Consider the following 276,744-nt stretch of genomic DNA (forward strand, 5'->3'; position numbering starts at 1 on the left):
AAATTATATATACTTGTTGTCGCTCGTTCTTCGAGGGTATAATATAATATGTATAGGTTAATGGTATTTGTCTTCACTCTTAAAACTTCGTATGTATATTTGTTTGTTCTTAATTACATATTTATATAATCGTACCGGATTGTTGTTTGTCAGTGTGTATTCGCGAGGCGATTAATATACAGCATATTTCTGTAATATGGATATATATTAATGTATATGAATGCATAGTTTTTTTTGCATATACATGCATATTTATTCACGGATGAGGTTCTTTTCTGGCTCGGACATAAATTACATCGAAGATTCAACGTACCAAAATGATGTTTGTATGATTTATCATCGTGAAAGAGTAATGCAGTCTAATGAAAAGTGTGATTATAGCAATTCCTCGTTGTCCTCCGGTGCTCCGTACATCTGAGGCCTTCGCTCCGTTTGTTGAGGCTGTTTTCGCGTTTGCAGAAGAGCTATACTCGCTGCTTTGTAGTTTATAGGCCCGTAAGATCTGTAATCCACGTCGGCGTAGTCCAGATCCGAAAACTCCGGTTTGAATGGCTGTGCGAGGATAAGACATGTTTTTCTGTTTCATCAATAGGCTTCGCCGTATACGTGTGCACAAAGAAAATGGCTTCTTTAAGGCTAAGAGATTTGAAGAATGGGACAATGCGGGGAGGAAGTGAAGAGAATTTGTTTGAGGGGAATAATCGGAGCAGGATGAGGATTAAAACGAAGGTAAGAGAAGATTCGGTCTCGTGGAAGTTACCTTGGAACTTCTATGTACATATAAATACAGGTAAACCCATTTGCACCTCAAAGGTTAATGAAAAACTCAACGATGATTGGTTAGTAGTGAAATAGGCGATTAAAATCGACACGTCACTTTGTGCGCACTCTCCAAGCGATCGCTGTCAAGCCATTCGCGACAATATCAAAATACTCGATTACATTTATATATAATGAAGTATTTACAAAAGGGCACTGAAAAAAATGTCCCTCACCTTACGAGCAGTGGAAAATGTGCGGGAATTCAACACCCGCAGCTTTTGATTATTAAAACGAAATGAAAATGTGAATTGATGAGTCTTGCTGTCGAGTACTACATTGAAGAGGGAGTACGTTCGTCAAGATATTCGACAATACATCGATCAACGGAATTTCTCACCTTCGAATCGCTGAAAACGTTCAACATAACGGCTCGCATGTACAGAAAGAGGGCTCTTGAATTTTCAACACAAAAGCCTCGCCACAAAGCGTTCACACATGTACGAACTTTTTTTTTCGCATATCTCTATACGTATAAAAATAGCCTGCGTATCTCGTATGTATGTATGTGTGTCGACCAATTGCATTAAACGCAGCGATCGATTGGTCGATGTCACTTCGTGTACTACTAATGGCCACTCAAAACTCTCACTTACTCTCCGGGCAACCCGAGAGCATGGTCAATTTCCAGTCGTTATCAGCGTAAATAATGACGATAAGCCGAGTGTAAACCGAAATGTTGTCGGATAAAAAGAAAAAAAAAATGTAAAAACAAGAAAAATACCACGGCTCACCGAAGCCTGGGCCGCGGGAGCGATCGATTGAGCAATACGGCGTCTGTACGAGTGCCAAATCGTTCCAAATTTTACGTAACAAAGCAGACATATCAAGTATTTACACGAGAGCAACGAGATAAATCAACAAATGGATTGAGCGATGGTACGATTCGGATATAAATATCTGGGCTCACAGAGATGAGTATTAAAATGCAATTTTTGGTTTATCGTTGCACGATCACTGACAGATACCCATGCAGTTGGAGATATCAACTGTTGGCGACAACGGATGAATCAGAGTATTCCGAATTGTATCACAGTTACCGTATAATGGAAGAAAAAATGCAGCGTTTTTCTACTCTTGGCAAACACCGAGAAAAATACATAATAAAAGTCTAAAAGATTCTGCACGTTGTTACAGCGATAAATAATCACCTACGGTATACCTATCGATCCGTCGGTTGCCGTTTTCGATTTTCTCATCTTCTCTCTGTCTTTAGTAAATATACGTGTCGCTTTTTGTCGGCATACCATCCTATGAAAAAAAAAAAAAAATGTGAAAAATAGAGACGGATAGTATGAAATGATGTCGAGAAATGTTCAGCTCCACGCAGAAATCGATCTGTCGTTATTGTTATGGCTGTTGTTGTTGTTATTATTATTTTTACTGTTGGGATTATTTCAAGATATCGCAGTGCCAAGATCGGGATTTATGGTCTTGCTGTTTTCCCCGGGTTTTCACCCATAATCCTGGAGGAGGAAGCCCCATATCGGTCGAACCAAATTTTACATGACAATGTAACTCCTCCCGTGCATCACACGAAATAATGAAACATTATGAAAGGTGCATGTAAATATATATATAAATGGATAGGGTTCGAAGCACCGCAGCAACGAGGGAGAATGACAAACTGAAGAGGGACCCGGAAGAAATTTAATAAAAGGGTAAGCTTAGTATACAGAGTTGAATCGCGACATTGCAATGCTTTCTGGCACGGAATTCGGTTGTTTCTAACTTTAGTGGAAAGTAGGGGTTTCGAGTCGCGCTATTCGAGTTTACGGATGTACTACATGTGCAGGTAGATGTATCTTTACCATTGATAGCGTGAGAGTATTTGGCATTAGGAAGATTAAATTGCGAACAAAGAGACACGCGATCATTGTTTCTCAATTCGTATATGTAGCGATGTTCACCATATAAAATGGAAACTATCGTGAAATTTGAGCCATCATTTGAAGCATCGAATCCTATAGAATCGATCGGAGTGCTTCGGGGCGAGTGCCCTTTCACTTATGTTTGTTTGAAAGCCTTGATTGGTATAAACTTTTAAAATATTAATTTCCTAACGAGAATCCCAATGCGAGTTTTCGCAAAAATACCTCACTCGTGAGTTTTGGCTTTATGAGCAGAATCGCGTCAGCTCACCAGGAGAATCCATACAAATTTAGCATCACTAAAGCAGAACAATCGGAATGAACTTTCGTGAACGGGAATAATATCACGCTGTTATTTGCTGCGAATTTGATTGTTTTTTATGGCGAACAGATGAGTACGCCGGAAGACACGGGAGCAATACAGAGGAGCACAGAACGGAGGCTAAAAGCATTTGTGTTTCGAACTAACGTATCCCATTCGCTTTCACAATTGCACGTCAACACACATGCGCGCAAGTAGAGAGTATTTTCGCGATGGGCCGGGTAGAGAAATTTGCAAACGGAGGAAAGAGAGCCGCAGGAGGAAACGTATACAGCCTTCTGGCGTATCTTTAGTTAGCACGTGTCCGCGACTCCGTTCCCGAAATTACGGAAAATGTTAAGGATTAACACGGCGCAGAAACTCTACCCGCGGTATGTTTAGGAACCGCAGTAACGTCTGTCTATTCCAACCCAACAAAGCCGAAAAGTCCAGGTACACATTCACACGCAAACATGGATGCAAACACATGAGCGAACGCATGTACGCTTGTTTCGAGTAGTCGTTCCGTACCGGATGAGGCTATCGAAAGCGGAAGCTCGGAGAGGAAACACGGAAGGCTTCTTGCTTCTGCTTGCCACTGCGAAAAGGAAGAAGCCTTCGCTGTGAATCACAAAGGTTTCCACCCGGCAAAGGATCCTATTTAAGTAGCGCAACGATATATACATATATAAATTGCTTGTATACGCGTTTAGAGAGAGAAACAACTAGACGACACGCCGAAGGTACACACAGGAGCTTCGACGAGAGTATGCGGAGGAAACGTCGGGGCTCTCAGGTCTGAGTAAACCGGAAGGTGCTGGAAGAGCAGAAATCTAACGGAGCGTTTATTGCAAATGGTCACTCCTACAAATGCTGCTGTACAGTTACAAATAAATATATAAATGCATCCGAATATGTATATAAATATATGGTATAAAGTATATAGGTACCAGAAATCTGTTGTTTGCCACATTTACCATGGGTACGGGTGAGCAAGATTTATCACGGAAATGTCTTCTGTAGCTTGGAACACTCGCGCGCCTTTTTTTGCTGTTCTAATCTGAGAGAATTTTTTTATCCTTTGCTCATATTTTTTTTCGATTGCAGCCGTAGATTTGATGAATTAAGCTGTTTTCAAGGAGAAGCATAAATCCTTAAGCTGATTATAAAGAAATGAAGCTCAATCTGGCGCACTATTATCAGAGACGGCCAAAACGCTCATACGTAACGATACAATCGACGAGATGATGTTATCGTCTCTCATCCCCGAAGGATCGTTAATTATTCTTTCGATTGTGTATACAACAGTTCGGAGGTAGATTCTGATATGCGATAGAATACAATCTTGAGTGTACCTACTGTCGAGAGGCAAATGGATTCTCGGAAATGAACGGCGCACGAGATGGAGCTGGAGCGATTACAGGCACATGATATCCGGAATATATACTATGTTCCATAACTGTGGACCATGAGTATACACAGAGGGAACGGCAAGTAGTTGATCGGCATACAAGGATCTAACGCATGTCCTGGATCCCACTAATAGCCGATGTTGAGATCAAGCATATTTGCGTAATTACGAGAAGTAGAACATCGAATCGAGGATTAGTCTGCATATGCGTTCATGTTTAATATGTACATTGGAGGAAATTCAAGAAGATCGTCGTCATGTAAACTGAAAATGTAATCGATTCGCGCACAGATATGTATGACGTACATGCGTTCAAAACGAATTGATTCTCCATAGAAGACGTGCGAACCTATTGGAGACAACGTGTTCCTGATGGATGAAACTACACTGGTATTTACGCAACGTTGAGAAATATCAACTGCGTGAACAATCCTGCAGTGCTCGGCTTAACCACCCAAACGTTTAGTGAAAAATGTAAGTGTCGATGATGAACGCAATGAGAAGAGAGTTTGGCAAGTTCGTTCGAAAACGATGCAAGTTTATTATGATAATTCGGGGATGAATAAAAACAGAATAATCCAGTGTGAATGATTCTTATACTCGGCTAATTCGGGCACTAGCGTCTAGAAGTTGAATAAGTATTGCGACGTAAAAGAATATGAATTTTGATCCCGATCGGAAGGAAATGTGTCCTACCTTCAAACGTCGATTTCCCGACCGACGTCACGAAAGTGTAGCTCGGCGTAGTGGGTGCTCGGGGGGTTGGAGGAAGTTGCGGATAGGGTTGTAGCGGACGAAGACGACGACGTGCTGTTAGTAGTAGGAGCGTTAGCGGCAGCAACGATCGTCGTCGTACTGGACGTTGTATCATCGAGCAAAGTGACGTTCGTTGTCGTATCAGCGGTGAGAGTGTTCGTTATAGGAGGTGACTGATTGCTCGCTCGTCCTGAAAGACCCATCATCTGTTCCGACCGCGCATATCCGCTCGATGATCTCCTCGACTTTGTCGAGATTTTTGTGTTGTTTGCAAGATCGTTGTAGTGAGTATTGTTGCCACCACTCGAGGGTGGATTTATCGTCATTGTGGAAGGGGGTGTCGAGGGCATGGCGATGCCCCCGGTACCGGTGACGTACTGGTTCGTTCGACGTTCCCGTTGTTGATGAGAGCCGCTATTGTTGCTACTAAGACTCGTGCCATTTGTAACGGGAGCGGAAGATCCATCGATATCGCGATAATCACTGGGGCATGAGTTTATGGCGTCTTCGTAATAGTGAGGATAAGCGATCTTGTAACTCTCCGGTATACCAAGATCTTGACGGTACTGATTGTATTTAAGGGCCGAATTTGTATCGCCGGCGCTACGACGTCCACCAGGCATGTTCGTCGTTGTCGTCGTTTGTGACGACGCTGTCACGTCTGAGATAATTGGAACACCGCAATTCGTGATTGAATTTAGGAGATCACTCGTGTCACTCATCAAAGCTCCACCACCGCCACCACGGAGACGGCTCTCCGCATTGGCTCGACTACGGTGCTTGCTCTTTCGATCGTTGTTACGATCGCTGTGTTGTTTCCTTTGGTACTTTCTTCTCTCGTTACGGCGTCCACCGTGTTGCAGTTGCTGATTTGATGCTGAGCGACGCGACGATTGTTGTAACTGATGATCGAGAGCGTAACTCGATAATTCGAGGTCAGAGGTTCCGTGTATCAGGGACAGTGGTGGACTGTTGCTGCTACTCCGATTTTCACCACTCACGACGTATCCACGACCGTCCTCGCTCCGATTCTGAGGATGATGTTGATTCGTCGTCGCGCCGAACTGATGATGATGTTGTCTTCCAACTGTGCTGTGATTTTGTGCGTGAACTGGCATGAATGATGTCTCCAGCGGGCTCACTATCGACGAATGATAAAGACTCCGCGTTAAGGGTAACGTCAGTTGGCTTAAACTTCCGCTCGGCAAACCGGTTCCTACTGTATTGTAGTTCCCGTACTGTTGCATCTCCTGTGGTTGCTGTTGAATTTGATAGTGCTGTTGCTGATGCTTTTGATGCTGCTGATAGTATTCTTGATAGTTGTACAGGTTGTTCGACTGTAACAGTTATTGTTAGTACTTTGAGGGATAGAAGCTGGAGGCTGTTAGAGGGATAACGTTTTCTTGAATCTGCGCGAATATCAGGGTCAAAGGTCTGTCAGTCACGGGGATTTGGCAAGCAACAACGAGTGGCTTTGGCATTACATATTTGTTTGGATCGTACGTTTGAGTGGACCGTAAAAACAATTGTCAACTTTATATCAAGTAAAGCATCTCTATCATATTTTTATGTGTCTGTTGAGTTGGGTCAGTTATTTTACATCCGCGTGTACATTCTAGTTAGAAGCTCGTGCTCTCGAAACATATTGAAAACATTTTTCTCTATGTTCGAAAGCAACGTTACTGCTCGTTGCTTGTCTACGTTGGCATAAACATGAACACATGGCTAAAGTCAGCGTTGTTAACTCGCCACACTAAATATCTATTTGTTGAAGTTTAAGAAGAACTGCAATCTGATAAATTTAATTTTGCCATATATATATATATGTATATACAAATCGAGTTGAACTAATTGGACGTCGTCTACGAGCGTGTAGTTCAAAAAGTGCGAGTGCAAATAATGAAAGTGCATCTAAAATTTATATACAAATTTGTGTGCATGTGGTGGGTAAGGTATACATGAGAGTTTTTAATACATATATGATATTGAAAAATAAAAAAATAGGTTTAAGCAAAATGCGTGATGACGATGACTGGATGAAATTGAAAGACAAGAAAACTTACTTGACTCGCGGTTGACATGCACAAGGGCGGTTGCTACGTAGATGCCCGGATCCAGCTTAGCAGGAATGAAGGAGGAAAACATGTTTTTCCGATTAAAACTGACAGCATCCAGCCGCTTTCGTCATTAACTCTCTGTTTCTCTCTAATTGTTTGTTCGTTTCTTTCTTTTCTGTGCACTACTTTTTCTCGTCTCGCGTGCCTTCTAGATCTGATTTCAAGAACACGCAACGATGCAATGATAAACAACAGTGAAAGTGACATAGCATAAAGTGACATAGAGAAGAAGAGCGAGAGAAAAGTGAGAGACAAGTGCCATGGAATAAGAACATTCTTCAGCGGCTGTGTGCGTATTGCTTGATATCGGAATAACCCGGGATCGTCCAAGTGTCCTGACCACTGATCTTCAGAATGTTCAATAACCTCTCAAGAGATTTCGAGCCTTCCCGAAACTCCCTTGTCGAGAGTATGCTTGATTTTGAGGACAAGTGGCAAAGTCACCCGAAACTTGGAGGATCTTGTGAAAATACGCGAGTTAAATTGTCTTTCGTGCCGCGTTAATGGACCATTAGTGGATGACGAACCTTGTGTTTGGTGATCGTTGATGATGACGATGACGTCGATGATAACGCGGTGATATCGGTTTTTTTATTTCTCGATGGAAATACAGGAGGGGGAACGTTTTGATACGTGTGACGCGAAGGATCTGTTTTTTTCGATCTGGGTGCCGGTATCGGTGGTATCTTCGTACCAAAATAGTTGCTCGTCGTATTATCATTGGAAACGTCTTTCCTCGTGGCCGGACTGTCCGGCGGCGATACGTTCGGTGGCGTAGGCGGTGGAGTTGGTAAAGGACTGGATGGTTTGGAGCGGCCCAAGCTTGAGGTCGGCGTGAGGTCCGGTGTAGTGGATCTCAAGGTTGTAGCAATGGTGCTATTGCTGCCCGTTAATAGATTGTTCGCGGCGTTGATCGCACTTTTGTGTGGGCAACTTTTGACGATTGGTATGGCATATAGCTGATAATTCCGGCGCGACTTGGACAGGGAAGTTGGTGATTTGGATGAGAGTGCAGCAGCCGCAGAGGCGGCGGCAGCGGCAGCGGCTTCGGAATGTTTGCGACATAAACGTAACGAGTAGAAACGGGAATGCGTCTGTTTGTGCTTTCTACGTCGTAGCGGTTTGAGCGTATTGTACTTTGGTTCCGGTGAGTTGGTTCTCGGCATATTGTTCGGAGAATAGTGAGGTCCCAAGTGGCTGCTACGGTTAGTGGCTGATTCGTAGCCGGAACTGGCACCGCAGAGACTCGTACGACGGCTAAGGCTCGCCGGTTGGGACGAGCAAGGCGACACTGTCCCTGAATTTGTCGTTGACTCACTTGTCCGTTTCTCCATTCTCCTCGTTGTACACTCTAAAGTACCGATGCTAACCGTTGTACCCGTAGATTGTATTGCGTTAACCGTGGACGAGCTACTGGTACTCGGCTTGACGATATTCGTACTGTTGATGATGCTGATGCTGTTGCTGTTGCCATGCAAAGCCGAAACTCGAGCAAACTTAGGGGAGGTAACCAACTAAAACAAAGACGCGAGAGATCGCAAGGCGCACACGGCACTACAATTAACGGCATTGCATCTATGCACATGCAGTTTATATACGAATGAATGTTGTATAAGTATATATATTTAGTAAGTGTGTTGAGCTTTGTAGATGCAACTGTATTATATATATATATATATATGTCTGTGCGTGGTGTATCTTAAACTGTGGCCTACGTGGGCCAGGGAATTTCTCTTCTCGTCTTACGTCGTGCCTTATCTGTCCCTTTTCTACACAAGTGCATCGTGTCCCTCGAGTACGTCCTCTCGATTACACAACGAGTGTACGTACAAGTACACGTACACACACGCATATATATATAAAAGGATATTCTAGCTATACGCGTGTCCCTACATATATCTCTGGAAACCTTGAGCTAATAGGACACGAGAGCTTTTGAGGGTGACGCCCGTCAATTAATTAAGATATATATATATGTATATGCAACTCGAAACATTCGTATCCGGCCCGTATTTATTTGAATTTCTCTATATCTGTAGCGCGTGCACACCCGATACGTGTGTATGTATACGGTATTCCCCGATCGCTCACGGGCGAATTTATCGTGATCGCGATTTTCCTCTCCTATTTCTCCACGACGGAAATCCACCAGTCTGCCCTCCGCTAGGGCATCCTTTACCGCTATGTTTACGTATCTTCCCTCTATCTATATATGTACACATGCATACCTACACATATTTATATATGTGTATGTATCAACTGTGATATACACACGTCTTATGCAAATTGTTGTAAACCGGCGTGGAGAGGACACGATGCACACGATGCATATTAATGTCGTTAGTTATATATGCCGATGCGACTCTGGTTTCCTGTTCCGACTTCCTCGAGCTGTGCGCTCTCTTATTTCTCATCTATCGCGCCGCTCCAACGTACTCGAATCGTCCCCTTCGACTCTTCATCGCTGACTATCAGCCTTGAACCAATCCGCTTTTTGCACCCGCTAATTTTTTTGTTGACGCTTGCACAGAGTATTCCCGGGGTTCCAAAAGTCTACTGGTACACAAGGATCGTTATTGGTGGAAAACTTGTATCTCTACGATGCGATTCCGGTATAAAAATTCATCTGGAATGGAAGTGCTACCGCGAATTGATATAGCAACTGCTTTTCGAACGTTACTTCGATCACCGTTCCGCGAGATCTTACGTCTCTCAACCGAACTCCCGTGCGTGCTCTGTAATATAATTACTCTGCGGGCGTGCTCCTATCTTCCTTGAGGTCGTATTCCGCCTTATAACCTACACCCTGCTGCTGCATACTCGGCTCGAGAAATTTCCATAGAACTCGAAAGACGAAACGCGTTTGATGCTTTGAAGGCGGTGCCCGGGATCGCAGGAGGCTAAATTATCTCCGAATCTCTCTTCATAAAGGTAGTAACAACATGAGCTACTGAAAGAACTGGGGTTTATCAGTGTTAATCGAGCAGATCGTCGGACAAACGTTCGGACAGGTTAATCTTCCTATTGAGACTTTAAACTCGCCATAATCTTCGTGATAACGTTCTAACGGACAGCTCTGACCCGCCCGAATAAAAGCGAATACACGCTAATGAATCCCCATTTCATTTAGTTAGTCGATCGAATAAACTCTTATTTGGAACCTCGTATTGGTTCAACGGAGAAATGGCTAGAAGCGAAAGTAATAAAAAATGTTTTTTTTACCGCGTTATGTAATCAGCAAAGTTTTCAATTTTGAATCAGCTCGTATGTTAACTTCATCATATAATTCTGTAGTATATACGGATTCATATACCTACGCGGGTGCTCATTTATCACGGTTCGTCAAAACCACCGGCGCCGCTGCCACGGGTGCAGGCAAACATTTCTCTATCAAGAATCCACTGACAAACAATTTCGTATATACATATAGATAAACATTAATTGCACTTTATGTATATGTATAACAAATATATATTCATATGTAAAAGCATGATGTGTAATTGTAGAAATTTCAGGGAGAATAACACGGATGGTATAATGTATAAATTTACCCGAGTTAACTAAACTTTACTCATTATTTATTCGCGATCCTTCCGACATATTCAACCCGTTCAACCTGAACTAACTCTTGGGTCCACCTGCTTATCATGCGGTTTAACTGTGTTAATTGAGTTGTTCAAGCCCTCTTCTCACTAATTTTTTCGGCGGTCCTTTTGGCCTGACGGATAAAAATTCGACGCGTGTATATGTTTCTCGCAACTTTTTTGTACTGTCAATTGTGTTTTAGAGCGTGAATTTTTAACGGGAAAACAACCATGCGCAAATCGAAAACAGCGTACAAAAATTCATACAAAAATGAAAAATCGTCGAGAAGAAAACCACTATAATGAGCTCTCATTGGAAATGTGTTCACTATAATAATAGTTGCTTGGTTTTTGTTGATATTATTTTCATGAGCATTATTTCACTCACCTTATTGGGTGGCGTTTGAATTCCGTGGAACGGCAAGTTTTCGTAAAATGTTTTCGTCTCGGGCTCCGGCAAACTCTCCGAAACGCTGTCAACGTGATTATTGTTCGTTGCTTGACTGGGATCTGAAATAATGTAAAGAAAAAGAGAACTCGATTTATCGTGAGATTAAAAATTCTCGAATCGTGATGTCCGCCCTTTTCATTCAATTTTTCCTTTCTCACTCTCGATGAGGAATATATAATAGCGTACTCGAGTGATATTAAGTGAAAAAGTGAACTCCCTAAACACGTAGTTCAATCAAAGAGCAAAATCTTTTTCATCCTCACGTTAATCTCAAAGTACACTAATTTTTCCCTTAATAAATATCCATATGACGAATTTCAGTTCTCTATACGGTACAAGTGAAACTTGCAATGTGTGTATGTGTGTGTGTGTGTGTGGGTGTGTGTGTGTAGGATTTTCGAGCACCAAAACTCGCCAAATGCCGCAAGCCATTCGATCAAGTTTATCCAAAATTAAGCCAAAACGAACATAAAGACATTTTTGGACCGAGAAGAAAAGTATAAAGAAGGTGTCATTCCTGCTTGCAATAATTGATTTATAGTCACGCATTCGATCCACCGAAAAACGCCGATTTCAACGATATTTTTTCTCCTCGGCATAACATACGGTACGTACCTGCGCCAGGTTTTTTGCGCTTACGAGACACGATCTGGTTGAGGCTTATCGGTCTCTCGGGCAAGGCCGGTGGGGCGCTCAGTTGCAGAACTCTTTGTTGATGAGACGGTGCTATTCTCTTGTAAGTCACGGCTGAACGATAAGATAAAAAAAAAAAAAAGAAGAAATGGACAACACTCGTCGCGGTGACGAGCAATCCGTTTTCAAACATTAACAAAAGAGGCGTGCGACATGCAAAACACATTAATGCATTAAATTGCTAGGTTATATGAATATGGCCGAAATATTGGAATGGGGGGATAAAGATAAGGGATAGAAAATTTGCAGCGAGATGATCTAACGAATTCCCACGCTCGCGAGCCCCGATAAATCGAAAAAACTCTTTCTAACCCCCTCACTCACTTTTACCGCTTGTACGGTGCCGTTTATACGAGATTTTTTGTTGCATTCATTTTTTTCCTCCTTTTTCCGCGCCTACGACGCTCCTCATAGCGTTGAATGTCTCTCCGTCTATATCCGTTCAATCCGTTTTGTTCGCTCTGCCCTCCTCCCCTCGCGTCCCTTTGTCCCGACGGATATATGGCGAGTGAAAAGTAGATAGGAAAGATTGGCAGAGCAAAAAAAAATAAATAGAATGAAAGAGAAAGAGAAAGCGAGAGAGAGAAAAAGAGTGAGACAAAAGTATGGAAAATGTTCGAGACTCGCGCTCCAAAAGCGCAGATAGCACCGACAGATTGCAATTTTGATATCCCGCAGAACTGCTCGCGACGTCAGTTGTAGGTGACAATATTATATCGATCGACATCCACGCTCCTCTCTTTTTTAGCTTCCTTCTCTCTTTGTAATCGTTCTCATATCACATCGCAAAACTTTTCGAGCGTGTAAAGGAATGACGAAAGAGGAAAAAGGAAGAGAAAAAAAGATCATAAGCTTTCCGCGATCCCCCTTTATGACAAGATATAAGAGGAATATCGTACGGGACCATCTCGCGGAGGAGGATCAGAATGAAAAATTGTACAGTCTATTTCAGAATTTTTCAAATTTTCAATTAAAAATCCCCGGGTTTTCTTTACTATATGTTTTTCAATACATGTTTTTACCATTCTTTTAACGTCAAGCTTTTACGAGATAACATTTGCGAACTGCATATAAACATTATTTTTGTGCAATCGTTGGATAAAAGTCATTTCATTGGAAAAAAGTGGAGAAAATCTTTTTTTTCTACTTTTCAACATCCATTTTCAAATTAAAACACATGTTATTCTACTAATAGCTGCGAGGATCGTGTGAAATCCATAAAAATAAAACTGTCCAAATGAAAAATATGGTCGCAATTGGATTGAAAATGAAAGAAATTCCAGTCCGGAAATCCGGTATATTCGCGACGAGCAATATTTACTGTGAAATTGATGAAAAATTGTTATACTCAACTGATTTACGATGGAAATTCATATTTTTTAAATTCACGTATTTAATGTAACTACGAAATGTACAATACATAGAGAAAAGTTTATGAAAACGAAAATACTCACCGGTCTTGTCTCGTAAAATGCCAGGAAATGCATCGGGCTCCTTAAGTTGAGAACCGAAAATAGCTCTAATCCTATTAGCACGTGCGATCATGCCCTCATCATGCATAATCGATACGGCGCTAAGAGCCCGTTGATTCACAATTTCTTTATTGCTAATAGCATTGAGGTTGGTTGAGCCACGTCTAAAGGGTCTTATTGGTTGTCGTACGATCGAGGGCTGCGGACGAGAGCGATATCGATCGTTCGCGAAACCGAGCGAGCCCGAATGTATCCTCATTGTGTCATTAGCGCGTAGAGATCCGGCTAATCCCGATCGTAGGCTGTGGGCACGATTAATGTGGACGAGAACACCGGGCTTGAGAGGCCAACGTGGTGCAGGTGTCGGATGCAACGAAGTAGGAGACCCTTCGTCTCGGGAACGCGATGATTCCGTTGGGCTCGGTGGACCACCGTCGGGACTACGATTTTTTTTTCTTAATTTCTTTCATCTTTTCTTCTTCCAATATTTGTAATCGTTTTTCAATTCTCCCTAGGATCACTCACATTTTCCATTGAAAAAAAAAAAATACATATGGCTCCGAATACGTTTGTTAGTCTGTGGACGTGAAAACTGTTCGTCTCTGAAGCGACATTTTTATCGCGGGACGCAAGTAATGTGTTTTATCACATTCAAATATGCGACCTCCTTCCATATATATTTTTTGTTTTCCAGTTTCTTTTTCCAGTGATTTATAACTTTATTTTTGCTACTTTGTGCCCTTACTTCCGGTTCGTCAGTAAATGCCTACCCACTCGTGCTCGGTTTTATTACCCCAAACGCCATACTACCCTTAACCATATTTTATCTCAGCATGGACATCTTTTTACGTGGGCTCGAATGAAGAGTATCGAGCGACACAGTCTGACTCTATGAGCGGTGAAATTTAAACAAAAATGTACTTTTTCTAATTGATTTTTCTTTTACTCTCAGCATGTTTGGAAATTTTCCAGCTATTGTCGTGTGATTTAAATTGTTTTATTAGTTTTTTTGCTTTCATTTGAAAGCTTTGAGTTCAGTCGAATTATAGGAGAGCGAAAATTTCTTGCGCAAGTGCTCACAGGACCAGAAAGTGGGCAAACTCTTCTTGGAATCCCTACCAGCATGCTCAAACTACTTTTCAACAAGATAATTAAGTTTTCATAATCGAGATTTTTAGGAAAGAATGCTAATCGAGCCAATTTTGTCGTCCCGTATCTCATTTTTCCGTCGTTCTACGGTGCTAAAAGTTCCGATACTCCGTGAATTCGGTTTGCTACTGGTTGAGCTAAGAGTGTCGCGGGCACGAGAGAAAAGAGCACTGAGAAATTAATACGTTCGCGTGAACTGGAAAATCCGTGGAGCACGGTTTTCTGGCTCGACGCCAAGGAAAAGCGCGTTCCAGCGAACAGCCAAGATGCCGAGGCTCTGCCCATTTCCTCTGCACTTCTTGCTCGTATAGGAAAATTAGCTAAATTTTCACCTCGTGCTAAGAATTATTTCAATTTTTATTAAAATGTCAAAAGTCTTCTTCTTAAATCCGCTTTTACGCACCCGTCACAAGAGCCGCGCACGTCAAAATCGAGGTATCGGTTCTTTTCTCCGTTTTTTGTGTGTGTGTTCTCCATTATTTTGAAGAAACGTATATTTCGAGGCACGAAAAGCATTCTCATAAGTAACTGAAGTAGCACAGTTCGATTGCGCACAGATAACCGAGTAGTGGAAGCAGGCCAAGTTTTACGAGGAGGCTGCCTGAGACGCGAAGTGTTTTTGCTTCTTGTTTTTGGAGCCTTAACACACGTGGAACCGCGCGATTCTTTCGAAGATTACTCTGTGACAGCGAGTATTCTGGTATTCTTAAAAGCCGCAGACGTACAGCACACACGCCAACGCGTTGAAGAAGGTTGTAGGTATGAAGAACTACAGTTGGAAAAGTAAATTCCCGAGTGAAAGCAGGAGGGTAGAAAAAGAGAGGAGACAGAAGACTCCGGGAAGGGGGACGTTGGCGATGAAAACGCGCACGCGACTTTGGGCTATTATCTCATGTAGCACCGCAAAAGTGTTTCACGTTCTGCACGTGTTTGGAATGCGCTCTTTCGTACTCACCAAAAGATACATACCAAACACCCCGGGTATAGTTATGCAAATGCTACCTAACAAAAGGGCTGAAGAGTAACGTTGGTTTGCATACAAGATGCGAGAAATTGTGCCATTTTGTTTGGGAGGATAGAAAACTCGCATGCATATATACACGTGTGTGGCGCACGTAATAGTACGACGACGGTAAAACTACATCCGAGAGATACTGCTAACAGTTATTGTGCCTTGGGGTTGTTTGAAAACGTGAATGTTCAGCGAGGTAGACGCTCGAGACTGGTAGTTTTGTACACTTTCTAGTGTTTTGCATCGATCCCGTTCGTATATGCGCACGTATAGACACGTGGGCACATCATCCGGGACGTTCTACACTCGATTTATTTCTCAATTTCAACCTCTCGGAAGCGATTTGTGATTATTTAAAAAATCTCTACAACTTCGACTTCGGTAGTGTGACCGTTTGTAGGATGGAGAAGGCGAAGTCTCATCTCGGAAACGTAAAACGCTGCAATTTTTTCCTTCACTTGTATATTTTTCATAGCAATCGATGAGCTAGAAAAATATCAGAGGTCATTAAAAGCTTTATACTCGTTCGTAAAACTCCATGAATATACACTACTTTGAGAACGATTGAGTTTTACTAAATTACAGTCCGAAATGCAAAACCTCCAGCGAGTCGCTTACCACGAACGACCAAAGCTCGGGCGAGCTAAACTTTGAAATACGAGCTTTCGGTCAGAAATATTTACCTTGGATGAAATGAAAATCTCTGAGATAACAAAAGTGGGTGGGGTGAGGTTGAAAAATACTTTTTGAGAAAACACTCATGTCCTAGATTAGGAAGAATCAATACATTCATGCTTTCGAAGCTAATATGTGTGTACAGGAATTATGCAGAGTCGAGAGTGTGTAAGGGCTGGCAGAGCATAATTCCACGTCCACAATACATGCTCAACGAGGTGGGTAGTAATTTAGATACAACCGAGGATGAAGGGCGCAAAAGGGTGGGTGGGGAGGAGAGAAAACGAGAAGTGGAGGAAAGTGACGAACGAGCCGAAAGCTTCGCTGTACACTCGCTACTGCAATAAGCTCAGAGGTGAAAGTGTACGAGCTTTATTGTTGGGTTTAAATCCTTTGTCTTGGTACTCAAAGTGGTAAACCTTTGTACAGGTACACAGAATTTACACCCTCGTGAGACACGTATTTATTCATTTACGTATGTAAATCTAGATATATGTCTATAGGGTGGTTGGTACGTTCCATGAAACAGATACATTGAAGAGGCTTCCAAGTACGTGAATGCATTTTCGGAAGGTGATGAAAAGGATTCGCCCACTCCTTGATATACTGAGAGTGCGCAATGTGAGATTTCATTCTCTTTAGATTGTTTGCCCGAACAAACACGATGGGGAGAAACGATGATGAGCATTAGAGCGTCGGGCGTGATCGACGCCAAACATAAACGCCCCATTTCCTCACCGATCGCGAAAATACACAGCCCGCCGCAAATATACACATGCAGAACGCCTACATATAGGACCTACGGAGCTTAATCATGATTTCGCGAATCTTACACCATCGGTAATGCTCCATCTTCCCACCCCCCACTCCAAATACCTGCGCAACTTCTCGAAAACAATCGAAATTTATTCTCATCGTTATCTCGCATCAAATTTTCAAGGATTTCTAAAAAAGAAAAATAAAAATGTTTTTATTGAAAAAAAACAGTCAACTTGATCGAAGTTATAGAAATTTTCATTGGTCATTTCACAAGTTTCCCTCGCCAAAGTCTCGTTCTTCGATCATTGGTATTCTCTCAGTCAGACAACATTATCATCAAATTTGAACCCCTCAACTTCGTGAGCTGTTTTATCATCGATGCCGGGCTCATGAATGACGAATAATAATTAATAATCCATCAGTCGAATAGACCAGCCCGGAATATCCCGTAGCTCTCCATGTACGACGTTTCCAAGAGGTCGTGAGAACGCTTCGGGTCCACTTGCTCTACGTGTTCTGCCACTATAAACGATAAACCGTATGGCAGACGTACAAACAGCAGGGGAATGCATTATTTATTCAACGCAACACTCTCGGAGCTCTCGAGATTTGACGATAACGATAATGTCTGCTGCTCGAAACTGCATACTCACACACTGCATACTCGCGTAAGCCCCTTAATAATAGCTCCACCAATTTTCACTAGTTATGACTCCGTTGTCAACTTTCTATGCCCCAAGTATTCGACGAAGTGATTGCCCCAATTAAAATACCTCATTTTCTCGGCAAATAACGAACGAACGTTACAAACAAAATGCTCATTTAATATTTCGATGGACGCGGCTATCATAAAAACATGGAAACCTAGCACTCGCGAAAAGTTGTACAAAAGTGTCGACTGCGATAAGAATCGAAGTAACTTTATGGCAGAAATATCATGCCAGGAGTTACGAAACAAAAACGTGTAAAAGAAGCGTAAAAGGAGTTTCCTCCAGAAACTTTTACCTTCGAAGTACAAGATACGCGTAATCGAGACGAATTTCAGGGAATAAATCAATACAAGACGAAAAGAGCTGATCGATCTTACGCGTTACATTCATCTAAAAAACGGATGAATTTAATTTTGCCCATTGGGAAAAAGTACTCGAAAACATTGCATCAGCAAGAACAGAAATTATTGTTGTACCAATAAATGCATCTGGAAGTTCTACATAGAGTAAAAATTTGGAATAATGTATAAAATAGATAATATAAAATAAATAAAAGATAATAAATATAAAATAATGTATAAAATCGATACCGTAGAAAAGGGTTTAGTTACAAAAAGAAGCTTTCGATGCTGGAGAAAAAAAAAATAAAACGACAGAAATTTGAATTATATGAAAATGTTAACTTATTGAGTTTATTATTGAATTCTTAGCTTTAATAGAACTGGAAAAATTGACTATTGGATGCAAGGAGAGATGGTGGAATAAGGTGCTGAAGGTGACGATAATTCTGAAAGTTGACAGTATCCGTTCCGTTGTTTCTATCGAGGGGAGCAAAAGTTTAGGTGTAATATACGTTCCGTCATTACGCGAAATACCTGAACGAAATACTTTCGTCCTTAACGTCGTCGTTGCTGACGTCGTCGACGTCGTCGACGGGCATTCAGTGCGTTCTAATTGAAAATCCACAAGTTGGTTCGAAGTACGCGTGCTCGTGTGTTGGATACGTATAGAAGGCACGAGTTACACCGGAGCTTTCAAGTTCTCTCGTCATTAGAGAATTCTCGAGTGCTCTTGGAGCTCGTTCGTGAAACGAAAACGAAAATTTTACGCACGGCGTTCTACAAACTTGAATGCCCGTGTAGAGGGTGAGCGTTTTTTTTCCTCCTACTTTTTATATTTTTGTAACACGCACATAACCGTAACTCGCTTCGTCAGACGACTCGGAGTTTTTCTCGTTGTTTGGAAAATATTTTCCTTTTCATATCTTCGAGCTTGAGTCTCAATCCGCAGTATGACCTTCGAACCAATCGAGTCTAGACTGCAATTTTTTAAAACTCGCAGTTCCTTCCTCATTATAATATGATTATTTTCGTTTTTATATAAAATCAAATGGCGTACTATTCTACTAGTCATTGAAAGATCGGATATTCCGAAGATCGTAAAAAAGTTACTGGGCATGCATGAAAGAAGTGAAAAATATGATAAGCTTTAAGGCGAGTTGAGAATTCGAATTTTTCAGCTAAAACAATTTGATTTTTTCACGTCCCCGTACAGGATTCATTGCATTATTCAGTGACTGTTTTTGGAGGTGTCATTTGAACGAAATTTGAAAACAAATTTTTAGGAAATGACAAAAAAAGTACATAGAAAACGATCGCGGCATCGATACTCGAAATAATCAACCCCCTACAAACCATGCTCCGCGGGCATTTCAAATCGCATTGTTAACCTGGAAAACGATTGCTACCAAAACCATTTCCCATTAAAGTGTACAAAAGCTCGTGGCTAAAAGAGGTTAAATAGATTGAATAAAAATAGCTAGCAAATGGAAATAAAATACGAATTATTATACATGGCTCATGTTTGATACTTACTGCTCGCGTTCCTCCATCTCGACGACCCGATTACTGTCTGTGTATTTGTTTTTTTTTTTTTTTTAGTAAATCCAAATTAAAAAGCAGAAAAACAGAAACGAATGAGAAACGCGTTAGTGAGTAATTATGGGCTAATTTCGCGAGTTTCGATGCCATAAATTCGAGGAATTTGTTTTTACTTTTTTCGAAACAATATTTGCCACGAGATTCGAATTTAGATCCTCGAAGTTATGGAGTCTCGAATACAATTTCATGCCAATTTTCGTATGACTTAATGCATCTATGCGTTACATATTTTTACATGTGAAAATTATTGAAAAAAAAGTAGATATTTGTAGCTCATGTCTACACTTGTATGTCTCCGGATATGTGATTCTGTATATTGATCTTCGAATCCGAACGCTTCGCATACTCTACGCATCAATGCCGGAAAATATTTAATGATTTTTCTAAAATCAAATTGAAATAATTATTCCTGCGTTTCGGATAATTTTTTTCTGCACAATCTCTAAATCGAATTTTCACGTTGAAATTGATCGCATATTATTCACGTTGAAAAAAGTGGGAGTACGATAAAATAAATGAGTTTAACGCACTTTATCCGAGTCAGCGAGAGCGAAAGAGAGACCCCGTTGTTCGGTTTTTCTATATATTCAATATACCAAAGTTTCATGCAACTTGAAATTTGCCCATTCAGGGACAATCTCCATACGACAAATGAAACGTTGTTTTATCATTAGTTATCGAGTTCGAGCACATCATGCGAATATTTATGTGTATGTCACATATAGGGGGGACCTGAGCAAAACGGGGCACTTCAAGAATAGTGGAATTTCTTTTTGTTTATTTTTTCATTCTGGCAACGCGGTATATTCTTCGGAAAAAAGAACAGAAAGGAAGGATTCGAAAATTTTCAAAAAAAAAAACGAAAACAGGGGAAAAGAGAAGTTTTGGAGCAATTCTAATTTTGTCGCGATTGCTTTTGAAAAAACGTGGTCAAGGCGCATTGAAATGAAATTGCAGTAAAAAAAATTTCACCATTTTTTTTCGAAAATTGCGCAAGAATTGTACGTGTTTTGATGTTTGAGAAACTTCTCAAACTTTTCGTCGTTACGGTATTTCCTTAGGTACCCCGTTTTGTCCCGGTCTCCCCTGTATGTAACGTTTATATTTATTTATAATGTCAATGCATAATGTGAATGTAATCATCGTTCGAGAAACATTACATTGGCAATTCCGAAGTTATTACGCGCGCTCCAAGTTTACCGTATTCGAGAATGAATTCCTGAGTTTCGGGAGTTTGTTAGCGAAACTCGCAACGCGGAAGGAAGAACGTATATGCGTAAGTAAGTGCGGAAAATACACAATTGTTACGTTAACATGGTTGAGCGTTTGTTCAGCCGCACACAAGACTTCTTGATTTTTGAAGCGCACGTAAATATTTGGAAATTCATGAAACTGATTTTAACCGAGTAAAAATAATTTTCCTTATCGTCGTTAAGTGATGCTTTGATTTCACAATCTCAAATTTGGACGCAGAATTTACAAAAGTGTGGTAACACTGACATTTCTATAGATTGAAAAATGCATGTCTCTCAATACGACTTGATAATGAACATGCTATCCACGAAACTCGTTGAAGGATGAACGATCAGAATATAACCGATTGGAAAATTGGATAATCGTCTGTTCTCTTCAATAAATAAACGACTACGAGCAAATTAGACGGATTTGAGAAATTGACTTACATTTGGCCTGGGCTCGCTTCCGACGACAAATCAACCAGATGACGATGCAGCATATCACTATCGCCAGCAGAATAACCATCGCGACGATTATTATGATTATCAAAAGATCACCCTCCAGTTGAAGCCACCACGGCAAATTACCTACAATAACGCATGCGAGAAAGTTGGAACGTTTGAGAATAATTATTTGCTTGAAATCCGCTGAATCCGTTGAACGGATCAATTGTGAAAGCGATAAAATATAGTTCGCTCGAGCGATTGGTGAATATTATTTTCGAAGCAAACTTAAATTAAATTTGCACAAATCGATGAAAGAAACGACACGTTGAGAATCATATTGGGTCTTCTCAGTGCTGGTATAATTCAATTGGATATGAAATCAAACTTACTGTCACGTCCATGGCGGGCTACGAAAATATATCAAACGATTGAGGATCGTCTTGATTGGATTCTGAAATGATTGATTAAAAATGGCTCACCGGGTACGCCGCGCTCGCAGGGCAATGAAAATCCGATTGAATTGTTGGCGACGCAGACGTAAGTTCGGAAATTCGTAATTGACGTATCGAGACGAAGATAACCTTTTCCATCCCTTATCTCTCCAATTTGATCGAGGGTGTCGTTGTCACTTTTCAAGGACCACGTGAAATCAGATTCTTTTGGATTCGCTGTTGCTGAACAGACGAGATAATATTCACCGTCTATTCGCTCTTCGTCGATTCTGCACTCGGGTTTAACTGTAGTAAATATGATTTTTTCATTTATTAATAAATTATTTAGAGCAAAGACGAACGAAAAATGTTAGTGGAAATTGATAATTCATCTCGAGTTTTTTATTTCTTCATTTATTAATTTTGCCAATAAATTCAACACGAGAATGCTACGAAAAATGATGAGACGAAAAAATGGAGTCGAAAAGTAACAGAATAACTTACAGAGAACATTGAGATAAGTAGTGATGTTGTTTTGACCGTGACGGTTATAAGCCTGACAGATGTATGTGCCGTTGCTTCGTCTCGGTACTTTCGTTTTGAAGACGTGTACAGCGTCGGTCGATATAACGTCAGTGGAGCCTTCGCGAAACCATCGGAACATGGGCTCAGGTTCGGCTACCGCGCTGCATTTCACGCTCTCGGGTATCGAATCGACGATAACGTCTATAATCTTCTTTGATATCGTCATATTTTCCGGTGGAACTGTCAGTGATGAAATACAACAGAAAACAAAATTATTTCAACGTTACGCCTCGTTTAATTTACTCGATAATGTTTTCGTCGTTTCACGAGTACAAATTTAAGGTAATTCTTTTATGGGCGCTCAGTTCATAGGATTTTCGTAAAAATATCTTATGCCATTCTCAATATCATCTCTATTATTTTTGCAATTATTCGTGACCGCAATCTCAATCTATTTATGGGAAAAAAAGATTATTCGAATCATGAGATTTCCGCTGTGAAATCCCGGCTTGATACAGGATAATCTAATTTCCGGTGGTTACCAAAGCGTTGCAATATCCACGAATTATCATCGATTAAACACCAAATTTACATGTTTGAAATTAGCAATTCAACAGTCTCGCGAAAAAAAAACGATCGTCGGCCCACTTTCCACGTAATTTTGAGTTTATTTTGAGCTCCCGGTCTACGATATACACTCACGACGAAACTTGACCAACAACTAACTGATGCGACAGTTTTAGCAAAATCGCGAACCTGGACATTAAGTTTCTATACAACCTGAATGAATTTACTCACCGCAGTAGAGTAGTAGATGGAAAAAAAGTTAATCTCCTACCGACGCAAACTTTGCCAATACACTTTTGAGAGTATAAATATTGAATGAAATATTTATTCATAGAATAACTAATACCCTAGAAACGATTTTTCCTAATCTCACAACGGGATTACTTTAAAGTAACTGATGGAAATCGATCTGAGTATTTAGGATATTTTATTATTGGAAGTACTTACATTCGACACGAAAAACGGTTTCGCTTTTGACTCCCGGTCCAATGCCATTTCCGGTGCTTTCGCAGGTAAAGTTTTCGTTGTCCCTGAAGGGGTGGAGATGGCCGTCCGGCCATGCAGTCATGTTCCAAACGAGGGTCGATTGTATACTCTCAAAATCATTTTTACTTTGATCAGGTGGGTGATAAACATTCGTCTGATAATAGAGTTCGGTTTTATCGAAATTCATGGGTAAACCGTCTCTCTCCCACGATATATTGCAGATCGGGGAGCACTCGACCCAACATTCGATGCTGACGTTTGTCGAGTTGTATGCAAATCCGGCATAACCGTTGAGTGGTTTTATAAAGTCGGGTCGGGCTAAAGAACGGTAAATTGAAAAGAAAAATTCATTTTTTTCTAACAATTCATTATTCAATTTATTCATTCAAATTCATTTTTTTTGGGCAATGAGAAAAAAAAATCATGACGCAGCTTTTTTTTACAAACCTGCAACATCGATGAAAACGGTAGCAGGGTCGCCATCCCCAGCTTCATTAAAAGCCATACACGTGAAATTCGCTTTAGTCTCGAGATTCACAGATTCTATGCGCAAAACGGCACTCTCTTCGCCTGATATCTGATGAGATCCGCGAAACCACTTGAAGCCCGTTACTTCGGGGCGCCCGAGATCGAGAACCGAGCACGTAATGTTCAACGAGCCCTTCTTAACGACCCGTTTGGGCTCGTACGTTATCGTAGCCGGTCCCGGCTTATCTATGAATATATATATATATATTTTTTTTTTTATCGCGGAGAAAATCCTGAAGAATTTTTTCTCGCGAGGGTAAAAAAGATCCGCAGGGACGTTTGACAATTTTTCCTCGACTAACGTTCAACTTTGTTGAAAAAATGATATTGAGAATATTGGAAGAATCCTTTAGTAGTTTCTCAACGCGAAAGATTCATGACGTTAATTCCGTTAGCGGAGGTGCTTGATCGCACTTGCATGCTCGTGTTCATTAATTTTAGACGCTTCGTCGCCATTTTATGATTACTATCGAGACGAAAACGAATCTGAATCTCTTCTCAAAGAGTTTCAATGGATAGTGCGAAGGTGTAACGAACATTTTTTCATCCGATAAAGGGCAATTTGTAAAAAGAAAAGGGAAGTGAAAAAAAATACGTACAATAAACGACGACCGGTGCACTGGCTGATCTGTTCCCCCAGCCAGCGTCGTTACGACCCTCGCAGGCATAATTCCCATTGAACGAACGACCAACAGCTTCGAGGAGCAACTTGCTTGGATCTATGTCGCAGAAGGTCGATATCTCATCGACGAGTATTCCATTAGTCGAAGTCGAACTTGCACCATCGCTGGCGAGCGATGAATTGCGAGAACAATCAGGCAGTTCCTTGAGAAGATCACCATCGAGAAACCATCGAACTGTCGTCAGTGTCATTGGATTACCATCGACTACTTCGCAGGTGAGCGATACGTTCAAGCGATCGGCTTCGTTAACCGGCACTTCTGGTTCCATCGTCACCTTCACCTGAGGCTTATCTGTTCGAACCCCCGAAACATCTTGTTTGAGAATAATCGAGAAAACGAATAGTTTCGTGATAAAATTTCGGCAGAATATTCCCATTGCCATGGTCTCCGGAACGAAAATTATCTTATTTTCTTGTATATTGAACACGATCGAAAAATTCTGCTGATTGAACTATTTGGAAAAAATGTGCCGAGAGAATTAGCAAATTATTAACCGGTTGATTGGCAAGCTTTCTTTCAGATTTTGTGCCAAAACTGGTACGAACCGAAATATACGAAATAGTATATTACACTACAAGGGCAGAAGTTTGACGCGCAGTGCAGGAATGTGTACTCTGGTGTATACTATTTTTCTTCACAGCCGGTCGAAAGTACGTTTCTTCCGAAATATGCATCTATCGATAGAAGATGTTTTGATGCCTGCTCCGACATTTGCTGCACGAGCGAAGCGAGATAAAAAAAAAACAAGATTGGCAAAGATAATTTATATGAATATTTGCATTCCTATGAACCTGAAAATAGATCATTGCGAGAACCAATCGGAATCGCGGAAAAGCGATGACAAAGAACAGCTAATTCACGCGTCACAACCTTACTTTATGAAAAGGGATTCCGAACGACTACATTCATTTTATCAGTCCGGTCACTTTATTTTTGGCCTTCGCATTGATTTTATATGGAAGGATAAATGTATGTTATTCGTTCGGATTTGTAGCGGTGTAGTGCTGTTTTGATAATAGTGCTTGGAAATAATATGACATTTCCATAGCATATTTTCGAATGAATAACATAACCTTATTCGTACGGTTTGCGGATGACCAAACACAATCTTTTAAAAAACACGTAGGCAATATTGATTCAAACGTCAAACGTCAAAAGTCAAAAAAATAATTACGTCAAACCTTTCGGAATGCAGAAAATAGTATATTACACACCTAGGAAGGGAAAGTAGACTACTTCAAACCGCGGGCAGAATTGTCACCCGAGCTGAAGGCGCGAGGGTGATAAGCACGCGGTTTGAGGTGGTCTAATTTAACTCCCATGGGGAGTGTATACTATTTTTCACCACACATATGCACCGAAAATTCAACCTTCCGATTTCGGAAAGTTGAAACGTTCGGCGCATGTGTGATGAAAAATAGTACACACTCCACGGGAGTTAAATTAGACCACCTCAAACCGCGGTTTGAAGTAGTCTACTTTTCCTCCCTAGGTGTGTAATATAAGCTCCTGCTGAGACAAATGAAGCGCGTGCAGTTTTGACAGCGCAGAAGTGTTATACTTTCGGCACTGAAATCGGTGCCGAAAGTACGTACTTTCGACCGAGGAGTGAAGAAAATTCGTTTCGTTTCTGGGGATTTTTGAGGCTGCTCGCTCCATTCCCAAACTTAGTTTTCACTTAGCTACTCTTGGAAGGGATCAAAAAAGGGGTTGAAAGTGAAAATTTCAGATTTTTCAGTGGCACGTTTTTAAGTGATATTACAAAATAAAATTCCAAGCATTTGAGAATTCTGAACTCATCTATCGAAATCAAGTAAAATTCACTACCCCCAATCGGGTGAAAGATAAGGGGTGTGGATGAAATTTTTTATTTTTCAATGGTAAGTTTTTATGCTATATGACATGAAAACTGTACGTTTTTTCGGATACTAGACTACTTTATCGAAATAAATAAAAATTCGCTATTCATAAAGAGTTGAATAATAAAAATATATGCCATTTTACATAAAAACGTTTTTTATGATAGCACATTCATTTTTTGGAAAAAAAATAAATTTGACACCCTCAAAGGGATGAAAAATTAGGATGAAACTTGGGGTGAAATTTTGAAATTTCACCTCGAGAGAAAAAAAATCAATTCTCTGTCCTCTTTAGTCAAAAAATTCAAAAAACTTTATTAATTGTCGATAGATTTCGACAAAAATTGGTAAACAACCGTTTGTTGTGATGCTTTGTCCAAATAACGAAATAGTTCATGACACAGTTTAAAATCTCTGCTGCAAATAGTGTCTATATTATCATTTTTGAGAAACTCGTTACGCATATTTCCTAAAAAACTCGGAATTTCAATGTCATGTAGCATAAAAGCTCGCAAGAGAAAAATCTGAAAATTTCACCCCCGATCTTTATTCTTCACCCTTTCGCAGGTAGCGAATTTTGTTTTATTTCGACAAAAGAGTCTGGTGCCCTAAAAAACGCACAGTCTTTTATGTAACACAACACAAAAACTTCCCACCGAAAAAACTGAAAATTTCATCCTCACCCCTCGATTTTCGCCCCTTTCAAATCGGTTGAAAATTTAAAACGTTATTCCAATATGTACACTTATGACACATTACCAAAATGGGCCCGACTTTTTTTTTGTACATATATAATACAATACCAGTCAACCGGTTAATGAATCTATTTAATTACGAGTCTCGTTTTAATACCATGCGAACTTGGCTATTCATTTATTCCACAAGACAGATTTTTTTTTATTAATTCAGCTCGTCGAACTTCCCAATTAACATTGCTCGCTGACGAATAGTTAGAGCTAATCAGATTGGTTCCGATTTAATAAATGTGATTGCAGGCTGTCAGATAATAATAAGAATGAGAATAAAATAATAACGAGATGATTTCAATTCTCGAAAAACGTTGGTGCAGACTCATCAGCACGAGCATGAAGATGGAATTGTTTTGAAAAATCCTACTCGGGCGCGCAACATAGTTTAGATTGACGGTTGCGATAAAAAGTTATTTAGTGTGTGGGTTTTAATGCTAGCGCGGAGTACGGCGGTACTTTTTAAACTGAAAAACTGACGAGCGTGGTAACGAAACTGGATGAAAATAGCAAAAAATACAGCTGGATGTACGGAGAGCAAAAAGGGGATAAAGAGAGAAAAAACGTAGAGGGAAAAGGAGAAGTAAAAGAGACAAAGAGCAGCCGAGTGTCAGAGAGAAAAGGAAAGACAGGACTGAATAGGAATATAGAATTAGAGATCGTACGGTGTGAGACAATGCGGTAAAACACATACACAGCACGGATACGTCGATGAAGTCTTGCACAGTGGATTCACCAACGCTGTTCTCCAATATGCAGGTGTATCTTCCCATGTCGCTGGAGGACGCATTTCTCACGGTGAGAGGAGCGAAGCTTGCCTCACCGCCGTCGTAGTGATCGTTCTTGCCAACGTTGATAATTTCGCCATCCAGTAACCTTAATAAACATACAATCATGACATATTGGAGAATTTATGGAGGCAACCTCCAATAATGGCCGAGGATATGCATCTTGAGCATTAGTTAGTCGATTTTAATATCTAACTGGAATTGGGTCGCGTGTGAAATTTCCATCAATAATCATAAATGTTGAAACTCTGTTATTCTATTTTGACATTATAAAAAGACTAATTGTTTAACGCGTCACTTATCAGTAGTTATTGTTACGAATAGCGTAGCGATTGAGAGTAGGGGACGTTTGACGAAATGAAGCAGAACGAAACCAGGCCACATTTTTGGTACGATTGATCGATCGTGTACCAGACGAAAAATAGTTATTTCATTACTCATCGGTGGAGAAAAATGTTGTCAATGCAATTTGTGCATTCGAGGCAAAATTCAACTGTGTGAACTTGTCGATAATTCAAGGCTCGCCTTTTATTACGCTTTTTTACTTAATTTTCTTTTTTTCTTCTCCTTCAAATCCTTCTACTCCGATTCATCCTCTCGTGAATCTCGCCAAGAGTTTGTCTTTATCCGGCGGGAGAGAGAAAAATAAAATAAAAAATACAAAGTTTCTCGTTAAAGAAAAATCTTTTCTTCTATTCTTTCACGGTGAAAGCCGCCGCAAGAGCTTCCCTTTTTCTTCTACATTCTCTCCACTCTTAAGCGTTACAACATCTTTTCCCAACGCGATGGAATATATCGGTGGAGCTCTCGGCTTATCGGGTACGTGCTTTTCTCAGTACGTAAGTCTCCCTTTCTCCTCCCTTTCTCCTCTCACTCTTTTCCTCCCGCTCGTGGCTCTTGGCACTTGGCGTACGTCCTGGATTACCCTGATATTTTCAGGATAAGGAGGCAGAGAGTAAGAGGGAGAGAGTGAGAAATATGACGACGTGACGTTCCAGGGTTTGTGGTACTTCGGTGTGAAATCGTTTCACAGAGAAGTGCCTTTTTTATTGTCTGGTGCAATAATCGAGAATCGACTCGCGCTTGTCTCGCCAAATGCTTTTTTCATGCATAAAAACGCTCGAAGAAAAAAAAACAAAAGATTTTGTGGATAAATGTAAAAAGGTTGAACGCCATTATCAGTTGTGACGATTCAAAAAATTTCACAATCGAATATCTCTCCAAAATGAATATGATGGATTGACATTTAAATAGGAATAAAACAGTGATTGGAAATAAATTAAATAGCGGATACGACTCACCATTTGACGGATTTAAGCTCCGACGGGTTCGCGACGTAGTCACAAAACAAATCGAATTCGTCAGTCTCGTTGACTGTTATATTCTCTTGTCGCAGGGTCACTATTGGAGGATCTGAAAATTAAATGATTTCGACGCTTGTAGGTTTTTTAGAAATTAATTACACCCACTTTATCCCAATTAATTAGATGACTGTAGTATTTTATGAATCTCTTTGTGTCTTGGTGTTTTCGAAATGTTGACGTGTACGTGGATATCAAAATGGGATTCGTCGACTGCGAATGGTGACGATTTGTTCAATTAAAAAATCATTCGGTCCTTCACAACACTGCATCACTTTATTCGTTGCCATATATTAAATATCATTGATTTGTAGCAAAATGCATTTTTAGAATCATTCATTTTTATTGCATAAATTCTTGTTGAGTAGGTCGACTTCGCGACTTTCTGATCCGACCCTCCAAGCCGCTTGGAATTTTCATTTATATCTATCGAAAAATTGACATAAATATATCGTTGTGTGCTAGTAATATTAGAATCAGGCCACCACCGCGTTGTATGGTTGCACCGAATAGGTATAAATATGTAGGTATATCTTAATAATATACAGTAGGTATATTGTTCTCGATTGGCATACGACATCAACCAGCATTTACATGAAGAGAAATACGTTGGAGATATCCGTTTCCCTCAAAACGATTATCAGGTTGCTGATTGAATTATGAATCAAATTTTCCATCGAATGATAAATTTCATACCGAACTTATTTGCAATGTGGGGTTACCCGCAGAGTCCGCTCTATTTTGAGAAGAATTATTCTCCAATAATGAATTTTTAATGAATCCTGGGAAGAAAATATCAGTCAGAGTCGAATTGATTTTCATCGAGAGTCTTAAAACGAGAATAAAATGTGTTCTGTGACAACAATGAGCTTTTATGCCCGTTCAATGGATGAAAACATTAAGCTCGTGGTATGTTCTCTCGATGACCCGATTACGTGATACGAATGGTGTATAAAGCGGCAATGTGGAAGGGAAGACGTGTCCATATACCACGAACGGGAGGCAGAGAATGGAGCATATTGAAGCCACGGGTAATAAGAGTCCATCATCGTGTGTATGTGTGTCCGCGTGTTTGTGATGTTCGAAGCACGAGCCCTAGGAAAGCTGGTTGTCGCCAAAAGTGACACGTAAAAGCCTCCAGGAAGATGAGAAAAGTGGTCCAAGACGAACTTTGTCAATTTCGTAGTTGAGGAAGGAAGGCAAATTTCTTCGTACCAATAGGCCTCTCCACAAAATATATATGTATACATACACAAAGGTAAAAAGACGTGGCTAAATAGACAACGACAACGACGACACACATAGTGATGAACGACTTTATACAGTATAAATGAGTAGGAGCCGTATATAAGACGTGGGAAAAAGTTGGTCGGTCAAGTGGAGATTCAAGAGACGCTTTCCAAGCGCCCTTCATCTTGTTCGCAAATTTCTTTGATGATCGAATGGGTCGTTGAGCTTGACTTCTTACCGGAACTGGATCGAACTAATTTTGCTCCATTTTTTTGAATTTACCTCGATCGAACCCCCAAATTGGCTACAGAGTTTCCACCTAACCTCAGAAGTGATAACGATATAACGTCATCTTTGATTCGTAATGTATTCTCGATAATCTTTACAAAAACGCTTTCAGAGCTGAGATACGCTGTAGAATAAGAATAATATGTGTAGTTTTGAAAGCACATGGAACAGTGAAACCGGAAATAAGAGGGAAGACAAATTTTAGCATGGGGATAAGCGTACAAAAGGAATTTTTGATAAAAGTTTTACCACCGCGAAGAGTTTATTCTGTGACCAGCGTTGGAGTCTGTTACTTTAGCTGAGTCTTATGGGTTGCAATGAAGTTTTATGGATTCGACATCATAGAAAACTACTTACTTTGTGTTCGTCCTGAAAATTCTGTGAACTTCGATCTTTCTCTTTATTGAGTTTGAACAATAGTGTCGCCCCCAGTTTTATCCATGATTAAAAATGTAACAGAACCTTTCAACGACTCAATGATAAGATGACCTCAACTGCTATTGCTGTAACTACTGTTACTGGTGAAAAGTTAGTCGCAAATGTATACGAATCCGTTTTTACTTACAGAGAACTTCAATAATAGTGACTTCCTTCATAGGTTTGATGCCCTCAGCCACGGTAACGGAATTTTCGGCAACGCAACTGAACATTCTGCCATTGTCGTATTCCGATGCTGTGAATGCCAAATGACTGTCCGTGTCCGACGTGCCGTGGGTCTGTTGGAAAAATGAAACACCCAAAAAAAAATGTGATAAAATTCGAATTTTCATGAAATATCAACTGGATGTGACTTTTCAATTTTTCTTGCAAAAAAACATAATCTCACTTATTAAAACGATCGATATTTTTCTATACGCCGAGTATATATTGTAACTCGAGACAGCTATTGTTACGCTATGAGAACAAACCTTTCAACGAAGTAGACGACGTCGAAAATTGAAAGGTTGTTTTTTGTTGAACTACTTTGTTTCATGTATAGATTGTGTTTAAAACTGACTGATATCGGATAAACTGTAGCAATTATCGGGCGAAGCGATCAGGTCTTTGTCATTATTTTCGAAGCTGAAGGCAAGTCTGAAATTAATCGATAAACTCTGAGAACAACCATCGATATACAAAAGAGATCTGTACCTTTGTCCTCGAAGAACTTGGTAAAATGTTTTTCTATGTACACTGTGAAATCTCTTCCGAACCCCTCCTCACTCAATTTCCCTCTCCCGCGTCCTCAATCTTGCCCTTTCTCAATAATGGAAAGGAACAAACGTGGAAAGAACAACAGCACTTGCAGTATCTCGAATAAAATGATCCGGCAGGCCTATTGGTTCGAGTTTCCATGAGTTCGTAACGAGAGGAGAAAAAAGTTGAAGTCGCAAAGAGTTTAGTTTAACGAAGCTTTTAACGAGATTGTAAAAGGGTCTGGCAACCAAAAGTACGAAAATGCTGTTAGTTGTTTGAATTCATTGATGGACCGTTGAGCGAAACGAGAGGAAAAAATGAAAGATTCGGGAAGAGCAGGAACGACACTTGTGCTTGGAATAATATTCCTTCCATGAAAAAATGACACGCGCATCAGTTTTTATTCCGACTAATGTGATTTTGCCGGGAAAAAACTTTTTCTTTCAGCGATATGAGAAAAAGTGATACTCCGAAGAATGATTATTCGAAAATATGTTGAAAGTGAAATGTAAAATAAATATAAATACATTTATTTCGAGAGACACTGGAAATCCGGAGGCAACGGAAAACGTGCAGCAAATATGAATAAAAATACAATGGATATTTTCAAAGAACACTTCGAGCGTAAATGAGTGCATATATGTGTGCTTTTCTGCTTGCGATTTTCTCTGGCTCTCTATAGTGTTTTTATGATGCTTTTGGTTCATAGGGCCGGAGATAGTAGGGCTGAATTTCTGGCTTTGTTTCAGGCTAACGACTTTATTTTATCACGTCCATAGTGGGCACTACCTTGCAGCATATTTTTCGAAATTGACAAACCTTTTCCCATATGTGTTTATGGCTTTTTGTCTCAATTCCCTTTTTTCTAACTTTGTTTCTCTCGCTCACGTTCATATAGCCAGTGACCGTATACCTCGAGTGAAAAAAAAAAAACATCGGGGCTCTCTTGTTACGTTGCTCGGATTCTCGAAAGGTTTTGATTTTTTCATATTTCTCCAAATGGACGGTTTTTTCGATTTAAAATAGAGAACGGTTTTGTAATAGAATTTTCGTAGATAACTTGAAATATCGCTTGATTGATCACTGCTCGTGCGCTTTCCAAAAAATCTGATGGCAAGTCAGAACCACTTGAATCAGTGTAGATACCAAGTGTACAATTTTTTTTCCGTTGCTTCATTATTTTGCGGAAAATTCGTTGTACTTGCTTCATAGAGGGAACCAAAATTCCGAAAATTCATAACCCAGAGAGGAATGGAATGCAAATATTAATGTTGCAGTTTCGAGAAAAATTTTCATAGCTTTTGAGAATGGTTAATGGCTTTGCTCTGATGCTTCAGTACGGATCAATCAACTTTTCGTTATCATTTTAATTGATTCATTTTATTAAGAGGAAAGGTACAAAAAACAAACAAAAAAATTTTGAAAAAGTCCGAATGAAGTTTCAGTTTCTTCGCCATTGTCATCAATGGAAAACGGCCCCAAAATTTTTGGCAACGTGTAATATTGATAAAAAATTATATTACTATTAATTTTAAGAATGGAGAAGGTAAAATAAACACTATTTTGTTTTTATCAACGAAATTTCAATTTCTTAGCTACTGTAATCATTCGTTCTTTCAGTATTCATTGTTCCAAACCCACTCAACCCCTTATTTTTAACACGTAGAAGTGGTTGGGTGAGTTCGAAACACTGTCTATGTGTGCGCGGAATCGTTGGGTGGGCCCAGAACATCTTTCTTATTTCGTATTTTGATTTTCCTATTGCCCTACCGTAATTTTTTTCAGATTTTAAAAGAAAATTTTTAATAAAATTTGTACCTTTTTTCTCCGTAAAATTAATCGTAGTATCATTTTTTATCAATGATAGTGCTTAAAAAATAATTTGGCATTCTTTTTAGTAAAAGTAAGTATTGTAAATATTTACCAATTGATTCAGTCACTGCAACAATGTTCATTTATGAATTGAAATCTAAGTGAAAGCCGGAGATGCAACTAGTTCATGAAAAAGTAAATTCCTTGTCGCTCTGAAGCGTTATTTTTCAACGACGATATTTTGACAGAAGCTTTTTTCCGTGACGATCGAATTATGGCAATAAGGGAGTATCAAGGGGAAATATTTTTTCAGTGTGATTTGATAAATCACTTTAATTGAATATTTATGTGAAGTATATCGAAATTTTTGCCTCCTATTTCGTTTTTAACGGTGGGCTGACAAAAAGTGGTACGTTGATGGTCGGACGATGAAACGTGGTGTTTCATCGCGTATAGCGATGTAGTTTGTCCGGCACCATTTTCACTCGGATACAGACTTCTCGGACATGCGACATTACAATAGTGCAATAACAGGGTTAAATATCATGTTCCATGAGGCATCAGGATAGAAAAAATACTCTGCCACAAAATTCATCGGAATAAAAATTCGAAGAATTTTTTTGAAACATGCAAAATTGGGTCCATTTGATAGAGCTTGATTGAGCTAAACTGCAATCGCATCGGCAAAAAAATTAACTGTTCAAATGAATTATCTTCTGTGAGATTTCATATAGTTCGTTTTCGCGCCATCCGCCATCGTGACAAATTCTAAGCGAATGATTTTTGTTAACAAAGATCGCAACTATCGATGTCGATTATAATACAAGTGGCGCTCCTCTTTCCTGTAAAACTCATTGCAATTAACGTGAACTCGTCCTCTTTCGCTCCGGGATCGTCAGACCATCAACACCGCAATTCGGAGTTCCTTTGATCACAATCAGCATCATTGATACGGAGATTGACTAAGCCTGGCCAGCGTCGATCAAAACCTCGTGGAAAATCTTATCTCAGCCCCTCGGTCATCAAAATAAAACGTAGAAACAGGATCACCGAAGTGAGAGAGGCAACGAAGGAAAAATCTACCGCAATGAGTAGATTTATATCCAAAATCTTATTTGAATTCAGACGATATTTTTTGTAACTGAAAGCAAATTAATTGTAAGTGTGAAGATGAAAAGGAACGTGTGAATGTAAATAGAAAATGACGGTGGAAGTGAACGTGCGTGAGCGCGTGTAATAATTGATGATTTTTGTGATATCAAACGAATCACTCAATGTTATATCATATAACGGAATAAATGTTCTCCATGCAGCTCCGTCAGGTAATTCAAAACATAAACTAAAAAGGTTGGATCACGAAATAAAAATAATCAGAATATGATAAAATTTGGTGGCAACATTCTTTGGCATCAAGTATACAAGTACAGTTTTTTTCAAAATTTTTTACCGCATGGTTATCGAATAATTGAGCGTTAAATCGAAATTCTTATGCACGAGATCTATAACTGTATATATGTATGTAAACTCTATGCTTATACACGTGAAATTTAGTGTTCAATTACTCGAGAGCTATTTAGTAGAAAAATCTAAAAAATTTATATTCTCATATATATTTTTGAAGAATACATTTACCAAATTTTATTAAAAAGGGTGGCTACACTCGTCAAACTGATAAGAAATTGATCAAATTTGGTGATAATGTTCTTCAACATCAAGTGCAAAGACACCATTTTTTTCAAAATTTTCTTCTGCTTAGTTATCGAGTAATTACGCATTAAAGCAGATTTCTTATGCCCGGAATGTATACCTATATATATATGGAAACGCTATGCTTATACACTTGAACTTTAGTGATGAATTACTCGATAAATGTACAGAAGAAAAATCTTTAAAAATTTGCATTGTCAAATTTGGCCCTAAAGATTATGTTCACCAAATTTTATTAAATTCTTATCATTTTGAAATTTTTGATGTATTTAACATGGTTTAGCATGGCAACATTGTATCGTCGCGATTCAACCTCCTTAAGAGTATGGATCAGTCGACTAACCTCACTTGGAATTTTTGAAATTGAAATTCTCTGTCTCATCCTCTTAAAGACGTTCACGACTGATAATAATCGAAGACAAAATTTCCGTATTTCTCTCGGCTTAGTTCAACTGTCGCTGTGCAGCGCGTGCTGCTCTCCCTACTTCGAAACTTTTAGCACGGACTCTATGCACTAATACGAATAAGGCTCTGGCGCACCCTATAAATATACACTAATACAAGTATCCTTAGGGCGATGCGGAGATCTGGCAACCTTGCTTGCCTGCCACGTACTTTCAGTAGTATTCCATTTTGTATGAATTAATTTATTTATTATTGTTGATAATCTTTCATATCTCATTTTAATATTTATAATCTCGATTGCTAAATTGAACATTCATATGTATGAACAACTTATTTTTATAAAAAAGTGTCATTCCCAAAAAGTCTCCAAAAATGAGAGCCAAAATGTGTAGCCATAAATGCTTAAATTGACAATTCTTTATGAGATAAATCGTTGAATATCATGAAAATAAATTCCTGCCAGTGTGCACGCACGTGTAGCCCCCCCCCCCCCCTTGCCTTTACGTACCGTCGGCCGTCAACGTTGCCGCTACGTAACGGCGTCATCCCTTTCGTGCCGTGGCACGCTCGCAAAATTGTCAAATTTATAGCTTTGAATCGTTACTACGTATGAACGACACGGCTGAGCATCTCTATTTTTTTATATTTTATTCCTAATATCAATATCTATCATGATGAATTTTTTGATCAAATACTATAGAAAATTGTGACTGCTATGAATTAGAATGTCTCTCAAACTCACGATTTGCCTATACCTTGCATGTTAAATTTCCCAACTTCAACAACGAATATCTCCACTTTGGTACGGGCATGGTCTTCAAAATTTTGCAAGTACGTTAAGCAAGCTATAAATAGTGTGTCATCTAGATTTCAAGAAAATCAATAGAAAATCGATTTACTCGTGAACGTTCTTAATTAAAATATTATTTATTGCACAGAATGATACATTTGATAAATCGATTTTCTACATATCTGCTACTCAAGATTCATTAAATTGATACCGAATCCGCTCCGATAACATGAACGATCATTTTTTTCATTGTTTGGCGATTTATTAGTGTTCGCCGGAACATCTGATGCGCGTGGTATACATCGCTATTATATCGCAACAACCGCTCGTCGATTAATCAGACTCTTAGCAAATAATGCTAATTATCCTCATGGGTTGAAGGAATGATGCTCTCGGATTCTGTACCCGGTATTGCGATTCTATAACAGCGTCAACTGGACCGAGAGGCACGCTGCTGATTCTGTGGTTGAATAACGATATATAGGAACGCGCGCGCTCGTGTGTGTGTGTGTGTGTGTGTGTATATGCCGGAGTGCCCGTTTGTGATATATGTATAGATAAGTTCGTTTCTGCTGATACCGATGTTCCGCTGTTCACCGCTAAATCCATACAAGCTGCGTTCATACATATACATATAAACTTTAGCGGTCTTAATTCCTCATTATATACCGCACGCTTCTATTTACACACTTTTTAAGTAGATAACCAAATTTTCAGGCAATTTCTACCTGTTAATTTACTTCGCTCCTTTTTACGATTTTTTGTGAAAGGTCCACGTTTTTCGATGCTCTGTTTTCTCACCGGACATAACACAAAAAAATCCCAGAATTTCTTTGTCGCGGGTGTAATCTCACACGTTCATTATAACTATGACGGTTCAGTGGAACATTTCGTGATGAAGTTGAATATTTATGAGCTTTTTTCAAGCCCAATAATTTCCCACGTACGATACTTGTGTTTCGTAAACTTCGTGCAATTGCATGACGCTGGAAATCGGGACAAAAATACCTACGCAACTCTGAAACGCAAATGCTAGCCTCCCATCGGATGATAAACACATTTTTGTTGTTAAAGAATTTCTCTCCTCGTCGACCTTACGTCAGAGTCCACGAGGTTGATATCGGAAATATGATTTGTTCAAATTAATATATTTCGTCACTTAATGGAGTCTTACTCTAGTAGAGCGAAAATGCTACAAACCGCAGTTCTCTCTGATTCATGGTCGGAACACGGTTTCGAGCATCAAAATTCCCCAATCATTTCCGAAAAACGCATCATAGCAAACAGAAACATCTGTTTGGCCTACATTCGAAGGCAAGTGAATCGATTAGGATGGAATTTATATAGGTGAAGCTAATATCCACCGGTCTAATAAATTATATTCCACTTTATAAGCATATACGGTAATGTTTGGCTCTCTACGCAATGAACCCGGTGAACGCATTATGACATTCGTATTCTTCATGTGCGGCGAATAGTGTGAGCTCGTCGTTCATGATAATCGAAATTTCGCAGAGTTCTCTGGCATCTAGCGCCGGGATTGCCCGATTTTCTCCAAAATTGTGTCTCCGCGAAGAAGGGAAATCGCCTTTTCGGAGCAGCTCGATCTCTCGCGCTCGCTCTCTTTGCTCGGGGACGTCGTCGAGGTGGGTCGTCAACTCAATCAAGGAAGGGAATCTATGGAAAAACTATCAAATCGACCGGCCAGTCAAAATTCACGTAACCCTGCCATTTCGTCATCACCGTCGATCGACTCCATCCATAGTCCCTACTGGGCGAGAGCCAACGTGGGAGAAAAAGCTCTGCGTACACGTTATACTTCAATTTTGTAAAATTGGAGATCACGTTGTAAGATTGTAAATTGAAAGAATTGGAAGGTGAAATGTAATTCCAATAAATGTGTATAGCATGATGTACGGTATATGAGTGTGAAATTTATATCGAAGTCGATGAATGATTTAAGGATAATGATATGTGAATCATCTCTGAGATAAATATAACTGACGAAAGAATCTCAAATAGCAAAATCTGGATTGATATAATAAAAGGTGAAACTGAGAATAGACGCGATAATTTAAGGAAGTTCAAGCGATATGTACATAGGATATTATATGAAAAATATGAAATTATGTGTGGAAAATTTGAAGAGGTTTCACTGTCTGGTAACCGCGATATCAATTCTTGAAAATGACAGGTTAAACATATGGGCTCTTATGGAAGCTTTGAGAAAATTGCAAACTTCAACAATAAATATCTCAATTTCGAGACGATTAATCATCGGCATATTCCTCCAGAAGTTTAATACTGTCTCAAGATTTCTGTTTAAAAAATATTATTGTTCAAAGTTGGAAAATAATTTTTCCATAAGATACGCTTGAGCTTCCTTAATAACGAGATGAACCAACTTTGCGTTAAATGTGAATTGACAGCCTATCTGGAGCCAATCATTCGTTTTTTTTTTTTTTTTTTACTTTTCAGATTCGGTTTGTACTCAGGATTATATAATATGTTTTTAACGATTGTGAGTACGCACTCGGTAAGAGGCTCATAAACCTCGAATTATAATAGAAATAGTGACATTGAGATTGTTCTTACGTTATTTCGTATGTTCGTACCGAACATCTCCAATCGTTCGTTTTCGTCGTTCAAGAGCTCTGTACCGTTGTACCATGTCACGTTCGCCGGTGGTCTTGCAGCGCTCACGATGCACTCCAGCAGGATCTTCGTACCGCTGACGACGTGCCCGACAACACCTTTCACATCCATTTTTTCCGGGCTCACTGTTATGAAATAACACACGACACAGAATATTCTTAGATTCGGCAAAGTGCTCAATCCGGTTTGTCGAAGCCCCCCTTGTATAGCCACCTGAATTTTCGAAGGCGCGTCAACATATATTTCATTTTTCCAACATTATTATTTCAATACAATGCCGACCAACGTTGCCAGACCTTGCGCGGAGAAACTATCGGAGAAAGTCGGAAAGGTAAAAAAAACAAGCACAAATCGACATTCCGTATCCGGAGCTTGTGCTACGGCAGAAAATTCCCTTAAGGCGATAGAACACGAATGAGGAAAGTGACGAGCAAAAAGAATATTGAAAAAGAGGATCCAAAACGAAGCTTGGGAAAATGTTCTTCGGCATGAAATTTTGTTCTTTTTTTCACTGTTCGTTTTTTCGTAAAAATCGATCTTTAAAAAAAGGAATACAACGCAGCAAAATCGGCATGGTAACAGTGTTGTTCATGCATCTGACAGGTAAACATTAAACAGCTAGAAAATTATTCTTTCTCTTTTCTAGCCAATGTACATTTTTCATTTAGCCATTCTGGCCACGCGAAATTTGGTGTTTTTCAAAATACAGTTGATTAAGGTGGAAATGCCCCAGTTAAATTCAACGAATCTTTTTCAGTGTTGGTGTGATTCTTCAAAAATGACGGTGGAATTTTTCACGTCAGCCTCGGCTTTTGGCACGAAATGAGGCATTGGAGATGAACGACGTTGGAAAAGGAAGCCTCGTTTTCGTGTGTAGGGCATTTTAGACGGAATTATTTTTACGGGAGAATATTCAGGCGGAAAAGTAAAACTTGAGGTGCCTATAAAATTTCGAATTAACAAGAAAAACTCGAGAAAAATGACTAATTTCCCAAAAGATTTTGATAAGCATTTCTCGAAACAATGAAATAGTTAGCCGGGCCAAAACAAAAAGGTTTCTCGAGCAAGTCTCGAGCACAGCCAGTGAACGAATGATTCATGAAACCCCAGAATTTGATTTTTATCGAAACTTCCGAATTTATCAACGGTATAAATAATCGAGTGAGATCAAAATTCCGATGTTAGAAAGTTATCCCTTGGCTCGATTCGGGAGGCCTCATACGTAACGTTGGATATACGAAACAAAAATTACGTGAATACACGTATATGTTCGTCGGCGAGGGAAAAAGACCGTAAAATACAGTATTTAACGCGCAAATTGGAGTGGCTAGAAACCTTCTGATTGTTAGAGGTCGATATATGTGTGAAGAGAGAAAGAATAAGGAAGGAAAGGGATGAAAGCATGAGCAATCTATTTCACCGGGAGACTTGCTGCTTTATTGCACCGGGAAAGCGTGCCGCACCCGTTGAGAGGTGATGGGCTATGCAGTCAAGGAGAATTGGCGTATAGTCTTTCCCTCTCTTCTCCTCTCTCCCTCTTTCGCGTCTTTAACCGCGCTCTTTTTCTCGATCACTCCCGCTCTCTCTCTCTCTCTCTCTCTCTCTTTTTCTCCTCGTCATGACAAACTACATTCATTTAAAAGATTGCCCTGAGAGCACTTGAAGAAGCGCATCCACGAAGCACGGTGCACTCTCAGTCTTGTTGCATTCTTGTGATATTAATATCGCACTGCTTTTTCAAAATTCCTACATAGCCGAGACCCCGAGAGCAAGAGCAAGAGAGCAAAATAGAAAAAGTGAGAGATAAAGAACGCAAGCGGTAGGTTTAGTCATTGCATAGCTATGAAATTCGTAGAATAACGCGCGCCACGCTCATCGTTAAATTCGAACAATTATTCAACCGCGCACATGACGCTGAAGTTTGCAACGTTGGAGTCCAGCGAAATGATCTAAAAAAAGACTCTCGAATAGTTCCAGTAAATTTCCAATTATGTTCCCTGTCGAATCTGCAATTCGTAGTTTTCCAAGCTACACCAATGATTCGGGAAATGAAAAATTGATGAACTACAAATATTTTTTTCGTTCATTTCGTTGGACTCCAACGTTGGAAACTTTAGCGTCGTCTAGTGAATTTGTATCTCACGTAACGAATCTCTGAATAGAACGGAACGAAATTCGGATTAATTCTCATGATTTTCAATCTCCACGTTGAAAATAATGTTTTGATTTTCGTCACAATTTCGTATCTTTTTAAAGATTTAAGATTTTGAGATTTAAAGATTAATTTTCAACCTCGTGTATCTTCGAAAAGAAAATCAGTTATAACTTTTTGCAATTTACAGAGATACATTTGAGTAAGCCCGGGAGTTAAAAATAGTAGGAAACACGCACCGAGAGAGCTCTTGTGTGTATTAACTCACCATGTACGTCGAGCTTCACGTCAAGCGTCAGGGGCTCGTCAAGAGCTGGACTGCTGACTTTGCACGTGAACGTTGCATCCAACTCGTTTCGGCCAACGGTTATCTGAAGCTCGCTGCTACCGGTCCCGATATTTCCATCCTGTGTGTTCGTGGAGCTGTTGGCTGAAAAAAGGGGGAATTAATCGTTTCGCTAATCGTATTTATCATCCCGCTCATTGAATCAATCATTCTGATCCTCGTAAATCTAGGCGTGGAAGAACAAATCGGCGAATCTTGTGAACCTGATCACATCGGATTAGCCGCAATTTTTCAATCGCTAAGTATTTCAAGTTGCACGTGTATATGTGTCCGTAGATATATAGATGCTCGTGGGAGTGAAGAAATCGCTTTAATCCGGATGATAGCATGTACACAGAGGATTTCGTATCTTTCTTACTCAATTGAGTTAAAGTAAATAAATATCTACCGCATTTAATCGTACACCGTGTGCATATATACATGTATATTTAGCCAGCATCTCTCGCAATGTTTTTCGTACAAAGCAGTGAACAAGAAAGAGCGAGCTAGGGAAAGAAGTACGTATACATAAGGTATATATAGGAGGAACGTTAATTGCGGGGCATTCCTCTGGCTCGGGGTTTTCGAAACGAGACCGCATTGTCTTTTCTCTTGCCAGAGCTCGCTGCCCCCTTTTTTCTCTCCTCCCTGAACCGCCTCCCGCTTTTCCCTCCTGCCATTATCGTTTCGTCCGCTCTCCGTTCCACTCTATCCTTTTAAACAATCGTCTTCATTTCCGTTCGTCGCTTCGCTTCCGAAGGGATCTTCTCCAAGAGCCAGGGAATGGCCTTTCGTCTCGTTCTCACCCCCGCCGCATCATGCATTTACAGTCTCGCTCAAAAATCACGTCCAAACTCTACAGACTACGGTGGAACTATGCAATTCTCAAGGGGCAAGTCCTTAGACAATTTTCTCCTTGAGATATTGTGCATATGATTATCGTGAAAACTCATCAGCGAGGGTTAGCAAAATCTCGAGGGTCAGGCGAGAGTTCACCCTTCGCTCCAGATTGACCATCGCTGATTAATTCTACCTGCTCGTCAATGCTGCGTCTCGTAATAAATACGAGCACGTTTCTCCGTTCGGAATCCTGGGAGAACGCGTTACGCCGATAATCTTACACATCACTTTTGAGACCTTCTGTACAGACTCGACGATTGAATTTTTATTAAGGCTCTTATTAACGAGCGAACAGATAACTAATGCCGGACTGATTGCGCTTTCTAAATATAATTTGAAATTCTAACCGTTCTTCACTCCAAATCACTAACAATGCAACGAACCGCGATCGAAATTATGGGTATGATCTTCTATATTTTGCCGAGCTCATTATTTTCGTAAATTCGAAGCGTATCACGAATTCCATAGTTAACGGAATAACTAAAGAGCTCCCCCCGAATTCCTGTTCAACAATTGTTCAACCAAATAGTACCATCGAATCGTACGTCAATATTATGTTACTGGAAGCAAAATATACAGATACGCGTGGTATGATATGGATTTCAAGTCAATAATATTGCTAGATGTCATCAATCAAACATCGTCCAGCCTGAAACATCTTCAGCGTCAACGTGTTTTCATAAACACGTTCGTGTTCGTGTTTTCGCTTATCCCCTCGCGATTCCCATGGAACTCTAATCAAAATATGATAAATCAAACAAGCGATACCGAAACTCGAAATAACCCTTCGAAATGACATAGGCCTGGGGCAAAGGCTTTTTTGAAAAATGATATCCAAAATTGGTGGTATGGGCAGAAATGACTGTTGCGCAAGCTTTGCCAAAAGTTTCCAATACAGTTGATACTGATTCGTACTTTTCCCTGGACGTGTCACCGCGAGAGTTCAAATTTATTGAATGGAAAAAAGATGAGCATGATTAAAAAAATCTATTTCATTATCATTTGACCGCCACAGGGGCAATGGCGGTATTCACTTTTCTAAATATTATGATACCAGCATTTTTGTAGCTCGAAGCAAAAGAAAAAGAAAAATTGCTCTTGCAAGTGCAGCTGCAATCTTGGCAAGAGCTTGGAGTAGCGAAAGTTCAAATGTGAGAGCAGAAAGGTGCTTTTCTACCCAACTTATGAGAGCTCGCAAAAAGCATTTGCTTGTTTTCTCATTGTTCGTGGAATTTTTGAGCTTTCTTCTCACCGGTTTCGCTATGAATAAGCTGCATTCCCGCGTGTATAAAGATTTCGATTGATCGAGTATCCACTTTTCGGTAATGAATTAAAGTCGTGCCTTCGGCCCACTTCGGGAATACTAATGAGCCAGGAAAATGGCAATTAATAAAAGTTTTAACGCAAAGCCACGTGAAGTATCGAAGAAGTATCGTGAAGTATGCGAGGTGAAGATCTTCGAAAGACGAGACGCTCGAGAGCGTCTTGAATAATGCAATTCACCGAATGCATTGTGCCTCGAAATATCTGGGAGTAATAAAGCAGAATCATATGACGCAAGAAAAATTGCATGTTGGACGCCCGTAAAAGGGGTGAAAAAATCTACGTATCTTTGTTCGCACGTAGACTTTTCTTTCGTACGTCTAACCTCGCAGGCATTATATTTATATATGAATGGCATCGCCATTCGTACAAGCTGTGCCGATGAATCGTAGTTTTCAAGATTTCCGCGTGTAACTTTATGAGATCCGTGGGTGGATATATTTCCCTCCATGGAATTTAACCGCTCGCGGTAAAAGAGAACGAAAGGTTGGGTATGGCTCTGCTTGGTAGTACAGAAAAGGACAGTCAAACGGACATAAATCTTTTACAACCCTTTCGTTACGCTACTGGAATTCTTAGTCGGACCGTAAAGTGTCTGCGGGCTCATTTCATCCGAGCGGCTTTCCAACCCCGCGCTCTCGCTCGGCCCTTTCTCCTGATTTTTTTCTATTCTTCCTTCGCTCTCAGCGCAAACTCATCCCCGAGGTTGAAGTCAGCAACGTTATACGGTACACGAGAGACGCCCTAGGAGTGCTTAACAAGCGAAAAAAATGAAATACCCTCTCCAGGTTAACATCCAAAGCTCTTGCACCATTTCAATGTCGATGAATTTTGATTTTATCGCGTTCTACTTTCTACTACCTTTTTTTTGTTACCCCTCAACTCTCTTTTACCTCAAGCTATTCGGTAATTCTCACGGAATTGACGCGAATCTCTGCCAGTTCGAGCCTTCGTATTTATAAACTCTCGTCGAGATGCGAGCTGAAAGAATTCATCGGAGCTCAAAATGTGTATGAGTGCACGTCTTCCAGGGTTATTTAAAAGCGTTTTTTCAATGAGCTTATCATTTTAGTTGGAACGGGAGAACGGAGGATTTTAAGCGTTATCACGAGGGCCAAAATTTTGCATATTCTTTGCTTAACGAGGTTTCAATGGTTTGCTAAGACCGTCGATATTACCGTCAATTAATGTTGTGAAAATACATTTTTTTCAATGTCGACTGAACTCACCTTTCAGAACTTCTTCACCCTTGTACCACTCGACTGTAGGAACGGGTTTGCCCTCGCCGCTCTCACATCGCAGACTGACCAGTTTACCCTCGTTTATCGGACCAAGTACGTCCCCCGAAGTCAGATTTATTTTTTCGTCTTTCTCGATTACTCTCACGTAATCGGGTCGAACTATGAAACAACAAAAAAAACAATCATTATAATCGTGTGTTTATATACGAGGAGAAGGAGAATAATTTACGAGAAAAAATTCTTTGTATTTGCATGCGACGATGCTCCAACCAGCTCGAATTCCAAACATACAATTAAACATCATTGAAATCGAAGAAAATGATGGTTTCAACGATCGAAACTTCAACGCTACTGCTGAGGTAACGAACGAATGGAATTAAATCCTGCCTACATAATCGAGTCGATAATTGTAGGAGATTTAGGGTAATATGGGGCAAAATGGACACTTAAGGATTTAAGCAAGTTTCATTGATGAGCATATGGCCTTTCAACTATTTTTGAGTCCCAAAATTGATGCCCAGTCCTTGTGTCCCGAATTTCGTAAAAAAAAAAAAAATTCGGGGCAAAACGGACACGGCCCCTCAGAGGCATAAAAATCGAAAAACTGACATTTTTCGAAATACAGCCGTTCTAAGCGACTGTTCCGGAATAGGATGTCAACTCGGTAATATAGGAAAAGAAATGGGACCACTCAGGCTCTATTCCTTGGATATAAATGAAAAGAAATGAGTCAAATCTTATATCCCATTTGTCATGTTTTTGAGGAATGCAAAAAATCGACTTTGGGTCCATCGTGTTGGGGTATATTTGGTGTTCGCACTATATCGGAGTCCCACCATTGATTCATGGTCCTAGTTTCCGGAATTTCTTCAAAAAAAATTTCCGGGCACAGCGGACACAGCCTCCGAGGCATAAAAATCGAAATATCGACATTTTTCGAAATGTAACAGTTTAGCAGACAGAAAAAAAGCTCACCAAGACAGCCAAATCCTCGTCTTTTGAAGACGTTTGTTGCATTTTTTGCGAACGGTTACATTCGTTGTCCTCTGAAGATTGGATTTACTGTGTAACATGCAAAAAATGGGCACACACCTTATTGTGTACAAGTGTTGAAGACGAAGATGTCAGCTATGAGTGTGATTTTTGTAAAAAATGAATAAAAAACCTTTTTTTCCTTATTCGTACTTTGATTATTATTGTGGTTTTTAAAAATAAGTCAAAAAAGCGAATAGATAGTGAGAAAGTAGTTTGGGATCTATTTTGCTTTGAAACTTGAATTTCATGGGGATGTCACCGTGGAATTCGACAATTTACTATGATTTATGGTTAGGACATGATTTGGAACCGACAAAAAAATTTTATGTGTTTTATGAAATTTCAGTTTCAGGAAAGTCCATTTTGCCCCATAAAGTTGAATTCCGGGGTCCTGTGTCCGTTTTGCCCCATATTACCCTAATATATTTACAGAGTTTGACGATTATGATGATCAAATGTACAGTCATGCACTTGTGTGTCCGCGTGTTTTGGGCATGAATTTCGCGGAAAATTTCACACTCGATTTATACTAATTTAATTTTCGCAAACCAGTCAAATGAGCTCAATTCTCATGTAACATGGTTTGTGTAATTAACTGCGTGGAAAATGTGTCTCGATCACAAATACGGTTTCCAAAAATCCTAATGAAATTAAATCATTGGAAAAAGCATCTGAGGAGAAATTGGCATAAAATACCAGTATTCGACGTCGACGCACGTGCTGTTTTAACTTCGTGAAGCTTCGCCTCGTTCATCGATTCGAGATTTGCTCTCAATCTAGTATTTTCTCGGATAACATTATTCTCGTTGGAATAAGCTTATAACAAAGATTCTACTGTACAAGCAATGTGAATTCAACTCAACTCTTAATCTCTCTTGTTTCTCGATTCGTTTCTATATTAAATGTCGATACGTCGACGGCTCTGTACTCCGACATGGTCGAGCTTAACTCCACCTTTTCGAGATAATCTCACTTTCCAAGCTAATGCATTATCGATATATATACGTGACGAGATATGAATGGTATATGTCTTTTTCGATAAATATAGCAATGGCTAAACAATGCTGTATATAAATAAATATGTGACGCTGGAACAGCTTTTATTTAACGTATTATATGTATATATATAGATAAAGACGAAGTTACGCGGAACTGTAAAATCCATGCTGCTCCCAAGTACCTCAATTATGTGTGAGAATCGGGATTGTCGAGGCTTTTGTTCGAATTTACTTTCACCGTTGAATGGTGCACCGGGGCGAAGTGAGTCTGCAAGTGCAGCAGTACACTGGAGTCCAGGCAATCGGAATGTACAGGTATATCTCGGCAACCACAATCCCGGAAGCCTTACGAACCATGTCCAACCTATATGAGCACTTTGAAGTGACAGGAGTCGTTTTTTCCCCACTCCACAGTTTTTTCTCCCGCTCTCGATCACTCAATTCTTGTTAGCCTCATTATATTGATCTATATATGCAGTTCTCGCTCCGCTCTCCTTTTCTTTCGCCCCCATTCCTATAAGCTGTAATTTCCCACACGAAGAATCTCTGCGTAACCGAAAACTTTTTTTCACCGAACCAACGACGAAGAACATTCATCCTCGCGTACCACCAGCCCGAATTACCCTATAAAAACTTTTTCTCTAAACTTTATAAATCGCTTTTCAGATGGTGAAATTGCGAACTTATAATACGAACGTTGATATACCGAAAGGTTGGATGCGGGCATAAAGAGAAAGAGCATGAGAGAGAAAGCGAGAGGAAAAAGAAAGGAAGGGATGGAGAAAGGAACCAGGAGAGGGTATAAAAGTCGCGATGGTTCCGGTACAGTTTCGAGCTGGAGGAAGAAAGATAGAGACGGATGGAAAAAGAGGTGTGGGGGAGGGGGTAACATGAAAATCCAAGGGATGACCCAGTTTTACATAACTGGAAAAGAGCATTTCCATCTTTCACTTTAATGGACCTCACCCCTTCAATCTACCCTTCCACTGAGTGTACTAATAATTTTCATATTTAAGGCACTCGGATATATCGCTGAATCCTCTGAATTTCTCGATGCGATCGGATGGCCCAACACTTTCGGTAATATTTTACGAAAAAGAAAAACATTTATCTGGACACAAAATCGATAAGGAGAAACGTTCCAGCGTGTCGTCAGTGACGTTCTGTTTCTTCCAATTCAATTAATTCCTTTCAGCTCGTAAATCACATTTGGGATAGAAAAAAATGTCATATGGTCTCCAGAGAGACTTCAAGAATACACGTTTTTGGGTGAGGATCCGAGAAATTCGAGGACGCCATTGAACGTGGTATACGAGTTTTGGTTTGGAAATTTCTTCGGGTTCAGGTACGAAATCATCCGATCTGTCGCGCCCCTCGAAGACAAAGCACAGGATAAAGGAAAAGCAAGAACGAGAGAAAGAGAGAGAGAGAGAGAGAGAGAGAGAGAGAGAGAGGAATAGAGATAGAAAGCGTGAAATTAAATTCCTCGACTTCCAAGAGTTCCTAGCGACGAAAACATTCCGATAACTCGTTCCGTTCGTATTATCACGGTTTATTATCAACCAATGGTGAGAAGGAACAAGAAGAAAGGTGCAGAACGCCCATTCTCAGTGAGTTCATCTCATCGTAATACATCGTTCTCTTTCAGAACTGAATAACCATTTTATACATATATTTGTCTACCTTAATAATATTATATCTCGTGTTTCTTTCTCCCTCCTTCGCTCTCTCCCTCTCTTTATCTAGTGTGTATTTATCATACGTACGGCGTTCTTCATGACAAACAAACCCTTGCAGAATTCCACGAACTTACAACTCATGTTTTCGAAACGGAATAAAAAAAATTGAAGAAAAATTATCGAGAAAAACCGTCACAACCCAATTGGCCTTACAACAAATATAATATCCAATAGATTTTTAACAAAAAGACAAATCTTGTGGTTCAATTGTTGAATTGACACAGAATTGCTTATATCTATAGAACGTGACAAACCGAGTATTCCTTCTCGTTATCCGTTTCGTGGAAGATGCTATCCAAGATCCTGAGAACGTGCTGAATTCCTATCTACAAGACGTATAACATAGAGTATAAGAGAGATCTTCTCTCCATTCTTCCCATCTCCTCGTTATATAATACTGTCTCTCATGTAGTATATGAGTGTATATTACACAAGTAGCCGGTAAGGATCGATCGTAGAAATATGATGAAAATGATCGTAAATTTTCATTAAGAAGGAGAAGAAGACGAAGAAGGAGAAGAAGGAAGGGATGAGGGCGAACGAGAAATGGGTCCTCCCATTCTATAGGTTTATTATCGGTAGAATAGCCTCTTGTGTGTGTGTGTGTGTGTGTGTGTGTGTGTGTGTGTGTGTGTGTGTGTGTGTGTGTGTGTGTGTGTGTGTGTGTGTGTGTGTGTGTACTCTTAATACATGTGAGGGCTGATATATTTTATCATTGCGCCCTATTTTGTACAGATCCTCATTATTTTTTTTATCATCGTGGGCCATCGACGCTTTGCAATGATTACAAATTCATCGTATTTTTTTATCATCATTCTCCATGAAAAACCTTGTTCCTGACTTTAGAGGCACATAAAAAACTTACAGATAAGATTATTCATAATCGTAATAATTTTCTTGAATAATCGAGTAATTCTTCACTAACAAAGCAGACGTATTAGTCGTGGAACGTTGAATTTAATTTTGATTGATCGAGTTTTAGCAATATCCCGTGAGTTTGAAAAAAAAAAAACTGTCAAATAAAGTGATCGAGCGAATGATTTTCCGGTTGAAGTTGCACATTTATTCCATTCGTGAGAACTGTATTTCCGAGATGGATCAATACTGCAAAAGAGACTGCGATGATTGCGAGGAATCGTAAAAAAGCTTTCTTGCGACCGATACGCACCACTCGTAGAATGTACATATTAGAGCTAGAAATGTAATATCGACGTACAGTGATGCACTCCGGACCATTTTCCGATTTGCTCTTTCATGATTCCACGATATACATGCATTAACATAATGAAACATGTAGCTCAACCACTGGTCGTTCTCTTCAAAGGTCTATACATCGTGAAGGAGAGAAGAAGAGAGATCACGGCACGAAAAATCGACTCCGGGGTGCACGGAGCTCCGGGTTATTTGCGCTACAACCTCTAGGACTGACGCTATATGTAATAGAAAAAAAGAGGAGGAAATAAATGAAAGAGTTCAACTTTTGCGGAAGGTCTTCTCTCGCCGATGCTTGCGAATCTCTAGGAACTTTCTATGGATGTATATATATATCATGCGAAATATTGTGTGTAACGTAGGGCACATGGATGCGGGACATTCCGTATCAAAACGCTGTGCGTTTTAGCTCCCATCTTTTTAAATGTCCTCACACGAAAAACAATTCATTGGGGATCTGAAGGGAATTCAACGTTCCTTCAAACCTTTGCGTGTGGTTGACTATTCTTCGTTCATTGATTTTAACTTTTCTCAGCCCCGTTAGTAGAAGATAAATTTGAAGGGAAGTTTAGTGATTGCGAAAACAAAGATCGAGGTCAAAGAGCATTTTGGCATGGAAATTCCCGTGTGTATATCTGACTTATCCGGGTGAGATCCGGAAACGGTAAAAAAGAAAGAATATGAGTGCAACGTGTACGCGTGGATTATACGTCTAGCCGGGCACCACGTAAAGCGTTGCTGGTCGCAAGACCTGTGATTTAAGTGAAGCCCGTCGAGCTTACAGTTCTGCTCCTTTACACAGCTGGTTTATATACACCATTCCTGTACCTATATTCTCGTATGAGCATACATACACTTATATACGGGGCGTCTCAGTATTTAGATCCGATTCGTCGAGGCTGGTCCGATCGTGAAATTCCGGGAACCAAAAGTTCACAGACAGTTTCTCCGTATCCGGTGAACCGTTCATCAGCGATTCATCGATCGAACGACGAAGGATTGATTGGCTAAATTGACGCAGAAAGTGGAACGTGCTAGCTTCCCCTATCAGTGTCTCACTAGATTTGCTTCCACCAATTAAATATTACCCCAGCTATGGAAGCGCATCTGAGAAAGTCAAAAACTCTTCTCCTCAACATTTCTCGATCTAACTGTCTCGCTGACTTTTTCCCTTCTTTTGGGACCCTCAGTACATACGAGCCTGATATACTCAACGGTATATTACAGCCTGCGCACTAATACATATCACAGGTACCTATCCGAAGGTACTACTGTTTATGCCGGATTGTGTTATAAGAGCCAAGTGGTCGTTGTGCCCTGAGTATTATCCGTTACGTTTGCTAAAGTACGACACACTCTCGTATAAAAACCTCGACTCCAAGTTTGTGTATATTCTTTCTCTTTCTTCTGCAACAACCCTGGCCCCCTTGATACTTATATCTACTGCCATAAAAGGCTGTTGTCCTCTCATTCGTGTCGAAACTATCGATAACTTTTTCCTATTCTTTCTGTACACGAAGGAATCTTTATGCTGCACTCAGGGTCCGAAAAACTCTTAAGATCGAACTCGAGAGCAGCGTGCGACACGGGGAGCGAAGATTGATGTGAAGTTTATTGATGTAAACTCACTTTCAAAAAAACTACATTCATGAGAAAAAAATGCTTTCCTTTCCTTATTTCGTAATTCGTAGATCTACCAATAAACCGAAGTCACGAATTACTTATTTTTCAACATTGTTCATACTCACTTTGGGTATCACAATTAATCAGTTGTTATTCATCTAGTTTTTGCATTCTTTCAAGATTCAGTGTTTCCCCAAAGAATAAAGAGGAGAACGTGGAATTTAGCGGATGGCTACGTTTTCAGAAGTTTCGTAGAAATGCAACGCGTCACGTATGTCATTGTGGATCGTGAAATATCGGTGTTCACTGGTCGTCGGACACGTTCAGCTCGTTTTGTTCTTATCGCCCACTTTGGACTTGAATTTTTCATTTATTTTTCGTCAGATTTTACTCTACGACTTTTCACGGCTGTGTGTGTGTGTGTGTGTGCGCGCGCGCGCGCGCGTCTGTGTTCGTGGGAGCGCACTTTTAGGCTGGTCCAAGCACACCAAGGAGTTGAAGAGAATTGCCACGGACAGGGGGTGGAAAAGAAGCGGCGGCGGGGGTGAGAGCCGCGGATAAGTGGAAGATAAAACGAGAGGCCATTGTCGGGGCGCAATCGAACGGGTCCAATCTCGAACAAAATCCTGTGTCGCCGCGTACCCACCACTGCTATTACTCCCTTCGACCCTCCGCGCGCGCTCTCCGACTAACCACTCTCCTTTCTGCTTCTACTACTCCTATCCGCTTCAACTGCAGGGAGTATTTCTCTGCGACCTGAATTGAAAATACTACTACGATTTCTATCTATATACAAGGACAAGTTGCATGGGACACTTCACGTCAATTCGAAAAAACTTGAGTACCGTGGACGTTTTAAGGGACGCCGAAATTTGACATTGCGTAGAGAAGCTCCATCAGGCATTTTTCCAACTCTAATTTTCCTTTGGTTTTCTACTAATTTTCATGTGAGGGAAACGTGCTCTTGATTCTTCGAGGCCGTAAGTTTGAGTTTAAATACTATGTAATTAATGCTTTTTGTCCGTTCTCAAATGACCAACGTTTTTTATAAAAAATTTAACGTTGGTAGATGCTGCATTTAATTCCGTATCGCGGGTCGTAGGTTTGTCATAGAACTCCTTGTACCTAACGGCGAGGGCCAATTTCAAAAGATCACAGAGAAAAAAGAGGAAAAAATCAGCAGCAATTTCATAATATCACGACGAAAGAGCGCCCACGCTCTGCTGGTAAAGGGACAAAGAGATATTGCCGGGTTGTATTTATCAATAAGCTGTAAAGGTCCGGAAAAAAATAGAAAGCAATGAGAATTATGGATGAGAAATGGGAAGAAGAGATATCAAGAGGTTTCTCGAAATAGTAACATTTTAATTTCAATACGATCGAACGATTTTCTTTTTAATATGTACATTCGTTCCTTTTACCCTCATACCAGCGAGGAAAATTGGCTTCTGAGGTAGAAATATGCCGAGGAAAACAGAGTTATCTTTTGTATCGAAAGAGAACAAAGAAGTCATTAATAAAGATTTTACTGATGTTCCGCTTCAGACATTTAGAAGCATTTGTTTAATTAGCGCTTCGACGCTTGCGGAGTGCATGCATCTGTGAAATTTTCTTTGTACCGTGCTACGCAGAGCCTTCAAATTATCGAGGTCGCATGCACGAGACAATCGCAACAATCTAGTTTGTTGATTAAATTATGGAGTCGCGACGAACGACAAACAACAGCGAGTTCGATTATGCTTTTTGGAACACTTCAACACAGCTATTTCTTTTTCTCGAAAAACCACAAAAACATAAATAACAGAGGAATAAATGACGCTAAAGTTGCTTACCATTGACAGTAAGCGTGATGTGCTGAACATTGTTGCACTCTCGATTAACCGACAGGTACGTTGCCTCGCATTTGTACAATCCTTCATCTTCGAGTTTAACGTTTGGAATTCTCAGGTAAGTTTTCGTCGTGTTAACGTCGTAATCCATCGTTGCCCTGCAATCAGAAATAAACGAATATTCGCGTAAACCAAAATACCCCAATGATATCGACGTAAATTTGTCGATTCGATGAAAACGCCGAGGCTGAATCCTGCGTAATGCGGTTAAAGAATCAATGCATCCGTCATCAAAGCTCAGTCGACGCTCAGGTGGAAAAGCTCGAAATTCTCTATGGAAAAAAGACAAATGTCGAGACGTTGGCAATTCTTGGCAATATCGCGATGCAGCATCGGGCCACGACACCTCGGACTTGTTCTCGAGAGGCGAAGCACCAAGTGCCCGGAGGGTTGGGAAGGATTATAGGCAGCATACGGTGTCCTGGACTCTGGCTGCACGACTCGGACATGCAGTCGAAAATCGATACGCAACAACGTTGCACTGCGCTTCAAATATATACATGTGTGTGTGTGTGGATATTTACACATATATACACGTGCATATATGAATAGCACACACATACACACACAGAGACACATATACACGTTTTGGACTGCAGGTATTGCGGATGAACTTCCATGACCCGCGCTCGAGGACGGAACCATGAACCAACAAAATCCAAAGGTCGAGTAGATTCGTGTGTCTTGGGCATTCAGTTTGCGTAGATCACACTGCGATTGTTTGCAGTTGAATGAAAAATCTTGATTATTGTATGGAAACAGTCATGTTAGAAAAAAATTCTCATTAAAAATGATTGTAACCAGAGTAAATGAAATTTTTTGTGGGAACTCATATTTTTGAATTATTGCTAGAATTGTTCGCAAACGAACTGGCGATTTTTACTACCACATGACTATTCAAATACTTGAACCATCGACGAGGTTCATAAATTGTACGAAAGTTTATTACTGATATGAATATTTGAACGTGAGAAAAAAATTTGGAGTGAGCCAGTTTATAAATGAATTGGAGAATTCTGAAACGACTTGCCATCACCAAAGATATTTTATTAAAACGTCGAGATTTTACCCAAATAGTTTATAATTGTATGGCACATTGAGAAATCGATCACGGAGAGGATTAAGCATCGCCGAGAATCAGGTATATGAGATTTGGCAACGAAGACGTGATTTTATCCAATTTACCTGAACATCCCACTAAATCAACGAAAATTTGCCTTTCCTAATCTCATCTCGATGTATAGGTGAATATTTTATGTGCTCAGAAGACGGGGGGGAGAGACAGAGAAAGTAGGAAGACAGTGGTTTGAGCGAAGTGCCTTTACGGCCTTGCTTTAATCCAACCTCCCGCTTAACGCCTAAGCGACATTTTTTTATGCCGAAAAGGCTATAAAGGGAAATAAAAGGGGAGGGGGACTTTCGGAGATAGAAAGAGCTTTCAAAGTTTTCTTCCCTCTCTCTCCTCACTGCGCGCTAAATCCACCAACACTGCATCTCTGCATTAACGATGATCCTGCAGTTAAGTTGTCACAGAGTCTAAATCCGCTAGGCTCGATATTCCCTTTTACATATATACGTGTATATTTATCCACAACGAATAAGTCTCATTCGCATTACACGAGATGAATGGACGTTAAAACAGCTACGTACTTACGCGTGTGTCTCTCCCTCGTTTCAGCAAAACTCCATTTTTTCTCCGATTCTTTATTCTCGAGGATTAACGAATTTATTATCATTTCGGATATTTATGACTCGAACTCCTTTTTCAAAAGGTCGCGTCCCCATTGCCTCTTCGTTCTGGCCTTTTTCTGTGCAGTTTTCAAGATTTATCGCAATTTTAACCCGGCTCCCAAACTTTTATATACCCATGAAATCTCGAATGAAAAAAAAAAAAAAAAAAAAAAAAAACTAACAACCTTCGGATAGTGTCGAGGAAAAAGAACTAAGTAAACGAATCTGCCGGTCAACTGATTTATTCATGGGTGCCCTCCTCCGTGTGAAGTTGGATGCAAAAATACAATAGAAAAGTTTGTTTTCTCTGGCTTGTCTCGCGATCTTCTGACTCGCAACGTTCCATTGCACAAATCCGTTCTATCACAGGAAATAACTTCCCTCTTGGAAACGTCTCTAAAGACTTCGATTGTGAGCCCAGCGTGAGATCCGTGAGAATAAATAATTCTTCTCTTGCGAAGCTTGGGACTGTCACTGAAAAATGCTCGAGTTGTCAAACGTACTTGAATCACAAGTGTGCACTTGCACGATTCTCGCGCCATTGAAGCAATGAAGATACACGTCCTGTGTAGGGATCGCTTCATGGGCCCAGTGCTATTGGAAAATGGAAAATCATGTAACGGTATGTTGAGCATGAAATGATTAGTAGCGCTCCGATAATTGTGGGGACCATTCACCTTATTCAATTGCTGATTATCGTGTGGTAAACGCGCGAATGCCAGCACCGCTATGGTTTTCCCCTCTCGTCACAACTCCTGTCCCGTTCCTCCACGCCCTCTCTCTTCTCATTGTCGTGAACGATTTTCCGAGAGCGCATGATTCACGAAAGCTCATAATAAGCTAATCCCATTTTCGACTGCAGCGGCGTCAACCAAATCTCTGGATACCGCAATGAGTCTCAAATAAAAGGGCGTTGATCAGGCCCCCTGATCGATGTCCTGGCAGCGCTTTGAGGCGTTTTTACCGCAATAAATTCCCGCGCGTATTGACCATTAGTAAGAAACAAAAGGACGTAATCCGCGAGTCTGCCGCGATGAGCTAAATTGCAAAGTTTTCACGCCCTTTATATTTTCACTCGTCCCCGCATGTAACGAGCGTGTAGCAAACGTACTCCTGTGTTCCTCCCGCGATTTCTCGTCTATGACCACACAGCAACATGCAGAAACATCGACACACATACCCCAACCCCTTGCCTATGTACTATTCCAATCAATTTTCTCCTCTCAACCGTAAATGTAGTACGCGTGTATACCGCATAGCGCAAAATTTTCACAGTACGATTCTCCTACCGCCTCACCGCTCAACTCCCGCCTTTATTTCACCAACCGCGTATGTATATATTTATCATACATTCGTTTATTAAATGGTCTATTGTAATTATACGCATTTGTAGCCAGTTTCACTGTTTACTCTACATTTTCCTGCATGTTTGTACCATTTATCGATCCGAATGAGGTGAGGGGCCAACAACCTTAATGTGTATTATGAAATTCGGTTTAAAAAATCTGCTCGAAATTCAACATTTCAACGAAATTACCAAACTGCAATGTTTTCACTCGCTTACCCTTTGCATACAGATATCCAAATATATTTGTCTAACAAATAACGTGTATTATTTTGTCCGGTACATGTGACCGTTCAGGAAGCTTTATGAATTTCAAAGTTTAACGAGAAAGACTGCTGTTTCGAATTCAGTTTTTCGAATAGATCATTAAAATAGTGTTCGTTCTTATACAGACACGATATAGCTGAGAAACAATTTTGCCATTGAAAAATCATCACTTCTGTCAGACTTTTGGTCCAATTTGTTTTGTCCAAAGACGAAACAAATTCTTCTTGATACAGTTTAAAGAGCTTTCGAGAGCTCTGTGTAAATCACTGATATTTTCAACTGCTTACCGAGTGGCAATGTCGTTACTCTCGCGAGTGAGACCAACATTTTCGCTGAATATGAAAATCCTCGTGTTGCCATGGTACCACTTTATGCTGTGAAGACCACCGCATTGTGACGATATCAGTATACACGGTAGTTGTACTTCGGCTCCTCGTTCGGCGCTCTTCTCGCTCTTTTTCCATGGCTCGGTGCCACCTTAAACAATACAACGGAGAGAAAATTAATTATCGTCCTGTTTAACTTCCTGTAATAAACGTGTATGTATAAACAACACACAGCAGAAATACGTACGGAGGCACATTTAAATAGGGGGTATATATGCACTCGTAAAATATGAGTGTTCAAACCGTTGTAATTTCGAAACGTTCAAATAAAAGAGCAATTGCATCCTGGTATTGCATACGATAAATCACTGTCGCCCATTGAGCTACGAATAATTTACCGGGAAAAAACCTCTTTTTTGCTAATCCCGCTGTGTGAAACGTGATCGCGATTACACAGATTTGATATACAGAACATTCGAGTTAAACGAGACTGCGCTTCGGATGTAAATAATTGATAACCAGGATAAAAGCGTGGTCTCGTAGAGCGTAATATTTCGAAAAAAATGCCCGCAGCTCAGTGGAGTAGAAAAATTTCCTTTTTTATGTTATTTCACGTTGAATTCACAAAAGTCTACAAATCTCGCGAGGGCTTTCATCTTCCTCTACTATTTCTTCGGGAAGGCGCCATATGCTCCGAAGCGATAAGAGCGAAAAGAAAGAAATGCAAAAAAATGTTGATTGGCCCCTGCAAGTTTTCGGTGTAAGGTCTACGGAAAGTGGCAACATTATGATTATTGCAGGATGAACTTTGAGTGCACGAGAGTGCTGGCAAACTTTTACTCCCAACTTTTCTTTTAATTACTTGACGCGAAGAAGACTCAGCCTGCTAAAAAAAAAGAAGAAGAAAAGAGTCGTGTATCAAAATTCGAGAGGATGAGTACGAGAGGTGCATTACTGAAGTTTCGAGTACATCACGGACTTCAAGTTTACACATACCCTCACATACAAATATACACGCCTCTCGACGTAAAAAATATACACTATACGTGCGGACTTGCTGGTCATTGCTGTCTCGAAAGCGTGATGCACTCAACTTTGTCGAGTGACTAAACGAATTTATTTGCGCAACCAGGGTGAATCCGAAAAGAGGTGGCGAGGGTGGCCAAGAGACCGAAGAGATAGCACACTAGTTTCTGAATTTCGTGACAAGTTTCTCGTGTTCCGGACCCCCGGTGTATTTAGACATATCTCTCCTTATATAGATGTACATACGTAAACACGTGTACACCTGTATATATGCTTTTGTAATAGTGCACGTATACATGTATACGTGGTCGAGTTCCATCCTCTTCATCCCCGACTGCACCACCTCCTCAATTCGACTAGTTCGAAACCGATTGCCGCACGAATGGGCCCCCGCACACCCAAGTTAGATTAAGTTGTATGCCCTACATTTCGACTCTCATTCGGTAACAGCAGCACAGCCAAACGGCTGTCGGATACCCTCTAATTACCGTGATTTACGAGAGAAAGCACTAGAAAGAGATACACGTGAAGATATGTATATATATATATATTGGGAAATGTTTACATTTATGTTTGTGTGTGTGTGTGTGTATACATTTATTATACATTTTACCGTATCCCACTCGTTCGTGTTTCCATTATCCTTAATACCACCAGAAGCCCTCACAGTTAGCTCTCTCTTCGAGAGTTCAATCTATTCTGTTTGCCATACAATAAACGATAACGCTATAATCACGAGTGTTGTACAGTGTAACCGCCTTGTCGATTCACAATAATCTCGTTACTCAAACTCACCCTTTCGCTCTCCATTCGTACGATGCTATAATCAATTTTCCTACAATTATTTGAGGAAGGAAATATACCGACCCTAAAGAGTAAAGTGGCTGCAAAGTGATGTAATCGAAGCACACGAAACATGTAACAACGAAAGAGTATGTTTTTTTTTTTTTTTTTTTTTTTTAATTCTTTATGAACGTAATACAGCGAATGTTTTCGATGCACATTGTCCAAATGAAGCTTCAACTGTTTTGTTTCACTTGGTACATTGATATCTCACATATTTCCATACATTTGTGGTTTACAAACTGCCATAATGAAATATACAACCTACACACTGACCTGCAGACATGGGAATTTGAGGACAGATTAACTCAACGCGTATCAACCGCTCTAAATAATCATGCGCTTTATCAGAAAATTGGTAGGAAATTTTATACTGCTTTCATCAGTGCATTTCATGCTGTTTCACCGAGAGCTATAATTACAGAATAGCGTCCTGCTCTTTAAAGTAAATTGAATATGCACTCGGGTTTAATTATAAACTCCATGTATATGGAATCACATGTTTTTACATTCTGGTAATTTCATTAGCAATGCAACGGAAATCCCTGTTGAATTAACGAGAAGAATGATACTCGATGGTGATAAAAACAAAAAGAGCATTCTGGCAATCATAATCATATAGAAAATAATGATGATAATAATATGAGTGAAAATGAAAACGAAGGCAGCAGAAAGTGATGGCTCTTCTTAGAAGTCTATTAAACTGGTCGCAAACAGAGCGAATTCCATTCAGTGATTTTGTCATCGCTGCACATGTGCAAGGGATGGAAAGTTGAGAAACTTCGAAGGTGAACGAAATAGAGAGGGAAATAATATGAGAAAGAGTATGGTGCTCGACCTCGAGGAAAAGTGGTTGGTCTTGTTGAGATATCGGACTTACTCGTGGTGGCATTCGTACGTAGTACTTTCGACGGTGGGAGGAGGAAAAGAAGCAGGCAAACGGATAGCACGGGAACGAATGAGTTTCTTGACCGACCGCGAGCTCCAAACTCTCCAAAGTCCTCCAGTTCAGTGTTTCGATCTCTTTGCTTAAAAAGCAGCATGTATTTCAATATTAAACAACAAAAATTCACTACAAATTAGTAACAATCTTAGATGAAGATTTAAAAAAATGTTTCACAAAATGTCACGTTTAAATTCTCGTCCGGGGTTATCAGTATTGCTACCGACTGACGTACACGGACACGTCAAATGAGAAAAACGGTTAAAACAGAAGAGAATCACCGAGACTCGATCCAGATAAAATCGGCATTGGTTAACACTTCTTAATTTCATTAATTATCAAGTGTAATAGAATTACACTTAATTCTAAGAGAAAAGAGCAGACAATTTCATGTACGAGTGAAATGCACGTTTTTTCGAGCCCGCAATAGCGATTAAAAAATGTTAGAATCGTACAAGTGCAGTAGAAGAAAGTGATGGGTTAGTGCGAACAAACGAACAGCCGCTAGGTAGGGCAGAGGGCGGGGAGGGGAGGTGGGGGCGGGGAGATCCGCAGAGATATTCGTCTCGATATTTTGAGGTCGCATATACGTAGTGGATCGAGCCGAGGGAGTACAGAGCTTCTGGCAGGAAGCCAAATTTGAAATCCCTCGTTATTAACCCACTTACTCTTATATAGTTGATGGTCATGGAAAAAGGGAAAGGGGCGAGGGGCTGGAAAAAGAGAGGGTGGGTCTCTTGGCCATTCACGTTTGGATAGCGCCCAGTGTGGAAGAAGAAACGCATTACCCCAGGTTGTCCGTTGACTCGACCATCGCGTCAAAGAGTGAGATAAAACACCACCCGTGGCGGCTAAATTTACGGTGTGAGATTAACACACAGGGTGAAAGGAGGACAGCGACGGAGCAAGGGAGAAAGAAAGACGGATCGCACTTGCCTCGAAAGAGGATGGCAGAGGGTTGTTTAAGAAGGGAGCGAGTATCCTCTTGAATCAAGCCCGCTGTTCCTCAATTTCTATCTGTCTGTCTCTCTCTCTCTCTCTCTCTTCTTCCCTTTCGCTTTTGCTCTCTTTCTCTCCCAAATTACACTATTCTCCACGTCCCAGCCGGAATTCCTCTTGCACCGCTTTGTTTGTACGTTCGACGATTATCAAGCTCGAATTTGCCACCAGACTCTAGTCCCCGAAACGACGCCAGCAATCCACTAGCAACATGGCGAACACCAGTGCAAACAACCCCTGAAGGATATCCTGTCGGGAGGTTACCTCGCCCCTCTCTCATTCCATTTTCTCCTCCCTCTCTCTCTCTCTCTCCCTCCGCACGCGGAGGATACAATTCCACGAGAGAATACACGTACGTGTAGATCCTTCTCTGTTAGTCTAGCGTGTAAGTACCCTTGTGGTATTCGCTGTATACGATAAATGCTCCACACTTGTTCGAAGCTTTCACGATTAATTAATTCGAACGTTCCCGCGAGTTCATGAATGAAAAATAATATAACACACGTACATTCGCACAAAGACAGATTCACCTACGCGAGAGAACTCGGAGGTCGAGAGAGTACGAGATGCGGGGACGGAATGGAGAGATATCGGGGGAGACTCGACCGCAGAGTGATTTGTAATTCCGCGAGCTCGCGGATGGCTTTTGAATATGCACACAAACTCGTATGCGTGCGTAGCCATGTATACGTATAAACAACACACATCTATAATGCAATTCACATCGCCTCGACCTACATTTCAACCTCTTTGCTATCAGTTTTATCATTTTTTCATTTTTTTTTTTTTTTTTCAACTTTCCTCTAACTTTTTAGTGTTCGGAATCAAGAATTTTACATTACAAATGGAAAAGACGACGAAACCCTCTCAAAAATCTGTCTCGGCAGAAGATTTTTTTACAAAATATTCATTCCCTTCCAGAATTTCTCGTCTCTTGCTCCTCCACCCGCCTGCTCAGATATACATGAAACTATGAAGCCTCTCTAACTCTGCTACATACCATCAGCTTACATTTGCACCCTCGAATGTTAGCTAATATACCGGCTGCACGTATATACACTTGATCCGAGCTATATGTTTGCCGAATATTCTCTCCTCTCACATGAGAAGTCCCACATGACGTCCGACCATACGTATTTAACACTACTGTTACCTCCTCATCTGCATACAAACCTATATCTCGAGTCTCATACATAAATATACGTGTGTGTATATAGGCCTGTTGCCAGCATAAGGAATGATTCACAGTAGAATAGTTGTGGAACAGTCGACACGACAGGCGACGTCATATCTCGTTACTTCCTTCACATTTACTTGAGTGTGAATGACACTTTTACCGTTTACGGAAATCTCGTATAATATTTACTCCTTAATGGCTCCTGAATCTGCACCAATCCTATTTCACCGAGGAACATGATGCTACGAGGCAAACTTAGCCTGAAAGAGGCCTCATCAGCGGTGTGGATAAACGTTATTAAAAATGATCAAAACATAGTTTTTTGAAAGTCGGTATTCGTAGCACCGGTTTCGGTAGCTTTGTTAAACAGGCAGTCAGTCCAACTTGAACGTCATTCCGAACGTTTATCTTCCGAGGGGAAAAAAATAGCGAAATTCTGCCGTGCTGTCACTTCGCTCTGAACTATTTCTTGTCTATATGTAGTACGTGATACATATAGCAATGTGTGCTCTACGAATGTAAAAATTATGTGCAGCTTTACGCTCCGGCCGTCCCTTTATCTCATCGAGAGAAATCCCCGAGGTAAAGAGTACGTGAATCCGCGCTCCACTGCGTCCATCCAGGATTCTTCTCCATCCCCTTTCCGTCCTCACTGTCCCCCTCCCTTTCTTTCCGTTCTCTCGCATGGAAACGGGCACACTCGGCGGACGTTGCAAAACGTGCAGAATCGCACCGAATTCATCGGGACTCGATGCTCCAACGGGAGGAAGAGACTAAAGGATTGCCCGCATGTGTGCGCAACTTGCCTTCTCTCCGCTGATTTTGATCGTTCTAGATTATTATTCTTCCAATGTCCAACCTTTCCACGATCGAAGCATTTATCTATCGAATGATCGATTCCGAGTTCTTTTTTAATCATCTTTATTTTTTTTCCTCGACTCTTCCTTCGCTTCGTGTGTTATAAATCTCGTTGGAACTCGCTCATTCGTTTGGATCAACGGCAGGTTCTAATTTTTATAGCAGGAGGTGAGAACTTGTTCGTCCTATTACCCCATAATTTTTTCCATCAAAACTGTTGAATGAGATATTCGAGAAGTTGGAGATTTCGAACGTGATTGAAAAACTCGAGAATCCTCCGGTAATTGATTTTTCGCGGATGTACTGCAACTCTGTCCCAATGAAATACATGAAAAATGTTTTCAATGAAACTTGTATACGCGTGCGTCATAAATAAATGGAACTATGAACTGATAACGAAATTTATGAGTTATGATATTATAAAAGGAACCTCCGCCGCTTATTCACGCTCTTTTTAATTTTCCAGAGCAACTTGTTCGCTCGCTACTTTTAAAACTTTATTTTTTGTAACTCTCCACAAGTTTCAAGTAAGAGCTTATACAGAAAAAAAAACGGAGGGAGGAATAAACAGAAATAGAAAGGGAAAACAGAAGCGAGCGAGGGGTAGGAAGAGGAGAGAAATAAAAGGAGACACATATCGATATACGTACACAGGGAACCGCGAGAACGCAATCCGCTTTCCCGCAGAGAGTTTCCGCACTTCTCGTGGGTGCACTCCCGCGGTGTCTTGCCAGATGTCGTAGAACCGCGAGGCAACACAACAGAGAGCAGTAGAACGCACAACTAGCAATAGCACGCCAGCAGCATTTGCCAGGATGAAGGAAAGTCTTTTCAGTCGTGACCAAGTTCACGGCTCAGATCTCAACCATCTTATACATTCGTGTACAAGGTGTCCGAAAAACCATCATTAATAATTATCAACGGATTTCAGTGAATCGGCGACATTTGTCAAGAGGAATCTTTATTATTATCTTTGACGGAGATCCGATGATATCACGGGATGAATTGAGTGCAATGCCTGGCGTAGAATGTGTTTTTCTTACTTATTGCTGCCTTCGTACGATACATGGATTGGTTACCACGAAAATAACTATGATCTCGTGGATAACCGACTGACGAAGGAAGCGAATGAGAGCTGTCATCTACAGGATCAAATAACTTGGAATTTATTTTTTTAAAATAGATCGTGATTTTCCGGACAACCTATAAATTATTACGGATGATTTTGTGCACAGATACATCTTGTTGCGAACTGTAAACTACAACTGTGCAGCAAGAGAGGAAGGAACAGGCAGCCAATCAACGAAGGGAAGCCCTCAAGCTGCTAATGCTGCGCTTATTTTAGCCTCTGGCTACTTATTTACATTCATCACCCATTCCTCGATATTATACTGAGTGAGTAATTTTCCAGAAGCTCGGGGAACATTCAACGTTAGATAACAGCTGTGGCTTCCCTTTGTGTTCCGTTATTCAATATAGAAAAGGAAACTTTAATTAATCAATTAACTCGAAGCACGTTTGCCGAAGAGGGAAATCAAACGTACTGTGCTCAACTTCTTCTCAACACTTGTTGGTTTTGGCTCCCAGCAATATTCTGTTTAAGGTAAGTAAATCATTTTTATTTTCTCCTGCTCTTGAAATTGGAAGCTCTTTTTTCTCGCCTCATTCTCATCTTGACTATCGATGAATAATACATTTTGGGGGCGATCGAAAAAAGCAATTAAGCACTGAATTAAGGATACATGAGATTCTCGAGGGATCGTTGGTTCTGTAGAAAAAAGGAAAGGCTAAAAAAATATCTCCGGCTGGGACTATTCGTAAATCACTTCGCAGTGATACAATTTTTGTCCCAAAATTCCAGACTCGAGACTCGACGTTTCATTTCACGAATAGTGAAGAGAGAAAAACGCGATACGATTTCATCATTTGGCAATCAAACACTATCGAACTATATTTGCTCACAAAATTTTCGATAATGCACCGTGTGCGATTGGAACGAGGAACGAGGGCATTTGCCACCGAACAAGAGGGCTAATTGCCATTACGCTAAATAGACAATCTCCTGCCCTTCCGGCTAATCGTAAATTGCATCTCCCACATGTCGTATATACAAGCATACACTTATTTAATACGTTCTCGTCCTTCCACGCGTGTATATACGCCTCACACAAATCACGTTGCACTTTGTAAACTTGTAATGCGACTATGTTATTGGATGAAGTTTATTATTTATTCTGAGGAAAATTTTAAGTGCATGTGAAACGACATACGCTCATGCATTCGTACGAACGATTTCAGCGAAACTATTAGCGTAGTAATGAGTGCACCAAATTATTAATTAAGGGAGAAAGGGTTCTTCCCTTTTTGTTTTTGTTCAGTACCGAATGTCACAGTCGACGTTTCGATTATCGAAGCTTTGTTATATGCAACGACCTCTTCTTTCACTCGAGTGAAGCTAAATTATCGAGTTTTTCAATTGAAAATAAACAATAATGATACAAAGCCGTCTCTGGTGTGGTGCGAAATTGTATTTTGTTTGCTTTTCTACGGATATCCAATTTCGTGCACGGTACACTTAGAGTTCTTGTAACAATACCACCGAGCAAATTAGATGCAACCGAAAGACTATCAGTTCGACTCTACTACGCTCCTATTCCCAGGAAGTGGGAATTCACGGGACGTTATAAAATGTGCTACATTTTCCACTCTCTGGATCAAAGATAAAACGCATTAAGCACAAAAATACTTTTCATCCTCATTTCTATACACACAACTTTTTCGTTGGCGAGCTTTTCTCTCTCTCTCTCTCCCTCCTTTCCATCCGCGGAATATCGGAAATGAACTTCAGTGAGAATATTACAGGCTTACGTAGTTTAAGCCGCGCTAAGTACTTACACATAATCCCACGCCCGAGCAATACACAGCCGAACAATAAATTCACGAAAACGCGGTGAAATAAATTTCACTAAATTATCCTTCCGACAAATTACAATAATAATTCATCCGCGGATTATTATCTCAAACCACACTGCTCTGAATATTCTCAAAAAAGTGTTTTCTTCGTAGCATTCCGACAATTATTTAAAAAATAGTGAGGGTCAGAAATACTCATCTGCCCGAGTTTCATTACTTCAGTACCAGTCAAATTAATTAAAATTTTCTTAATTACGAGAACCAGAACTTCGACATGAAAATCAAGAATTCTCGTATAGAATTGATAGGAACTTTATGAAAACAAAACTGAAACTCGGTGATAGTAATTAAACTTGATTAACATGAAAACATAAAAAGAAACGTGAGTGCAGAAGCCGTCAATGTTCGTCTGCTCCTCCACCTCTTTGCTGTTCCATTCCATTTATTTCCCATGCCCACAATATCTTTGATAAACTCGCATAGTTTCCATCGTTGCACGAATTCAATATGTAATTCCCTGAAGCGAAACAAAAAGAAGCCACAACATCGTCGAACCTGCGCTACAAAAAGCTATTATAAATATAACTAGCAGGCTTGCCCGCGGGAGGGTGAATAATGATTATTCAACGCAGACCACACGAGCGTCGGTGAAACAATCATTATTGTAGTAATTATAAATTAGCTAGTAAATCAGCTAGAACTGTTTTTGTTATGAGATTGGACTCAGATCCCAAATGGTCTTTATACAAGCTGTGCTGCGGAGTGTATTTGTTTGTGTGTATAAGAGGGAGCAAGGATACTTTGTATTCGTAGCGGGGCTCAACTAACTCGCGAGTATTTTAGCAAGCGTGATGCCTCGACTAACCCATTTAAGGCTCTTCACCATCGAAATATGTGTGCACATAGAAATACACACACTTACACTCATATCAAGTCCTTCGGAAGGATTCAAGTCGGCCGTCCATCGCTTAATTACTTCTTTCCTTTGCCGTAACTTTAGTTGACGGGCGTGACCGAAATAAAATGTGCACGGGGCTTCTGCTTCTGCCACTTTTCTCCCCTACACCGTTGAGATCCTCTTTCTTCCTCCTTTTCCAGTAGTCGAGTTCAAACCATCGGGAGACAGGGATGGACGCGCTCGCGTACCGCGGCGGAGGAATCGATTAAAAGAGAAAAAGAGCCACAGGAGATAAGAATGCTTTGAGGTGTACGGCTGTTCCGCTCGCTCAACCCTTTCAACCATCTCTTTTCGGTTTACTTCCTCCCTCGCAATCTCTTTCTCTCTTCCTTTATCCAAGTATATATATATTTATATGCAACTGAGCGCAAAATTGTTGGCCATTATTCTCTTGACTATTCGCGTGCTCCTCGTTGCGATTTGGTCAGAAAAAACGATACGTAATAGTCGCTCACTGCAGCACGATTATTGCGCAGAGAATTGAATAATAATTTGTAAAGACAAGTTCAATATCGATGAAAGTATTTCAATGTTCTTCTGTCAAGAATAAAATCCGTGACGTCTACGAAGATTTGGGTGGAGTTCTGTTAAGTGCTTAGATGAAACTTACGAGGGACGTGTTACTCGAGTGTAAAAAAAGGTAAGAAATCTGGGAGAAATTAGCATAAAGCAGTTTCGAGCATAAATTTCAAGTGCAATTGTGAAAAAGGAGCTATACGAGGAAGTGCCAGGGGAATGATCTGACCAAGAATCTCCCATATGTATGTATACATGGGGGAGCAGCAACGTAGTATATATTTTCCGAGGGAGCTTTCTACTCTCGTGCCACCCTTTTCCCAAGCTTCGTTGAGATACTGCACTTCTTCTTCGTCTTCTACGTTCTCCTATCGCGTCGACGTCACGTGTAAACGTAAGCCTGTCTCGTGTTAAATGTAAATTTGATCTTCTCTCACCGCCTCTCTTGTTATCCATTTTTTCGTTCAACCTCTGCGATTGAACTTGGTGGATTATAAGCAGCGTCGACATCACGAATTAGCAATGGAAATATTTTTCTCTCCAAATTTGTCAGGCTCCTATATTGTGCAAGAGAACAATTGCAGGCTGATCAGTATATTGTTTTGATAACTGCCTTATTCAGAGGCTCCACTTTTTAATCTGATTATTTATGCGAAATTCAATTGTCATGAACAATCATTTATTTGACATAAAAATTAGGGAGAAACTTGATTATCGAAAGAACTGGTATGATTCGAGACATGAAAACATTACATCAAATAATGACAGTCGAAACCTCATAAATTCCAAAGTGCATTTCAAGCTCTAAAAAAAGATCCGACAATACGTTGCACGTGTGTTTTTCGCACACGTAAATCGACAAGCCAACGTTTTACACAGTTGACATTGAGAACCTCGAGTACACCTGTACAGAAGTTCTCTAGAATTAGGAGAACAAGTATATTTACTCGTCTCTTCTCAGTGATTGGCAGTGTTCACATGAAACAAGAAGCTTCAATAAAAAGTTACACGCGCACAAATGAAATTATTCTTTCATCCACTTACAAGCAAAGTCACCTTACTGTACCCCCTACAACTTGGGTCGAAAAAATGACATTTTGTAGTTCACATCAAAGTATAAACCCTCACAAAAAACTAGCTGCCCACTCGCATATTTAAAGGATAATATTAATTCCTAAAAATCGGTGGTTTTTTTGTTTTTCACTTATATTTTCAAAATTAAAATAGATACGGTGAAAGATTAAATGGCAAATTTATTCATTTATTAGGGCTCTGCAATAATAATAATAATAATGAGAAATTGTATAGATTTTTGAATTCATTTTATTTTCATTAAAAAATTTGTTTTTTCGTACATTTTCCTCTATTTTTCCATATTAAACCTAATTATTCCGATTCAAAATTCAATCATATTAATCTACGTTGATTTTTTTCGGCTCAAGTGCTCATTAAGGAGAGTTGATTTCTTCAAACTCAAAAAATTTTATAAATTACTAATGACAACACGTGTTTTCACGTGATGCAAAAGACTTTTGTGCCTCAAAAATTTCCTTGAGGAGTATCATTATTGAAATTAATACATTCCATATTACAAAGGTAAAAGAACCGATAAGTGCATGGAAGGGTTTTTCATTCTGTTTGTCATGAGTACTAGACATCTTAATAACTATAATACATGAATTGAAGGCTTCTAGAAAATGAAATGGATGTTATATTGAATGAAGTTTTATAGAAAATAGAAAAAATCATCTGACAGTTATTCACTTGTACTACAATGAATGCACAAAACCAAACTAGCAATAAATGATTTGAATATTTTAATACAAAAGTAGGACGTCATACCTGGATATACTAAACCTATTTGTGTATGTGAAATTTTTTGTTTGACAAATTTTCTAATCTTGCTTTATTTTCAGGTAAAATAAAAACTTATTCAATGATAAGATAAAGAAAAATGTCCAAAAAAAGACGTTTTTTTTTTAATATAAATAAAATGAATAAAAATATATTATTGCAGAGCACTGAAAAATGAATAAATTTGCCATTTAAACTTTTGCCGTATCCACTTTGGTTTCAAAAATTTAAGTGAAAAACGAGAAAATCACCGGATATTAGGAATTAATTTCACCCTTTAAATATGCGAGTCGGCAGATGTGAATTACAAAATCTAATTTTTTCGACCCAGGTCGTGGGGGTACAGTAAGGTGACCTTCCTTGTTAGTGGACAACGACTGTCCATTTTTTCTTCATTCCTTCATGTTTCTATAGGCAGGTAGCGGTAGAAAGGAAATAGCTTGTTCGGCTGCCCTCGAGACACTAACAGAATAAAAATAGCGTGAGTGCGGTGCTTTCTGTGAATCTTCGGAGATTAATAATTTATAACTAAAATGAGAGAAAATGTCTTCATTCGCTCTCTCACCCTTTTACATTTTACATGCAGCCCTCATTTTTTTCACTATCCATAAATATACGTACATTATCGCGCGGTAGTCGATCCGCACAAATGTGCGTCCCCGCGTGGGGCATCCAAGTGTTTCAATGGTTCCCATTAATTTTTCTAACCCGAATGGTTCACGTCACGACGATCAAAGATATTCAGGATTGTTTAATTACGCAGCGGTATCAAGATACGACTTTACAATTTATTTCTCGACGGCCCAGAGGAGGAAATTAAACGGTGGTTTATTAAATGTCATTCGGTCTAAAGAGGCGAGATCACGAGAATTCATTAAGATTATTTTAATCAAGCGTTTGCACGAAGTTCCCCTGTCCGTTGCAAGCTATGACAATTTTCATCAGTCCCCAGGACATCGCGCTCACCTGCCATTCCGCTCGAAAAAAGGACCCACTTCGCAAGTGGATCAGAAGAATAGCCAACTACTCGTTTCTTTAAATCCGTAAAACAATGATTTTTCGCGGAAAACAAAAAAATTGAAAAATCTCATGTCGTAAAAGAAGTTCAGTGAAGTCGTCGTCGGAGCAGGTGCCACGGCTATAATCGCAAAGAAAAATACTTAACACGAACGTCGTTCCATTATCCACGTCTTTGAAGGCATAGGCCGACAGCTTTTTTCTTTTCCCGCGTCTATAAAATTTCATATGTACATATACAAATGTATAGCTGAAAAACAAAAGTATATGTTCAGGAAAGCCTGGCACCCTGTTCCACTCTAAGCACTACTCTAACGTATCAGATCTTTCAAGACAATCAATTGAGTTCGCGTGTATTATGCGCTATTACTCGAGGCTCTAGGTCACATTTCTGTCTCTCTTAGCGAGCAGCTGACCCGAATTTTTCACGAGAGCTCTTCGAGGCGAACGACAGAGAAAATGGATGAGAAATTCTTTTTCTCTCCCAATTCTCCTTGCTCTCTTTCTTTCTTTTTCATCAAGGGGCGTTACTCAACGATTCGAAAACTTCTCTCTCGGGCGTATAATAGGAGAAAAAGGATAGGACGTGAAAAAAAAATCGCGATTATTCTTTGTTCGCGACACTATACATGTATACGTATATCTAAATCGAGAGCGGGCTAAACTACTGATGAATTCTCCAACTATATGAGAAAGTTCTAACAATTAGATTATTAAAATTTTTCATAAAATTTCCTCGATAGCAAAAGAACCAACTGTTGGCAATGATCATTTAACGTGAGTAAGGAGAGGAGAAAAGTACAAAAAATTTATCTGCAGAGGAGAAAATTTTCGTATTCGTTAAAACTTTTATCGTTATGATTTGTAACGAGGACGTTGATTCAACGAGAATAGTTTGATTTCAATTGAAAATTTCACGTACATCTACAATCCAGGATAATAAAGAAGGAACGTTAAATCAACCTCGCTATGGAATGATACTAATTCAACGAAAGCGATTGGAAGAAAATGTTTTCTGCATGCTATTCGTTGTTCAAAGACCCGGACAAAACTCGATAAACGATTTTCCGAATTCATTCAATTAAATTCAAAGAGATTAATATCATTTTCTGGAACCCTAAAATTCTGAATATATTTAACTGAGCTGTCTATTATCGTTCGATCCTCTGCAGGACAACGTTTCCTCTCTCGTTCTCACTCAGGCTAACACAGACGTGCAAAAACTTATCGGGCACTAAATTCCCGAAACGTGCGTATGAGAGAGAGAGCGAGGAAGGAGCGAGAGCGAGCGAAGGGTTGGGCGGGGCGAGGGTGCCATGGGGGCTCGAGGTTCGGTAATCGATTTCGAAATTATACAAATTACTGTTAGATTAGCATCGACGTGGGTAAAGGGGTGGTACATACGCGTGTGCGGTCGAGGTAGTTGGCTCTCTTCCCTCTCTCTCTCTCTCTCTCTCATCTTCTCCCTGTACACGCTTTGTGCTCTCTCGTAAATAGTGCAGAAGCCAGAAGCGCGAGTGAAATAGCGAATTAGAATGAGCAAGAGATAAAATTCACGGGAGAGAGAGACGGAGGAACTACGACAGAGGGCGAGAGAGAGAGAGAGAAGAGAGAAGTAGAACCGGTTGCGCGGTGGCCTGGGAGATGAATGACCCAAGCGCGTTAAAATTGGAAACTACGGATTTATGGACGCGAAGCCAGGCCTGAGTGAGAAAGAGGGTTAAAACCAGGGGACGAAAAAGTTTGTTGCGATAGGCGCACGAAGCTCTTTCTCTCATAGCAAAACCTATATTTTGTATCACCTCTACGAAGGACGAAAATGAAAAAAAAAACTCTCCCGCCCATTTATATATAATTTATATAGAAAATATGCTCGAGTCTACGGTTATGCTAACTCCGGACGCCTAAATATAGATCGATCTACCCTCAATCCGAATTCCATTATATATTATGTATTGGTGGCTATCGAAAGAAAATACAAAAAAAAGTCATCCCCCAGATGAAGCAGCGTTTGCATGTAGCACGCAATCCAGACGGAAGTTGTTCCATTCGTTGAGGTTGACCAGATTTATATATTTCCTAGTTTTTCTCTCCTATTTCCCAGCCTCGCTCGACCAATTTTCTTTCCTTTCATTATCTATACGTATAAATATATACGATTTCAATTTTGCACATTCGCCGCGTGCACTGGACTCGCAGAATAGTTATAGAGAGCGGGACCTCGCAACAGCCCCCGACAAACAATTTTTTTCTCTTCGATCGCGACTCCGGTCTGTCAAAAAAAAATAACAAATTCAACGGTCACATTGGTTCACGATCGAGAAAGTGTAATTGCCAAATTTAAGACGTTTTCTTTTTATTTATTATCGTATCAGAGTCAATGGCATTTCGTAAGGTTTTTTCATTATTTCCAACTTAATATACTCCTTGAATACTCCTTTCGGATGAAATATCTATTGCCGGAAATTAATCTCATCTAGAAACTATCATTGATCCCTCTGAAGTATCGAGTCGCTACCGTATCTCGTGATAGGTTTAAGGTATTCCCTTCACGAACCCGGATATTCTACAAATAACTGATTTTAAATTACAGTAAAGTAAAAGTGCACGCGAAGAGGTTGCCAAATTTCGGGTCAAGTCATCGAAAATTTAATAAAGAATAAAAACTTCGAAATCGTAAATTTTGTATGGGAGTATATGAAGATTCCATCATCAAATTTCTATTCAATAATTCATATACTAAATAATTCTACATTCCTGATACAAACTGCCTTACAGATAGAAATAAATCTAAGGAATCCGCATAGCGACGCTAAAAATAAAGGGTTACCGAATGTTTAAAAGTTTTAAAAAATGGCAGAATCAAAAGCTTTTCCTATCTTGAGAGGTTAGGAATCAGTCCAAACTTCGAGTGCCCCAATTTGCGTCACCAAAAAATACGCTCATGCGGACGGAATACCTTAATCGGACCTGAGAACAATAAAAATAAACCAAACAAACTCGTTGTATCGCGCGAATAATAAAACTTTAATTTGTAAATCTCAATAATAGCGAGGAACGATTGCCAAAGGCGTGTCTACCGGATGTCACGGGTGAGAGAACAGAACGATAGTTCGAGCTCTATCATTGGCTGAAAAACCATTCGATTTAATGTTCCCACGAAAACGACATGGACACACCTTAATAATGGTCCCATCAAATGTGACGAGCCGATGTGGTAATGGTAAAAAGAGTACGTGGGATTGTTTGAATAAAATAATGCTCCAGCAACGGCAACAAGGGGTTCGAGACGAAATCGAATAATTACAGAATTCATATATAATGGAATCATTATTTACGAGGAAGCATTGATGGATTTGATGCACAAAGAAGGATTGATTTCCCATCCATAATCGATAATTGGCGTTACGATTTTTGTTTATTTTTTGCTCATAACAAAGATCGATGACTCGAGTTGGTGCGAAATTGCGAATTTCAGTCAGGATGAAGTTATGAAACGAGAATTCCAACACCCTTCTGGTTTTTCAGTGTCCCTCTCCCTCGGCCTATCTTAACTTCGGTCATCGTCGCTGACACCGGAAACTTTTGATCGAGTGGCACTGGCGCTCTCAGGGAAAGCTGTCGACTCGTTCGTGTCGTCCGTGTCGTACTTTCATCGTGGCCTTCGTTTCCTCATCGCGAGAGGGTAACGTCCAAAGCTCGAGAGAGACCGGTTCACGTCAATAACCCTTTCGCTGTCTCTCTTTCCCTCTTCTTGCTCCAGCACTCATTTCGTCTTTCTGCCTATCCATCCGCGGCTGTTCGACAAACAAGCATGGGCGGAAGAAGAGACAGAGAGATTCCGCGACACTTATCGAAGTGACGCTTCAAATCGATGCGGCTTACCGCGGAAAGTCCTCGTGCCCACAATCGCATCTCGTGTTCTATTCCCATCTTTCTGCCTTCGCCCCTTTCGCGCTTTCTCTCTCATTTCCTCGTTCGCGTGGCACTATTGGAGAGAGCCCTCGATCTATGGTTGGGATATTGGCACATCACTGGGGAGTTTGAAAGACAGAGGAGAAAAATTTTCGGGTATATATAGGCTCATCAACACTTGGCGACCCAAAGGAATGAAAGGAACGGCTGTTTGCGAGGCACAAAGCGAATGTGTTCGGTGTACCGTCATCGGACGAGGTCTCTGGGACGTTCTCTGTCGACTATAGGGATTCACACACGTAAATTTCACCATTCTGTTGTACCGCAAAAATATACAGGTCGCATTATGCAGGAGGAAAGGGCGGGAAAGGAATCAACGAATTTTGGGATTATACGCCCTTTTCACGAGGCCAAAACACACTCGTCTATCCGTGTAGTTTCGTCGATCCGCACGTTGGAGCAACTCCCTGGTGGGAATATTCGACAGAGTGCTTTTGTGCTCGTTTCTACCGGCGATAAGCTCCGGTGAATGACAAGAGATGCTGCAACCGGAAGGAACGCGTAGAAGAGCGAGAGAGAAAAGCACACACACGCAACACGCGTTATCGAAACGTCGAAACGAGAATTTCTTTTTCACTCATTTTTTTCCTTCTCCTTTCTTTTGTTTTCTTTCGTTTTCTACTTCCTTTCTACGTGCTTCTTTTTTATCATTTTTCATATACCCTCGGACAAAGCACAAAGTCGCAACTCGTCAGTCTATTACCTCGGCCGACACACACGCGTATCAAAAGTACCAATACAAAGTACCCACGATAAAAAGACGTCCTGTACATGTTCTTTTCCAAAAGACGTTAAAACGCGCTGCTTTGTTCCCATCAAAGGTAATAAAGAAGAGAGAGATATTGAAGCATACCCGAGTAACTTATTGCGGTAATGTCGTTAAAAGTATCACGTCATCCTCGAATGAAATGCCAAATAATTCGTTAAAAAAAATCTTCTATCGAAAAAGACCATTTTACATGTTTTCTTTGCACATTCCAATATAGGACACCGCTCAATAATATTTATTTCTTTTTTTTTTCATTTCCATCGTAACAGCCTCGTATTCTTTCGCGTTGTCGTGAACCCCTCCCATTACATTAATCCAACTTTTGCCTCGGCATGCACTTCACTGTTTCTGTTTCTGTTACTTCTAGCCAAGGGAAACTGTGAAAAACCCGGCCAAAACGGCCCCCTGTGTTCCAACTAGTCTGGACTACCTAAAACTCTCACAAGGAAACATACTTTAGTGTCCCCCTCCGATTTCGATAATTTTTGTCTATCTTACAGTCCATCGAAAAATAAGAGACACGTTTTTTTTTCATTGGCTTGAAGTTATTCTTAGGGGGTGAAATCGACCCCCAAATTAAATATATACATACATTATGTTTATGTACAGGCTATATGTATACGAAAATAAAAAATCATGAAACTCACGACCATAGAAGAAATAGGAGTATTAATTTTTTTATATAATTAAAACAGCAGCCGATATAAGCATGCGAAATATATAAGTCGATAGCCAATGATAATAAAACTATTTGAATTGAATTTAATCATTTCGATGGGCAAAACGAAACTCAAGATTTTAGGACTGTTTGACCTCCTTGATTCTTTTGATCCGAGGAAAACCGAAAAACACGTCAATTTTATCAAGAGACTCGGTAGAGTCTCAGGACAAGTACATCGACAGCTCTGTCGTCTGCTGCTGTTTTTGCTCTACAAAATGACGTTTGATTTATCGAAGTCAGATCGTAAGTTTTTGTTGTACGAAAAAATTCTAGATATTAGGGGGTGATTTACCCTCCTGCGGTAAGAGTGCATAAGAAGCTGGATTGTCATACATAGGTTATTTCAGGTATGCAGAACACTCTGCAATTGATTTCATTTCGATCGGTCGAGTTCTTCTATAATAGAAACCAGACGCAAAACATCCCAACTTTGGGAGTCGATTTCACCCGTTAAATATAACTTTAAGCCAATAAAAAAATAATATAACATAGAAAAAAATAATCGAGATCGGAGAGGATTTCATAAGCATGTTTTCTTGTCAATAGAATTGGATGCTCAGTCGTAAACGCGACAACCAGTTTATGGCTAAGTGGCCACCCATCGGAGTATTGATTTTGTCCGTAGCTGCAATCATTATTATTTTTATTCTTCAACCAGTCGAAGACTAAGAAGCACGTCCAACCACACGAATACAAGTAGTATGTACAAAGGGAGCGAAAAACTCCACCGGAATATCACAGTCCTGTAGTTTTTGTTTATCCATTTTTATTTTAGGAAAATGGAACGAAACTACACTTAGTGCGAGGATTCACTTGATCGTACTGAAATCCATTGAAAGTGAGACTTCTGGAACGTCGTTTGGACCGAATTATCATAAAACTTATTAGGGATATGGTTGAACAAAAGCTTCTCAACAAGTATTACGGATGTTTGAGATAGAAAACGGAAAGCTTACGTATACATAAGGTATTAAAGAGACATAGAGTTATATAGAGATTTTATATGTACTCTCGTCTCCTCTCTTTTGCTATCTCCTTGTGCTTACACGAGGAATCCTCTTCCTCGGCATTGCCCTGCGAGAATCACCGGCCACACAGTATGTGGGCCACGTTGAGCAGAGGATTACGAAGGGATGAAGAGCAACAGCAGCAGCAACGAGCGCGCGTGGCTTGCTTTCCTTTCTGGAACGGTTTTGCTTCTGGTCTCTTATACCGACCAGTGTTTTACTCTCGAATTATTATCTCTATCTTTCTCGAATCTTCCAACGGGGGCTATTTCCAAGCGCCTGAACCCCCTTCAAGCTATTAGGAATCCCCGACTTTGACGTGATGCACGGGTCGAAAAAAAATGTCATCCGATGCCGGAAATGCATTTTGTGCTTGAGAGAGAAAGAGAGCGAGAGAGCTCGTGTCAAAGATACTTCGGAGCTTCTATACGGGGAAATATTAATAAAGTCCGTTGGGCCAAGATCGAAGGAAACTCAAAATCCTTCACAACTTTTTCGCACAGTCGTGAATTCTTACTACTTTTTAATCTCCGTTGAGAACAGAAGAAAGAAAAAGGGCTCTTGATACCTCGAGAAATTCGATTCGTATAAATTTCCAATACCATGAAATCACTAATTCGTTCTTTCCCTCCAACAATTTACATCGAACATTGAACGGACCAAACGAACATGGTGAATTCTGATAGAAAGTTTCATAGAATCTTATGAAAAGAAGAATTTGCCCACTGTCATCCTCTCGATATTCTTTCGATAGGAAATAAAGCAACTTTGACATCTCGATTTCAGTGCACAAATATACTATATCAGAAGCTTGGGAGCATTCCCGATCGAATACGACAGTCTGGATGCAGACTAGAGCTGGGACGGTAGAGCGCCTCGCTACGGAGATGTTCTTTCTCTCATCTGTTCCCCTGTCTTTCTTTTTTCCTCAAATTCCCAAGTATTTTTCTCCAGCAGTACGGGACCAGAATGTTTCAAAGTGCATATCTATCAGGAATTCAAGGTATCCATCGCTCGACCAGATTCTCCGTCGTATTTGAAACCATCTCTATTTTCTCGTGAGAGGGCTCGCCCTTACTATTCGATTCACAAAGGCAGGTTTCCCAAAATGGAGAAACTCCCCGGCACACGGTTGAAACCCGTTAAAAGGTATGCATAATATGTCCCGTTCATAGCATAGATATATCCGTACACAGGCACGAATTACACGTATGTACACCCACATGGGGACGCGTGTCGATGTGTATATGTATATGAATAGTCAGGAAAGTGGCAGCCTGCATTGAGGACACGAGTACGCCTAGTAAGAGAGGAATCTATTGTAATGTGGATCGAGCGCAAGACGAATCTCAGGACTAAACGAGAGAGAGAGAGAGAGAGAGAGAGAGAGAGAGAGGGGCTCTGAGAGAGGGGAAGAGGTAAACGTAACCCGTGAACCCTCAGTGGCGCATGAGAGGAAGTCTTCGTTCCCGGAAAGCTGTTAAGTCGTGTGGAAAGGAGCACATGGCTTCTCAGCCTCCCTTCGTTTCTCTCGCTTTCTCTATCTCCTCACTCTCTCCAAGCTCGTCTCTAGGAGCGTGGTTTTCTAGAAAGATATTCAAGCTTGCGAGTGACGCTCCCGGGGATTCTCCCACAATCCACGTTTATCTTCCTCTCTCTCTCTCTCTCTCTCTATTCCTCTGTCTCTGTGTCTTCCTCTCCCAAAGATTCTTCTATATATTCGAGCAATCCTCAATCTTGTTCCTTCCTACAGTTCGATCGCTCGCTCACGTAGATCCTAACGTCACAGAGATTGTAGCCTCCACGCTGTATATACGTAGATATGCGCGGATAGATCGGCAGATCGCTGTATACACCTATGAAATGGAAGGTTGTTCAACCCCTTAAGAAAGGCCTAGGAGAACTTCGTCAGGGCTGAATTGACTGAAGATGCCTCGGGACTCGCATCCACCTTTACAAAGGACACCAATCCTCCAAAGTCGATCATCCACGACAAACGACTCCTTTACTTTGTTCTCCATTCGAACCGCTCTCTCTCTCTCTCTCTCTCTCTCTTTGGTTCCCTCTATCTTACGTCACGTTCAATACCTTAACTGATAATCGAACTTTATTTAGAGCTGGCTACCTCACCATCGTACAGACACTTGAGCAATTTAAAACCCAAGATCCTTTGAAAATCATTGCCCTTAATATTTTGTGCAAATAATTAATGGCCATCGCGACCTCATTCGGTTGGGTCAGAGGTTAAAAGTACATTCAATTAGACTTCGAAGGTCGTTATGTATACGTATATTTATATACACTAAGAATAATGCACAACGTGACGGGAGATAGAGATTAATAACGTTCACGACGCTTTTCCTTTATTAAGCGTCACGAGATAAATTAATGATTGATATTAATTTATTCTATCTGCCGAGGCTGCAAGATGCGCTCGAGTTATATTCTCTCCTTTCAACAACGTATTCGTATAGCCTCATCTCCATCTTTTTCTCCGTCTACCTTTTTTTTCTCCTTTTCCAGCTCTTTCTCTTATGAATTCTCTTTTCTCTTTTTTTCTTCGTCCCAAGCGCGAACGCTCAGTTTTTCTTCTCATTTTTTCATATCCTCACATTCATATACATACATTTAAGGTGTCCAGAGTGGACTCATAAACACAGTTAGAAATAGAGGGCGCATCTCTCCACCGACCTGGATAAAAAGCTTGAGGCATCGATCAAGCCCCCTCCTCGGCGGAGACGACGAAATAGGGGAGATTTTTCTACATCTCTCAGTATAGGTATGTAGACATAGCTTTGGAGAGTGAGATAGGTCGCGGTCTCGAGGCCATAGCACCGGAGAGACCAGACCACTGAGACTGCTCCCCTAAATCCCTGTCCAAATTTACACCGTTTCGTTTTCTTTTTTCCCTGTGTACACGTTCGTTCGAATAAATACGTATGAGTGAACGAGGAATGAGAGACTGACGAGTTGGCACCGCATTGCCATGGAATTCAACTTCCTCTTGGACCTCAGTCAATCGGCCACGAGACGTGAACAATGCAATAAAACAAAAAGGGGCCCACAAAAAAGATGAACGCGAAAGATTCTTTGGAGCGAACAGGCTGAGGAAGCGAGAGATTAAATAAATTCGACGCTTAAGAGAAACACTTGAATTCAGCCCAAAATACAGTGGGCCAAAAAAGGAATTGTCTCTCGGCCAGATTCATTCGGACTCCAATCAAGAGTGATGGAATATTAATAATCCAGTCGTGGATGGACTTCTTGTTTGCAGACTTTTGATCAAAGTAAATTCTACCTTTCGTTATACCATCTCCGCACGCAGGTATGTTAGTTGAGCTTTTTTTCATGTGGCAAAGTGAGAAAGAAAAGATAAACACGAACTCGAACGATCCACTCGACCCAAGTAGTCCGAGCTAAACGCGGTCAGACAACGACCACGTGCGTTACTTTCCACCGTTATTTTTCTCCCTCTCTCGCTTCCCTTCACCTGCTCTCGATTTCCCCCTTCATTTAACTGTCTCTCCTTTTCTGGCATCGTCTCTGTATGCAGAGAAGACCTCTAATATTATATGCGAAACTATAATTGGCTTCCGGACTTTCTACAGCTATACAAATAAACGAGTTACCATGGACACTAACAACAAAAGAGAAAGAGAGAAAAAATTACGAGTTGAAAGGTTTGCGAGCTTAAGAATTACGAATGAAGAATTGAGAACGCGCGCGGGCGTTAGTTCAAATCGTTGATTTATTCCACCTCAATTTTTCGCGATTCAACGAGTGATGAATTTATATGATCAAACGCAACCTCGGCGTAACTAATTTTCAAAGGTAAAAGAAAAAATGAGAAACTACTCGAAAAATCTCTTTTGTGCGCCATACATACGCCATTTTCGCCTGTGGTGAAAAAAAAAACGCTCAATTTAATTACACGTAAATTGCCACTTCATTTGTGCGTACCACTTTGAAAGAAGAAATCAAAAGCGCTAGCCAGCCGCGTGGTTTAAATTTTCGCGCTTTCACACACGATTATAAATGCATTAACGCCTCGTGCAAAAGCACTCTCGGTGACTCAATGCCTATATAATACTCTCACGTATAGACTCACATACGTTTTCACACGCTCCTACCTACCTCTACGTACGAATGTATACATCTATACTGAGTTGTCTAATAACTTTGAGAGAATATGGTACGTGCACTGTAAAACGATGCTTTTATACATATACATGAGAACGTTCTTCTCATCAGAGTCTTGGCAAACTACGTTACAGGGATGAGCCACTGTACACCAGTCCGTACATACGTATACATGCGGTATAGTTATACAAGAGATATCGCGTATTATAGGAATACGCGGAAAGTGTTGCTAAAGAAAATTCGTTGTGACGTGGATATAATTAAAGCGCTTTTTCATGCGCAAGCTCTTCTTCCCATTACACGTAGTTCTACATTTATATACATTTATACATGTATGGAAAATCTCCGTGCACATAAGGTGATCCAAAAATCGTGACGTTAACATCGTGAATGCATATGATAAAGCAGCGTTTTCAGGGCTTTGATGTGGAGATAATGAGACATATGAATGATCGGTGTTCGTACGGAATTAAGGACTATGATTGATTTTTTTCATTTAATATTTGCATGGGAATATTATACTTTGAGGGTTCCAAAATATCGTTTTTTTTCTCGTTGAAATAGTGTGGAATTTTTATGATTTAGAAAGAAGAGCCTGCAGCAGCATAACGAATTACCACTGTTCTGTCGTCCATGTTTTTTTTAGACACCCGATACACGTTTATGAATCCCCGTCGACGCAAAAAAGCTCTTACATTCAAATTTCACTGACGCTATATATACGACGAACGCTAATCTCGTTAACCCCAACGATATCTCGTTTTACTTTCGTACAAAAATACTCACTTTGTTCAACCTGTATAACAGTGGTAACTGCTCGGTGATTTTCTTTATGTTGTTCCCGTTTTTTTTTTTTTTTTTTACTATCGCCAAGTGTGTCGACTGCAGAACGTTGCCAGTCCACTTGGTGGTTTTTTGTGTCGTTACGATCGCCCAAAACTTTGCTTGAACAGAGTTCTCGAAGGCTTGGAGAGAAGATGCGTAATAACGCAGAAAATCGCGAAAATAATGAACCTTATTGGGATCCGACATGTGGCCTATTCAAAATGGCGCATAAAATGTGTCACATTCATTTTCTGCCAAAATTTTATTAAGCTTAGAAAATATTTGTGATTCGCCGGGTACAAATCCTGCCCAACGTTAAAGACGAACGGGTGTTAGCAGCTAATAACATAATTAAATGCGGTTTAAACTATGAAAATGAATCAAGCGACGAAATCAGTAACGTGTTTACAAACCTCTTGTATATACGCGGGAAAAAATTTTTTCTGCACACCTCGGTCGAAAGTATAACATTTCTGCGCCGTCAAAACTGCACCCACTTCATTTGTCTTAGCGGGAGCAAAAACTTTTTTTTCTACATTCCGAAAGGTTAGACGTAATTATTTTTTTTACTTTTGACGCTTGAACCGATATTGCTTACGTGTTTTTTGAAAGGTTGTGTCTAGTCATCCGCAAACCGTACGAATAAGGTTATGTTATTCATTCGGAAATATGTTATGGAAATGCCATGTTATTTCCAAGCACTATTATCAAAACAGTACAAATCCGAACGAATAACATACATTTATCCTTCCAGATAAAATCAATGTGAAAGCCAAAAATAAAGTGACCAGATCGATAAAATGAATATAGTCGTTCGGAATAATGATGTATTTTCAGGTTCATAGGAATGCAAATATTCATATTAATTATCTTTGCTAATCTTGTTCTTTTTATGCCTGCCCCAACATTTGCTGCACGAGCGAAGCTAGTGCTGCTGGTCATCTTCTATCGATAGATGCATATTTCGTTAGAAACGTACTTTCGACTGCGCGTGAAACTTTCTGCCCTTGTAGTATAATATACTATTTCTCGGTGGTGCACGTGAAGAATATTTTGCCAGGTGCATTTTTACAGTTTCATTCGAATTTCCTTGCAATTGATAGAATTTACAGCAAAACACGTACGTGTTTTGCAAAAACTCTCGTGCCTCCTTTTTCTGTTTCCACCCTCGGCTATCAGATGTCATGTCTCTTTATGTTAGATCCCAATAAGTCCTCGGATTCGATACTTGACTCCTTCGTGAGCTCCAGACGATTTTTATATCGCATGATTTTTTTTCTCAAATCCAATCAAGTTAGTTGAGTTGCTGGAAAAACCTCGAATTCATCGGGACGATAAGAAGAGAGGAAAATAAAAGGTTCACAACGAAAATGTGGGGCTTGGTCGAGAAAGTGATGAGAGCAGAGGGAAGAAACGATTGAAATTTCAATGTCACCTCTCTGATGAAAGGCTTCTTGTGAATCGGACGTTTATGCGTTGTACTCGCATCCAAGCGTATTGTCCTCGTGAATAGCTTCGGACGAAGGGTGGATAAAAAGGGGATGAGGGAGAGTTGCAACAACACGTGCATTCAAGATACAAAGGATAACCAGTGAAAAAGCTTGATACACAGCTATAGATATAGCAGGAGTTTCAACGTGCAATTTCTCGACACACTATATATGAAGGCACAGACAGGTGCACACGTACGGAATGTGCTTCGCCATTAGCCTTCGGGGTTCTTGCAATTTTCACGGGCTTTAAATTACCTCTGGACCCATAGTGACGACCTTTTAATTATGTTCTTCTCCTCACTCTGTCTCGCTACTGAATAAATACATCCTCTTGAAAAACTTCTTTTTTTCATTTTTTTTTGTAGATTAAACGAGCCTCGTTCGTTTGGCGCAAGAAAAAAGGACGCGCAGTGAAATTCATTGATCTTTGTTCGATTAATATCGCGGGGTTTATCGTTTGGTCGTTATCAACGAAATTTCAAGTTCCTTTCAGGCGTGCCTCTGTTGATGCCGTATGGGAGGAGATTTTTTTCAATAAGCCGTCGGAATTCGGACCCCGCATTTTCCTGTCCATCCTCCGTCGCGTTTTTCGTTGAGCGTAAATATTCACCGCGCACGCACACACACGAAACCCCCCTCGAATTAAATCCGCTGTCGCGTATAGCACCTATTCATCATAAAAACAAAAGAGTAATCGAAACGACGGAGTTGTTTATGGAACTCAACGTGCCTACGTGTTTGACAATTATAACGGAACTAGGGTGCATCCCGCGCGCTGAAGCGCGCGAGCGGTTTTCTGGTAGCGCTGAACCGCTCCTTTTATTGCGACAGCATCTTGAAGCCAACCTATTTCGGAGCAGTTCAATAAGAATAAACACGAGTACAGAGGGATGGCTCCATATTTTTCGATTTCTAGGCATATTCTTCCACTATTTTCGATGCTAGGTCGACAGCTCCACAATTTTCGATATCTACCCAAGTAAAAAATTACACCTTGGCTCCCCTCTGACTCCTAAGTGACTACTGTATGTCGAGTCTTTGGGTCCACGGTGTGGCTGATACTCAGCTACGGTTTGGCAAAAGTCTGGCGTTTCCAGATCACACTATCGATAGGTGTGTTTTTTCGAATTTTTGGAGCTTCCAAACATAGTTTCAGTCCATTGCAGGCTCTTTGAACTCAAAAATCTGAGAGTTTTTTGAAGAAAAAAATATATTGACCTTGAATTTTGTCTTTGTCCTTGGATAATCGTTGACCGAGTCGATTTATCGAAAAGTGATATCGGTCGTCTTTTATAGAGCGTTGAATTCTCTACAAAAATATGCCAAGAACTTTTTGGTATCTTATGGGAAATCGACAAGAGCGATGCGCACTAACTTAATATTAATATTAAGGACTCATGTTTTAGCTGGTCTATTTTGATATTTAAACGAAACTTATGAGCTTGGTTTCGAACGAAAATAAAAATTATTTTTTTTTATCACCCCAATATCTAATATTTTTCTATATGTAAGCTGTCTGTCACTTTTTGTGATTCAAAGAAGAGGAAATTTTTCTATTGTAGAATTCTGCCTTTCATTCAATATTACGGATATGTTTAATTACACAGGCACACAAAATAAAAAAGTTGGATGTGCGGCGGATACCGTAAAACTTTTCCTACGTATTTTTAACTATCAAACCAATATTCGAGGTTAAAATTCAGATCCTGTGTACCATTTTTTCGATAACTTCAAAAAATGATGTAAATAGCCCATTATTCTCATTAAGCGTCATCTAGATCGCTATTTTAATCTATTTTAATCTTATTGTATTTATTTTTCATTTACATTAACACTTTGAGGGAAGGTACATATATGTACCACGTTCTTTCTCAAGTTTTTTCCTTTTTTTCGTTGTATTTTGCAATACATTTATACTTTTAAGTACTTTATAGATTCTTCAGGGCTCATATATTATGAGATACTTATGAGAAAAAATAATTTAAATATAAAATACATGTTTTTTTTTTCAAAACAAATTGGGTTATTCTTAAAAGGAGTCTCCAAGTGCTTAAAATTTGTTTTACCTGTACTTGATATTGAGTACCATCATTTTTTTTAAGTTTTTTCCGCACGCTCGAATTTTCAAAAAAATTCTTCAAATTTTCCAAAATTCAAACTTGATCTAACAGTCTTCATATTACGTCCGCCATCTTAAATTTTTCAATCCTGATACAAGAATCGTAATTAACGATCCCAAAAAGCGTTAGATTGCCTATCAGTTTTGAAAAAATTTCAATAGAAAAGTGTTCCCTTCAATGAGTTAATGATGTTTGCACTTTTTCAACTTTTATTTGTCATTGGCAGGAATTTCTAGAAATAACGTCTCACGTTCTTCTTTCTTACCGTATTGTCGAAATTTTTTTTTTTTCTCTTCAAAGAACATCTTTCAATTTCCAGTATCATAAAATACGACGCCTATCCTAATTTCAGCCCTTTAGAATATTTTTTAGAGGTCGCTCATCGCGATTCTCTATTTCCCATTTAAATAATCCGGGGAGCATATCACTGGCGACTTTTAAATTTTGCAACTCGTGGACCGGTCAATGTAAGATAATTCCCACAACAGGTTTTTGTAGAAAATCGAGTGCTCTATAAAAAAGGTCTCTTGCCACTTTTTCAGCGAAACTGTTAGATTTATCACGATACGTTTAGGAACTTTTTTGAAGATCACGTCATTCTTACAAAAATTATCTCATAAAAAAATTCAGATTGTCATAAATTAATAATTTACTGTATTCCGAATTCATTGTTTGGAGGGGAATGACTTTTTTCATTGAGTGGGGTCATCTTGACAGCATGCATTATTGAAAATCTGCAAGCGTACATATAGAAATGAATAAACATAACAAACGCCCATATGAAAAAAAGAATGTTCATTTCAGATTTTTTTTTAACAATCTGGGAAACGTTGGCGGTGTTCTTGAACAACCTTCATAAAATGCTGCAATTGTTCCTCATGATTCATTAAACAATGATTATATCGTTCTATTGACGCAATACTACACTCTGCAACACCGTTCACCACCCTCAGATTTGTAAAAAAATTCCACATTCTCTTTATATCTTTGTGGTTAGACCACAGTGAAATATCGACTCCCAGGAAGTCGTGGGGTACATGAAAGTTTTGAAAAATGTCAGCGAATCTTTAGATACAAACTCACTTAAATCCTTCCTTAAACTTTTTTCTAATAAATCAGAACAAAGCAAAGTCAACCGAAGCGAACGCGTAAAGTGAAGTGGAGTGAAGTAAGCAATAAGTCTTTCCGTTCCGCCGATAACATAGGACCTACATTTACGGTGTAGCTCCAGGCGATTTTTTTAATAATAAAAAAAATTATTTGACAGAGAATTAAAAAAATTCTAACGTCTTTTAGAATCTCCATCCATAGTAAACATTACAAAGTATTTCCAAATAATAAACGCCATTCGCCTTCAAACAATGAGTTCGGAAAGCAGAAAATTATTAATTTCTGACAATCTGAATTTTTTTTGAGATAATTTCGATGAGAATGACGTGATTTTTAAAAAAGTTCTTGCAATGTATTCTGATGAATCTAACAGCTTCGCTGGAAAAGTAGCAAAAGTTAAAAATCTACTATCGGTTCAACTTTGACAGTGAATAACTGTTGAAAGAGAATATTTATTACCAAATGATAAGAGATCTTTTTTATAGAGCGTTCGATTTCCTACAAAAACCTGTTTTGGGAATGATCAGACATAGACCAGTCTGCAGGTTGCAAAATTCCAAAGTCGCCAGCGATGTGCTCCCCGGGTTATTTACATGGGAAACAGAGAGAATCGGGATGAGCGACCTCTAAAAAATATTTTAAAGGGCTGAAATTTGGACAGGCATCATATTTTATGACACTGGAACAATTGAAGGATGTTCTTTGAAGACAAAAAACAATTTTTTTATTGACACACCCTAATGTCTGTAAATCGACAAATATGGGGCCGTCGATCTAGACATCGAAAACCGTACAGAAATATACCTGGACATAAAAAACTATGGGGCTGCCGACCTAGACGTCGAAAACCATGAAGAAATATACCTAGACATTGAGAACTATCAAGCTGTCGACCTAGACGTCCAGAACCGTAGAGAAATGTATCTAGACATCGAGAACTATCAAGCCGTCGACCTATACCAAGAAAACCATGGAGCCATCGACCTAGACATCAAAAACTTTGCAGCCGTCGACCTGGATAACGAAAACTATGGGGAAATATACCTGGTCATCGAAAACTATGAAACCGTCGTCCTGGATAGCAGAAACTATAAACAAATATACCTCGACATCAAAACCTACGGAGCCCTTAACCTAGATAGCAAAAGATATGAAAAAATATACCTAGGCATCGAAAACTATGAAGCTGTCGACCTAGACATCGGAAACTGTAGAGAAATATACCTAGACATCGAAAGTTATGGAGCCGTTAACCTAGATAGCGCAAACTATGGGGAAATATACCTAGACATCAAAAACTATGGAGCCGTCGATCTAGACATCAAAAACTATGGAGCCGTCGACCTAGACCTCGAAAACCATGGAGCCGTCGACCTAGACATCAAAAACTTTGCCGCCGTCGACCTCGATAGCAAAAACTATGAAGAAATATATCTAGACATCAAAAACTATGAAGCCGTCGGCCTAGACATCGAAAACTATGGAAAATTATACCTGGACATCGAAAACTGTGGAGCCATCAATCTAGATAGCGAAAACTATGGGGAAATATACCTAGACATTAAAAACTATGGAGCCGTCGACCTACACTTCGAAAACCATGGCGCCGTCGACCTAGACATCAAAAACTTTGCCGCCGTCGACCTCGATAGCAAAAACTATGAAGAAATATATCTAGACATCAAAAACTATGAAGCCGTCGGCCTAGACATCGAAAACTATGGAACCGTCGACCTCCTAGACCTCGAAAACCATGGAGCCGTCGACCTAGATATCAAAAACTTTGCCGCCGTCGACCTAGACATCGAAAACCATGAAGAAATATACCTAGGCATCGAAAACTGTGTGAAAACTGTATGAAAACATACCTAAACATCGAAAACTGTGGAGAAGTATACCTGGACATCTGAAACCATGGAGAAATACACCTAGATATCGGAAACTATGGAGTTGTCGACCTAGACATCGAAAACCTTGGAGGAATATACCTAGGCATCAAATAACATGGAGAAATACACCTGGACATCGAAAACTATGAAGCCGTCGACCTAGACATCGAAAACCGTTGAGAAATATACCTAGACATCAAAAGTTATGGAGCCGTCAACCTCGATAGCGGAAACTATGAAAAAATATACCTAGACATAAAAAACCAAGGAGAAATATACCTAGACATCGAGAACTATGGAGAAATGTACCTAGATATCGAGACCTATCAAACCTAGGCATTGATAACTATGGAGAAATATACGCAGACATTAAAAACTATGGAGCCGTCGACCTAGAGGTCGTAAATCACGTACAAATATACCTAGACATTGAAAACTATGGAGTCGTCGACCTGGATGTTAAAAACTATGGAGAAATGTACCTAGACATCGAAACCCAAAGAAAAATATACCTAGACATTGAAAACTATGGAGCCATCGACCTAGACTTCAAAAACCTTGGAGAAATATACCTAGACATCGAAAACTATGGAACCGTCGACCTAGACATCAAAAACCTTGGAGAAATATACCTAGACATCGAAAACTATGGAGCCGTTGACCTAGACATCGAAAACCAAGGAAAAATATACCTAGACATTGAAAACTATGGAGCCGTCGACCTAGATAGTGGAATCTGGAGCTGTCGACGTAGACAGGAAGTAGAAACGTCATCCTGGGCATCGAAAAACATGAAGTCGTCAACCTAGACAACAGAAGCCATGTAGTTGTTGTCGATCTGGGCATAAAAAATCACTATTAAGTCGACCTGGATTTTGACTACCACAAACCGTCGACCTCGTCACTGAAATTTGTAAAATTAACACGAAATTTCGGACCTTGAGAAAATTCGTATATTTTCATAATCATCCTACGATAAATCTATTACCATTCGAAGTACGAAATAAAAAGCAATTCGCATTTCAATTCAATGTAAATATTATTTCCTATTTTCGTGCTGAAAAAAACTGGAGCCTGAAAAACATGGGTTATGTTATTTTACACTCGAATACGAATACTTTTTTATTTGAATGTGCTGTTTCTCTGTGGGCCATGTAATTAAACGCTGTTGGTTGATATAATCAACTGCGCATACACGAACTGTCAATCTGACAGTTGAAACTATCAAACTAAGAGCAGGACTTTAAATTCGAGATTTCAAAGCGACCAATCACAGCACGAATAAAGAGGCTTCAAGAATTCGATATTTCGATATAATTCGATACATTTCGAGCTCATGAACTTTTTATTAGAGGATTCCGAGTCGTCATTTTCGATTGCATTTTGAACTCTACGTAGCGCAAAATTTGGCCTATTTTATGTAGGATAAAGAGAGCTAACAGGCAGCGCGTGACGCGTAAACGTTTCAAATGCACCCCCATCAGTGGAAATACGTGAATTCGAGGACGGGTTTTAATTCAATTCTCTGCTATAAAATAGAGACCGCGGTGACAAAACGGGGTTTTTTTTCGTAAGCGAGAAAAACCCTTCGTGTGATGCGTGCTACGTTCACTTTTTTCCTACAGTCAATGCTATTCCACGCTAACGAAGAGTGGAATCTCGACGGACGTGGAAATTAAATTTCGTCGTTGTTATAATTTCATTAAAAAACCTAATGGAAAATAATGTCGACAACAAAAACGAGGTGTGTCTTTTGAAAATGCGTTAAACGACACGACACTTCGGATCCCCATAATTTGGCCATTGAATTCTCATATTCATTTCCATTGCCTCTACTATTCAATAATATTTCAATTGCAGCACTGCAGTCATTGGATATTTGCCGTAAGGTCAACGCTGAAAAGGGAAAGACCCTGAAGAGGGACGTAAAAGTGTAATCGCCACAGTTTCTGTTACCTTAGCCCGACGCACAAGACAAATCGTTGCATCGATCTCACCTTTCGTTGAAGAACACTAAAGATATTAGTTTTTCATCAAATCGCACAGCTATTGCGAGCTTGACTCAACGATTTTTTTCAATAGCATCAAACCCTACCCAATCAACGATTTCTCTTCCCTCTGAACCATGGCCAACCCATCCGAAATTCGTCAGAGCCCAAGCGCCATGCGAGTCGTGAATAAAATATTGGAATTTTAGTGACGAGTACTCTGGAATTTTGAAAAACTATGATAAAAACATCTATGACATTCCAACGCTTAGGATCAATACTAATTAATTAGTGAATAGAGGTTTGAGACGTGGGTGCTAGTGATAGGGATCTGGAAGAGGATTTGGGTTCCGAGAACCACGAAGGGACCCACACGAGGTGTCGCCAAGTAAGCGACAAGCAGAGGGATAATGCTTCCATTGGGAATTGGGGTTCACCATTTATATATGTATATCAATATCAATATGGATACTGATCCACAGCTCGAGTAGGTGTCCCGAGTAAGTATGTGCATATCCCTGATGGACGGCTGCGTCAGATTAGATCTGAACTTGGGGAGGACGCTGGCTGAAAGCCTCGCTGAAAGCACTCAGTACTGAATCTGACACATATTAGAGGTGCTAATTCGCAATTGAATTCGAACAAAGCAAATATGCTGGGATTGCGGTCGCTATTCGATGCGAGTCGCTTTCATTCCAGTTGAAAAATCACACACCATGATGGATAGTCATACGCAACGCATTTGTTAAAAATGATTATCCAATTTCTTCGATCCGAGGATTAATGTTTTTCACCCCAGCAATGGAGTTTGAAAAATTTAGGGCTTTATCGGTGCTCGGTTATTATCGGGAATTTAGTGATAAATCGAGCGCACAATCGCCATTTTCATTTTGTAAATTAATTAAAAAGGAGGGAAACTACAATTGGGGCAATTAAACTTATCTGCAGATAACCGGTTTTAACACGTTGGCATTTTATTAGATCGTAATCTTCTGTTGATTCAATTATCAAACCCATACATTCCACATTTTTCGCTTTACATGTGTGTGTGTGTGTGTGTGTGTGTGTGTGTGTGTGTGTGTGTGTGTGTGTGTGTGTGTGTGTGTGTGTGTGTGTGTGTGTGTGTGTGTGTGTGTGTGTGTGTGTGTTCATTAGAAACAGCTAATTAATTTAAATTCGGTGCAAATCATTGCGAGCCAATCTACGCATCCGGTAATTATGTGACGGCAATAAAACTGTGCGGATAACGCAACATTGCCGCGGAGAGAACTGATACTGCGAAAAGCGGATGAAAACGAAATTCATAGTTTATTAACACTCCCATCCCAACACTCATTCACATATATTTATTTATTCACTATCCGTTCCTGGGGCTTTGTCCAAGTTTCGTTACTGAAATAATCCCGATAATTACGAAATAACTGCAAAACAGTTGAAACTTATCGTTATTTCCCATTGGAATACTCGGGAGTGCAGACATTCTCAAAGTCCGACGGAATTCACTTCGACAGACCAGTGTGAAAGCATCATTTTCTCTGCTTTAGGAAACCTTTTTGAAACTTTGAGAAATCGAGCTCTCGAGAATTACAAAAAAACCTGAGAAATTGAACACCATTTTTTTCCTTTCCGATAATTTTTTCCAGAGTATCCATCAAATATGATGATGTATCATTAATCATTGAAGATTATATGAAACAGAAGAAACTTCTCAAAGAATATTCGCGAAGTGAATTTTTGAACTCTTGGTCACCAGTTTCTCAATTGATACGTATTCAAGTATTTCCATAATTGTATTCGTCCACTGATCCAAGGTTTTTGATTATTATCTTCCTTTCCCTCTGTCATCAGCAGTTTAACGTCACGGTATATAGCTTGAATCTTACTATATCGATTATGAGATTTGGGTGTGCGATTTGCGAAAGATTTACTGAAATCCTTTCAGCTCTTTTCTCAAGTTATAAGTACAGTCGAACAGACTTACAGAGAAACTTTCACCCTTTACTGATTCATACAAATAGAAGAAAGATAAAAAGATATGAAACACGAATCGATTCAGAAGCTTTGGCTATAATTGAACTGCGATCATAAATGTTAGCGAACTTGTAAAGAGCTCGCTGCGTAGCTGTTTCAACGTAGCCTCGTACATTCCGTACAATACAATACAGCAGGGTTTTCGGTAGGACATATTTGGTACAAGGGTCGCTGGTAGAGAGACGCGACTACGTTCAACACGCTTATACGACAAGCTAATAGAGCCTTCATGGTCCCTCCGGCTCGACACATGCAGCCATCGGTATATATAATTTTACATGAATCGTTTACACGGGAACACGCATTCGCATTACACGCAACGAAATTAGGCGGGTGCTGGCTCAGTCAACAACGTTCATTTTCGATTCACTTCGAGAAAAAGGCCAGACTCACTTCGCGCTTCAATTACAATTTATTGCTAACGAGTTACTCGTGCGTCGTTATTTTCTGGAGCTTCGAAAAAATGAACTTCTTTGGGAAAGCGTGATATCAACCATGCCACGGGGTGTTTTAAGCTTATCGGAGGATTGACCTCACGATGAAACCTGATTTTACTGAATTTTGTTGGGTCCTTTAAACTCGGGACTCCGAACGCAGTTCCAGTGGTGAATTTTTTAGATCAATATTTGTGAATATCACAAGGCAAAGGTTCAGTATTTTGTGAAACTCTCGACATAGCGTGATTGGAATTGTTCGAATCGTTTTACTTGTATTTTTTACAGGCTTTCCATTGAACGTTTTTGGTAGAGAGCCAAAGGCTCGCGAGGAAGTTCCATTTGAAAAGTTTCTTCGTTTTTGCACTCTCATCCCTGAAAAAAAATGCTCCAGAATAGAAATAGCAACAAAACCAACGAATAATCGACTAGAAATATTGAAATAGTGAAACCTGGGGGCTGAATTTTTTGCCAGAGAAGCCAATCGGTTTAGTATATTAGATACGGGGAAGCAAAAAAACAAAAGCAAAGGAAACCTTGCATGTATCTCGTGCGTATAGCACAAGCTGAAAATTTCGTTGAAGGAAACGAAGAAGCATATCGAATTCCGCGAGCGAGCTCCCAGCAGCCGGTAGTAGCCTTGTAAAGGTTCCTCTATTTACATTGTAAACGAGAATGCTGTAGGATTGGAGGCAGCAGGAGCGAGGAAGTGAGGGAGACAGATGTGAAAAAATTTGACTTCTAAAGCAGCAAGAAGCAGCATCATGACTCGGGGTTATAGAGTTCTTTCCAGCAGCGGTGAGACACGATTTAAAAAATATTTCTCTCACTTTTATACTCTCTCTCCCTCGTCGCCTTTCGTGCACCATACGCCAGCGATTCCCTAAGACACCGGAATATCAGAATGTATGGTTAATGTTCCCTACTAAAAGTGCAATATTGAGTTCTCAGCCAAGATGTTGCCGAGTAAACTCGAAAATTTATATCGATAAAATCTACGCTCTGCCTCTCAGGAAAAATATCTTGATATAGGATAACGTCGTCGCCCCGGACGTTCTTGATATTCTAGGAACGGAGCCCGTTGATGACGTTCCTAAAATCAATATTCCCAGGCAGCCGTAAGCGTAAGAGGAAATCAAAGTGTATCACGATCGCTCATTACCAGTTTTATCATATTCTTTCCGGTTTATCGTCAATCGACGTGATCCCTGTCGACCGGCATCGCTAGCTGATGAATTTCCAAAACTAAATTTACAATCGGCTCAAAATTGCTCAAGATAATTAGACTAGTATACTGACTTTCTCGAATGTTCACTTTTCGTGTTATACCGAAATAAGAAGATAATGCGAATGTGAAGATGAAACACGCGGATGGATTCGAGGTGGAATAGCTCATGGAAAATATATATGAAAATAACGACGGTCTACGTGATATGTATATAGAATTCAAGCTTGCGTACATCGCTGATGAGTAATAGAACTTTCTTTGCAGAAGCAACGAACAACTTCATATATACTTATACTTATACATGTGTGGGCGTATGTTAAAGCGAATATATATCTGTTCGTGACGCAGCATACTGCTCCGCTGAAAATGCGTGCATGGTAGCTGCTACGATGAAAATGAAAGAGCGAAGAAAAAAGTATGCGCTTTCGGACGTTTCGTTAATTCAGGACTGAGAAAAATTCGCGGCTGCTGAGCAACCAAAAACTGTACTGGCGATGCGTTCTCATCCCAAAAGAAAAAGAATAAAAGATCGGGAGGGAACGAGGAAAATTGCACGTATTCTACATAACGTTTGTGGAGCCGGTAATTTTCACGTAGATGAAGAGAAGAAAAATATTCTCTCGTCGCTACCAAATGGGTATGACTATGTATATAAATAAAACATATATTCCACTAGAAACGAATGTTTCATATTCGTTTTGTAACTCTCTCACATCGTTCGAATGTTATTGAAAGTTTTGCTCGAACAGGAAAACCTCGAGGCCAGAAGAGAAAAGCCGCTGGCATGTATTGGTTGATAAAACAAATTACAGTTCAATTTATCGTAGCCAGCGCTGAAGATTGAAGGAGAAAAAAAATAAACATATCTCAACATACTCGAAGGGGTCTGAAGGGGATATAAAAACTGAGGAATTCAAATTTTGAGCTATTCAATTCGCTTCCGCTATTTTCTGACATCCCGTTATTATCTGACATTCGAGAAAATAATCTTTTCGGTAAAGTCACTTTAATTATGAGGGTTCCCACGTATTTACTTCGTCGTAGGAAAAACATCACTCCCTCCACCTCGTATCAGCCATTCGCAAATGTATGCGAGTGTCACTGAGACTCTTAATGAACAATACAATCCCCGTATACGTACACACTTGCAAAAAGGGAAAGAACGGAACGACGTTATAGGAAACATAATCCTGCTTGATAGCCAATAAGGCCGCCTCAAGCTCGCGCTTTCACTCGCATAATACTCTTGAGAGTGAACGAGAGAAAGAGTGCTGTAGCAGTCAAACTGCGTCATTCTCTTCTATGCACATACCTCTCGCATATATCGCTTTTCCAACAGAGAATAAAAATGGTGGAACAATAAGACACTTCACATAAAGATGAGGTCCGTTTGATTCGTGGGTTTAAACATGCCAGAATTGCGATGACGATACATTTTTTTAAATTGAATTTATATTCTAAGTCTATATATTCAGCAGTGTGATTATTTTTTTGGTATAGCAGTATTCTAAGATTATCGACGATTATCGCTTAGGGTGGGTCAAAAAATCGACTTTGCTTTTTTTTTTTGGATCCGACACAGAAAAACTGGTTCCTAGGCACGTCTAGAAAGTACTCACCAAAAATGAGCTCTTGATGTATTCATTCTCATTTCAGCATCACATAAAAATGACCATATTTCATCCATAATCATGGTCAAGAATACAAAAAAACTTAAAACGTAAGAAAACGGCAATACAAAAACAAAAGAATCAACATTTCAGAATGAACTTGAAATATTCTCAAGATCAACTCAAAATGAACTGAAACAAAAGCCGTTGAAAAGTCGAATTAAAGCATCGAAAATTTATTCTTTTTGTTTCTTGTTATTTCAAAACGTAACTAAAAAAATTATTTACATTTTCAATAAGCCAGGTGAAAAATATTAAATAACGAGGATCAATTGTGATAAGAGCAAAATTATAAAAAGAAAATTTTTATGAAAAACTGATTAAAAAGAAATATATTTCCCAACAAAAAATAAGACGTGAGCTGTTATTCTATCGAAATGGACTCAAAGTTTTGTGTGTATTCTCAAAATTCATGAATTATATGGGTAAATTTAAAATAGTTATTAAAAAACTATTGTAATCAGTACGCATTCGGATTCGAATACGAATATATGCTAAACGATTAGAGTAATCGATTAAACCGAAGAGACCTTTTTTGTAGAGCGTTTAATTTCCTGGCAGAAATAAGCTGTAGGATCATTTGACAATAATAATTTTTCAGTAAGTAACCAAACTAAAAATAAAAAATTGTTTTTTTTCCAATAAATTCGTCAACTTTTAATCCCCGAATATCCTGTAAATGGTTAGATTAATGAAAAAAGTGTAAGAAGCCTTTTTTTTAGAGCGTTCAATTCCCTAAAAAAATATGTGGGAAGGATCGGCCTAGCAATCGATTAAAAATGAAATATCGTCATTTTTATATGAGACTGAAATGAAAATGGAAAACCGTGATGCGGAAGATCTGTCCCTTTATATTAAGAGCTCATTTTTTGTAAGTACTCTCTAGAGGTGCCTAAGAACTAGTTTTTCTCTGTCGGATCCAAAAGAAAAAAACACAGTCGATTTTTTTACTCAGCCTATTATCGCTATTAATCGGTCAAACGAATATTAAAAGGAAGGATTCTTGCGTTGGGCTGCTGTTGGATTCCAGTGTTACTTGAGCATACGGAAAATGATAGTTTTTAAAGAATATTTTAGTACTCGTCAGTATTTCACGAATAAAAACTTCTGCTAGCTGTGCCGAATGCGTTATGAAATTACGCGCGTTTATCCACTCCGCGATTTGGACATTCATCGTCGCGAGCTCCGACTGATAAATCGTATTACATTTCGTTTACCAAACTTTTCTCTCTCTCTCTATTTTCCTCTCGGTCCGTTTCCCTTTCAATATACTTGCACAGCCTTGTTATCATTTCTCCAAATTCGACAAATTATTGCTAAGCCCCACTCTACTTTACATATTTACATTTACCCTTTTGGAAAATGAATCGATCATGCTCTGGGACTTCTGTTTCTCTCTAACCTCCGTCGAATCGTCGAGATTTCCAAATACAAATCGGATTCATAACCCATCCGACAAATATACCGATTCGGTGGCACGCAAATCTATACATATTTACGGATGTGTATATTTTCGCTTATATGTTTCTATGTGAAAAACGTATTCCTGGCGCCAAACCTATAATATCAAAGAGAAAGAGAGATGGAGAAAGAGGCGTGTGTGTGTGGCTCTGGTTTAACCTCATCCTCGATTACACGTTGGCTGCATTCGCACATCCACTCGGCTGAGCAGTATGCGAGGGGCGAATGTAATCGTATATATAACCCCTGAATTGTGTAAATAAATTACAGCCTGGCATTGAGCCAAATCAGCGAGGCCCTCGCACCCACTATTTGGGAGGGTGCTTGTGTGCATACACATTTTCGGATTCTATATTACTGTCGTAATGTATTGAGTATAAATATCCCTCGGAGCATGTAGCTGCGAAGAGTTGTACGTACAGATGTAAAATGCGTGCTCGCAAGTACAAGAATTGGTGAGCCTCGGTTAGTAGCTTTACGTCAATAGAGGCCTACTACGCAAACGTGTCAATAACCATTTTCCTTCGTACACGTCGCCTCACTAATCGCTGTATACTCATTGTCGCTCATTTACAAATACACCTGTATCAGAACATTATCGTGGAAACATATATGCGGGATTTCTGAGAGATTGATTGCAGTCAATAATGGGCTTATTCCCAATCAATTTGGCATTTTAATTTGATTGGGATCTTGCCAGTTAAGCAAGTGATTCGACACGCGCATGCTTTCGTAAAGTTTTAACCGTGCAGTGTGATGAAGATAGGCCTCATAACACCTCAAAAAATCAGCAATCTTTGGAGATGAGCCCGGCTTTTTCTTTTGGTATTCACAGGGACACTCGCATTGAACATATTTTTAAAGAGAAAATTCTCGTGGCGACGCGGATCACTGAATTCGTTGTTCTCCGTCGCTGTGCATCTTTAATTCAGCTGTTTTTAAAATCATTCATTCGCCACTATCCGGAGTTACGTTGAAAAAGATAAGGATCGATCGACGTGGATGAGCCCATACACTTTTTTATGAAGCAGGCGAATATAGTGCTCCTGACAGCGCGACGTCGAGAGAAAAGTACCTACAAAGTAGAGGGCTTGAGACACGACACTCAAGATACGGTGACGCATCTTTCTCCTGATTTCATGCCGTAAGAAAGAGCGAGGGAGAAGGGAGAGATATCGAGGGAGGGGAACAAAAGATGAGGGCGATGCAAGAGAGAAAGGAAGAGGGAGCGAAGAATAGAAACGCTATTGGAGACAAGCTTGCAGCGTCAAAACTTTTTGGACGTGTGTACACACAAACGACCGAGACTGAGAATATTCGGTTATAAAACGCGAATGAGAATAAAGACAGAAAGCAAGAAAAAGCGTATTAAGGGGTTCGCTAAGTGCAGAAGACTTTGACATCTTCTGCGTGCTCAATTTCTCGATTCCATGCATCTTTGTACATCCCCTTTGTTATTTTCTCGATAAATAACCCAACCCGAAATAATTATAACTCGAAATGCACACTCGGAACAAAGTTACTGAAAATTTGTCGAACCGAAAGCCTTTCAATTATGCACGCACGAATAAATCCAGAACTCGCGTTATTAACCTCAATTATTAACTCATCGTGTGTAAATCCCTCGTTGCTTCAGTCTTCGACGAAGGGTTTCTCAAAGTTTAACGTTAATGTAATGGAGGACCTCCATTGCATTGAAAAAATAATGAATGTACCAAAGACAATGGGCCACGAAATATTGATCATCAGAAAAGCATCGCTGAGAGAATCCCGTCTCTGCTAGGCGCAGAAACTCACGCCTTGCTTCACCAAACTTCGTGCAACTTATGCCCAAAACAATAATACAACCAGCTTAATGAGGTCAAATTTGTGAAAATAATTGTTGAGAGTTTACTGTTGCGAGTATGGGAACACGATGTGTCACTTAATCCGATAACCAAAACTCGAAAAGCCTCCGACCACATCTGCGCCCTCAATCCTCGATCCATCCACCTCTAATACATATTACGAGCGCAAGCACACACAGCCGCGTGTGCAAGCATATTGAGAGCACATACACGAACACAAACGTGCGGCCTCTTTAGAGAAGTGCTAATTTGGAATTCGAGGAGTTCGAGACGCTTGAGCTCGAGTTTTCGTAATATTAAGCATGCACTCCTTCCTGTCAGGGCTAGAAATGCTTATTTATCTATATATAAAAGCGCCGAAATAGGTATAAATATATGGATGTGAGCTCGCGTGGTCTCGGGGTAAATGCACACGCGGTTACATGCGAAAAGCAACGCCAACTTGATAGGGCTTACCGCGCACAAGGGCGAGGGAAAGACGTGGCAAGGGATGCAGCAACACGTATATACGTATTACACAACAAATACAGAGATATCTGTGCACATATACATAACTACATACGTACGTAGAAATATTCTTGCTCCGCACACAGTATCTCAAAACTTCCAGCGCTATAACCCCACCAACACATACGGACAAACATGCATCACTCCTTCCTCGAGTTCACATAGATTTCATATCCAAGTTATAATTTATTCGTGACACGAAAGTTTTCCTCTCCCGTTACCGTACACACGTGTATGTTTCTATATATAAATAAAAATGTACATCGTACGTTATACATATATGTATATAGAAGCAGCCGAATGTATATGTTGCAGTCGTTCACATAATATGTACTTTGTGCATCCACAACTCTCCCTCGCCCGGCGCTCCCCCCCCCCCCCTCCTTTTCGCGTACACTTTTGACTCTGTGGATAAAACCACACCGTCGTGGTTCCGTATCATACAAATTTATGTCCCGTGCAATTCAACTTTTGCCTTAACTGATTTCAACTCTACTTAATAATTACGAACACATAGAAAAAGAGGGAAGGATACAGGGAAATTGTGAGTTATACATGTCGCTTAACATCGCGTGCGTATTCCTCCATGTATATATATTGTACTTCTTTCCGGACGAATGGACAGAGATTCATTGAATTTCCGAAATTCGTATGTACGTACATGCGGATATTTCACGCTCGAATGGGAAGGTCGAAGAGGCCAGGAAATGAATTCTGGAATATTTCCTAACTAAAAAGCACTTTGCACATGCACTTTGCGAGTTTTATTGTTGGCTTTTTTTATTGGTACTCTGATTGGCCTCTAATACGTCTGAGTACGCCGTTATTTACATATGGCTTTTGATTTTTGTTGATCACATATCCAAGCATAATTTTTATGCTTGGAAATGCTATGTATGGAACCAACCACAGCTTCCCTAACTACGATTCCAGTTTAGAAACAAATATGCAAGTTCGGAAAAAATTGAAAGTGAGGGAAACTTGTTTCCATTAACTTGAATTCATTGAAGAGAAGAATTTTGGGAAATCGAAATTGGCTAGGCGATATCACATCGAATCGTGTAAAAAATTAATGGAACAGAATCCCCGTAATCGAAGGACTATTATGGAGTCGTTTTTTTTATTCTCGGTGAAAATATTATTTCAAATGTAAGCTTTTAGGTGACGTTACAATCAAAATTGTCAATAATGTTCTTATTAAAATTATTTTTATTATTTTTTCGGCATGGGATTCATTTTTTAGACGATACTGCGGTGATATCCACTTGTTTACAAAATATTTTAATAATATATTAATACTACGCTGAATGTCACAAGTGACGGTTCACATGATTTGCAAACATTCATTTCATTTGATTCTCATACATTTACAAATGGATAAAAAAGGTTATTTTATAAATAAATTGGAATTTTAATAATTGGTGATTAGAGAAATCTGGATAAACATATAGACATAGTGGGAAATGTGTGATTCTTAATAACCTGTAAAATTCCATACGCTTATTTGATAGGCATGTAAGAAAAACTCAATATTTAGTCGTCAAAATGAAATTATTTTTCGTCGTTTCAAGTGCCTAAAATGTGTAGCTAAAAAGAATAAAATGGTTTTTCAATAACGAATTATAATTTTCATTATATGAATGATATGATATGAAATTGTTTCTAATGGTTCCCCCATACAATCATAATCTTACATTCCATTCGAAAGCTTATTTGATGATGTATAAGCAGTTGAATGCAATCAATGACTTCATTTATTTAAATTGTTTTGTCTTCATTAAAGAAACTTCATTAAAGGATAACGTAAACGTATAAAAAGCATCATTTATCGATTGAAATTGCATAAACATTCTTATGAAAATCACCTGATGTAAGGTCGGTTAAATTTTTATTTTTGAACAATTTGACAAACATGATATACATATATTCGTTTGAATAAAAAAACGGTAATTTTGAAAATATATACGTTGAAAAATTTTCAATACTATCTCGATGGTACATTACCAGTGAGTGACTTGACGAAAAGCAACATTTTGAAAAGTCGTTTCCTTCGGGATGCGATCGCCGGAACAATCCAATTGATTTTTCTTGGAAATACGATTCGTCAAATAATGTGTTCATCTGGAATGCAGTTCGTAGGAGAAAGAGAAACGGGCGGAGATATGCGCGAGGAGGAAATACCGACAACCATATAAAAAGCTTGCAAATGTGATTTTCTCATTGCTTCCGCATTCATACTTTTCCTTCGTTATCTCCTGCCTTGGCAAAAAGCTTCGAAGCTTCTTTTTCCTGTGCTCGAGCGAGTTCGACGAATAATTTGCAATCGCCTATATATTTGAAGTGGTGTGAGTGATCGAACTTTAAGTGAGGCGCACGAAAACATTTTATTTTCTCATTTTTCAACATCGCCTTCCGTACACTTTTTCCCTGCAATGCCCCCTCAAATAGCACTTGCTATCTTGCGTGACGCTGAAAAATTTCAGTAGATTGCAATTTTTTCCGCCCAACCTTCGAGGATTGTGGACCAAAATTGAACCTCTCCGACGTACATTTTGTTCACGAAAATTTCAATAAACATCTTTCACGAAACGCCGCCCCAATCTCGAGGGGACAACCACTGTCTGAAACAATTTCATCTTTCAACATCTTCACGGGTGTACGCCGCCGTGTATATCTATGGGTAACACCCGCATACGTACAAGAACGTACGTATATTTATAAGTCCACAAAGAAAGATATATATCAAGCATAAAATTGGATAATCGTGTTAAAACAGCTGGAAGCGCGAGAAGAGAGGAAAATAGAGAAGAGTCGCGAGATGCATTGGCGGGATATGTGCACCGCGATGTAATTATCTAGTTAACCCAGTAATAACTAAGTTGAGAATCGTGCTGATTGCGTATATAACACGAATTCTCGTATTCGTCCCCTTCCGCTTTCTCCATTCCCCTCTGGTCTGTGGTCAATATGCGTTTTGCTCGGATATATCGTTAGCCAGTGGCAATTGTCTGTGTGTAGGAGGGGCAAGGAGGGGTGCGATGGGAAGGGCTGGGAGGGGGGCGGCGGCGTGAGAACTATTGCAGGACGAGAGACTCGACAGAATTTCATAATGCCTAATTGCTTCCTCTCACTCTGGTTCTCTCTTCGTTGCATATATCTTGCCCTGTTTAACCTCCGGTGCACGAGTCATTCCGTGCCAATTTAGCGGGTAACAGCTTATTCCGAACTCAGCCCACGACTAGGGAAACGATTTGAAAATCTCGGTGCATCGATGCGGGGGGGGAATAAAAAAACGAGAAAAATTCAATAGTGTAACGTACGAGTAACTCGCGGTACACATATATTGTATTAATATCCTGATGACGCTGAAGTTTTCAACGTTGCGAAGTCCAACGAAACGGTATAAAAAGAACCCTCCAATAATTCCAGCGATTCTTCAATTTCGTTTCCTGCCGAAATTTCAATTCGTAGTTTTTCAAGCTGCATCGAAACTTTGTGATATAAAAAATAAGTTAATTACAAACGTTTTTTTCTTTCGTTTCGTTGGGCTCCGACGCTGCAAACTTCAGCGTCCAAATACCCTGGATGTTTTCCTGGAGTTTCCAATTGTTCGAAAACTCGCTCAGTCCCGATACGTCGGCTTGGATTTTCCCGAAAGCCCGCTCTTGCCTACATTTCTCTCAAATTTCAACTCCACCCGCGGAACCGAAAATATAAACTGCATAAAATATTCAACTTGCAAGTTCTAGCAATTTGAAATCATTCTATTGGTTAGATCGGCACGAAATAACTCATACTCGACGATATATCTGTACATGAACAATTTCGCAGAGTGGCGAGAGAGAGAAAGAGAATATATGAGCAGGATGGAATTGTGCGATGTTCCATCTGGATTTGCGTTTTGTCCGCGTAATATTCATAGCGGGTCGGGGCCGAGCGAAATCGCGCAGTCCAATTATCGAAGAATTGCTTTTATCATTGCTGTACATCACAACTCACGTGTACGTATACGTATTCGATATGCGAGAGGGTATATGCAGATAATAATTAAATACCGAAAAATATGCATGCGGTTTTACCGAAGAATGAAATTCGAGGGTATTCAAAGCCCGTGGGAGAAATGAATGAAGAAAAACGGAAAAGCATAATTAAGTAAGGTTTTTTCAAAGCCAATCTAGCTGAAAGTTCATCCTATTTGGCCTGAGAGAATTCTATTCGTATTTATATATATATCGCTAGCTTCCTTCTTCTCTTCGTTTTCTGTTTAATTAGAGCTCGGGCAATACGCAAGATAGCTCGTCAGTCAATTTATATTTATCACATGACCCTTCCATACCGCGGGGTGTAGCTATGTCGCATTGTCGAGGCGTCGTTGCGAATTCAAGACGTCCGAAGGAATAATAAAAAATGGAAAAGAAAACTCTCGCATTCCCTGCGACCCTCGAATTAGCGAGATAGAAAGATGGTCCGATGATATTTTTAGCTTCGGGGAGAATAAGTATAGTGAAAGCGCGTTCGAGAGAGGCAGCGGTTGCTAGGCGCTCGCGACGTGAAGACCCGCAGTGGTAAAATCGAGCTCATTTTCCAGCCGGCCAAACGAGTGAAGTCGCGGTGCACAAAACTCGGTCAGAAATTTGTCACATCGGGGCTATTTCGTACTTCCCTTTGACAATGTGCTCTACTATATTTGACTTCTCTCCTCTGCAATATAGTCGACTGGATCACGTTTCCGAAGATCGACTCCGTCGGAGAAAAAACAGGCTCGCGATTGATCACCGGGACCCGCATAAATAGCGCTTACACTCGATGTCAAATAAAAATGCCAAGCACGTCGGCGTGACCGGAAAAATAAAGATAAAAATCTCATACATATCTAAATTTTAAATGAAAATCGTGGCTGAGCCACGAATAATCTCCGGTGTCAAGGAAATGCCGATATTGTTCAACATTTTCCGATGGCACACCCGAACTATTCCGCTTGGAATTTCTCACGCAGAGTATAACCAATTTATTTTTCATTTATCCATTTCCACATTGGAGAATCTCTTTAGAGAGCATTCGAAGGAACCCCCCGGAAAACTTACCGTTACGATTCGATACGTCCGTTCTCGTTACAAACGATTATTGCCCGATCTCGCTCGTCTGCCCTGAACGGACTTTTCCACTCGCCAGCAGCGTATTCTTCGCTCTCTTTCTCCCCCGTTTTCTCATTTTGCTCGCGCGAGTATCATCTCGCCGGGTGATACGAGCTTTGCGTTCGGTAACACCATGAATCGAGCAAGAAGATCACGCACACACAAAAGAGCCATATACAATATCACGTTTCATCGACGAGCGTTCTCGCTCGGTGAGCCGAGAACGGAGAATATTATGGCACGAAGCCAAAACGGTATAAGATATCTCAAGGAGCATATGCACCAAAGGGTGGTGCATACAGAATTCTACGATCCACACTGCACCGGACAGCCGTCTCTGGCTTATGGTACGATGCATACATGTGGTGGATACACATACCTATGAATAGTATATACGTGTCGATATGATCGTGAGAACATTCTGCACACCTTATTCCCTCGTATCTCCGCCATCCCATAACCGAAATTCTCCCTAAAGCAATTAACACTTCGCCAACATAACCGCCAATTTCTACAGCTTCAAATTAGTCTCCGTATACGCATCGAAATATATCTCGTAAGAGCAGGCCTCCTGGGTGACCTCTCATTAGCAAAAAGTAGCTACTCCGAATGGTATTGAACTTGGGATAATATCTGACTGCGCACCACTCGCTCATCATTCGATCCCGGGAGCAAGAAACTTCTGTCCTTCTTCCTCATTCCCATTTCGCACATTGTTATTTATCACGAATCGCGCGACGAAGAGGGTGAAAATGATCGACAGACTTCCGTCTGTAGTGTAAGCGAGGAAATAGATCCCGATATCCGGTGAATTTTATACGTCCATGTATCGAAGACGTTTTATGTCCTCGAGAAGAAACGCTTTTTGGGTGAATACGTGTGCCGCGCTCCGATACACTTCAATGTCTATTCCGTATCCGGAGAATATATCTGTATGATAAACCTTATTGTATATGACTTCCAGGGAGTCCCAAAAGTACGGTTTTTGCGCTGCAACAATCTCAAGAGTAAGACGTAATTCTTCCATCTTTTTGTGATCGACGATTTTCATTGAAATGTTCGGATCGACGTTTGTTTATAGAAAAGCCAAACGAAAGGCTCGCTCACCATCTGGAATTAATAGAAAATGGTAGAAAAAAAAACCATAATCGTCGTCGTGCCGAGAACTTTGAAGCTCACCGTATGTATATTCGTCCAGCAGCAGGTATATACGAGAATGGTTGTGTGTAAAGAAAATCGGTGGGGAGGCCATAGATATCCAACTTTTCGAGTGGCCCCTCTTCGCGAATTCAAACATTTCGACCTCGCGCGAACGCATCCTATATATGTCTATACATCAAATATACTATACATTTGAAGGAGTAGCGAGGCAATGTAGCGAAGCACCAGACCAGCAGCACGTAAGCTATTTTTGCATCCGTAGGAAATGCAGATGCGGCGTCTCAGGGCGAGAGCGTCACGTGATTTGGCGCCACTCCAAATCGGAGGGCGTCGAGAGCATGCGTGTGCGAGAATTCATCCAAATGTATGAGAAAATATGTATTGTTTTGTATAGTTAGATTTAAGGTGTTGCACGGAGGTTGAGATAGCAGCATTTTTTTCGTACTCAAAAAACGACGTCTCGAAGCTTTTCAACCTGATGAATCTAGAATCATTAAATCGTGCAGTATAATGCTCGAAATTAATTGAACTGGACTCCGAACTGTTCATTTTTTAACGTAATAAGTATAATGTACGAAAGATGTTAATACGTGCACACTTTTCTCATTATACTCCAATTCCATCAAGAGCTCGCGCAGTCATGCTCATATTATTTATTCTAAATCCATTTCGTTATTCTCACATAATTTTCCCTATTATTTTGATAATTGGAGCAAAGGAATTTCAATTTCGTAATGATACCGTAAACTTCTAGCTTTCCGAATAAATTTATGTTCATAATAAATCGGCAAATAATCCGTGGGGATTCTCCAACATTTCAATATACATGGCTCCTTTGATTTCCTAACTACGATTTATCTCATTTCACACCCTTACTCTTGGTCTCTCTCTCTCTCTCTCTCTCTCTCTCTCTCTGTGTTCAATGACGATGCTACCAAAGTCCGGAACGATTCGGTTGAGGGCGAGAGGCGAGAGGCTGCTTTTCTGTAAATGTATACGTAACCGGGTCCAGTGGATGCATCGGACAATGAACGATATCCAGTATTCTATGGGGGGTCCAGCCCATAAGATGTATATAGTATGTGCATAGAGATGAAAACGCACATAGCAATGTAATGGGCAAACCGGAAGAGGTACTAGTACATTTCGCACGACGCAAACTTTGCTCGTCGATTCTCCCACGTAACAGATATATACGAGTCACATCCACACATATTACCCATAAGTGTAAATATAGCTATGGAATACCCATGGAATAGGTACTACAGACGTTTCCGGTTTCGGGAGACTGCGTCTATAGAGAGCCGCCCCGAATTCCGTTCTCAAAAGCTTTATCCCTCTCTCTCTTTCCACTATTTCTTCACCAAACGAGCATAAGAGGGAGAGAGACGCAAGTAGTTGGAGTTAAAGCGTTTACAGGAGTCTCTGGCTGGTCAGCCAACATTCAACGATCTACACGATAAAGTACTCAAGCGTGTGTTCGTTTTTCTTCGTGTTAGTGCTCAAGTGTGTGTCGATTTCAGAGTGAATTTCTCTTTTTCGTTTTTTTTTCTCCACATCCATCTCGCTCCTTCCCCTTTTCTCTCTTTCTCTCTTTCTGCTCCAAGCCATTTCTGCTCTCCTCCGTGTATATGCGACGACGAACGAGAGAAACGTTTCGAGGGCATATGATGCTCGTGCATTTTGCTCTATGGCTCACAATTGTGACCATGTTCGAGCTGATCCTCCAACAGGGATAGCCCGAGAAAATAAGGAGAGAGGAAAATGCTCAAACGATCTCGTATGTGAATCGGCCAAAAATTTCAACTTATATACCGACCGTTTTTCTGCTCCCGCGCTTGTCGAACGTTTTCACAAGTCGTGAGTCGCAAAGTACCAGACTTCTCTCTCATCATACTATATCTGTATTTATAAAAATCTATATTTATATATAGTTATATTTGTACACGCTGTATATTTCGCTGTGCTATATATTTTATGTTGCCGAGAGTATAATAATAATTTTCGTTTTATTGTTATTTCACGATTATTGGTAAAACGAGAGGCGTATCCTCGAAATTTTCAACAACCTCTCCGAACGAGCTATTTCATCTACGATTCCCGATCGTCTGCTCTTTCTACCTTTTCACATGTTTTTATGGATCATAATTCGAGTTACGGGTAAAAGCATTCACCCTCGGTAACTCATATTTGTGGTGCACTTTTTTACGTAAGCTTTCAAGGAATCACCCCGACTATACAAATATTCCGTTTGATGACAATTCAAGCTGAAATGAAAATATCGTGTGAGTATTCGCAGTGGCTGACACACCCATCTCGAATCTAGAACATTCTCGATTTACATTTCGTCGAATTTCGCTTGTCCTCCATTTCACGAGGATATATTTATAATATGAATGACACGTGTGCGCGTTCGCAGCTCTTTGTATGTTGCTTCAGCGTCCAAGGATAAGGGTGAAATACCAAATTTATTGCTACAACACACCCACATCGTCATCGAAGCATTTGGATGGGAATTCCTGCATGATATTGACGGTCCCTCCCAACCACTTCTCATTCCTCTATTCCATAGTTCAATAATAATCGTTCCATTAACGACATGCAATTTCGAGTTATTCTTCAATTACTCCTCGAACGATTCAGCCTTCGGTTATCGATACAAACTGCATTAGAAAGCACATAAATCTTAATCTCAAGTATTTCTAATAATACATATTTCTCTATTTCTCGAGAGCATTTCAGTCTTATTCTGTATAACTGTGTAGAAATTCGTCGTTTTTCTACGTATTGAAAATTGGTTTTCGTTTTAACCCATTAATGCACAAAACAACAATTTATTTGGACATGCCATTTCGAGTACCTACACAGTTTTAACTGAAAAACGAAAGAAGAATTCCTCGAAATCTCATTATTTATTATTTTTGTGTGTTTGAGTTGAAAAATCAAAAATTTTTGACATTTTTTTTCTTTCAAATCGATTTTTGTTATTATTGCTACACTTGAATAACGACCATATTACTTTCAGCAGAGGTGTCCGTAATGTCTTACCTTTCAAGAACACTCGTTATAAACTCTTTCTCCCTTCTCAGTTTTTCCAGGATGGCGGTTTTTGCAAAACAACATTATGTAAATTTTCATGATTTTTTTTCTCGAGAAGTATTAACTTGACGAAAAAATTGTATAGAACAAAAAGTGTTGAGAATCATGCAAAGAGTACGTGTGATTGTTTTCAGAATTTTTGAAATTTTTCAAAAAATTAACAAACATGAAAAATTCTAAAATAGCTAGAATATTTTCGATTTAAAGATTTTTATTGAATTTTACAAAATAAATGCCAGATTCTAAAAGAGCGCCCTCGAAAACCCCCCAAATGAGATTCTGAAGAATTTTTCTTTTGTTTAATTCAGTTAAAACTGTTACTTAATTTCGCCGAAATTAGAAGATGACGTAATTGGTGAATTGCAGCGTGGGTACATTGCAAATCTTGGGAAGAATGTGACCACATGGCTTTCCAGCGAATTATGACAGCGACCAATTTAGAACTGACACATCCATCCTCAGTGATTTCCGAATTTGATATCCGAAAACTACTCTCGAATAATTGATATTTTAATACCATCAGTCATTTCAATTTGGGGACGAGCTTATCGTGCATCGATATTAATAAAATATCGTAATTCTCCTTCTCCCCTTTCTCTCCGTCGCTCTCGTTTCTTTTTCGCCGAACATTATTCGGAGTTTTCTTAAGCTGTCCTTCAATTTGTCGTCATGACGTTTATACATAGTCATGGCTATTCGCCAGTGCTGACTAATTTTTCGTTACCTCTTTCTCTTTCTTTCTGTTATTATCATCCTTCTAATGTAAGAAAATACAGGAATTTTTAGAGATCAACATTCTTGAGTGTGAGAGTTATAAAGATAGAAAATTTCTCATAAAAAAATGCACCGATAACGGAGACTGCTATTCAAAAATTTGATAATATTGAACATCAATATTTATTCATCGACAGCATAGGCATTCGGTCAGTCTGTGGTTTCGGTGGTGCCATAAGTATTACGCACATTGGGTTGAGACCGTACTTAAACGGGTAACCACTTGACTCGACGTCGATATATTGCAACGGAAAATCAATTTCGGCAAACAATTAATTACATTTTCACATTAATAATGGAAAAATACTCGGTTTTAATGCAATTACAGTAATCTGTCCCAATGAATGTGAAATGTCACTAGCACCTCGAGAAGCAGAGTCGCTGAAACGGTTGCAATACGGTTCGACGTGGGTTAGAAATGTGCACGAATTGTTTATACCGCGCAAAATGAACGTTTTTTTGGATGGGTATGGAAGGCAAAAGAAACGAAATGCACTTCGATCGATTCATCTCCGGATGATTTAGCACACACTATATGTTTGCCAGTACTCAAACCTCGATGGGTTTCCGATCGAAGTGAAATTTTTGTCCTCGATTACACATACGATCGTGCATGCCAGAAATATTTTCAGGATTTTTCCGAGTCCAATATATCGCCATCAATTTGAAACTTAATAGATCTAAATTTGATGGAGTTCCACTGAAAAAGCAATCATTTTTTAAATACATTTTGAAAGCACTGATAGGATATTCACGGTGAACCTTCGTCAGACTCGAGATGGAGCAAGGGGACACTCAGCAGTGTAATAATATATAAAGGTAAATGAAGTATGACTCCCCTAAAAATAGTAACATGTGTATATAGATTTGGCAAAAGTTCTAACGCTGAAAAAAAAACTCTAAATAATTCAACGACTCGTTAATATGGCTTACGAAGTAACAGGATAAAAAATTGACGCTCATGTCAGACACGGAATACTGACGAAAATAAAAATGAAGACGTGACCAAATGGCCTCCATAGAAAAGGTTAGAAGGCAACTGGAGCGAATATTATAAAAGCGTGTGGATCGTTTGAGAGCACACAGGGCGCAGCATCAATTTCGACATGATATACACATAATTTCGGATTGGCCAGATCGACCGCAGCTTTCGACCACGGGATTGCAGTCAATATAATCCAACAGTTGAGAGAGAAGGGGTTGCAAAATGTGCAAGTGGTACCGGTGGGTACCGCGAATGCTGCCCACACTTCCGGACTGAAGAGAGCGGAGGGCGGATGAACGCGAGGTTTTCTGGGTGCATGGCACCCGCAACGGCACCCTGCGTGCAACCCTCTCGCGCCTTTTACTCCCTCGATGCTGTTCATGGCGTATAAATAATTAATGGCGCTCGACGTATCCTCCTGGTCGCAGAGGGGTTGTCGGGAGGGTTGAGGCTGAACCGCAGTAGCGCGAACACTCGTTTTTCTCCTTTCATTCCTCTTCATCCCTCTCGGATATGAACGAGAGAGCAAACGCGCGGAAGGGCTTGAAAAAGAAAGGAGACGCGGGAGAGCAAGAGAGAGAGAGAGAAAGAGCGAGAGAGCACGCGAGCGAGAGGAAATTCCCGATAAAAATGGCGAGAGTTTCAACAGCGATACAGCTGGGTAGATGTGGGTCCGTATATATATTATGCATGCCCATATGACACACACGTGCACAAACACCGCCATACATAACAGCCGAGCGTCGATAAATCGTGACGATTAACGTTTTTTTCAAATGGGTTAATATCGCGAGAGGGAATAGCACTTTTTTTCTTTCACTCTGGTCCCTATATGAGAAGCCAAAACTCCGGCGACCCCATGGTGAGAGGAGAGGGGAGGCGGCGTAACGGCAAGATACATGAATCGTGGAAACTACGAATATGGAGTCGGAAGTCCTGCCAGGATTCGCATATCATTTATTTCTTTTTTCCCTTTTTTTTCTGTCTTTTTTTTAACCAGCTTTCAAGTTGGGATGCGCGACTGACAGAGCCATATATCGTCTCGCGTACGTATTCGATCATTTTTTTTCTTGTTTGCGTTATTGCTCTCGTGCTCGCGGGATAGACATTTTTGGGAATTATTGGACATTCGCTCGTGTAGTTCATATCGACAAAGTTTTTATCAGCTGCTTGACGAAAGCGATTCACATTCGAGTTTCATCCTCCCTTCTTATCGACGCTTTTTTAATCAGATTATTCACGCTCGATTGAATAATCCCACGTGGTGCGCGCTTATACCAAATTTATTCACAACTTTCCATCGTCTCGAATTGCCTCGCGAATTTTTCCTACTTAAATCAAACCTCAACAAATTTACGTGTTTTTCGTACTCCCCACTTTCTTTTTTCATGAAATTTCGCCCTCTGCCTTTGCACCCCTCCCCTACGTTTTATACTTCAACTCCCGGTATATATACATCCTTGAAAACGTGTACGAGAAATACATAAGGTAAAGTAAAATGGCAAGACGTCGTCGAGGAGTTTCGGTGGAGAGACCCGGTATACGTTTTTTATCCTCGCCCTCCCCCTCCCCCTGTTTTTCTTTTATTCGCCCCTTTCTTTACGTGCAACAACCCCTTCGCGCTATTTGGCATCGCCCGCACGTGACGCAACCCTCCCCCCCCCCCCCCCGCTCTCGCACACGTACACACGGAAAAGCGGACACAGACGCGAACACGGTCCTCGCATAAAATCCTCGCATTGTGTATAATACACAAGTGTGTGTATATAAAAGCATAATACGTGTGTGATTATATATCGGTGAAGGAGTCGGGCTCGTACACATCGAGCAAAACATATAGAGGGCTAGACGTCGCGGGCACTTATAATAATAAATGGATGTTCTTACGTTGGCGCTCTCTCGCGCTTTTCCACGCTCCTCATCGTTTTCATGCTCCGACTGCTCCCTTTCTCTTTTCTTTTTCATCCTAGATTTTCATCGGTCGCTAAAAAGAGAGGCTAAATAAAAGAGCAGGGAGAGACGAGGGTCGAGGGAAACTGTATGAGCGTCCTCTGGCTCCGGATCCAGTGAAATCCTGAGGATACTATATATTTTACTTTCCTACGTTCGCAGCTTTTTCCCGTATTGCGAGCTCCAAATCCATACACCCAAATGTACGTACGTATATACGATCGGTGCTTATATACGTGCATATACATGGACACCAACCCGAATGAGAGTCGGTAGAAAAATGGGAGGGGGTTGAAAATCGATGTTACCCACATTTCGGTCAAGCAAAGAAGTGAATAACAGCAGGTTTGTTAATTCTCGAGATATAAATAATGAATGACCGACGAATAATTCGGATCGAAGATCGATGCCGTGCGACGAAATCGCTAAGATTCGTGACAGCGAATGAAACCGCGAGTGATTCTTCGAAGAACCAATAATTTTTTTGATCGGTCTTCCAAAACTGGCTGGTCGCGACGATTCTGCAAGTTCGCCATTAATTTATCAAGGCGTCGGTAGGATATCGGGTGTCATTTTTTTCTGCGGTGATCGAAATTCTTCGCAGTTTAAACTGCGGATGATCCTCTGCCAAAAGCCCGGAGGATAATTGTTTCATTAATTACATAAATGCAATTATAAATCCCGGTCTGTTTACATCCACGTTCCCGAGGTGAATCCCCCGTAAAATCCAAAGCAAAGGGAAAGAGAGAGAGGCAGAGACAGAGGGTGATGAAATAAACGATTCCGAGATTGCGCGACCGGGCGGATCCTTGATTTCCAATTGCAATCTCGTTCACCCATCCTCACGTATATTTTACCTCATTTCACGTATAAGGAAAGGTGCTATAGAAGTGGCTGGTGGTAGTAAATCGGAAAGAAAGAGAGGCGTAGAGATAGAGAAACCGAGAGAGAGAGAGAGAGAGAGAGAGTTCCAGATCCACGGAAATGCCATTGGTACATTGCTCTGCTGAAGGATACATATATAAGTATTCCAGGGAGATCGAAGTGGATGCCACGAGGCATACGTACAGATATACATATAGATATACAAATATATACATATAAACTAAAACGGTAAGGACACCTAAAACGATCTCTTTCCGTTCCTTTCTTTTTCGATCTCGCTCATTCTTCTATTCCCTTTCTCGCTTCCACGCACACACACACACACACACACACACACACACATACGCACACACACACACACATTCTTTCAAGTGGCAAAAGTAACTTTACTCGATCAGCCCTCGTTTCGAGTCCGCGCGAAGGATGAGAAAGGAGACGAGGAATATATATGTGAGATCGAAATGCACGCTACGCTCTTATATATATATGTGTGTGTGTGTGTGTGTGTGTGTGTTCTTATTTGTGAGAAATGCGAGAACGACGATGAAACCCTTTTATAGCTACGAAGAACGTTTTTCTCACTCACTCACTCTCTCTCTCTCTCTCTTCTTCATCTCCTTCTTATCTTCTCTTCTCTTACCTCACCGTCCTCCCACGAAAAAAGAAGGAACGAAAGCATCGTATAATAGCGGATGCGAATGGACGTGGCGCGCAAGGACGTGGTCTCACGATTATGTATATATATACATATATAGAGATATGTGTATAATTCTTCACTCCTTCGTGTCCTTTTTACTCCCGCTTTCTTCCTCCATCTGTGTTTCCTTCTTCGCCTCGACACTCCTCCGTTTCGTGTGTCCTTCCACTCAGCATCGTCTCAACTCTCTCTCTCTCTCTCTTTCCCTTCGCTGCTGTGTATATTGGATATAGGTGTATATAAACGTGGGCGAAATACTCTTAACTCAGTCTCTTACACTTTTCTTGCGCTCGAGGAAAGGGCGAAGGGTTGGAAGGGGGAAAGTGCTCGGTCGCACTGGGGTAACTCGCTGTTCGTCTCTGGGAACCAACGAAGAAAAGGAACCACGCATGAGGTAACACCGCGCCGTGGTTCTGACCCTCTAGACTCCATATCATGGCAACGGACGTCTATACACTCACACAGTGTATGTATATAAATATAGCGAAAGATGATGTCATTGCCGAGAAGGTGCCCCAGGACTCTTAAAACGTGACGTTAAAACTTGTGAGCCAGAGTAAATATGTGATCGTGGCTAAAAATAATGGCTAAAAAGCCATTCCCCGTTCTTGTGTGCTCGCCGGGAAATACGGGAATAACAGGACGTATCCCAAATATCTCAGTTCGAAAACTCTTAAGGATGAATATTCGCAGAAAACTAGTTTCAAAAGTTAGTCATTCCTGGCGATAAGGGGAATTAAATGTGAAACTTCAATCGGTCAGTTACAGGTCAAAGAACGTCGATCGCAAAATGCGAAACCTAAAATTATAATCGCATCATCGAACGATAAATGAATTTATTTATTTATTTAAAAATATGGAAAAATAATTTATATAATTGGCCCCTCTAAGCGAGACTGAACGAAAAAAACTGAATGAAAATGGTACGCTTATTGAACAATCGAGCATACAACAACAAAACTAGTGTCTTTGAAAAGCAGCTTGTGATCGAGCATTCGATCGATTCAGCGTGAAGTGGCCCATACAAGTGTATCTCGTGATGCGTGAAACTTTTTCGTGGGAAAAAACGGCACGGGGTCTCTGCACCTTCAGCGCTTCTTAATATATTCTCCCCTTATTCTGTTACATTCTTCTTACTATTTCCTACTTGGGTTGTTGTGCCTCCTGGCATCCTCGTTGCTTACGAGCTATGTTTTTTCTTCACTCTGCCGCCCCCTCACCGGGCTCACCCCTCTCTTGGGAACACCTCGTGCTACCTGCGATGAAATCGCTTCGCACAAGCCGTAATACACACGTAGGTGTAGGAAACCGAACGAGGTATAACGACCTCATTATAAAAAAGAGAGACAGAAAATCTCCCTGTTGAGTTTATTCTTATCCTCTCTTCTCAAGAGCCCCCCAGTCATCTTGGAAAATTGGGCGAGTTTCAGGTCACCTGTTTTCCAGCCATAATTCTCTTTAAAAGAGTTCAAAGACCGTCACTAATATGAATTATTGTGACGGCCAATCGAATAAACCTCGAATAACGTTGCACTCGTTATCTAATAAATATTATAAATGGCGATAAAAAACTGGATAAAGTGAAATATCCAGGGGCAATATTTGCCTCAAGCAAGCTATGAAAATGAGCGAACGTTATTACTCTAGAAAAATGTATCACGTCGAAGAATATAACGGTTCGTGTACTATCAGTTCTCAATCAGAGCAGGTTACTTCAATGGATAAAATCCCATGCACCGCGTGCATCGTCGTCTGATTTTCATCCTCACGTACGATCGCATTCTGCCTCCGTGGAAAAGGCAATATAGATTCGTACGAAGATGGTACACAAATTCTGATATCACGTCCTCCTCGGGAAAGGCGAGCGAGGGGAGCGAAGGGGTTAGAAAACATACATGACCCGAACGACGAAACTATAATATACGATCTCGTGAAAGTTCGTGGAAACACGTTCCGCAGGGAATTCGCAACGATTTTCTATGCTGTGAGACGTTCCGCGTCTCACCCCCTCTGGGATACTGTTATCAATACTTCTCCGTTCTTTGGAACCTCGTAATAATCGCATTTAGAATAATTTCACAAAGGCCAAGTCCGGGAAACAGCCTCGGGTCACGTTGTTCAACGTGACAATGTTGCCCTCTGACATGCTGCATAGTTTCGGGGATTCGACGCGCCTATAATCGGATTGCGCCGATGAGCTGCGAGGAAAACTTTTTCATATGCTGGCTACTCAAACGTAGTAAATCGCGCAAAGGAACGATCAATTCAATAAAATAGTTTTTTTTTGGATAGCTCACTTAATCTCACGAAATACGAGGCTTCTTTGCTTTTTTTTTTTTAATTTGGAGGAAAGTAAAGAACGGATGTCGAAGAAACTGAGACGAAAGCGGAGCTTGATTTCGCAGCAATTGATTTGCGAGCCCGTGGCCACATTAACACTTTTGAAACATCGACGCACGCAAAAAAACACGACTCACAATCGTTGATTCAATTTATAATTACAACGATTCATATCGCCATCATAATTTTCAGATCCATCATCGGCTAACACAAAGTTCAGGCTTATTGCGTTTAAATACATAACTCGGGAGGCGGCAACTTCGTTTAAAGGCACGACACTGCATCATGCGACGTCAAACATCGTTTCGACAATTGAAACTTAAGTTAGCGTGCAACTAATGAGCGACTGGCGTGGATACGAAGCCCGAACCTCGAAATCTTCCTCGGGAAATGTAATTGGAAGTCCCACTGTATTTGACCTTATAGTCTTCATTATAAACGACGTCCATTGATTTATAAAGTTTGAACGGTAAGCTCGAGGCTAACCGTTTAGTCGGTTAACTGGAGTAAATACGAGGTTCAACGATACAAACGTCAAGAGATCAATATCATATTGCGAACGTTTTCGAAAGGACAAACTTTGCCGAAAGTCTCGTAAGACCCTTTCGAGTACAGAGTTGAAGAGAACGAGAGAGAGAGAGAGAGAAAGTTGAAATCTTAACGGAGCTAGACCAAACGTATCAGTCGATGGCGGCCCAGCCCCCGGTCAAGTTGCTGCGTCGTTTAGCTCAATTTCATAACTATACACGTATATAATGCAACTGTTTACCCGTCTGCACAATACTGATGCAGCTGATTCGACATGGACGTAAACTCTTGACTCTTCCGTACAGTTGCCCATCGATTGAGGTTCAATGGAAGACTTCCTCGAAAACGTACCGACGAAATATAATGCGAGTGCCACCTGCGCTATTTCTGTACGGAGTTCAAGATACCGAGCAATATCTAAATTCAAGTTTTGAAACGTGCCTGCGAGTTCAGCTCGATTCATTATCAAATTTAACATGGAATTCTCACGAATTCCCGTTGATAATTCTTAGCAGTAGATACTTAAGCATTCCACATGAATTTTGTTCCCACAAGTATCTCATATGGCGCTGCATAACTGTTCATATAACTGGTATGAACCGCGTACGAGAGATTACAAAAGTGCTTTCATCCATTCCCATATTCAGTGCAATCTCTGCCCGACACAAATCTCCAACAGGCTGTTACAGCGAACTCCATTTTTGTACATTTAATGCCACTCACGTGTGAGGGATTTCCGTGACTAAAAGCGTTTTTCCCAACGCAACAGTATCATGGAAAGAAAATAATTCAGGGTGTAAGAAGTTTTCGTGTTAAGCACAAAGTTGAAAGATCGCGAGATTGCAGACACCTTTTATAATCGCGTATCAACCGCTGTCTGTACATATGAATTTTTGTCTGTTTATTCGAATCTCCCGTTGAGAGCCCATAATTGAGAAATCATCGCCGTGCCTCGAGAGGACCAAGAAAAATATGAGTTCGTCTGGGTGGACGCAGCGTGTGTTTCCAGACAAACATATAGATAGATACTTTTTCCAAAACACAAGGAGAACAAAGTTTATCGTCGAAACGTAGATCTCGCGTGAGTAAAGCCAATTCTCGCAAGAGTGAAGTGGAGAGCGAGAGGGGTGGAGAATGGGCAGGAATTTAGCTGGCCACGGTGTAACTCTCGACCAACGTCAATCGACCGCATGAAGCATTAAGAGAGTAAGAGCGAGAGGAAGGGAAGGCGAGAGAAGGAGAAAGAAAGGAAAAGTAAAAGTAAAAGGGTGTTTTCATGTGTGTTACGTTGCTTTTCCGAGCCACTAATACCATCACTCGTTTTTATGCTAGCCCTCTCTGTGTCGAAAGTTAACATTAAAAGCTCCCTGGAGTTTCGAGAAGTTAGATCCTCCAGAGATAAACGTATATATGCTCACGGAGTGAAGGGATCACGTGCGCTGTAATACAATGCTCACCGAGGGCTTTTCAGCTATGGGATGCATTTTATTGAGAGCCTTGTTTGCACTAACATTTTTCAGGCATTATATAAATGATGAAAAGATACATTTGAAGCCGCGGTTGAACCGCGACCCAAAGTATGTCAATAATGAGCACAGTCTTTTAAAATTCCTAATTATATTCCTTTCACGAGGATTTTGACTCCTCAATCCTATAGAATTGGGAATGTTACTGAACACTGTTACGCACGGTAGCAGCACCTACGTTTCTATTTATGTGCAACTACTATCATTTCTACCATATAGAGAATGCTTTGATGTTCCTTCAAGAGGTTCGCAACGTTATTTGATATCTTCGCGAAGCATGAGGCAGGGCAAAGGCGCGTTCTTCATCTGTATAAGCGTGTCCCAAATTCCTTGGAATCTCTCCGGTATTATTGGAATTCCCGTTGTTTCTTGTTCGTACAAAATATCACTGGCTGAATTGAAATGAATCGTTTGTCTGGCCCGTTTCAAAACGGCGTTTGCTTCCGCTGGATTACTTTACCGCGGTGATTTGCCACTCGTTTTTAAGAAAAAACATTTTTACGGATTAACCCTCAGAATTTCGAGGGGAAAAATCAATTTCCAATTCTCCGTGATGGGTCTTTGCAGGTGCGAGGTAATTAACCGTGAAAACTTTCGTCGAAGGAACGTCGCGTTTACAAAAATACGACGTCGCTCGCACGCTTATTTTCCTCGAGCTTGCGAAGATAAAAGATCTCACGAAATTCAGAGACAGTTTAAATAGATGAGACCTCGTGGATTCGTGAAGTGAACAACTGGTGCACGAGAACCATCAGAAACGAGAAAAAGCTGCGCTTTATCCGAAAGAAACAATGTGATAGGGAGACAGAAAGGGAGATGAAAATTTGGGGGAAAGGATGTTGGGTCGATGCTCTTTCGCCAGACGAAACAAAAGATTGATTCGTGAAGAAGTGAAGTTCTCTGTGTACCCATGAGAGAGGATAAAATATCATTTGATCAGAGCAAAAATTGGTACTCAGGGATTTTTCGGATCCGGGTGATGCTAAAAGCGTTATTCCATCAGCAATTTAGTGTAGCAGAATCAGCAACACCGATGTTTTAGTAATTCCAGTAAAATCTCCGATTTTGGGCCTCCATATTGGATCCGTCATTTTGAATTCCAGGATTTTAAGTTTGAATTCGTAATCAGGCACCCGAAAAACGTCCCTGAATTAATTTTTTGTTTATTGTTTACCTGCTAGATTAGGCACATTACATTTATTGACCGAAAAATGTGCTTTTTTTGCACTGTAGTGATTATTAACGTCCGCTAAGTACAACATAAGCCCTTAATAGCGGTAAAGTAGCCACGATTGATCTCCGAACATCCTAAAAATACATTTACATTCGTTGTGAGCCACTAAAAAAAAATTCGATTGAAGAAAAACAGACTTAAAGTGGGTGACATACCAGTATGTCACTATGCTTCAAAGGGTTATTTCGTTTACAGATGTTTTTAATTTTTTTCATCACGATGTACTCATCACTTTTGCATTTATTTCATAACGTTTTGTTCCTTGAACCAAACGTTTTTCATGCATTGTATCTTTATATTTTTTTTAATATAATATTTTTTTCATAATTTGTAAATTTTTTTCTGAATCATTGTGTTGAAATAATTTACAATTGGTTTCGTAATTTTTTTTTTACATGCCATTATGTTTTTAATTTTTTTCATTCGTCATCCGATGTGCTCGTCACTTTTGCATTTATTTGACAACGTTTTATTCCTTGAACCAAACGTTTGTCATCCATTACCATGATTTGGCAGATTCATTTTATTTTATTCCTTACGTTTGAAACAGCTTTTTTATAACCTTTGGTAATGAATTGCTCATTTGAGGCAAGTCTCGAGAGAATAGATCAAACTGCTTCTTATAAATCATCGTGCATTTGTTTTTTGAACTACATGAGTAACATGAGTTTCACTGCGAGACTACTGACCAGGTGACATAAAACATAAATGTACTTATCTCCAATTTTTTCACAGCATTCATGTCGTTTTTCGAATTTCGTTTACAGATCCGATAGCACAGACATATTCAGGTACTTTCACACGACTTCAAACAGCCATGCTCTCAACCACTTACAGTTTTCCTGAAATGTTTTTCTTCTCTCGCTCCTCGCAATGGAACACTAATTCTCGATTTTCATCTGCCGTCCTTAATGAGTTACAATTTCCATAATTTGATTCATATTTTCATTGATTGACAAAAAAAAAAAAATTAATCATCGTTGTCCACGTGATATTTTTTCGTAGTGGAAACAACTACAACTGGAAAATTCTTGACTCCTTCGTTCTTCAATTCTATCATCTCCATTCAACCTCCATAATAAGGAGCGTACTACGAACAAAATTCGAGGAAAAAGTATACGAATTGATTTTGTCCCTTTCACAGTCTCTATTACCCTTCGTCTTGTATCACCGTAGGGCACGATGGGGTATCATCGCCGAGAGAGAATGTCGTAATAAAGTGTCCTTGAATCCACTCAAAGTCTCGGAAGCCAAGGAGATTTAAGAGAGAAGCCATGAGGATACTTTTCCCCTGAGAATGCTCAACGTTCGTTCATATTCTGGACATGAATTTTGAAACAGTCTGCTCTCGTGGTACACCAGCGAATATTCTGATCTCGGAAAATGGGACACAAAGGAGCTTTACCGTTTGTGCTTCTGATTGTACCAACAACGAGCGAGAGATCAATGCTTTCCCGAGAACAAGTTACCGTAGCAATCATACGGCTTAGGAAATACAAGGCGGGTGAGAATCGAAGTTCTGCAGCAGTATCCTCGAGGCAGTTTGTAAAAGTCGACAGAGCCGTCAACGCGTCAAAAGACGAGGAACGTATGATTCCTTACTCCAGGACATATTGTGTTATATTTCCGAGAAAGTTTCAAGTCGTAGAAGCTCCTTTTGCTCGCATCGTCATCACAATTGAAGAAACGTTTTTCTCCGTGGCGTCATCGTTATCGCGTAACTAGCTGTCGCATCTACTTTTTTTCGAGAAACAATCCTAAGTGTAGAAAAATAAAGCAGAACTCCGTGACTCGTATAGCCAATCGTATTTTCAGCAATCTCTGTGTTATGAATAAGTAAGCACAAAAATACGAACGAAAAGTTCCTGCGGGATGCGATTTGGCAACTCGGTTTTGTTGATGTTGTCGATCCATAAATAAATTTGGTGAACATCGATGAATCCATGGAAACGGACTGGCCGCGGTGTTCGTATATAGGTACACAGATATATTTTGGCAGAATGCTATTGGCGCCGGAAAGTTGGGGCTCCTCTTTTTCGCTTGTCGAAACGTATTAATTCAAAGTTGAATCGGGCGGAGCACAAGATTTGGAAGTTTCATCGGCACATAACAGGGTTCTATGCGATCGAATACTTTGCGAGCACACGAATAAATATTTATTCCCAGGAATGGAAGAAATTCCGATTGGGTTAACCGAAGCCCAGGCCCGAACGAGTTTCAAATAAATCGAGGTTTTTTTCCCTGGAGCATTAGGAGGCAAGCAGGTTACAGAAACATGGATCGTTTTATTTTTCTACTGGGCGCGGAGAATATTCCGATAATCGAGGAACGGTAGAGCGAAATTCTAATGACAGGAACGTTGCACAAATTCATCGACGTATATGTAACTAGTGGAGGAGAGGAGATGTCTGTTGAATTTTCAGGAGTGCATCAGCCGCAGGACCAGATGTAACGGTCCACAGACGTGGTGCCACTCCCAGAGACCACCCCTTTGATGAATAATTCACGAAAAGCGAGAAAGCGCGAGAAGGAGAGAGGAGGGAAAAGCTCGTGGTACAAAAATTTGCCGCAGTTCACATCGAAGGCGCTCCGGCTAGGCATAGCGGAGGTTTAAGGGGTAGCGTGCGCGATGTGCTTACTGGAATAAGTATAGGAACTCCTGCTGCGGAACAAATCATAGCACCATTAAGTGTACCAGGCGATGCGAGCACGTAGCAAACGTTACAAGCAGCGAAGGTATGTAAGAAGTACTATCGCACAGAATACACATTCGCTTCGCTCTCCTTCTCTACCCCCGGCGCTCTCCCATCGTTTCCCTTCCTCCTGCTTGCCTCGCTCCTCCGTTTCTCCTATCCCGTCTCTGTGCTGGTTCTACATTGTTGCAGGTCCAGAAGGGAGGCTGCGAAGAGCTTTCGCCTCGCTTCTCTAACCCGAGAGGTCATCACACAGCGAGCAGAGAGACCAGAACGAGCACGGGCTCGCTCTGCGATAAATCTTATTTATGATGTTCACGCGGATCCTTCTGTGCTCTCGCTCCCCCTCGTTTCTCCCTTGCCCTTTCCCGTATTCTTCCCAATTCCACAGACTTCCGTTGTGTCTCATATACAGCGAAAATAAAGCTCCTTTCCTACGATTCTCGTTGCCAGAATAGGCGCTAAAAGCTCAAAGCGAGTACGTGTACCACACAACTGAACACACCGAGGGCTTTACGCGTTTCCACTACGCGTCACACCCTCCTGCAAAGTGTACTTTGCCATCCTCGTTCCCGCTCGTAATGTTCTCGCAGCATGCGTTATTACCTTTCCCAACCGTTTCCCATCGTGGACGTATACTTCATCCGGTATTTATGCCCCTTAAATGTTGTAAACCTCGGAGTTGTGAACATAGATAAAGAAAAAAAAGCAAACGTTAACGTTCATTTCTAAGACATGTGGAACATTTCGCAGTGAATATAGATTATACTCGTGCTTGTACCGTGTGCAAACATACGAACTATTCAAATTCGATCAAGGCATTTACTTTTACGCGATTTCCCATTCATAAATAAAAACGAAGAATCGTAAAAGTGCGTAAGACGTAAAAGTGAACTTTCTTCGAAATTAGTTGCTTTTCTATTTTATACCACAAACATACACGCGTCCCGAGAAATTAAAAAGTGAACGGACTTTTTTACCTCATTGTTGACCGAGTTGCTCGAGGCTGGGATTAAACAAACTTCAATACAGTGAGAAAAGCGCGTATATAAGTAAAACTCGAGTGAAATTGCGTTTTCGAAGAATTTCCTCACTTTTTTATATTTTATATGCTTATCCGTTAGTTTTTTCTCTCTATTGAGAAACGCCAAGTAGAATGGGAGGGAAGATGAATTTTTAATCCAACATCTTCTCGTCATTGGGGCGAGCTCTCGCTCTCCGTCTTTCTCCCTCCTGCCCGCGCTCACTCTCATTTCTTCGAGTGCGTTAGCCTCTAAATGTTATTTCCTGAGGGCATGTACGCGCGCGCGCGCGCCAACTCTTACATGCACACACACGTAATATATGCATTTGGTGGTCCGGTATACGGCTTTCGTACGTCGTACAACTTTGCCAGCGAGAGCACGACGAGATTCCCCCTCCCCCGTCTGCTCTTCCCACGAGCATAGCCCCGGAGCATCTCGAAGGATTTTCGCATGAAAATGGGATTGCGATGTGCAAAGTTTCGGCGCCCTCCTCGCTCACTTGCTCGAATATCAGAGGCATGCGACCGAAGAGAGTTGGAAAGTTTCTCGGTCTCTTTGCCTCACTCTTTTCTCGTTTTTCTTCGGTCCAACAAAATGAAAATACGTATATATGCAGGCATACGTACGCTCATACACATTTATACAATACATATGCATCGCGGTATCTACATATACATATACAATATATATAATCAGTTGAAGAACCACAGACAAGGCAAAAAGCAGATGGGTATGAGTATATATCTATAGGTAAAGGGGGTAAGATGAGTAGGTAGATAGGTAATTCGTGCATGCTGTTGCAGTTGACCCGGCGAGGTCTTGAAATTTTCAGTGAAAGAAAATCGAGCAAAGAAACTACTCTTTTCCATTCCTTTAGCTTCAAATTGATATACATGTATATAAATATGTGTAATTGCAAATTCTTTCTTTCGTTTCTCTAGCTCCTTCCACATTTGCCGAAACTCTGTAGATATATTACGAGGGAATTTGCATTGGTTGCCTTTTCCGGCTGGTCTTTCGGATATTGAAATTCCAAGTGCTCTCAATAATAGCTCGATGTGCGCAAGTGCTGCGTCTTCGGTTCTTTCACGTATCGTTATGTATACTCCTCGTTAATACAAGAATGTCACGCTGCTCGCCAGCGTCACGACTTTTTTTATTATTTCTTTTTTCTTTCCTTCGAGGACATACTTATTTCGCGTGACACACACACACACGTAATGGAGGATTTTTCAAGAAGACAGTGATGTCAGCGTGCGTGGTTCAGACACTTCTCTGCTTCTGCTTCTTCAACTCGTCTTTTTTCATCCACTTTTCATGTTTTTTTTTCTCATCCTTTTTCTCTCTTTCCCTCTCATTCGCTCTTCTCACATTCTTCGATGGACAAAAGAGGTTCACGAGACCACAACCAGGTATAAATCGCACACGGCCCTCCCTAACCCTTGTGGTCACTCAAACTTCCGCAGGAAGTGCCCGCGCCTTTCAACCAGATGACTTTTTGCTCTTCTCGTCTGTTCTCTCTCAGCATCCTTCGTGCATTGTTTTGAAGGATAGAGCGAAACGAAATTTCGTCGCGTCGGAACGAGAGAGACAAATATATATTGAAGTAACGAGGATTCTACCTACCGGAATACTATTCGCAGAATCAGTGCACACTCAATCACGATACATAGTTCTAGAAACTTCAATAGTATAATTTGAAATCCAAAGTACACAAGGTTCGTCAGCGTCATATAGATTCGATGGTAATTCGGAATTGAATTATTTGTACAAAACAATAAAGTGGAATTGGCATGCAGAAGCCACGAGGACAAATGTTCGTCGGAAAATCCGAGAGAGAAACAAAATTATAAAAATTACTATGACATCATAGTGTTAGGGTTCTACATCGCCCATTTTGGCAAGTCAATTCCGCGCGAATAAAAACTTTTGAATTGTGTATTTTGCTGTGACAGAGGTTTGAACTGTGCTATTTTTTTCTACGTAGTTCACCGGGGAAACGTTGTAAAATTTATGTCGACTCGACGATAAAGTATAAAGTAGAATTATTAATGCCGTTTTGCTGTGGATAGCAACTATTTGATCGGGCAGAAATTTAGTTGGTTAGTTAAGAAATAAGTAAATCCGCTCAACTAAATTATACATAAAATATTCTAAACTTTCTTTCGAGGTAGGCATTTGTATGGACTTTGTATGGATTTGGTTCGTCATCGATAAGATTTAGTTAAGCTATACACAAAGAAAAAATCCGACTATCAAAATTATATCTTATTTTCCACAAATCATGTTGGCTAATAGAATAATAAATTTCAACAAATTTTGGGTATATCGAACTGACCAGTATATGATTCGATTTACAAAATATTTATTATTCTCAACAAAATCGTTTAGATACTTCATTACTCGATATTCAAATAAATGTAACATAAAAGTGTATGTGAATTAAGTAGAAATAAACAAATGTTCCGAGTTCTTCGAACAGAAAATTTGGTTTCACTCGATCAGTTAGTTCACATGAACAAAAATTTAGTGATTCGGATAAATGAACTTTAGCAAGCGAATGTTAGTTGGATCAAGCAACAAAAATATCAACTAAATTCGCTTGTATTCGAAGCAAGATAAATCTTTTGCCTCGCGCACGATAAATATATACTCATGATGAATACATAATAAATAGTTTTTTAGCATCGTGATCCTATTAATATAAAAAAAAATAGTACAAAATGAAGTTTATTTATTGCTCAAAATATCCTTCTAACTTTTTCTTTCGATCCGGCATCCAAACCCCAACCCAAAACAAAAAAGAAACGAAAATATGGTGCAGACGTACGAATGTGTACGATCGACGGTTCAACTGAACATTTTTCCAGTTTATATACACACAGCAAAAATTTTACGATGGCACATGCATTTTCGACGATTGGATTCAAATATTTCCACAATAAATATTCTTAAAAATTAATAAATATTACGATATAGAACCCTGCTCCTATGGCACCATGGAAATTTTTACTTCAATTTTCTCTCCGTGTGTAAACATTCGTGACGAACTTGCGCTCCATCATTATTTCGATGGGCAACAATTTTTCATCAATAACTCTCCCATCCGACTCGACTTGGCAATAAAATAGAACGAAATCATGAACGAAACTGCGAAATTTGAAACGTTTTTTTAATATTTTCGAATATACAATGCAGCTAGGAAAATCGATGCTTGAACAAAGTAGTTTTCAAGGTAAATTAGCCCGGCGGTGAAGCGCGGGGAGGAAAGAGGATGGAAATATTTTTGGTCACATCTTTGCGTACAATAGCGTGTATAATGAATGCCCGGAAGCACATTGGTGGCCTATAACAATGCACAGACACGTATTTGTATGTAGAGACACCAGTACATCCGTATACACGGGATATAATGAAAGAGAGGAGAGTCGTATATACACGGAGAATATAGAATGGGGAAAGGATGGTCAGTAATTTGTATTCGTTATTTTGGGAATACGAGAAGAGGCTGAGAGCAGAATGAGACGGGGTTTGCAAACAGAAAAACAGGAGGAGTTTCGGCGGGGCGGTGAGGGGAGGGGAGGGGAACGCTCGCATAGCGGTTTTGTCCAGCGCGAAAGCAATCCTGCTGAATCGAGCATATGCAGAGCTGCTTGCCGTCGCCGGATGGAAGGCCACGATATACACACGACGAACATCGAGCCATGGAGAGGAAGAGGAGAAGAGAGAAGCGATAGTGGTGGCGGTGGTGGTTGCGCAACCCTCAAAACCCTGTCACAGCGGTGAGCAAAACGTTCCCGTCTCATATTCCGCAAAAGTATGTACCGGCATGTGTGTTCGCGTATATATGGAGAATTAAAAAAATCAACATAAATTACATGTGAAAGGGTCGACTTTAAATAACATGAGAAATGCGGAATTCTTCTGTCGCCGTATAACAAAAAGCTCGCGTTCACTGTCCTCGTCGGTCGGTAACTCGCGAGCACCAGCATCCAATCTCGGGCAAAACAGGCCAAAAAAATAAGCTCCGGCATATCCCGTCGAGTCCTGAATTCACATGTTTACGCACATTGCGCGTCTGCGCCACTCCCTTCCGAGATCAAAGCCAACATATTTCTCTCAATTATAACATCAATTGGCGCAACGATCGGTATGGAAGCTCATTTAAAACATTGTTCCGTATATTTAGTGCGGAACACGATGCCGAAATGATGACGGAGCATAAAGCTCGTAGTTGTATGTTTTACCCGTTTCATTATTCCCCCACTGCATGGATGATGCACAAACTTTATGACTTCTTTTTCTATCTCTTCCACTTTCATTGCGCCTCCTTCCTCCCGCGCTAATGTATGCAGAGAAGTAGGTCAACCCCTAATAAAATTTTAGATTACCTCGGCTTTCAGAAAGAAAAAAGAGACGGCAAGAAGGAGAAAAAAACATTATTCTCATCACCGGGGAGCCCCTGATCGTGAAAGGATTGTCAGATGTACATGCTTAATATTAAAAATTCTAGTATTCATACTTTTTACTAATTTAAACTCACCTTTTTACGTCAGCCATACATGCGTATCTATAGAAATATTTCTCTGACGATCGGTACAACAAGCTACGAGGGGGATGTACAAGAAAAAAGTAATTAGTTTTTCTGTCCGCAAAACTTGTGTATCTTTGCACCGCGTGAGCGGCACGCTTCCAATTTTCATCGGTGGTAAAAAAGTTTTCTCGTCACGCCGATCGAACCGAACGAAGCGAAGAAAACAAGAGAAGAAGTTGGCCCGAGAGAGCAAAGGCTCTGATGGAGGATGAAATTGAAAAATGCCAAGAGTGATCCAGCGTTCCGGGACAAATCGAAAATTTACAATGTAAATAGGTCCTTTTGATCGGGAGTGGATGTGGAGAGAGAATAATATAATATCGAGTGTACTCGCGTTATGGTGGCAAAAGCTCTAAATCCTGAGGCCTTTGACGTTGTTTAATAAAGCCAAACGCGAAGTCAACGAGTATGCGGGGTCGAGGGGGTTGGTTTTGTGAGAAACTTCTCGCTCGATGCCACTAGGCAATTTCATCCCCTTCCCCCCCCCCCCCCCCTCCTCCTTCCCCGGTCCGTCCCCCCCAAATCGTCGTAGCATCCTTGCTCCCTTCTCCGCGAGTTTCATCCACCGCCTTATACCGCACTACAAACCCCTCTTTCCTACTGCACCTCGCCCTCCACCGCCTTTCCCGTACACAAGCCACTAGTTAACGAAGTAACGAGCCGTCTACCCACAAGCTTAATCCAAACTACGCTAAGCCGATAGTGGCATCTATATAGATGAATCGTGCATGCCTGTATATATAATATGGGTGTATATACATGTGACATGAGACAGACGGGTTTCGTGTGTGCATGCAGCCAGTTGAGGTAGGAAGATGTGTGCAGCGGATGGCTTATATATAGCGAAGGAGGCGAACCCTAAAACTCTTAGCAGGTAAACTGGAGTAGTCTTGAGGTGTGTTGAGTGTGGTGTGGCTTGCAGGTGTGTTATATGTAACGTTTCGCTGTGGGGTATGCGTGTTACAAATACAGGGGTTAATATAGATGAAAATGTATAAATATAGTTGGGGAGTACGAGGATATATCACGGAGTGCAAAGAGGTCGAAAGTAAGAGTGAGTTGAGGTTATATCCCGAAGTGAGGTGAGACGGCCCGAGGGCGTTCAGCGGATTGAGATCGTGCCCTGTATCTTAATCGAATAAGAATTACGCCGAGACTCGACGAAGAAAAAAGCATCAACGGGGCCAAAAGAAAGGAGAGAAAAAACACGGGGAAAATTGTGTCTGAGAGAAGTCTCCGAGAACTTTGCGGAATAAAGTGGTCGATTTCTTTTATGCACCAATTCCTCGCTCGCTTTTTTCCTCTCGATTATTTTCCTTCTCTTGCGCGCGCTCTTTCCCTCGACATCGTATTATCCCCCGGTAAAAACTGAATAAGCCTCGCGATAAGATCGCGCTGAAGATTGTTGCAACGATCCCGAGGACGATTTAATCCTCGGCAAGAATAGACCACCTCCGATGGAAGCTTCGTGCAAGCAGAGACGGCGCCTGCTTTGATGTCTTACTTTTTAAGGAGGCCCCCCATCGGTCTTTGTGCCCACAAAATACCATCTCTGTTTACCATTTCGTTACAACTTTTGCAATTACCGCGTTCCGTAATTCAATTGCGATAAAGCTACAGGAATTATACTCCGTATTGAATGTATCGCGAGTCACGTTGATTGGGTCCATTCCATTCTGAAGGATTCGGATTCCTGACTCGCAGTCGAAACAATTGACGTTGTAGTTGGTCCGTAAGTAGATATTGTAGTATTCCCTCTCTCTCTCTCTCTCTCTCTCGCCGGAAGTCAGAGGTTTCGATTCGATTCTCGAATACTACACGTTACCGATGTGTCTGTATATCCGAGTGCATGTGTAAGAGCGAGGAAGAGGGGAAGTTAAGCTATGTATATATTGTATGCATCAGAATGAATTGTGTTGCAATCCAGCACAGTTTATAGGTATCGATCACCGGCCATCGAAAGGGCCTGGCGCGAGAAACTTTATTTTTTTCATTAAATGTTTATTTGCTTTTTCGATTCATACACACATTAGGTGAAAATAAAGAAAAGAATAAAGACCTTAAAATAATGTGCTTTTATAAATTAAGCTATACGATGAATTTGGCTGCGTCAACAGCAATAACTCATAAATCTTTTTTCTGCGTTAAATAATCTTTTTTACTATATCTAATAATATCGCTGTTGCGAGGAGTGAGCTTTTAGTTTTATCCAAACTGTTTTTTGGATCGCGCGAGAAACTTTATCAGGTATTGTCAGAATGTTGTATGTGTGTATATCTATATATGTGTGTGTGTGGGTATTCGATCGATATAAGGTCTCAATCGATGGTAGGGATTTCCCCTTCCACACGTTTCTGAATGCTCAAGATTATTCCGTATATCAGAGTCGCGAGGAATTTTGAGGACATTCGATCTCGAACCGTTTGCCATTAATCATCGTTGATATTTTGTATTTTACATGAGATCTATATATATATATATCTCGATAGTCCGATAATATCAATGTACACCTCTATCAATCGTACATCTATTATCTCAAAAGTATAGAGTCTCTTGTAACTCCTCCGATCAACGCTGAAGAAAATCACCATCGGGAAGTTCAGCCCATAAAACAAACAAAACACACGAAATATCGCTATTTCATCGTCGTCGAATTTGCCTCCACTGTTGGACGGTACATTCATACCCGAATATCGAAAAGGGGACAAGAACCTGGAGTTCGTTCACACCAAAATCATCCTCGCCGATCATCGATGAGCTGGACTCCTTCAACTGGGGATCGAGGAGTGAATATTGATAAGTGAATTTATTGTTATATTTCCGAACCAAATTTCTCACTTAGTATCAATTTAATGAAGTGTCCGAGTTATAAAGATCAATATATATTTCATGTAAAACGAAAGGGAATGCAAATGTATGAATGCATCAACCTATAATATTGTTCACAGTCATAATTCGAATAATGTATGTGTTTCTGGATCTGTTATTTTTTGTCTATTCTTGGAGCGATCCTCATAAGTGAAACTTTATGTGCCCGCAAACCATATACCCAGAATTTTGTGTAATACCAATTTTTTGTGTGTTGATTAATTGTATGTTCACTCCGAACAATCTTGCCACATTTTCGTAATATAGATCTATATATATATACCTGTATATTCATGTATTCGAGAAATTATTCGATCTTATGAGCTTAAGGAGTAAATTCGTTTGTAGTGGGGATTCTAAGTTACAAAAACAAGAAAAGGTATTTGTTATAGTATATTAAGTGGGTTGAGCCCTTTGCTTCGGTTGTGCTGTATTGGACCCACAGTGCTTTTCGCTACTAACCAGGAGGTAAATCCTTCATCTATACGCCTGCCTTCCCCCTCCTTTGCATATTATTGTTTATATACGCTCTACTCCAACGGGAATCCAGTATCACAACACCAATGTTAATTCTGGAGCATATCCCTTTTGTTCTCTTGTACAAATCTGTATTCCATTGCTACTGAAAACAAATGTATGTATGTATGTTTATGCGGAGGCATCAACGAGCCCAGAGCACGTCAGCATTCTACGTTTACTTAGCTTACAGAAGCCTCAATTTGCGAGTTATATATTTGTTCTAATTATTGTGAAAATAATCGCCAGATATTTATTTACTGTTAAACAGAATCTTCGGGGCGAGCAGAAATAAATATCTCTCGATATTCAATTACGAAATAGAAAAAATATTCGTTTCTCTCGAATGCTTGGTGTTACATTCAAATTGGGAACATCGTTGGTAAAATAGAATGAAAAAAAATGAAATTCCAACGATTTATTTGGTACGAAATTTTTCAAAGTAATTGATTCGAATTCGGCTATCGCAAAACTCGAGTTATCGATTGCTCTATTATTAACGATACTCGTACGTTTTTGCATAAACCGTTTCAATTAATCCTATACCGTCGAAAAACTGTAATTAAACCATTTCACTTCGATGATAATAAACTCTCGTTTTTATGAGAATCAATGTATTAATGAGCTTTATGAGCAGATACCCAGCTGAGCGCAAAGTCCTATTTTAATATCCGAGAGACGGAAATACGAATTTATTCATAACACGTTTTCTGCGTTGAATAAAAAGGATTGCAGCCTATAACGTGCGAGGAGAGGGAGCATGGATTTGTGTCCGAGTGAGTGGCTTTGAAGCGATTCAAAATAAATAGAGGAAACTTCGTATTCAGCCCGATTTTCACATTTATTTTTCACCAAATGTACGTAAAAGAGGACCGAGCATACATCGCCACTGGCTGATTATTCGGGACTTGATAAAAAAAAAAAAAAAAAACATAGAAAAAACCTCTTAACCGCGCTATTAACGTTATGTGGCTCGTCGTTGAACAAACTTTTCGATCGGAGTGAGCTCCAACACGAAATCTCTGTCGAAGCCGTGACAGTGGTGTTGCCTCGCGGTTAAAAAACAAGCGGTACGTATTGATGGTTTACCGGCCCACTCGCGTGCGTATTTTTCTGAGTGTACTCATGTGCATTTGTGTTCACTTCCGTACACACCTAGGACTACTCTCATACCCGTTTGACAAGATCGAAACAAATCGGAGCAACTAAAGAGGAAGAGAGAAAGAAACGGTGCTGGGGAACACTAAAAACGAGCCTTTCAAAGCGCATCCGCGATATTGCAAAAATTGGGTCGCCAATCTCATCCCGAACTGGTTGCTCTGCTCTCTTTAGCTAACAATTTCAGCAAGTTTTTAACGAGCGTACAGAGCTGCATCTTATTTACATCGCACATGCGAAAAGTCAAAAGATAATGAAACATTCTCGTAATCTATTTTTTTGTTTTATATCAGTTCGGCCGTTGTATATGACTAGTCAGGTTCGCGACTACTTTATGTTGATTAATTTTGAATCTAAATTATTAATAAAATTAATAAATACTTGTGTGCCACTAGTTAATTTTCATGTTTATACTCGCAACGCCTCATGTAATTGGCGGGCGCATGAATTTTGCTATGTTATCGAGGAAATTTCAGTGTGGTAAAATTGAAAATACAAAACTATAAAATTTTTCGTATAGCACAGAAAAACGATTGCTATGTTTTCTCTTAAATTTTCATCAAATCATATCATTATTTACTACGTTTTTAATCAAAATTCACTCGGTGTTCATTTTTGATATAGTACAGTGCGTTATTTACTATGGACTATGGTAAAAACTTTTGCATTATTTGAGACACTCTGTAGCGATTATTATTATAATATCGATATAGTCCGACGTTGCTATAAAAACATAGTATTTTTTGCTATAAAAGTCTCTCCGTGTACATGGAGAATATTTTTATCATGAGAATGTAATAAAATGCTTTAGAAATATCATAAAGGATTAAAAAATACTTCAATTCGACTAGTTAATGATTGAGTCGATACCGGTGACACTTGAAATACACACAACGTAAGGAACATTTTTATTGTGCGAAAGAAAGTTCATATATGTGTGTAATGGCACCGGGAAAAGAATGGTAAATCCATTACATAAAAGCGAAGCAACTAGATGAATAAAAGCCCGTGATTCAGTCTCAATAATAAATTTGATGAAATTCCCGTAATTCCCGAATTTGCCCGAAGTTCAATCAGCTGTTACCAGCAGTCCAACGTAACGACTGACATCCGCTTTCGACACGTCAAAAACTAAAGTTTTTTCATGTTTTCTTTCTTAATAAAGCCCCGCAAGCTAATGTTTTTTAAAAAAGAACCGAATCTCTGATAAACTTTATTCACGATATAAACTTTTCCGAGGCTCGAACACCGTACAATTTTTTCACTATTAACCCTAGAACGCATGACTGGGGTGTGAGCACACCCCACGCGAACTTCAAACTACGCTCCCGTCCTAACAAGCGAAATTATCGACTGATTATCGACGGATTTTTTAATATATAAATTCAATTGAAATTAGTTTTATCGTACATCATTCTTTTCGTTATAAAAAAACGAAGAAAATGGTGTAGGATAAAGTCAGTTTAGCATCGTAGGACCGGATTTATAAGCAGAAAAAGAGTGGGGTGCGTTCAAACCCCGGTCATGAGGTTGAGGGTATGAAAAAAGGCACATGAGGTGTAGGGTTAATATTATTGTGAGTCCTCCCATAGGATACCGTGTTAAAAACTTTAAATTGTTAATGAAATAATTCAAAATTTTGCCCCGTAAGAGGCCCCGGAACTGTATTTATCGTTATCAGGAGACCTTAAACTATCATTTACCCCAAAAAAAAGGGTATCTTCACCATACTTTATCGAATAGCCGGACTACTTTGAATGAAAATTAAATTGCCTATATACGTGCTTTTTTCTGAATTCATTTAATTATCAATTTAGATGACAATGATGCATCGTTCGCAGCTTCAAAACTGAGACACACGAAAAACTTTAATATCATCACTTTTGTGATAAATTTGTCATTCGTTCGAAATTTTCATTACTCAAGAAGTTTCAACTGGTGAGAAAGCATTTTCGAACTTTTTGATTTTCTAACTACAAAGAGTCATTTTTATATTGATGGCGATGTGAAAACACGATATATGAGCTTGTCAAAATAAAATATCGTAATTAATGATAATTTATTCTCTGACGCATGAGAAATATACAATGAATGAATTTGCGCTGCTTGTGTTCCAATGGCAACTTCGTCAATTTTAATTATCACGACAGTATAGTATAATACGGCAACAATAATAATAAAAAATCGGAGAAGGAAGCACTTAGTTTTCATTCCCATTGTTTCTCTTCATCATTTTTCTTCGTTTGCAAAAGCCTTTTTATGAATATTTCAATCTTCGTTTCCTCCGTCGAGGAAGCTTTGGCAGTTCCGCAGCGCAGAGAAGCAAAAACAAAGGGTTATTTTATTGTTTACGCTTTTTTCCCTATCCATTTTATTAAACTGAAATCTCATCAAGACTCCCTTCAACGTTTAAACTGAATATCAAATCCCGGGAATTCTATTTGTAACAATGTCAAATAATAACATTTCCTCAGGTCAACCATTCTTGAGCAGTTCCAGCGATGATTGACACAGTAATTGCGATGATTGAGAAAATAATAAATGAAATTGTGAATTAATCTCTTTTCACAACCTTTTCAGACTCTTGTCTAAAAATGTATATCCCCAAAAACGCTTTATTTTCTTCTTACACAAGTGAGAATTTTAACTTAAACATCAGAAAGGGGAAGATACCACCGACCCGAATGAAGCGTCGCGAGGACCGAGCAATATTTTTGTTATTCCCATCACTCAAAATGACTTGAATTGAAATTGTTTCACCTGCGTCACTTTACAAAGAAAATAAAGCTCAATTTATATAAATTAATTATATTTGCAGAAGTGAAGCTCCACTCCAAAAAAGTTCAAAATAATTTTTTATGCACTCAGGACAATACAAATAAAAATTATTTGGAGCCGTTTCGGGGTGATGCTACGCTTCTGCATAATTACCGAAATTTGAAGAGATTTTATCAAAGAGACTAAAATATGCTGACTTGTAACCGTCGATTAAGGGGCCCATCGAGTGTGAAATTTTGAGAAATTTTTTTTTTTTTTTTACATATTTCGATAGTCTATATTTTTAAAAATAACATACTAAAATTTCGAACAGTTCTTGTTCTACAGCCTTCTAAAGAATAGCTGCTCAGCGGTTATCTTTTGCCCCTTTTTTCAAAACTCTGGCATTTTGGTAAATTTAATTTTTTTATCACAATCGAGAGTCATCGTACGGGAAATACCTTCCAGTTTAAGGTAACTACTGTACTGCATGCTAGTCAAATGAGTGCTAAATTTTCAAAACGCTTTTAGACCAAGTTTAACGTACCGATTAAATGTATTGTTAATGGATTTGCATTACAGCATATCTTATTAAGATATAAAAATATAAAAAACGCTAGTTTTGCAAAAGCATCAACTGATAAATGCAAATTTCCACGCTGACACATTTTCACTGGTATTTTTCAAAGAATTATCTGCGTTTTTACATCGATTTTATTGCAACAAGTCTCATTTTGTTCGTCAACTGATCCTCTATGAATCCACCATGATCGTTTCACTATTGCAGCTGATTGTTCATTAAGTGAAAAAACTTTTTCATTCATAATTTCTCTCAGGAATGAGTTTAAAGGAAAATCTACGTGGTGAATTCGTAGAAGATCAGTTGATAAATAAAATGAGACTCGGTGCAATAAAATCGATAAAAAAACGCAGATAATTCTTTGAAAAATACCAGTGAAAACGTGTCGGCGTGGTAATTTGCATTTATCAGTCGATGCTTTTGCAAAATTAGCGTTTTTAATATTTTTACATCTTAATAAGATATGCTGTAATACAAATCCACTAACAATACATTTAATCGGTACGTTAAACTTGGTCTAAAAGCGTTTTGAAAATTTAGCACTAATTTGACTAGCATGCAGTACAGAAGTTACCTTAATAATCTTTTCGGTATTTTTTATTCCAGCCACAGCGAAGGCTATCACTGCAGCAGTGCAGGACTTTTATTTGTGAGCTGGAAGACGGCGAATAACTCGCTCAAAAATAGATTTATTCATTTGAAAATTTTACTGTAAATTCATCATTTGCGTATAAATATATCCTCAAAATTTGAAAAAATTCCGTGCAACAGTTTTCTTTGAAAAAAATCCCAAAAATCGGCTTTTTTCAGGCTGTCACATTCCCTTAAGTACGACGAAAAGTAAACCCATCGCAATATTCGATTCCGTGCCATGGATATTTGAAACCTAAATTCAATGTGCATCGATCTTATTTTATTTCAATATCCGAAATAATGGAACGATCGAAATGAAAAACATAACTTGCGAGTGAAATATTCCTTGCTTCACAGGATTCGATTGTCCCTCTGTTATTTTTATCCCTAGGGTATTGCTCCACCTCCGATTGTGTAGAGTGAACAAGCTCGAAAATCAGCGAGATGTCTTAACCAATATATACATAGAAAAAAGATGAAAACACGCATACAAGTATAGGTACACGTGTATGAAAAGGTGGGAGGACTCCCAGAGCCCTCGGTCTCGCTTTACGGTCTTTCTACTCGCTTTGTACCGAAGCTATATTATAGGTACATATATATGTATATAGCGATGGTAATGCGAGTTAAAGTTTTGCGTTGCTTTCGTTCCCATAGGGGAAAACATAGCCTATCTGGCAAACTATTCCGCATCTCTCGCTTACCGCCTTTCGCTGTGTGATGGTGCGCGTTGAAAAAACCCACCTCTATATATATATATATATATTTATTCAATTTAAGCGTGTATATAGGTGTGTATACATAGCCATACATTAGTATATACGTACGAAAAGTTGGCCCTTAATTATTATTATCGTGTGAAGTTACACTTTAATTATTTCCGCTCGGGCGCGGTAAATGTTTCCTGTCCTATGTTGTATGTGGCTGTCGTTGACGAGGCCCAGTATGGAGACGTCGCACCATGCAGAAAAGTGAAATGGCATAAGCTACCAAAAGTTACGCAACGTTAACAAGCCGAGCGCCCTCGTTCCCAAATTCCCACGACTCTCACTAAATTCGTATTAATTTTTCAATCGAATAATTTTAGTTTTTAGCGGTGAAATCTGGTGCGGTAGTCGAGGGACGATTCCATCAAAAGTAACTTTCATCAATGTTCTTCAGTCAATAGGAGCAGAGCAGGGATCGAATTGTCTCTGGTGGAATCACGGCTCCGTTTTAGGTGAGAAAAACTCTAATAAACGGGGAGACGAATCGCGCGCGGTATTCTGTGTACAAAATACTCCTTTTTTTTCGTACGCTCTCATCCAGACTTTTGTAATTTCGTACTCCCGTCTATCTTCTGCATACATATATGGATGAAGCCCCACAGATTGGTTCGTTCTCACCCTCATACTTTTTTTTATACCTCTATACATTCGTTGTATACATATATACAGGCTTGACTTTTTACGAACGAGTGGAAATCCCAAGCTTTTATATGAGACGTTTCACGAGAATAACCCGCCGACTGAAATCGCGATCACTCATCAGCTCATTGTGACGATAATTACACAACTTTGTCACGAATTAATCTCAACAAACTGGCTCGCATTTTCCTCCATCCCCGAAGCCCCGTTCCACTGATTTTCGGGGGTCACACTCGTCACCCTATGAAAGCAAACGAATGAGAATTCGTTGAAACCTTTCTACACACTTTTAACGACGATTTGATCCCAATTTAACGAACCGCTTCCCACATCGCGCCCCTTGCTTATCGCCCGTTAACGCGTTTGATCGAAAAATTCTGACGTCCATTTCTGCCAAATACTTCCGGATGGAAGAAGCGATTGCGGTCACGCGCAGTCTTTCGATGACGAACGAATTTGCCCATACAAACAGTGATAGAGATTTGAAGAGCCCCTGGGACTCGGTTGCAATTATTTTCATTGCTTTTTCATGCATCGTTTGGCCTCGTCGGCCGAGGGGAGAGGGAATGATCCCCGAGGAGCTGCAAGAGATAGCAGGAGGCTTCTGCGGCTGTCAGGCACGAGAGAGAGAGAGAGAGAGAGAGGAAGAGAGACCGAGCTGCGATGGCCGGAGGCCAGCTATAGTGTCGAAACTCGCCCCATGGTGTTAATGGAATACATTTGGTCCGTTTTATGCACATACATATATACGTAGATCGACAACGAGATTCTCGCTGTATATATTTGGAGAAGATGCCCTCGTTAAATGCGTCGGGACGAGTGGTACGACGCTCCGAGTTGTTCGGCCAACATATCGCTCTATACATTCGAGCATTCGATCAAACACGAGCGAGCAACATTCCGGGGACAACTAAATTCCATGCGACTTCTCGGACTCCGGTAGAACAGCTGCTTCCGCTATTATAATTATTTATACGCTGGAATGGAAAAATTCTGTCCCTTCGAACGTCTCCTGAAAAATGATAAAGAAAGTTTTATCTGAAAGCTTCCCATTTTTTACAGATCACAAACCTTGGCATGGCCGACGATAAAACTTTGTTTCGATACGGTACAACACTCCATAACGAGCTCACCCTTGCTACAAGGAAATACTTTTTTACAACCCCTCTCCTCTCGGACCCGCACTATCGAGAATATTTTCTCTAACGATGGTATCACGTATCTTCGTGCCCCAACAAACCCATAACGTTTCTGTATAACAGTCTCGTTATAGGAGATTTCTCCGTAGATTTCACTCCAAAAAGTCCTCGTGCGACCACCCGCCTGGATGCTATTTCGAGTTGTTTATCACGCGTATTTGTTAATCAACTCTTTTCAGCCGATCTTCAAGGGGAAACATCGCAGCAGCTTCACGTAATGTGAGCTTATGTAAACATACGAATTTTATTCTTTTTATCTAAGTTATCTGGGTTATGTAAAAAATACGTCATTTTTGGGTGGAATTTATGTGAAATATAAAAAAAATGGCAGAATTCAACGACCTCCAATTTTGTACGCACATGTTCTTTGGAGCTCAAACTCTCTGTTGAATAGTACTTTTTTTCTAACCTATAACCGTTTTTTAAGTTTTTCTGAGCATCGAAAGATCGGGCCTGTGGAGTTATTTCCTACGCCCAGGTATAAAATATTCCAAGTTTGGAAATTATATTTGCTAAAAAATGGCTAAATGAAATGGATTGGTAAGTGGAGAAGCTATAAAAAATATATATTCAAAAATGTATTCTATAAGTTTCGTCAAGCTATTTTTCTCAAGCTGATATGTTCCTCCTTAATTCGTAATCATATTCCGCGAGCGAACGAATAAGCGATATTTATTAGTCACGAGTCCCGCGGATAGATTTGTCTAAATAAATCTGTTCTGTTGGCAGGTTTAAAAAGGTCGGAGCATAAAATTCACGAATTGACGGCGAAATATATAGGAGTGACGAGAGGAGTCTTTGAAAGCTCGCATTCGTCTAACTTTTCCCTCAGCTTTTTATCAACATATCTCCTCGAGTATACACGTATGATATTTCGAACCCGTGAAAATGGAGAGCGAAAAAAGAGCGCGAAAGCTTCACCTCCGCGCTTACGGAGCTCTGTGGTGGAGACTCCCTGCGCGTGCGATATATATTTCCCTGCATCAAATTTGCGGCACGACTCGAGACGCCCATACTCACACACGCTGATACATTTATATCCGTAACAACGCTGCGCCACGTAAGATGATATTAAATATAGCGCTGACCGGTTAGCGACACAGAACGTGTGCAGCATCTTTCTCTCGAGAGCTTTTGCCATCTGGTCTGCTCTTGCAACCATCATTATCAGTGTAGAAATATGAAAAATTTTACAAATACATAGATATCCCAGAGATACCGCGAAGCCTGATGAAACACTTTCGTTCAAATTCGCTCGATCCTGGACACCATTGATTTCCCTCAAACGCTACGCTCTTTTCTTCCCTTGCGGTATCCCGTGAAACCAATTAATTTGTGTGATTAAAATCAAACATCAATTGAAATGCTCGCTCGAACGGAATCAATTGCGCGCTATACATAATAAGCAGTCAATTCAGGGGCTGCGTTGAGCTTTCAGTGAAACCGATCGAACCGAGGTGATTGAAGCATGTTACAAGTCCATTCGGACTTTCATAAATGCCTGAAAATTGACGTTTTTATTAAAAAAAAAAGAAAAAAAAAGAAAACGGCAATAAACTAATGGACAAAGAGACGAGACGGAAGGAGTTGAGATTCTCTTTGAAAATTTAGTGCGAAATTTCAATTACCTTGAACTTCACGAGCCACGGTGAAGAAGCAGGCGACGAATACGGAAAGCAGAACATTCCTCCAGGATCCCATTTCGTTTTTATTACTTTTATATCTTATATTGATATATATTTATAAATATATATATATATTGCACATGCACACATTCACACACACCAAAGCTCACTTCGTCGGATAGGCACGGCCGTAAGATAGTCGGAAAAGAAAACGGGGGGTGATGACTCGAAGAGTGTTATATTTTTGTCCTCGTTCGATATAGACGAAGATTCACGATTTTGGATGAAAGCGAGCGGACAACTGGCAGAGTTCGAAATGCCAAATTTTCCTCTTCCTCACGTCATGTTCGACGGGCGCACGACGGTTCTGGATGTCGAGGCCCGGATTTAGCATCGCTCAACGCTGATATCGCTAATAACCACAATCACTGGCCACTCGAGTCGAAGACACTTTCCAGCAGCACCGGCGACGAAGCACTGGCTAATCCACTCGTACCGAAAGCACACTCGTTTTCGATTTTCTTTATAATTCCTCGTTCTTCCGCATAAAATATCAATGGCTTCGGATTATTTAGATCCCATTGTCCCTCATCGATTTGTGGCAAGTATTAATATTTGTCATCTCAAACCGGAAATTTTTGCACGCAGGGCTCTCCTTGATTCGATCAATCGTCATTGGACGATGAAAGGGGACGTCGAAGTTTTTAATATATTCCAGGAAAAAGTGTCTCTTCGATTATGTGCTTTTTGTCAAGTATCAACGAACCTAATGTTCAGACGAGGGACCCTCTACAGGGGATGATTGAAGAGACAAGAGGTGTCCGGATCTTGGTTATCTATATATAAAGACGAAAGTACGCATATGTACGTGTATGTGGAATCGGAAGATGGATCGACGAAAATGGGTTGAAAACCGGTCGCAACGATGTGGCAAGCCTTGATCCTTCTTCACTTCTCCCCGAACTATATGCGTTATATAAATAAATCTATATACACGTCCTCGAGCAAGACGCTCCTTCAACGTCCAATAAGTTATGCGGCCGAAAACTCACCCCTCGCGCTCTCGCGAGATCCAAACACTAAAGTTTATCCGATGACCCAAAGTGCATCGAAACGGGGCGGCGCATATCCTCTCGAGAAATTCCCATACTAAAACCGAGTATATATTCAACAAGCCATTAAACTTTCTGGATGGAGTCTTGATTCAACGAGAATATTAAAAGAGGGACGATTTCAGTGGAGCATCCGCGATTATTATGCGGAGAAGGAAAACAAAGTATTGACGATCTTCATGACGACGTTTCGTGAACAAAGCTGTCGAGCCAATTGCACTGTTGCATGATTTTTCAAGCTTTTCTTATTTTTTTACTTTAATTCTTTTTTTCAAGGGTAATAAAGGGAAGACCTCAATTCACGTATATTTTGGCACGTGTCGGCGGGATCGTTGCGATTTTCATTCGCAACGTGTGAGTGAATCGCACCGAATCGGGGGGGGGGGGGGGATCGATTATTTATTCTCGTAACTTTTAATCGTCATTCGTTTTTGTGTTATTCCTTTTTCGCGTGGGGATTCACGCGTGGTTCGAAGGGTTCGAAAATATTGAGATCGCGGGTTTTTGAGCACGACCGGCCTCGGGACAGACCCGCGAACGACTGGCAAGTCGCCGGTGTACCAACACCAATACGCTGTGAGCTACTCCGCGTCGAAAACTGCCTTGCGCTTCCGCCGAAACTATCTATTTCTCTCTCCCTCTTTTCCTCAGTCACTCACTCACTGCAAAACGCGCGCACCGCACCGGGCCATCCTCTCTCTCTCTTTCTCCCTCTCTCCCTCCGTCCTCCTCGATCCCGTTTACCTTTAAACATTATTGCCATCTCTCGCTCGCTCCCGTGCGCTTCTACTCGTCTCGTATGGTGGAGTCGTTGCGCACCTGTCGTTCCGGGGGCTCCCGGTGTCGGGGCGCATGCCTCCCCCACCTTTCGACCCACTGACTCCGCGAGCCGTACACATATGCACGCTGTACGAGCGCCGTATCCGCATATTAAAATTTCCGACATTTTTTTTATCGAAAGAAAACGCGTAAACACGTGAAGGAGAATTTTTTCATTAAATTTTCTGATTCGTCTCAAGCGACATTATATTTGCGTTCATTTATCGAAGCCGTTATTTGAATCTCTTGTGTCGGAAGCCCATTTTCAGAGGGCAGCAAACGCATGCGAATATACGTTCGACAGAAAAAATACGCGCTCAAATTTTTTTTCCGGGGAAATGATCGGGTAAAAAATATTTTCGTTCGCCCGTAAAAATAGAGCGAAGCATCGCCGAACGAGCCATGCAACATTTGAAATAACGAATCGTTAAAAATATCGGTGGAACAACGCCGGACGGATGTAAATAGTGAAATATATTTTTTCCTCTTCCCCTTTTTATTATTAAGTCAAATCTGTTATGTACATAACGATAAATAACTGTAAAGGTAACTGAGACAAAACATCATTTCAGAGTAAGGAGGGTGGCTACGTTCGTCAAATTGATAAGAAATTGATCAAATTTGGTAATAATGTTCAACATCAAGTGCGAAGACACAATTTTTTTCAAAATTTTCTTCTCCTTAGTTATCGAGTAATTACGCATTAAGGAGGGTGGCTATCGACGATACAATGTTGCCATGCTAAACCTTGTTAAATACATTAAATTCTTATCCTAAAGATAGGGCCAAATTTGACAATACAAATTTTTTACGATTTTTCTTCTGTACAGTTATCGAGTAATTGATCACTAAAGTTCAAGTGTATAAGCATAGCGTTTCCATATATATAGGTATATATTCCGGACATAAGAAATCTGCTTTAATGCGTAATTACTCGATGACTAAGCAGAATAAAATTTTGAAAAAAATGGTGTCTTCGCACTTGATGTTGAAGAACATTATCACCAAATTTGATCAATTTCTTATCATTTTGACGAGTGTAGCCACCCTCCTTAAAGCAGATTTCTTATGCCCGGAATATATATGGAAACGTTATGCTTATACGCATGAACTTTAGTGATCAATTACTCGATAACTCTACAGAAGAAAAATCTTTAAAAATTTGTATTGTCAAATTTAACTCTAAAGAATATGTTCACCAAATTTTATTAAATTCTTATCATTTTGAAATTTTTTATGTATTTTACATGGTTTGACATGGCAACATTGTATCGTCCCTAGCCACCCTCCTTAATGCCTCGGGGTTGCACGGCGTACGATGACTTTACAGAGGTTAATTCAATCTTTGTCGAAGGTCGATCGTTTTAAATTTCTTCAGTCTTCTCGTGGCCTGGTTAGGGTCTAGGTTAGACTCTGGCGAGATCGTTGGAGTGGATTTGTACTCGTTCTTCGTGTCCTTTGCTGAATCGTTCGATTTCCTTTGCTATCGTGTTTTTCCGAGATCTCTGTGGATGGTGGCGTTACTGACGTTCCAGGAGGCATCGAGTAACATTCGTAAAGTTTTGGATTAGAACCCGTGCATAACTTCTATAAATTACACAACTCTATAAAAAAAAAAAAAAATCTGTTGTTTGTCCTAAATTTCATTTCATGATTTTGTGGTTAATTGTGCACAAAAACGAAGAAAAAATACCTTGATTTCATACAAAGTTTGCTTTTGCGATAGTTATAACAGTAATAATACTCATTTTCACGTTTTCGTAAGAATTTTAATTAATCTTGACACACTCAAAAATACCCCGGGTTAAAAGTGAGGTTCTTACGTTCACACAGCGTCTCCAGATGGCACTCGAGTGATAAATAACAATCGGGTGTTTTGTACAAGCAGAGAACACAGATTTACGTAGAACAACAGGGCCCGTGTTCGTTTTTGAATAATTTTCCATTTTTTTGTAAGCTAATTTAATAGTTAAAATGAATCAAAATAATATACATTTTTATATCTGCATGATTTCATACGACGTTGAAGTTTGCAACGTTGGAGTCCTACGAAATTAACGAAGATAACATCAATTTTTTATTTCACGAATCATTGATGTAGACTGAATGTAGACTGATGTACGAATTGCAAATTAGGCAGGTAACAAAATTGGAAATTTCTGTATTTATTAGAGAGTTTTTTCAGATCGTTTCGTTGGACTCCAATAACGTTGCAAGCTCAGTGTTATAGTTTTATTATAAAATAAATATTGAAATCACTGATTTTCAAAAATATCGTTCAAACGTTCCCCTGGATACAAAAGCGAACTTTTTCATTCTTAAATGTCAAGATCATATCTACACCGGCTAGAGGATAATTTCATAGATATTGAGGTTATTGTTTTTTTTTTACCTTTATGATCTTCGACCACGTTAGCCTTCTGTCAAGATGCATACCCAAGTATTTCACTTGGTGAAATACCGTTGGACGTTGGAGGTTTGGAAATAGTTACGTATGAAAAAGGAAGATCCGTGCCAATTCGGCGAGATTCTTATCAATATGTGAATGCATGTTTTTATCGGACTCTTTTGCATAGCAGAATTTTTCCAATCCCACAAGTGTGACCGTAAAAAAATCACGTTTTGCGGCTATCGCGTTTCCTCCTCGATGCGCTCCCGCTCCCCTTTTACTATTTTATTTTTCTGTATTCGCACTCGTTGTCCGAGACTATTCTGAATAAAAACACAACTATGCATACACGCATGAAGCAGCGGGCATGCAGGTACATTGATTGAATTCATCGAACGAGGAAAATGCTCCCAGATCGTACTTTCACGACCTTAATATATAAATATATTTCTATTCGTCCATGCAAAAAAAGAAGAAAACCAACATATATTTCGTGTGTGTGTGTGTGTGTGTGTGTGTGTTTGTCTATTTACATTCGGCATGATACAATTTCGTTTCGAGTATCGAGTACACGCGAGATTATAGGGATGTTTCCATTTTTTCAGCTCCCCCTCCCTCTGTTCCCCTCTATTCGAGGCTACCTCTCACGTTCGATTTTTGTACGGATATTTCGAGGATCGACGCCGCATTGATGTCACGTCGAATTCTATCTCTCTACTATTTGATCCACGATTTCATACGCCCCGATGTTACGGTTCCAAAAAGCATCCACTTTTTTTCAAGCCGCGCGCTACTACTCTGTAATGAGAAACGAATTTTGCGAACGGAGCGTGTATTATCAATAGTATATGAAAAAACACTCTTTTATTCCTCTGCATGTTCATAAAAAAAAGTGAACTCTTGCCACCCTAACGAATTGGCCCTTGAAACCGAGCTTCTCGGATTTCATTATTCGTTTGGAAGTTTACGGAATTTTGTACGGTGGTTTTAGGGAATGTTAGGATAAAATGTTAGTGACTAAAATTTCGAACAGTTGAAATCTCGAGTTTGTAAGCTTCGAATGATAATGTGGAGACTGATCAATTCGGCTAGGGCTTTGAATGTAGAATATAAATAAAGTAGAAGCTTCAAGGTTCGAAGCACGGTTACTTGGGAAATAGAATATGTAACAACCGCCCATAGAACGACGAATAAAATATCGATTTTCCGGAAATTGGACTATCACTCTTTCGATTCATAAATTATTACAATCAGCAATACTATGAATATTTACAATTTCGAAAATATAGTAACTAAAAACTCAATATTACTGAGGTTGAAATATTGAAACACCAAAAAATTGAACGGTCAAATTGGCGGAAGGTTAGAAAGTCGACCGATCAAAATAAAGAAGTGCAGCGGAGCTCAAATGCACGCGTGTCTCACTAACTCACTTGCTCAGACCGGTGGTCTCCAATTTCAAACATCACCATTTTGACTTTCGCCCTTTCGAGCCATCGCTATTCTGCATATCCAAGTTTATAGACTCGAAAAATTCACTTTCGATTTTTTGCTGCCCTATATTCTGGTTTGTCTATAAAACAAGTACTCTCTCCAAATTGAATTAAAACATATGAACTTTTGACATATTCGTGTGGTCTGTTAAAATTCCATTCTCAATGAAAACTATCGAATTATATATTTTCGAATAAATATGAATTCGGTAAATCTGACATTACAATATTGAACCCTACCCACTGAAATCAACAAAAACATTGTAAAACGTCACTCGCACGTGGACCTGAGGGCTCGGCTTTGAACGTCCATCGCACGAGTACCGAACGCGCGTAGCCTTTCCCGCACTTTTGATCGCCATTTTGGTCTTTTTCTCCATACCACGTCAACCCCGCTGCTCTAAATTTCCATGCTTTTTTTCACCCTTTATCAAGCATTCGCTCGGTTGTTTGACGCCTTCGAATTCTCCGTAATACAATATTCAACAAAATGGAGAACGGAAATCAACTCCGAACGCGACACTCTTTTTTCTCTTTTAATTCGGGAATATTTATTTCCCATTTTCTTTTTCTTCGTTACGAAAATACGAGTGTTTGCATTCAATTAGCGATATTAAAATTCGCGGAAATATTAATTGGAGCGGAGAATTCGCGTGTGTGTCGCGTTCGCATTTACAGTGAAATTAGCTTCAGCTAATTTCGAATTGAAATATCTCTTCACCCGCATCCTGCTGTATATTCTTTCTCCGAAAAGAGAGGCTGAATAGCGGTATTTACAAAAAATAGAAAAAAAACGAGGAACACACTCTTCCGATAATAATCCATTTCGGGATTATTCATGGGAAATTAAAAAATGTTCGAATCCCCCGGCCAGTTACGTTACAACGAGGTTGCGCGTAAATTGGAGAATTATCGGACGAGAGTTGGGATCGTTAATTAAGACGAGGAATACCACATCCCTGGAAATGCCAATTCGAATTTAGCGCTAACGAAACCCGCCGGGGGACGGGGGTGAAAAGCGATGGAGGAAAAAATGATGGGATGATTCCTTATTCTCGCAATCGCTCGGAGGAGTCGAGCGAGATTGGCGCAGCGTTCGTCCGACCTGAAAAAAGGGTTGAGCCAGACAACAAACATCCTGGAAAAAGGAACGGCAACAATGATAATAGTGATAAAAATAATAAAAATAGCGACAGGAGGAGCGGCCGAATAGCCCCACGTGGAATATCAGCTTCAGGAAATCCTGGTTCGCGCGAATGTTTCTCTCCCACGCTGACAGATATGTCAGAGAGTTTTCCACGTAACATTTTATATACAGATGAAAAAAAAACATGGTGAACAAAAAAAACAGAAACACAAAAAAGTTTAGTTGGATGCTGTGGATGTGGATATGGGCTATGTCGCTTGACAGATTATCGATACTCGATGATTCTCGTGTGAACAAATTTTCGGTCTCTAGTTTTATCGAACCCGCGAGCTTAGTCCCACTCTTTTCATTGTTACACAGTGACCGTAGTTTACACCCGTCAGTCCACTCGATTACGACACCGAACTAATGCCGAAAAAAAAACAACATCCTTGTACGAAATACAAATAACGCGTTATACATTTGGAATATTTATCACCGGAAATCGATTCGATTGCTCCCATCAATATCCCGTTCGTTGTACAGGTGAGTCGCGCACCGAACCGCCAGAAAGAAATTATACGCGTATATGTGGATAAAAAAAGAGAGAAAAATTAAAAAAAAAAAAAAAAAAGAAAAGCCAGCAAAGGTGGAAGGACGTCGAAAGATTAATATCCATCCCTTCCACGGCTCTTGGACGAAATGGGCTTTTACCGCGATTTTCTGTTCGCCTCTTCTCTCTTTTCGAAATAAAATTCTCAAAGCATTACGTAACTCGGATGACATAACCGTATATTTTATCCCGTGACTCGCGTGCTTTTCTGTTTCGTTTTTTTCTTTTTCTCTCGTGCATGCTCAACCCTCATCGGTGCGATTTAAATATTGGATATTGGATTCGAGATTGTAGCCGTTGAGACTGATCTAAAGCACTCTCGGTTCTCTTAATCTTTATGGCTTGCTCGGGATTTTTGATTTGGACTATCCGAGGGCTCTTTTTATCCATTTTATTCCATGAAACAACCGCGAGGAATATATATTCGAAACGGAGATAATTCGGCGGAAAAAATGTCGCGATAAAAAATCAAAGTTACGAGAGATTTTCAGACTTGAACGAACTTTTAATGCTCACTAAATTCTGCTCAACTGAAAAGCTAGTTTCGCTAATGCACATCTGCGAAAAAGTCCGACAGCATCAAATTCACCGAAAAGAAATGCACAAAGCGCGGTAAATGCTCGATAAGGAGCGAATACTTGATGACGAAAAAGGGCCACTTGCACAAAGAATGTTTTTCACCGACTTAAATATATTGACGGAGAAAAATAAAAGAAACTTTGATATTGCCAGAAATCGAAGAAATATTTATACGCGGTGCACACGTCTCCGTGTTGGAAACACTGTTTATGTGTTATAACCATTTTCGAGAGATTCCCAAGTGGAAACTTGGAACAATTCTTGCTGGGTGTATACAGAAGATGCGCAATGCAGCAGGACAGATTTACGGTATATAAACCGATATGTTTTATAGGTATTTGTCTCGGCAAAACAAATCTCGAACGACGAAGAAAAAGACTCGAACTCTTCCTCACCTCCTGCCTCGTTTGTCTCTCGCCCTCAGCTTTTTCCTTACTTACTCTCTTTCTCGCCTGCTCCCTCTAATATTTATAGAGTCCAGAAATATATCCCGATATTTATTATCGCGCCTCGATGCTTATTTTCGAAAGTGTATCATTTACTCGAATACAAGCATAGAGACTCAAGTATTTTCTACTCCATAGTGTCAATTTCATCTAATGTTTTACTCATCAACAAATTCGTTCTGTTCGAATTTACATCAGGAATGCCATGCCTACGTTCACGACCTTTTATCGTTCTTTTTAAACTGAACGAACGATGATTAAGGTGGAACTGTTTGCTCGTGAAATTTTAACGGGTTCGACCATACCTTTTCTGAGAAAATTGAATTAATTTTTTACATTGGATTTTATGGAAAAGCGTAAAAAAATGCAAAAAATATTGAAAAACTTTCAGTGATTTCACCGTACTGTTTATCTGCAATGTGCAAAAGAAAATTAATAAACGAAGTTTGTCTCTCTCTCTCTTCTGGCGAACACGCAGCTTCAATCGCGGCAACGTCGCATCGATCAACGCACTCTTGTATAACTATATATAAACAGTGCGACTTATAGCTTGCCCTCGAGCTTGAGCAGAGCAGCCAACAGTCAAAAATTTAAACCATAACCCCCCATTGATGCTGTCAAAGCAAATGTTTGATATTTTGAAATATAAAACAAGAAGCTTGTTCACCAAAATAAGGAACATTATGATTGAAATAGTTATTTTTTCATCTAAAAATACACAATTATTTTTTTTTCGTGTAAATTAAAAACCAGAAACTACATTTATGTGCAGTTGGTAAGACGAGAGGCTTTCCGTGTTAAAGCATAGGAATACCTACCCCTCTCACCACCTGCTCCGCAAAAGAGGTACCGTTCTACCTTAAGGAGTTTCGAGAATAGAGAAGTCTAAATATTTAAAAATTGATCAAATTTGGTGATAATGTTGTTCAACATCAAATGCGAAAACACAAATTTTTTCAACATTTTCTTCTACCTAGTTATCGAGTAATTACGCATTAAAGCAGATTTCTTATACCTGGAATTTCGTATACCTATATATATGGAAACGCTATGCTTATACACGTGAACTTTAGTGACCAAATACTCGATAACTGTGTAGAAGAAAAATCTTAAAAAATTTTTATTCTCAAATTTGGCACTAAAGAATATGTTCACCAAATTATATAAAATTCTGAACTTTTTGAAATTTTTTATGTTTTTAGCACGGATTAGCATGGCAAAATTGTATCGCCTGTACCGAAACTCCTTAAGGAAGTTGAGGCTGTACAGTCATTTTTTTTACCCAAAAGTGATGACCTGTAACCTTTCAAAAGTTAGGCCAGTTTACAGTTTGGCAATGTTGCATACACTTTAAAGAAAAGTTGGGGAAAAAAAGACGAAAAACTGGTGAAAGCTCAGTCGAAAACACGAACAGTGACGATCCTAGCCTCAAAAAACTGCACGGGAAACAGATTATTATTAATATAATCTCAGCAAATCTCCTAATAAATCTGAAAAAAATTGACATTATTCAGCAAGCCTTGCTCATGTTGCCCAAAAAATTTCATATTTTTAGCATCATTTTTAACGGAGATATCACCGAATATGTCTTGACTTCCATAAGATTACATGTTATTTGACCCAAATTGTTATTGATTTTTCTCAGCAACGACGCTCCTAAACTGTCTGAAAATTTAACTGATTTTTTTTTACACTTCACTTTATAAGATGCAATCGGTTTAAAAGCGGTGACATCATTTTCATTTTAATGCCTCAACTTCCTTAAGGAACATGTGTGAATATTCGCTCTCCAAGATTACGCGATGATATTTTTTGTCGGTAAAAATGAATACGTACTGGATAGATTTGCTAAATTTGGACGCTAATTACCATGTAGTTTAGCAGCAAATCAATTATTGAATATCTAGATAGAATATGAGACAAGTACATTTATCTTATTATGACGAGTTGCTGCCAGAGAGTCTTTACCGGAGCGTTGACTTTTCTCTGACACTTATCACTCCCGCACATGAAAAATCGTACACACAAGAAAAGTTATTGAATTTTTTCATTAGTTATATATCCAAGATTTCACAAAAAAATATCGATCGTTTTATTTCGTGGATATTGAAGAATACATACGTATTTTAGTTTTTACTGAAATATGTAGAGTCTCGTAATAAATATCTGATGAGAAATCATTCAGATTGCACGACAAATGGATTGGTAACGTTTGGCAACGCTGCATTCAGTATATGTTCACAACACGCAACGTCAGTTCGACCTTTAGGTCATATTTTGTAGTTCGTTAGCTTCGCCACGTTTTTTTGTCAGTTTTTATGAAACAACCATTTTTATCCTGGTAAATTTTTGTATCATTCATTTTTTCATTTTCCTCCACTGCAAATACTACTTTGGACAGTGAACTCACTTCATAACCTATAAAATTTGTAAACAAAACTGACAGCGTGACATCAACAGCAGCGGCAGCTTTTGCACCACGCTAGTCAAAATGAGCTCTTCAAACGTTTTTTTAATAATAAAATTGTATAAAAATGTTGGTTCTTTACCAATTACATTTCTAAAATAATAAAATTATTGTTTTCAAGCAAGTTTCGTCCTTTGAAATTTTCGAAAAATATAGTTGCTGCAAAAATCACGTATCTACCTTAAACATTAGTAAAGATGACGATTTTTAGGGACAATGAAAATTGAAGTGTGCTCACATTGATGAAAAAATTTGTTCCTCGACCACAATCCATTCAATCGCACGCCTGGATATAGCGAATGCAATGATATTTTTTTTCTTCGAAGTCGCAAACGATTGATCGAGTGATGTAACGGGACAGCCTTACCCCCTGGCACGGTTTCTAGTTTCACTGAAGTCTGTTAGAGGGCTACGGATGGAGCGCTCTCGCGTCAGCGGAGCACCACCCGCACAGCAATAAGGCTCCCACCTTTCCGTACTGCTGCTCCTCTTTATCCCTACCAAAATTGTACAAAAACAAAGAAATAATGAAGCCTAATTACCTCGATATACGAGAAGATTTTGTATCGCAGTATCCGGATTGCAAGATGGGAAAATCGAAAGGGTTTACTCGCTCCAGGCAAAATCCGTCGGCCAGTGCACGAACCTGCACACTTTACACCACTTCTACGTGAGAGAAAAGGATCTAAAAAATCCTAAGTTCCGATATTTGGGAAATTAACCACTTATCGAATACCAAAACGTGACGCGGCATCGGTCAGATTATTTTTTTATTCTGCGTACGATTAAATGTAAAAATAAAAAATATGTGATACAAGGAGAGAATGGTAAGTGAGAATAACGAAAAACATGGAATGGACGCGTGCTCGGAACTGCGAACAGAGCTTGTCCAATTGGCCAAATATTATAGCACAGAAGGATTATTTTTCAAGACTGTAACATCAAGGAGGCGCACTTATATAAAGCTATTGGTTAATGTGTAAACATTTTATATTGGCTCAGGCCTCCAATCGGGCTCAATGTCGCTCGGCGTGTGCGTGGGAACGACCTATATCTGTTTTTACGCAGAACAGTGGATCCTGCTCTCCAGCTAGAGGAATGATGAACGGAGAGAGAGAAAAAAAAGGAGAAATGAAAAAAAAAGTGTAAAAAGGCACTTTGCGACAGTACATTCGTGCATGAATATAATTAGACTTATTTTTTTATCGTCACATCCGGTGTCACACTGCGGAATGGCGTTAATCCTTAATTGGTTTTATTTGTAGTGTGGTTTTACATTTTTTTGCCAATTTCATTATTGAAGACGAAAGTAGTTTGACCGCTCTATCGAACCACACGTGGCTCCAGTTGACCCAGAATTTCAATCGGCTTCTCCGAATAACCCACCAATTCTAACGATTTTTCTCCCATCAGCCGGATACAGAAATAAAAACAGGCGATCTAAATTATCAAGGATCTTGCGGGTTTTCAAACATTGCAACATGAGCAGACTAATTGAGATTTTTTTAATAGAAAAAATATTGTGTTTTCGCCAAGTTATTCCAGGCTTTGATGCAATATTTGAGGCTCGAATTGAAAATGAATATAAATGAAGGGTAAATGTCGGAATATCGAGAGACGAAAAATCGGAGGGGTCGAAATGACGTTACCATCGTTTTATAATCAATCGCTTTTTGCTCAGCCGTATGAAAGTTATCGACGTATAAAATTTCATGAGCGAAAGGGTGAACGAGAGATGACGTTGGATTTTAGAAATTTCTGCAGTCGATCTCTGTGTGCGTGGGGCTTCCAATCACGTAGAACATCGTACTTGTTGAGTGCGAAAGATATAACGAAGGAGAGAGAGGCGCTGGAGGGGGAGGAAAAGCAGGAAAATCCTCTGTTTAAAAGCTCCAGCGCGAATTTAAATTTAATCGTTTTTGTCGCACAATTCTCTCGGTCTCCAGGATTTCCTGAGCTCCTTCCCTAATTTCGTTTTTCTCTTGTTTATGCACGAGACGTTTCGGCTCAACAGGACTCCGGATTATTCCCAGTCGTGTAAAAAGCCGATAGAAAAGTACGGGTTCGTTTTTGCAAGTACAAACAAAAATTCCGGACGATCACCGCCATCGTTCTTTCCGTCGGGACTTTTAATGTTTTTGGAACGATCGATTTCTGTACTCGACTGAATTCGAAGGAAAACCTTCCACCAAGAACGTCCTCCAACTCTTTAATTATTAGTGCGCGTCACTGTAGCGAAAGTTTGTGCGAACAAATTTGTTCGTAGAGAATAATTGCAGCTCGTTTTGAGCATCAAGTCCGAGAGTTCCGCTTGTCCATCTACGGGAGGTCAAACATTATTTTAACGTGGCTCTGAGAACGAGGCCACTTTCGCACGCTTCGAAATAATGAAAAAAGAGAGATAGAAATACCTCAAAATAAATTTATTTCATCAAACTTGATGAATATATAAACAAGTTCTAAAAACTCGGCTCCGCGTATAATATCCAACTGCAGGCTTCTCTCGCTCGTCTAATACTTTCCAAAGAAGAATAAGGGAAGGTATGTGTACCACGCGAAACTTTATTTACCATGATATTTTCGTGCTCCTTCGTGTTTCATATCCAATCGAGCGTGTGTTTGTCTCGCGGTGACTTTATTCAAAAAAATTTTACGAGCGATTGAATTATGAGGAAAATTTTTCGCTGCTCAGGGAAAAAACGAGGAGAAAAAGGTCAGGACGGAAACAAAACAGTGCGGAAGCACAAACGATATTGCACGTTTCCTACACCACCGCATCGCGCAGAGCATCCCTCCACCTTCCCTCTCTCTCTCTCTCTCTCTCTCTCTCTCTCGCTATATATATATATATTATTGGGGCTATGATATACATACGTAATACGTATATACGTGTACTGTACTTGGTACAAGTTGCGAGTAAACAAGTAGCTATTTCGCCAACCAGCCAGTGAGCCATCCACCCGAACTGGTGCTCTCTTCTGCTCGTGATGCTCAACTCACATTTCTCTCCCTCTTTTTCTCTTTTGGCCTCTCTCTCTCTAGTTCTCTTGAAGAGTTCACATAGCATTTTTACTCTGGCCTACTTTTCCAAGCTCTTGTTAAAACTCCCGGCACCCTTTGTTCTATAACATTTCATGAGCGCGAGAAAGTTCATGAAACTAAACGGAGTACTTGCAATTCTCCATCTCCCTCCCCTCCCCCGGCCTCCTTCTCACCACTTATTCTTTTTCCATTTTCCTACACTTGTATCATTACGCTTGACGAGAAGCTTTGCCTGAATTTCTCGCGTGTCCATGCAACCGGGGGCAACACAAATACGCAAATTTGTAACAGCCTCGTAATTCTCGAGGAGAGTGTTCCCAGAAATTTCAAGTGATAACGTCCTGTGATAAATTATTATTGGCGCTCCAACCGTACGAGCATACACGAGTCACCGATTTTGCAAATTTCCAAACAACTCAAAATTGCTACGCTCGTTACAAGTTTCCAAAACCTTTCGCCTACTGTTTCCTCTTTTCTCCTCCTCCTTCCCCCCTCTTTTCTCTCTCGCTCCCTCCCGAGATCAACTCACGGGATAACGAGCTGACTCGTCGAAACGAAACCACGTCCGATGTTATTCAGACCCGAAAATCCACGATATAACAGGCGATTCGAACTTTGTGAATAATTATTAGTCAAACATGAGAAACGAAGATTTGCCTGGATAACCACAATCACCGAGAGTTTACTTCCCGAGCTTAACTCTCAATTACGGATTTACACCGTTCTAAGGACAACTACAACAGTGGTCGGTGTTTGTCCAAGCTGATACAAGCTCCATCGCAAATTCAAATTATTCATTCCAAGCCCCAATATTTTAGTCCAATGTTGGAGGATTCTTATTTTTGCTTCATTAAAAAACGTGCATGATTCTCGAAAAGAGTTTGTCTGACTGTGAAAATGATTTATTTATAAAAATAACGATGAATCATACAAATTGCAGCGTTGTTTCCATGCTGATTGTTCCGTCGATTTATCTACGTTTTTCAATAGTAAGCTTAGTTTTATAAAAGTAGAAAAAAAAAGAACAGATTTCAGTCTTACGCGAGAACTCACCCGGTGAGTCGCAAAATGACCTTAAATACTTTCAACTTCTTTGCAAAAAAGTATATCACTATAAATATATTTCTATATGTACAGATGTACGGATTTTGTTCCGGAAAAATGTTATCCGTTCAGAATTCAAGTACCAGCATGTGAGAACATGAAATAATATTTAAGATACTACGAATATGATCGACAATTTTGTTCTTTGTGATTATTTAAAATTATCTAAGCATTAATAATTATTTCATAATGATGAAAACTCACAGAATAATTGAATCATTCGTTGGATGATTCTCTATAACTTTTTGATATTTTGAACTGAGAATGGAGACATTTTTCAAGAAATTGGTCTTGTTCTATCACTACTCAGGTAACAAAACCGCGAATTATTCAACCGTCTTGACTTTTGGTTGTTCTAGTACGACTACTTTTGACTATTTTGTTGGTATCCGTGCAATTTGTTTCCTTCGAAGCGTACAATCTCCTTCTTGTTTTTGGACCGACAGCTACAACGTTTTCCCTGTTATTCGTTTCTATAATGGTCGATATTTCCGAATTTCTCGAACTTACAGTTTGCCCCGTACTTTTGTCCCTATTTCGTAATCTCGAGCTAACCCTTCGGGCTGGCTCGGATCTTCCAGTCTCGGAACTTGCAACGGTATCTGAAAGAGCACTAGTGGGGAAAGAGAGAGTTTGTGGAGCGCTCGCAGCTGAATTGTTAGAAGTATTTTTGGTTTCTTGTGACGAGCGAGCTGCGAGAAGCCGATCAGACTTCTGCTCCTTCTTCATTGACATATCATCGAATAACTTGGTGACTTGGTCGATGGATTTGTTCGATTTGGTGCTCTTTATGTCACTGTTTTCTACCGGAAGAGCAATCTTTTTTTCTTTCTTCCGAATTCTTGCTCGGCTTTTCCCATCGATTTCCGTTTTCTCAAGCATTTTCGTCATTTCCGCAAGAGAAGAATTTTCCCCCTCAATCGGGTGTAATTTTTCGACCACATCTCTCTTGCTCGAGCTCGTTCGGTTCGACGAATTTTTCCCTTTTGTAGAGCCTCTGTCAGGCACTGTTATTTTAATCGCAGGAATCGATGGCTCCTCGGACTTTTCTACCGGCTCCTCTTCACCCTCGTCGTAATCCTTGGAAATCTTACGACGCAAACGCCGAGTTTTCACCGCTGGGACACTCAATGTCGGCGTTGTTAGATCGTTGGTGGAATCGAACGGCGGCACCCTGTCGAGGGATAAGAACGGCGGTGTTTTCCTACGGCGCACGGGAATAGGTGGCCTTTTTTCAATCACATCTCGTACCGGTGTCACGCAAATCGCCGCATCCTGAACCGACGCTACGTCGTAGCGACTAACGTCCATGTCTTTAACGTCCGGCACCATGAATTCTGACGATTCGAAGATGTACACCAAAAAAATAAAAACAATAAAAGAAAACTAAATTAATGAGAATTTGGTAGCTCAACTTTATATGCAGATTTAGCCAAAGAAAACGCACACACATATGCTCTTAACGAGCTTACGAAAAAAATCGTTGAAAATGGGACAAATTTTGTGGGGCAGAAAATTTTCCACGCGAAAGACCCCCGGCAGTACTTTTCCACCTTCGGTAGTTCAGTCTTCAAAACAGATTGGATATCTTCTGCGAACAGACGTTTTTTCAAGTGTTTTTGAGGTACAAGCAACTGAAGATGAAAAAGTCGTTTTGGGAACTTTTTGGTAGAAAATTTTCGGCTCTACGAGATTTTTAGTCCTACGAAATTTTTCTCCGTCTCTCTGGACAGTATGTGTAATCGAAGCGGTACGCAACTCGAATAATTAAGGTATTCCTTTTGCATGATCGTATTTTTTACAGTGGCAGAAATTGGGGCACTCGAAATTTGGACCGATTCCTAACCCCTGAGAAGACGCGGTTATGTAGGAAAAGCTTCTGCTTCTGCCATTTTTCCAACTTTTATGGTTAATATTTCTCTTAAGCATTCGGTAAAATCCGTGAGACTGCTGTTTGTATCAGGAATTTAGAATTATTTAGTACATGAATTATTGAATAGAAATGTGGTGATGATGGAATCCCCATAAGCTGCTAATTTTACGATTTTTGAAGATTTAATCATTTACCAAATGTTCGATAACCTGACCTGAAATTTCGCCAATCTATTCGCGTGCACTTTTACTTTACTGTAATTTAAAATCGGTTATTTGTAGAATATTCGGGTTCGTGAAAGGAATACCTTAATAACTCATCAACTGATAAAAAGATAAACAAATAAAGAAAGAAGAAAATAAGCATAACGGAAAAAAAAGAATGGATGAAAATAAAAAACATACTGGAATAATGACGGTTGGTAAATAGTTTGTGAAAACGCCGTTGAAAAAGGAACTCATTGACGGTGACGTAGAGAGGATGATTATGAAGATTATACGTATTGCACAATTCGAGAGCATCGAGTGCGATATTGGTAATCGTATCCGTCGAATCGGGCATGGAAGATTCGAGGAAATGGCAATAATCCAAATGAAACATAACGTATTCGATGATGTGCCGTTGGTGCTGAGGACACGAAGATAAAAATTTGTGATTTTTTTCAGCGGCCTCGACAGCTCGTCGTTTCATGAGAATACATTTTTTTATTTCCATAGCACCATGAAAATGTTGAAAGGCAGCAATTTCGTTTTTCTGCATGGCGAATAACTGGGCTCGTATGTGCGTAGAGGCGAAAACCAAATATTGATAACAAAAGTTGGTGCACTTGAAGCACGAACAAATGTCCCCATCGAGCATAAACTGAGGTTTGGCGAAAACTTTTTTTCGCAGTACGGGCGACGTATCGCTTTGGCCAACGTCGCGCACAGCGTCCACGTGCCTCGGGACGTTTGTCAAATTCGTTGGAAATTCTTTATAATCGCGACAAGGTAATAAATCACTTTGCATCGTCGCCTCGAGGGCTTCGATTTCGAGAATGTGCTCGAGGCCTTGAAGCTTAACAGCACAATCCTCCAATTGAGCCCGTGAGAGATCGATGTAGCAGAGATATTTGAGGCACTCGGCAACACGGAGGGAAGCGACCAATTTTTGAGCGGTGCTCAAACGCTTCACTAGATGAGCCGATATTTCACGATAAGAGAGAAGGCTGTTCATGGGTAGAGTTAAACTGTTCGTGTAATCGAGTAAAATCTCGTAATTGTAAAGCTGCTCCTCCTTCCGTCCGTAAATCGTGGTGTCAGCTCCGTCATCGATCGACAGTAACGTGTAGAGATACTGTATTATGATGGTTGTGTAGGTAGATTGATCGTCGTTTTCGTCGCGTCCAAGACGATATTTCATTTCGATTTCTTTGAGCAATAAAAAGTTGGTTAAATATTTCAAGAATATCATTTCCTTGTTGCTAGCAACTTGCAAGAACAATTCATCAGCTTTTTCGATCTCGTTGTTATCGTAATAAAGTTTAGCCAAACAAAGTTTGTATCTCATGAGGATTTTCATTGTTTGACGATCGTTGGAATTTTCGAGATAGCCAGCGTGTTGGTCCGCTTCGACGATCCAATCGATATGAATATTTGGACTCGTGATGCTCCTCGAAGTCACGTACAAGATTGAAAGACTGTCGGATATTTGGATTGCTATTTTGTACACCATTTTCCATGCGTCGTCCTCGAGATATTCGAAGTGATACAAACGGCAGTATTCACCAGCGATTTTGATCGCGTGAAGACTGTAACGAATTTCCCAATCGGTCAAGTCCTCGAAGCCATTGGAATTTACCAATTTCTGCCATCTAATGAGAGCTTCCTTCAACGAGGACTCAAGATCGCACGTAACGGTCATGTTAATGGCTCTGTAAGCTGGTACAACGTCGTATTCGTTGCAGCCATTCTGTTCCGCATTTTTAAATCCTCCTGTTAATGCACGTATCGCAATTTTCATATCGGCCTCGGTGTTCCTCGTGAATTCTCGTGTTTTTTCAACAAATTCGTAAAATTTGATCATCGCATAAGCGCAACGGAGACCACTGCTCACGGTAGTTTCTTGTTTATACATTGAAATCGCTTTTTGGAGATACTTTTCGATGCATAAATTTGTATCGAAATTTAACGAGTGATAACTCAACAATTGTACACCCTGAACGTAATCGACTGATTTTGCCTGAAGATTTTCCAACTCGTCGAGAACCGCCATTATCGAAGTCGACAAGTTCAACTGCGATTCCTGGAGTGCCTTTATTTCGCGCAGACAGACTTTTATGAGATCATAATCGTCGACGTTGACTTGGGGTATTTCCAGTTCGTTGTTCCGCAAATATTCTAGCAGCGTTGTTTTCGTTGCCGTTGACTCTTTGTGCTTTATGCTTGACCAATCTTTGTAAGCTTTCGTCTCAGGAATATCGTGACTCAGGAGACAATTGATCGAAGCAATCTTCTTGGCTCGCTCGTAACGTTGATTCTTCATACATACGCTCCACAATCTGTGTAGAATCGTGCCGAGAGCATCGTCGAGGCCCCAGAGACGTTTAACTGATTTAACACCTACGAGAAAAACGGTACTTGCTATTAAATTTTCGTAAAGACAAATACTCTGATCGGGAAAAGTATTTTCGCAGATAACACCCATGTTATAAATGGCTCCTCCTAACGTTGGCCAGAGTAATGTCCATTCTTCGCAATTTGCGCTCTTTAGGCTCTTCAGCAATTCGAAACTCGATTCCATCATTCGCTTTGACAATTTTTGCACTTTCTCACTCGCCAGTAACTTTGAACAACGAGAAATTAACACCAAACATTTTATCTTCAACACAAGCTCGCTACAAACGTCGGTTTTTATTTTACAATTTTTCTTTTGGCAACGACAATCCCGAATCGCAAAGGTAGAAAAAAAACGACCGTGCTCCTCCGACAATTTCAATATCCCTGCGATCATGTCACTCGTCACGTGCTCTGTCGTGTCTTTCCTCTTGGTGTATTCTTCCCAATAATTTACAACCGACGTCAACAGTTGAACAATTGCGTAGCAGTAGGGCTTGAGGACGGCGCCTCTGTCCAGCCTGCACCAATCGTTAAATTCCTTCAACCATCGATCGATTTCAGTATCGCAATCATCTCTAAAATCATCCACTCTTTTGAGGAGTATTTCACACAAACGTTCCCAAAGTGTGAAGGCATACGAGTACTTTTCATTGGCCATTATCGATCGACGAAAGAGATCGAAATATTGACTGTAACTTTTGACGATCGAATCGATGCTCGTGGAATTCAAATCCTTGCCGATCCACACGGGTATCAATTCGCAAATTGAGTTCCAAATATTTTCCGAATTATCGTCATTCAACGTTATTTCACTGTTTCTCATAAGTTCGAGAATCGATTTTTTGTATTCATCAAGTAAATCCTTGTCAACTTTGGGCATTATTTTCTTGGAATACCATAATATTCTGGTGAAATAATCCTGTGACAATTTGTTGTGCCAAATTTTCACTAATTTCAGATCGTACTCCACTATGCTCATGAATAATTTGTAATTTTGATGATTCAGAGACTCCATGTTTTTCAATATATTTAAAGCTGCTCTATGCCACAAGGCTGATGCTGGCTCAAATATACAGTGTTTCGATAAAGTCTCATCCGGTTCGCACAAACCCCAAGTTGGCAAAATATAATCACAGATCGCCATTCCTTCGCAATATAAATTCATACCCACCAAACAAGCTGTTATGTGATAAATACTTGAAAAAAATTTTTTTGCACTCAAAGCTGTCGTCATTTTCGAGCATATGAAATCTGCCAATCGAGCTAATTCACTGCCCAACTTTGTTTTCGATCTGTCGTATTTGTATGCGCCATGCGAGAGATGTTGCAATAGTTTGAACAATATTTTGTTCATTGTTTCCTCCAAAACATTACCATCCAGGTATCTCTGAAATGGGAAAATATTTTAACTGATATGGCATGTATTTATTACAAGTTTTTTTGCATGATAGAAAAAAAATTTTGCATTAGTCTATCTTCTAAATCATACGGATGAAGATGGAAAATGTTGATATTTGACAAAAAATAAATATCATTGTAAAAAAAAAATGGTACAAGGTAATGTAAAGCAAATGTAGAAGTATTTTTGGGTATAACAGAGTCGACGATTCTCTCAACAACAGAAATTGTAAGAACGTTGTGACAATATATGAATGAATGTGGAAAAAAAATTTCTGATCAAAATAACTTGTGTACCGAAGAGAAAACAAATTTAATTTATTTTCAACAGTTGATTCGATATCAGCGTTTTTCACAAAGAAGATTGACAAGGTTTTTTATTTATCAGTGCTCAACTGGCAACAATTTGTTTCTATCCATTGAAAATAAGTACATTACCTCTAATTCAGTAGTTACTCCAGCGATATCCTCTGCTGCTATAGCATCAACCCATTGCTTAAATTTTGCTGAAGTCTTTGCATCCATTGTCTAATCTGCAGCCACGAAAAAAAATATTTCTAATACTTCACAAGTTCTTGAAATATTTACGAGTTTTGTTATTGATATTGGACAAATAAAATAAATTCTCAAACTGACTATGTAAACAAAATTCCCGAGTAAAATTCAAATTTCTAACCTCAAACTGCACGAATAATGAAACAACTCTATTCGACGCGTAGAGATTCATTAGATGCTACTAAAAAATCATTTTCACATTGATCCATTTGTAACATTCGTTATTTATCTGATTATAAATTACTACACGCCACAGTGTTTATTATTTAAAAAGATAGATACGCCTTCAAGGAATCGTTGTCCTTCCATAAAAACAATCTTGGAGACGCAAGCAGCGCCATTATCGGCCATTTGCCCAAATCATTTTCACTACGCTGATGGTAAAGCTGTCCGTTTTTTTTTGTAAATACAAAAATCATGGAAATATTGAGCAGTCTGTTTACTTACTTCAAACTGTATTCACTCGACACTGAAAGTAATAAAACAACCAGAAATGGAGGCAGAGTATATGGTAGTTGAAAAAAATATCAAAAGGTCATCAAAACAATCTTTACAGATACCCCACTCAAGAAACTGTATAAATGAAGTGATTTTCAAACTTATAAACCGTCACAAAACGGTCTGAAAAATGGAAATGATAAAGACTTCCAAATTCGCTGGGAATTGATAAAAAAAAATAACTCGTTAACTGGAAGTATGCTTGATAAAAGTAATTTATTCGTTTTTCATCTCATTAGAAACCTAAAAGTTGGAATGCCAGTAATCTACATGTGTGACAGGTATAATATGTAAAACTACATACTTACAATAACTCTAGTCATAGCTATGCCCTATGCCATTTTTTCTCTTTCTTTTTGTCAACGCTATGCGTGTGTGGGTTTTTTTTCATTTTTTTTATTTTCTTCGTTTTGTTTTCATAATAGATCATTCATATGTATTTAAGTAATAGGATACAAGTATTTAGTGTCAGTAACGATACTCCGGCACTGAGTACTGGCACCGGTACGTGTATACGTTTATTATTTTCTATACTTTTTTGAACCATTATCTCTATTATTTATTTTCATATCTCTGTAAAACTTCTCCACGATTACTCAAGTCATCCATGATCCGTCGTATTCAACATTCATATTTACTCCGATAGACTTTGTCGTTTTTGTTTTTTTCAATTCAATATTTACAAATATACAAAGCGATTCAATTCCGATCGATACTCGCACGCCGATTCCTTTTTTCCTACTTTTCGATCTCGAAATTCTCTCCGAATAGAAGACATGTTTTTTATACATTTTCTTATTTTTTTCTTAATGTACAAATGGGAAATTCCATGCCAACTCTACCGTTATATTCCACGATTGACTGCTCCGTTTTGAGCCCCAATTCTTCCCACAGCTCTAAAAGGCATTCATTTTTAAATCGTACATTTTTTTAGAGCATGGCCAATCGAAAGTGCACAAAAAAGTGTCAAAGTAAATTCGATTTTTTTTTAAATAAAATCTCTTCTTCGGAAAATTATGTGAAATGCCTCATACATATACAATGTTTTGACTCAGAAGATTCGACAACATTTTTTTCTATCGAAAAATATTCGAATCACGCGACGCAGGGAAAACAAAGAGCAGACGAATAATAATATTCTTTTGCTCTTGAAAATGAAATAACGACGATACACAGTGAAATGACGCTCAAGCCTAGGGGGCAGGGGGCAAGAACCACAAAAAAATGCGGCAATAAGCATATATTGAAAGAAAAGAAACGAAAAAATACAATTCCTTCCAGCAATCCGGACAGCAGGTTTGAATGAAAAAAGTCAATGAACAGTAAAGTCTCCTGTCAGTACAGATCGTCGAAAAATTAATGAAACAAAGCACCGGTTGAACGATGAAAGTGATAAAAACCGAAGTAATAAACACAATAATTGAAAGGTTATTCTTTTAATCTTTCATTCGGAATCCTTAGCTCAAGCACTCGGACAAATAATATCATATTGTCTTCTCGTTCGCCGTTAGTATTCTGCTTACGAGGCTAAACACAACTATTGCCGCGTCGATGTAACAACGGGAATAGAATAAAACTTGAGTAGCATTATTTGCAGCGTGAAAACACTCAATACGTCGTCGACTTTGATCGTAAATCTTGGTCAATTCATGGAAGAATATCATTTTAAAAAACAACCGCTTCACATAAAGATTTATAGATATATAAATATATATATATATAGGCAAATACACCAAATTGAATTAAATTTCATATCACTGGAAGAGAAAAAAAAATCTAAAAAATACGTAATCGCAATGATACGTAATCGAGTCGAAATTTTAAGGGGCTCTTGGCCATATAACGATTAATGAAAACGAAGCTCGTATAGGATAATTTCATAAATAACTTAATGGTACAATTTGAACATAAATAGTTGATAAAAACCAAATTTTGGCCATACTTTCGAAACTTTCATTTTTCGCTCGCTCTCTCTCTCTCTCTCGCTCTCGCGTTCTCTTCAATTTTAATCATTTCTCACTTAACTTACAAATATCACTGCTTAACTTATATTTACAAGGTCCAACGGAAATTAATTCTTTTTCATCGTTCTCTTTCAAATAATGCTGGGCCTTTGAAGATCGCGATATTTGAAGGATTGACGAGCCGATTCTCTCGAAAAACGATCAAACGTACACTTAACAGTGGTTAATTTTCACAGAAAGGTCACGTCTCAAATTCCTCTTTGCTTCTTGTGACGTTTGCTGCTATATCAGTGTTTTCGTCAATACACGGAACGAACAACGTTTTCTGGACGACAAGAATCCGATGATCCGCCGTCAGTCGTTGTTAACGTTTGGGATAATTAACTCGTCGAAAATGGTATCAATTGAACGTTTAAAAAATGGATCATTCCTTAAAACTCCCTAATCATCCGCTGTCTTTCTGGGCTGAAAAAGAAAAAGATATTAAAGGTAAATTCACGTCGCACTCGATCGATCATTGTTAGCACCATTATCAGAATTAATCAATGTCGAATCGTTGTTAGGCTCGATATTGATTTTGTCCTCAATGTTACGAGGCCTTTTGGATTCCTTGTGCGAGTGATTAGTGCCCGAACTTGATTTGCGTTTGTGACTCGAACTCGAAGAGCGCGATCTCGAAGATTCATCCCTGTGCTGATGATGAGCATCCGGTGAATTTTTGTGATTGCTTTTGTCACTACTGCTGCGGTGACTATCGTGTTTTCTTTTTTCAGCTTTACGGTCATTCGTATCTTTTACCGAGCCAAGATTTTCAGTGCTTTCTTTAGCGATGCTTGACGAAGAACACGGAACGCTCTTTGACGCGCCATCTCTCGTTTTTTCATTCACCTCGTGTTGATGTCTCCGTTTTTTATGATCGCGTCTCTCACGATCACGATCTCTTCTTTCTTTGTGGCGGTGTTCCCTCGAATCTTTGTCTTCGCGATTGCTACTGCTACCACCACCACTGCTGCTGCTGCTGTTGCTGTCTTTGCGTTTGGTCTCGGTGCTGCTTCTCCGTTCCGTTGACTTCGGTGATTTCTCTTCGAGGCTGCTGAGACATTCGTGATTCGTCGATGATACGGAATCACACTCGATCACCCTCGTATCGACGTTTCCATTTGCTATGCTCCTCGTCGTTTCAGCCTCTTTCGTTGGATCCTCTTCATCGATTTCCGGTGTTTTACGATCCGGTATATTCTTTGCTCTTTCTCTCGCCTCTTCCTCGGCCATTTCGATCAACGCTTTAACGGCATTTTCCGTCGCACACTCGATTTTCGATGTGAACGCCGCGATCGTTTCTTTCTCGAGCAAATCCCGATATTTATCGTACTCGCGAACTTCGTTCTTCGATAAATCGCGGGCTATCGTTTCGCATTCCTCGTGTATTCGGGCTAGAATCTCTTTCGAAGCATCCGCGACACCGCAACGGAGCGATTGACAGACCTCATCAACGTCCGTTTTTGATTTGTATATAGCGATCTCTAGAGCTTTGTCGACTACCTCAGCGGCATAAATTTTTCCAGTTTCTTGTCTCGATCGCATAATTTCGTCGTCGAGTACAATTTCCCGGGTATCAGCTATTTCTTCGCTCGTTTGACCCGGTGAATTTCGAGGTTTTTCAGTTAAAACAATTTTCGCCGGTAGACTCTCGGCCGGCGAGGTAGTATTTTCGCTCGTAGCCTCTTGAACTGTGATGCATGGCGAGGTTGAGTCCTCCTTTTTGGGCGTACGAGCCGCCTCACTGGCGCTGTACCGTCTCTCCGGGTTTATTTTCGTCGTTTCGTTGCTCGTTGCATCGTGAGACTGTTTTTTTTTGTCGCCGTGATTGCTAATAATGCGATGGCCGCTCGAAGATTTTCTACTCGAACGATGACGATCCTCATGGCTCTTTTTGCTGCCTGATCTTCTCTCGTCACTCTCGCGATGCTTGTGACCCACGGAAGAAGCGTCGATTCTCTTATCAGGATCGCTTATAGCCTCGTTACGACTGTTTCCACTGACGCGACGGTCGTCCTTTCTCTTTGCAATTTGGGACGGTCTTGTACGATCACGATTTTTGTGCTCCTCTTTTCTTTTACGTCCATGGTGATCGGATTTCTTCAAATTACCCTGATATTCTGCTGCACGTTCCTTAGCTTTTTTCTCTTCCATATGTTGCCTATCGGCGTTTTCTTTTTGCTCGTCCGAGGCTGTCGTACCGTCCGAATCTTTTTTCTCCTTAAAATAAGTAGAAGTCTCGTTTAACGTACGGCTATTCCTCATGCTTACACAGCTCGGGGTGTCCGGATAGTATTGCTTGAGTCGCACGTGCCAAGCTATACTCGAAACCGCTGATATCGTCCGGAATTGATGAATTATATTTCTCGGTAAAAAATATATGTCGTTGTCGTACAGATTTATACGCGCGTAGCGTATACCTTGCCGACGCAATTGATTTAATTTCGCATCTTCGATCCACTGAACGCATTGAGATATCGGTGGCTCGTGAAGATCCAGTTGTAACTTCTCAACAAGCTCGGGGAAATCACCCGCATAAAAAGCTACAACGTCCTTCGTTATTCTGTTATAATCGCATGGCTGGCCAGCGTGCACCGCTTTCAATACACCCACCGCCGCCGTTGTCATACGATCCAAACCGTGACCCACGTGGTCCGCATGAGCTCTTGTACGATCCTCGAACATGTACTCACGTGCCTCACTTAACCTCGGCAAATATTGTAAATTTCTCAGCTCGTTTATTCCTGTACGACGTCGTTTGCATGGACTTTTGTTTATATCCGCTGTTGGTACCAGCTGCTCGCCTGGCCTTATCCAAAGGATCGGCCCATCATTCGATTCCTCCGGCGTGTCCATCTTTACTACTGACAACGGTCCCCAAGGCATTGTCTGTTATGAAAAACAAATAGTATTTAAATTTCACAATTCAACAAAATTCATCAATTCTTCTTCCTCATCAAGTTTTGCTTTTATATTCGTACTTATGCAAATTTGTTAACACTAAATGTTAACTCTGAATATAAGAAAAATATTGAATCAATTTGTACCGTTACTAATACACCTACATAAATAGGCTTATTTCGATAATTAATGTTGTCTCGATAACCACGATAAAAAAAAAACAAATCTCTACTTGAAATTCAACTTGAAAGAAAGACAGAGAGAGGGAAAGAATCCTCAAATTTAATACTTGCTTTTACTTATAAATTTCTTCAATTCAGAACATAATATGATGTCAGAGATTCAGCGAAAAATTACATGAATACGGATGAATGGAAAAAATGTTTTAAAGCTTCATACAAAAACGCTTCGATTGAGAATGTTTTTTTCCCTTTGTATACTTTTATGTACAACCTAATGAACTGATTGTAATAAGTAGCAATCTATCTATTCCCATTTTCAATTATTCTACAAAAATATCACACTGGTAGCAATGATTTTTAACGTTAATACTGGTCGAAACTTTGGCATTCTAGTTTCCTCACCATTTTGAGAAAAGGATCCTCCTCAAGCCTCCGAAGCAGATCAGGAAAATATCCGCCGACTTCTTCGTGCACTGTGCCAACGAGACTGATCTGATGCAACGGCCCGTACCTTATAGTCCCGTTGTTGTAAGTTTTACAAACGTGTTCCTTGTACTGAAGCATCGTAGTCGTCTCGATGTCGCTGTTACGACCCAAAACTCCATTCTTTACCGTCAATGAAGGATAATTATGTGCCATATGGTCGAGCAGGTCGGGCAAATATGCTGCTGCGTTGTGAACGATCCCCATTACGTGATAGGCGTTCCCGTTTTCATCCTCACCGAAAACGACCTTAAATGTGAAGAGGTGGAAAGAAAATTGGAGTAACCAAAACGTATGAAAAAAATATTAGTACAAACAAATTTTTAATTAATGAAAAAAACATGGAGTTTTACCTTGAAGTACTCCTGGGCCAACTCTTCAACTTGTTCCTTCGACAGTATGGAAATTTCATCCTGATACATATGGACAACCGTTGCTCCACCATTCGGATAAGTCTCTATGTGTATAAACTTTTTGTACTTGAGATGCTCCAGCTGTTCATGTCTCATAGAGTTCTCGTTGGCGTTCATGGTTTTGAAGTTCTTCGTTCCTAGATTTAATCGAAGATTCTCGCTGTTAGATTTTTGAAATGTACCAGTCATTTGTTTGTGTTGCTGTAGGGGATGCGAGGTACGATCGCGTTTACACTGTACACCGATACTCGCGCGTTTAATCTTGCTCCTTTTGTAGCAACGGGAACAGTGACGACGATCACTGTGATCTTTACTGCTACGTTTCACTGTCGTCGACGAAATTATCGCCCCTGATGCTTTTCCTTGCGATTGTTCGTTGGTAGATGTTGTTGTGACTGTGCACATGGTTTCTGTATTTTTCGATTCATTACGATGTGACGTTGAATCAATCGAAGCAGACAATTCCATCTTCTGAACGCCTTCGGACCACAACATCTCGCTGAGCTCAGTTTTTACCTCAACTTTATTCTCTCCTTCTTTTTTCACGTGAGATTGAGCTTCCTCCATTGTTCTCTCGTCATCGTGCTCGACCTTTGTGGCAAAAACTTCGCTCTCTATTTTCCTAGCTTCTGTAGGATAAATTTTATCAACGCTACATTTTTTCTCCTCTGTGTGACAACTTTTCCCATCGCAACGCAAAATCTTCTCATTGCTCAATAAATTGTGTTCGTGACCACAAAAATTCGTCACGCTTTTTTTAACACTTTTTTCACTACTGATTATCGTTCCGAACGACTCTCCTCTTGGTGGACTTTTCTGTGTTACAGCTTTGACGCGACTATTACTTTTTCCTGTATCAACAGGCTGATTAGTCTCATTCGTTGACAATTCTACACCTACCGAAGTAGCAAACGTCGCATGAGGATTGTCAGGACTGGTTGATACGGGAGGCGGATAATCCGGACTCCTAGGACTGCTCATTACACCGCCGCTACTTCTTGGGCTCTCGCCTAATTGTGGTGTTTTGCTCGAAACATTTCCACATTTTCCCAGATTAGCAGCAAAAATTTGGACGATTTTGTCTGTACTTGACTCACCGCTACTTGCTTCATCAGACTGGAAAATTAATTCATAATTTATTAGCGTCCGATCATTGTTTATATTATTTTTGTACTGGATACAATTTATATTTTCATTTGACACTCACATGAATGGGTAAATCACAAGATTCTTTGCTGATCTGTGGACTCTCTCGATCTTTGGAAATTATTTCCTCAGCTACAACAAAAATAGCAATTCAGGTTCGATTTCAACATCAGAAATTTTTTATTGAAATTTGCATGATTGCAAAGCAATAAAATATATTATTTGCTTGATACATTTTTCATTGTTCTAATATCCTAGATGTCAGCTCAAACTTGTTTAAACTGATATCTTTAAGCTGAACTATGCAGCCGTACACATTTCAATATCATCTTGAAATTTCATTTATTTAATAACAAAACTGAACATTAATTTTGCAATAGAAACCTAAACAAATCTGAAATATTATATTATCAATTTTTATTTACAGCATTCCTTCTACTCCTTACTGTTCCATTTTGTATGATTTCAGGTAAAAAAATCATGGTAGAAGGTTCAAAGCTAATTTTTGTAATGGTTTTTTAATGTTTATATTTATTTTTGTATTCTTGATATGCCTGAAGTATTCCGATTGGGAATAATGTACGTAAGGTACTATCAAAATAAATATCTTTCTAGGGTATTACTCAATTTTGTTTAATTGTTAACTCAAACAATTGCAAATATTTTATAATGACAATATTTAGCAATGATAGGAAGGAAAATGCTTGATGTAAGTAGTCAAAGTGTCTATTTTGGTATCAGCAAAAAGATTTGTGACCAATAAAATGCTCTGGTGAATGTTCTCTCCAACAATTATTCCAAAAATAAAATAACACGAAGAATGTTTGAAAATATATATCAAGTAACTGAGAGCTACTCTAAATGAGAAAAGTGATGGTAAACTGGTGAGAATTGTAAAAGTATGTTTTGTTTTACCTTGTCGATCACACAAGAGACGAGGCAAACAGCTCGCGTCTTTGCCGCGAATATGAAGGTTTTGCGCGTTGCTCGATGCGACTGGCAGATCCTCGTGTCTTTTTGTTTTGAGATCACTGGTAACAATTGAAAAGCTTTGATCATTAACACTCTGACGTTTTTCGTGCATCGTCGTTGATTCAGCAACGTGATGCGTTATTGACGTAGCGTTGTTGATTTGCGGTGAAAAAGTAGTAAACGATGACGCTGTTACGGGAACCGTGGGCGTCCCACCGCTGGGCGTCTTGAATCTTCCGTCGTCGTAACCATGGCTTTCAATGTTTATTAAAGTCTTATCATTGTTGCTAATCACATCGCAACACTCTTGGCTCATTGAGCTTAATAACGGTATGTGACGACACGAAATCACTTTGCTGTTGTCACTATTGACATCGTTACGCTCGTTTGACACGTTCCTCGCACTTCTACCGGATGCCATCTTGATTTCCTTCGTCTACTCCGCGACATCGTCCCCCCTCGACTTCCCCTCTCTGGCTATCACCAAACGCCACCGCGACCGCGTAGAAAACGATGCTACGAATAACACGATTGGTCCATGGACGATGCTTTTTTATAACTTCAATGCATACTCATTGGCCCATTGATACATAGCAGTGAGGGATGTGCCCAGTAATCGAGCATGTATTATCGAAATCTAATATTTTTCTAACCAACTCTAGTTTGACGTGATTTACCATCTACTCCGAAAATCTCTTTCCTCAAAGCTCTTCATTTATTTATCTTTTTTTAATCGTTGAAGCCTCAATAATTCTCATTGAATTCTTACCCATTATTGTTTTCTGTTACATTAACGTGCAACTGCTTTATAACGTCTATTGCGAACTGTGAAAGTATCCCTCTTTTTTTTTTCTCCTACGTTTCACCTGCAATCACGTGACCACACATGTCTAGTATTATTCAAAGAAACTTGTAGAGTTTTTCTTTGTATCTTTCTAATAATGCGGTCTCGGATTAACGTTGAGCTGATTTATTCGCATATAATGATTTTTTAAAAAAGATCAATAAAACTCGTTCGAAACTGAGGAGAGTAAAGTTATATTTATTTTTGTTTTTTTTTTCGTGTTTAAAAGTATATATCAACAGATTAATACATATGCGTATCGACGAACAAGACTCACTGGATAAATTGTTTAGCTTTGTCTAATAAACGACAACCTCATTAAATTTGGTGAATTATTTTGTTACTTTTTCGTACGTCCTGTTGAATTAATGAATTAACGTTGTACAATTTATTCATAGGTCAATGTGAATGCACAAAAATGTATATAATGGAAGTTACTGATGCTGGTCCCAATAAAATTCTCCCAATTATCAGAATCTTTAAAAACTGTAAATTAAGGTTGTCCGAGATAGATCAGTTACACAAGTTTGACAATTTAACAAAATTTTACTCATCAAAAAAATATTTGATGTCAAGTCAGGTAGATCTAATTATCAAAATATTTTCAGTAATTTATAATTTGTTGGTTTAGAAGATGAGGAAGAATCATAGACACAAAACTTTATGTTTTTCAATGTGAACGAACCACTTTTTCAACTTTTTTCTTTATAAAATGTGGAAGGAATTTATTTCTATCAATCTATTTATTGATTATACTTAACACAGTAATCGTAGAGTTTTAATTTGACAAACAAAAGAGAAATAATCGTGTTACATCTGTGGTCACTTTTATGACTTTCCTTATTTTCAGTTAATAAATTAATTATGAAGCTGTAGAGACTAAAACTAGGCGCGATCCTACCGTCGCAAATGCTCGATACTATTTACATTGATTTTTAAATTTATTTCTTATTTATAAACTAAACGCACTCAATTAATGTACGGACGCTTTAATATTTTGTTCTTTGTTATAAGTTTGTTAACGTTTTTTTATCTCGAATCTCTTGGAAATCTTTATATTACGTACGTGGTTCGGATCCTGAGAATCTTAGCGTCTACTTATACAAAATCCATAGATCGATGAATTCATTATGTTTTTGCCGCTTGAAAAAAAAAGTTAAATCACGTGTTCGTTGATAAGAGAAAAATTGTTAAAGACGCATTTAGAGAAACTATCGTTGATAAAATGTTCATGAGAACAAAGTGTAATGGACCTTTCATTTTTGCAAGAATTCACAGCATGAAGGAGGCAATTCTGATAACTATTACATGTTTTTCTTGTTTAATATTTTGTAAGAGAGGCACGCGTGCTTTGAAATATTTTTCCTGTCCAGCATGGATGCATTATTCTTTACACACGCTAAATCTAAATTTATCACACACCAAAATCGACCGAGTAACGCGTTGTAGTAATCAGGCACAAAAATTTGTGTTTTCACAAGTCTGTTGTTCCATTTGATGCTGGCATAAGGGCGACAGAGAAAAAACAGAACACAAACAAAAACTATTAATTGAAGGTACGAGAATTACTGAATAATTCAGTCGATTAAACACTTGTCGAGCTACTTAAGATTTGTTTTCACAGAGTGCAGTTGTAAGTAGCAGCATTTCAAAGCATGTTTCCACATATATATTCTCAGTGCAAAATGAAGAGTATCAGAATTTTTGGTATTTAGCGATATGAGAAATCCTACGAAGATTCAATATTACGAATTAATAAGTCTGAATTCTGAATATAATGATGTATTTTTTCTTACATCCATTTTTCGAAGTATCAAATTCCTCATCGAAATTGTCGAAATCACTTTGTGATTGTTATGGTAAACTAAAAATATGTTTAATAACAAAATCAAAGAAAAACGAATAAAAGAGCTCGTGCTCTTTTCAATCCATTCGGCGTGGTTCTCAACAAAACAAATCTAACGGTTGAAAAAATCAGAATATTGATCGTATTTGCAAGAATATCTTTGTTATCACTATACTTTATTAACTTAAAAAAAATTATTCTTATCAGAGATCGATGTTGGCAAAATTTGAAATATTTCACCGGAACCATAACAGCCGACACTTTCTGTGAATTTCCATTACTGTAATTTTCACGAACGAATATTTTTCACTGTGAACGTATATGTAAAACATACTTGACTTTCTTCATTTCTACTTCTTCCATTGGAATAGCCTACAATTCAGTCTAATTATTTAATTCAATTTTATATTTCTTTCATTTCATTTCATTTTTTGTTTTCAAATCACTTCTCAATCGACTCTTTGGCAGAATATAATTTTACTGCCCATCGATAGGAGTCTAATCGATCAAAGCTTTATTTCCATCATTTAAAAGCGATTTCTTTTGTTTATACATCTTCGATGAGAATATGAAATAACACTTTCCGTGGCAAGGAGGCCTATTCAGGCACGCTTCTGATCGTAGAACAATGATCCTAAATCGATTATTTTCGCAAAGCTCTGTATTTTTTCTTCGGTATATTAGGATTTCGTTGGGTCCCATGACTATCGCACGTGACTCATTCACACGGAATATAAATGTACGGTCACCGTGCAAAAGTTAGTGTGACGTGAATTATCGAAATTTCATGACCCATGATGAGTTTTTGACTTAAAGTTACATTTTTTCGGTTCCTCCAATTATTCAAAAATTTATTTCAATATCACAAAAAAGAGGGGCTTACGTCGAGATGCTTGGATAATTTTATTAGCCATCTTTTTATTCCCAAATTAAAACTAAAAAATGAAATTTTACTCCGATCGGATCATTACGAGGTTGCATCGCAAAAAGGCTCGAATTTGAGGTCGTGGTAGAGAAAAAACGAAATGGGAACACCCTGCTTGAGTTACGTAAACGCGTGCCTTGTTTAAAAAAATATATATGAGCAAAAACGTCGTCGAAAATGGTTGACTATCATAATGTGATGTTTTAACGTGATGTGAAATAATACATTTGCTGTATTTTATTCTCTTTCGCTATACCGTGAGCGAGTCACTGATCCTGACTCTTTCCCTCTCCTCCTCACCATCATCGTGAATTCACTTCTAGCTCGCACAATCGAATTCGAAGGAGTCTCAGACCATCGATATCGTGACGTTGATCGAGAGATTGCCATTGTCGGCAAATCGTCGCGCAATCGAAGTGTCAAATACGAGACAATCGGAGGCGAATATTGCCCCGCAAACCCCTTCGTGAATTGAACGTGGCATCGCTTCCCACGTCAGCCGTCGTCGATTCGAATTTAATTCCAATCTGTGAATAGAAGAAAAAAGATTATAAAAATAAAATTTGTCTGCGATCATTCGATTTTTTAAATCATATATCGAGTCGATAAGAATAATCGAGATCATCGACTTCATTTCCACTGCTTTCAAATGATCCATCAAATTTTTCTGAGACTCGAAGAATTTTACTCTCTATTACACTTCGATTTTTACCTGTAAGCGAAGTTCTCTGCTTGTTTCCGAGATCCAATGAGCTGTGCGATCGCAAAAAATTGTTGATGTCCGTCGTATTTTTCTTGCTTTTCCAAGACAAGCATGAAATGGTGGCCGAAGCATGACTGCATCATTACCCAGTCAACTGCCCCTGGGAGATTGATATCCGTAGCAAGGAATACTATGTCTTCACCTGAAAATAGACGTTTCAGTAACTGATAAATCCCATTTGAAAAATGCATGAGGCATCAAATGAATTGGTGCAACAGCATAAAAAAACCATAGTATATTACACACCTAGGGAGGGAAAGTAGACTACTTCAAACCGCGGGCAGAATTGTCACCCGAGCCGAAGGCGAGGTGGTCTAATTTCACTCCCGTGGAGTGTATACTATTTTTCAACTAAAATTCATTGACCTAAAACGATGCGACTAATATATTGGATGCGTGATGAGAAAAAAAAAAGGAATTCTCATTGGTATCAATTGACTTAATTAACTCAATAATTTAGAAATGGAAAAGTAGAATTAAAAATGGTATGAAATCTTCATAATTCAAGTTTTTCGTATATTAGTCATAATTAATAAGTTGAAAGGGCGACACTCATTGCTTCAGCCGCATAGCAAAATATATTACGAATAAAAAATTTTCCAAAGACCAAAACAAAATATCTTTGTCATACCTTGGAGAGTCGTAATACTTTTATGACTCATAACGAGATGAGGCATTACTTCTTCAAGAGATCCCTGCCATTTGCAAGAAACACCAGGACAGGGACAGCTGTAGGGACGGAATTCACAGGCATCCTCGTGGTCAGGTTTGTCTATGTGGACCATTGTCACTGTACAGCCACTAGTAGAATATTTGCAAGGGAACATTACGTTACTGGCTACTTTTTCCATTGCCAGGTTGCGTATATTTCCTGAATAAGAGCCAGAGAAACAAATATGAAAAATTAAAAAATGTTGCACAATACAGAGAAAGCATGCTCATTTTTCAATTAAATTTTTACTTACCGAGAGGGCCGCGACAAGTCGGACAGCAGCTGAGTTTTGGCCTGCAATTGCTGCATACCAAATGGCCGCTTTGACATTGTAGAATCGGTGGTAAGACGTATTCAAAGCAGACGGGACATTCAAAAAGACTGGCAAGGTCGGTTGAACTGCTCGAAGCCGAGACTGCTGTTGCCGAAGTACTAGCAACTCCTCTACCACGTTTGCCCAGACTGATATTGAGTTGCGACATTTTCCTTTTGTTTTTGTGTTCTCTCAGAAGAAATAGAGAAAAGTTCAAAGTACACCGAACCTTACAGCAACAGATTTTTTATGTTAGAAAATGTAGAAAATGAACAAGAGCCCAAATGACCCATGTCGCTAGATAACCTGCCAGTTTCCCCGAGTCTAAAATGCACAGCAAAATTTTTCGTTGAAGGTCGATGTATAACCAACATTTTTTCAATCAAATGTAATTGTTTCTTTGAATCAACACGATTAATCATGACCTTTTTTGGCGTGTGTCGCACAAGCAAACTAAACAAGGAGCTGAAAAGTTGTCATAATTTTGTCAGGAATCTTGTGCAAACAAATCATTCACAAAGCACGTAGTATTTCTTTGATGATTAAATGCCTAGAATCGTACGACAACACAAAAAAAAAGTTCAAGTATTTATATGATAGACAATAAACTCACCTTCGATTTTCATGCAGAATAAAAATCTCGAATCCTCAAATTCTGAGCAGCCGTAAGGATATTTCCGGCAGTATATTATTTGTACGGTCGATGCTCACGAGAAAAACTCGTGAATTTGCGAATGATCGCTACAAAAATTCGTCATTTGAGGCACTCGAATTTTCTATTGACACTGAAGAAATCGACGAGATAAGCCAGGAAACAGTCAACGACGAGGAACAGATCGAATGAATTGTGACAGACAACACGATGGGTTTCACTCTCGACCGTAAATACTTAACTGTCTATATATGTGTTACGTACCTGTACGTGTACGTGTACAGGATAGTAAATTATTTTTACGTTTCGTGGTTGAACCAAGCCTTATAGCCCATTTAATCTGTCGCGCGAAAGCACCAAATGTTTTTTGCTTTGATATCCACCAATTTTCTTGCTCTTTCAATTTTTACTTCTTTTTTCGTATTACAGTTTCTATTGTATACTCTTGGTAATACATCACGAAAACTCACGATCTCGTTACAATTGAGTTACACAAGACATCCATTGACAGAACTCGAAGATAGACATTATCTCTCGCATTTGTTATATACACATGTACATTATTATATGTATGCACATGTAAAATCGTGATACACTCATACACAATTGACTCGCACTAAGTTGCACACGATTGTTAGAAAAGCTACTATATGTTCGATTCAATTTCACGAATGAGAATTTAACGTAAGATTCGATAAAACAGTCAAGTTAATGAACTGAAATCAGGAAATAAAGAATCGCGTCAGTATTATGCTTTTGTTGTGTTTTTATTCGAGTGCAAATGCTCTCGGTTGTGTACACGATATTCGGGGCTGCTATACTATTGTGGCGGCCATAATTGATATTTCTTTTGAGAATTGGGTGATGTATATAAAGGTGTGTGTGCGTGTGTACATTCACGTATCAGAGCACCGCGACGACAACGCCTTTGAGCGACAAAACATAGAGTCTCGCTCTTTTATGCCGGCTTTTTCAAAATAGTAAAGAACTTGCATCTCTTACGTTGCTCTCAAATGTATAAATATCTTTATTTGCAGCGTTAAAAAAAAATGAAAGCAGTGAAATAAACTTTTGAACGGTTCCATGATAATATTTTTTTTGTATGTGGAACGAACAGAACTTATTTCTTCGTATAAATTTAGTTTTGCTTTTTTTTTCTTAAAATGTCAAAACACAGCAAATGAAGAGTATTTTATTCTTTATTATAATTAAAATATACACTGTGTCATGGGTGAAACAAGCGAACAGTAATGAATAGTAACAAAATATTCGTATAATTTCTCATTTTTTCTCACATTTCATATTTCGTTTTCATTGTTTTTTTTTTTCGTTTTTCTTTTTTTTTCTCTCACAATTCACATATAATTCATCACTTCGTAATATTCTCGCGGATTTCGTGCATTCTCTCTATGCAGTACGTATGTACATGTACAACGCTGATTTTATGTATGTTTTATAATAAATGTTACATCCAGATAATATTAGATTATTCTTTCACTATGTTTCATTTCTTGTTTCATCATGTTTGCTGTATTTTTTCACTCGGGCCAATCCACGTATACATAGTATACATATGTGATATGACATAAGGACGTTTAGCTACGAGAAAGCAAACGTTTTATTGATTCATTATCGATCGTCGTCCAGATGACTAAACGAGTTCATTATTTTAAAGGTTTTTCATTTAATTTTATTTTGTTCATTATTTAATATGATGCTTCAATTTACTCTTATTTGTTGTTCATTTTTCTTTTTCATTGTGTTCGCGCGTTCGTTAAAGTCAGAGCTTTGGTCCATCCGTGCTACCAGTTACAGGATTATCGGAAGTTTAGAGCTGCTTCAGCCTTGAAAAAAATATATAATTTAGATATATCTATATAGTATATATAATTTTCGTTATTCTCTCCTCCTCTCTTTCTTCTACGTTTCATTCCTCGTTCTCATGATTCTGGCACTACAGTGTATGTGTGTGTGTACATGTGTATCTGTGAGTCCTGACGCTTTTACTCTCATAATTCTTTATTGTATTTTTTCGTTTCTTTCACTTTTATCCGAATTTATATGTTGAAACATGAGAATTGTTATTCGTTTATCCCTCTCGTTTTTTTTTTCCGATAAGCTCAACAATCGGAGTCATTTTAGAAATTGGATTCTCTCGGGTTCAGGAAGATTGGTCCGTCGTGGATATTTTTACACGTTTCACCAATAATAATACAATGCTAAACTCCTAGGCAGTCTTTTTCAGCGATAAAAAATAGCAAATAGAAGTCGCATCGACTCGGCTTGGTATTATTCGCACGTCGTTGACACGCACAATTTGTCTTCGCTCGTATTTATTTTCTGTTCTTCTGCTTTCGTTCATTTATTTTTATTCGATATTTTTCAACGCGTGCCCCCCCCCCCCCGCCCCTACCTCGCCCGCTCGCACCGCAAATTGTTCATTTCGCTAGCTAGATACTCTCGTTTGCAAAGTTCATTATATCGACATCATTGCCGCGTCGTTTTATCATTCTTATTTTTTTTCCTCTTCCTTTCGTAGTTTGCCATGCTATTCAGGCCCGAGAAATATTGTTCTTCGGTGTTCGTTTGTTAGTTGTTTTTTTTTCCTCTTTACATCGCTCTCATACGACACCCTGGACGCTTATATTTTAATTATAAATATCTCTTCTTTCAAATATTCCTCGTTTTTCTCTTTTTTTTTTCTTCTTTGTTTGTTTTTTTTTCTCTCCTTTTTAAATCCTTACTATAACTCTAAACCGTTTATTGAACGCATTGGATCATGCATATATATGTGAATAATTCAACGCTCGCCACAATAATTCTCGATAAGAAAAAAAGGTTAAGAGAAACAAAATCAATCGAAAATTATAGTGATGCATATGCTTTATGATTTTATATCGTTGCTGAACGCGTTGACGCGCGTACGCATATCCACACTTTCAGTGTGCATAAATATATACACGCGCCACTCTTTATACCGTGAACAATTCTCACGGAATATCTCACAAGAATAATAAACTCGCCGAGAGAATCAAAAGATTCTTCGCTTATGTTAATTCATATTCACTGCAGATTAACAGAGCTTTATATCTATACGTTTGTCTGTGTATATAATATAGATATATATGTATATATCTGATTATGATAAAGAAAAAAAAACACAAAAATAGTACGCTGGTGAATTACTGAAAATTTTCATAATACAAAGACGAGAAAAACAACGAAAATCATAAAAGAGAAAACAAAAATGTTTTCAGACACGTTCAATTGCAGCAAACGAGCTCGAGAAATTAATTCCAATTGATAAACACCATTTTTGCGACGTGAACGAGAAAATCATAATTGACGAGTAGTAGTTCCATTATCTCCTTGGAAAAATCTATTTATTTCGTCCAACGATCATAATGGAAGATCTGTTCACTCTTCATTCTGTGCGAAAAGTAAAGAAAACAAGTTTTTCTTAAATGTTTAACCACTCGACCTCATCGGCCTTATTGACATTTCACATCGATCGAATATAGGTAAAGAATTGATTTCTTTGTTGTTAATTTTACATATATATATATACGTTTATGTATATATTGTATATATACGTTCATGTACGGATGTCTGAACCGTGGAGATGATTCGATTTTTATGTATGATTTGTGATAGCACAACCGTCCAATGCGTCCTGCGATTGTGAACGGGAGCGCGGCTCTTTTTGTATCCCGGTTCTCAGGCTATTATTTTAACTTATTACGCGTATAATCTAGCATTAGAAATTATTAAATAGAAGGAGGAAACATTAAAAAAAAAACGGAAAAGAAAAAACTGACAGAATTTAAACGAGCAAGACAGAATAGCGAAAAAACAGCAAGGGGTAAGAGGGATAAAAATGATTGGGAATTACCAATCCGTGTTGCAGTAGGCCGAGAATTTTAGGAAATTAGCTATGTATTCTCCTTCAATTTTTCGGTTGTTCAAATTTTATATTTTTCCATGGCGGAATAACCGATTATTGTTTCTTCGCTTTTCCGTCGCTCTAATTAATCGGGACTGCTTTTTCTTTTTTACTTTCTCTCTCTCTCTCTCTCAGGCTTTCACGCTTTCTCTCTCTCTCTCTCTTTCCTCTTTCTCTCGAGTAATCCGTTAGATTCGACGTGTACAATTATTGAGGATTACGAAATTCGGCGAACAATAGTAGAACTTTTTTAGTACGGCTGATGTCTCTGGAAAGGCCGGGGTCCTGCTCCGTTACCACGTGGCTTGTTCGCGCCCATGTATACGTGAGCATAAGGCATATAACCATCGCCCAATGGAAGACTCGGGTCCTCGTGATATCTCAACGAGTTGTATTCGAAATTCGAGGTCGAGTCGTTGTAACCACCGTGATAATCGTTCGGCTCCGGTATGTAACCGTAACCGCCACCGTAACCGTAACCATAACCAGCACCCCAGAATCCAGGACGATTCGCTTCCGGATTAACTTTGACCTTTTTCACGTCGACCTCACGACCGTTTATCGTTTGCTTAGGTGTCTTCAACAATTTGTAAACAACGTCCCGCGAATCAAATGTTATGAAGCAAAAACCTTTGCGTTGATTTTTCAGTTTGTCGAAAGGTGCCTGCAGCTCGACAATCGTTCCGTACTGACCAAAGTACGTTTTAATGTCCTCGTCCGTGATATCCGGCGTCAAACCACCAACAAATATCTTCCCGTATTGGGCCTTTTTACTGACACGTTTCGGGTCCACCTATGCAACGACGTTTCAAACAGAAACATTAATCAAACATGCGAACACTTTTGGTAAATCGAAGAATGTAAAATTTGTTTCTTACAAATAGAGAATAAAAAAAAAATTGAACACAGCAATGAGATTCAAATAACAGAAATTTCATCTGCAGGATTTTATGACATTTAGATGTGAAAATTTGCAAAATTCAATTTGAAAAATTTTCAAAGCATTCTAAAAGAGTTTGTCGCGACGAGGAAATGTGGAAAAAAAAAGACAGTAATTCTGCAATTGGAAATTCAATAAAAATACGTACGAAAATACCAAATAATTCAACAAACAATTTCAGAATAGTTCAACATGTTTAAAGCCCATGGACAATGTGTTCTTACTCCGTTGCCGGTCGGTTCATAAGCTCAGAAAATTACAGTAAGCATAAATATTCCCGAATGGAATATCTACTAAGAAAAAAAAAGGTGGGGAAAAGAAAAAAGAAAATAACAAGGTTTTGTGTGTCGAGAGAGGCGCGAGTCTGGCAACACAGACGGATGGAGAGATATGTCACTCATACATGTACACTGGACACAGCAAGCGAAAACCGAAATATAAGTGAGAATATAGCCCGCGTCTCTGTCGTGTGTATATTTCGCGATAATTCGGCAATTCTCCGAGTAAGTAAAAGATATATTATAGTTGGCGCGCACGTTCTCTTACGTACACACATTCGTGCGAGAGTTTGTGAAAAGAGAATGTAGAGAAAGATAGGAGAGAATAAAGAGCTGGAGGGAGAGGAAGAGCAAAAGGGAAAGAGGCGACGAGAAAGGACGAGGAGAGGGGAGGAAGTCTTTCGACTATATTCACGGGTGAATGTGCAAGCGAGCGAGCGAGCCGGAGGAAAGGAAGAAGAAGAGAGAGATAGAGCCGAGATGGTGGGTGACCGTAAAAGCTCATCCACGCATTGGTTTTCGGCTTGGCGCGCATGTATCGGTGATAATATGAGAAAATAAATCAGCAAGTATAAGAAGACGAAAAAATGTGAGGGAAAATGTTAAAAAATGAGTTGAAAAAATTGAGATCAACTGACCTTGCGTTTGTTGATGTAATGTTCGCCGGAAGCCAGTAGTTTATCGATGGTTTTCGGATTGGTAAAGACCATAAATGCGAAACCTCTCGACAAGCCGGTATACTGATCCATCTTGACCGATATGCTCTCGATCTCGCCAAACTTTCCAAAGTGGTCACGCAACTCTTTGTCGGTTGTGTTACGGGACAAACCGCCGACGAATAATTTACGCTCGTCGTCCTTTCCCGGTATACCAGCGGTCGGTTGTCCCCGCTGTCCTGAATCATCGTTTCCGTCTTGCTGCTGTTGTTGCTGTTGCTGCTGTTGTGCGTTCATTTCTTCGTTCTCGCCCTCTTGATTCTGATAGCTCTCGACCGCCGCCATCGTGTTTCTTTACCTCGATGCTCGTCCTACTCGGCTTATGGAGCTACTAGCGCTCTGCACTCTCTGGCTCCTTCTCACTCTTTTTCTCCCACTCCACTCTTTATCTCCCTCTCGCTCGCTCTCTCTCTCTCTCTCTCTTCGCGAAAAAGCCACGCCACCGATGGCTCGGAGAGCAATTTTTTTTCTCTCGCAAGACGATCAAAATCACTTTTGCCAAATTTCTTTCTCTTTATATTCACCACTAGATGACGGTTCTCGTATCTTGGAAGACTATTATCTCAAAATAAATGCGTATTTCCTTCACTGTCCCTTGACGGAATTTACTTTCACGTTCGTATAGCTCTGTCTTCCTCACTTTTCTTTCGCTCTTTCTACCGCCGTCTTTCTCTCTCGCTCTTTCTGTTTCTCTCTCTCTCTCTCTCTCTTCTCCGCTACGAACTATATAACCGGTGGAAATCTTCGTTTAGGGCGATGATCGTGAACCAAAAAAAAACGCTGATGACGACGACGGACCTTTCGACGTTTTTCTCAAGCTATTGCCGACTTTATTTAACCGGTAACCGGCTTTTGATTATTTTTTCAACCCTCCCGTTTCGTGCTATAGAACGCGCGATATACTTTTGTCAAGATAGACCGAAGCGGGAATGCGCGAGTAGAAAGAGATATCCAAAGTATCCGGCGTGCAAAGCGGTAAAGAGGGTAAAGGAGCGGGGGAAAAGGCTAAGGCAGAAGGTGTATCGTGCGTAAGCCCCGCGCGCGCTCTTGGCGTTGAAAACGTGTGCGACAGAAAGAAAGAGATAGAGCGAGAGGGAGGGAAGAAGCCCGCTGAGCAGAGAGGACGTCGCAGCAACGACCAACTCCGCCGCTTTTAGGCTACCACGCTAGCACGGACCACGAGACGCTGCTCGACCACCATTATCTGCGCTATGGACATTTTTTCGAGTACCTCATTCGTTAATAAAACTCTATAATCGACCGAGCGGACGTCCCATTGGCTGTTTCTAGTGAAACCGCGACGTGACAGCAGCGAGACTTCAGAGTGACGATTTAAGTAGTTACAGACGGCGATGGTCGAAGAACCGACCGAATTCGGATAACTTAAAAAAAAACTTCATGACTTTATCATTTTGTTATCGTGGTACAGTACAAGTATTTATAGAAATAATATTTTTTTATTTATCTCTATTTTCCCATAAAAAATTCAGCCCTTATAAATTTTTACGATTATTAGATCTACGAACATCGCTCATTGGTCAAACGAGCAGCTAAATTTGAACTCCATTTTCAGCGATTTTTATCGACGCTTTGAAATAAATTGAGAACTTCATTTGGTCGTAAATAGTTCAGTAAAAAATCTCTGTACGTCAATAATTTACTGGTTTTGTGGGAAATTCGAAGTATTCATTCAAACTTTTTGTTTCATCAAGTATGCATTCGGTAATGATGTGTCCTAGTTTACCGGTTGTTAGCTTCGACCGTTGATTACTATCCGCCGTTACGCGCTGCTGTGATGATGAGTATCCGTGACATTACCTGAATATACTTTATAATGTTCGATGTCTTGTCGCTTTGAAGATTCCACAAGGAGTTAATTTTTTTGAACTTTTCAAACGTCCTCGAGATTTCGAAAATTTCCAAAATATTTTTCCAACGATTATTTTGACGAATTTTTTCGCTCAGTTTCAAATCGGGTTTCTCGTGCCAAATCAACCATGTTCGATTCAACTGGCCATTGGAGTACGGTGATTCCTCAAAATCCCTCGATTTCTCATTTATTTCTTCTTTTTCTTCATCATCGCGCAACGATAATCCCGCCCGTTCGCGCTTGCACATGAACACGAGAGAAAAAAAGGCGCGTGCACGCAAGAAAATATTATGCGGCTTCGAGGCTCGATGATGAGATTAACACGTAAAGTATATGAACGACCCGACGCACAATAACACACGCACACGAGTAAGAGAGAAGAGAGCTATATAGATAAAATACAACTCAATCAGTTGTATGTAGCATGTTTGTGCATTGAGGTTTCGAGTTACTCGTGATCCTGCTGCGGTTTCCGCCATCGTATAATAACATACACCATAACTGAACACCCGAGAAACAGCCATTTTGGTACCGCAGTTACAAGGCTCTAACTTTCCAAAACTAATAAAATTATATCGTAAAATATGTGTAAATATACTCGACGTCACAAAAGAAACGATTGTACGAGTTGACTGATCACCGTTTGACTTTATTCGGAATAAACATAACATTATCGAACGATAAATATTGAACAATATTTACTGAAAGAAAAAAAAATCGATTGTAAACAAATAAGAATACGAAGAAAAGAAAAGTGAAACCATTCGTTTTTTCGATCTAGCGCGTGCGTCTTTGTTCTCGTGCTACAATTATTGTTATTATCTCGGAAGAGTGCACACACAAGACGTGGCACAAGACGGGGGGGGGGGGAGTTTGCCGAGACGGATTTTAGAATCGAGGCCCTACGAGACAAAGAGAACTAGGGAGAGAGAGTGTGCTTTCTCGTCGAATGTCGATGGGTTTCATCTCTCACCTTCTCTCATATGCAGCTCCGCACACAATCTCTGAAGAAAAAGAACGCTGCTGCAACAGTGAACGTCGCGACGTTGTGAATGCCTGATTTCACCTGACTGTTGTGTGTATATACAAGATGGAGGTGAGTATAATACGGTAAGAAAAGCAATCGCGATTGGCTGCTCTTTCTTTCCGAAGAGGAAAGGGGCCCCTCCGTGCTAGGCGATCGCACGGAGGGGCTTTTCAACCGCGCAAACCCCAAAGAGGTTATAAACTCGTCGAGTCTTCGCCGGGCCCCCGCCCCCCACCCGACTCAACTCCCACTCTTCCAACCGATCGTACAGACGCACACAACCGCAAACGAAAGAGAATAAGCTCTCAAAACTACGCGAGACGACGCTATACCTCGATTTTCTCGGTCAGTCTCAGTCATTCTCCGGTCGAGCTATCGCGCGGTTCTTGTGTGTAAATAACATTCAATGATATATGATCATATTGTGCATCTATATATTTTACTACGAAAAACTTCCGGTCATCATTCTACAAACTAAAACAAACGAATTAATTGAAAAATACAATTCTATGATCATTATATTTACCTGCTGTATTATGCTTATTACGAAAATCTTTTGTCTTCCAATTCGCTCGATATGAAATTTAATCACGGTGCAATATTCCGACAACACAATGTCAATTCGACCTATGCTTTTCAATGAGCCCAATTGGCAAAGCTGAGATTCTCATCGCAATAAAATTCAATTGAAAACAGCGACCGTATTTCAGTCACTCGTTCTGCCTTTATTTTTTTGTAACTGTCCACAATTCTTTCACGTGTCGATCGAAACTTCGACCACCGTTCGTCGTATCTTCTTTCAACGTCAGTGTTAGAACGCACCATTTTTTTCTCGAGTAAAAAAACCGGCGATTATTCATGGTTCGGGGAATAAAATTTCGTACGATTGGAAAACTCTACCTGTCCAAAAGGCAGATGTCTGCTCTTTTATCAAAATCTCGACTAATTTTTTGTACCTTATTCCGTAATTTTCGCGCATATACGGATACAGACATTATCTTATAATATCTCTCGAGATAGTTTGTCTTTTTATTCTTTTTTCTTTCCGCGGCTACGTTCACCCTGCTTAGAGATCTTTGCTCTCTCTCTCTCTCTCTCTCTCTCACCTTTTACTCTTTCCTCTCTCGCACTTGGTGTCTCGAGAAAATGTACATATACATCCACATATTTGTATGAATTTTATGCTATATCTATATGAATCTCGAATGCATAAACGCCGCGAGATATCGTTCCAAGATTCTCCACTACACTTATCTCCTTGTTATTGTAGTGGTGGCGTCGTTTTAGGGCGATGACACGATCCTCGTATATATATACACATACGTGTGTACGTGCACATGTATTTATATTTTTATATGCATGGGTAATTCCGCGCTAAATCGACCATTTGACATTTCCACAAATGAACATTTTTCATTTCTCGAAACACCTCGACAAATCCTGTTCCTCGTCCTTGAGTTTCCTCGTATCCAATAAAAATGGGAATCATTTTTTTTCTCGAAATTCATTACAAGTTTTTCGGGATTTAGACGAATGGTCCTTCCGAAGAAACATGTGTTCGATATTTTTTCATGCTTTTCGTCTTTTCATTTATCTCTGAAAAAATGCGTTCATCTTTTTTGCTTTTATTCCCAGTTCGTGTGACGAACGGAGAAAACTATCTCGCGACCACCCGCTGATATAATTTCCCATAACCTCAAAAACTTGCAAATTTAATAGGCGGAGGAACAGAGCAGAGAGAAGAATAAAAGGGAGACACCGGTAAATCAGGACGGTTTCATAAGCTTTTACCCAAGCCGTCTATAATTCGCAAATTTGTCAAATTGGTATTTCTGAGTTTTGTTTACGCTCGTTTTAATAAACAAACATAGTCCGATGGATGAACAAGTTATCGTTGTTACGGCTACGCCGATAAGAAAATGTGTTTGCGATTATTTTAATCAGTGATAATAAAGATCTGTTCCTGGTACTTCACGCGAAAATAATAAATCTTCGTAATCCATGTGTGTTTTTAATGTATTTGTTCTTCGCTGAAGGTGGCGAGTGAGATGATACACTTTTTCGGATGCACATAACCCTTTTTGCTGCGAACGTACTGTGCACATATCGGTATTATATACATTTATACATATATATATACACGTATGTATTGCAGACGCCGCTACATTCCTGAAGAAAGATCCGCCTAGTCTGCTTCTTCTTGTTGCTCCGTGTAATATTGGAGAACGAGAAGAGCAAACGACGTTGGACGAATAAAATGAGAGGATTTTCGTTTTCGTGGAAAGTTTGAAAGTCGAGTGAATCAAAGAGAAAGTGAGAACTAAAAAAAGAATAGTGTCAATTTTCTATTGAATAAGATTTATTTTTTTTCATCATAATTAGTTAGTGTATAACGTTATAAAATAAGAAGATAACAATAAGTGTGGAAGCTGTGAAAAAATCCTTGAACAACGAGTCGTGTAAAAACGAGTGACGGATTTTTTTGAGATTTCAACAGTAACAATAATACATTTCTTGAAGAAAAGTGTCAAAAAACTCAGGCAGATGAAATACGATGGACAATCGTCCACACGACTGAATACAGCAAGACGTGAGTAAATAAAACAATCTAACCTATATCTTTTACGAGGTTATTTATTGCCCGATTCTCAAATCATTCGCAGGCAAACCAGTTTTCTTGTAATCACAGAATTGTGCTTTTCATTCGTTGAGTTATTTTCGGACGAGAGAATTCTCGAAGCTGTCATTTTTTAATGCTTCGTACATTCAGCGCGGAGTCAAGTTCAGGCCGCCATTTGGTGAATAAGGTGAATTCGCAAGCCGCTACCACTCATGCGTGGCGCTCGGGATGTTGTTTGTAAATCTTCAACAATCTAAATTAATTTCGTATCAAATATCGCGTCAAAAGGTTAAAAATCGTAGTTTTCGATCATATTTTCTCCTGACGAGTTTTTCCAATTTTTTTATACCCTTACACCGCAAAAACTTCTGTGTGTGCGTGCAGCAATGTCACGACAAAACTACTCGAGATAGAAAACTGTTTTCTACAAAACATTTTTGTTCTCTCGATGTTGTACAAAATTGGTTTCACGCGTTTTTTCTTTATCTCTTATCGTCCCGACAGTACCCGTGATAAAAGTGCGTGCGTTGAATAATATCGGCGCTCGCAAATTCATGACGAAAAGTCCCAGTCGAGAAAAAAATTCTTGTCGTTTGATGGATCGGGGGACACCCTGTATACAGTCAGATGGCTCGAAAGTGCGCACGCGGGGCTTCCGATACGAGGGCCGCCCTGCTCAGTGCTGCTCAAGCTTGGTTGCGTCGACTTTTGTTCACTAAACTTGAGTGGAGCGCTATGTAAATTCATGTACCAACGTGCCAAATCGTACACTATTATCAAGAAGCTTTTGTCCGTGTGTATGTATGAACACGCACAAATTTTCAACGGTCGCGTTAGCCTCCGTGCTATTTAGAAAATCCTCCACGACGAAGCAGCAGAGGAGGCAAAAGCCCGCTTAGCGACAGAGGAAGAGACAGACATCGAATTCTCAGGCACCCTGAGGATCTCTTCTCCCCCGAGAGCTTCTTCGCAAGTTCTTCGCCTAAAGAAGCGACCAGCTAAGAAAGAGGAGAGAAAGAGAGGGAGAGATGGAGAGAAGCACAGCCGAAGAATATTTCGCGCGAAGCGCGCATTTGTTATATAGTATCGCGTTCGCGCTCGTACACACTCCTCGCACGTTCATATATTCTCTCCGACCCTAAATCGTCTCATTGTTTCACTTTTTTGCCCTATAAAATTGGTCAAAAACGTTTTTTTCGTCAACACCGCAAGTCGGCCATTTTTTCGACAAACTTGTGCACATTCATTTTCAGTTTTCGTCTCGGAAGTCGCGAAGCACTTTTTTGTTTTGTTTTGTTTTGTTTTGTTTTTTTTTTTCATTGTGTTGTTACTTTTTATCGGAAATTGTCGCAATGCTGTCAACTGTTGAGTATTCGTTCGATAGGTATGAAGCTTATCGCACGTATAATCTTTAGACATGTCGATACACTTGTGCTTGTTAGCCAAAATGTGTGCGCGGTTGCAAAAATGGTGAAAATTGAGAGGAAAAAATCGTTAGCAATATCCGTTATTCATATACATTTGGTTTCGCGTTTTTAACTTTTTCTGGCTTTATTATTATTTTTATTAGTTCATGTATAAACCGCTTTGACGTAATTTCCAAAAAGTCCATTTGCAGAGGTTAGGAATAACTCGTATCGACAACAAAACAATTGTCCCGTCGGGCTCATCGAAAAGATTGGTGGCGCCGTCATTTCTACTGCGGTCAATGTTTTCAACGTCGAGTGATCGTGTGACGCGTCGAGCCTTTTCGAAAAAGTCTCTTTATCTTCCTTCAAAATCTCGAAAAATGTCAAATAATTCAAATGTAAATGAAGTTACGGAATTCTTTAAAACATTGCACGTCAGAATAGTCCATGTGGGAAATTTAGTCAACATTTTTTTTTACGAGAGCTGTGCATATATAGACGCAAGCGAAAAGCAAACATGGTGTGCATGTAAAGAGACAGAGCAAGGAATATTTAATAATTCTCAGAAAAGCCCAAGTAAAAAAATGTCACTTTTAACAATCAATCCGCCTCTGCTGCTAGTCGATTTATTTATAACACAAAATTCTGGATTGCGAAACTCATCCGGAAACCCAAAGATCAAGAAAGATGAATTGATTTCTAAGAAGCGTATAGAAAATCTTCGGGAAGTTTGTATTCATGCATATATAAATGGTTGGTGAATTTATGCACGATGTTTCGTATGCTATAAATACCCTCAATTATAAAACCTCGAAACGGCACACAGAGACGTGCGTTCATTTCTCGAACGAATGAACCCGTTACATACAATTATAAATTCACTAAACATTAGTATATATATATAAGACATCCTGTAATATATGTATCGTCGAAATTCTTGAAGCGTGGCTCACGCAAAAAATAAAAATCGTATCTCGTATGCTTCGTATTGTTTGCACTCGCGTTTTTACGGCAGCGGGATTGCCCTCTGGCGGGTCTGCGTGCGAGCAACTGATTCGCGCCCGAGTTCCTACTCTTGTGGCGCCCTCGACAAGCCTCACATCGACCACGAGCGACACCACACATGCCAGTAGAAGGAAACAAATCCTAAAAGTCCGAGAGGATCTCGACTGCGCGTGCGTGTCAAGAAGCCGCTAGAGCTGTGGCGTAGAGAGAGATTCTGGTTGTTCGCGCGTTACGATCATCATCGCCATTTCCTTCATACTTTTGATATTTTATATTTATGTAGTGTGATAATAAACTAGGTTTAACTCTACCAAGCCGTCCTTATTTGTCCGCTACAATTGGTGACCCCGACGAGGAATGGTAGGTGCCGTCACACGATCTCAAAGCTCACAAGCTTCGCCGACCAACATAACCTCCGAAGCAACTTATCCACCATCACCAGAAACGACTTCTGTCCAAACTGCATCCGCACAGGGTTCCCAGGAACCACCGGAATCCACGCATACCCATCAAATCAACGAGAATCCATTCGAAGCTCTCAAAGAACAGCAACGAAGACTCGAAGGAAATCTCCTACAAATACAAACAGAAGTCAGCGAAAACATACCAGGTAACATGTCAACCACGCCGGTTAACCTCAAACTGCCACCCTTTTGGAAGGCCAATCCAGCAATCTGGTTCGGTTTAATCGAGAACAGCTTTCAACTCAACGGAATTACCGACGATACAATTCAATATCGCCACGTTCTTCTGCACCTCGACAATGACACCTTGCCAGCTGTGTCAGATCTGCTGAGCACACCGCCAGCTGAAAGCAAGTATGTGACTATAAAAAACAGAATACTCACCATGTATGCTGAAACTGCAGAAACTAAACTACGACGTTTGCTCAGAGGCATTGAATTCACAAACGAAAAACCATCGATGATCCTGCAACAAATAAAAAACCAAGCCGGTGGACAGCTCAACGACCCAGCGCTGCGCACATTATTCTTTGAACATCTCCCTGAGCATGTGCGAGCCATCCTCGCCATCAACGAGGATCAAGATTTGACCAAAGTGGCAGCACAGGCCGACAAAATCGTTGAAGTTGCAAACAATTTTGCAACGCCAACTACAAGTTTCAACACCAACTCGCAGGTGATGGCTGCGAGTCATCAAGACCTCGCCAAACCCAAAGCGAAAGAAAAACAAAGCATGCAAGACCAAATAGACAAACTTTCGGCCCAAATGAAAGAAATTGCTAGCACGCTCAACAAGCTGGTGCAACAAAACGGGAACAGATCGAGATCAAGATCAAAATCTCGTGCTCGAATCCCAGCAAACAGTCCTACCTGTTATTATCATCAAAAATTCGGTGACAACGCCCGACGATGCCAAGCGCCATGTGACTTCAAGACAAAAAATTCTCCTTCAACTTCTCAAGCGGAAAACTAACAACGCTGTCGCCCACAGAGACAGGAGGATGCGACAGCAATAACAATAATCTGTCCCAAAAAGAATACCGTCTCCTCATTACTGACACGAAAACAACTCACAGTTTTCTTGTAGACACGGGCTCTGTAGTCTCACTGATTCCGCGCACCTCCATAAAAAAGACACTGGTTCCGTCGAATGTCAAACTTCACGCAGCCAACTCAACAAACATCAACACATATGGAGTAATTCTTCTAACCTTAGACCTGGGATTGAGACGCGCTTTTAAATGGCTCTTCATCATAGCGGACGTACAAACACCCATCATCGGAGCAGATTTCCTCGTCCACTATGGTCTAATCATCGACCTAAAAAAACAACTAATCCTCGATCCTTCCACAACAATGTCGTCAAACGGTAACCTGCGAGAAACGCCAATCCATACAATCTCCACAATCAACACCGAAAGTCTTCCGACAACTCCACACAAATCACAATATGAGAACCTCATGCTCGAATTCATTGACATCACTAAACCATCTCATGAATTTCGCAAAGTTTCAGATTGCAACATCGCTCATCACATTGAAACCACAGGTCCACCCATAGCCGAACGTGCACGCAAACTGGCCGGGGAAAAATTAAAAGCAGCCCGCGAAGAATTCAACACGATGCTAGAACAAGGCACAATCCGTCCATCGAAAAGTCCGTGGTCAAGCCCATTACTCATCAGGAAGAAAAAAACCGGTGACTGGCGACCATGCGGCGACTATAGGAAATTGAACTCTATAACAATTCCAGACAGATACCCACCGCCTCTGATTCAAGACATCTTTCCACAACTCCACGGACAAAAGATCTTCAGCACTTTGGATTTATCGAAGGCATACCACCAAATTCCAATGGCGGAAAACGACATCCCGAAAACGGCCATAATCACTCCGTTCGGGCTATATGAGTTCCTCGTGATGCCTTACGGACTACGGTGCGCGACTCAAACCTTCCAAAGATTCGTAGATTCAATATTCCGCGACCTCGATTTTGTTTTCTGTTACATTGATGACATTCTCATCTGGTCCGAATCCGAAGAACAACACCTTCAACGCCTGCGCATCGTTTTCAAAAAACTCAGAGAACACGGTCTTCGAATCAACGCCAGCAAATGCATCTTAGGACGAAACGAAGTATCCTACTTGGGATACACGATTAATCAAGACGGTTACAAACCACCTCAGGAGCGCATCGAGGCGATTTCGAAGTATCCCAAGCCTACCACAATCAAAGAGCTTCGAACCTTCTTAGGCATGATCAACTATTATCGGAGAAACATCCCAAAAGCAGCGAAACTTCAAGCACCGCTCCTGGCATTTCTCAAAGATTCTAAAAAGAATGATAAGAGAAAAATCAACTGGACAGAAGAAACTGAAAAGGCTTTCGAGAACTGCAAAAACAGTCTCACATCAATAACCATCACAGCTTTTCTCTCACCATCAGCACCGCTAACGTTGCACACAGATGCATCCAACACCGCAATCGGTGCCTCACTCGAACAAAAAATCGACAACATTTGGAGTCCCGTTGGATTTTTCTCACGAAAATTAACCCCCACCGAGCAAAACTACAGCACCTACGATCGAGAACTATTGGCAATATTCTCAGGAATCAAACATTTCCAGCACCTTCTCGAATGTCGGGAATTCTCCATCAAAACCGACCACAAACCCCTCACGTATGCTTTCGCTCAAAAATCCGATAAGGCTTCACCGCGACAATTGCGTCAACTGAGCTACATATCGCAATTCTCAACCGACATCAGTCACGTGAAAGGTGAGGAGAACATAATAGCCGATGCTCTATCCCGAATTGAAGCAATCAACATGCCAACCTTACTCAGTGCAGAAAATATCCAAACTGCACAGGATGCGGACCAAGAACTGGAAACACTGCTAGAACAACCGACTTCCCTGAAGCTCCAACGTCTTACGATCGAACCGAACCTGCACATTTACTGCGACATTTCCACGGGCATTGTGAGGCCATACTTACCCATCTGCCTAAGGAAAACAGCGTTCAACATCGTACACGGCCTGGCACACCCAAGCAACCGAAACACCTGCCGACAAGTGCGGGAAAAATACATTTGGCCTGGTCTCAGAAAAGACATAACAAAATGGAGCAAAGAATGTCTCGAATGTCAACGTGCCAAAGTTCAAAGACACAACAGAGTGCCACCAAAAAACATTGACGTTCCGGACGTGCGTTTCAACCACGTGAACATGGACATCATCGTCCTTCCCGACGACAGAGGACACCGCTACTGCTTAACAATGATAGACAGATTCTCAAGATGGCCAGTGGCCGTGCCTTTACGCGACATGACTGCGGAAACAATTGCCACTGCATTCTTCACTCACTGGGTGAGTAATTTTGGACCGCCACTCACAATCACCACCGACCAGGGCGCTCAATTCGAGTCAACGCTATTCAAAACACTGAACCAATTCATCGGTGCCAGCAAAATAAGAACTTCCCCGTACCATCCGGCATCAAACGGGATAATTGAACGCTGGCACAGAACCCTCAAGGCAGCATTAATGTGCAAACCAACGATCCCTTGGATGGACGCACTACCGTTCGTCATGATGGGCCTGCGAAACTGCTATAAGGAGGATTTAAAAGCGTCCCCAGCAGAACTAATCTACGGAACCACCTTACGGATTCCAGGTGAGTTTTTCGTACATCAAGAACAACAATCGAACCCTCAAACATTCGTCGAGAAACTTCGGGTCATAATGCGGAACATTCGCCCAACGCCCACGTCGCATCACAGCAAAACAAAACTGTTCCTTGAAAAAAACATGACCACTTGCACGCACGTTTTCGTACGAAGCGATCACGTAAAGGCGCCGCTCGAACCACCGTACAGAGGTCCGTACAGAATCATTGAAAGAATTAACGACAACCTTTTCAACGTGGATATCGACGGAAAGCCAAAAAACATCTCCATCGAAAGACTCAAACCGGCATTTATTGTCCAACAAGACATCACTCATGAAACGAAAAGCTCAGCTGTACCGAACATCTGCGGGAAAGACGCCTCGACCGAATCAAAGGTCAGAAGCACAAAACAAGTGACCTTTAACACTAAGGGGGGAGTGGCTGTGGCGCCCTCGACAAGCCTCACATCGACCACGAGCGACACCACACATGCCAGTAGAAGGAAACAAATCCTAAAAGTCCGAGAGGATCTCGACTGCGCGTGCGTGTCAAGAAGCCGCTAGAGCTGTGGCGTAGAGAGAGATTCTGGTTGTTCGCGCGTTACGATCATCATCGCCATTTCCTTCATACTTTTGATATTTTATATTTATGTAGTGTGATAATAAACTAGGTTTAACTCTACCAAGCCGTCCTTATTTGTCCGCTACACTCTTTCCCCCTCTCGCTTGCTCTCTGATCGTTGTTCGCGCGTTTTTTAGTACTCTGTGCCTCGTGTATAAGAAATAATAAAAAAAAAACGAGAAAGCAGGAAGACACCGGGAGTAGCACAGCAGACGCGACGATGATGAGAAGATACAAGTACGTTTATTCGATAATGGCTAAAGTTGCAAGGACTCGCACGAACGAACGGCCTTGAGAGAGACCTTGCTCTTCTTAATACATGTATTTATATATATACGTGTATTGAGACGAGTGAATGTGTATTTTATTACACACGTTAATCTATATGGCTTTGCGATTAATGTACACGCGTGTGTATGTAGATATATATATTCGAATACATGCATATAGAGAAACATGGAAAAAAATTCTGGGCCGGCAAAATAATGGGAATCGTGAAAATTTCATAAATTCTTGCAGTTTTTTGCTTAAAGATTATCGAATATTCGTCAAATCGACGAATAAATGGTGAAAATTTTTTACCGTGTCGATGTGATTTCTTCGTACAGCATTGACATTGAAATGACACCAAAATATACTCAATCTCCGGGAATATTCTTTTTTTCAAGTTCTAAGGCGAATCAAGAGTCGCTGGCGAAGTAAGTGGCAAGTCGTCGCCATGCCGAATTATTATTGTTGCTGGTAATTTTAACATCATTTGGTTATTCTGCAATTTAATCGAGAAGATTTACGAAACAATCAATAAACTTCTACGTATTTTTGGTATCTCTCGAATAATCGACGAACCCCGTTCGAATAATCGAAGTTGCGACGATCATTTGAACGTCAAACAATTTCGGATTAATGAACCGTTATTGTGTGTAGTGTGGGATAGCATTACCGCTATGTAACTTGTTAGCGAATTGGTATGCCTAGACTATTGTTAAGGAGACCGGAAGCCGTTCGGAAGTTGCGTACGAGTATAATTTCGAGGTTAGGTCGTCGACATTGTTTTTATAGCTGTAAATGTCATCGCGTGGAGAGAATAAACTTCCCAATGAATTTGCTCAGATAATTAGCGATGGAATTGGATGCGAATTTTTCAATATTCTTTTTTTTTTTATCTCGATTGATCAACCGTCGGCAACGGGAAAAAAGGGTGAAGGAAGGATGAAGAATGCCCCGAGTCGAAGGCGAGGGGGTTGGTGGCGGCGACGTCGACGACGGCAGCAACAACAACAACAACAACAACAACCATCATCACAACAACCACAACAACAACAATTCAAACGAACAGCAGAGATGCGACGCGTCGTTGAATTATGCACACTCCGCCGGATTTGGCAGTTGGCTCGGTGGCGCTGCGAGAGCGGTGTCCAGCAGCGGAACTCACGGCTCAACCGGCGGTTATATCGTTCTCGGTGGCACGCGATACGGGCTTCGTCTTTCGCAGGTATACCATTTTTTTTTCTTCACTCGAATTCGTCTTTTATTATGAATTGGTCGATTTCTGTTTACTTTTTTTATCGTAATACAATCCGCGTGTTTATTGACACTCACTTTTCCCTTTTCTTTCGATTAAATTTTACTTCCATCTTAATTTGTTCTCACTTTCACACACGATATTGACTGCACAGTGGACACTTCGCGCATCGAAGTCACATATTAGGACTTTCAGGTATTTTTTTTGTGCAATCAAGAAAAAGCGACTTTTCGGAAACAACGTCGAACTCTTCGGTGCTCAAAACGGCTCGATCAAGCCAAATTCAAGCGTCAGGAATTGAGGAAACCAACTATTAAGGGCGGCTCACAAAACCTCATCGTCGTCGATATTTTCTCGTTGAATTTCAATATCTCTGCGTCTTGTTTTCAAAATATCGTATTTCAGGTGATAAATTAGAAGTTTTTAACGTTCCACAATGAGAAAAAAAGTTATTGGGACAACGAAACGTGGCATTACGGGATGCCAATGAAATTTATGATCATCACGAAGTTAAACACGATTAAACGAATAAAATAGTTTTAGATCAAACCGCAGATTCGTTCTCTCCGAAAACATTGCAATTAAATGAAGAAAACTCTTCCAATAACATCAATCGCTATTGAATCAACGATTTTTTTTCTCAATGCATTTCGATTTTGAGGCATTTGGGCCATTGCGACGATGATCTAAGACCTCCGAGTGAATTTATCTAAAGTGATTTTATCTGAAGACTGAAATCTCGTGAAGTCTTCTCGTAAGTTTTCTCCTTTCCCTTCCTCGAATGCCACGCCATGGAACATTTTTTACGATCTTTCATCGAAATTACTTGGTGTACCTTTTCATGAAAAAACCTTTCTCACACATCACATTCGTCGCCTCCTTCATTTCGCGAAGTATTATTTTTTTTATCGCGAGTGTTACGAGCAAACGTCCGGATATTCGGATATATAATTCTTTCTTTTTTTCAAAATCGATATCTTCGATCATTCACTTTCACTGTCAGCCATTTTCTCTCCCCTGTCGTCTAATCGATCAATCCCATTTTTCGTCCAACTTCTCCATCCACCATAAAGCGTTCGCCGTCAGTATTTTATATTTTTCCCGGAATTATTATAGGACCTAACGTCTAGTTGTCGAGAAAACAATTAAGGTAATTCTATCGCTTCAGTCTACTTATACCACTGCTAATATAGTTAAGACTTATAGTAATTAATATTGTTGACATATGGAAAAAAATTATTTCTTATAAGTAAAATTTTCCATATGTAATCCTTTAAACGAATAATGTTCGTACTGAATTATAAAAATAAAAAAAAAGTTAGTCCAACGATTCGCGTAGTATCCCCAGGTTTACGTTTGGCAACACCGGTTCTCTCCGTATTTTTCTACTCGACCACTCGTGAGTGTTTAAGAGGATGGATCAGTTGGTATATCGCAACCGTGAGTGCGAGAGAGATAGTTGCAAATTTCGAAATCGAAATTCTTTGACACTGTTTGACCGATTAAAAAAAGGCTCTGTCAGTCGATTTTTGCCATCGTTCTGCCTAGGCTGACAGAGCCTTTTTTTAATCGGTCAAACAGTGTCAAAGAATTTCGATTTCAAAAATTTCAAGTGAGTTTAGTCGACTGATTCATACTCTTAACCTCTAAGGGACGTTTGTGGTCGAATTATCGACCACTAATTTGGTTGGGTACTCCACTTGAAAAGCTCATCGACATTATGCACAGATTTCGTGTAAAGAAGGTCGATTTCAACATAAAAATCCCCCTCCATAAGGAAGTTCAGGCGTATCTTATGGAAAAATTATTTTTCAACTTTGCACAATCAAAATTTTTAATTAAGACAGTATTAAACTTCTGACGGAATATGCCGATGATTCACCGTCTCGAAATTGAGATATTTGTTGTCGAAGTTCGCAATTTTTTGAAAGCTTCTATAAGAGCCCATGTTTAACCTGTCGTTTTTCAATAATGAATATCTCGATTACCAGGCGGTAAAACCTCTCCAAATTTTCCACACATATTTAAGCCCTGTTCAACAAGATTCACACAAATTTTCATTTTGTTAACTTGGAATAATAAAATCTAATGTATCTTTTGTACGATATCCTATATATATCGCTTGAACTCCCTTAAAAGGTTAAAATTGTTGTTTTTTAAGCTTGGCTCATGGAATGTTAAAACTTTTTTCTTCCAGATTTGTTCTTCACTGCATTCGAAACGTAATTGGGCGGTAACGTGCTTCCTCCTTTCTCCAAAAATGTGCTGGACTCTGCTGCAGGATCTTCTTTTTTTTTTCCCCCATATAAGAATCGATTTTTCATGCCAAATGAAAACTCGTTTTTTTCTTAACGTTTCTACAGACTCTTGTCCACGGTTTGCTTGTATTTTTATATTTTAATAGAAAGTCGTTACATCATTAGGTTATGAATGAAAAAGCAATGATAACTGTTCGAAACACTTTTCAGATACCGTCACCCGTGACCTTCCGAACAAAAATGGCACACGCTCTTGGAATAAATCCCCGGCTATTTCATCGTCGTACACGAGCACGCGGCAAGTCCTCTCGGACTTGTACCTCCTCACAGTCATCACTCGCTTTACGCTCTTCGTTTATTTTCCTCCACTAAACATAGAATTCTTTACCTATCAAAATATATTTGACGCATACACGCGCACTTACACACGCACAAATTGAGACTGAGGCAATAACTCTTAGCACCTTGAATATCTCAGAAGCTGCAAAGTTGAGAAAAATATATTCGAACAAAAGAGGAGAAGAGAACGTTTCTAATAGCGAGGGGCATCGAGTTCTTCCCGTTCAGACTTCACTCCGATTAGCGTCATTCGATCGCCCTCAGTGTGTTTACGTTCAGTGTGCGAGTGAATGTGTCGCTGCATACATTTCATTCAAAGAATCAAATCGCTGACGTTATTTGCGGTATCGAGAGAACCAACGATGAGAAAGGTCTCGCGTTACGCGAGATTATTGCACGGCTCCTCTTCGGAGCTTGATTCAAGAGAACCGAGCATGAGATCAGATTCTTTAGTCTTCGCGCATTCGAAGCTTTGCAGCCCCACTCGATATCGTTTAGCTTCAATATTTCATTGTTTTCTTCGTAACTTTTTAATTTACAATTTATTTTTTAATAAAATACTAGAGTTTGTAAGTATCGAATGAAAAATGTTTTCATGCGTATTGAAAAATGAGAAATTGATGAGGAAACTGTTGTATGAATTGTCTCGATACGAAATTTCGAAGCTTCGAATGTTGAGTCAACCTGCAACGTGCATTTCTCGACCTACACTAACGTACCGAACTATCCCATACGTAACACGTACGTGTAGTGAATTTCCGCAGCGAAAAGCAAAGTGCAATGCATGCACGTACATGAGCGTGTGCCCGCTGCGATATTTCGTGATTTTCGTCCGAAAATACACGAGCCATATATAATTATACTCGTGGCTTATTAGTTTCCCAAATAGTTTGGCCTTCGACGTCGTCGATTATGAGTTTTTCACCACTCCACGCTCCTTCTCGTTAGCTAACGGAAGTGATGGAATCATCGAATATTTCCCAAGTTATTTCCTCCCTCCTATTTTCCCCACACTCCAATCCTTCGGTCACACAGTGTCGTACACACAATTCGTGCACCGATAGATGCAATTTTCTTCTCACGTATAGCTCACGTATGCCAACGATTAGAATCCGCATGAAAACGAACAAGATCTTATTGACGAGTGTACAAATATTATTTTGGAGATTCTCAACGTTAAAAAGACGCGAAGAATAACAAAAAGAAGCAAAGAAAAATAAAAGTTTTATGCGAGTGCCGGTTGCCTGGTCGGCTTTTTTTACTTTTCGTGCTTAAACTCGTGAAAGTAAATGATTGAGAAAATTTCACTATAATTTGTTTCTACGCTCTGCTGCGACGGTCTTGATTCGAAGATTCATACTCGAAAATACTTGATAACTAATGGAAGAAATGGTTTTTATTTCGTTTGCAGGAAAGCATACCGCCGAGTTCGCGGGAAGATTCGCAGGATCGTGGGAGTCGAATAGTGGGGGGGAGCAGAGACTCGAGATTCGTTAGACGTGAGAACGACACGAGCCGAGAGCGTTTGACGGAGAAGAATGGAACGTTAACAGGGGAGAAGCAATCGATGGATTTGTCGGCGAGTCTGGCCGATTGTTGCTGCATAGGACCGCGTTCTCGTTTGCCTTTGCCTCGATTATCGATAACGTCGCCGATAGCCGGTGGAAACTCGGTGGCGAGCGATGGCGGCGTCGATTGCAAAGCTCTCAGCTGTAACGACAGTGCTGATGTTTCCGTTGCCGGTGGAAGAACGTTGCAGTCTCCACCTCCTGCTTCGACAACGAAAAACGAATCGGCGCGAGTGCCGCCAAACTCGAACGCTAATAATAACCGTGGGACGCTGCAAATGGTTGGCCAACATCCACCGATTCAACAGGAGCAACACCTTTATTCGACGCAGCCACGCACGACCAACAAAATTACCACCAACACCAACAATTGCCGCAGCCTCCCTTCGAGCTTCGTACCAGTTGCTCAAACGGTCACTTCTGTGCCACGACAAATTGCCCAGTGGACCAAACACCAAACTCTCAAGCTACAGGTACACTCTTTTACAAAAAATCTCTCGAGGCTAAACCGGACAGACGATGAGAACGAACAGAACGATCAGGGATTCTCTCACTTCCGGAAACGAAATCAATCGTCCGTTGTGGAAGCAGAAATTTCGACTAATATCATCGCGCCTTACGAGAGTACTTTTTCAAAATTCCGTTCTCATTCATTTTTACAAACGAAGAAACGAATTTTCGCTGATTCGATGTTACATTCTTTTCGAAAAATAGTCGTATCGTGGTTAATTCGCCAGGGTATTCGGTTCCTTGAGTCAATAGGGGATCAAATCCGGTTTCGAATATGCGAAATAAGAAAGAGAAATAGAAACCTTCGGATGGGACTGAGAGAATTATTATTTTTGGCGTATTTCTCTCGTGGCTCCGCTCGTTTACTCCGTCTACCAGACTCTCTGAAATCTTATATATACGTGTACAGGGATAGATATATTTATACATAAACATACGAAAGTTATATAGAAGAGTACGTTTCTAAGCCGTCTGTCCGGTCAATTATAGAGTCTTGTGATAAATATGGAGGAGAGAGAGAGCCTGGCAGTTTTAATTTCATGGGCTTGATCGAGTGATTCGAGCATATATTTCGCTTTCTTATTCCCTCCTTCTCATTTCGTCGCTTTCGTCTCGTACACGAATATAGATTTGATACGTTAAAATCTTTGCTCCAGTTGAGTCGATCGCGGGCTTTTGCAAAGGCGCCGCTCCGAGACAAGATCGTGTCCGGCACAAATTTCATAAATGATTTACCTCGTTTTTTTTTTTCACTTTTAAAGAGTATATGACGAACGGGCGACAGACTTTGGAAATTGAGGCATCGCCGAGGAGAGGACAACTCCGATTTTTTTCGTAACCCGTCACGAGAGCACGTCTCGTCTATTCGATTCGTCTCTCTTTATCCCTCGGAACTTTTCCCTCTCGAACGCTCGAGGATAGCTCTCGATCCGTACGAAAAGACGACGATGTTGCGAACTAAGAGGAAGACGATAGAAGAGAAAGAGAGTGAGACGAGGGCGGCTGGAGGGGGGGAGAAAGAGAAGGACTCTAGGCGCGAGCGATCGACTATTTTTGTCGTTGCTTCTCCTTGGTACGAGCACGCTTTCTCGCGGTGTGCGCTCGCTTCTCTCCCTCGACATTAAAGCTTCCCAAAGCTGCCGAGGTTCCTCAGTGGCCAGAATAACAGCCGACTGGTCTCTCTTTCTCTGGTGCGCGCGCGCGCGCGCGCTTTTGCCCGCCCCAAAACCTACATCGCTCGTTAAAACCCCATCGTCTCGAGGAAATTAAAGCAAGAAAGAAAAACTAAGCTCGCGCCTCCACGTAATCTTCAAATTCGCTCGATTTCTTAAATCTTCTTCGTATTTATTCGTTCATCTCTGTGCCTTGGGTGCCTCGAACTCTCATATATTTTCTCGCCGTTTCTTCACTCTAGTCGTAGCGTTTTTATATTAAGAATCGGGTCTTTTTAAAATCATTCACTCGACTCATCGCGCTCACGCTCTTCGCTCCAATAATCGGGAGATTTTCACTCGTTGCCTTCGACAGGAACCAGCAGTGACAGCGGTGGACCGATTGCACAGATTTCGATGGAGCGGGGGCGGAGGAGGAAGCGGAAAGAAATCCTCTTCCGGCCCCCGCAGCGAGAAGGCCGAACGCCTTCGAGAATTGACCGAAAAACTCAAAGGCCCCGCTCCCGTTCCACCACCGAGAAGACCCTCCAGACTTCAGGCTTCCTCGCCCCCGCCGTACAATCATCAACAGTCTCATGCCGATAATCAACATTCACAGGTTGTCATTATTTTTCGTCTCAATCTATTTATTGTGTGAGATATGACCGTTTTAATCTCAGGAATAAAAAGTTTTTCAAATCATGAATGCGTGAACATAAAATATTTTGTTTATTAAACACAACAGTCGAATGTTGCTGAATTTCGAAAAAAGTGAATACCAAATTTAAGGGTGTGCGACTAACGTTGATTTTTTCATTTAAAAAACGCAGTTGAGTCCGAGCAACCAGGATTATTCTCGCAACGAGGGACGTTCTGGAAATCGTAGTTACACATTCAGCGAGGGGAGTTTGGCGTCAACGTCATCTTCGTCGTCGGGGAACGGAAGTGTAATCGGTGGCACGTGCAATCAGCCAAACAAATCATCAACGAGTAGCCTGTATCGTGGCAATCCAAAGACATTTCAAAGAAGTGAGAGTGTGGGTGAGGAGTGTCGTTGTTCGAACGAGAGAACAGCGTTGAGTAACGATGCCGCGACGGGTTTTGGTGTTGTTGGTACTGGTAACGGTGAGGGGTCTTCAGGAAATTCATCGCGTGCCGGCTCCGCGACGTCGATCATTGGGAAAAACAACGCGTGTGTCCCCCTCGAACCGTGCCACGTTGATACGTGGACGAGAAATCAACGTGATCAACGCAATAGTGACGGTAGTGATGTCGTTAATCTCGACAAAGATTATGACGAAACGAATCGCAACGATAATAGTAATAATCACCAAATTAATAACGATCCGAGCAGAATCGTTATTAACCCCGAAGCTAAACACTACAGGCAATCCAGTGACTCCTTGTTGGACAGTGGTATCAAAAAATATCGTCAAAATCCGAAAGATTATTACGCTATTTCACACAGCAGAATATCCGATGGTACGATAGCTTCCGGTTGCTCGAGCAACAACGACGCTGAAGCTAGAGACGCTCTTGCCAGGCTCGAGCCCCGAGGACCTTTGCTCAATTATCAAAAAAACGGTGCACCCTTTAGAAGTGCCTCCTTCGGTCAAGCTGACTTCAGTCAAGGTTCGTTTTTTCGCTTCTTTTTCCTCTTTACGATTCGCGTTCCGAGATGCTGCACTTACAATTCTATCAGATTTTCGATCTTTCATCGTTTTTTTTTCACGCCAACTTCAGTGAAAAAGACCCAACGGAACGTAAACTCCTGATCGAAGGTATCTCGACGTTTGTCATTTTTTTTCTTGCCCCGCAGAATGTAATAAATAGTAGCCAGTGATAAGATCCACTTCGGGATAAAAATCTCTCGAATCCATATGGCTTTCCCTATCTCCTCGTACGTACATGTTATTCGAGAAAAAAAATCGAAGGAGGAGTAGAGACAGGAGTAGTTATGAAGAGGAGGAAAAAACACACAAGTAGGAGATATGAGAAAGACAGTAAAGAGTACACAGACGGCTGCTTTTGCCGGACGGGCCCGGAGAGCTTTCAAAATAACAACGTTGGCACGTGTAATGCTTGGAGGTAGAAGGGAAAGGGGGAAAAGCGGCGACGACCGCGAACAGCAATGGCTGCTCTCGCGGCCTTGAAACCGATGCGTCCGTCTGATACTTCTCTTCTTCTACATTATTCTATATATTTCTTCCCTCAGCCGCCTCCTCCCTCTGCGCGTTCGCTGTAGAGTATTCAAGCTTTTCGGTGTAGTGGCATCCGTGTTAATTAACGTCTACATTTATCGAAGTATCTTTCCTTGGGGATGAAAGTTGTTTCGAAAGTTTCCTTTCGAAAGTGATACTTTTATTTGAAAAGGTCGTTCTAACGTTCTGATATTTGGGCCTAAATACTTTTTCAATGAGTATTTGACCGCGTTGCGCGAATCCAACCTCGGGAAATAGTGAACATTATTTGCGTGTTCCAGATTTATTTCGATGACTTTTCGTTCATTTCTTGGATAGTTGAAGCATTTCCTCAATCAGAATAAACTGAAAATTTTTTGGAAAATTGATGTCCCACTAGTACGTATGGACAATTGTGAAAATATTTCAGTCCGTGTCAACTTTGGTTTGTGAAGAATTTTTTTTATTCAAAGTTACGGAGGTTGTCACGAGAAATGTTATTTCAAAAGATTTTTCATCTTAATTTTATATATTTTTTTTTTTTACCAGTCACGAATCGTCAGAAAATTCAGCCCATCGCAGTGGATTCTAACCGTGGAACAACCGATGGAAACAAGGAAGTGCGAGCGAGTACACTGCCGAGGCGTAGAGGCGACGTTACTCAAATTCAATCTGAGACGGATGCCGAGAACATTTCTAATCGTCCGAACAGTCCACGAGCTTCGACACCGAGTTTGGACAGTGCGGTGGGCTCGGCCGAGGGTCTCGGTATAGTTTCACAACCGGTTCACGAGGACACACGTCCGAGAAGCGACGGATCCGATAGCCTCGCAACATCGAGCGCCCTCACGAGTCCGGAACCACCGACGATTTTCAGCGAGAATAATAATAAGAATAATAACGATAACCGCCAACAAGATCATCATCAACATCATCATCCTAATCACCATCATCATCTTCCTCACAGAGAAACGTCGCACCACAATTCTGTATCATCCGAAGTTCCGACTGGTGAATTATTGGCTGGTGAACAAACTCAAGCTTCGGAAAATACAGTTGAGGACGTTGGAAACATTGCCAGAGGTTCGAATGTTTTTGTTTATTCGGTATTTTCATTTTACTTGGACAAACAAACCGTAAAATATTGAAATTACGTTGGAACTGCCAATGTTGAATAATTCGAGTTGCTCCGAAAAATAAATGAATATTGTTACATAAGTTCGCGTTGAAAAACACAGTTAATTTACGGTAACCGTTAAAATGGTTAATCCAATCCGCGTTCAGAAAATTTCAACATTGTATTTGAATATTTCTGATACATGTTAGCTATTCGAGAAATTATGAACTCGTAAATCGTACAAAATCAATATGTTATTTAGCTTTTTTTTCAAACTCTCTTACCAAAAAACCATTTTTTGGTTGTTTTATATATTACGACGTTACAGAAACGTGGATAGAGCCGCATGAAGTAATTATAACACCGCCGGAAGAGCCGAGGCTGAGCCAAGCGAGCGAAGGCAGCGAAGCCACGAGTGAAACACCATCACCAGAGGCATTATCGCCTTCCGGAAAAATTCGACGTTCGAGGGGCGATAACAGTAAAAGGCGAAAAGGTGTTTACATTACTCAATGGCCGGAGCCATCGGAAAACGACCGCAGCAAATTGGCGGCTCAGAGCAGCGAAGAGAGAGAAGATCCCTCGATAACTTGGAGTGATTTGTCTGACTGTGAAGGGCACACACCAAAAAGGTTGACCGAACGCTCGAGTGATGCAGACAAAATTTATATCACTTTATTCGTTTCTTCATCTGTATTTTTTGTCTTTTTTTTTGTCAGATATAGCAAAAGACCTCTGCGTGGTCCATACGGTCAAATGCTCGAGGCAGAAATGGCGAAGCCAAGAACAACCGACATCGCCCTCGAGGAGGGTTTACGACCAAGACGAAAAATTTCAGCAAATTTGTCATATACCGGAAGCACGAATACCAGCAATTCGGAACCCCCTACGCCTTGCCATCACAGAACGACATCGAGTCCTAGTAAACTGGAGAGTCTTCCAGGACCCAGCCCTGAACTACTCGCAGAACTTCTTCGTGGCTCGTCTGAGAGGGTTGCTCGTGCACCGGCTCATCGAAATGTGAGTTATTCTCCATATGAAAATCAATAACAAAGCGAAACATACATCAGAGATAGAATAAAAAGTGATTATTTAACAGTTTTCAATGAAAAAAAATAGGAGTTGATTAAAAATGACCGTAAATTGTGAACAAGAAAACAAAATCTCATAAAAATCGGTTCGAGCCATTCTTTTTGAACTCCTTACTAATTTTTCGTTGTACATTTTTTTTTGTAAACTCGACTGTCATAGAAAAATTATGAAAATTGTAAAAAATGGATTGTTTTTCATTCCATTTGTACTGAACATGTGTAACACGTGAATGAATCAGTCTCGCGTGAGTTCTCGCGTTCATATCTTCTAACTTACGCATGGGCAAGAAAATCATGTATACACTAGGCAAAGTTTACACGAATTCTCTGCGCAGTCTGTGCGGGTAGGAAATTAAATATTTAAATACCCTGCACGATAGATGGTGTATGGTAGCAGGAAAAGTTTGGTACAGGCAAACGATGCAACCGGACTGCACCAGATGCATTCGCAAATTACCATGATGATTTTTGTTATTTTTATTATTATTATTATTATTATTTCGTGAACGATCGTCTCGTATTGCGGGAAAAAATTCCTTCGTTCCACCTGAAGAAAGCACGACGATAAATTAGTCCAATGTTAAATCGAGGCACGGATTACTTACAAGCTCAGAGAAAGAATTTGAAATTGCCAGTTAAACTTTCTTTCGTCGTAATAACGTCCGTGTTACTCCAGTTGCAGGTAAAAATAAAGCGAATGAAAATCGTATGGATTGCCGGAATAAAAGAGGAAACGAATGGAGATTTCTCGTATGCTTTGACTGCATGAAATTCCGAAGACCCGCACACGAAAAAGAACCGATATTTCTCGCTCTCTTTTATCTTCATCTTATTTTTCCATCATTCCAATATTCTCGTAGTCACAACAAACAGTGTCGCGAGATTCTTCGGATTTACCAAGGCGCCAATTTCACCCTGCGAGGGCGCCGGAATTTCTCATATTTATCGTTATCTTCGCAACAGCATTCAATCCCTCAACCGGATACCAACAATTACGAATTATTCTTATGACTCTTCTCCTTTTAAGCTCATGGCGCGAGATTATTCGCAGGATTTTTTTGGAACGTCGCTGTCGTCATTGCGTAGCCCGGAAATGAGTCGAAGAGAATTGTCTTTCTTTTTTCGCCTCATTCCCTCTCTTCCTCTCGGATTTCTTCGAGTTATCGACGCCGTGGCCAAGAGAGAAAGAGAGAGAGAGAGAAATCAGAAGAAAGAGATGTGAATAGTCAGGACGTTCGACACCGTTCACCAGGTGGCCAAGTACGAGGCATTCTCACTCCTACACGCGGTCCATTTATATTTAGACCGTGAAGAAGCGCGACAGCTCACAACGGCGAGGGGCGAAAAGGCAGTTTCTCTCTCTCTCTCTCTCTCTCTCTCTCTCTCTCTGGCTCTCTCGCTTCGTCTTACTGCCTTAAACTCTCCACTAATATATATACGTAGCTCGAGCGATTTTCTTACAACTGCTCGAGAAGATGATGCTGTCGCGCAAATCACTTTTGCCCCCGAATACACCAAATTCTTCACGTCTTTTTCTTCTTCTTCGCTTTCCCTCGAAGACTTCGAGAGTCACAAATTCAGTTACGCTCGTTTTTATTTACGCACATCGCATACCGGATGAATGAAACCGATGACGCGCGAGACACCGATGATCTATATACTCTCATTTTCTACATTTTCTACATTTACACCTATACCTGTTTACCATACAAGTTGGCGTGTCGTGAAATTCATTCAGCTCCAAGGGCAACATTCGACTGTGATATTTATTTCGAAAATCGGCCTCTTTTGTCTTCCTCTTTCGAAATGATATTCTTCTGAGAAGAGAACACAGAAGCATTTTTATTCAACGTACAAAATCTACGATCGTCGATCACGGTACAGCACATTTATCTCATTTTCTTTTATCGAAAAATACTTCAAAGACGCTTCCAACGATGCTTTTTCTTTCGTATCCATCGCGAGGCGTACGGACCTCCCGAAACAATTATTCCTTTCAACGTTTCGTCCAGAAGCGATTACGTAAGCGCAAAGTGATCAAGTATATCTACTTTTGCTTAAATAAAACTGTTTGATTATCCTGAATTGAATCGAAGTTATCGATATTATTGTATGTGTTAAAATGATAATAATTTTCAATCGTTCGTTCAGTCCTCAGAGCGATTGCCTTTTTTATAAGATTCCGCTTAAAATATACGTTTGAAATGCTGATGCTAATCCCTTCGATGTTTCTGAAGCGAAGGCTTCGATTACGTTGGAAAATTTTAGTTTTGTCCGAATACAGAGGAATACGAAGGGCTACAGGAGATAAAGGATGTGGCTGACATAATTGATAACCGCAGTCGAGTTATGAAGGGATAGTTACGAAACACGTGAACGGGGTGGCACGTGTTTGCAAATCACGTGAATCCGATCGTTTTGCGATTATCCCCGAGCAGGCACTAAGAGAAAGAGGGATAGTGAGAGAGAGAGAGGAAGAAGAGTCATTTTAACGCGGATTCCATCCCTCGTTACACGCATTCGGAAACAGTTCGTCATCCAGTCTACCCCGTTCTCTTTGGAAGTCGCATTGGGTGAATTAGTTTGATTAAAAAGTGATTTCCCGTCGCGCTATTCACACTTTATTCTTACGGGCTCATTCTCTTGACACAGCTCATTTTTAATGACGAACTACGTGCCGAAAATAATTAAACGTATAATGTCGATCTTTCGTACCTCGAAAAATTCGTCAATTGCCAAGTCCATCCCGAAAAAAATATCTTGCAGTGCTGGATTCGTGGCGCTCGCTGTTCCAGACAAAGTTTCTACTCCTCCAGATAATCATGTAAACTGGAAATGAAACTTTTTCGTTTTTCACTCAGAACGGAATTCTAATAGCATTTTTTTTCTCTTGAAGGATACGAGGAATCACGTCGTTGTTGAGTTGTACGACACCGAGAGATCATACGTCGAAGCCCTACAAATACTAGTCAACGTAAGTTGGGAGAATCCTTTTTATTTTGTTCTTATCCCCTGGTTTATTTGCTTATCGAAAATCTTTGATATTGTTGGATTTAGAAATATCTGCAGCCCTTGAAGAGCCCAGAAACCGCAGGTCTCGTCGACGCAGCGACAGTTAACGAAATATTCTATCAAGTAAATTATAATTTCACTAGCTTCTTTGTTGTGAATATTTGCTGTTCATGCGAATAGTATTTAATTCAATTTTTCCTAATATTCGTTTATTTCGTCTTGAACAAATTTTAGTATGATTTTTCTACAGGTTCCAGCGATACTGAGCCACCACGAGATTTTTTTGGAAGAGCTCCGCAAGCGGCTAGAAACTTGGGAACTTCATCAAACTATTGGTGATATATTTCTAGAAGTGGTAAGTTTTGTTTGTTTAAAAAAATGTATAGCCCACCCTGGAATTTCAAAGTCAGAAATTTACCTGAACATTTATCTCAATTTCCAGTTCACGAAACCGAATGTTCTTGAGACTTACACCCTTTTTTTGGACAACTGGAGATCGGCTGAGAAAGCGATAAAAACTACTTGTCAGGCGAAACCGGCTTTTGCCAGATTTCTCGAAGTAAGCGAAGTTTCAAAATGATGGAGCAACCTACACGGCTAATTTTTTGTATAAATTTGAACTGGAATCAATGTAAACTTCATTGCACCTCGATAAACTTAATAAATGTTTAGAAACTGTTTCAAATTTAATCCTGAAATGTGTTTAAAAACTTATTTTTCTTTTCTGACAGTTTTTTTTATATGCTGCGTTTGAATTTTGCAGACTTTGGAACGCGAACACAGGGGAAAACTTGGGCTCGATCAATTGCTCATAAAACCGGTACAAAAAATTCCACGATACGAGCTTCTTATACAAAGACTTTTGAAGCATACCGATCCGTCGCATCCAGATCACGATCTTTTGACAGCAGCACAGAAAGAAATTCACGAACTTGTTGTCAAGATCAATTGTACAGAACGTGAGATCCTCGAATGGGAGCAGCAGCAATCGATACTGCGCGAAGTCGAATCGTTGGTTGACGGACTCGCGGGAATTGTTACCAAAGACAGGTAAACAATATACCTTCATTTCCAAATATTACGTTATGTGTATAAAGCCAATTTCATATAACATGAAAATGTTTCGCAAAATTTGCAAATATGAATATCGATTTTGGAAGCAATTATTTTTTTCGTTTAAGATCCTTCGTTCGTCATGACATGGTCACGATAGCCTCGAATCAAGGAACACGAAAGGAAAGGGCACTTTTCCTTTTCTCCGATATGATGGTTATTACAAATATCAAAAGACGGAGTGGAACAATCAGGAAACCATCGACGTAAGGAATCATTTGATGCCCTGTGCCTTTGTAGGGCCTTGGGTATTATTCGTGGCATTAAAAAAAAATCAACTATTTTTAAAGAATATTTGTTTCGCTATAACTCTTCAAGCAAGCAAATGTGTTGAACCGAATGAAAAAAACTTATATTATAAACACACGAAAAAAAATCATGTTTTACAAGTTCTTTTAAAAATGATGTTAATAATTACAGAAACGCATCTCCAAACAGTTTGGCCGGTTTACCTGAAGCCAACAAGTACAAAATGCTTATGAGGATTCCTCTGGATGATGTTGAAATGATCAAAGGTACGATATTTTGAATTGTTTTCAATTTCCGAAAAATTAATTTTCATAGATTTGGAAAGATTCAAGGGAACTCGTGAAATTTCGTGTAGTTCATAATGGTTTTCCGGTTTCGCTGAATTCTAGCAAAGGAAGAAAGTTTGCGAAAAATGGCCCGCGAGGTTGAACATCTCAAGGAGGATTGTTCAACGCTTAATCAGCTGCAGGAACTCGCGGCCACTTTGCACGGCACGAAGCATCAGCTGGAAGAATTGATAAAGGAATATTTGACTCAAGTTCAACGACAGCTGGCTGAAAAGAACGCGGCTCATTCGCAGCTCGCTTGTCTCGAATTGACACTGAATACGCAGTAAGTGATGCTTTTTTCTGGAAATTTTCAAGCAAGTCCAAAAGAATAGTTTAATAATGAAAAAAAAAATCAATTTTGCAGAAATGGCGTTGAGAATATTACGATTATGTTCACGAAGCCAGAAACGAGAGCGAGCTGGGAAGAAAGTTTTAACGATGCCAAACAAAAGTTGGGTGAGTAATAACTTTCTCAAAAATTTGCTCAACATTTCAACCGCTCGAAAATCAAGGAAACCATATGAAATTATGATTCGATTGATCGTCTTCATATTCTATTTTTATTTCTTTTCCTCTTTCGCACTATTAATATATTTCCTTCAAATTACAGCCATGTCAGCTGACCGAAGACCACCACCGGAATTCATCGGGCCATTGCCGATACGAAAAACTCGAGCTGGGCTTCAATTCACGTGCGCAGCACCGACGATAGCCACGGGACAAACTCCGAGAGACGTTTGGGTGTGCAACAGCGATGGTTATGTTGGTCAAATCTGTGTTCTTAGCTTGATATCCGAGCCTCCGAACGTTGAATCTTGTAACGGGGTTTGCAACGCTCGTATATTGTGCATCGCCGCCATTCCAGCGCCAAATTTCAAGTAAATTTTTCGCAATTGTTAATTTTTTTTGGCATACAAACAAGAGTAGATGTCGAATAAATCTGTGTGTGTGTTTTTTTTTCTTTCTAAATGTCAAAACAGATACAATCGGAATATACTGAAAAATCGACCGATCGATCTTACCAAAAGTGGCATCAGTATTTTAGTCGAGGATGCCGATGGAAATGGCAATGATACTCAGCTCGACAGGTACAATTTCATGCGAATATAATGAGAAAGCGATCGCAAGCGTGCCAAAGTTTCGAAAAAAAAGATCTTTTTGCCAATCTTGCATTGCAAGAAATAATTTATTAAATATTTTTAGCAACTCTTTATTTATTATTTAATTTATTCATTCTTTTGTGTTTAAATTTTCAGCAGTGAGAGTTCTGAAGATTCGGAAGCTGAAGAAGTAGCAAGTAATCAAACAATCAGTACAACAGCTTCAACCGCACCTGGCGGAGCGTTTGGCTCTGATGCAACCAGCCTCGACGACGTTCTTGACGAAGAAACTTTACAACCCACTGTTTGGCTCGGCACCGAAGACGGTTGCATTCACATTTACAACTGCAATGACAATATAAGAATAAAGAAGAATCGGATAAAGATACAGCACGGAAGTAGCGTGCACTCGATAATGTAAAGCAGCCTCCTTCTAGAATATTTCTTCTGTGAATCATACATATTATTCAACTGTTGACAATATTTTTTATTTCAGGTATTTCGACAACAAAGTTTTCGTCGCTCTCGCAAACGGAGACATCGTCGTCTACACTTGCGAATATTCTTGTAAGTCATAACAATTATTAGCCCCTTTTTTTGAAGCATAAACTATGAAAGACTATTTCAATATTTTACTGCATTATTATTCGCCTCTTCCAGTGAATTTTTCTTAACAAGTAATTTTTTTTCTATTGCTTATAAAGGTGGATGGAACACCCAAAATCCTATTACCATAACGGTTGGTACACCTGCAGCTCCGGTCACAAAAATGACTCTGATATCTATGAAATTGTGGTGCGGGTGTCACAATACCGTACGAATTCTGAACACAACGACTCTTGAGATCGAGCATAGTTTCGCTGTTAGCAACGACACGTCACGTCCCATATCTTGTATGACATCTTCTGGTGGCCTTGGCGTTTGGATATCGTTGCACAACAGCGCTGTTCTACGCTTGTTTCACGCCAATAGCTACGAGTGTCTGACCGACATAAATATCGCCTCAGCAGTCACTAAAATGCTTGCTAGTAAGCATCAAATTCGTGACTCACTCGAGCCCTTGCGGAATAGAACTATTTAATTTTGATCGTCATTTTTCACACTCGTGTTTTTACAGTCAAATGTTTTATTTCATAGGAATATCTAGAGTCGCGACAGCGACTCTGAGACAAGTACATTTATAAGATATGACGAGTTGCCGCCAGAGACTCTTTAGCGGAGTGATAGCGTTTTGATATTTTTTTTTTCAAGAAAGTTCTAATGATATATCGACATAGTCGTTTGATTTCACGTGATGATTATGTCAAGAAAACATGAACGGATAATTTTAACGGAAACAATTTTATATAATCGGACAGTTTCTCTTTCGTTTGAAATGAAGTGCATGTATTGATTTGTCTCGCTACGCGCACATTTTTCGTCAAATCTCGTTCTTTAAAAAGAATATTGCTTGTTCGGTGAATAATTTCAAAATGAAAAAGATTGTTTTTTAGCTGATTTTTATCAAACACAGCTGCAAACAGTTTTAATCCAATAATTCTTTGGCTCCTCCAGAATGTACAAAATATTCTCTAAAATAGTCAAATCATGATGAATGGTTTTTATTTCTCAAGAGAAAATTCTAATATACATATTTGGAAAAAAACTATTGTTACAGATAATTTTTATTTATTTTAACGGAAATGATTAAACTCGCTGCAGGTTGCGATGACATAATTCGCCAGCACAAAGCCGCGTGTCTTCGGGTAACCGCACTTTTGTCCTGCAACGATTTATTGTGGGTTGGAACAAGCGCTGGAGTTTTGCTCAATATACCGATTCCTCATTTGAAGCCATCGAGCCAAAGACTGTCACAGCCGCCTCCGGTGAACGGTAAGTTTGAAGCGATTATGAAAATTCGTTTATCTGCTATGGTCACATGAGATTGACACTTGAAATTTTCAATTATAGGAATACCCCACGGCCATACAGGGCATGTTCGTTTTCTTACGTGTGTCGAAAAGCCTGCAGCCACATCTACAATTCCAAACAAGCACGAAAATCGTCTTAAAAACAAGCGCCACTCGGGAAAGCCGGAAAAAACTCATAGTAACGATCCGAGCGGCGGAAAAATTTTAGTGATTTCGGGAGGTGACGGTTACGAGGATTTTCGTGGTCCTCAAGCTTCGGTCGAGCTTCAGGCTGGTCGAGAAGATTCCACGAATCATCTCTTGCTGTGGAAGGTTTGACCGAATTAAAAAAATCATCGGTTACGGCGATGAAGCCAGCACCGTGATGCAATGACGCGAGTCTCGGTCACCGATGCGATACCTTCGTGGCAAACAAAACGAAAACGATAACTTTTCCGGATTGGCGTGCTGAGTAAAAGAAACGTTTTGCCTCGACGCCTCGCTCAGTTGTGGTTCTGTTTGATTTCCGGCCGTTCTCTCGGCCTCCGAACAACCAAAACGTACGCAGTCTGGATTTCAGTCACCGCAAGAATCGGTTATGATCCGAAGTCCAAACTTTTAAACGGTTTATGGGAATTGTCACGAGAGATGATTATTCCAGAGACAGCTACCCCGTAAGCCTTGTAAGCGCTTTAAACGGCGCAACGTTTTTCCACCGATGAACAACCAGTACTGTACTTATTGTTTATATATTATTTTTAAAAAAGGCGACACGCGAGAACAAAAAAAAATTACACGCCTCCAATATCTGTTGGATCTAGTCCCGCGGCTTAACGAAATAAAAAATTTGTTTCTTTTTTCGACGAGAAATATCAAGTTACAATTTTTTACAAAAATACGTCGAAATTTCGTGCAAAGACATACATAAATTAGTGTAACACAATTTGGTTTGATTTTTTTTTCCAAACGATGCACAGAATATTGCTGACGATCTCGTATGAACAAGCGTGGATTCTCAAAACCATCAATAAAATTGATGTGAAAGGATATTTCGATCATGCTTTATTTTTATTTCATTTTTTGAACAAAAAATCTTGTGAATATAGTTTCGTGTATAACAAATACAAACGGTAATAAAGATGAAATCAAATGTTTTATGGAAAATATTTGCATGGTATGCTTTCACTCAATGGCGAAGAGAAAAATATATTTTTTACTCATGCCGATTATTTCTTTCCTCCGATCAAAACACCGTCAATCTATCGGTAAGTATACAAAACTCACTACAAATTCTTGACAATCGTTGGAATTCACCTCTCCACTATTCGATGCTTATTGGAAAAAATAAACAAAAATGTGCTCCGAAACCTCTTTCGAGAACCTTCTTATGCAGGGCTTTTTTCTTATGCAAAGAGTCTGTGTCGCACAAGAACGCTCAAACAAATCCGTCCAAATTTTTCGATTCAACGAGTAAAATTGTTACAAATATTCAAGCCGAACATTCAGGAATTATCAGTTTTCTTTTATAATATATATAAGCAAAAATATTGAGTCTTTTGTTTCGTAAAGGGTTGAGAGTAATAAACACCCTGTCATATAAATACACCACATGGAAACGATACACGAGCTAAAGATTTATTAATTCTAATACAATGACGTATCGAATACTTGAATCGAAGAGATACAATTAATTGTAATTTATCCGAAACGTACTTTCCTGAGAATTACATGAAAGTTGTATCTTCAATATAATTACCTTCGCTCGCTCTATAATATACTTTGAAACATTAGATAGAAAATTAAACTTGAGGGATTTCCGTGAGCTCTAAAAGTGGTAACGCGACAGGCTCCACTTTCTGAAATGATTATGGATTGGAACGGAAGTTGTTCATGAAAGTTAATTGATTAAAAATTTTCTTTCAAATAGAGAATTTCGTCACAGTCGCTCGCAAATTTTGACATCTAGTCAAATATACACAACATTATTTCAAAAACTGTGAGATAAAAGTGCAATTCTTTCTTATATACTATTCTAGTAAAGATAAGAGCGTGACAAGTTCCCGCTGGCTTTTCTCTCATTGCGCGGAACCGCTACCGCATCTCCAGATTATTTTTCATCTCGAAAAAAATCTTTGAGGCAGTTTTATCCTTACAATAATTATTTCAATGTTTATTTGGAATCATGACGCGAGCATCTTTGCAAATTTTACCGCGTTGCACGGTGAAACTTTCCTTACGAGTATTTCAAATTTTACGTTGTACAAGAACGTATGTTTCGAAAGAATTTATCAATTCGAGATTCTTTTATTTCATTAACTTTTTTGGATTTAGCGTGGATTTCACGTTTGGAATGATAATATAATTCATTGCCCCCCGTGTACACGCAATAAACTCTTACAATGATAATGCTATGACTAGATATACACTTTACATATAATTATCTGAATTACGTACGTTTCTTGAAATATTCAATTGGAGTAGAAACGTGTGTCATGGTAACGTCTGAGTATTCACATTAATAAAAATAAAAGAATAATTAGAAAAATATTATATTCGGTATTGCGTCGATTCGCGCAATGACGTCAAAATGACTTGCGAATTTTTCAACATGTTATTCCAGCCCTGTCACTTTATTACTAATATAAATGCTCAGTCGTCTGATATGGCATGTATCACATTAAAAAAACAGCAAAATCCGTTTTGCTCTTCCCTGGACCGTTTGAATTCTTCTACTATTCAGTGCGTGTTCCAACTCCATGGCCGTTTGCATTGGACAAACGACTTGAGCGAACTTTCACCAGACCATCAGACCAACTGAATATTTTCATCATTGATTTTCTTCTCTTTTACTTCACACTGTTAATTATTAAAGATACCGCGAATCGATGTAATCTTAAGAAATTTTGAGATAAAAGCAACGTAAAAAATTATCTGTAAAAATAATTTCTGGAAAATGTCATTTTTCTTCTACTCGTTATCGATATGTACACTTTGTTTTTTTTTTAAGGATTACAGGCGCGAGGACTGTTTTAAGATAGCACTCTAATTTTTTAATGTCTTACAATTCAAGATTTCTTTTCTATGTTTGTGAGATTTCAAGACCCCTGATCGACTGTTTGGTTGAAATATTAAGAGTCGAAAAGTACAGAAATTAAAATGTCGCTCATGGCCACAATGACTTACTGGCCCCTTCAACGATCTTCAACTCAAAATTTGATATATTTCTAAATTAAATATTAAAGATTAAAAGCATTGCATATATGAATTGGGTCGCGGAGAATCTAGCGGTACGTTAAAAAGGAGGGTCAACGGTCATCTGAACTAGAAATATTGAGTTGAAGACGACAAATGGTTACAAAATCTTAAAATTTTCCAGGCCCATACGTCACTTGTCATATATAGCGCAACCTATATTATATTGTCAATGGAAGTGACAGCTATACTTTTTAGGATTATATGCAGTGATCTCTGATCTAATTTGTCAACTGGCTACGCTCAACGTTGTCAAACGCTGTCTTTTCGCAATGTACTATCCAATCATGTAAAAGACTCGAAATGAAATATGATCTGCCATGAACACAAATTAAACATTATTTACGATTCAAAAATTAAGATAACGTTTTTTTTTTTACTAATATTTACGAAGACAGGAAAATTAGATTTTTTCGTTAATACATTTTTTCTTTGCTTCAGATTGTTGAAATTATCGTGAATAGATATTCGATTATTTTCTTCTTTAAATTGGAAGGAACAAGGTAGAAAAATATGCGAAAAATGTCTCTTCTACTGTGTAAAACTTTGTACAATTGAATAAAATAGAATAGCACTTCTTCAGCGATTGAATGATTTAAAAGCCCGAGAAAAAGTTTTGGAAACGAAAGCTGAGTATTCAAACGGGCACGGAAGTGAGGCGAAAAACATTTTCTTCGCTAACCGGAGTCGAAGGAGCTTCGGTTATCGGAGTCCCTGGGTCCCCAAAACTTCCATGTTGATCGGTCACAGCGGTTGACGAGTTGGATCGACTCGCTGCTGGCCAGCAGATACGACAGAGTGGTTTGAAAACGACGAACCGCGGTCTCATACGTAAAAGTACATAAATATATGGATCCAATGTGAAGTGAACGCACAAAAGTAAATCAGCGGTAATGTGAAAAGCGTGAATGCATTTTCGCGCTAGAGTCGCGGTGTCCGGCAATTTCATTGAGTATTGTTCCAACGGAATTGAAATCTGAAAGAAAAAATGATAAAACGTTTAAATGGCCGTTTGAAATGTCATATAATTGGATGATAAAAAATGTAAAAATAGTCGTTTCTCCACGTTCAACGATAGCGTGGACAATGTTATTTCAGTCACGTTTTTTTCGCGATTTTGTTCAGCAAGCGTTGAATCATTTTTTATTTTTATTCCCCCAAGATAATTTGATCATTTGAGTGTATAACGCAGCGAGCTCGACGCTCTTCGTACGCAGTTTGTTCCCTCCGATCTTTATCAAAAATACACCTGCGGAAACCAGCTAAAAGATATTCGCAGCAAGAATGGAGTCAATAAAAAGAATCAACGGGCCCTGGACACGTTGAATGTCCTTTCAAGGATGCAGAATGAGCCCATTGTCACTGTCATGGCGACTCGATCAACGAGACACGCATACGTATTGGGCGTTCAAGCTCGTCGATGCAACAGCCACTTTTTAAGATCCATTGTTTTTCACGGGCACTACATTTCAATTGATTTTATTCATGGATACGAGCTTAAAATGTTTCAAAACATCGAACGAGTACGAACAATATATTTCTGCACACGATCACGATTGAGGCATCGTAAGCGATATGAATTTTGAAACTTGATGATACGATAAATATTTATTGATAGAGAGAAAAATATAGATCCTTTTCAGGAGACGGTTCGCAGACAACGGTTCAACACAACTGACATGTGTAGAACACATGACGTATAACGTGAGTTCTTAAGTAGGCAACGTTATAGTTTTCTCTTTTAAGGTAGATAAACCCGTAGGATCGTATTTTATGGGTATCTAAAATAGGTCGATTTTTACTTCCTGATTATATAATTATCACTTTAAATTAATGTCAGAGTTATCAATTCAAAATTGGAAATAAATTCTTCCACCTTATTTTTTGGCGAATTAAATTACAAGCCACTAATTAAACGGGGATCCATCACTGACGGAACCCGAAATTTTATTCGTCCCTGGCAGAAATACTATTGTTTTTTTTTATGTAAAAAATCGCTTTAGAGAGCACAAAGGGAATACACAAAGGAAAATGGCAGAAGGTTATGACAAGAATGACCCAAGTCAAGAAGAAACAAAATGCCGAAATAAGCAAATATGAGTTTATAAAAGTGCTCATTACCAATTTCGTTCAATCTTCAACGTAATATATCTGTATTAGTACAACAATCGTCTCGATTTTTTTCTCAGGCCTTCGTTATTTGCTTCATTGTTACTGTGTACTTTTTTATAAACTTCGTAAAAAGTGTTCATTCGTTATATGGAAAGGTAAACGATTTTTTACGCATAGTCCCTAAAGCCCGCCTCTGTATTTTTCTTCATATTTAATAATAAGACGAATCCTGTAAAATTTGATACGCGTGTCAGTCGACTACCCATTTAAGCTTTGTCTAAATTTCAAGACTTTCTTAAGGAAATCGTTTCATGCATAAAACAAATAACGATTGAACCGATAAATAACGACAGAAACAAATTGAATTTTTTTTTCAAAAAACTTTCATAAAACTGTTTCTCAATGTCGAATATTCTTCAATAGAAATTTTAACAAAAAATGCTCGTTTCATCCTCCACGCAAAAACCCTTCCGCGTGATTTACAAAAGTATTAAGCTCTGCTGATACCGAGAAGAAAAGAAGATCCGAATCAAGGCCAGCTTCGCCTCCTCAAAGCGTCGTTATTGACGTGCCGTTTCTTACCATTTGTGGCATCCAGCATATTACGAAGGATATAGATAAAACCGCCATGAGTTTGGCAAAGGCTTTCTCCTCTGCGGTGGAAACGACCTCGGGCGATGGATTCGTGACCGTCAAAAGAGGTTTAGTTCTTTGTGAGGAAGCTCGGGAAGTTCGTCGGAGATGGCCAACGCGTCTACCAAATTTACTCAGAGCACGAGATACGGCCAAATTGCACCAGACGATTGATACACACAGGACGGTACCTACGGATCAGAAAAAAAACATTTGTGTTCATCAGCATTTAGACTCATTAAATTTTCATTTATTTTTTTTCCTCATTTCGTATCTTCTATTAATGTTATAGCTTAGTAAGGTTACCAAAAAAAAACAACCAATTTGACCATTTTAATGAGCACGAAGGCAGATAAAAACGATTTTTATTTTTGTTTACGTACCACAAAAAAACCAGACGTATGCGTAAGTAATGTCGATTATTTCGGTTGCTTGTCTGTATCTGATGCACTTTCCTCCATGATAATAAACTCCAAAGCCAAATAATGGGAGGCTCGTTAAAGTCAATCCGGCAATCCACAGAGCTACCATGCACCGTATTATCACGGGAAATGTGACTCGCTGTAAGGATGGAAAACGTTATTTATTTTCAGCTGATTTCATTCGAGGTATCATTCTGGTGGCTGCTTCGACTCAAATTACAAATTGGAAGTTGTGCGAAAGGAGTATCAAAGTACTTTTGGTGTTGCCTCACCCCGAGGCTCGCTCGTCTTATCACATTTACGTAATTAGAAGCTTCTTTTCCCCGCCCTTTTCTTCCTCGCAATTTCGAAGTGAGTTGACGGCTACTCGAAAGCTGCGAAGGTCGTTAAATTCGGCGACCCTTGTCTCTACAGATTCGGATTAATTCTGATGAATTAAGGTATATAAGTTGTTGCCCTTGAGGAAGAAAAGGAAATGATGGGAGAACCAGTAGTATTAGAGGTCGTTCAAGGCCGGAAAAAATAAGTCATTGGGAATTAAGAAAATCCACGATCTCCCCTGATTAATGGTAACGTTACGTGGCTCGAATATTGGAACACTTCGTGCGGTCATGTTGTGTCTCCTAATTGAGTTCCTAATGAGAAAATTATACTAAAAATGATGGATACGCGAGAGAAACCGGAACGAGGGAGAGACGAAAGTTGCTGGTGGGCAGGCAGGTATTTTAAAGGAAAATTAGCAAAATTAATTTGATTTGTTTTGAGGTAGATAAATAAACAAGAGTAACTGAAACGAGATTAAAGTCCTACGGAGTAAATTCGGAAAGAAATATATGTACTTTTTTCACTTTAGCTGGGTAAACGAGAAGCTTCTCATACATCATAATGAGGAAAAACTCTTCATAAAGAGGTGAAAACATCGGCTTACTGCCTCGGGGAGTGAGACTAAATCTGGAGAAATGGCCAGAGCAGAGATGATGCGACGAGCTGTCGGAAGCTTTAACGAAATGAGGAAAGTTTTAGGAATCGTGAGATTGAAGAATAATCAGATTTAACCAATGGATTATATCGGTGACCGTTTTTTTTCAACACAAAGGAAAAATTCTAGTAAAAATTACTACGGTGCTCATCGTGTACTACGTGCTCAACACGTGTGTACCGATATATTATCGTACAAGCGCGAATAAAATTCTGCTGTGAACACCATAGTAAATTTCTAAACACTTTGGCGGATCATCGATGCTCGTGTTCGAGCTCTTCAAATTTTACTATATTCAACTGTAAATTTTGATTGTGAAAACAGTACTAACCGTAGCAAAACAGCATTAATAATTCTACTTTACATGCTTTTAAAAATAGCACAATTTAAACCTTTGTCACGGCAAAATACGCAATTTAAAAGTTTTTATACGGAATTGACCTGGAAATAACAACGTTTTTGGTAAAACCCTCCAAAATGCTGGGCGTTATAGAACCCTGATGCTATGGTGTCAGTAATTTCTACAATTTTTTTCTCTCCGTGTAAATATACAAACGCGAATGAAACTCTGCTATGTACAAAAGTAAATTTCTAAACAGCGCGAATAAAATTCTGCTATGTACTATAGTAAGTATCAAGAGACTCGGTAGAGTCTCGGGACAAGTACATTGACAGCCCTGTCGCCTGCTGGCCCGAGACTATACTTTCTCTGAATAAAACGATTCGCGGCAGTGGAGGTAAAATTGGCACGTCATTTTGTTCAATTTTTAAACAGAGAGAATGAAATTCTGCTATGTACCACAGTAAATTTTCAAACAGTTCTGTGGATCGGCGATACTTGTATTCGAGCTCTTAGAATTTTACAATGCCCACTATAAAATAAGCAACTAAGAAATTTCAATTTGAAAACGCCACGAAGATAAGAACGTTTTTGGTACAACTATGGCGCATAGTAATACTTACTATTTTTTTCTCCCCGTCGACGAAGTCGACTGGGGCAATGGGTTTAACAATATTCTAAAACGTGATAAATTGTTCGAAATAGCGTTTTAATAGATTGAGAGGATAATCGAATAAAACGGAGAGCAAGATCGAAAATCATAATTTATTTTGAAGGCGATCTCATTCGACTGAAGTTCGAAGTGAAAATATGACGAGAGAATCGCTGTTTCAACATCCAGGTGGGACAATCGATTTTAACGACTCTCAATTGGTGTGACTACTCCCTCGACTTTTTTTTTCGTCTCATCGTGGCTCAAGTACGAGGGATGATGATTAACGTTATGATCGCGTCGGTGAACGCTGCTCTAGATAATGTTTGTAAATATACTATATTGCGTACGAGGGCAAGAACGTGTCAAACCAACAGCGAGGATAATTATATTGGTCGAGAAGCGAGTTACGCGGTAAGAGAGAAAAAGTTGAGTAGTTTGCTGAGCCATGGGGAGTCCTGGGTGAATTGCAATTTCAATTGCAATCGTCATGATTCTTATGGAAGCTCTTGATTGGCTTATCGAAATCGAATGAAATGTCGACATCGGCGCATCATTCGAAAACATCGTCCGGGGCTCGTGGCCCATTCAGTTCTCGTTAAAACGTTTTTTATCTTCGATTACGTTAATCGTTGGAGGCAATGGAATAGACGAATACAACGACAAAATTGTTTCTGTATCAGGGGAGCATTTTCTTGAGAAGATGAGCAAAAAAATTGGGTTCGCTCGACACACAATGATTCCAATTTGTTTGCTCTGACACGGAAAAGCGAGCTCCGGGTCTGGGAGGGTCACCGAAATAGTTCGAATCCGAGGTATACGTCAGCGTTGAGTTTGCTTTGGCATCGAGCGACACCGTTCGATATGTCTTCGGGATTAATTAACGCTTAATAACTGGAACGTTGAAATTTACATCGGTCGAAATTCGCCGAAAGCCATTATTCGGTTCTCACATAAATAGAAAAAAAAAAACTTCAGTCTTCCGGTTCTTTTCGAGGACAAATCGACGAACGAACCATTCAACGGCCAGTAAAAAGTGCAAAAAGTCATTGCGAAATCGCTACGAATTGAAATCCCGTTTGTTTACGTCTCCTCGATATTTTCTATCAAATCTGCATGGAGTTATCGTCCGCGTGAAGCCGATCCACGAGAAAAAGTTCTCCCGTTTCTTGGAAATACGAGATTTATCGAAAGAAACGAAATAAAATCAGCGAACCTTCTGTCTGCGTCTGTGGACAAAAAAAAACAGCGTTTCTTCAATATACCCATGCGGAGGATAAGATTCCTGAAAAAAAAAACAATCTGCTACACACGCGCGGTAATGACCTGCGACCCATAAATCCAAATTAACGATAAGCAACTAAAGTTTCTCTGCTCACGAATCTTACTCGATTAACTCAATTGAATTATGAAAAAAAAACAAAATTTGTAACAACCAATTGTCATTGGTCCCAATTGACATTGAGTTCTATGAGGGCCGTGACATTTCGAACTTCACCCAAAACAGTGTGGGACGGCCTCTGCCCAGCGTATTCTCTCTTTCTCACGACTCATTGAATAACGACACGTGAACGTATCTAATTCATGAGGGATCAATGTATTTTACAATTTATCAATAAATTTCGTGACGCTGAATTTCCTCCAAGCTCATTTGTTATCAGGGATATCGAATTTCATTATTTTCACACGAATGTATAAAAATTGAAAATATTCTAATTCGTGAATTTTTTTCAAAGACTTGAATAATAAATGCGCGAATCCATTGAGCCGTTTAAGACTACGGTTTGGATTCGATTCCGAGGGAGTGATTGAAAAGTGAGGACGGGGGGAAGGAGGAACTGAACTGAAGAAGAAAGGCAAATACATAATGCACATGCCCCGTACAGATTGTGCTGCGAAAGTTGATTTTTTTCGATTACGAGCCGTGGCCCATTTGTGGACGTCGCTGTGAGCTCTCATTTCTCTCCCAACTTCGCTTATCATTCTCGATGTTAGACGTCAAGATTTTTTCTCATAGGGCGACTTGTTTCCAATTCTCGTTTATGAATGCGGCATGAGAATAAGACTTTGTAGGCTACGATTGCACGACTAAACTACCTCGACAATACGACGCTGAAGTATGCAACGCTGGAGTCCAACGAAATGAACTAAAAAAACATTTGTAATTCGCCAATTTTTTATTTCGCGAAGTATCAGTGCAGGTTAAAAAACTACAAATTACAAATTCGGCAGGGAACGAAATTGGAGAAGTACTGGAATTATTGGAGGATTTTTTTTTCCCAACGTTGCAAACTTCAGCGACATTCGACAATATAAACCATCTTATCCGCTGTTTTATAAACACATTCGATTCGAATAATCCTTCCCACAGAACAAAATGTGTATGCAAATTCGTCGTTGAGAAACCTAAGGAATTAACGTTGTGTGGAAATCGACGAAATATGAAAAAAAATACAGTTAAGGAAGATCATGAGTGACGTGTAATTAAAAAAAACAACTGAACTTTTTTTATTATTAACCCTTAGTGTGGACACCTTCACAGCGAGACATTTCGTGCACATGGGGTCACTTTGAGCTCAGGTCATTTTTCACATCGAATATCTCGGTAAGTATGCGCTTTTCGGAATAAAAGGTTTAGTCACTTTTTGCAGTGAATTGATCCAACTTTAAGGCTGCAAAGTCGAATTTCCAAAAAAAATCTTTTTTCATTGTTCAAAAACGTGCTCAAGTTGATAGTGCGCGTAAAAAGCACTTTTTCGGTTAAATCTCTCGTAAAAAATTAAATTTTGAGTTTTGAAAAAAAAACCTTACAGAATTTTACAGACAAGGGTCCGTGCTTTAAGGGAAAAATAGTCCACTTTGCAACCGTTCCAAAAAGTGTATTTATTTTGGAGTATAAAGTTGACTATGCTCCCTACTGTTAGAGAGGGGATAACGATTTCTTAATATTGGGGGTTTTACTTATGAGATGCGCATCTGTAAATGCTATTCATGTGAGAAAAAAATATTGGGGTCAACCTGACCCCAGATGCACATTAAGGAGGGTGGCTACGTTCGTCAAATTGATAAGAAATTGATCAAATTTGGTGATAATGTTCTTCAACATCAAGTGCGAAGACACAATTTTTTTCAAAATTTTCTTCTGCTTAGTTATCGAGTAATTACGGATTAAAGCAGATTTCTTATGCCCGGAATGTATACCTATATATATGGAAACGCTATGCTTATACACTTGAACTTTAGTGATCAATTACTCGATAACTGTACAGAAGAAAAATCTTAAAAAAATTGTACTGTCAAATTTGGCCCTAAAGAATATGTTCACCAAATTTTATTAAATTCTTATCATTTTGAAATTTTTAATGTATTTAACATGGTTTAGCATGGCAACATTGTATCGTCGGTAGCCACCCTCCTTAACCCTACACCTCATGTGTCTTTTTTCATACCCTCAACCTCATGACCGGGGTTTGAACGCACCCCACTCTTTTTCTGCTTATAAATCCGATCCTACGATGCTAAACTGACTTTATCCTACACCATTTTCTTCGTTTTTTTATAACGAAAAGAATGATGTACGATAAAACTAATTTCAATTGAATCTATACATTAAAAAATCCGTCGATAATCAGTCGATAATGTCGCTTTTTAGGACGGGAGCGTAGTTTGAAGTTCGCGTGGGGTGTGCTCACACCCCAGTCATGCGTTCTAGGGTTAAGGGTTAAAATTATGTCTAACTTATTTATTGAGATTGATGAATTTTTAATAGAATGATAGCGATTAAAATACTTTCGTAGTAAAAGCGTCAAGGAAAATGTGACAAAAGCCATTTTCTATTTATATGCGTATGCATATCTATATTTTGAACCAGTTGGCTCATGGTGTTGTCAAACCTTCCATCGTTTGTGTCGTTATTACTCGTTAACCTCAAATGAGTGTTTTTCTTTTTTCCATTCCCAAGTCGTTTTCACAGGGTTCAAGACTTTCTCAAAGCATCATTGACATATAAAAACATTCTATTTTCTTATTGTCGTTTTTGGCTCTCCAAAGTTGGGAGGATCCTATTTCATTAAATCCAAATGGTCGCACAGGAAGTGCGCCTGCCATAAGAGCCCTTCAAAAAAAGTGATTTTCGTTAATTGATTTCTCGAAAACTACAATAATTCCGGGAATGTTTCCAGCATATTTCCAAATTTCAACTCTCAAAATTGGAGTTTTCGAGTTCCATCAGTTTCGTGTGAACTTCCTTAAACGAATGTGGGATGCATAAATTCAATAAGAAAATGGGATCAAAATCGGTTATAAAAAACTGTTTTCGTCTCAAATGTCACGTAAGCGATAAGACAAGAAAGCTCGGCAACATCACGCACAAACAAAACCACTCCTCGTGACGTACGAGGGTGCAAATTTTTCGAGACTAGTATAAACACAGTATACACAACGGACTCGTCCTTTAACTCAAGTTCAAGGTCATATTCGAAAGAAAAAACAATACGCAGTTTGTGAGGGAACATAATCGATGAACATATGATGACGGACAGGCTTCAGAGAAAGATTATGTATCGTAGCAATGGCGAAAAACATTCGACGTGTAAAATTTTCACACCGCGACCATAACAATCTGAGTACGGATCAGTCACCCAACTCCACTTGGAATTTTCGAGATCCAAATTTTTTGACACAGTTTGATCGATTAGCTCTGTCAGCCTGCGCAGGGCGATGGCAAAAATGGGCGGATATTTATATCATTTCGATCGGGCGAATGTAGTGGAAAAATTTCACTTTCAAAATTGCAGCTATCTCTCTCGCACTCACGGTTGCGATATACCGGCTGATTCATGCTCTTAAGATGATGGATCAGTCGGTAATCACGCACCCGTGAGTGCGAGAGAGATGGCTGCAAATTTTGAAAAGGAAATTTTTCCACATCGTTCGTCTGATCGAAAAAATAAAAATGTCATCGGATTTTTGCGATCGTGCTGCGTACGATGACATTTTTATTATTTTAATCGGACGAACGATGTCAAAGAGTTTCAACTTCAAAAATTCGAGTTGCGATTACCGACTGATCCATCATCTTAAACCGAGTGCATCTTATAGAGTGTAGTGTAAAAAAAAAACCAGTTAAATTTTCAGACGGTTTAGGAGCGTCGTTGCTGAGAAAAATCAATAACAATTTGGGCCAAATAACATGTAATCTTATGGAAATCTTATTAAAAATGATGCTAAGAATATGAAAAATTTTTTGGGCAACATGAGCAAGGCTTGCTGAATAATGTCAATTTTTTTCAGATTTATTAGGAGATTTGCTGAGATTATATTAATAATAATCTATTTCGCGTGCAGTTTTTTGAGGCTAGGATCGTCACCGTTCGTGTTTTCGAATTTCACCCGTTTTTCGTCTTTTTTCCCAGCTTTTCTTCAAAGTGTATGCAACATTGCCAAACTGTAAACTGGCCTAACTTTTGAAAGGTACAGGTCATAACTTTTGGGTAAAAAAATGACTGTACAGCCTCACCCTACATTTCTATCCTTTATGTGAAAACGTTTTTTCCCCCATTCCTGGCCCTTAAATTCACGCTCCTATAAAGTCTGGCGAACTTTAGCTTTATCGATACAATTTGGAAACAAATAACTTCGAAGATGTTCGCCCTTCTTTCAATAATATCTTTCCGAAACTTCCCCATCTTCTTTATCGCTCAAAACGCCCCTTTTCCGTCTGTTCCTCCGCTACCCTCATCCATCTTCAGTTATCGAATTTGTCAACGTATTTATGTCGTAACGTATTTTTTCACCGTATTTTCTTCTCCGCCGGAAGCAATTTCTTTTTATTCGCCATTCTACTCGCGTTATTGCTGCCGAAAATTTCTTTTCGATACATCGAATTTGGCAATCGCTACTTGAATTTGGGCATAAAACGAATCGTCTCCCCATTCGCACGTCGATTTAATCTGCTTAGGTATTCCAAGCGCGTAAATGTTTTTCTTTAATCGTAAAATCACCCCTGAGTTTAATTCGTTGGTCGTTGGGGGTTATAAAAATGCGGGATTATCGTTTGCGACAGCGTTTTCAACGAAATCATGCAGGCATCAGAACATCGATCCAGTTTTATTTAGAGACTTTACCTTTTGATAGACGAAGGGCCTCGTCAAAGCCAACCATCTTTCAACAGCCATGACGATTGCGACGCAACCGCTGAATAAACCGAAGAGGCGCCATACGATCCGAAGCGAGCAAAAAGCTCGGTTTGTTGTTGCCGAACCGGCGTAAATAGTCACGTACATTTGGACGAGCATGCCCAGCAGCGCCACGAGATCGTTCGTCGCCAGACATCGTAACATCAATAAATGTATACGATTTCGTCTCTATAACATATTCAATATTGAAAAATAGAGAAAATATATAAGATTTTTATAAGTAAAAATATCATTTTTACAAAATCTTTCTCGTCACGACGGAATTCAAGCAAAAACATTATTAATTTGACATAGCTCGTGAGGGACTCTCGAGCAAAAATCATCGTAAAATAAAAAATTTACTTCGTTATATTTTCGTCGATGTACGTCATGACGTAAATCCGTCCTACCCCAAATAAATAAAACATGCATGAAGTATCCCGGAGCAAAAACAAAAGTGCTTTCATATGTTTCGAGCTGCTCCGATGGAACGAACTTTTGTCATTTTCTCGCGAAGCGAAATTATATCCACAAACTTTTTTCTTACGCGCGCAAGAGCACATAAATATACGTAGCATTTCTCGACCAGTATAGAAAGTTTCTTAATATACGAAAGTATTTATTCACGTAAATTTGATTAGTTGAGCGCATTATTTGCAATAGAAAGCTCATTGATTTTTATCACAAAACTTCACTAACCTTGTCACGAAGAAAAAGTATGGCCAAAGCTGATACGTTCCCAACGACTCCGATCAAATAAACGAGGGTGAGAACAATTTGTGAAACAATTGTAACGTGTCGAACTTTTGAGGACGAAAAACCGACGATATTTCCGATCGTGGTAGTCATCATTGTTGACGTCAATTCCATACCAATGGATGTTGACTTCGTGTCGTTCCACCCATCCTCAAAACTCATTTTTACCTTATTTTATATCGAATATCCCTTAACCAAAGAGCGCACTTTTTCGCTGTCAAATTCAGCCGTTGTTGTCGACAAATAAAAAATTTAAAGAGGTCTCGTGTATATGATAATTCTATTTTTAATAGAAATTTCGATCAAGTAGGCCTACGCACTGCACAATAGACGACTCTTCGACGTCTTGTATATTTCAATCGTCTAGCATCGAATCACGTATAGTCATCGAATTCCATTTTTATTGTTTACATAATTTTTCCATTTCCGTTTGGTACGATTACAGGATAAATACGTATGAGGTTGATGTTGTTTCGTTTGTTTTCCGTCTACTCATTGATACACTCGTGTTCATATAATCAAATACGTGATTTGTGTTACACCAATATTTATATCGCGAATAAACAAGATAACTTGATTCGGATATACTTTTCGTTGGGTTCTCCGGGTAGAACGTAGAACACCCGCAGGTCTTGTTCTCAGACAGGTTTTTTTTGTAGTGGGAAACTTCGTTTCACACAGGTCTCGAAGATCACCCCGTAACTTTTCATTTTACGTCACATTCCACTTCGTGCGCCTCGCACTTTGCTGGCAGTCAATTTTCGTCTGTTTTAGCTCTCCCTTGGGACTATTCTTCCGAGAAGCACGTACGCGGACACTTCCTTATGATCCTTCGAGAAACAAATACTTGTTCTGCGTAATTTTTTTTTCCCTTCGGAAAATCGGTGATTCTTATGCGGTCCGTTCATAAGAACGATTGCGCTGAGAAAGTATAGTCGATTTTTTTTCTTTTCGTTACATCAATTTTTCGTATTTCGATTATTCTCATGTCCACTTATTGTTGTAGAGTTTGCTGGCCATTTCATACGATGCGCTTGTCCCAAGAAAACTTCTGTGGTGCAACATATGGCCCAGTGACGATAGCTGGTGGACGATGCGATACGAGCTACGAAATAGAGATCGTACGATGCAGGCAAGCTAACGACCTAGTTCGATGAACCGAAAAAAACACTATCGCGGCAAATGACCCGGGACATTCTCTAATGGACGCTCAAAAACGTAGTTTATATTCTAGATGCACAAAAAATTGTTGGGCAAACTAATAAACTGTCACAGATTCTCCTCTCTCGCGAGCGTCTCCGAGAGAGGAAGAAGAATGGAGAGCTCCTTAAATTGTTGTCGATTTTTTTATTCAACTTTAAAAGTAAAATTAAAAAAAAAAATTGAAATGTTGGTGAATGCGGCAAAGCAGTCGACAATCTACAAAATCGCCAGGACATGCAACTTGGTAAAATAAAAAAAATAACAGACGATCGCAAAGTGTATCGTTCTTCGTCACACGTTGACGGTAGCGCAGTTGCCGCCTCACTGGCCCTAACCCACGCGGTCAGTGTAGTTTTGTTTACCATCGTGGCATCTCTGTGTGCGAGGATGCGTGCGTTCCGCCGCGATACGTAGTCACACACACATACACTCATTAAACGATATAAAACAACTCGTGAGACGCATGCGCATGCGTCCACCTTGGCCCTTCGTAACGACTCTGAGTGTTTGAAAACTTTTATTCCATGCTTTTCGACCGTCTTTTCTCATTGTCAGTCTACGAAATGCATCCCAGCTGACACTCATCAGCCACTCCATTAAATGCACTCGCTGACAATCGCCAACTGCTCTCATTTCGTTATTTTTCGTTTATAAGGTCCAAACATAACCCTGTTTTCAAGATATTCAAAAATATTATTCGTTATTGAGTTGTTCATGAGGTCGAGCGAGTCAAGGCTCATCAAATAATACACGTCTACGAATCTTTATTTTAGTGTAACACGGTTATGATTTTGCTTCGTGATTGTACTAGAGATAAACAACGAATTTGTCTCGTCGTTGCCCAATTCCCATGAGTACTCAGCAAACGACAATTCTCGTTGTTTCCAAAAATCTGTGCAACTTTACGCGTCTGAATTGGACGTTTACCAGGAATTATGTAACTGACATACCGTCGATGAATTATAGGACGAATGGTATATTTATTGTTAATGATTTCCGATATGAACGTCCAAAAAATCATTGCAAACAGACCCGATGAATACCTTTAGTGATTTTAGTTCTAAAGAATCGCGCGTGGGGGGAATTCGTCCAATGAAAAATCCGAAAAATCGAGTCTTATTTTCATTACGAAAAGAGAGGTTTTAACCTCAAATAATATTTTTGAGTTTCGAATCAGTCGTTGAATGGTGAAGCCAAAATATTGTGAGCGAAACAAGTACAGAATTGAAAGGTCGGAAAAATATGTCTCGCGAGCGTCAAAAGACACTTATTCGTGAGTGCGACAAAGGAGTGTAAGGTTATACGATTTATCGGGAGAATGTGGGCGTCGCGAAGAGTACCACAGTCTTGATAATTGAATTCCTATTGCCATTTCAAGGATGCAGGACGCGCACGTGGAAACAATGACAGTGGCTTTTGAGGTGCATTCTTGCAACGGAAATATGCCGATGAACTCTGCTGATGCGTGGCCTATCACAATTGTGTTTGTGTTGAATCGTTTAAAGACATATGCATTGCGCGATCTCTGGACTCTGTCCAAAAAGCTTGGTGGGAATTTTATTTCTGCGAGAATTGTGTATAGTCCCCTCCGATGCAAATGTTTTTGCACAAATTCGTTACTTTTTGTAATACTCTCGAAGATGACATTTTCCACGAATATTCATTGGTGAAATTGCATGTGATTTTCCGATCGCGATGTATGAAAATAGAATTGAAGAAAAAAAAAGTTGGACGTGTTCGAAAGATTTGCTCATTTGCAATAAACGATTCATTGAAATTTATATTACGCTCATTTATATACATACGTAATACGTACAATGGAAGTGGAATGTTTTTTTATTCACGCGCGAGAGAGGTTTCTACGTTATTGATCTTTTTACGGTTCACCATAATCGTAAAAGTGACAATGGTGCGCCCGATTTGACGTACGTGGTTGGTAAACGTTTGAAATAATTAAAACGTCGGGCTCACATTTCGCATTCTAATTGTCTCTGATCGTTTATGGATCGATGTCAATACGGCTGGACACCGTACGAAAATAACTCTGTGGGATGACAGGGGTCGTTGACAATCGTTGCTGGCATTCGGAAGATTCATACTTTGATTTCATTTATTTTCCAGCCGATAAGATAGAAATAAATATAAACAGAAAATAATTCATTTTTATTTAATTCAATATTTTTCCGACTCTCTCGCCTCAACTTTCGATAGTTGCCAGAAGTCAAGAGGATGTTGATCTCTATTTTATTTCAAGCCAATTAGAGAAAAAATATTTCGAAAAAGTCTCGGGTTCGTCGAAAGTTCATTTGCAGAAGAGGGCGGCCCCTTAAACTTCGCCTTTCAGATTTGTCTTCGTGTCGTCGTCGTCGTCGTCGTCGTCGTCGTCGTCGTCTCGGTATCGTTGATCTATCTTGAGATGTATACTTTCCCGAAATAACCTCTCTGGGCGTTTTAGTTTCGTATTCGTGGTACGCGCAACACGCTCACCACTCGCCCCGAGTTCCTAACAAACTAGTGTGTAGTAGAGAGAATCTGTAGTGAGTTGCACTCTTGTTCGATTGAAACAAGATATCCGCGTAAGAGTAAACCCTTTCCGAAACGAATATTTCGCGTGTTCCAATCACACGTTCTCTAACTTCACGTCACATACTACACAGCGCACAATATCTGTGTAACACAACTGTGCGTCATTTTCCATCCTTCGTCACAACTTCCTGAATCAATCGTGCAAAACAATCTGCTGGTAAGCACATATTTTACAGCATTATCGATGTACGTGTATTTATTTTGTGATGTTAATGCGATTTGAAGTTTCCAATCGAAGTTGTAGTTTTAAGCAACATCGATTTTAACTCTCTTCACACGTTCGGTCATTTTTTTTAATTTCATTGTGAATTACTTGCTTTCATCGATCAAACAAATCTTGTTATGCATTCACTCGAATATCACAGTACGGACGTTCCAACAACATTTGCATTCACCACGTATTGATAATTTGGTATTTCGATATACGCTCAGTATGTCATATGCAATAGTACTTTGATGACAAATCTTATGGCTAAAATTCTAGTACGCTCATTTTCGTTTGTTTATGTAAACGCCGGTGATGACCTCTGTTGAAAAAGAAGTTTTATTCAACAATAAACAAAAAATTATTTATGTACCCTGCTCTAGTGGTTTTGATTGTACCGTGTGCAGTGAATCTCAAAGTGTTTTTTGATATAATGTAGAAACTTTTGTACGAGGACTTTTCAATTATTTTACACATTTAACTGAGACGCGCGTTGGTAGCAAAATAAAACTGTAAATATTGATTATACCTAAAATATGATATATAAAGAAACACTGAAATCTGTAATATTTTCACATACATTGGTTGTTAAAAAAGTCATATATATAAGTACCTAAAGTTTATACAAATTCCGGTACATTTCAATTCGTTTGATCAATGAAAGCGATTTTTGATACGCAATGAGTAATAATGTATCAAGAGACGCGGTAGCGGCTTTCAAAGTAAACTGGAGATTTTATACCATTGAATTTGCTGTGGCGTATTGTGAAACCTGATGGTGATGAAAAACGTTAAAACCGGCAAATTTTTTTTCATTGTTTTATCATCCGGTTCACGTGTTACCCATGGTATTATTTCGGTCCGAATAGCGGAGAGCGCGCACACGACAAAAGCTCTTGTTGTAACTGCTGTTTTGAGACCGTGCATGTATACGAATCGATCGACATATATGCTGAGGGAATGTTTGCCAATTTTAATATCTTCAAACCGTTTTATTATTAGCGGTGTTTTACGCTAGTTTGAAAAAACTTTGTAGATGATCGAACAATGGACAATCCAATAATCGAAAGTCCAAAAATCGAGGATGAAGAAGAAACAGCCAAGCCGGAAAATGATACAGAGACCGAAGTTGTTTCATGCTCAACGTCGATAGAGGTGAGGAACTTACATAACCTCCAAATTTACAAATAAAACTTTGCTCATAAGTTTCATTTTCTATTAAAATTTGCCGTTAAAGTTGTCACATCCATACGAATTCAAAGCAAGTCATCGGTCGTAGAATTCTTGGTTAGAAAAAAAAGATTAATTGAAATTTAACCGTGATTCATAAATTTGTCATTTTCCATTGGTTTCAAACGTAGTAACAACAAATAATTAGAATAGCATCAACGACGATTCGATTGCCAGAATTATTCATTTATTGTTTATTATTTGGGCCAGGCTTCTCCTTCGATCGATTACGATGCAAAAAAATTAGCGAGGGATGCCAAAGCAAAGCGGAAAGATGAAAAAACCGTGCAACAAGTTCTCAAATCATTGGACAGCCTCAAAACGCCTCAAGATAAATTATCTGCCATGTGCAAAAAGTATTCAGATTTGTTGCATGAGAACCGACAATTACAGGCCACGGTAAAACAATCGGAGAAAAATATAAATATGATACATCGAGAAAAAGAACAGTTCAGGCACGAAAGATCCAAAGCCGTCCTGGCCAAAATGAGGTTGGAACAATTATGCAGAGAATTGCAAAAATTGAACAAAGCTCAATTGGAAGAAACCGCTCTGAAACTTCGAGTAGAGGAAGAAAAAAGGAAAGAAATATGCTTCACTTTTCAAAGCGCTTTCGCAGAGATGAATACCCTGACCAATCAGAACAACGAGAAAAGCGCCAAGATGAGAGAAGAAAATTTAGAAATGAGAGAGAAAATCAAATCTGTTCGCGAAGGCATCGAATTGACCGAGGCCCAATTGGACAAAGTTAGACAACAATCTAGACTGGAACTTGAATTGGCAGAAAAAAAATATCTGAGGAGTACTTTGGAACTTACTGCTGAAAAGGAGGCTTTGAAACAGGACAAGAAACAGTTGCTTCTGGTAAATTTTTGTACGCATATTTGTGCCGAATGAAAAATGAACTATTATTTCTTTTTGTAAAGGAACAAAAATCAATTCAGGGATTTTTACCAGGGGGTTTTTAGCAAAACGTTTTTCACCTTTCAACCAAGTTGAAACTAAAAAATGAAAACATTTGGAAAGCATTTTAATCAAAGATAATCATTCAAAACCTTGTTTTTTCTCCGTTTTTATGGTATATAAAATTATAAGAATGTTTTTTTCAGAAATTGGCCGAATATCATGTCCGAATCAAAGAGCACGAAGTGAGAGAACAATATCTTACGAAGCAAATAATGAATTCTCAAGAAAAGTTCGAAGAGCTGAAACGAGATTTCGAAACGACGTTTGAATTTTCAAAAAATTTTCGACCGGAATCGAAAGAGGTTCGTAAAATGACGTTCGTTAGAGTTAAAAGTAACGAAACTGTACAACCGAGGCTTCGAAACAACAATAAGAACAATAATGATAATAAATATTCAATTGTAAATGGTTTTCAGATGAAAAAAAAGATGTTGCGATTGGAAAAGGAGACTGCTTTATGGAAATTACGATGGGAAAAGACGAACGCGGCAGTCGTTCAAATGGCGGAAATAAAAGATAAGCGAGACGCCGAAATGATTACTTTGAGTAACAAATTGGCGACTTTGCAAGAGTTGTGTAAAGTTTTTCAGCGAGAGAGAGCATCTTTGATAGCGCAATTACGTGATAAAAATGAGAGTGTTCAGCAGGTTGATCGTAAAGCATTGGCGGACGAGAATCGCAAAGCGATGAAACAGTTCGAGATTATATCGAAGGATTGTGAAAAATTGCGCGATAATTTGCCCAAGTTGGAAGGTTCGTTTTCGGAGGTAATGCGCGAAGCTTTTCGGGCTACATCTTACGACGATGACTCCAACGATTCCACCAAGGGAAACAAGAAAATGAGCAAAAAGTTGAAAAACGAAGCTCGCAAAAAGTCAAACAAGAAGAAAGAGGAAACGAGCACGACAAACGACGAGGTCAAAGAGGAGAAGCCTGCGGATTCAGAAAAATTCGATAGTACCCTCCTGGACAAAGGCGCTGTTGGTTGTGGAATTTCGGATTTTGAAACTGCCCTCGATCGTAACGAGTCCGTTTTCAAAGACATAGAAAAAGTTCTCGCTGAACAGGCAGAATTGCAGGCCAAAATAGCCTGCGTCAAAGAAATGGAGAAAGCAATCGCTGATGGTGATGATCTGGTAGGCCAAATTCAATTGGACAACGAAAGCGTTGAATTGTCCAAAATTTCTTCCCTAGAATCGGAGACACCGAAAAGCTTGACGTTTAACGATGAGCCAGCAGTTTTAGAAATAACAGAAATACTCGAGAACTCTACAATTCTGAGCACCGAAGCGAACAAGGCAGAAAAAGTCTTGCAAGTTTCTGAAATCGATGGATGCGATCTCGATGCTGCAACGTGCGAACCTGTGGCAACGGAATTGAATGGTGAACCAGAAATTAAAAACAAAGCAACGATCGAAGAATCTACGGGTATTCTTTCGTCGTGTGTTGATTTAGAGCCGCTCGCAATCGAGTCTGAATCCGAAGACACTGAACTTATGATCACTGAAATTCAGTCGGATAGCGAGGAAAAGGAATTAAACGGAGCAGAAGTTGGGAGATTCGTTGATTCGAGTCTGGAGGACGTAGGAAGTATTTCGAAAACTGAGAAACTCTCATCGACCATTGAAGTGCCGGAAACAACAATTCATTCGCAGAGTAATCGAGTGCTCGAAATAAAAGAAAACGTTATAGAAACTTAGCAAATCAACGATCAGCTCCGAACACTAATAGTTCTCCTTGTTACATTTTTACAAAAGAAAACAATCGGAAACACACATATTTACGGAATTTTCAGCGCGTTTCATTGACCCCAATCGATTAGAAAAAAACTGAAAAAAGTTTATGCATGCGCGAGACATTTTTCCATCAGTCTGTCCTGGTTTAGTTTAGTCATTTGCTTATTAGGCTGGGTCAAAAAAATCGACTTTATTTTTTTTTTGGATCCGACACAGAAAAACTAGTTTCTAGGCACTTTTAGAGAGTACTCATCAAAAATGAGTATCTCTAAAGATCCCTCTACCATATTTTTGTAGGAAATTGAACGCTCTACAAAAAAGACCTCTTGCACTTTTTTCATTAATCTAACCATTTACTGGATATTCAGGATTAAAGGTGGAAGAATTTATTGAAAAAATTTTGTTTGTTTATTTTCAGTTTGGTTACTTACTAAAAAATAATTGTCAAATGAGTATGGCATATTTCCGTAGGAAATTAGACACTCTGCAGAAAAGCTTAATCAAAAGATAAGATGTAAATTAGAAGCTGTTATTCTATCGAAATGGACGCAAATTTTTATGAATATTCTCAAAATTCATGAATTATATGGGTAAATTGAAAACAGTTATTAAAAAACTATTAAAATCGGTACGCAAAATCGGGATTCGAATACGAATGTATGCTAAACAGTTATAGTAATCGATTAAACCAAAGCAAGCTTTTTTGTAGATCGTTTAATTTCTTGAGGAAATATGCTCTACTTATTTGACAATAATTATTTTTCAGTATGTAACCAAACTGAGAATAAAAAATAAAAAAAATTCAATAAATTCTTCAACCTTTAACCCCGAACATCCTGTAAATGGTTAGATTAATGAAAAAAGTGTAAGACGTCTTTTTTGTAGAGCGTTCAATTTCCTACAAAAATATAGTAGAGGGATCGGTTTAACAATCGATTAAAGATGAAATATGATCATTTTTATATGATATTGATATGAAAAGGGAAAACCGTAACGAGGAAGACCTTTCCCTCAATATTAAGAGTACATTTTTGGTGAGCACGATTTGAAGGTGCCTAGAAACTAGTTTTTCTGTGTCAAATCCAAAAAAAACAATCAAAGTTTATTTTTTTGACCCACTCTATTGCATATATGAATATATATATTATAAAATAGACGAAATAACTTTATGATACACAAAAATGCTTTACAATAAATTTTCATCTACGTATCTTCGTTTTCACCAATTTTTTCACGTTTATATTCATCCAACGTTCACTTTCTCCCTGTGTTATAACAATGCAGCTGGCACGACAATGACTTTGAGATTATTGGTGGTCCATTATAAAAGTTTGCTTCTTGTCTGAGAGTAATGCAAGAGCGTGTTTTGTTTTAAGGATATTTGGTACAGGCGATACAATGTTGCCATGCTAAACCATGTTAAAAACATAAAAAATTTCAAAATGATGAGAATTTTATAAAATTTGGTGAACGTATTCTTTAGTGCCAAATTTGAGAATACAAATTTTTTAAGATTTTTCTTCTGCACAGTTATCGAGAATTTAATCACTAAAGTTCACGTGTATAAGCATAGCGTTTATACATTCCGGGCATAAGAAATCTGCTTTAATGCGTAATTACTCGATAACTAAGCAGAAGAAAATTTTGAAAAAGATTGTGTTTTCGCACTTGATGTTGAAGAAGATTATCACCAAATTTCATCAATTTCTAATTCTTTAGACTATTGTACCGTACATCCTTAAAAAAAAAATGCTTTCATCATAAAAGGGGATCGACTTTTACGAAAAATATTGCGTAAGTAAAAAAAAAAACTACCTTTTTTTAAAATTTTTCCATTGAACTCGCACACACATTAATTCATTGCTTTTCGGCTAAGCACTGACGTAAAAGATCGCGCAAAAAAATTGTTCTTGACCCTAATAAATATGATTTATCTCGACAACGGTGGCGTTAATCAAGGCTCACCCAAGGACTTTTTTGTCGAAAAAATAATTTTCTGTAATCAAGTCTGTCGACAGCTCTTCACGAAATGCGTAGTTTACAAGAAATTTCAGAAAAACACAATCCAACCTTAAAATAGCGGTCAAATAAAAAAAAACACTTGAAACTCCTTGTAAAAACTTGGTTTTAATCTTATGGCTGACTCTCCAACGCAATAAGAAAAGAGAATCACTGTGCCAACTGAAAATGCGCAGGTTTTAATTCCCATGCAATTGATCAGCCAGATTTCGTCGAGACATCAAAAATATATGGTCTGTTTAAGCCGGACTCCGTTTTCGTAGATCAATGAGTGAACAATCGATGAACAATATCAATGAATTGTTCTTCAATTTTCGGACACCGCAACGGCTACGGAGAGCTCTGCGGTTTTTCAACAAGTTTTCAATTTCTTTTCACCATTTCATTCGCTAAAAGCACTTTCTCCGTGTTCAATTTCACAAGAGCTTTGTCGAGTATAACATTTGAAAATTCTGTGCGAGTTTGAAGTAAATTTTGTCCCATTTAGCCGCTCTTTGTCCATCGCGAGTCAGTGTCTTCAGTTTGTATCTTTTAAGGAAGTTGAAGCGATATATATAGGACATCATACGAAAAATACATTAGATTTTATTATTCCAAATTAATGAATTGAAAATTTACTCTTGAATAGCGCTTAATTATGTGTGAAAAATTTGGAGAGGTTTCACCGCCTGGTAATCGAGATATTCATTGTTGAAAATGACAAGGTTAAACATGGGCTCTTATGGAAGCTTTCAAAAAATTGCAAACTTCAACAATAAATATCTGAATTTCACGACGGTGAATCATCGGCATATCCCGCCAGAAGTTTAATACTGTCTTAAGCATTCTGTTTAAAAAATTTTAATGTGCAAAGTTGGAAAATAGTTTTAACATAAGATACGCTTCAACCTCCTTAAACGGTAAAAGTTCGAGGAATTGCAAAAAAAAAAGAAGGTTTGAAAAATCATCGAATCGCAGAATGGCTGATGACGAATGAAGAATAATGCGTAAACGCATTTCGTGATACAGGAAGAGGTCTGCCGTATTTTTGACCGCTCGGAGAACTCGAGGCTTCGCGAGTGGGGATACAGAAATCACTCCTCCTTCTGGTTTCTGAAAGTTCCTACTCTCTCGACCGCGTGTATTGCTTTTTTCCGCAGAAGGATCGACAACGAGGCGAGATATTTAGTTGACCGCGAGTACGAGTTACCTGTCGCACGTACACGGGATCAGTCTCGCGACGAATCGACGCACTCTTATAACTCAATATCGCCGTTCGTCCAACAGCATTCCCGTGCTGCAGTCTTTCCTCGTTCAATTTTTCCGATCTTTCCGCTCGCTTCGTTCTTCCGGAATAAAGGAAAACAATGAAGATTTGCGCGACGTGGTTCCTCCTCGTTGTAATCGGTACGTAATCGAAGGTTTTCTCAACATTGCCATCGATCGAAGCAGCTCATTGCTGGAGATGATAAAAAATTCGCGCTTCATCTCAATTTTTATTGAATTCCTTCGAGCTCAAATCCCGTGACAGATAAAATCCATCCGAGCTTCTTCGCAGCATTGATTCGAGTGTATTTTTCCATTTATTGTCTCATTCAACCGATCCGTTCAAAAGTCACGTGTGCTAATCGAGTTGCAAGTTGAACGGCCGCTGCAGCCGCATATACCGTAAGCCAAACGGAATCAGGCAGTTTGCGTGAGCTTCTAGCATCGACATCGAGTTTCAACGAATTGAAACAATTTTTTTTCTCGTTTCGTTTCCCATGGCAATATATGTGTTCCCACAAAAATACTTTAATTCATTCAGCCTCGAATAGCACCGGCAATGAAGTTTCGTTGTTGCTCAACGAAATAAAAGTATTTTTATATACTTGTACAGTCTCAATGCCCAGACGATGCCAACTGTTTAACAAAACGTCTTTGATCGGCCGAGGCAAGACGCGCAGCGTATTTATATACTTTTTTTTTCTACAAATAGTTGTAACATACTGTGTATAGTTTTCTCCTTTTCTGTGCTATATATTATCTCGACTATGTACTGTACAAAAACGACTCTTCGACTGACTGCAGAATCCTCTATTGTCGCCAGAGACGATGATCGTTCGAACGAGAGCCCTGGGGAACGCAGGTTTATTAAAAAACAAGTAAATTCTGTAACGTTTCAAGGAAAACTTGCGGAAAACCGACATTTTTCCGCCAGCGAAGCGATGCCTGGTATTTTTAATCCGTAGAGACCACACACTGCTGCAAAATAGCACAAAATGCTTCAAAATTCCTTTCTTCAGTTTGGCCAATTTTCTGTAATAGAGCTTTATTTTTCAATTTTTTTAACGATCGCAATCGATTACTAAGGAGTTGTTACCCCTAAAAAGTCTCGTTGTAAGATTAATTCTATTTATTCATGGAAGAAATAAAAAACGTTTTGAAAAGTCCAAGTGCAAATCCTTATCCGGATATTGGGATTGTTTTTTTCAAGTACGAAAATTCATTTGAAGCAGCAATGATTTTTGTGGAATGCGACGGCGTGTCGAGAGATTTCTTAACGGAAATTCAATACGGAAAAATGAATTTCCCATCGAACGTTCATCGTTTCTGAGCATTTAATAAATTCATTTAATTTCTCACTCGATACTAACAAGACTTTCGTATAGAATATTCCGATTCTCTCAGGTGATTTGAGTACATTTTCTTCTGTCAACTGTTCGGAATTTGGTTCTACCATATGTCTCGTTCGTATCATAAGTTTTAATATTAATACGTCGGGGATGTTACGACAAAAATTGGGATTTCCCTCGTTGCAAATGGCCGCGAAATCGTTCTAAGGAAGTCGAAGGAATACGCAAACGGATAGAGAAGTTATGCGGAGACGAATACGCACACGAATTATTCGCAATTTTGTCTATTTTCGTTTTGTATGCGAGACCGTAGAATGACGTCGAAGCTTCATCGTCGGCAGATTGGCAAGAGAAATTGCTGCAATTTTCTCGTCCCTGTGTCAATTTGATTAGAGCAAAGACAGCGAATCTTACGTCGTACATCAAGTAGGAAATTTAATTAGGTTTTAATTCCTGAATGAAAAAAAATGGAATGGATCTGGCTCGAGATTGCTGGACCGAGTCACGCGCCGGAGTTCGTTGCCCGTAAAGTGCAAAGATTCCCGGATGTTTGAAGCACGCGACGTGTTGGTTGAAAAAAAAGAATGAGAATCGAGAGGAAGAAAATCATTTTTAGTAGCGCTCGGAAAATCCATTGGAAATATTTTTCCTGCATGTCAGAGCAGAAATTTCACTATTAAAAGTGCTCCATTCGATAATGCATGAAAAAGAATGAATTTCCAAACATGACGCGCGTACTAGAAAGTGCAATATTTTCCAGCGTCGAATGAGAGTTTGGTGACGTCTCATTTAACATGACACGCGTGGAATCTACTCAAATGGAAAACGGGTCGAATCAGCATCGAAAGTAAATAATGAGTGCGTTCATACCGCGCAAAGTGCATAATTTATCTCTGTAACAACATGTTTATTTACGCAAATAGAACGAAAAGAAAAATGTTAAGGGGCGTTGACGGGAGAAAAGAAGAAAACGAGAATCGATATTACGGCATTTTAGTAACGACGGGGTGCACGGCGACCGAGGTTTGGAAACAAATATTATACACATCAAAGTTGTCCATACTTTTTTAAATGGTATATTAATATGGGAAGGAAGGTGGAATTACGGATTTCACTCACCGTTCATAATTACCGATCCTGTCTATCAAAGAACGAGGGTGAAAACGTACGTTGCACTTTGATATCGCCTTTCAGCTGTTCACATTTTTCTTTTACCCTCGAAGATTCTTGAATCGAAATGGAAAGGTGTTTTCATAATTAATATCATTACCGTAGGTCTTCCATTAGAGATTTCCTGCAACAAATTTCGCACTTTATCCGCTCGAGAGTATTGCCCCGAGTTCACGAGATTTTCTGATCTCACTTTTTTCATCCGAATCTGTCAGTGAACAAGGAGAGATAAAATAGTAAGAATTACTACGCCACCGCATAGTGTTAGCGTTCTGCATCGCCCATTTTTGAGGTTTTTACAAAAAACGTCGTAATTTTCATGTCGTTTCCAAATAAAAATTTCTTAATTGCTCATTTTACAGTTGAGCATAGGAAATGTTTGAAAATTTACTATGGTACATGGCAGAATTTCATTCGCCCTTGAATATTCACACGGAGAGAAAAAAATTGTAAAAATTACTGACACCATGGTGTCAGGGTTCTATATCGCCCAGCATTTTGAAGGGTTTTACCAAAAACATTGTAATTTCCAAGTAAATTCCGAATAAAAATTTTCAAATTGCGTATTTTGCTGTGACAAAGGTTTAAGGAGTTTCGGTACAAAAGTTTAAATATTAAGAAATTGATCAAACTTGGTGATAATGTTGTTCAACATCAAGTGCAAAAACACAATTTTTTTCAAAATTTTCTTCTACTTAGTTATCGATTAATTACGCATTAAAGCAGATTTCTTATGCCCGGAATGTATACCTATATATATGAAAACGCTATGCTTATACACGTGAACTTTAGTGATCAATTACTCGATAACTGTGTAGAAGAAAAATCTTAAAAAATTTGTATTTCCAAATTTGGCACTAAAGAATATGTTCACCAAATTTTATAAAATTCTGAACTTTTTGAAATTTTTTATGTTTTTAGCATGGTTTAGCATGGCAACATTGTATTGCCTGTACCGAAACTCCTTAAACTGTGCTATTTTTTCGTACGTAGTTCACCGAGGAAACGTTGTAAAGTTTACGTTGACTCGATATGACGAACTGTAAAGTATAAAATTATTAATGTCGCTTTGCTACGGTTAGTCTTGTTTTCACAATCGAAATTTACAGTTAAACATAGTAAAATTCGAGGAGCTCGACTCGCACTTGTACGATAATATATATCAGTACACATGTGTACCGAATATATTCTTCGAGTTGTCGCTTCACAAAAAATGATTGTGTATGTTCGTAAGAATTAATAAATATTACGATATAGAGCCCTACTCCTATGGCACCATAACAGTTTTTACTGAAATTTTCTCTCCGAGTATAAATACTCGTAACACTTTACCATAGCAAAGGTCAATAAATTAGTTAAGCCATGAGAGGAAATTTCTCGAATTTCTACGACGATCAATCGTGTTTATTGGGTTTTATCGCTGTTCATCGTCGCGAAGTTAGAACGATCCGATATGATTTGACAGTGTTCGAGAACGATTGGTTTTCCTGAAGATCAAGGTTCTGCATTTCGTGAACGCGGATGTCGGATGCTCTCATCGAAACAAAAGTCCTCCAACCGGTTTTCGTACGGAATTTCTAATATATTTCTCGTGCGAAAAATAATGAAAAAATGGACACGTTCTCGAATCTATTCTAATTGATAATGAAGCTGGGGGCAGGCGTTTGCGAGAAAATAACCTCCGCGCTGCTAATTGACGGGGACAAACGTTTGTTCCACCCGCGAAGCTGGCTTTACGCGTGATGTTTGCCGCTTCGCAGAGGTGATAAGTGATTGCTCAATCGTTCGTCTCTACCGTTTTCGGTCGATTGAATGTTCAAAATCAATGTCAACTTGGAGCGGAGTTATTTTTAAGGGAAATTGAGCGAAAAAGGATTTTTCGAAAAATTTTCTGAAAAGATGAGAAATATTGTAAAAGCCGGGAGATCGACGAAGCGAGTTTTGTCCTACGGAAGTTTGTAATTTCCGAACGAGCGAGTAATTCGGCGATGACCCATCGAAGGTATGTCGTGAGCCGTGAAAGAGCGACCGTTGAACGCACCGATGGTCCGGTCGCGCGAAGTGGGTCACTAGGCTACATCGAGCCCGATGGAGCACGGTGGAACGCGCCGCGTCGTGCCACGCCACGCCGCTGTATTCAGTGTCGTTTGATATCGACTTCGAATGTAACAGCTTACGGTCCGTTTTTTGTCGCGTTGTGCGATGAAGGAACGGCGAAAAACGTGTTCCGGTGGCCCTCGAAGACCACCAGCAAATCCCGGGTCGATACAGATCGAGATTCGTATCTTCCCACTCGAATTTTCATTCGAACGCGTTCGCGATATCTCAATCGAAGTAAAAACCAATTTTGCGTAGCAGAAGAATCGATAATTTTCGTACGATCGAGCTCCTCGGTCCGGTCGGCCTGCATAAACAGTTTTTTTCTATCTCGTTGAAGGGGCGTCGAGAGAAAAATAGGACAAAATATCGTAAGAAAATCAAAACATATTCGGGTAACCGCAACGAGCTGTGGGCTGAAAAAAAAAGGAGAAAAGTGTGCATTTGCTTTCCACCGGTGAAGCGCAAATCCGGGAGTCTATCGTGGGAATTCGTTTATAAAAATCAGAAAGAATCTCGTCAGGAGAAAAATTAAATTCGATGACCGCATGCCATCAATTCGTTTGTCGCGGTGCCACCTAAATTTCTCTTTCTCACTGTTTGTTGCTGTATAATGCGAGAGGACAGGCACAGCATAATGTATGATTAACGGGAAAACCGCAAACGAGGTGGGCATCAGCGCCCGTCGCCTACATTGAACGGATGAATCGTTGACTCTTGAAATAGTCGTAGAGTAAGACTCGTCATAAGGTATCGTGGGACAGAGTCATCGGCGTCAATGCGAGCCCGATGAGAGTGCATTCGAGTCGGAAGCAATGGGAGGGTCGACACCAGCATTCGTTTTGACAGCCGCGCGCTCTTCCGTATCGATTTTCTTCAAATAAATCCAGCATTGCAAAAATGATCTCTTCACCATGACAGCAGCGAACTCAGTCAAAAAAAACAGAGGGTACGGGGTACAAAAGGACAATCATTGATACAGACCGATTTCGTAAGTTCCCAAGTCGAGCAGGTACAAAAGGCACGCAAAAAAAGCTGCAACGCCCCCTTAAGGGGGTACCCCGCGTGGCAGTCGGATTTTTTGGGGTTTTTTCGCGATCTTTTTCAGGCGAGAAATAAAAACATAGTTTTTTTAAATTTAAAGGGTTTATTTATTGGTATATTTTAGCTCTGTAATAGAATTTTTTAACTCTGATATTCGGTGTAAAACTACTTCTAGGGACTCTGGGGCATTGGTTTATCTGAGATCAAAAAACCAAAGAGCGTTTTGATGTGTAAAGCGGTGGCTGTCGCCTGAACTAAAATCATACAGAGATATTAAAAATTGAAGGATTTTCGGGCTTTGAAATTGAAATTTTGTCTTTCGAAGCGCGAAAATTCTTCATTTTTTTAAAAATATTTCTGTGTGATTTTAGTTGAGGCGATAGCCACCGCTTTACACATCAAAACGCTCTGTGGTTTTTCGATCGCAGATAAACTAATCCCCCGGAATGGTGAAGACCATGGAGAAACATGTGGGTTCCTGTGGAGTAGTTTTTCACCGAATCTTCCCGAGATATCAGAGTCAAAAAATTCTATCGGAGAGTTGAAACACCAATAAATAAACCCTTCATATTTCAAAAGTCTTTGTTTTTACTCCTCGCCGCGAAAAAACCCCAAAAAATCGGGCTGCCACACGGGGTGAGCCCCTTAAACAAAAAGGTATAAATGGAGTATCCATTAGCACAGAATGGAGAGAATTTCGTTAGAATTAGAACATAGAAATGATGAAAAAAGTGAAAAAAGTCAAGAAGAAGAAAAAATCGGAAGTCCAGTAGAGAGGAAAAAATGGTATTTCCGGTTTGGTTCTAGGGTTCACGTGGCGAGAGGCGATGGGCACATGTGTCCTGGAATCGGATTTTGGTTTCACCCTTAACTGTGCCTTCAAAAAATCCGGACTCTTCCGTGTACGAAATCTCGGTGGTGTCAAAGGCTACGTTGGCCTCGGTGAGTGTCCAACGAAAGAATAAAAAAAAAAAAAGAAAAAAAAACGAAAAAAAAAAACAGAAATGGAAAACGAGCCAAGTGTTTTATGGGAAAACCGTTACGAGGAAGTAGCTCTTGAGAGTAGGGGCCACGCGACGAGAGCCCAAAATAATAAAGAGATCCATGCCACGATTCGCGGTGTGACCTTGAAAACCACGTCTTTCAAGGCCTTCCATCGAATCGCTTCTCGCTTCTCGAGTGAATTTCCTTCACTTTTTCGACGTCTCCACGCGTCCTTCTCACAGTTTTTCAACGTTTTCAGCTTCCAGCTTTTGACCCAACCTTTTTTCCAAATTCCATGTATATACAACACACAAACACGCACTTGTACATAAATATGAATGTATTACGAAACGAAGCTCTTGCTCAATTGATTTTTTTCTATTTCGAAGGAGGTTCGAAGTCGAAGCGATCATATTCACGTGCAGCATCCACCATGGCCTCAAGATCCATTTATATTTTCTACACACAGAGACGATTCTTTTCTCATGCTTTGGTCACTCGTTCTCTCTTTTCACGCTCATCTCATTCACGCGCACGCACACACGTACTCTTACCGACGTGTATATATGTATATTCAGGCCACGTGCATGAGGTTTTCTAATTTATACACGGGCAGCACGGGCTGGGTTCATTGTGCTTGAAAAAAAAACGCCACTAAAACAAATAACAGGTTTAAGAATGAAGATAAATGCAACGAAGTATCTTTTGTGCGCGTTATTTAATGGACTCAAAAGTAAATGAGCGAGTTTAACAGTTTTACAGACCCAAATAGAGTTTGCCTACGCGTTGTTGCACGAAATTCTTTCACAACGACTCGGACGCGTCGGATGATTTACTTTTTGTGGAAAGTTCTTCCAAGCTCTTCTATTACGTTGACAAGCTTTGGAGAAAGTTTTGTTACAGCTTCACGAGCATTTGAAAAGTGAGAGATTCGCTTCGAAAGCGTTATTCTGATCGAGGAGATGGAACGGGTCAAAATGGTCGATGCGCAAAACGATGTCCGCCGCGATTGATGGATGTTCGTTGATGCAACGTGGGTCGGTCGCGATACATCGCGATCAAATATCGTTTTATTCGAGTAACGTCGATACTGAACTTACAACTTTTCCGAGTTAATAAAAACCTTTAGAAAGTCGTGAATCCGGCGCTTTCGAAGTGCACCGAAGATTCCGAATGGTCGCGCGACGTCACTCGAATCGTCGGATTGTCAATTAGAAAGAAAGCAGAGACCGAAAGATCGTCAAGCGCGGGAGATAAATATTTGAAATTCCCCCGCGATGCGAATTGGAATCTCTTGCATCTCGCCAAGACTTTTATTATTGAACACGCACGATCGTCATTGCGACACACGATTCGCTACGCGCTCTTTGCCCTCATTTTGCAATGCTCACATAAGCCGAAAAGAAGAAAAAAAGCGTGTCGAGAGAAGGAAAAAACGTGAAGGAACATCACCATATTAATTACATCACCTTGGCACGCTCCGTTTGAATGTCGCGTCGATAATGCTTCTTCATCTCGCTCCGCTTCGTCCTCGTTCTGCAAAATCGAACGATCCATTTGTTAGCCTAATTTCTGCTGAGGTTCTGTACGAGAAATCGTTGACTGAGGGGACGTTGCACTTTGCAGGATTCACCGTCGGCGATGAGCTCGGCTTTAGAGAATCCTTGTCGAATTTGGAGAGCAACAAAAGACGGAGCGTACAAACGCGAGGAAATTTCATACCGATAGCTCCGGTGAACGGGGTAAGTTACCGATTCAATCCGTAAAATTCACAAAAATTTCACAGTTACATTTCAACATAATAATAAATCGCGATCCGAAAGCATACAATGGTCGAGCATACTCGATGGCGATCGTCTGAAATAATCGTTGGCACAAGACGCGAGTGGAAAAAACCTGGTTGAATCGTCAAAGCCATAAACTCCCTCATCAATTCGAGCACAATTGAGTCCACTTGCGTTCTCTTATCAAAATCGTAAACATTTGATCTTGGATATCATTCATCTTCTGCATTTGCATTATTTCTACAAAGGACTCGAGTAGACTGACCAGTTGTTGTTGTTCTAGGTTGCAACGCTTACGGGAACTCGCTCAATTCCCGGCGTTAACTCTTCGCAGAGCAACAAAACTCCCGACCACTTGTAGCTGTGTATGCGCGTATACACGACAAGGCTATCGGTCTACTTTCATTTTATATAGTCCATTTATGCGCACATATGATTGCAAGAACCTCGCAATCGTTATTACGGATAAAATGTCATTTCGCATGGAGATATTAAGGTAGATCAGGCCCGAAGGATCGTATTTTACGAGTGGCTAAATCGGATCGATTTTTACTTCCCAATTAAAGATATTATAATCACTTCAAATTAATGTCGGAGTCGTCAATTCGAAATTGTAAATAAATATTGTCAGCTTATCTTTTGGCAAATGAAATTTCAAGCGATCAATCGGGGATCCATCACTGACGACTGAACCCCACATTTTATTCGTCCCTGGCGAAAATATTATAGTTTTTTATGTCGAAAACCGCATTAGAGAGCGCAAAGGGAAATTAATAAAGAAAAAAGTATTAATAAAAGACAGAAGGCTGTGACAGGAATGGCCCAAGCCAAGAAGAAGCAAAATGATTGAACAATTTCGTTCAATCGTTAACGTGATGTATCTTCATTACTAGTAAGATAATCGTCTCGAGTTTAAAATTTAAAAACTGCGTAAGAAGCGTTCACTCGTTATATGGAAAGGTAAACGATTTTTTACGCACAGTTCCTGTAACTCTATGACGCTGAAGTTTGCGACTGAGTCCAATGAAATGATAAAAAAAGCCCCTCCAATAATTCGAGTAATTCTCCAATTTAATTTACTGTCGAATTCGCAATTCGTAGTTTTTCAATCTGCACTGATACTTCGTTAAGTAAAAAATAGGTGGTTTTTTTCGTTAATTATTCAATAATTCATAAATTTTATGGCTTTCTTAAGAAAATCGTTTCGAGCACTAAGGGAAAATGTTGAATCTCATTTGCGTTTTAACGAGGCACCACGACTATTAATGAGCAAGCGGGTAATTAGGGTAATTCGATAATTTCATTTCGCAAATAAGTGATTTTTCGTTCGAGAAGTTGGCGATGAAAAAATGAAAACCGAATCCTGAGCAATGAGAGTAGGGCAGCTGTCAACACGAGTCAACACTGGGATTGAGCACCAGTGGAATAGTTGTGTGTCATTCGAGAGGATCGTAATTCAATAAAGAATATTATATTCCTCAATAGGCAACACGTAATTCGGTATAGACGGACGTTTCACTTTGCCTTCAATTGAAACTCATCGGAGCGAGATAAAAGACTCGTTAGATTGCATATTCGTGACCGCTTGAAAATAGCCCGCGGTGAGGATGAAAGTACGTAGGAATTACCATGGAGCCGGCAACGTGGTTCTTATCGGTTGCGAGGAAATAATACGATTCAGCGTTCGCAAGCACGTGTCATAACATTTGACTTTTGAACTTGCTCGTTAAGAAATGCACAGTGCTATTCAAACTGCGAAAAATCTTCGGATATTCGTTTTAAAATCGATCTTTCGAGCGCGATGCATCCTAAAAAGCCGAAATTGCGATATTTTTTTAACGAATTCGACAAGCATGTTTTCAAAATTCACACTCTAATAATGGGCTTAAAGTACGCCGCGTTGGACAAAACACCGTCATCTATAACTCACTGTTTTTTATTGAATTTTTTATTTTTATTTTTTTTTCAACTTGATGCTGGGATCACCGAAGGTCACGATAAAACGAGATGACAGGGATCGTGGAATCGGTCAAGTCACCCGACAATCAGGTTCAGTGCCACCTTTCAAGCCTCTGCCACCGAGTGGCGTCCGTCCAATGGGCCAACAGCCGGAACGTCAGAGGCTGATGGTCGTGCAACAAAACTCGACGGCCCTGAAGATGATTCCAGCTCCGTCATTCGAATCGTTGCAACAACACGAGGCTGCTATTCGTAAGCAACAACAAGCCCAAGCACAAAAACTTCAAACGCAACAGCAAGTCCAAACGCACGTCCAGCAACCTACTCAGGCACAACAGAATCCGATCTCAGCCCAACAGCAGGCCAAAGATCAAGAAGCTCGCTTGAGACAGCAACAACGAATTCAACAAGAAGCTCTCGCCCTTCAAGTTCTCAAGCAACAACGTAACCAACAACAAGAGGCTATGAGGCAACAGCAAATTAAAAAATTGGCTCAACAAAACCTGCAACAGCAACAAATCATCGCACTGCAGACTAAAAGGGTTCAGGTCTGTCTCACGTAACTTGCCGGACCACTTTTTTTTACAAAATTTCTCTTCTTTTTGAGGACATATTTTTGGAGCGCTATCATCTGACTTTTTAACTCCACCGTTCTCGTATTTGCGATACTGAAATGAAATATTGCTCAAAGTTTTCTACGCATTTATTTTTTTATTTTCTTTTCATACGAGAAGGCAAGTTTGTTGAAAATACAAGAATTTCAATTGCTTCATTTCGGAGATCCGATCATAAGTGCATTGGGGAAAAAACTTTTGTCGAAAAAAATGTACGAAATTGTAGTCGATTCAATTATATATTTTTTTATGCAGCGAACGATTTAGTTCACTTGACAAAAGTACAATTGAATCCATTACATTTTTTCATTCAACTGAATGGATTTTTTTCGATAATCAACATTATTTTTCTAGTACGAAGTCGAATATTGTGGACTACGAATACTTTTTCATATCGATGATTCTTCACGGTGCTTCCGTCACGATAAGCATCTTTTCAGGCCCCCCCCTTGAGAATATGCAACTTTCGATGGAAATATTTTTCCTCATGCTCAGAATATATTCACCGTGATAAAAGTTATTGCCTCGGCTGAATAAATATGAATAGGAGAGTATTGTATTTTGCATACGTATAAATATTTAAGCAAGCAGCAAATTTCGGTCCTCATTTCATGAATTATTAGAAATTTTCCTTTTTTGACGACTCCCCATGCTCAACGGAGTATTCATTTTCTATTAAAGATAGAAAGATGAATCGTTTACATAGGAATAAATCAAAGAAAATTGTTAGTTCAATAACGAGTTTTTTTGGGATGAAAGAACGAATTTAGCGATCGAAATGTTGCTTTCTCACAAACTCGATTTGGTTGAAAGAATAATTTTTGGAATATGAATTGATGTCGTTACAGGTTCCACAACAGACAAATCCAATCGTGGAATCTCCAGTTTATTCACACGCCATGCCTAATCCGGTGTCTTCGAATCCAGATCTTATTGCACAACGCAAACCAGTAGCAACGAGCAACGGTGGCTTACCAGCTTTCGTCGCGATGCCACAATCCTCGTCTCAACTGACCGATAGAATCAGCAACAGTCCAACTCTGCTTGAAGATTCGGTCAACGAAGTATCGAAGGACGATTACGCGCCTGTGAGAATTGCTTTTTTGAGATCGCGATTTTTCCCTCCAAAATCGCCCTTTAATTTTGTGCTGCTTTATCATTCGTTGGAGTTTTGAGCGAATTTTTATTAAAGCAAAATTCATTAGAAAAAATTCAAGCGACCAAATTCATACAAATTACTCCAAATTTTTGGTCTTTGATTAAAACTGTTTTTGAGCTTCCGTTTTATTTTGTTTTTTCGTGTTTTCTTAGTTGGCAATCCCGAGCGAAGAGGCTGCAGCTTCCGTGAACGAGATGACCTTACAATCGCTGCATCCGTTTCCATCTGCCGAAGCTCTAAAATCTCCGCATGAGATGCAAAATGACAAACGACAAGCCGTGTCCAACTTGCCGTCGTTGGCGCCGATCCAAGGAATGGAAACCTCGCTGAAAGCACTCGCCGAGGCGAGTAACATAACCCTCGAGGCTCTGGAAGCTGCGATTTTGTTGAGACAGCAACAGTTGATGGAAAAGCAACAAGAACGAGTCATAACGACGACAACGACGATGCCGACCCCGGTGAAAACGTAAAAACTTTTTGGCTTTTATTCTATCATTTCGAATTGAAAAATTTCTTATCTTTCTTCAATTCAAGTTGTCCTAACGATTTTTCACGCTTTTCCAGCTACAACACCGCGGGAATAACAAAAGTTATGAACGCACCTCGCGAGTATTATCCCAACGGATACGATAAAAATTTCGATGACAATTTCGCCAGTCGTGTTGATTTGCCCGATACGAGTTTCTATTGCGGGGATCAAAAACACTTTCCTGGTTTATACGCTGACGAAGATCTCGGTTGCATGGTAAACATTGGTTTCTAAGACTTTTCCTTAATATTTCTATCGGCGCTGTGACACGTTGCTGTCACAATTTTTTCCCAATTCCCTGGAATTTCAAAATAATTACTCCCTTTTTCTCGCTTCTTTAACAACAGGTCTTCCACGTTTGTGCTCTGACCGACGAAGGCCTCATAATGAAGAGTTTTCTTTGTCCTGAATCAACCCTCTTCGATCAAACGATTCTCAAGTGCAATTGGTGGTTTTACGTGGATTGCAAATCGTCTAAGAATCTTTACGACAGCAATATTCCCATAAGCAAAAGTTATCAGCTGATGAAAGCTCTCGCTTTCTTCTCGGCGTACAAAAATCACGACGGCAATGCTACTAACGTCGAAGAATCTTGAGGCTTATCGTCATCGGTTGTGATTCTCTCATTCGAATAGTTCGAAAATTATATTCTCAATGAAAATTCTACTGCAACGAACCTCAATGACGAATCAATCGATTTATATTTTTCGATAGATTTTGTCAGCATGAAATTTAGGTAATTTTGTTAACGACTATTAGGAAAAACCTTTTCGGCACAAATAACAACAATCCTCTCTACGCCTCTACTCGAAAACAACTCTGCTCCTAAAATCTTAACTCCGAAATTCATAACAACTCTACGTCCACTCGTGCATAATCAATCCATGATCTTCGATATCTCTACACATGACGAGGCATGATCTGAAATCATGCATCATGAGTAGAGATATCGCGTGGATCGAATATCGCACCGGAATTGATATGTTAAGGAGGGTCGACGTCCTCTGCGTAGATCCCCAATTATTAAGGAGCGGAGTCGTTATCGAGAATGACTACCGATGGAGTTGTTAAATAGCAGCTATTTATAACTATGCTCGTCGCAGTTCTACTCGATAACGCAACTCCTCTCTTTAAACGTGTATTTGGAGGAGAACTGTTGTTGAATCGATTTACCGAGAGTAGAATCGTTGACTCGCTGCAACCTGACTCGACTCTTATAAATCTACTCGATAACATTTCCACTCTAAGGTGTTTTATTTTATGCACGAATAACGTCTTTACTCTTTAACATGTGTAGGTGGATAACTCAGATTATTAATGACGAAAGAGGAGACATATATTGGATTTTGTATTGATTTAGCAAATTTGAGAGTAGGGCTGTTTGGAGCAGCGTTGCTTTTGAGTAGAGTCGTAAAGAGAACAGTTGTTATTCTGTCAAACCTTTCTTCGTCGTTAGGACTGGGAAATCGAGAAACATTTCTCAGCGACTGCGGAATTTAACAGCTCGGATATTTACGAAAAGACAGAAAAACTATATTATATATCATTTTCCTCGCATCCTCGCGGCTACTTTGAGTCCTTTTATTTAAAACTCGCCACATATTCGCCGATCCTTTTCAGCTCATTTCGTCAAAAGTTTCCAAGGTGTTTGATCCCTTTTGACTTTGGTTAATTATCACCAAGATACGCGCTCAGGCCCCTTGCCTTTAACTTTAAGTTGTACATAGAATAAACGATAATTTATTTTTATAAACTTTTTCAATTGTTCGATGTATATATATATTCGCGTGGAGGAATAAATTTGAAAAAAAATGAACAACCATCGGGTGTTTTCTTCTTGTAAAGCAATTTTTCATTTCTCCCCTGCGCTCAGTAGCACGTAGATTTTCTCTATCGACGTCAAAGTGTTGAATAATTGGTATGAAATTTCGAGAAAAACTCAATTCGCTCGATTTACATTTTTTATTACTTTGCTGTTGAAAATTTTGAGACAAAATTATTTCGACCCTAAAATTACGCAGATCGATATTCGTATAATACTTGTTGTCATAATTATTACATTTTTTACGAGAATTAAATAAGTTTTTCTACATATTTACAAACTCGTTCATTGATTTGACGAAAATCGAATCGATAATACGAGAAACAGCGTTTCAAAATCGTCTCCAAATTGGCAGTGGAAATGTAAATAATCTACTCAAGGCGTGTGAATTGGCATGCAAACTATCCACGAAATTTCACCTTTTGTTCGAATAAAAATCAAAATTTTAATACTTGTGTGTGTGTGTGTGTGTGTGTGTGTGTGTGTAGCTGAGAAAAATTCGATTTTTTGACCAATGATGTTTTCATTCGATTTCATCTCGTCTCGATTTGGAACACGAGGAGCAACAGATCTTCCGATAAAACGGGTAAATGCAGAGTCTGGCTTGGGTGACCAAGCCGCAATTCGACATGCTGTCAGTGCAATTGTCGTTTCCGGAAATACCTAGAAGAAGAAAAAAAGATAAAAATGAGTCGCCCGAAACAGGGGTTTTAGTGGATTTTTGTGAAGGATCGTAAATTCGTTCACCATTCGTGGCTTCCGGATCGTTTTGAACGTACTGCGATCTCGTCGATAGTTCATCGTCCCTCAATTCGATTGAGCCTCGACAAGGGTAATCGTTGCATATTTTTCTGGATTCGGGTCGCTCCGTCTCGTTGCATCGTATACGAAATTCATCGACTCCTCGAGTATCCGAATCGAGGCATTTGACTTGACGACTTTGGGTGCCAGTTCCGCAGGAGCGCGAGCACTTTGGAAGAAAACAAAGTTACACTCATCAGACTCTTCGCAGTCCGTGTACTTTGAAGTGTTATTTCTTTTCAAGTATTCGAAAATCCTATAATACCTCGGTCCAGTCGGACGTGTACCAGGTCGCTTGGCACGGTGGCCCGTTGCAGGGTTTTCTCGTCTCAGGCTTCGTCGGCGGACAGTTCATTTCGAGGACCATTCTCAACGAGCCTTGGATGCTCGTGACGCAAATGGCTTCTCTCGTTTGCTCGCCAACATCGCAACTCGCTGAGCACTGGATTATTCATTTTATTAGTGTCACGTTAGATCCGATTGACCAACGTTCGGTGCAATAAATTCTGAAGCGCGACGCGAGTCGTTACAAAACCATAAAATTTGAGAAAAGAATAAAATATTGACGCGGACTCTGGAACTTGAAGTTTGTCGTAGCGAAAAAGATCAAGTTCTTCGTATGGGAAAAAATTTTTAAAGAAATACCCGAGTCCAGGGTCCGGTGAACCATTGACCACTGCAAGTTTTGTTGCTCGAGCACGCTCTGGAAGATTCTGGACGTGTATTTTTCTCGCACTTTTTATCGTCGATTACCTCGTGGTTTTTCGAGCTCGTCGTGTAGTCGCTGCTCTCTTGGCTGACACAGATAACTTTGCGCGTTTGTAAACCCGTGCCACATTCCGCTGAACACTTCGAAGGCAATCGAGATTCTCATTGTGTAATTGTCCCCTCGTAAAAGTATCGTTGAAAAATCGAATATGAGATCATTGAAAGCGAAGAATAAAGCGAGCTTTTATACCTGCTGTGACCATTCGGTGTGCAGCCAACGTGGCTTCCCGAGCTCGAGTATCGTGTTCGTCTGCCCATCGTCGCTCGGACAAGTACCCGAATCGCAGAATTCCTGTTCGCTCGGCTTCGTCAACGACCCGCAATAACGATCGTGTTTCGCACAGGAAACTGTGCGGGTTTTTCTGCCGATTCCGCAGGACGTCGAGCACTGGAATCATTTTTTTTCTCATAATCAACAATAAGTGATCCTCAAAGACGATTTTTGGGAGCCGAGCAATCGAAAAGTCGCAGAACTGTCTTGAGTACCGAAAAAAAACTTGTAAAGTACACGAAAATTTGATGAATTTTTGTCAATTGAAAGAATTTTTCTGCGCAGGCTCGAGGCTTTAAAAAAATCGTCGTAACAGTGATCTTTGAATGCGTCAACAATTTAAATTACCGAGGACCATTCGCCGACGTTCCAACGCGATGTGACGCTTGTGTTTCTGGACGAGTCAACGATGAATCTCGAGTCATGCTCGCACGAGGGCATCGAACAAGTTTCATTGTCCGACGATGATTTCGACTCCATGCAAGCGCCATCGGCGACTCTGACGGTCAACAAGTTGTTGACTTCTTGAACGCACTCGTATTCGCGAACGCGAACGCCAGAGCCACAGCTGACCGAACATTTCGACCATGCTCCGAGTCGCCATCTTTGTAAAATTTTCAATATTTTCATTGATTATTTAACCATTCGGATAATCCATTGTCAAGCAGGTTAAGTGAGCTCATCCATTGCGATTATTATTCGACGATGACAAGATTCTCATAAAATCAACGCATTGATAAATCTATCGAATAAAATTACTTTGGCGGACATGGACCAACGTTGCATCTCGATTGTATATCGGCTGGTTTTTCCAAACCATGGCATCGTTTCGTTGGCACGTGACTTTGACTGTGCTCACGTATGCAAATATAAATTCTCGTTTGAACACCTGTCAAGTGAAAAATGAACGAATCACTGTTTCCGCTCACCCGTTTCGTATACGATGCTATGAAAAATTCATAGTGCATCTGGTCATCCGATAACGATACTGATTCTCATCGTTTTTTTAAACAATTTTCTATAAAATCCGATTGAAAAGGATTCTCTTGAGGAAGGAAAATGAAAAGTGATCGCACTCACCTCCCCCGCAGGTTTTGCTGCAGCTCGTAAATCCGTTGGATCTCCACGTGAATTTTCGTTTTCTATAACGTTTAGGAGACGAGACGGAAGCTTCGTCGCCGATCATACGCAAATAATTTTTCCCATGGCCTCGTCCATTACGGTCCTTGTTTCCGCTCGGCGATGTATATTTGTACACGATTCCAGAGTTTGGTTCTTGATACAAGAGCTGTTTGGCGATTGGAGAGAAAAACAATTGTATTTTGTTTGATTCGAGAAAACGCGAGAGTGTTTCGGTGCCTGATTGAAAAATATTACTCGAGCGTAATGACCGTTTCCGACTCATTGACCAATCAGACAAAAACATGAGAGAATAAAACTTTTGTTTTGGTTCACTACTAGCCATAACGTCGATCGGTTCCAGCAGCGGTCCGATTGCCGTGAAGCTTTCCAACTGTTGGGACGTTTGACGATGGTAGACGAAGTTCGTACCCGCAGCTTTGTAAAAGCCCGACCAATTTATGCTGTAATTTCCGTTCAGCAAGAATTTACCATCTCGAAGTCGTACGGCTGCAGTGGAATAAGAAACAACTTAATCTTGATTAATGTTAAAAGAGAGAAAGTACGATTGGTCCAAACATTTACAGAATAAAAACCATCCTCTTTACGCCTCTACTTCCAAACAAGTTTGCTCCTTAAGGAGGGTGGCTACACTCGTCAAAATGATAAGAAATTGATCAAATTTGGTGATAATGTTCTTCAAAGTCAAGTGCGAAGACACCATTTTTTTCAAAATTTTCTTCTGCTTAGTTATCGAGTAATTACGCATTAAAGCAGACTGCTTATGCCCGGAATGTGTACCTATATATATGGAAACGCTATGCTTATACACTTGAACTTTAGTGATCAATTACTCGATAACTGTACAGAAGAAAAATCTTAAAAAATTTGTATTGTCAAATTTGGCCCTAAAGAATATGTTCACCAAATTTTATTAAATTCTTATCATTTCGAAATTTTTTATGTATTTAACATGGTTTAGCATGGCAACATTGTATCGTCGGTAGCCACCCTCCTTAAATCTTTACTCCTGAATTCGTGCCATGATCCTCGATATCCTAAACATGACGAGATATTTTCTGAAATCGTCATGAATTCAGATATATCGGGGATCGAATATCACACCGGAATAGAAATGTTAAGGAGGGTAGACGTTCTCTACGTAGATCCGCAGTTATTAAGGAGCGGAGTCGTTATCGAGAATTGGCTACCGATGGAGTTGTTAACTAGCAGCTATTTATAACTACACTCGTCGCAGCTCTACTCGATAACAATTCGATAACAATTTACTGAGAGTAGAATCGTTGACCTGCTGCAACATAATTCGACTCTTACAACTCTACTCGATAACATTTCCACTCTAAAGATTTTTATTTGGTGCATGAATAACGTCTCTACTCTTCAACGTGTCTAGGCGGATAATACAGATTATTATTAATGACGAAATAAGAGACATATTGGACGGGATTGATTTTGAGAATTTAAGAGTAGGGTTGTATTTGGAGCAGCGTTGTTTTTGAGTAGAGCCATAAATAGGACGGTTCTTATTCTGCCCAAAAATTCATCGATGACGATGGAGACTTATGGAGGAATTAAGGGAAAAACGAGTTTGCAAGCGCAGTCCGAACAAGTTTATAATTCTAAAATAACGGCAGAATTTATGGATCTTGGGTGAGAATGATGAAGATTTTCCTCTTTTTATACTGCACAGTAGCCCCCTGCGAGCGCGCTGATGTCCGAACGAACGTACTAACTTTTAATCCCCGAGTGATTTGTGTCTCAATTCACCTAAATAGTTGTTGGTATGTCTGAGCTGAGAGACATTTAAATTGGAAGCACCGACTGGGATCGTTGCGACGAGATGATAACCAGGCTCGAGCGTCGGCTCCATGAATATTCCATCGACGAGATGAGCCTGGACGTTGACCGGGATCTAGAAATCACGAGGAAAGTGGCAAAAAATGGTGATCGCTCCTTAATTATGCGAGAAATTTGATTTTTTTACAATGCAGAGATCGTTTTTCGATGGCATTCGACTGAAATAAAAAAAAAAAGATGGTAAAAAGCACGAATGAACGAGCACTGGAAAATAGGAAAAACAACGAAATTCATTGTTCACGGAGTAATTTCTGTATTCGTTGATTTACGCGGAGAGAGACCGAGCGATAAATTAGCTCGAATCGGTGAAAGGTGGAGACAGATGTAGTACGAAATATTTATCGATAAATGAGTTTATAAAACATGCGAATTCGAATATGAGTACACCGCGGCCGATTTGTTTATCGTATTGCCAAGAGAATAATCAAACGCCCCAGGAGACAATGTAATTTATGCCACGATCACGCCGAAAAGAAAAACGAAGAAATAAAAAACGAGATCGCGAGAGACACTGCTCCGCGGGGCAGAAAGTTTTGCGAGGAGACCGCGGCGGAAGAAATGGAAACAAATGCCCGTGCTCGGTTTCGCGAGATCGCTGTAAATCTGGCGATCGGGAAAATTATTATGGCGGAAATTCATGGAAAATACAACGGTGAAAGATTCCATCTCTCGCTTTGTTAGAGGACAACGCATTCGCTCGTAGAACAAACACGCGCGCGCGCGCGCGATAATCCACCGGTCACGAATTCTAACGGGATCTCAACATAATAATATGTGAGTTATTGGAGAATTAAAAAATGGGAGCGAGGGTGGCTCGGACCTGTATCCGGGGATCAACGCGATCCCTGTTCACACTCTAATTTATTGAGATTTATTTTTAGTTTCTTTCGATAAGATGGACCATTTTATTATTTTCAAACTAAAATTAACCGCATTTACGACGTTTTAATGTATACCGGGGGAGAAAATAAAATTGGGAATTTCAAATAAGCATTTTTTCGAGTTCGAAAATAATTGCAGTCAAAGTGCGATGTGCCCGTTTTCTATCTAATCTTCCTCCAATTTACAGAGCTCGAAGACACGTACGGAGACGAGGCAGGAACGAAAACTCGTTCTCATGCGGCGTCCAATTTATGAGGGATCTTTCATAAAAGCTCGCAAAGACGAAGAGTCTGTTTTGACAGATTGTATGTAGCATTTTCGGCCACCGAAGTTTATGTATTCAACACCGAGTCCCAGTATCGCATTCCTGCTCGTCGTCGCTGCTGATGTTTGAAATTTTGGAAAATTATTATTTTTTACGATACGAAAAACTTGGCGAGCGAGGCTGAAATCGAGGGTCGAGAGTTTGTTGCTTCAACGACGGAACGAGATTTTCTGTGCGAGGCTTTCAAAAGTTCCCAATCGATCGTGGGTGGTTTTTGAATATTCGAGTATAACAAAATGCTCGCGAGCCAACGGCGAGCATCCTGCTGCCAGCGAGAAACATCGACGAGCATGAAATTCACCGACTGCCCCCACGAATAATCAGTCCAAATGATGCATCAATGACAAACAAACGTTAATATCTTACCGTGAAAATAAAAAACAACGTCGTGAGAATCACTAGTCGCTCCATTCTGACGTAAATGACGATATTTTCGTCGCGGCATTCGAACGCAAAGAGGGAAGGAATAAAAAACACTTTCACTCGAGCGACGATAACTCAGTTAATTTTTCGCCACATAATATCGTCGCGTTGATTTTTTTGAAGCGGCGTATCTTTCGGAACACTTGCGTATTTCGATCATTCGTGCGTGATCCTCAGCTCCGGGGTGCGTGCGTCTGTCGCGCTAAATTATAAAACGAGAGACTTTTCGTATTGCGAGATCGAGCCCGCGCAGAAGCGAGAAAGAGAAAAAGGAGGCACGACGCGAAGCGCTCACCTGCGAGTCTCTTTTCGGGTCTTGCGTGCTGATGAACAAAATTCCCATGATAATGTCACTACCGATTCGTGCATATTGAGCGTTACGACATTGGCTACATTCTATGTTTTCGCCACTTTTCAGACGAAAAATCTTATCTCGATCGCGGGTCGAATGCCTTCCCACGCGTGCGTCTTCGAATCCGATATTTTCGCAATAATCGACGCCCGATTTGCTATCGCTTCATATCGATTTGAGAAAGTGCAGATACGAAAAATTACCGAATCCGTCCCGAGAAATTAAATCAAAGGGAACTTTTATTCTTGCCACAGCGAAACAGTTTTAAAAAACTCCAAATTTTCTTTTCTCCGACGGAACTTTGATTGTCGAAGCTATCGCGGGACGCGATGAAATTTCCCTTCGGACATGAGATTCTGCGTGACACGTGTGTTTTCCCCCAATAAAAAATGACCTTAGATTGATTCGCGTAAAAGAGCGAAGGAGAAGCGCAGCGAGGAAGAGAGAGAGAGAGAGAGAGAATCGCGCGACGCGTCTGTCCGTTGCCGTCGAATCTACTAGAGTGCTCGTTTTTCCCTCGTATCTGTTTGCTCCTCTATGTTCGTATGCTATAATAGCGGCGAGAGAAGGAGAAGCGGAAAAGGCGCGCGCGATCGAAAGAAATTGCCAATATAAATACGTATAAATCCACCGATCCGGTCGCTGGCGCCTCTGCGAAATTTCATCTCTCCAAAGTCATTCATTATCGATCATAAAACAACTTAAACCGACCATTATTCTGCCTGCTTGATCTCATTTTTCCAATAATACTTTTATTCGACGTGAATACTTCGATCGGGGACGACGCACGACTCGAAAGTTTCACTCCGTCGTTTTGTCTCGTCTATAGCATCAGCAGTCCGGTTTATCTTGCGAGCATTTTTTGAAGTTTGTAATCGAGCGTGTATGATTTTAATCTAGATTTCTCGTGTACTCAAGAGAAAGAGATACGACAGTGGGGAGTAATCGCTGGTGCGGAAATGAGAAAAAACGATGTTCAAACGTAACGAAAGTGATCATTGTTTGAATGCGAGAAAAACGTGCGCAAACGCCAACAGGAATTTTCATGGAATTCCCCCAAATTCATTATTCCCCGAAATGAGTGTTCCATAACAGTCGTCGAGATTTTTTTACCTTTTATTACTCCAAGATTATATAGCTGCGATTAGAAAAAAAAAAACACTGTTGAATACGAAGAAAAAATCCCAGCAAAAACTACTATGGTATGCCATAGGAGTTCATAAATATCGTAATATTTATGAACTCTATTAAAAAATATTACATAATAATTAATTGATCAAAATTACTATGTAATTTTGATTAATTTTTTGTCATTGATGTGTCATACCAAAACAAATGTATCGGCACACATGTGTAACGATATATTATCGTACAAGCGCGAATGAAATTCTGCTATGTACGACAGTAAATTTCTAAACATTTTGGCGGATCATCGATGCTTGTGTTCGAGCTCCTCAAATTTTACTATGTTCAACTGTAAATTTTGATTGTAAAAACAGTACTAACCGCAGCATAATGGCATTAATAATTCTACTTGAAAGTTCATCACCGCGAGTCAACATAAATTTTACAACGTTTCCTCGGTGAACTACGTACGAAAAAATAGCACAGTTTAAACCTTTGTCACTGCAAAATACGCAATTTAAAAATGTTTGTTCGGAATTTACTTAGAAATTACAATGTTTTTGGTAAAAACCTCCAAGATTTTACAATTTTTTTATCTCCGTGTAAATATTCAAGCGCGAATGAAATTCCGCTACGACGTGCTGTAGTAAATTTTCAAACACTTCGGCGGATCGGCGATACTCGTATTCGAGCTCTTGGAATTTCGCTATGCTCAACTGTAAAATAAGCAATTGAGAAATTTTCATTTGGAAACGACACGAAAATTACAAGGTTTTTGGTGAAAACCTCCAAAATGGACGATGTAAAACCCTAACACTATGGCGACATAGTAACTCTTACTATTTTTCTCTCTCCGTGAATAAGTGAAAAATTTGGAATATTTACTCAGCACGATTATTTTGTACTCGCATAATTTCCTCGTGGCTGAAACACACACAGACACATGTCAAAACTGAAAATGGAACATCTGCTGCGGTATCACGATCGTTATCGTTATTAGTTTGTACAACGCATATATAATAAACTATCTTCGACACGTATGCCGGTGGAGAGAATGTAACAGAGCCGAGAAAATTTGTGTCTATAAACGATCCTTCCAGCATCGCATTTCAAAGATGGGATAACCTTCGATCTTATTAAGCTTGGCTTTGTACCAAGCCATCTGGGTCGAGAAACTCTCAATGGACGATAACGGTGCAATAAATATTAGCCTCGCAAACCCAGCACACGTCACAGATCCACCCACTTTTTCATCTAATTCGACCCCCGCGGAAAGCGGGTCAATTACATTTTCATTGACTCGCACGTTGCATTACCGATTGAACGGAACTCGGCTCGATTCGAATCGACCTGCGATTATTCTTACTAAATTTTCGCGATGGAATATCGAACGATCGATCTATTGGTCGATCGGCATCAGGCAATCCGTCGAATTCCCTGATGTCGACTCCCCCGATCTCCCGAACCGGTGGACTCGGATTTTTTATTATTTTCGCTAAAATCCCTGAAAAATCTAGCGACCTCGACTCGGGTTAAGCACAAAGTTGAATACCGCGTCGTTGACTATAACGAAAAACGCGCGCGAAGTGCTCTGGAGCGTGTCGCGGTATCCGACTAGCGTGGAACGTCCACCGAGGATCCACTTTATAGTAGGAACCCCTCATATTTACCCCCTTCACCCGCTCCGCTACACGCGTCGTAAATCTGTAATTCCTATTTTCATCAAGTAAATATGTAATTGAATTACTACACGGAGAGACTTTTGTAGCAAAAATTACTATGCTTTTATAGAGAGTAACGTCGGACCACATCGATATTGCAATAATAAATAATCGCTACAGAGTGTGTCAAATAATGCAAAAGTTTGGGGAACCATTACCACAGTTAATAGTAAATAACGCGCTGTACTATATCAAAAATCAATACCGAGCGAATTTTGATCAAAAACATAGTGAATAATGAAATGATTTGATGAAAATTTAGGAGATACCATAGCAATCGTTTCTCATACGAAAAATTGCATAGTTTCGTATTTTCCTCAATAACATAGCAAAACTCATGCGCCCACCAATTATTTGAGGCGTTGCGAGTATATAAGCATGAAAATTAACCAGTGGCACATGGTAAAATTTCAAGCAATTTGTCCAGTCCATTCACCAATTTTTAACATTTCGTCAAAGACACGGAGTGACATTCGGATACATCGTTCGATGTAAGAATGTCGCATAGACCTAAATTTTGCCTGTCGTACATAGTAAAATTTGAGAAAACGGCTTTCGGCATCAAAATTACTATGCACTTTGGTGAAATGTAATAGAAATGGCGATATATAGAAGAGCGCTGCTATAAAACATAGCAAATTTTTGTAGCAAATTCATCCGAAATATTCGTATAAAAGTCTCTCCGTGCATTGTTACTATGAATAGGTAATAAGGATAAATATGATTTTTCAAAGTTTTGCTGATACGCGGACGTGTGGCGAATTAATCCTCGCGCACGTAAGACGGTAAAAATACATATGGAGGATCGCGGTATATGTTCATTGAACTGTGCAAAGTGAAAAAAAATGTGCGTGCTATTAGCGATACATTTGTCGAAATTTATTGGACAAATATTCCAAATGCAGGATTCTAATTTTAGATGAACACTGCAAAACGCGATGATGTCATTTCCGAGCAAATTCTTTTCGTGGTGCTCGAAGCTTCCTGCGAAAATATACACGTATCTTCGGGAATGATGCACGAAAAAAAATGGTCCCATTAATTCAACAATTTTATCGGTAAATGTTGTTTTTTCTGGGACTCCTCCTTTCCCAATGAAATTATAGACCTATCCGCCATATTTAATGAATATTTATGAACATAGTAAATCAGTCTGGTTCGAATGAAAAATAGAAACCGCTTTGAGCATGTTTGATATTCCAGAGAGAAGAAAATCCGAGGCAAGGTATATATAAATATTAGGGTGATGCAAAAAAATGATACTTTTTTGTCGGAGCTCCAACGGAAATTGTTAGTACATCAAAACAAAGTAATTTTCCCAAAATTTCAGATTTTTAAATAAATTTTTAGATAGTGCTTATACAATTACTATACTGCTCATAAAATTTTGTCGTCACTCTCGAGAAGATTTAAAGGCTACTTCGCATAATTTATTTCTTTTTTTCTGTATATTTAGCTGTAAATTATGAGATCAAAAAACGTTTGGTTATAAATGGCAATTTTTGTCGTCCTTCCAAAAGAAGAAGTGAAGAACATAGTTTTTCAAAATTATTACAATTATTTTTGCATCTTCTCGAGCGACTCATTTCAATTTTCCTGTATTTTATACATTTTTATGCACGAAAACTTGCTAGGGCATCGTACAAAGATGACAACATGCCAAATAAAACTGTGTTTTGCCGAATTCGAATTCTTTATTTCAAAGTCTGATATTTCATCATAGAAGACGTTGAAATTTGGGAATCTTCTAGTTTCCTCGTGCTTTATAAAAATTAGTAAAATATTTTGAGCGAATTCTGTTAGAAAAAAATGGAGACTGATCGATGTAAAATGCCAAATATTTCTCATCAAATTTCCAAAATCGGTCTCGTAATTTTTGCGGATATTAAAAAAAATTAAATTAACAAGCTCGAAATAGGTCTGCTGCGTACAAAATTGCCATCTTGTATAAACTCAAATAGTTTGATTTTAAAGAAACAGTTTGGATCTAAAAACTTTTGCGATTTTGCGTTCATTAGCTTACATTTAGTTTCCATCAAAATTCAGTCAAAATACTTTACTAATTTTTATAACAAATGGGAAAACTAGAAAATCCCCAAATTATAAAGTTTTCTGCAGGAAAAATACCAGACTTTGAAATAGAGAATTTGAATTCGACAAAATTAAAAAAATGTTTTTGTAAAATACTTTCACCCCTTCTTTTGTAAGGATGACAAGAATAGCTATCGTAGTCACCCGTTTTTTAATCTCATAATTTATAGCTAAATATACAGAAAAAAAGAAATAAATTATGCGAGGTAGCCTTTAATTTTTTTTGAGAGTGACAAGATCTTATTAGATTTATGATTCCATGGAGCACTAACATTTTCTCCTATGAGAGCAAAAAAAAATTTTTGATTCGCGATTTTTGAGAATAAACAGGAAAATATCGAAAAGTGGCTTGAGCACTATATCTAAAAATTTTTTTTAAATCTGAAATTTTCAGAAAATTTTTTTTATGTGCTCTAACGATTTCCGTTGGAGCTCCGAGAAAAAAATATCAATTTTTTTGCACCACCCTAATAAATATAGAAAAATGTGAATGCGAATATACGAACGTTGCTTGCACACTTTTTGAGCTAAATTACTCCAATTTTTCGTTCGAAGATTAAGTTTCTTAACGTACAGAAAAGAGAAGCAATTAAACCTCTCGAAGATAACTGAGAAAAAAAATGTTCTCCATCCATAAAAATCCAGTGAGTTTGAACGAAAATACAGTGGATCCAACTTTTCATTACCGAAATTCCAAATGATTCGGTCCATCTGACAAAATACAGTTGGATCTACTGTACTGACAGTTCGTTCAACAAAATTTTTTCTCCTCGTTGTTCAATTTCTCGAGACACGTGCTCGAATTTCTTCTCCAAAAGTTAAAAAATGTTCGAAAAAATCTTAGTCCCATGTTGCTCGTTTCGTTGAATCCCAACGAACGAAAAAACGAAAAAAAAAAAAAAAACGGAGCAGGACGAGTACGATTCGGAAGCGAGGAGATTACGAAATCATAGAAGCGTTATTTATACTGTTTGTTTGTACGAGAAAAAATCGACATATTAGACGAGAGAGTAAAGTTTTTGGAGAAGTTAGCTGACGCTTTGGCGCGAGCGCGAGGCCGAACACGATTAATTTCTGTGCTCTTGACAGGAGGGGGTTATCGAGTTGACGTATCGTCGTTTGCATTCGGGACAACGAGGAACTACAGTCATCTCAGACACACACTTACACGCGCATTCGTGTGCAGGTACGTGCGTACGTATACCTGCGAAGAGAATGAGAGAAAGAGGAAGAGCAAGAGCGCGACTTATTTTAAGACTCTGGTCGTAGCGTCGAAGAAAATGTGCGTTGCACTCACGCATGTGCCAGTGAACACAAACGACGACGGAGCCGGGACGAGCTTCGTTCGAAAGTCTTCCTTCCATTAACGCCACCTCAAAGTCGTACCGGAGAGGCCTCGTTATATGCGCGATGCAGTTACGGCGAGGGACACACATGGGGCAGGGAGAGAGAGAGAGAGAGAGAGAGTTTGCTCAAAAACAAACTCCCTTAATAGAGGCGTTTTCGAACAAAACGAGGAGCGAGTCGCCGGAATGCTTTCATCCAAACTGCTACCGATCCTTTGATCACATTTGTTAATACACAAAAAACGTTCCTGTCATGGTCATGATCGTATTTTCGAAGGTCTTACAAGGCCGAGCCGAAAGTTTCGATGTTTCGAGAATCACCGCGGAAATCGCGACGAGTGAATTAAAAAAAAGACATTTTTATTACGTTCCACTGTTTTATGTTTTCCGAAAAAAATTGAGAGAAACTCGTCGCTCGTTGATGAACATTGTGATTTTGTGTTTTCAGTCCCGCCCACCGAACTCCACACAGGGACGCGTTACTGCGAGGAGAGAAAAATTCTCTTACAGCCATTGCGGTCAATCCATAAACGTTATAGAGATCGGACTCTTTTACGACTGCTAGAGCTCTAAAAACATCTCTGTTATTAGTAATGATTACAATTTTTCCACTCGCCGGCAATTTGAAGCGTGAAATTTAGCGTTAAATTTACTTGCCGCGGGCATACACATACTGTTTTATTTAATGCACTTCGATTACGCACAAATATTTACTGTACAAATATGCGTGAAATATGCAAAGCAATTTTTTCTTTATGATTGTCATTACGGTTCATTCGGTTGGCCAACTTGGCGAAAATATGATAATAAATATTATTCATCGCTCACTTTACAGTGATTCATAGAATCGGAGAATTCTTACTCAAGAATCAATTTATATAATTTGGTCCAACGGTAAATGTTGTTCCCGCATTAGGAAGCTTTTAGCTGAAGCCACAATAACGTGAGTTGTTCGATTGATAAAAATGGACTTTTTGAGAAATAAAACGTTTGGCATTTGAAAGAATCGAGCACTCGTCGGTGATGTTTTTTTTCTTACTTTTCGTATATCGGAGAAAGTACTCTTGTGTCTCGCGAGCCGTTTGTTTTAGTCAATTTAGGAGGAGAGCTCGCTCTGATAAGATACGCCAATCCGTGGAAGGAATTGACATGCATGTTTGAATCGAGGCTGCGAGTTTAAGTCGTTCTGACCCTTTGCGCGGGGCTAAAGAGAGGCGCGGCGAGGGGGTTTTATTGCAACATTGGGCACGCAATAAAGCCCGATTGAATTCGATTCTCGACGCTGCATAACGCGAGAACTAATCTCGATTTTCTCCACCCCTCTTTCACCTCGCCAGCTTTTCTCCCTTATTTATAGTTGCTGGCAAACGAGCCAATGAGTTGAATGACTTGAATTATGGCATGCAGTAGAAACACGTCGTGTTTTTGAGCGATGACGAAGATGCATCAGGGTCAAACGGTTCCTAATATTGGAAGCTCGTTAACCTCGAATCGGTATTAACGTCAAAATCTTTTTATCGTTTCTGCCATTTCAATTTTATTCGTGGATTTCATCGAGACTCGACAACCTATTAGAGGAATTTTATCGAATGAAAATCTATTGATGACTGTAATACATTTATTTTCAATGACTATATTAACGACTCAAAAACCTTGAGCCAAAGACTGCGTGAATGTTGAATTAATCTCGAAACAGCACTTTCTCTCGCCGGAGGTTTTCTTCCCAAACAAAATCGTCGAAATCGATCGCTGAACGGGAGACCGTTTCTCCGATTTTTCCACAAGCCCTCATTTTCACCTGCGAAAATATTAACTCCATCAGGAAAGACTGTGATTAACGATTTTGCGGGGTTTCTTCGCACAAGCATAGAAATGAGTGGAGTGGCTGAAAGTGAGGTGAAAATTATGCCGCGGGCTCGCAAAAATTCGCACAGGTGAATCCGCGGGAGTAAAAATAAGAATAGAATTCATTGCAATGAATTCGCTCAAACGATCATCACATTTTGTCGTTGCTCCGAGCCGCGAGACGCCTCATCGGAGCAGATTCTGCGTTTGTACTTGCCGCGTATAATAACGATGATGTTCGCATGGGTTACGAGGGGCCCGTGGTACCTCGGCAATGGTTTCCCGTTGCCGAGTGTTCATCCGCGCACACAGGCGCGCGCGCGTCCTCATACCGAAGTATGAATGAGGTACTGCGCCATTTGAGAAACTTGGCGGTTGCGTGCAAAATGGAAAAATATGGGAATATGAATAGTCGAAGGATTTACGCGCTATGCGTGGAAGAACCATTCGCAATTTAGCCTAATAGCCACGTGCGCGCGGCAGCGAACCTTCATCAAACCACGGTTTTATTGCTCCCACTGTGGGGATCGCTGTATTGTACTTATATGCGTAAGAGAAAAAAGCTTCGGCTGCAAGGGCATCCGTGGAGAAGCAACCGGTCGAGCTTAACCGCCTCGAGACTCGCGGTTTACGAGAGTTCGAATTTTTCGAATTGCATTTATATGAGCATTCGAAAAACTATCATTTCGGAATAAATATTCGACGGGGCTCAACAAAGTCGTTTGAAAACGATGAGGCTGTCGAACTATTCGGGAGTAATAAACCCCCGATGCGAAGTGACGCTTTTTATTAAGTGCTTCGCGGATACTTTGCGATTGATCTCGCGGCGTGTATAAATCTTAAATATACTCGCTTCCATAATGGGAGTAGGGTGTGGGAGTGGTAATTCCTGGTGGACAGCTTAGTGACAGGCTCAGCGAAGCGCATATTAAGCGCGGATAATCATAAAGGAGATTAATGGATCTTTTAATCGAGAGATCGAGACACCGTGAGCGAAAACTCAACACATAAATGCACACACGTCTTTAAATAAATAGAGAATGCGCGTAACTCGATCGAGTTAATATTCTAAGAAAATCCGATACAATAATATTATTATTGATCATAGTAGTGACAATAATAATAAAATGATCCTAGTTAAAGGTTTTTAGCCCGAGGGACCTTGCGCGAGTTTATGATTACGAAACGGGATTGATAATTGAGAGGAAAATGCTTGTAGGCTGACACGTCTCTCTCCGGAGCTCGGACACTTCTTCTTTTTCTCCTTGACAAAGTATTGCTCTCCGCTTGGCCATAATAATTTTATATCGTCATTCATTTATACAGCGCACTCTGCTTATACCCTCCTGTCGAGATAAACTCTGTGCAATTTACATGAGAGACTCTGCGTTTCTTTTTGCTCTAATAATGAAATTCCGTTCTTGGATAATCAGCGGGAACGGGGAGGAGGGGAGGGAGAGCGAGGATATTTGTTTTCAGTGCCAACAGGCAAATAATAATTACGATAATAATAATGTTTGTTAATTATATTTCATTCTCCTGTAATCAAGGGGCGAACGGATTCCGAATACGGAATTCAAGCTCGTTAGCTCACCGCTCCAACGGCCAAATAATATCAATAATTGTAACAAGAATAACCGTAACAATAACAATAATCGCTCGAGCCGTTCGCTACCAATTCAGAATAAACAGGCTGCTTGTGGCTCCGCGTTCGAGAGCATCGCGCGTAATGACGAACGTTTGTGCTTTGAAGAATTGCATCATCGCGACGAATAACGCTCGAGAATGTGCAATGTGCAATGGGTTACGGATGCATCCTGCCGAGAGGAGTGGTCTATATATTCTCTATCACAATCTCTCTCTCTTTCCCCCCCCCCTCCCCCCCCCCCCCGTCCGCCCCTCGCTCCGCAGCCTTTTTTCTTTCTCTCGTTTCGAGCGCTCACATTAGATCGGGGTTGAAGATTGTTTCGAGTGTGCGTTACACGTATCTTCGTACCAAATCCCATGGCGAATTGTTCCACTCGTATGTATACATATCGCCCATTATATACGACACGTCGAGCACACCCAACCGCGATGCTCCACTTTTTATTTGCCGTTTACTTCACTCCTCCTGTGTACGTGCTTGCAAGAGTGCAAGCACGTCGATGTACAAGCTTCCGGCATATGCACTCATTGACGCTCAATTACACCGATTACTTCGTTTGACTATAACGTCGTTATGTAGACATCGTACACACTCGCATGCTTTTCTAGCTGTTTATTCGTCATTGAGATTATTAAAATTAAAGTACTTTTTTTGAGCAAGAAATTAGTTGGTGATTATACTAGTTTTATTATTCTTCGCTGCGCATGGAGAAACTTGGCTCTGATTTCGTAAGCGATTTTTCTTCGTTTTTGGGGAAGATGGTGCGTTATTCGTCATTAAAAAAAGGAACGGAAGTTTTTTGCTCTTTTCATTGTGAAAGAAACGACTAAAATTTATTCTCGCGGTTATTTAAATTCTGTGTATCTTATTTGTTGATAACGGTTCCCCTGGTAAAATACTTTCGTAGTAAAATCGCCAAGAAGCACAATGGGACAACAGTCATTTTCTATTCATATGCGTATGCATATCTTTATTCCAAACCAGCTGGCTCAAGGTGGTGTCAAACCTGTCAAACCTTCCACTGTTCGTGTCGTTATTACTCGTTAACCTCGAATAAGTTTTTTTCACCGGTAACAAGACTTTCTCAAGACATCATTGACGTCTAAAAACATTATATTTTCTTATTTTCGTTATTGACTCTCTAAAGTTATGGGAGGTTCCTTTTTCATTAAACCCAAATCGTCGCACAGAAAGTACGCCTGATTTTCTTTAATTGTTTTCTCTACGACAAGACGGTAGGTCCTTTTATAATTCCGAGAATCGATGCACGCTGCACGTTTCTAGCATATTTCCATATTTCAACTCTTAAAGTTGGAATTTTCGATTTCCATTAGATTCGCGTGAACTTCCTTAAGCTTCTGAAAATTTATGCAATTTTTGTCGCACTGTTATCCGGAAGCAACATTTTTTCGGACTATTGATTCTATTTTGGGGTCACATGGTTCGTATTGACAAAATACGATCACGTAAATCGACTTGAAATATTGTGTCAGCCCATTGTAGCTCGATTTGGTTTCGATGGTAGGTTTTACGTAACTTTCCTCGCTACTCGGTAGAGTGCCGAAGAAATGAGCATTAAAATGGGCGCATGAGAGAAAATCCCATTTTTTTTCTTCCCTCGATCGTCAACGTTTTCGACTATTTTCATTTCTTTCTCGAATAACGTCCGTGGAGAGATCCGAGCCGGATGATTTCACACAGCAGTTATCGAGCTCCCCTCCGCCCTTCTTTTGGAAAAGTATAGTGCGCATGCGGGATACTTTGCTAATAAAATCCGCCACAACCCCATCCTCGAGTGCTTGGCGCACTTTATCCGCGAGAATATACCGGCAACTCCAACAATTTTATGCAAATTTTCGCTCAGCACAGATAGATAGAGATATATGCGAATTCGCATGGGAAATTTAACGAGGAATCGACCGCCGTTGTGGGCCTCGACTCTCTCAAAGCCACAACTGTTTTCTTATTTTTCTCGGCATTCATGAGGACCGCGAACGGTTACTCGATCCAAGGCATTCGATAGCGAATGCTTTTCCAGACAATTTTTTTAATATCCAAATCCTCGATTCGCGCGTGTTTATAACTGCGCGCCAGCAAACTTTCTATCGATGAGACCGACGATTAAATTCGACCTGACGACCTCTTTGCCAAATGATGTTTTTACGAAACTAAAACTTTGTCCTCGAAAGATCTTTTATTTTCGATTATTCATTGGTTCGTTTTCGTCTGTTTATTTGTCGAAAAACATTCGCAGTGATTATTCGAATAAAATAATATTTGTACGCTCGACGTTGAGACGAGGAATCAGCCTCGTAATCGACACGCTTCACTTGCTCCTCGACGTCGCTTCCACATGGAAAGTCTTTCATACGTATTTACGTCGTTATATGAAGAAAAGGTGAAATAGCAACAAGCTAACCATAAACATATCTATATGCGATACTCCCATCGGGATCGGCGCCTACAGCGAATCACCCTGACGGGATCCACCTTCCATGAGGATTTTCATATCCAAGCGCAAAGCACTGGCAACTCGTTTACGAGTCAACCAGTTCCAGGATTTTCATCGGCAAATTATACTACCGGCTGCGTCGACGTGTTCTCCAACACATTTTAACAACTGCCTTTAAATTTCTGCTACCTGCTGCGCCCGGCTTCTGTGATGTCGAAATAAAATAATTTGTCCTCGCCAGTACCAATCATTTTAATGAATTCTTTATTTCGTGTGAGGCTTTTCCTCCTTTCGACGATCACTCAAATTTCTCTCGGTTTATCATTCACTAGCTTTTACCCGGGGCTTCGCTCGCGTGGTTATTTGAAAAACTTTGCCAGGAGGATCAAGACACCGAGCATGAATATCCCCGTAAATCTGCCTGGGGAACTTGACGTTTTTCCACGACCAAATGTAGCCGCAATGTCACACTCTCCGTTTTTTCAACTATTTCTAAGCCAAAAATCAAGTCGTTTGGTTGGTTCGATAGGACGTGAAGAAAGGACAATTTTACGAATATTCCGGTAAATCTCCCTTGGGAATTTGATTTTTTTTCCAGTAGGAAAAGTAGCCTGTGTTGTCCGTCCTTTCAACTAACTCTATGCCAAAAATCAAGTACTAGATTGGTTGCTCAGTTAGGGCGTGAAGGACAAATGAACAAACCAACAAATTAACACACTTTCGTATTTATAATATTAGTTAGGATTTGCGGTCGTTTATTTTACTTAAAAAAAAACGACACTTTGACAGAAGAAAAATATATTTTTTTTATTCATCACAATAACACGATTCTTCTCAACCTCTCGTTTAAGGAGGGTGGCTACACTCGTCAAAATGATAAGAAATTGATCAAATTTGGTGATAATGTTCTTCAACGTCAAGTGCGAAGACACCATTTTTTTCAAAATTTTCTTCTACTTAGTTATCGAGTAATTACGCATTAAAGCAGATTTCTTATGCCCGAAATGTATACCTATATATATGGAAACGCTTATGCTTATACACTTGAACTTTAGTGATCAATTACTCGTTAAGGAGTTTCGGTACAGAAGTCAAAATATTAAGAAATTGATCAAATTTGGTGATAATGTTCTTCAACATCAAGTGCGAAAACTCAAATTTTTTCAAAATTTTCTTCTACTTAGT

General features: G+C 39.7%; 11 protein-coding genes across 22 annotated transcripts; 4 read left to right on the forward strand and 7 right to left on the reverse strand.

Moving 5' to 3' along the window:
• Window positions 1-420: 420 nt before the first annotated feature.
• On the reverse strand, window positions 421-142,872 carry nrm (neuromusculin). 4 transcript variants are annotated; one of them, XM_043422960.1, is made up of 22 exons: window positions 141,236-142,872; window positions 57,507-57,696; window positions 53,820-53,974; window positions 45,369-45,539; window positions 41,860-42,021; window positions 39,380-39,564; window positions 31,460-31,610; window positions 29,317-29,428; window positions 27,922-28,103; window positions 24,539-24,913; window positions 23,859-24,125; window positions 23,373-23,729; window positions 22,338-22,598; window positions 21,882-22,139; window positions 21,792-21,809; window positions 21,403-21,543; window positions 19,655-19,691; window positions 13,458-13,915; window positions 11,926-12,057; window positions 11,248-11,369; window positions 5,099-6,495; window positions 421-552 (listed from the first exon to the last, which is right to left on the reverse strand). In XM_043422960.1, exons 1-21 carry the CDS (start codon window positions 141,306-141,308, stop codon window positions 5,101-5,103), a joined length of 5,202 nt encoding a protein of 1,733 aa, XP_043278895.1. In that variant the 5' UTR covers window positions 141,309-142,872; the 3' UTR covers window positions 421-552; window positions 5,099-5,100. The 4 variants fall into 4 exon arrangements, 3 of the variants coding, with proteins under 3 accessions (XP_043278895.1, XP_043278896.1, XP_043278897.1); XR_006261465.1 differs by lacking the exons at window positions 11,926-12,057; window positions 13,458-13,915; window positions 19,655-19,691 and adding an exon at window positions 1,982-2,070 and having other exon boundaries at window positions 506-552; XM_043422961.1 differs by lacking the exons at window positions 421-552; window positions 11,926-12,057; window positions 13,458-13,915; window positions 19,655-19,691 and adding exons at window positions 7,222-7,276; window positions 7,803-8,789 and having other exon boundaries at window positions 6,020-6,495.
• A 13,326-nt stretch (window positions 142,873-156,198) lies between these two features.
• Window positions 156,199-163,162, reverse strand: LOC122413536 (uncharacterized). Its single transcript, XM_043423954.1, has 4 exons — window positions 162,967-163,162; window positions 162,729-162,823; window positions 158,700-162,279; window positions 156,199-157,759 (listed from the first exon to the last, which is right to left on the reverse strand). The coding sequence occupies exons 2-4, from the start codon at window positions 162,813-162,815 to the stop codon at window positions 156,753-156,755; spliced, it is 4,674 nt and encodes a 1,557-aa protein (XP_043279889.1). The 5' UTR covers window positions 162,816-162,823; window positions 162,967-163,162; the 3' UTR covers window positions 156,199-156,752.
• Window positions 163,163-163,540: 378 nt separating this feature from the next.
• On the reverse strand, window positions 163,541-172,331 carry LOC122413602 (uncharacterized). The gene is made up of 5 exons (XM_043424049.1): window positions 171,387-172,331; window positions 170,533-170,603; window positions 169,266-170,441; window positions 168,832-169,161; window positions 163,541-168,235 (listed from the first exon to the last, which is right to left on the reverse strand). The coding sequence occupies exons 1-5, from the start codon at window positions 171,862-171,864 to the stop codon at window positions 165,803-165,805; spliced, it is 4,488 nt and encodes a 1,495-aa protein (XP_043279984.1). The 5' UTR covers window positions 171,865-172,331; the 3' UTR covers window positions 163,541-165,802.
• Window positions 172,332-172,465: 134 nt separating this feature from the next.
• sina (seven in absentia) lies at window positions 172,466-178,563 on the reverse strand. Of its 3 annotated transcripts, none has more exons than XM_043424053.1 (5): window positions 177,460-178,563; window positions 176,787-177,035; window positions 176,453-176,692; window positions 175,771-175,963; window positions 172,466-175,585 (listed from the first exon to the last, which is right to left on the reverse strand). In XM_043424053.1, exons 1-5 carry the CDS (start codon window positions 177,470-177,472, stop codon window positions 175,408-175,410), a joined length of 873 nt encoding a protein of 290 aa, XP_043279988.1. In that variant the 5' UTR covers window positions 177,473-178,563; the 3' UTR covers window positions 172,466-175,407. The 3 variants fall into 3 exon arrangements, with proteins under 3 accessions (XP_043279988.1, XP_043279989.1, XP_043279990.1); XM_043424054.1 differs by having other exon boundaries at window positions 176,787-177,075; XM_043424055.1 differs by having other exon boundaries at window positions 176,787-177,170.
• Window positions 178,564-178,679: 116 nt separating this feature from the next.
• Window positions 178,680-184,432, reverse strand: LOC122413604 (RNA-binding protein squid-like). Its single transcript, XM_043424051.1, has 2 exons — window positions 183,298-184,432; window positions 178,680-182,234 (listed from the first exon to the last, which is right to left on the reverse strand). Exons 1-2 carry the CDS (start codon window positions 183,658-183,660, stop codon window positions 181,692-181,694), a joined length of 906 nt encoding a protein of 301 aa, XP_043279986.1. The 5' UTR covers window positions 183,661-184,432; the 3' UTR covers window positions 178,680-181,691.
• Window positions 184,433-186,187: 1,755 nt separating this feature from the next.
• Window positions 186,188-216,655, forward strand: LOC122413601 (uncharacterized). 4 transcript variants are annotated; one of them, XM_043424044.1, is made up of 25 exons: window positions 186,188-186,341; window positions 188,428-188,862; window positions 197,259-197,553; window positions 201,592-202,221; window positions 203,786-204,028; window positions 204,240-205,041; window positions 206,139-206,672; window positions 207,035-207,338; window positions 207,426-207,726; window positions 210,694-210,771; window positions 210,855-210,932; window positions 211,060-211,164; window positions 211,252-211,368; window positions 211,573-211,859; window positions 211,991-212,128; window positions 212,343-212,437; window positions 212,561-212,783; window positions 212,865-212,956; window positions 213,111-213,378; window positions 213,481-213,588; window positions 213,757-214,017; window positions 214,097-214,167; window positions 214,305-214,628; window positions 215,296-215,472; window positions 215,551-216,655. In XM_043424044.1, the coding sequence occupies exons 3-25, from the start codon at window positions 197,278-197,280 to the stop codon at window positions 215,826-215,828; spliced, it is 5,790 nt and encodes a 1,929-aa protein (XP_043279979.1). In that variant the 5' UTR covers window positions 186,188-186,341; window positions 188,428-188,862; window positions 197,259-197,277; the 3' UTR covers window positions 215,829-216,655. The 4 variants fall into 4 exon arrangements, with proteins under 4 accessions (XP_043279979.1, XP_043279981.1, XP_043279983.1 ...); XM_043424046.1 differs by lacking the exon at window positions 186,188-186,341 and having other exon boundaries at window positions 187,789-188,862; window positions 215,299-215,472; XM_043424048.1 differs by lacking the exon at window positions 186,188-186,341 and having other exon boundaries at window positions 187,789-188,862; window positions 215,302-215,472.
• On the forward strand, window positions 191,664-192,743 carry LOC122413194 (uncharacterized). The gene has a single exon (XM_043423365.1). The coding sequence runs from the start codon at window positions 191,664-191,666 to the stop codon at window positions 192,741-192,743; it is 1,080 nt and encodes a 359-aa protein (XP_043279300.1).
• A 448-nt stretch (window positions 216,656-217,103) lies between the features above and the next one.
• Window positions 217,104-231,824, reverse strand: LOC122413603 (prostaglandin E2 receptor EP2 subtype). The gene is made up of 5 exons (XM_043424050.1): window positions 230,755-231,824; window positions 230,005-230,244; window positions 221,870-222,047; window positions 221,436-221,677; window positions 217,104-219,717 (listed from the first exon to the last, which is right to left on the reverse strand). The coding sequence occupies exons 1-5, from the start codon at window positions 230,971-230,973 to the stop codon at window positions 219,379-219,381; spliced, it is 1,218 nt and encodes a 405-aa protein (XP_043279985.1). The 5' UTR covers window positions 230,974-231,824; the 3' UTR covers window positions 217,104-219,378.
• Window positions 231,825-234,496: 2,672 nt separating this feature from the next.
• LOC122413510 (alpha-taxilin) lies at window positions 234,497-239,947 on the forward strand. Its single transcript, XM_043423916.1, has 5 exons — window positions 234,497-234,757; window positions 235,842-235,960; window positions 236,246-236,899; window positions 237,145-237,303; window positions 237,418-239,947. The coding sequence occupies exons 2-5, from the start codon at window positions 235,853-235,855 to the stop codon at window positions 238,699-238,701; spliced, it is 2,205 nt and encodes a 734-aa protein (XP_043279851.1). The 5' UTR covers window positions 234,497-234,757; window positions 235,842-235,852; the 3' UTR covers window positions 238,702-239,947.
• A 1,993-nt stretch (window positions 239,948-241,940) lies between these two features.
• LOC122413512 (mind the gap) lies at window positions 241,941-256,506 on the forward strand. 3 transcript variants are annotated; one of them, XM_043423919.1, is made up of 8 exons: window positions 241,941-242,142; window positions 248,469-248,603; window positions 250,272-250,387; window positions 252,421-252,936; window positions 253,851-254,090; window positions 254,314-254,627; window positions 254,726-254,906; window positions 255,038-256,506. In XM_043423919.1, the coding sequence occupies exons 1-8, from the start codon at window positions 242,103-242,105 to the stop codon at window positions 255,284-255,286; spliced, it is 1,791 nt and encodes a 596-aa protein (XP_043279854.1). In that variant the 5' UTR covers window positions 241,941-242,102; the 3' UTR covers window positions 255,287-256,506. The 3 variants fall into 3 exon arrangements, with proteins under 3 accessions (XP_043279854.1, XP_043279856.1, XP_043279855.1); XM_043423920.1 differs by lacking the exon at window positions 241,941-242,142 and adding an exon at window positions 247,205-247,608; XM_043423921.1 differs by lacking the exon at window positions 248,469-248,603.
• Window positions 256,507-256,637: 131 nt separating this feature from the next.
• On the reverse strand, window positions 256,638-266,061 carry LOC122413511 (thrombospondin type-1 domain-containing protein 4-like). 2 transcript variants are annotated; one of them, XM_043423918.1, is made up of 13 exons: window positions 265,773-266,061; window positions 263,275-263,302; window positions 262,923-263,181; window positions 261,260-261,404; window positions 259,815-259,981; window positions 259,433-259,640; window positions 259,112-259,241; window positions 258,701-258,956; window positions 258,272-258,469; window positions 257,959-258,162; window positions 257,579-257,755; window positions 257,260-257,482; window positions 256,638-257,175 (listed from the first exon to the last, which is right to left on the reverse strand). In XM_043423918.1, exons 3-13 carry the CDS (start codon window positions 262,965-262,967, stop codon window positions 257,036-257,038), a joined length of 1,893 nt encoding a protein of 630 aa, XP_043279853.1. In that variant the 5' UTR covers window positions 262,968-263,181; window positions 263,275-263,302; window positions 265,773-266,061; the 3' UTR covers window positions 256,638-257,035. The 2 variants fall into 2 exon arrangements, with proteins under 2 accessions (XP_043279853.1, XP_043279852.1); XM_043423917.1 differs by lacking the exon at window positions 265,773-266,061 and having other exon boundaries at window positions 263,275-264,395.
• Window positions 266,062-276,744: the final 10,683 nt, after the last annotated feature.

The sequence above is a fragment of the Venturia canescens genome, chromosome 7 (genome assembly GCF_019457755.1).
Source record: "Venturia canescens isolate UGA chromosome 7, ASM1945775v1, whole genome shotgun sequence".
In the NCBI taxonomy this organism is placed as follows: domain Eukaryota; kingdom Metazoa; phylum Arthropoda; class Insecta; order Hymenoptera; family Ichneumonidae; genus Venturia; species Venturia canescens.

What these genes read in the sequence shown, in the direction of transcription:
- nrm (XM_043422960.1), bottom strand. Translation starts at nt 141,308, where the DNA reads ATGGGATCCTGGAGGAATGTTCTGCTTTCCGTATTCGTCGCCTGCTTC. An exon ending in GTACGAACATACGAAATAAC is followed by an intron (nt 31,611 to 39,379) that starts GTAAGAACAATC and finishes TTTTTCCAACAG; the next exon opens with ACCCACGGCACGTCGGACAC. An exon ending in GAGATGGAGGAACGCGAGCA is followed by an intron (nt 13,916 to 19,654) that starts GTAAGTATCAAA and finishes AAAAAATCGTAG; the next exon opens with TCCCGACGGTGGTCCACCGA.
- LOC122413536 (XM_043423954.1), bottom strand. Translation starts at nt 162,815, where the DNA reads ATGGATGCAAAGACTTCAGCAAAATTTAAGCAATGGGTTGATGCTATA. An exon ending in GAGTAACTACTGAATTAGAG is followed by an intron (nt 162,280 to 162,728) that starts GTAATGTACTTA and finishes TTCCCATTTCAG; the next exon opens with AGATACCTGGATGGTAATGT. An exon ending in TACCAACCGTCATTATTCCA is followed by an intron (nt 157,760 to 158,699) that starts GTATGTTTTTTA and finishes TCGAATCGTCAG; the next exon opens with AATTCATGGTGCCGGACGTT.
- LOC122413602 (XM_043424049.1), bottom strand. Translation starts at nt 171,864, where the DNA reads ATGGCATCCGGTAGAAGTGCGAGGAACGTGTCAAACGAGCGTAACGAT. An exon ending in TCTCTTGTGTGATCGACAAG is followed by an intron (nt 170,604 to 171,386) that starts GTAAAACAAAAC and finishes TTTTTGTTGTAG; the next exon opens with CTGAGGAAATAATTTCCAAA. An exon ending in CTTGTGATTTACCCATTCAT is followed by an intron (nt 170,442 to 170,532) that starts GTGAGTGTCAAA and finishes TTAATTTTCCAG; the next exon opens with TCTGATGAAGCAAGTAGCGG.
- sina (XM_043424053.1), bottom strand. An exon ending in AAGTATTACGACTCTCCAAG is followed by an intron (nt 175,964 to 176,452) that starts GTATGACAAAGA and finishes GTCTATTTTCAG; the next exon opens with GTGAAGACATAGTATTCCTT. An exon ending in GCAGAGAACTTCGCTTACAG is followed by an intron (nt 175,586 to 175,770) that starts GTAAAAATCGAA and finishes TTCTATTCACAG; the next exon opens with ATTGGAATTAAATTCGAATC.
- LOC122413604 (XM_043424051.1), bottom strand. Translation starts at nt 183,660, where the DNA reads ATGGCGGCGGTCGAGAGCTATCAGAATCAAGAGGGCGAGAACGAAGAA. An exon ending in ATTACATCAACAAACGCAAG is followed by an intron (nt 182,235 to 183,297) that starts GTCAGTTGATCT and finishes GTCGTTGCATAG; the next exon opens with GTGGACCCGAAACGTGTCAG.
- LOC122413194 (XM_043423365.1), top strand. Translation starts at nt 191,664, where the DNA reads ATGGTAGGTGCCGTCACACGATCTCAAAGCTCACAAGCTTCGCCGACC.
- LOC122413601 (XM_043424044.1), top strand. Translation starts at nt 197,278, where the DNA reads ATGCCCCGAGTCGAAGGCGAGGGGGTTGGTGGCGGCGACGTCGACGAC. An exon ending in CTTTTGCCAGATTTCTCGAA is followed by an intron (nt 211,369 to 211,572) that starts GTAAGCGAAGTT and finishes TGAATTTTGCAG; the next exon opens with ACTTTGGAACGCGAACACAG. An exon ending in ATTCCAGCGCCAAATTTCAA is followed by an intron (nt 213,379 to 213,480) that starts GTAAATTTTTCG and finishes ATGTCAAAACAG; the next exon opens with ATACAATCGGAATATACTGA.
- LOC122413603 (XM_043424050.1), bottom strand. Translation starts at nt 230,973, where the DNA reads ATGAGTTTTGAGGATGGGTGGAACGACACGAAGTCAACATCCATTGGT. An exon ending in TACTTTTTCTTCGTGACAAG is followed by an intron (nt 230,245 to 230,754) that starts GTTAGTGAAGTT and finishes AATATGTTATAG; the next exon opens with AGACGAAATCGTATACATTT. An exon ending in GGCCCTTCGTCTATCAAAAG is followed by an intron (nt 222,048 to 230,004) that starts GTAAAGTCTCTA and finishes CCATCCTTACAG; the next exon opens with CGAGTCACATTTCCCGTGAT.
- LOC122413510 (XM_043423916.1), top strand. Translation starts at nt 235,853, where the DNA reads ATGGACAATCCAATAATCGAAAGTCCAAAAATCGAGGATGAAGAAGAA. An exon ending in ACAAGAAACAGTTGCTTCTG is followed by an intron (nt 236,900 to 237,144) that starts GTAAATTTTTGT and finishes TGTTTTTTTCAG; the next exon opens with AAATTGGCCGAATATCATGT. An exon ending in TTCGACCGGAATCGAAAGAG is followed by an intron (nt 237,304 to 237,417) that starts GTTCGTAAAATG and finishes AATGGTTTTCAG; the next exon opens with ATGAAAAAAAAGATGTTGCG.
- LOC122413512 (XM_043423919.1), top strand. Translation starts at nt 242,103, where the DNA reads ATGAAGATTTGCGCGACGTGGTTCCTCCTCGTTGTAATCG. An exon ending in GTTCCTCCTCGTTGTAATCG is followed by an intron (nt 242,143 to 248,468) that starts GTACGTAATCGA and finishes GTTTGGTTCTAG; the next exon opens with GGTTCACGTGGCGAGAGGCG. An exon ending in CGATAGCTCCGGTGAACGGG is followed by an intron (nt 250,388 to 252,420) that starts GTAAGTTACCGA and finishes GGATCACCGAAG; the next exon opens with GTCACGATAAAACGAGATGA.
- LOC122413511 (XM_043423918.1), bottom strand. Translation starts at nt 262,967, where the DNA reads ATGGAGCGACTAGTGATTCTCACGACGTTGTTTTTTATTTTCACG. An exon ending in ACACCGAATGGTCACAGCAG is followed by an intron (nt 258,163 to 258,271) that starts GTATAAAAGCTC and finishes TTGCCTTCGAAG; the next exon opens with TGTTCAGCGGAATGTGGCAC. An exon ending in ACACGTCCGACTGGACCGAG is followed by an intron (nt 257,483 to 257,578) that starts GTATTATAGGAT and finishes TTTCTTCCAAAG; the next exon opens with TGCTCGCGCTCCTGCGGAAC.